Source organism: Hesperophylax consimilis, chromosome 17 (assembly GCF_061612785.1).
Source record: "Hesperophylax consimilis isolate HC1 chromosome 17, BYU_Hcon_1.0, whole genome shotgun sequence".
Lineage (NCBI taxonomy): Eukaryota > Metazoa > Arthropoda > Insecta > Trichoptera > Limnephilidae > Hesperophylax > Hesperophylax consimilis.
In genome coordinates, this window is record NC_142852.1 from 21,094,055 (window position 1) to 21,382,412 (window position 288,358).

Below are 288,358 nucleotides of genomic sequence, written 5' to 3' on the forward strand. Positions count from 1 at the left end.
TCATTTGGATACACTGCTTACAAGTTATTCATTTGGATACACTGCTTGCTTAAATCATGTTTCAAGCTTTCTATTCGACATCATAAAAGAAAATACCAGCGAAAGCCCAGATCCTCAAATTAGAACAACAAAGAGGTAGGGAATTTTTTACATATGTTCTATTTTTATTTTCTAAACATGAATAAGGTATAATATTCCCAACCTCTCTCGAATGTCTCGAGTTAGTGAGAATATGGTATTCCCAATTGAGGTACGCCGTGAAGCCTAAAGGAGTGGAGGGAACGCGATGGGGATAGGAAAGGTCGACAAGCAGCTATCAAAGATTTTAAGAAGTTCTCCGCAGTTCAATGAATTTCAAGATAATTTTTAAATTAACTCCTTTTTCCTTCGTTGATTTGCGTTAAGCATCCATACATAGATATAAGAAACAAGGCAGATGGGCAATGCACCATTATAAGTATAAAATATCACGCATTAAAGTGTCGCTAACATCGTTCACCAGTACGACACAGCGGCGCCCGCTTTATTTCTACGTTACCAAACTCAAAGCTTTTCTTAGCTCCGTTGCAGTATGGCCGTAGTAGCTTGACCACAGTCAGCATTCTTCAATGTTATTGATCTTTGTATCTATTTTCTAAGCGTCTAAAGCATTGAAACGTTCTGCAGCCGCGCATACTTTTGGGATCGCCACATTTATCATTAGATCATAAATAGTTTTATCAGGTATACGCCTCTAGAATCTAATGTATATAGTATTGCTATCCTGCTTTAATCAATTAGAACTTACTCTGGAATAATTGATAACTCGCGGCGAATCGCTTTGAACTATATTTGACACAGCCGTCGCACCCAGAAAGCAATCTACATGCTAAAGAATACAGAACTAATCTCATTCCATAGAAAATAAATATTTGGGTTCGTAATTTTTAGTTGGTTCATAAAACGTAGTGCTGGAAAGATAGCGATAAACGTTGTATAAATACCACTTTATTTTAATGTTAAATGTTTCCATTTTGAAATCTTTTGACGGACTTAAAAGAACATTAGTTTTGAGGCTCAAGGGAATTAGGAAGAGGATAAGTGCCTGGCGATTAAATTTCAAACAACCTTTGAGTACGGTAAAGTACGCTGTTCATATGTACCGACGTGTAATGCACGCCTTTGTCGACAGTACCTACCACACTAAAACGTTTCTTAAATGAGTTCCTTCACTTCAGAATTCGAACCCGTAACCTTTGGGTTTTTAGCAGAGCTTTAACCATGTTAAGTTACAAAATTGGTGATGCCACTACTTCCAACCTACTCCCCTCCCCCACTTTATTTAGCCACACAGTGGACATGTAATCTAAAACGCTTGAATCAACCATTGGTACAGGTATGGTCGAATAACTTACTAGTCATTATTTCTGTGAAATCTCGAAAGTTTTTTTGACAAAAGTTTAACCACACTTAATTATTATTTTAATTGTACATAATTCAAATTTCGCAATATTGTATTGTGCTTTTAAGCACCAGAAAAAAGTCCGTACACAAATTTCCATGTTACGAACAACTAAGAAAAAATTGGATAGTGTATTAAAACAATATTATGATAAACTGATACGATTTCAAATTTTACCAACGCCTCGATACTCCAAACATAAAATCTTTATCCGTTTATTCGTTAAAACACTATCTTGTAAACCGTATCACATAACTATGTGATACATATAACAGCTGATATGTGCTGCAAAAGATATCTTACCACAAGATAACCTGTCATTTACCCAAAATATTTAAAATATTATAGGTCCCATTATATCAATCAGTCCCTATAATCGATTTGAGAGATATTCACTTATGTCAAGTTGTTCCCTGGCAAGTGATCCCATTACAAAAAATACTCAAAAACGGGGCCATAGTCCTAATGGCTTCCGATATCTAGAAGCTGTTGTGTCTCTCGCGCGGCGTTGACATTAAAAAAATGAGTTTTTGCATCGATACATTTCTTTACATTTTTCCGAAGTTTTTTTCACAAGTTCATAATTTGTTTCGAATATTTCGAATCTTCCATCACTATTGGCGCATGCGCCTTATCATCTTTGTTCCACAATCGATCGCCATTTTGACACATTTGGCTGTTTCGTTAGTTCAGTCCTTTTAACAATCATTTGTCCAATCCCAAGAAGGTTGGTTTCTTTTATCATAAATTACTACTCTTATAGTGTTGCTTAATTCATTTTCTCGCCAATTCCAACTCGTCGATGACAATACTGACGAGTATTTCAAATGTCTGTTCAATTGACCCAAATGTGCCGTTTGGGTGAAAAAAATATTTATTTTCCAAGGTCTGCACTTATTTCAGAGAAGATTACAAATTTAGAACATGTAAAGATAAAAAGTAAATGAGAAATGGTAATGCGGGTAGCTTTACTATTCTGTGACATGCATCAAACGATAGTTGCAAAACTGACTGTAAGGGTCGTTGAAAATGTCGATGGACAATGCAGCACCGTTCGTTAAGTCGCTCTGTTGATTGGCGCAGATGACAGAAGTCCTTGCTTTCGTAGCGTAAAGTGCATAAACATTGCTAATGGTTGGTTTCTAATGCGCATTGCAACAAATAAAAGTATTTTTAAATGTGCAGTATTCAGTCTCACTTTTAATACGCATAAGTATCGAAAATAGCACCTAGTTTCAACTTAATTACTATAAGAAACAACTGTTTGGATAGCTCGATTAGAATTAGAATTGTATTTTTCCGATTATGTAACCCGCTCTGGGCTGCGCGCGCATCCTTGTAGTTAGGTGGAGCTTATTTTCGCTCTAATTGGACATGCACACAATCTAGTTTTACTACAACTACAAGGGTTTTCCAAAACACGTGTGGACTGTATTTATCACTTTCAGGACTGTAATATAGTTACCACTTATTGCTCGTAGCCATGGAGCTTTGCAATTAGAGGTGCTATAGCGATAAATATCTCGTTTCTGTCTTTTATTTTTCCTCTCTCACTAAATAAATAAAAATTGTTATTCAACAGAATACAAAATGGACACGGACAGCTCTAATGACCAAACAGTAAAATCTGAGGCAGCAACCGATGGAGAAGAAGATGAACAAACGTATTTTGAAGTTCCCGTCACCAACAGTTTTGTTGATAATCATGATAATCCCAACAACTCTGGATTTGATTTGGAGCAATCTTCGTCGAACGAAGTCAATTCTTTACCATCTAAAGCGGCTAAAAAAGAAAAAAAGCCATCTGAAATTGAGTTCGCTCATGTTAATATTCCAAATCCACACGTAAAGCAAGAATCATCGGAATATCCACTTAATTTCGGATTTGAAATTGGTACGTAAACAAATAATAATAACACTAACTTACCATCATGCTGCCGTTTGCTGGGGTAGGCGAAGAGAAAGACCACTACACGTGTCTCGACACACACTTCTTCCTGCTGTTGTACGCGTACATCCTCTCATGCATACTATTCTTTTATTCTGACTCTTAACATGGCCGACTAAAGAACTTGATTCACTTGATAGTGCATGTCTTTCTTATATCTTTAACATTCGTGCTTTATATTCTCCTGGTGCTCCTTCCTTCATCAGCCCTACGTGCTTGATGGTTTAAACCAGAGGTTCCCAAACTTTTTTGCACTGTAGACCACTTGCCAAATATTTTTTTTCCGTAGACCTGCCTGCCGAATAATGAATTTTCCTAAAATTATTAACGTCCCATGTGAAAATCATTTATTTTTTTAGTAAAAATATTCCCTTCCCTTGCCTGCCCAACAACCGGGTGGCGGTATAGTTGGTCTGTCTTTACATTGTGCAGACAGGGGCGCCCTTGTGAGGTATTACACCAAATGAAAATGAAGCAGGATAAGCAACGGGAATTTCTTTCTGTAGCTAGCCCTACAGAACTGCCCCTTAAGTTCTTTGTCAATGCTTATTCCGGTCATTTCTTCTTGTCACATGATATCCGATTCTTCAACGTTGCATTTCCATAGTCAAAATGTCCTTAAACTTAGTTTTGAAGTCTGTGTGAAGTACATTTAAATGTTGAACGTCATTATTACCCTGGACGTTTTTCAAAAACAAGTTGGGGAACTAGGAAAATTCGCGGCTTCCAATGTGCAATGTTTTGCTTGAATATATTAATTCTGACGAGTAAAGGAACATAGACTCTATTTATATACCTCAATCAACAACTTTACGAAATATAAAAAGGCAAATATCAAATAAGTAATTTCTCAGTCTATTATATTTGTGTTAGGTCTATTGTGTCGTTTACGGAACTCCTACATGTTTACTTGAGGTAAATGGGGGTCCGCTCGTATGTACCCCCATTTGAATCTCCCCCAGCATGCCGATATCGACCCCTGGGGGTCCATATAGACCACTTTGGGAACTTCTGGTTTAAACCATCTATGCATCTCTTTCGTAATTTTGATCACCGCTTACGTCAACCATGTATTTTTTTCGGATCTCCACATTGATAACAAGGTCAAACATGGTTTTAATATACTTATGCGTCTCATTACTAAAGCAGTCAGTCTCTGCCATAGGTTAATTGGGTTGGTATCAGGAGTGGATTGTAGACTGCTCGCTTTGCTTCTGATAAATATTATTAAATATAGAATAGGTAAATTGACTTTCTCGGTCTTTGCTTCCTTGAATTCGATGAATTGGCTATCACTCCTGAGGCGAGTGTGGTAGATGAAATGTGTGTTCATTACTCAACATATATTTAGTTCAAGTACTTGCGCCAGAATGCTAGATACTCTCAGTATCAGAAGTAAGGAACACTGTTATATAATAGAGTCGAAATATTAACGACGTAAGTGACAAAGCCTTGTACAAAAATATGCGAAGCGCGGTTCTGTGTAGTGAACAGACATACAGTTGAATTTCCCTAGTAAATCTCTAACATAAAGTGGGAATCTTAACGGCATAAGTGATGAAGTCGTGTAAAATCAAATTCGGCGCCCGGCCCGGCGTAATGGACGGACCTATGGTTGAATTTTCCGGAGCAGGCCTTGAAAATTGATATTTCGGTGTGGTTTATTTTAATAATTTCTGTTGAAAGTATTACTAAAATCTCATGTTTCTCGGGAAGTTACTAATTCATAAACTAGAAAAGATTTCCGTCGGGTTTATTTGAATTATTTCTGATGAACGTATTACTTAAATCTCATATGTTTCTCGGGAAGTTACTAATTCATTATCTAGAAAAATACAATCTTATGCTTATCAAATTTTCAAATCGTTTAACATAAAATATGTTAATGATAAGGTACTGTTTCCATTAATCTTAAATATAAATAACTTAAATCCATAGGCATCGCTCTAAAAATGTATATTATCGTAACGAATTAATTAAAAAATTTTAGCCACGAGCAAACCCACGTTTGAGTCTTATGTCGCCTGAGTCCATTTTTTGTGACTCTTGTCTCTCTTTTAATATTTCTCATTACGCTTATAATTAGCCTTCAAATTACAGGAATCATTTTTATTGGTGTTTAAAGTTGATTTCAATTGTTTTCAGCATGTTTCGTGAAACAAACACAAGAAGCTAAGACTCAGGTGGAGGAACAAACGACGTGTGTTGTTTGCTGCAAAATAGTAAAACCAAGCAACCTCAAAGCGCACATGAAAAGCCACACCGCGAAGAACAATTTTAAGTGTACCGAATGCGCATACTCTACTTATAGAGAGGAATGTTTGAGGCGACACATTCTGAAACACTCCTCCGAAAAGCCGTTTTCTTGTTCACAATGTGACTATAAAGCTAAGCATAAAAAGTCTTTGAGAGTTCATATGTATTCCCATACCGGAGAAAATAAGTTGACTTGCAAAGAATGTAGCTTTTTCTGTTACAGATCATTCGACCTTAAGATTCATATGTACAGACACAACGGTAATCCAATCAAATGTACGCTGTGTAGCTATACTTGTTCAACCAATCAAAAGTTAAAATACCATATGCCGCGCCACACTGGTGAGAAAAACTATGCATGCACTGAATGCGACTTAAAATTTGGTTATAAAAGAGCATTGACAGTACATTTAGCAACGCATTTTGAACAGATAGATTTGGATTCTGAAAAGACATTTTCGTGTAATGAGTGCAGTTTTACATGTCGGCGATCTGAAGAGCTGAAATCGCATAAATATAAACACACTGGAAAACCTTTTAAGTGTACTGAATGTGAATACTCGTCTTTTACAAGACAGAGATTACAAACGCACGTTCTTAATCACAGCGGAGAAAAACCATTTGTATGTTCAGAGTGCGGTAAGACTTTCAGAGACAAATATGCTTTGACCTGTCACGTGGCTACTCACTTCCAAGCTAATCTTGAAAGTGGAGAAAACCAAACGAAATGTTACTTGCCGCTTTTGTGTTCAGAGTGTGGTATATCTTTCGCCTTTAAATTTCAACTTGATCGCCATTTGTTAAAGCATTCCGAGACAAAACCGTTTGCGTGCTTGAAGTGCAAATTTACTACAAAGACAAAAGGTTCGTTAAAAGCGCACCTCCTGACACATACGAGCGTGTTGGCGTATTCGTGCCAGCTTTGCAACTATGCGAGCAAATCAAAATATGCGTTGAATGTACACGTTAAAAGGCACCACGGTAATGAAACAAGATCATTCGCTTGTCACGAATGTGAGTACACAGGCTGGTCCAAAAACTCCCTCGAAGTTCACTTGCGGATTCATACTGGGGAACGTCCTTTTTCGTGTCCGCACTGTAGCTATTGCTGCAGTACAAAGCAGAACTTGCAGTATCATATTTTGTCTCATACAGGGGAGAAACCATTTTCTTGTTCTATATGCAACTATTCGTGCAGGCAACAGTCTGCTTTAAAGATCCACATGCGAAAACACTCCGGAGAAAAACCCTATTCGTGTCCACATTGTAATTATAGGTGTAGTGTTAATCAAAGGTTGAAACAACACATCCGCACTCATACAGGAGAGCACCCGTACGCTTGCGCTCATTGCAAACATGCCTTTAAATATAAGAAAAGTTTATTGAAACATCAATTGATTCATAGTGCAGAAATAATACCCTCTGATGGTTCTGCAACAGAAAGTTAAATGTGTGTTCTTGGCAAACAATCTTTAAAGTACAAGATAAGTTTAATTGAAAAATTGATTTATTTTACATAAAAAACTACACCATCTGATGGTTACTTCTGATGGTTCTGTTAGTTACAACCGAGAGTTAATATTTTAGTTTAAAAAGTGCTTTATGAAATTGATTCGTCGTGCGTAAATAATACCATATAATGGTTATTCTGTAACAGAAAGTAGATTTATGAAATTGATCCATCGTGGGTAAATAATACCCCCTAAACGTTATTCTATAACAGAACGTTAAGAGGTTTATGAAATTGAGTTGTCGTGCTTAAAAAGTATCTATCATCTAATAGTTATTCTGTAACAGAAAATTAGAGTTTTATGAAATTGATTCGTCGTGCATAAAGTATATCATATAATGGTTATTCTATAACACTTGGTACTTATTGTAAACATGCTTTTAAGTGTAAACAAAGTTAATGTTGTGAAATGTAACACCAATTATTATTGATACATCGTGCAGTAAAGGTATCATAATATGATGGTTATTCTCTAACACAAAGTTAAATGTCTATTTATTGTAATTATGCTTTTAAACATATAAGAAATGTTTTATTAAACATCAATTGAATAATGCCTTTTGTTGGCTCTATAACAAAAAGTAAAATATTATAGTACGATCTTCATTGTACTTAAAGATTTAAAAACTTATTTATTATTGCAATTAATAAATGCATATGTTGATTAGTTTTATTTATTTCAATGTTAAGGTTGTTGATAACTCGGTGGGTAGGGCGCTCGGATAACAGGCAGACGAATTGAGTTGCTTACCATTACCTCTACCATAGGTCACCCAAAGTAATTCGTTAGTTTTTTTGACTAGCAGGGGTTGATGGGGGTGAGGTTTATTAAGGTTTTGGCAGGAGATGCTTTAGTCCACCAGCTGCATGGCGGGCCGGTTGAGGGAGACTCTGATTTCTCCAGCCGGACTCTCGACCAATTGCCTTGCACCGCAGGGGAAGAGATGAATTCGTCTTTCTGTCCAATTTCCGTCCCTTTTGGACACACTAACCCCAGATTACTCTTGTGTGAGTAAACCACATACCCGTTTCTTTTCCAGATTGTTTCCTTCCTCTTTGCTGTCCTCAAAAAATTACATCCTTTTTAATTAAAAATCCATATTACATCAATATAGAAAATAACCTTCCTTCACCGGGACGAAAGTTAAACAATTTCTGAAGGAAAACATAATATTTTATGTGAACACCGTACAAGAACCCAACCCAATCCCAACCGTTTGGAGCTAGTGGGACAGTTAGGGTATGTAACAGGACTTAATCCATTTCATTTTAAAGAATCTTCCATTCTGAGAATATTTTGGCAAGATGGAGGGTGGAAATATGTCCCACAATAAATTCAGACAGGTTTTAAGAATCAGACTTCATAATATTTATTTAAAATAAATTCGATTCATGTTAGTACAATAAACAAACGAAAAACATCCTACAATAATTTTGTAAATTTAAATAACATAATATTATTAAATACTAATTTCGGCTGTCTGTCCAACGTAACTCTGCAACTAGAATGAGTGTCATTTTAAAATTGAAACTGATCTTGTGAAGAATTTACAAAAGCGAAAGCGAACACCTTACCAATAACACAATATTTTAATTGTCATTTTAAAATTTGGAACTAACATGTCAAGAATTCAGACAAACGATTATTGAACATTTTTTCTTGGTTATGATATTGTGTTCTTTAGGTAAATCTTCATTTGTGATTTTTCCCACAATTATTATAAGATTCTGCGAATTGTCACGGGTCTACGCTAGTTGTATTTGTTAAAAAATGCAATATTATTACTATTTTTTCATTGAATATTGTTCATAATACAATGTGGTGCGACGTTATAAATATTAATATCTTGTTTTACACTATTATTTACAACTAGTTTTAATGCCGATCACCCGGTGCTATTAATTTTTATTTAAGTTTTTAATCCAACAGAACTAGGAGGAGAGTTATTTGACAGTCTACCATTATTACACGTTGTATATGCAACTATTATATATAAAGTAAATAACAAGCTTTTTTATCTGCAAAATAAGCATCAAAATCAAAAGTATTAAAAGTGTGAGACAACTAACTGCACATTATTTAAATTATATACGACTTCGCCAGCAGGAATTTTTTTTAACTGACTGAAAATCACGCCATTTCCCCGCAGAAATGGGCAGATCGGATAGCCCACCACACAACTCTGTCTTATGCCACATACTAATTGCTTCATTCAAATCATACAGGCCCTTCTGCTTTTCTGACTCTTGACATGGCCTGCTCAAGTATTTCATTTCTAGGGCCTCCCAATTTCTTCTATCATTAAATCTTACGTCACATCATTCCTTGTTTATGCATTCATTCGTTCTATATTCCCAGAACATCTGAGCGTCCTTTTAGGCTTAATTAAATTTTGCTTTCTTTCTGGATCTTAAGATTTACACAAGGTCTTACAGCATTCAATGCACATTCATCCTTCATCTGCCAGTTCCATGCCTGGCTGGCATATTCCAGTATTATCAAAATACTTCTTGGTTATGCACGAGAAGATGCTTTGTATAGCTTTGCTTCCAAGAACACTGGAAATTGCATAAAGAACAAATATACGGCTTAATCCCGGTGTGCTGACGCATGTGTATTTTAAGATGACTGGCTTGGTTGCAGGTATAATCGCACTCTTTGCAAGAAAAGGGTCGCTCTCCAGTATGAATTCGCATGTGTCTACGTAGCAGACAGGCGTGGATAGACGAGAAGCTACAAACAGAACATGGAAACGGTTTCTCCGCATTGTGCTCCAAGATATCGTGCTTTTTCATTTGACTCGGGTTCGCGAACCTTTCGTCGCACTGGGTACATTGGAATGCTTTCTCTCCAGTATGCAGGCGCATATGTCTCTTTAACTGTTCTCCAGAAGTGTACGTAACGTAATTGCAAAATGTACACTTGTACGCTGTCTCTTGGGAGTGTTTCACTTTGATGTGATGCTTCAAATTCTGCCTTTGGCCTGTTTTATAATCACACTCTGCACATGAAAACGGCATGTTTTTCGTGTGTACGAACATATGACTAGTTAAAGTAACTTTTAGCCTGCAAGAAAAGTTGCATAGCGAACACTGAAAAGGTTTCGAGTGCTTGCTTTGAATGTGCAGCTTTAACAGATATCTGTGCTTGGCTAGATACCCGCATTGCGTGCACATTAAGAAATCGTCGCTGAAATGAATAAGCACGTGTCTTTTTAAGAGGTTTTTGTGCTCGGCCGTGTAATTACACTCGCTGCAATTGTATAAACCTCGCGAGTCTTTAGTAAAATGATCGATAACGTGAACTTTTAGAAAAGATAACTGCTTGTACGCGTATGAACAGTCGGGGCAAGAGAACATAACGTGAGCTTGCTGATGTCTTTCCAGTCTGTTTTTGAAGCGAGTCCTGTAATTGCATTTGCGGCAATAGAGAGTTGTGTTTCCGTGTTGGATGTCAGTGTGTCTGACTAGAGTTTTGTTTCGTTTGTACGTTTTGTTGCACACGGGACACGTCTTGGATTTGTGCGTCAGCTTATCGAGTAACTTTCGAACGGTTTTCATGTCAGGCGGGAAAGTTTTTTCTTTGATTTTTCGCACTGAAACAATAATAAAACATGCACTAGTTAAAGCAATATTAAATAAAAAGTAATAGTATAACGTAATTTTGTGGAATATAATTACAATTAATTTAACTCCATATTTATCTTTATCTATAAATACTACACAATTGCTTGTGCAATTAATTGTAAATAAAAATATTAAACCATTAAAAATAAAGTAATATGTTTTAGACATGTAAGAATGAGAAATAGCCGACCCCAAAAATAGCATATTTTCTGTCTGCAAGGTCATTAAGAGTTAGGAAAAAATATATATAAACCTATTTCCGGGTCTTCATTTTCAGACGGGCCCAAGCATTCCATTAATATTTCATCATCTGATGTTCCGTAATCTTCTTTCAATTCTTGGACTTCAGTCGGATTTGTATCCTCAGATACAACGAGCAGTTGCATATCATCGAAATCAAAATCAACTTCGTTTTTGATATTGGTATCTGAAAAAAAACAGGTATGTTTAGGTCTTGGCGGCGGATACGTCTGTGTTGCACCAACTGCCGGTTGAGTGAGACCCTTTTACCTCTCGACGCAACGCCTGGCACTGTAGTGGAATGGCTGAATTCATAGGTGTGTTACTCCTGGGTATGTTGCCTTCCAGATTCCTACCAACCCCACATATTTTTATTTTTTATTAAAGTACTAGTTTTACCCCCCCCACGCGTTTCTGTGTGGCTAAGTCTGTCTGTGCAGATAGAAAAACAACAGTTGTTTAACGTGAGTTTTTAACAAAAGCATGTATACCAACAATGCCGCGGTTTTTAAATTTTTTTATTACAGTTTTTACCTGTCACAGGAAATCAGTTTCCTCACACAGCCGTCGGGAAAGGGTGGGTCCCCTCCAATGTCACAGGGGACATCTATATAATATAAAAACATGCGCATATTCAAATGCAACGTCGTCTAAGAATTTCAAAGCAATCGCTGAATAACTTTCAAAGATTTAGGATTTTGAACAAACGAACATTTACATTTTTATTTATATAGAAGATATTTAGGAAACACAGAGTTATACATGTGAATTAATGTTGTATTTAAGATATTAAGTATAAAATAAACCACTTAAGCTCCATTTACATTTTTTACAGGCTTACGGAAAGAAAAAAGTAAATATTTAATGTTATAAGAAAAAAAAATTAAGAAAAGAATAGACGAGCAATAAAAACGAATTGTTTTGATTAAGTACATTGTACAGTGGAAAATATCAATATCTCTTGTGGAAAGTTTTGCAGATACGTCCGAGTAAATAGTTTGATATCATATCCCTTCCCAGAACTTCCTCTTCTCCATATCCTTAAAATACCCTCGATACAGCATTCCAAAGATGATATAGGCCGTGAGGGAAATGAGCTCATGTAATAAGAAGGGTTGCGCTATATGACAACGCTGCGACAGCCAAGACGAGAGTATTCTCGGATTTTGGTAGAAATTAGATGCACAATTGTATTAAAAAATAATAAATGTATTGCAGTAAAACTTACCGCTGCATTTTTGTATTTCTTCGTTTTGAGAAGGTCCTACATATTCTATTAGTATGTCATTGTCTGAAGTTTCAACAGAGTCGATGATTTCTCCTTCTTCATATTCTTCGTCCGAACACCTCACCAAACTTCCAAGTTGTTCATTCACATCCATCGCAGCACTTAAAATTAACTGTAAAAGAAAATTTGTATTAAATCCAATAATATTTACTTCTATTTGCCAGATTTTTTTCCTGTATTCAATATTATTACTATTCAAAATATAAAAAATTACAGATTATTTATAAACAAGTTCTGCGGGGTAATTATTATTACGCCCGAGAGCTGTTTCGCCTTCTGCAGTGTGTGTCCAACTGAGGTGAGGCCATTTACAGACGATTTATTTATATTACTCAACACAGGCTTGTCCTAGTGAAGTTAAAAATTCTGAAGTAAAATGATACAATTTAAAGAAAAAATAAACAGCAATTACTTGTCTATATTTACTTTTAAGGAAAAACAAATCGATTTTAATTTTATTACCAATTATTGATTTCCGACAAATTTCTTGTAAAAAGCATGCTTTCGTAGTAATAATTGTTGTTTAAAACTAGTAAAACCGAGATATGGTTTGATATTTTCACGGCCAATGGTATTATCGTGATTAATTTGTGGGCTATTACGCCGTGTTAAGATTCTTCATTCTTAGGACAACGAATGAATCGATTAAAACTATGCGGTGACAATTTGTGACCGCAAGTAAGGCAATCAGAGTGATCACAGGTAAGGATATCAGAGTTGAACACAAATGCATTGATCACATTGGTAGAGTTTATTATTCCACATAAAAAATGATTATAGTGAAAATGAAAAAAAAAACATATTTAATATAATTAAAAGAACATTTGCGTACCTTTACAAAAAACTGTAAAACCTACACCTACAAATAGGTACATTTTATTTTACAGTGAGAAAAAACTATTAGAATAACCGAAAATCTTTGAAAAATCCTTTTTAGCTATTTCGTTATAAAAAACTTGGGTAAAAACTTAAAAAAGGTAATTTGGGGACTTTTCGTCGCGCTATGTTTTGACATAATGACATTAAAATTTTTAAGCCAGTTAATATTTAAATTATACCAAAACTAAGAATATCAGAATTTGTAGGTTTTGGGTTACATAAAAAAACTAAAACTATTTTATTAACAAGTAATCGTAAGCAAATCAAAATGTTATTGCAAGGCCATAAATGACACCATTGGGAGTAGATGCTTAATACATATGCAGCCAATAAACACAATTTAATATTTTGGATAGTGAATTACTAATAAAATACAAATTCATAAGTATGTCATTATAATGATTTATATTTATGAAGCGACTTTTTTTATACTATAACTAAATTAGTTAATACCATTTAGTATTCTATAAAACTGTACTTAAAGACAGCAAAGCACAAAAAAACACATTTCTATCAATTCGCTTAGGTAATAATAAAATAAACCACATTTCGATATTAGAGCGGGAACTGTCAAAATGGATGTTTAAAATGTTCTATAAACTAGTTATATAACCATTTTCATGTTTAAAAAATATACGCATGCATTTATCTTAAAGCCTGACAACTTACCATTATCTTTTCCAAATTAAACAATACACACTTCATGAAATAATCACATAAATAGGGATAACGATCTCATTACATGCGGCTGGAACATTTCAACACAAAATGGCGGCTGTCCATAGATGAAACATAAATTAGATAGGTAATGGTTTTTAACAAATTTATATTACGTCATAGGTTTACGTGTACTTGAAAAGTATAAATTTTACACACATTCGAATAATATATGAATAGCAGATATTTTGAGGAATGCAAAACTAATTTTAAAATAATTCGTAAATCGCACGAGACATTTTGGTGTTTAGAAAAACCCTGACATACCGGTTCCAACAAAAATGGCTTACTTTACTTCAAATTAAATTTAATTTCCATAAGACTCAAAAACAAAAAATTTACAAAAAAAAAATTGAAAAACGTTTTGTGTACGTTCTTTCGGTGCTATTAAAAATTTCATAAATGAAAGGTTAAAGGAAAATAAAATAAAATATATTTAAATATTATTTGTGATGACATTATTGTTGCAGTGAAAGGTATTTTTGGTTCGTGCGAATCTATAATAGAACATAAAAATTAATCAGTTGCAATAATGAATTGCTGTCAATAAGAAAACAAAATAAAATTACATCATAATCAGTTACATTTATTTGAGATATTTCGTAAGACTTTTTATTTATTAGGCTTTTTTTTAAATACAAAAATTTTAAAACATATTTTGAAAATATCATTAAATTGAAATGTACTGTAGGTATTAGGAGGGTTTAATTTAATTTTATAAGTGAGTTATTATTAATGGTATTCATAATAAATAGTTAAAATATTACAATTAAAAATGAAAGAATATTGATCAATTTCAAAATCCTTCCAAATGTTCCATAATATTTTAAGAAAGAAGTCGATACTAGAATATTCAAAATAATCACGTTAGAACGTTACGATAGAAAAGGCTTTTTTTTTAAAGCTTCAATTAAGTTTATTTACACAAATTGGGAAAATGATGTTAATGAATTAATAATCTAAAGTCTTTATGACGAAGCTAAAAAAATTAAAAAGGCATTTTTACGAAGCGACAACGTTTTTATTCGAAATCGAAAAATCCCAAAATTAAAACTTCTTACCACTCTGGTAGGAACTTTTCATTTTTTCATCCCTACTTCAAAAAATTGTTGTCTATGCAATTTTCCATTCGCCACCACGGTAGACGCCACGTATAGTAGCTCAAAACATTTCTGTCAAAGCATTTACCGAAAAGTTCAAACAAAGCATTATATTTCATAACCCGTGGGTTAAAAACTTAGAAACAGTTGCTTGAAATTAATATTTTACTAATTGTCGTTAATATTATAGGTTACTTACTGTTTTCATTGATAATTTTTGTTCTGTCAGTTTTGAGGTTGATGACCTTAAGTCATTTAAAAGCGACTCTTCGTGGGCATCTGTAAATCTCAAATCTCGTAACAAATCTATCATTCTTGTAAAAGTTATATCGATATAGTAACAACTGGGCAAATCCCGTAACAACTCTATCATTCCTGTAAGAGTTCTATCATTGTAGTAACAACTCGGCATTTCTCGTAACAATTTCATCACTCTAAAAATTGCTCGTCACCATATTGTTGTTTTAAACTTCTTTTTAAAAATTATAACATTCACTTGCATTAGCTAGAATCGATTAAAATGTGCTTCATTTATACAATTTTATTTTCCTGATTTGTTAAAAACACCACTGCATCTTTCTTTTTTGATGTCATCTGGATTTTTATACTGCCCTCCTCTTGACTAATGGATTGCTTGCCATATTGTGTTAGTATAATTTTTTTAAATCGTGATAATATTATTTTATAATTTAATCCGATTCATAACAGTGCTATGGAGGAAGTAAAGTCCGAACTCATCACAATAAAGATCGAGCCTGGCGTTGAAGAAGAAAGTTACGATGGTGGCGGAAAATTTTCAATGGTCGACCCTTTGTCATCTTCTGTTGAAAATATGGACAGTTTGGAACGGCCCGACGTTAAAGAAACAGGTACTTAATTTAGATTCAGCACCTTAGCGACATACGTGGTCCATTGGTTAAGATCTTCGACTATGATTTGAGATGTCGCTTGTTCAAATTCCGGCTTGTGCTTCCGAATTTTATTTTATTAATTCATTATACTCAGTATTGTCCTTAATTGTTGCTTGAAATGGTTTCAACCTATATTGTGATCAAATCGGAATAGCCAGGTGCTTTCTAGCCTTCTAACCTCTCTTTCTCCTTCCCTTCCTCACTTCCTCCAGTCAGACAACCCTGATTAGGATGCCTAAGTAGTTCATAGAGATATAATAATATAATGGTGACCGGATATGTCATCAAAATTACAATTCAACACACCTACAAAAAGATGATATAAAGTCATGAAAAGTGATGAATCAAAAACTAGGTTAGATAGGTTACATAGTTAACTATTAAACCTACTTTTTTCATCACTTTTAATGACTATATATCACTTCTTAAAAGTGTTTTGAATTTTCATTTTGAGTAATATCATGGAATAGCCCTCTTATATAAGACTCCTATATTCCATGTTTATGATTGGTTTAGTTTCCAGGTTTCCTCGCAGTACAGAAAAATAGCAAAAACAACAACGAACCATTTTTAAATTTACGATATATTTGATTTAAAATTTGTTTCTCTGCTGTTTCAGCATTGCACGAAGAAAACACCGAAATAAAAGAAGATTCCCGAGACATGCCAACGCATCACCAAAAAAAGAAAGCTGTACTCTCGAAAACTTTGAAAAAACCGTTTCATTGTTCTGAGTGCAGTTATTTTTGTCCGAAGATGTCCACGTTAAGAAACCACATGCTGACTCATACTGGGGAGAAACCTTTTTCTTGTGAAGAATGTGGCTATCTATGTGCGAGGAAACAGCATCTGAAGACGCACATGATGCGACACACTGGAGTTAAACCCCATCCATGCAACGAGTGTAGTTACGCTTTCGAATACAAATCGCAACTGGTGTCTCACCAACTCACGCATACTGGAGAAAAACCTTTCTCATGCAATGAATGCAGTCTTTCTTTCAACAGAAAAGAATACTTAAATGCGCACGCGCTTGACCATCTCGGAGAAAAACCATTTTCGTGCCATTTATGCAGTTATGCTTGCACAATGAAAAAGAGATTAACGATACACATCAAGACGCATGATTCAGCGCAGTTCGCGTGTTCCTATTGCGACCATTCGTCAAAATCTAAAGAGTGCTTAAGGCGTCATATCATGACTCACACTGGAGAAAAACCATTCGCGTGTAATATTTGCGGGTATTTATGCTCTAGAAAGCAGCGTTTAAAAGCTCACATGATGAACCACACCGGAGGTAAACCATTTTCATGTTCTGAATGTAGTTTCACCTGTGTATTTCAATCGCAGTTAAAAGCTCACGCTGTAGCGCATTCAGGAATAAAGCCATACTCGTGTACTGAATGCAGTTCGTCCTTTTCTCGGGAAGGTTATTTGAAAACTCACATGCTTGTTCACGTTAGTGAAAAACCTTTCAAGTGTCCTGATTGCAGCTATTCTTCTTCTCGGAGAATATATTTAACTTCGCATATGTTGACGCATTCGGGACAGAAACCATTCTCGTGCTTGCTATGCAGCTACTCTTCTGTGAGAAATGGTAATTTAAAACAACACATGAAAACACATTCTGTCGACAGAAAATCTACATGATCCGAGTGCAATTATTATTAATACTCTGCCGCCTAAAATATCAGTCTGCCGTTTGAAAAGATTCTTATAAAAGTTTATAACATTAAAAAATACAATTTTAACCTTTCAGGCAAATTTCTATGATTTTGGGAACAACCCAAATGGTCTTACAGTCATCGTTGTGTGTCTCTTACTGTTATAGTGAGAAATAGGATCTTAACGGTGTTAGAAAGATAAAACACCACACTTTTAAAAGCAAAAAGTTAAACAGAACATTTTAACTACACATTTATATACTTATATGAAACGACAAAAAAATATGGTGACGGTAATGTTTGTCATACATTTATTTGTTCAATAAAATGAGTGTTTTTATGTATTTTTTCGCCATCAGTAATTTCAGTTACAAAAAACGGAAAGTTTGTCGTTTTAATTATTTCATGTGTGCATTCAAAATTATCATATTTCAAAAAATATATGTTAATTTCTAAAAATAAAATAAGAAAGCAAGTTTCATCGCCTTTAAAACAGTTCTTAGTTTTTGAATACGTTACAAAATATAATTTTTTTAAATATTTTTTGTAAAGCGGAAATACTCGTATGACAGAATATGACAAAGCACTGCATCGCATTTTTTTTAAACGCATATTGAACCTTTACATATATGTACATAATAGTTAATCTTATAATCATATTGACAAACTGATGCGTACATTCAAGAATGTTTGCATCTCTGCATGTATATTTGCTTTTTAAAGGAAGCAAACGTTATTAAAGTTTAAAATATTTGCAGAACAAGTTTCATTCTCCACACGATGCAATCTCTGTGATCCAAAATTTTGCATTAAATTAGTGCGAGAAGCAACTACATTAATCGAGCATGTAGTCTAGTGTTGTATTTATTGGGTACGCGAAGAAAAATCACACTCACCACAGGTCGGAGTCTGTCTAAATGTCCGTTATTGATTTTAAATACAAGAACTTCTAAATTTGGTGACTCTGCGCGTGGTGTTTTTTATTCTTGTTATTTTCTGGTGTAGTTATTTTTTTAATGATAAACTAATGTTTATAATCGCTGTGTTAATACTACGTTAATCATAAGATCAGAATGACCTATTACCTTACATATATTTGGTATGGTTAAAATGGCCTTAAACTGCACATAAGGCAGGTTTAACTACACCATCGCGTTAGAATCTAATAATTAAGATAGTTTCCGTACTCCGTCTTAAGCGTATGTTTAAATTTAAGAAACAGAAATAATTCTTAGTTATTTTATACACGGCATGAAAACGTGAACACTACACAAGGCTAACAAATTATTTTAAGCATTAATTACTCGCCTGAAATATCTATACAAATTGAAAATATCTACCGAGTAAAAATAAATGCCGCCTGAGAAATTTTCAATTTTTATCGATATTTCAGGCGAGTAATTAATGCTTAAAATAATTTGTTAGCCTTGTGTAGTGTTCACGTTTTCATGCCGTGTATAAAATAACTAAGAATTATTTCTGTTTCTTAAATTTAAACATACGCTTAAGACGGAGTACGGAAACTATCTTAATTATTAGATTCTAACGCGATGGTGTAGTTAAACCTGCCTTATGTGCAGTTTAAGGCCATTTTAACCATACCAAATATATGTAAGGTAATAGGTCATTCTGATCTTATGATTAACGTAGTATTAACACCGCGATTATAAATAAGAGGGACGTATATAATCAATAATTAATTTGTGTTATTTTATCAAGTAAACTGTTAATGTAACACCCGAACGAAAATAAATAAAGACTTCATTTGTATGCTTTTCATATCAAATATTGATGTTATTTCTAACCTTCCTCTCAACCCAAATACAGATAATTCGTTTGTTTGCAATTGTTTGGATGCAAATTCAAATTTCAAAAATCATTATTTCGCAAGTTAAATTTACAAATCAAAGGGTATAGCTTATAAGTAGGTTTATCTTATTTCTTACTCCTAAACCAATAAACAATAAAAGTGGAAATTATAAAGTTAGTACGTATTAATAAACCTAGATAGCGAGTTTAAATTTAAAAGATTTTACATTAAAAGTACTTGCGTACTGATGATAGGTAAAAATAATAATTCTAATTGTAATTTATTATGAAAAAAAATTTCGTTTTTTTCAAAATCTTAAATCTCCGAAAGTTCTTCACGGATTGCTTTGAAATTTTGTGAAAACGCTTCATTCGAATACGCGTGTGTTTTTGTATAATTATAGTATGTAGATGTCACCTGTGACAAGTAAGATTATATTTTTTTAACAATGTTATTTGTGTTTTAATAAAAAATAAATAATGCCATCACAAAGTGAAAAGCAGTTAGAAGAAGTTTTCTTCGAAAAAAAAAAAATTATATTTTTTGTTTGTAAAACAGCGCCTCCTTTTGGACAAACATGCTTTGTTTAAATAGTTCCATCTGCTGGACGTATAAGCAACACGCGCTACTGTTTATCTATCGGCACAGACAAACTGAGCCACGATAAACGTCGCTAAGCACACACTATCTTTGGGCTTCTGCCGGGTAAGAAGGGACTACTAGCGGATGTTCAAAACAACTCATTTAAATCTATTTGGATATTATAATTGGAAATAAAAATCAAATAATTTGCTAGATTGATCTTTAGCCACGGATCCAGAGATCACGGGTTCAAAACCCGGCCTTGTCCAAAAAAAACGTAGGCGTTATCTCACATACATATTTGATTTAAAATGATATATAGTTAATTTGCGGAAGTAAATTAGTGGTAGATACTTTCAGTGCTGCCCTGGTTAATTACCACCACTCAGAACCGAAACTTTGCTTGATAGCCAGGTACTTCCACCCTATTGTCAAACACCCCTTGGCCTCACTTTCATCCTAATCATATACCTACCAAAATTGGGAATGACATTGTCCCACTGATGAGATATTCACAAAATAAATAAATTGACTATATTTCCGACATGAAAAGTAATAGAAATAAAAGTATTATGAATAATCGAAAATTCTGCTAAAGATATTTGAAATTCGATGAAGTTGAACTTGGGACGAGGATCGGTAACTGTGGGTACGCCAGATGTTTTCAATGGAATTCTTGGAAACTCTGAAGGCCATAAGAAATGTTTATTTAAGCCCAGGGTAATTTATTATCCTGCCCGTCGCCTTTTATTGCGGTCACAATGCACTACTAACACAATCACTAGGAACAAGATTACATGGAGATGAATGATGGCCTTGCCGAACGTCACAGCAGTTATGCCAAGGTCTGTTATCTGTGTGAGGATACTGTATCAGCGCTTAATTAGCAGCAGACACATACCTGGACGGATGACGAACCTCGTGCTGGCACTGTTGGTGGACTCTTTCGCTGCAGCAGCTGGTCCAGTTTCTTCACCATCTAGGATTCTTGCTGCAGAGTGTCTATCCTCTATCTTCACCGAACGTCACAGCGGTGTTGCCAAGGTCTGTTATCTATGAGAGGATATTGTGCCAGCGCTCTATTAGCAGCAGACACATACCTGGACGGATGACGAACCTCGTGCTGGCACTGTTGGTGGACGCGGTGCACTCTCTCACTGCAGCAGCTGGTCCAGTTTCCTCACCACCTAGGATTCTTGCTGCAGAGTCTCCATCTTCTATCTTCGTATTACCTGTTCCTGTACTTCATCACCTGTTCATGTACCTACTTCATTTTATTTAACTTAATTTCACTTATTTTTGTAATATTTATATTTTTTAATACCTGCATCAACTGTAAGGCGCCACTGAGGTGATACCTCACAAAAGCGGCGCTATACAAATTATCCAATAAATAAAATAAAATAAATAAAAATACTATCTCTTTCCATATAGAGTAACTTTATTTACAAACTTAATACGAAAGGAATGTAATTGAAGTACACATGACAGTAGAATATAAAAAATACTACGATAAAATTTAATTCAGTTTTCGATAAATTTTTTTTTCTAATCATTATTACTGATCTATGACATAGTACTTATCAGGAAATTGTCAATTTAAACTGAAAGCAAGATTATAGTGATTTGTTTTGGGGTATTATGCCGTGTTGCGCTACCTCCTTCTTTATCCAACGTTTCGGACAGCATTGCAGTGTCTATCGTCAGGGCAGATGTGTATTGAAGGTAAGAAGGTCAAAAACAAGTCACTACAATAGTTTTGGCAGTGAAAATCTCAAATCATACATGAAAGCAAGATATTATCTTAGTTTCAGGCTTTTTAAAATTTTTTAACGTATTTAGCAAGGCTCAACTTTTATGGACAGCCATGTTTAAACATAGGTATATAAGGTGAATTGAGTAAATTGTTATCATTTGCATAAACACGAGATTGCGTTGGCAGATTTTCAAACGTACTAAGCAAAACTCAGCTCTTGTGGACAGCCATGTGCAATTTTAAACTGCTATGGTGGCAGAAATATGGGTATACCTACATGGCACATTCAGTGAATTTTCGATATAAATAAAATATTTTGCCTGTAGTTTTATAACTTATTGAGCTAGATTCAGTTTTTATGGATGGCCATGTGTAATTTCAGATTGCTTTTAGTTGCAGAAACGTGCGTGCATATAGTACAAGGATGTCGCCTCTCTCCCGTATGAGTTAGAGCATGCCTCGAAAGATCACTTTTTTTCAAACACTTGTAGTTGCATTGCGAACATCCGAATGGTCTCTCTCCACTGTGAGTCAGCATGTGTCGGATTAAGTCTCCATTTCGCGAACATTTCACACTGCAAAGAGTGCATGGAAACGGTTTCTCTCCACTATGGGTAAGCATGTGTGCCTTTAAGTTATCTTTCCTGTAACCAGCATAGTCGCAAATTGTACAAGCGAACTTCTTCGCTCCTGTATGAATAACGCTGTGCCGCTTTAAGTCTCCTTTAGAAGAACAATTATAGTTGCACTCATGACACTCAAACGGTTTAGCATCACTGTGAGTCAGAATATGCTTGCTTAATTTCCCTCTCGTGTTGAATCCTGAATCGCAAAGATTGCATACATAAGGTTTTTCGTCTGTATGCGATATCAAATGAGTTTTTAAACCCTTTTCTAAATAGCATGCGAAGTTGCAACCTTCCCAAGAGCACGCGAAAGCGAATTTCCGTTTGCTGTGGTTGGATTTATTGTGCTCTTTGAGGTGAAATCGCTTTTTGAAAGTCATGTTGCATTCAGAACACTCGATTGTTAAGTTGTTTACTTTGTTCGGACCGGTGATCTTGTTGAAGTCTTCCATTATGAATTTCTTCATCTTCGGGTGATAATCTGGAAAGATAGGAAAAATTAAGTACTTTTTGTATGGGGATCTGATTCATTCAAGAAACGTGAGTCCTCCATAGCACGGGGATACGTTTTATATTTATTTATATTATTTTGTTAATTTTTTCATTGCATTCCAATGTTTTTACAAAAGAAATATGATAAAATAAAAGTAATTATAAAATACATATAATAGTTTATAAAGTAATTGTCTGAAATGGGAACCCACATAAGCCTGCTGTGTATGGTTGATATAATTAATGAATATAAATTATTTAAGAAGCTATTGTCTCTTATTAAATTTTACAGCCAAATTGATAAGTGTAATACGTATAATTATCAACCAATTTATATAAATAACATTTTGAAATATATATTTTTTTAATTTACAACAACATAAAAGTAAGTATACACTAAAAATTATGAAGTTTGAAGCTTGAATATATTAGATTATTTTTTGAAGCGACAGTTTATAAGTCAGCAATATTGTAGTTGTATTATAGTGTTTCAAAAGTCATAATTATTTTATTTCTTTCACAAAGAGTGGAGTTTCATCATAGTTCGAGTTTATTTTGGTAAAAGATTAAATGTGCGAGGACCAATAAAACTGCTGTGTGTTTGCACTAACTTGGTATTAGTTTGAGGAGAATTAAATACGTCATTTGTCTCTTTACTTATTCTATTTAAATTATTTTTACTTAATTTCTTAGTTGAAAGAACATATAAATTACGGGTGTTAAATAATTTAGATTCCTTGTTCATTATTTTAGTTTCAATGTTTTATTTCTATAATATGTATTTTAAATAACATGGTTTCGAGCTATTTATAAAACCTTCATAAATGTATCATGTGCATTTCCCCATGCCCCATTAATGGTAAAAAATGGAAGATTGCACCAGAGAAAAATAATTGTTTTTGTGGCATTTTAGACACATTTTGTATGCCTTCAGTTCAGTTCTTTTCTGAAGAAAAGTCATTAATACCACAAATAAATGTGATCAAAGAGATTGTCAACAACTAAAACTGTAGAATAAAAGTCAAAAATCAAGGAGATTGTCAACAACTAAAACTGTAGATTAAAAAACGAAGGATCAACATAGAGATTGTCAACAACTAAAACTGTAGAATAAAAGACAAAAGTTCAAGGAGATTGTCAACAACTAAAACTGTAGAATAAAAGACAAAAGGTCAAGGAGATTGTCAACAATTAAAACTGTAGAATAAAATACAAAATATAGGTAGCTTACTAGCGTAGACCCGTGAAAAATCGCGGGTTATTATAATTGTGTGATTAGGATTTGTGAAGCTGAAAGTTTATGTAAAGATGAAAAATGTTGCAGAATAAACAAGAAAAAATATTTACAACAGCAAATCTTTAATAACAATATTGGTAGTATATGTATTTTTTTTATCAGTTACGCAAGTTATCAAATTATGTCTGAATTCTAAACACATCAGTTCCAATTTTGAAAATGAAAATGACAATAATTTATCTGTTAAAATATAGGTACTTTATCGCTTGGTATAAATTATTGATTACTGCTATGGTTGTTGCTGCATTTGTTGAAAGTCTCGTTTCTGTTGTGCATGTAAAGCCCTATGCAGACCGTCTTCTTCTTCTTCAGTTTCTTGTTGTTGCTGCATTTGTTGAATGTCTCGCATCTGTTGAGAGCATAACTCCCGGCGTAGACTGGATTTTTCTTCCGTTTCTTGTTGATACTGCAATTGTTGAATGTCTCGCATTTGTTGAGCATGTAAAGCTTGACGCAGACTGGCCTCTTCTTCAGTTTCTTGTTGTTTCTGCAATTGTTGAATGTCTCTCATCTGTTGAGCATGTAAAGCTCGACGGAGGCTAGCTTCTTCTTCAGATTCTTGTTGTTGCTGCAATTGTTGAATGTCTCGCATCTGTTGAGCGTGTAAAGCTTGACGCAGATTGGCTTCATCTTCAGTTTCCCGTTGTTGCTGAAATTGTTGAATGTCTCGCATCTGTTGAGCGTGTAAAGCCCGACGCAGACAGGCCTCTTCTTCAGTTTCTAGTTGTTGCTGCATTTGTTGAATGTCTCTGATACGTTGAGCGTGTAAAGCCCGACGCAGACCGGCTTCTTCGTCAGTTTCTTGCTGCTGTTGCAATTGTTGAATGTCTCGCATCTGTTGAGCGTGTAAAGTCCGACGCAGTCTGACTTCCTCTTCAGTTTCATTTTGTTGCTGCATTTGTCGAATGCCTCGCATCTGTTGAGCGTGCAAAGCCCGCCGCAGACTGCCTTCTGCATCAGTTTCATGTTGTTGCTGCATTTGTCGAATGTCTCGCTTCCGCTGAGCGCGTAGAGCCCGACGTTGACTAGCTTCTTCTTCAGTTTCTTGTTGTAGCTGCATTTGTCGAATGTATCGCATTTTTTGAGCGTGTAAAGCCCGACGTTGACTGGCTTCTTCCTCAGTTTCTTGTTGTTGCTGCATTTGTCGAATGTCTCGCTTCCGTTGAGCGTGTAAAGCCCGACGTCGACTGGCTTCTTCTTCGGTTTCTCGCTGCAGCTTCATCTGTCGAATTTCTCGCTGCTGTTGAGCGTGTAAAGCCCGACGATGACTGGATTCTTCTTCAGTCTGTTTTACACGTTGGTGATTGCGATATTTGCGCATGTACTCGGCGCGTCTAGCTCGTTTTGCCTCAGGATCCGTGCCTTTCAAAAACAAATATTGTCAATTTTCTTAAAAATATAATTATAGTTGACAAATTAGAAAGACGATTAGAAATTAAACTTTTGAATAAACACCGTTGGTAAATACAGTTATTAGCCAGAAAATGACGCTTTCTTAAACATGGAAAAAGCACAGACCCTTGAATAATCACGCAATCCGGGTTTACTTGTCAACTTTAACCCTAAGAAATTTAAACAAAATAAATGCGATTTGGGAGGCGGGTATGGATACTGACGCCCCAGGAACCATTTATTGGATAACCAACACCTCTGCCGCAGGTCACCAAAAGTGGTTCGTTAAGTTTGGTGACCAAGAAAGAAGGCCGTATTTAGGGGGTGAAGTTCGTGCGAGTCACCAACTGCACCAGTGGGAGGAATATATGCATTCGTCCATCATTCTTGGACACACTGAGACTTCTAAACCACCCCTCATACCTATTTTCCTTCTCAGACCTTCCTCTAGTTCCTTTCCGTAAAAAGGCCCTCCACATTGCATCCCCAAAGATGACATAGGCACTAAGGTAAATTCTTTTCTTCAGAGAATAATGAAAAATGCATATTTCCATTATTTTTTTAGGTTAAAAAAATTGTATTATACGTAGTTACTTTATCGCTTGTCTGAATTATTTACACATTAGTTACAATTTTTAAAATTGCAATTAATATAATTTTCGGTAAAATATTATATTATAGGTAGGTTACTAATGTCACTTAAATTCAAAACAAATCCGAGCTCATTGTATCAGAATTACACATAAGAATAACAAACACAGACAGACCCACAACAGAAATTAGTATTTTTGATTATTATATAATAATATGTTATAAAGCAATCAATTGACGTAAAATATCTATTAACACTTCCTTTCGAAGTATTTTTAAAAATAATGTAAACAACTTTGATATTTCCGAAAATGATCAATTTAATTTGCGACAATGTAAGAAAAGCTTTAAAAAAAAGACAATGCTATTTAAAGTTCGATGCATTGGTCAATAAATCAGACAGAAAAAAACTATGGTCAAGTTGCCGAATTCCGCTACACGAACACATTTTTTTTTTAAATAACACTTGATTTCAACTTGATTACTATTAGAAACAACTATTGAGTCGGGGGAGATGGAAAAACATGCATAAAATAGGTTATTAGTTTGAGTTTTTAAATAATTTATATGTGTTTTCTAAGCTTCAAATATAACTTCGATTACGAAAAAATTTAACTTTAATGCATATTTACCAACTTTCCGATAACATAGTTATTTCTTGTAGCTGAAACCAAGTGCTATTTTTGATATTTTTGCGTACTAAGCGGTGCTTTTACCACTTCAAAGACATAAGACCTCACTGTACAAAAGACATATTACAGATTTTCTGCTTTTTTGCTTGTGAAAAAATAAGATAAAATAGTGATAAATATAAAAGTTTCTCTACCTGCAGGTGCGCTATCCTTTTTAGACTTTGAAGGCTTCGTTATAAACTTGGGACAGAAAGCAATGCTCTGAGTGCCGCTTGTTGCAAGAACTCCACTATCAACCCTCGGCTGTAATTTAACAGGAAGAATATCAGGTAAGATAAATTCCTCGGCGGCGTCAGTTCGGCATCCAAGACTTGATGAAGGTATTGATGTTCCACGTCGATTCAATTCTTCGCATTTGTAAGGTGTGGCAGGTCGACGGATTTTACTGTTAACATCAATGAACGAAGTTCCGTCACTTTCATCAACGTGTCCAATTTTTCCGGATTTTCGCCCGTCGTCACTTTGCTTAATCTTTTTTCGTCTTTTTTTGGTATGCGACTGTGTTATTTCACCTACTATATCCGGGCAGCATACTATATTGGTAGGATCTTCAGCTTCTAAAGCGATTTTTTTTGTAACTTCTTCGCCTGTATAAGGAATATCATGATGATTGGAAAGTGTGTCTACCTTATCTTTGACACTGTCTTCGGGTTCAATTATATTTATATTTTCATCAGATTGCTCTACACCCCTGTGTCTTCTTGCGAAATCATTATCAAAAACTTTGTGTGGTATTTTACTGGCATTTAGCACATATCGCACAAATTCTCCTAGATTATCATCAATATCGTCATCTCTCTGATTCGCTGGCTCAAGTTTAATATGCGAAATACAGGAGGCAGAAATGTCTGGATTAGTCGATTTACTTATACTAATTTTATTTGCATGGCTTGCATTACCAAGCGCAATTTCTGTTATATTAACTTCATTATGTACACTTTCTAATTTAATGTCAGATAAATTAATTTCACCCTGTGCTTGGCAACTTTTAACAGAGTCCAGGGTGTATGCACGTGAACATGATGCACCTTCCTTTAAACGTGCATTCTTTAAGTTTGGTATGGATTTACTTTCATTTGGGTCTTCTGTAACGCCAATTGTAGATAATATATTTGCACAGCACAGTTCATCGTTAATGCAAGCATTGCTCGAACTAAGTTTGGATTTGTTCGAAAATGTTTTTGAATCCATTTTTAGTCTTGTGTATGATTTACAAAACGATCTCGCTTAGATAAAACCTAGTTAAAGAGCTTCCTGAAATATACAAAAAATGATTAGCAATGTATTTCAACATACGAATAATAGATTCGGTGAAAGCAATAAACAAAATTCCCAACAATGAATCTTAACCATTTTCTAGATGTATGCAGTTAACTTAGGAAAATAATATTTTTTAATTCATTTTTGTACATGTATGGAGAATATAAAATGACCTACCTAATGATTATTTTTCATATATTACATCTTCTACAGTGTTGCACCAGCTGGAAATATACAAAACACAATTATTTGAATCATTTTATTCAGAAAGAGTTACCAAATAATTATTAATGTCAGTTAGAAACTATTGATTCAACCAACATGGTGAATCAGATTGTTATAATTTTGAATTAAATACTTTAATTTATGTTTAAAATGAATGTTACATTCAATGTATTGCTTTAAAAGCGTATACACTTGCTTGCTAATCAAAACAGAATCTAAATTGAAAATCCAAAGATGAAAGCGTCTCTTTCAATGCCCTCAGGGTCTAGGATAAAAAATACCACATTAACAAATAATGCGTAGTATTACCACTGTAGATTGTACTCCTAATGCATGCTGTGTGATTTTTTAACTATATTATCGTGTGCTTATTGAAGTATAATAGTTTTAAACGGCAAAACGGGGTAAAATTGATAAACTATCTGATGATGCCACTTTGTATGTAAACGTCAAATTTCAGAATTCCATAGATAAAGTAACGAGTGGCTACATTACGTCAAGTTCAGACTCGAGCGATAATACATACTCACAAACAAGTAAGTACCGAAAATGAAGTATAAAGGTCGATCAATAACAGAAGATGGCGCAAAAGTTATCACTCGATTTCCCAAGGGAGTAAATAAAAATAATTATTGGTTTGACAGAATATTACTCCACGTTCTTGAGGATTACTGCGATCAATGGTTTGTCAACGTGCATTCTGATTGAGTTAACTCCACAATAAAGTGTCAGAGTAAACCACCATTTTTTTGCAAAAATTAAAAAACGTCTTCCGACAGGATGATGACTTTTGCGCCTTATCTTGGTATTACTATTATTTTAGTTTTTGATTTTCAGTGAGCAACTTTTTGGTGCATTATTAAATTTTGATGTAAGCTGGCGCTTGTGTTTTAGAAAATAAGTGCTCGTTAATATAAAAAAGAAAAAACTGTACTTACAATGTAAACAAAAATAGAAAACAAAATGAGTTTTAAAAATTTTGCAAAATATGTAAAAGGTTTAAAACAAAGGAAGATAAGTATACAGAGACATGATTAACCATTTTTTAAATTACAAAAGTATTTTTATAATAAAAGAAAATATGTTTTAAGATCTATTTATATACGTGATACAATATAATATAATAAAAAATAAAATAAATAAATATCTCAAAATAAATTTCGCTTGCATTATATTTCATCAGTGCATGAGATTTAATTAATCATAGTTTATATTAATACAAAATCGTTACTCCCACATTTTAAAAAAGCGCAGGGTACATTTAATTTATAATTTAAATATAAGAATATGAAAATGTTATTTTAAGACATGAATTTAGTTGGGTGTTTAAAATTGGAGTGTTTAAAATCGGAGTCCCCCCCTGATGGCCATTTTAGACGGAATATGTCCAAATATCCTCCACAAACGACTGCTTACACACATTTTTTTAAATCTTTTTTTCACTTAAATTCCGTATATTTTGTGCCTATCTATGTTATCCGACTTTATGTCCGGGTTAAATCTTCTCCATTGGAAAAACTAAACCCTTCCACACATTTTTTCCACAAATGATCATCTAGTCAATCCACATTATGCAAGTGCATTATATAAGCAAAATAAATTTAAAAAATACAAGAACAACACGTCAACTCACCAGAGATCAAATGGGAAAATAATTCACCGACTTCAGATATTTTCATATCAGAGGGTTTGGCTCGGTAGAACTTCTAAAAAGGTCTATAAATCCTACTGATCCCTCAACATAAATATTTTAAACATCTTAGTAAATCTTAATAAATATTTAAAATTATTATTTTTCTTATTCTAGCAATATTTTACAAAATATGGAATGTATAGCATTGAACTACCCCTACATACTTAACTGTTCGTAGTACTTTATCCACACCCAGAGTTTTTTTTACAAATCAGAATTGGTAACATGTGAGATTTACTGTGTTTCTGAACGATGCATTGTTTTTATATGTTTGTTAAGTTGTATTATGGAATATAGGAATAGAGAATTAAATTATTCTTTTTATAATTATCATCTAAAGAGTTCTGAAGGATTTAAAAATGTTTTCCTTATAAAAAAATAATGTATGGAAAAAATATTTTTCACTCTGGTAACTCGTCAGAAGTTGCTAGAAGCAAATTTGACAGATGTTAACGTCATCGATCACGCTTTGCCATACGCCGTTGAACTTGTTTGTTTTTTATATTTTGAAAGTTTCCTGACAGAGAAGCCATGACCACAGCGGAAAAACCGATGTTCAGAGACATTGACGGTGGAGACGAGGATCCAGAAGTCACAGAAGTCGAGTCCATGTGCATGAACTGCCACGAAAATGTAAGTATTAGTATTGTTTTGTAAAACGTAACCTATAAAAAATGTTTTCGTTTGGAATGTTCATGTAATTGTCGCTGACGTTTTTTAAATTTTGTATGAGATTACCGCACAAAAGTTCTGATTGTCGGGAGCCAGTTATGAAGCCAGTAGGATTGTGATATTTGCTAGTATTGGTGTATGTTGTCAGGGTCGGCCTGGCGCAATATAAACTTCAAGGGTGAACTGTTATGTATTTTTGACGCCTTGGCTTCTTGGCGCCTTGGATTGCTCCAATTGTGCCTGCACAGGGCCGGCCTTGTGTGTTGTAACATGGGCAACAGAAGAGTTATCAAAACGACCTGTCCTTTTATGTGACATATGTCAACCGTGTACAAATGTTGAGCGCGCATATGCACTGGTGCCGAAGGGAGCGATGATGCCAGTTCCTCGGAGCATCTTCAATTAAAATACCGGAAGAACAAGGACAGCATTCCCATTTGATGCCCATACTCTAAAGTGTACAATACGTTTGTCAAGATAGGAGAATCTATTAAAAAGACCTCCCGTATCTGCACAGAGTCTAGGGTTTTTTCAGGTAATTTGTATCTAAATATCTTCCTTTCTTTCTATTGGGATCACATAGCGTTGGACAGCTCGAACAACTAACCAATCTATTCTTTCTATGCACAGTTAATATTTGTTTCAGTTTAAGATCTTAGTATGAAAAACAACTATCTCTAATATTGCCCCAGTAAATGTACAGAAAATTGGGACACAGTTAATATAAACTTTTAAAATAGATAGCTATTTTGTTAACCTTTCCTTATCTGTGATGTGTATTTACTACACATTGCTTCTAATAACTCTATAAATATAATAAATTCTGGGTTCAGATTTTAGGTATTCCTATGTTATACATTTATGCACTGAATTAAAAAAATAATATTTTACATAGTTTTCAAATTCAATTAAAAATCAGAGATTTTTGTTAAAAATCGGAAACAAAAACACCAATACAATCAACCGTGTGACACTGCTACGTGAAGAGTGTGCGAGGAAATGACACGCTATTGATGTCCCGCTTTAGTTTGCTATGCGGGAACATGAGAAATCCACACGTCCGCAGTTGTATTTTGATTTAGACCATCGATACCTACGACCGCATAGCTGTGTGTGTGCTAGCCGCCAGCTGAGTGGTTTATTTATGCGCCAGCCAGTCGGTCGCGGACCGTCGTTAGATGTGGACTCCTCGCACGTTTTTTTAGCATCTGCCGATGGTTTTTTCATCTTTTCAGCAATTAAATTACAATTATTAACACCTTTGATATAAAATATAATAAACATAAGCGATTAGCTATGAATATTCATGTTTTTCCGATATTAAATTGTTTATTTTGAGATGTGTATTGACTACACAGCACCGGAACGCGTGGATTTTTTAGCACAGTAAGGGAAAGGTTAAAAAAACGTCTTAAAAATTTCACATCAATAACAATGGCCCCCAAGTGAACAATTGATTTTAATTCTAACAAAATAACTATCAATATGTTTTATTTTACAAAATAAATTCAAATGCTTTTCATTATTATCGAACGGATAAAGTGCGTATTAACCGTCTGTATATTTAACATAGCTCCGTCCACTTTTCAGGGCTCTACGCGTATAATGCTAACGAGGATTCCCTTCTTCCGTGACGTGATTGTGATGTCGTTTCGCTGCGCGCACTGTGGACACAGCGATAACGAACTGCGCGACGCCGTGGCTGCGAAGGACCAGGGGTGCATACACCGGCTGAAGGTGGTCTGTGCGCGAGATCTGAACAGGCGGGTTGTGCGTGCTCACAGCGCTGTTGTGACTATACCAGAATTAGAGCTGGAGGTTCCGGCTACAGGACAGAAAGGAGGTATGTAACATCATTATACTTGATTAACTAACCTAACGTTTGGGGTAAAAAGAAGGGTAAGCTGCGCCATTACGCTCGATTGTGACAATACCGGAGTTCAAAATGGAGTTGCCACCAACTGGACAAAAAGGAGGTACACTGTTACATCATTTTATTCATAGTATTTAACCTAACCTAACTTTTACGAACATAACCTAACCTGACCTAAGCTAAACTATGGGTTAGGTATTATGTATACTGTATCTCCTTCTTTAGCGAACGTTTTAGAAAGCATTACATTGTCCGTCATCAGGGCAGACAAAAACTCAAATAATGTTTGACAGAATTTGAACAATTCATCAATTTTCAAGTTCTGCTATTATTTCATTTCTGTGGAGCAACCGGCCCATAATAATTTAAAAACAGAACATGAAAATTAACTTTGAAATTTGATGATTTTTTTTAAATTCTGTGTAACAACTGGCCCTAACTTAACTAACAACAGTCAGTCACATTTAACAATGAGACTATTTAATTTATGTAGGTTAGGTTAGTAAAATGTGTTATTGACTGAGCGTGGTGAAGTCCTGTTTAAACTCAACCATTTTACATTTCGTCTGTCTGTAAATATTTTATGCATTTTTTTTTTAAATCTGCTGCATCCACTTTATTATTTAAGCAAGTCTTAATTTGTCCGTGGTTCAGTAAAGATTAATTTTTAAATGGGAGATTGTCGTTCGGAAAAATGTATGAAGGGTGGGAAGGAATTTGGAGGTCGGTGTGTGAAATCAGGTGGGCAGACGCTAAGACAATCCTCACCCCTTGAACCCAGGCTCCCCTGCTAAGTCACAAAACTAGCAAACCACTTGCGGTGATCTACGGCAGAGGTGTCGGTTATCCAATGACTGGTTCGCCGTATCCGCCTCCCAAATTGAAATTGAGATAGTGACGTTTCTTTGGACAAATTGCGTAATTCCATATTTAATTTTTTTTTATGATTTCACCGTACATTTTGGATTTGATTTACTAAACTTATTGGCAGATACGAAAATTGTAAACTCGGTCTTCCAATAGAAACTAAATTACAATCACTTGATGAAATAATTAATAACTTTATAATTGACTTGATTTTTATTTTTAAAATTGTTCTTGGAATTATAGACAGCCCTGATTAAGGGGGTATTTCACTATCTCTGATTATGTTCTGACTAAGCACTAATCCGCGGATTAGTCATTTTTTCTTTTTCACTATATCTGAATAACGCTAACGCTCGGGTTAAAGTTCGATTTGACTAATCAGTGCTCGAACCTCACGTTAGGCGCTATTCCTCGAATCAAAAATGGCGTCAAAACATTCCGAGTTTGACAGCGGAGAAGTGAGTCGAATTTTGTTGAATGAATTTGAATGCTTGTATGATCCATCCTGAATTATTTGATTGTGTTCAAAATAAGAAACAATGTATTAATTCGACACGAATCTATCTAAAATGACCTGATAATCAACATAACATAACCAAACAATTAATTATTGTGCCTAATCACCTTCAACATACCAACCAGAACTACTCCATCGAAACTGAGTCAATTAGATACTCACTTGTAACTAGATTACATGCAATTGGCAATAATTTATCAGCAATTGTAGTGGACGTAGTGGACTCTCTCTCTGCAGCAGCTGGTCCAGTTTCTTCACCACCTAGGATTCTTGCTGCAGAGTCTCCATTTTCTATCTGCGTCGAACGTCACAGCGGTGCTGCCAAGGTCTGTTATCTATGTGATGATATTGTGTCAGCGCTCTATCAGCAGCAGACACATACCTGGACGGATGACGTACCTCGTGCTGGCACTGTTGGTGGACGAGGTTGTGTTTCTCGCTGCAGCAGCTGGTCCAGTTTCTTCACCACCTAGGATTCTTGCTGCAGTCTCCATCTTCTATCTGCGTCGAACGTCACAGCGGTGCTGCCAAGGTCTGTTATCTATGTGAGGATATTGTGTCAGCGCTCTATTAGCAGCAGACACATACCTGGACGGATGACGTACCTCGTGCTGGCACTGTTGGTGGACGAGGTTGTGTTTCTCGCTGCAGCAGCTGGTCCAGTTTCTTCACCAGCTAGGATTCTTGCTGCAGTCTCCATCTTCTATCTGCGTCGAACGTCACAGCGGTGCTGCCAAGGTCTGTTATCTATGTGAGGATATTGTGTCAGCGCTCTATTAGCAGCAGACACATACCTGGACGGATGACGTACCTCGTGCTGGCACTGTTGGTGGACGAGGTTGTGTTTCTCGCTGCAGCAGCTGGTCCAGTTTCTTCACCAGCTAGGATTCTTGCTGCAGTCTCCATCTTCTATCTGCGTCGAACGTCACAGCGGTGCTGCCAAGGTCTGTTATCTATGTGAGGATATTGTGTCAGCGCTCTATTAGCAGCAGACACATACCTGGACGGATGACGTACCTCGTGCTGGCACTGTTGGTGGACGAGGTTGTGTTTCTCGCTGCAGCAGCTGGTCCAGTTTCTTCACCAGCTAGGATTCTTGCTGCAGTCTCCATCTTCTATCTGCGTCGAACGTCACAGCGGTGCTGCCAAGGTCTGTTATCTATGTGAGGATATTGTGTCAGCGCTCTATTAGCAGCAGACACATACCTGGACGGATGACGTACCTCGTGCTGGCACTGTTGGTGGACGAGGTTGTGTTTCTCGCTGCAGCAGCTGGTCCAGTTTCTTCACCAGCTAGGATTCTTGCTGCAGTCTCCATCTTCTATCTGCGTCGAACGTCACAGCGGTGCTGCCAAGGTCTGTTATCTATGTGAGGATATTGTGTCAGCGCTCTATTAGCAGCAGACACATACCTGGACGGATGACGTACCTCGTGCTGGCACTGTTGGTGGACGAGGTTGTGTTTCTCGCTGCAGCAGCTGGTCCAGTTTCTTCACCAGCTAGGATTCTTGCTGCAGTCTCCATCTTCTATCTGCGTCGAACGTCACAGCGGTGCTGCCAAGGTCTGTTATCTATGTGAGGATATTGTGTCAGCGCTCTATTAGCAGCAGACACATACCTGGACGGATGACGTACCTCGTGCTGGCACTGTTGGTGGACGAGGTTGTGTTTCTCGCTGCAGCAGCTGGTCCAGTTTCTTCACCAGCTAGGATTCTTGCTGCAGTCTCCATCTTCTATCTGCGTCGAACGTCACAGCGGTGCTGCCAAGGTCTGTTATCTATGTGAGGATATTGTGTCAGCGCTCTATTAGCAGCAGACACATACCTGGACGGATGACGTACCTCGTGCTGGCACTGTTGGTGGACGAGGTTGTGTTTCTCGCTGCAGCAGCTGGTCCAGTTTCTTCACCAGCTAGGATTCTTGCTGCAGTCTCCATCTTCTATCTGCGTCGAACGTCACAGCGGTGCTGCCAAGGTCTGTTATCTATGTGAGGATATTGTGTCAGCGCTCTATTAGCAGCAGACACATACCTGGACGGATGACGTACCTCGTGCTGGCACTGTTGGTGGACGAGGTTGTGTTTCTCGCTGCAGCAGCTGGTCCAGTTTCTTCACCACCTAGGATTCTTGCTGCAGTCTCCATCTTCTATCTGCGTCGAACGTCACAGCGGTGCTGCCAAGGTCTGTTATCTATGTGAGGATATTGTGTCAGCGCTCTATTAGCAGCAGACACATACCTGGACGGATGACGTACCTCGTGCTGGCACTGTTGGTGGACGAGGTTGTGTTTCTCGCTGCAGCAGCTGGTCCAGTTTCTTCACCAGCTAGGATTCTTGCTGCAGTCTCCATCTTCTATCTGCGTCGAACGTCACAGCGGTGCTGCCAAGGTCTGTTATCTATGTGAGGATATTGTGTCAGCGCTCTATTAGCAGCAGACACATACCTGGACGGATGACGTACCTCGTGCTGGCACTGTTGGTGGACGAGGTTGTGTTTCTCGCTGCAGCAGCTGGTCCAGTTTCTTCACCAGCTAGGATTCTTGCTGCAGTCTCCATCTTCTATCTGCGTCGAACGTCACAGCGGTGCTGCCAAGGTCTGTTATCTATGTGAGGATATTGTGTCAGCGCTCTATTAGCAGCAGACACATACCTGGACGGATGACGTACCTCGTGCTGGCACTGTTGGTGGACGAGGTTGTGTTTCTCGCTGCAGCAGCTGGTCCAGTTTCTTCACCAGCTAGGATTCTTGCTGCAGTCTCCATCTTCTATCTGCGTCGAACGTCACAGCGGTGCTGCCAAGGTCTGTTATCTATGTGAGGATATTGTGTCAGCGCTCTATTAGCAGCAGACACATACCTGGACGGATGACGTACCTCGTGCTGGCACTGTTGGTGGACGAGGTTGTGTTTCTCGCTGCAGCAGCTGGTCCAGTTTCTTCACCAGCTAGGATTCTTGCTGCAGTCTCCATCTTCTATCTGCGTCGAACGTCACAGCGGTGCTGCCAAGGTCTGTTATCTATGTGAGGATATTGTGTCAGCGCTCTATTAGCAGCAGACACATACCTGGACGGATGACGTACCTCGTGCTGGCACTGTTGGTGGACGAGGTTGTGTTTCTCGCTGCAGCAGCTGGTCCAGTTTCTTCACCACCTAGGATTCTTGCTGCAGTCTCCATCTTCTATCTGCGTCGAACGTCACAGCGGTGCTGCCAAGGTCTGTTATCTATGTGAGGATATTGTGTCAGCGCTCTATTAGCAGCAGACACATACCTGGACGGATGACGTACCTCGTGCTGGCACTGTTGGTGGACGAGGTTGTGTTTCTCGCTGCAGCAGCTGGTCCAGTTTCTTCACCAGCTAGGATTCTTGCTGCAGTCTCCATCTTCTATCTGCGTCGAACGTCACAGCGGTGCTGCCAAGGTCTGTTATCTATGTGAGGATATTGTGTCAGCGCTCTATTAGCAGCAGACACATACCTGGACGGATGACGTACCTCGTGCTGGCACTGTTGGTGGACGAGGTTGTGTTTCTCGCTGCAGCAGCTGGTCCAGTTTCTTCACCACCTAGGATTCTTGCTGCAGTCTCCATCTTCTATCTGCGTCGAACGTCACAGCGGTGCTGCCAAGGTCTGTTATCTATGTGAGGATATTGTGTCAGCGCTCTATTAGCAGCAGACACATACCTGGACGGATGACGTACCTCGTGCTGGCACTGTTGGTGGACGAGGTTGTGTTTCTCGCTGCAGCAGCTGGTCCAGTTTCTTCACCAGCTAGGATTCTTGCTGCAGTCTCCATCTTCTATCTGCGTCGAACGTCACAGCGGTGCTGCCAAGGTCTGTTATCTATGTGAGGATATTGTGTCAGCGCTCTATTAGCAGCAGACACATACCTGGACGGATGACGTACCTCGTGCTGGCACTGTTGGTGGACGAGGTTGTGTTTCTCGCTGCAGCAGCTGGTCCAGTTTCTTCACCAGCTAGGATTCTTGCTGCAGTCTCCATCTTCTATCTGCGTCGAACGTCACAGCGGTGCTGCCAAGGTCTGTTATCTATGTGAGGATATTGTGTCAGCGCTCTATTAGCAGCAGACACATACCTGGACGGATGACGTACCTCGTGCTGGCACTGTTGGTGGACGAGGTTGTGTTTCTCGCTGCAGCAGCTGGTCCAGTTTCTTCACCACCTAGGATTCTTGCTGCAGTCTCCATCTTCTATCTGCGTCGAACGTCACAGCGGTGCTGCCAAGGTCTGTTATCTATGTGAGGATATTGTGTCAGCGCTCTATTAGCAGCAGACACATACCTGGACGGATGACGTACCTCGTGCTGGCACTGTTGGTGGACGAGGTTGTGTTTCTCGCTGCAGCAGCTGGTCCAGTTTCTTCACCAGCTAGGATTCTTGCTGCAGTCTCCATCTTCTATCTGCGTCGAACGTCACAGCGGTGCTGCCAAGGTCTGTTATCTATGTGAGGATATTGTGTCAGCGCTCTATTAGCAGCAGACACATACCTGGACGGATGACGTACCTCGTGCTGGCACTGTTGGTGGACGAGGTTGTGTTTCTCGCTGCAGCAGCTGGTCCAGTTTCTTCACCAGCTAGGATTCTTGCTGCAGTCTCCATCTTCTATCTGCGTCGAACGTCACAGCGGTGCTGCCAAGGTCTGTTATCTATGTGAGGATATTGTGTCAGCGCTCTATTAGCAGCAGACACATACCTGGACGGATGACGTACCTCGTGCTGGCACTGTTGGTGGACGAGGTTGTGTTTCTCGCTGCAGCAGCTGGTCCAGTTTCTTCACCACCTAGGATTCTTGCTGCAGTCTCCATCTTCTATCTGCGTCGAACGTCACAGCGGTGCTGCCAAGGTCTGTTATCTATGTGAGGATATTGTGTCAGCGCTCTATTAGCAGCAGACACATACCTGGACGGATGACGTACCTCGTGCTGGCACTGTTGGTGGACGAGGTTGTGTTTCTCGCTGCAGCAGCTGGTCCAGTTTCTTCACCAGCTAGGATTCTTGCTGCAGTCTCCATCTTCTATCTGCGTCGAACGTCACAGCGGTGCTGCCAAGGTCTGTTATCTATGTGAGGATATTGTGTCAGCGCTCTATTAGCAGCAGACACATACCTGGACGGATGACGTACCTCGTGCTGGCACTGTTGGTGGACGAGGTTGTGTTTCTCGCTGCAGCAGCTGGTCCAGTTTCTTCACCAGCTAGGATTCTTGCTGCAGTCTCCATCTTCTATCTGCGTCGAACGTCACAGCGGTGCTGCCAAGGTCTGTTATCTATGTGAGGATATTGTGTCAGCGCTCTATTAGCAGCAGACACATACCTGGACGGATGACGTACCTCGTGCTGGCACTGTTGGTGGACGAGGTTGTGTTTCTCGCTGCAGCAGCTGGTCCAGTTTCTTCACCAGCTAGGATTCTTGCTGCAGTCTCCATCTTCTATCTGCGTCGAACGTCACAGCGGTGCTGCCAAGGTCTGTTATCTATGTGAGGATATTGTGTCAGCGCTCTATTAGCAGCAGACACATACCTGGACGGATGACGTACCTCGTGCTGGCACTGTTGGTGGACGAGGTTGTGTTTCTCGCTGCAGCAGCTGGTCCAGTTTCTTCACCAGCTAGGATTCTTGCTGCAGTCTCCATCTTCTATCTGCGTCGAACGTCACAGCGGTGCTGCCAAGGTCTGTTATCTATGTGAGGATATTGTGTCAGCGCTCTATTAGCAGCAGACACATACCTGGACGGATGACGTACCTCGTGCTGGCACTGTTGGTGGACGAGGTTGTGTTTCTCGCTGCAGCAGCTGGTCCAGTTTCTTCACCAGCTAGGATTCTTGCTGCAGTCTCCATCTTCTATCTGCGTCGAACGTCACAGCGGTGCTGCCAAGGTCTGTTATCTATGTGAGGATATTGTGTCAGCGCTCTATTAGCAGCAGACACATACCTGGACGGATGACGTACCTCGTGCTGGCACTGTTGGTGGACGAGGTTGTGTTTCTCGCTGCAGCAGCTGGTCCAGTTTCTTCACCAGCTAGGATTCTTGCTGCAGTCTCCATCTTCTATCTGCGTCGAACGTCACAGCGGTGCTGCCAAGGTCTGTTATCTATGTGAGGATATTGTGTCAGCGCTCTATTAGCAGCAGACACATACCTGGACGGATGACGTACCTCGTGCTGGCACTGTTGGTGGACGAGGTTGTGTTTCTCGCTGCAGCAGCTGGTCCAGTTTCTTCACCAGCTAGGATTCTTGCTGCAGTCTCCATCTTCTATCTGCGTCGAACGTCACAGCGGTGCTGCCAAGGTCTGTTATCTATGTGAGGATATTGTGTCAGCGCTCTATTAGCAGCAGACACATACCTGGACGGATGACGTACCTCGTGCTGGCACTGTTGGTGGACGAGGTTGTGTTTCTCGCTGCAGCAGCTGGTCCAGTTTCTTCACCACCTAGGATTCTTGCTGCAGTCTCCATCTTCTATCTGCGTCGAACGTCACAGCGGTGCTGCCAAGGTCTGTTATCTATGTGAGGATATTGTGTCAGCGCTCTATTAGCAGCAGACACATACCTGGACGGATGACGTACCTCGTGCTGGCACTGTTGGTGGACGAGGTTGTGTTTCTCGCTGCAGCAGCTGGTCCAGTTTCTTCACCAGCTAGGATTCTTGCTGCAGTCTCCATCTTCTATCTGCGTCGAACGTCACAGCGGTGCTGCCAAGGTCTGTTATCTATGTGAGGATATTGTGTCAGCGCTCTATTAGCAGCAGACACATACCTGGACGGATGACGTACCTCGTGCTGGCACTGTTGGTGGACGAGGTTGTGTTTCTCGCTGCAGCAGCTGGTCCAGTTTCTTCACCACCTAGGATTCTTGCTGCAGTCTCCATCTTCTATCTGCGTCGAACGTCACAGCGGTGCTGCCAAGGTCTGTTATCTATGTGAGGATATTGTGTCAGCGCTCTATTAGCAGCAGACACATACCTGGACGGATGACGTACCTCGTGCTGGCACTGTTGGTGGACGCAGTGGACTCTCTCTCTGCAGCAGCTGGTCCAGTTTCTTCACCACCTAGGATTCTTGCTGCAGAGTCTCCATCTTTTATCTTCATGTCACCTGTTCCTGTTCTTCATTTTACTTAACTTAACTTCACTTTATTTTTGTTATATTTAAATTTTATGTAATGCCTGCATCAACTGTAAAGCTCCCCTGAGGTGATATCTCACAAAAGCGGCGCTATACAAATTGTCCAATATTATCATTATTATAATGATGTGTTCAACTGCACGGAATATAGTTACAAGAAGGCTATAGTAACATACCTCAAAAATACTATTATTCTGCACTAAATTTCTATATAACTATGTATCCATGTACTGACATACTTGATATGTATATTATACTTTGATTTGTTTTACCATTTCAAGTAAACTATTATTTAAATTCGATATTAACACTATATGGTAGGGCATTTTACCGCCAAATTGGGGGCGCGTGTGTTTTTTTAAATTTTAGCGCCAAAATTAGACTTTCCGCAAAATATTCATATCTTATGATCTATTTGATATTTTTCGATGAAACTTTCAGTGTTTTACTTTAAAAATATGTCTCTATTTATTTACTTAGCAATGTATGTGTAATTCCTTTTTTTATGAACAAAAACTTTCTACTTTCTTGGGAATCACAGAAAAAACAGTATTTCACAATCGAAATAACATATCGAAATTTATTCATACAAAATTACAAGATTATTTAAAAAATTTTCAATAGATATAAAAAATACTATGTATAACTTAATAGTGCTTCAATGTGTGATAGCGTTCGAAACACTTTCCTTTATGCAGGGGGACATTGCAAAACTTGCACATGTACCGCGTTTCATTGCGTAGTTTGTTTAAACTTCTGTTTTATAATACATATCAGTATATGTATTATATATGTATTTATTTTTTATATACCTTACGAGTAAATTATTTTCCTGTTTTCAGCGTTACTGGTTTGCAACAAACATGAATAATTGTATGCACATACGAATGTACAATGTACATACTTACTTTATGCTTGTTAATTTGCTTTATTTATAATATCATGTGTTGTTATTTGGATTTGATGTTAATCTTAGCAATAAAATTTGATTTTTGTATTTTTTTTTGTATATATTTATGCTATTATCCATGTATAATGTTACACTTACATACATAAATTGTCAATTTCCTCTGCAAAAGCCCAATAGGGCGTTAATGAATAATAAATAAATAAATATATATCAAATGTTAGCGTGGATTAAATACATAAATAAATATCATGCCCACATGGCATTTCGACATAATATTATTACGTGTAGAGATTATGTTTGTTAAATCCAATTTACTTAAGTAATACTGCCTTTTTTTGCAGAAGTGACAACGGTCGAAGGTATCCTCGATCGCGTTGCCGAAGGATTAAAGCAGGACCAGGAGAAACGGAGACAGGAACATCCCGAAGATGCCCTCAAAATTGATCTGTTCATTCTTAGTCTGGCCAAACTTAAGGATGTAGAAGTTAACGGACCTTTCAACCTTATACTGGAAGATATCAGTGGTAATTATTGTTTACCTTTTCTCTTTATTAGCTGAGTATATTTGGGAGATATTTCTCTCAGTCTGACACGGAATCGTAAAAGCCGTTTTATCTGCAATCAATGTTGAATCACCGTACTAGGCAACTGCCTGTTTCATGGTTGCCAATACATTATAGTTTTGTAGATTGGTATTCTTCAAAACAACTACAACATGAAGATAAATAAAGACAAAACAAAGCTGCTGACTGTAGGCCGAACGCAACATCAGATGAGAGTAGAGATGGCAGGAGTTCCACTAAAGAACACCAAGGAGTTTGTCTACCTCGGGAGCAAAATAACATGGGACGGTCGGTCTAAGAGCGAGGTCGACAGCCGTATACATCAGGCTAGGCTTGCATTCAATAAAAGGTCGAAAATAATAGAATCCAATAGTATAGACCTAAAACTGAGAATACTCCTCATCAAGACCTATGTATGGAGTATCTTGATGTACGGCTGCGAAACATGGTGCCTATCCGAAAGAGATAAACGGAGACTAGAGGCTTTTGAGACTAGAGGCTTTTGAGGTCCTATAGAAGACTGTTAGGAATTTCCTGGAGAGACCATGTTACAAATGTGGAGGTTCTCCAAAGAATCGAAGGAGGAAGGTACCTGTTCAGGACCTTGTCCGAAAGGCGTGCAAGCTGGATCGGCCATGTTATACGACAAGAAGGCCTCTTGCATGTCATAATGGAGGGTATGACCGAGGGGACCAACTCTAGGGGACGCCCACGCCGAGAGTACCTGGAGGACCTGCTGGTGGACGTGCGCTGCTCATCATATGCAGAAGTCAAAAGAGCCGCACAAGACAGGGAAGAATGGAAGAGGAGATTAGATGTAATTGATGCAAACCAATCCCAGGATTGAAACCAGAGAGAGAGATTGGTAGTGAGACAAATGAAAGATAGATGGTTTTTGTGTACCAGGTGTAAGCGGCGATGACGGCAGTGGAGTGGTCGACGCGGTAGTCAGTGGGTCGACACTGCGTTGGTGGAGACCGGACTCGTGGATGTGTTCAGCACTGGGGATGACGTGGCGTCTTCCGGTTATACCAGTGTGAAACAGGATAGCCAAGAAGAGGGTTGATCTGTTCGGGAGATGCAGGCCGGCGACGATGCCGCGGGGCCGAGGCGCAGACCTGCGAAGATGTCGCAGGGTCTAGGCGCATGAGAAGCGCAGGCCAGGGATGATGAGTCCATGGTAATTTGTAGCCTCTCTTGTAAAGTCCGTGCAAAGCCGGTCGTAGGTAGGTAAGGTCCTGTAGCTGCGCGGTGGAGTAACGGTGGGGCGCGACGCGGGTGGCCGACCTGTCGGGTGGCCAGCAAGCAGTCGCAGGGCTCGCAGGTTGGTCACTCGTAAAACTGTTAATTAATGACTGACTGAGTACATCTCGATGCGCTCGTTTTATAGTGCTAAGTGTATCGAGAATATACAGACTTGTATCTTATCTAGTATCACCATTGTATCTAGAGAGTTTTAGCTACGATGCATTTTGCAATGGCGAACGTTCCCGAATATTCTAGTATCATCGCTACATAGTTATCTCTAAATAGTATAACATAAATTCGCTATCCGCGTCTGTCTTTTTGCACACTTAGTTCTTCTAAACTACACAATGAATTTTGATAGGTTTTTCATCATTTAGAGAAATTCTTCTAAAAGGTTTTTTTATATATAAAACATGGATATTATATTTATAAAAATCAGAGAAAAGCTGATGTTCTGTAATCAAATCGTAAAAAAATATTTGAGGACACTTGCATTGCTAACGCTGGCTAAACCTTATGAGATACATCAAAATAATGTACTACGGAATTGTATAGCTTAAAAAGGCCTACAGAAAAGTCCGCAATGGTATATGTCTATCTCCTAAGAATAAACATTTATCTAATAAAATCTGCGTGTGTTTTTTTTTTTCGTTACCAGTAATTTTAATTAGAAACAACTTTTTTATGTTTGCATTAAAAAAATTAATATTTCAAAAACTATATGTTTATTTTTAATATGACAATTTGAAAGCGTATTTGATCACCTTTCAAAAACAGTTTTTGGTTTTCGGATACGTTCATAAATATTCAATTTAATTGGATTTTATTGCAAAGCGGAAATTCTCCCACCTTCTGACAAGATACGTGAAAGGTTACGGAAGAGTTAAAAATGCACGTCAAATCATCTAGAACCCCGAGCGACGTTGGATGAACGTCAGCTAGTTAATAATATTATTAAAGAGGTCACTTTTCTGTTGCAGGGAACAGTCACATAGAGAATCCTAATGCGCCCGGAGCAGACCCTGGTTGCAAGGTCACGCACTTTGATCGCACCAAAGAACAAAACCACGCCCTCGGAATCTTCTCTCACGCTGAGGTATTTATTTATTTTTATGTGAATAACTAGCTGTATTCCGCCACGCCTTGCTCTGGCTCTATCTGTGCAGATAGAGAAACAATAGTGCATGTTGATTTTACGTCCAAAGATGGCGCTGTTTTTGAAAAAACCTTGTGTTTAGCTGTCCCAGGTGACATCTATAAATTAATGTCCGGGTTATATCTTCCCACAGGAAAAACTAAACCCTTCCACACACTTTTCCACAAATGATCATCTAGTCAATCCACATTATGCAAGTGCATTATATAAGCATAAGAAATACAAAACAATACAAGAACAACACGTCAACTCACCAGAGATCAAATGGGAAAATAATTCACCGACTCCAGATATTTTCATATCAGAGGGTTCGGCTCGGTAGAACTCCTAACAGGACCTATAAATCCTACTGATCCCTCAATATAAATGTTTAAAAAATCTTTCGCAATCCTACATGTATTTAAAATGACTGATTTTTGCATTTTTATATATAAATTCTTTGACAGATCTAATATGCCTAAATTTTGAATGAGGTAGCTAGCTAGGTATAATGCCAGTAGCCGAAATAACAATATAGTATTAATATTAATTTATTTATTACTATCGGTACCCCGCCGCGCGTTGCTGTAGCTCAGTATGTCTGTGCAGACTATCTGTCCTGTCTCTCTGACAATAGTGCTTGTTGCTTTTACGTTCAGAGCTGGCGCTGTTAGCATGTTTTTACCTGTCACAGGTGACATCTATATGATATAGGTATATAAAAACACACGCGTATTTCAGATTTTGAACAAACAAACATTTACATTTTTATTTATATAGACTGATATCTGATATCTTGTTAGTTAAGTGTTTTATTATCTCCTTTTTTGAAACATAGATATAATGATATCCTCACTGGGATCTAAATGTGGGAATTTGGTTAAAATATTATTCAAATTTAGTAGTACGTATTAGTAGTAGTAGTATAAATATATTATGTACAAGGTGTTTTTTTGTTCAATTGAGTTGGTTTCAGTTTCAGTCTGTATTTGGTGTCAGTACATTATCTATTTCTGATCTCCCTATATTGTGTATCCAGCTTTTCATTTGAGATTTTAATGTTATAATATTGTTGTGAGTGGGATTTTATTGTATAGGAAGCTTTTTTACCCAAATGTATGTTGTAGTTGCTTATTGGATATGTTTTTGACCCTGAGATCTCGTGTTTCTAATATTTTTGTTAGTTGTTATTTCTTGTGTTTTGTATTTATGAATGTAAAGGAGTATTTTTTTAAAATAGATTTGTTTGAGTGATGTTAATGCCGCACGAGAATCCCAACCGTCTGGAGCCAGTGACGATGTTGTGAGTTGAAGAAGGATGGTGTGGGGAAGATCTGGTCACCAAACACGGCTAAAGCCATAGACATATGAATATTAGTAGACCTGCCCTAAGTGATTAAAAGCGTATTATCCCCACTCCCCATACCGGTTCCATTGGAGCCGGCTGTGCTCGCGTATGGCCTCAAGTGAAATTTGAAAACGTGACGTCATCATTCTTGTGCGAACTATGGTCGAGGCATCATCGGTTCATTTTACGAAATAACACGGCAAAATGTTGACTTGTACTATGAAAACTTGTAAAAATAGATTTGAAAAAGAAAATAAACCCAATTGTCGTATTACATTCCATATATAAGCATTATTTTACTTTATTTTAAGCATATTCTCATCGTGTAATATAGATCAGTTGTTACTATCACATCGAGAAACGTCTGGACGCGAAACACAAAGCTGGTTGGTTGCTGGGAAGTAAATTATGAACATTTATAAAAGTGTCTTAACTAAATACTTAAACGAAATATTCGACTCTGAAAATAGAAGAAATTTTTTGCCGAATTTGGACTTCGCAAATTTGTTCATAACGTGGCGAGTAATTTGCGCTCCCATGTAAAAATGTCTATTCATTCAAAAGCAGATTTTACTTTTAAGAAGTAAATGGTGATATTATAATGCGAGATGCCTATTTACTGTCAGATTGATTTATTGACGAATCACAGTCAGCTTCACTCCCTTCGTTCTTCAACAGTTGATTTTACCCCTCGCCATTATCTTCTCGTCTATTAATTCCTATGTCTGTGGCTAAAGCCATTTTTCAAGCCACGTTTCAATGCTGAATGATGGTCTTACAAAAAATAAACTAACTAACTATCACGCCGTTTCTCTGCAGGGGGAGGCAGAGAGGGCGGACCGCCAAACAACTGCGTCTTGGCACGCACTCCTTGCCTCATTCACATTCATACATCGTCTCTTACACATCCTTCTCTTATTCTGACTCTTGAAATGGCCTGGCTCAAATATATATATTTTTTAATTCCTTTATTTTTCCCAATTTTGCCCAGATGAATTTGTAGCCGAGTCTTGAGGATTTCGCCAGGAACAGGAGGTGTTTATTTAGTTTTGTTAATTGTTCGTTTATGTAAATTTTGTTATCTTCTGGAAAATTTATATTTTTTGTGTAAAAGACACCATATTTTCTTTTTTGGTCGATGATTTTCTTTTTAGTTTCTTTGTTTTGGAATGATACAATTAAGGCTGGATATTTGTTTAACCACTCAGAACATTAGAACGTCAAAAGTCGTAAATATGATAATAGCGGTCAAGACATTAGAACGTCTTTTCACGTAAACACGCAAGATTTTACAAAAATTGATTTATTTCCATCACTAGTATACGGATTGCCATGATTTAAAAAACAGAGTATCGATAATGAATAACGCTATTCAAGAATTCGCTGTATTCAAGAATATCTATGGAACGTAGAGGTGCATTATCTAAGCCGATTGAATCTGTCATCTTGTTCGTTCATAATTTATTGCGTTTCTAAATAATTTATTAAAAATATTTTAGTTTGGACGGTTAATATTTTGAGGTGACTAATTGTAGTTTTTAAATATATTTCTTCAATATATAAAGTGTTATTTCTTTATGATACTCAGAAAAAGGTACATTTTTCAAGGCTTTGAAATAATGGTAAGCGATTTTTACATATTTTTGACGTTTTCATAAAATGTGTATTTAGAAACGCAAATATTTACGTATAACAACACAATGCGATAGTGGATTTCATAATCTTTCCAAAACATTTTTTAGAATGAGGCTACGTTTCCCAAAATGTGAGTTATGAAGCTTTTAGTAAAACTCGTAAATAACACAAAAATTATCACGTTCTGACAGTTCTCAAAGGAACACATAATAAATAAAAGTCTTTGTCTGAGAGGTTAAAGGGTTTCTGTTTTTGATACGATAAATATTTGTTATTTTTGATGATCCGTTTCACATTTGATGGTTTCCATTATATTATTGACTATTTCTGATAAGTTTTCATTTTCTTTAACTGAAACTCCTTGTACATATCTCAATGTTATTTTGTTTGTGAATTTGTTCCAGTTTGTTTATTTACTGTTTTATTTCATTGTTTTCTGATTGCAGTTGTTTGATCAGTGTATCTTTCTTTTTATTATTTTCTTCATATTCATCAATTTTATTGCAACAGAATTCTACAGATTTTTTAAGGTCTCTTAGTTCATTTTTAATTTGTTCTCTAAAAGATTTCATCAATTATTCCGATAAATCTTCCAACTTTTTTAATATTTTATTTGTGTTGTAGTCATCATCAGAGTCGCCAGATGGTGCTTTTTTGGTGGTTTTTATTTGTTTGCTCATTTTAATGTATTTGATGAAATTCACTAGATGGCGTTACACTTATATTATTATAGTTTTTTTTTATTTAAAAAAAAAAGTTACTTTTACCGAGGAGCGAACTCAGCTCCTCCGCGACAATAGTGAGCGACGCTAAAGATGCTATTCTTTAGGCCAAGGCCTATTTATCAACAACCGTAACAATATTGGTACTAATATGTGATATCAAACAGGGGTCGCATCTTGGACCACTCTTATTTAATATTTACATAAATGACATTTACGTATGCTTTAAAAATAGTTACTTTGTTTTATACGCGGATGACATGAAAATTTATAAAGCTATACAGTTTTTACCCGATTGTATGGAATTTCAAAGCGATCTTGATAATTTGTGCGTAAATTGTGAATCAAATTTATTGTCCTTAAACATATCTAAGTGTCACTCGATTACATTTACTAGAAATAAAAACAAAATCATCTATCCATACAACTTGAATAACAAACCTTTACAACCTATGTCTACGTGTAAAGATCTAGGTGTTTACTTAGATAGCAAATTAATTTTTGACAAGCACATTGAACACATTATTTCAAAATCCTACAGAATGCTAGGTTTCTTATTTAGAATATGCAAAGTTTTCAAAAGTGCTAAGACTCTGAAAATTTTGTTTTGTTCATTGGTCAGAAGTCCACTGGAGTATGCTTCCACAATATGGAATACATAGATTTAGTAGAAAGTATACAGAATACATTTTCGAAACATTTACTCAAGAAATACAACAAAACTACAAATAATATGTTAACATTACAAAAAAGACGCACATTGTCGGACCTGTTGTTTCTACATAATCTGCTAAATAATAAAATAGATAGTCCCGAATTGCTATCCGTCATTGGTTTAAATGTTCCAACGAGGCGTACCAGGCACACTACACTATTTCATATTGAAGCCAACAATACCAATGCAGCAAACAACTCAGTAATTACTCGCGCAATCACAACATACACCCATTACGAAAAATTACTACATTTAGACATCTTTCATGATTCCTTTCTAACATACAAAACTAAGTTATTAAATTTCTTAGCATGACATATTTCAAAAATATTTTCACATCATTTTTCAAAACTTCTATGTATTAACAGTCAATTACAATTCGTGAGCTTATTATAATTCCTGTTTTCAATTCATTTATTATTATCTATCCACACACTTCCTTCCTTTTATAACAATCTCAGGCCAAATTTTGTAATGATATTTTATGGACATACGTAATAGGTACTACAATTAAGTAATAACTAAAAATCATCTAACTGTATCTTATTGTACTGTGTATGTCTTAACAAATAAATAAATAAATAAAATCAGCCTGACAGTACAATATTCTGTTTGCGCTTAAATGCGACATCACTTTCACTGAAGCACTACACAGATTTAAAATCACTTTAAGATATTGATCTGAGGACATTTAAATATGAGTAAGCAATAAAAAGTTCACCACTGTTCCACAGTTATATGAATCCTATAATTTCTATCCCCGCTATATCCGATTTTTTGTCAAAATGATCTGAGTATGACATCTTGTTCACATTTTTGCGAGCAACAAGAGGAGCCTAAAGTTGAGTTTCAAAACCCTCCTTATCACAACCAAAAACCATGTTAAAACTGCGAGTGAGAAACCAAATCCGCTATATCATACAGAAAGTTACTATCAAAACGCGCTATATCGGACTCAACCAATCACAAACAGTTATTTTGCCAAAATACAATATGGCCGCCGCTCTGACGCCACGCTCGTGTGTCAAAATCCCGCCATGTCGGCTCAGTTGACTTTCAAAAGCCTCTATATCACGAAGTGATTATCAAAATCCGCTTTATCCATTTTATTTATCGAAATTACTTAATAGGCCTCTTGCATCCCATTTTTTTATTTTATTTTCCGGTTTAGGCAAATATTCTAAGACATTCTGTATTTTTTTTTTTTTTTTAATCGTATTTTTGAAACCATGGCGATTTTTTGAAAATTTTAATCCGAAAAATCGGACCATTTTTTCATAAACCGGAAAGACGGAACATAATTTATGGGTGCGAAAACAAAATAATTACATAGCCCAAAAACATTTAAAAAAAAAACGACGCATTTCACACGAATGGCAGAGGAGAATAACGAGGCATACCAAAAATATTACATCTCATAAATATTTTTTTCCTTGAACCTTCTTATTGATCATTAATCCTTATTAATTTATTTAAAGTTTTATTCCAGCAGTACTGGGAGGATATTGCAATCTCAGTCTGCCATATTAAATGAGATGACATATAATATAAATATACTTATACACAATATTATAGGATTGATGAATATATACGATTATAATGTTCAGTCACTTAATCCAAATATTTTACAATAAAACCTAATGTACATAAAATTAAATGAATTAAAGGGGAAGGTTTATCAACAATATGAAATATATAAACAAGTATAAAGAAGGTTCTCATAAAATATATTTAGTTGGTCGAAGTACCTATATATTCTATATGTACCAAGGTTGGTTTTTGTTTTTGCAATGAGACTATTTTTAACAGCTGCACATTCTAGTTATATAACATATAACTTGATATTGTACCTCTTGTTTGATACTATCCAAATGTTGCGATTTAAATTATTCTTGTACTCATAAACTCATAATAATATATTATTAAATTTGATTTTGTTAAAATCAGGACCATCACCATTATACTTCTAAGACAGCCGCCACGGAAGGATAATCTGTACGATTTTCACATCATAACATCTGTCACTTCTGAATAATATCTGTCATGTCAAAACGAAGTACTTCCAATTCTAACGCTGCGTTTTGTTACTGTTTTGTTATTTAATTAAACATGGATTCGTGTAGTAACCGTAGGATCCGAGATCGTAAAAATAATTATAAATATTGTATGGTTCCTTTGTGCCCAAATACTTCGGCGACTACTAAGGAAAAAAGATTTTTCGTTGTACCGCGAATTTCAGCAATTAGAAAACAATGGTGTATTGCAATTCATAGGTCCAGTCAATTGGGTGAACTGTCAAATAAAACCGTACGATATGTCTGTGAAGATCATTTTAATGTAAGTATATTTTTTACAATATTATTGTTTGAACACAATATTTAAAAAATACATATTTTTCTTTGTTGCATGCTTCACGAATAGTTTGCTGTACAGTACAGTAGGTTGAGTAGGTGGGTCTATTACCTAGTGACAACAAGCCTACACACATTACAATATTGTTACACTTTTGCAGGCTATTCTCAAATGAAGATACTTATTATATTTGCATTGTTAAGTTTGTATTGAATAAATACAATGTCTCTTGATAAGTTGTATTTTTATTTTCAGTTAAGCGTGGATGCTCGGAAATGGCCCCAACATCTAAGTAAAAGGGTGCTTTTAAAAAAAGGAACCATTCCTCATAAATTTGAATGTCAAATTGGAGCTGATGGGCGAGATCTACTCAATGTGGTGGATCAGCATCCAAGCTCATCTAAAGGCGGTGAAGTGTTTGTTGCAAGTCTCGAGCCAATGTCTCCTTGCCTGTCTGATGTGGATGAGTCTGTGCCACAACAGATCATCAATCAACCTCAAGACTACGTTGAACTGGAAGTGTCGTTTCCTCTCGAGAAGCCTCAATGCTCTGGACTCCAAATACTTCAACAACATGTGGATGGACCACAAGATACATCAAGCTCCGAAGAAAACTTTCACATGTTGATAGTTGAGAACGCAACTGATTCGAAAGCCATTCAATGCAATTTGAAAAAGAAATTCAAAAGTAAATTGACAAATACAGGAAAAGAACACAGTAGGGGTCCAATCGAGTGTTTAACTACTCGTGACGTAAGTACTTCTCCTGTGAAGCATAATAAAAATACCAAGAATGTACAACTAAAGCATGTCACTCTTCAGCCAGACAGTTCTGCCTCGGAATCGGCATCTGGTTCAGAATACTCCCAACAAGCTACGTCAGATTCGTACGTTGATAGTAGTTCAAATAGTGATTTCAAAAGTCTGTCATTGAAATTAACTCTGCAGCATATTGAAAACAAACCAAAGCTGTATTTAGGAATCCTTAAAGATTTTTATTGGATTGTTAAAACCCTAGCACTCCTTGAAAATATAAACATTTTAAATGTTTTAATCGTTTTAAAAAAAATTAAATTAAACTCTAGTTTCAGCATTTTAGGTGATGAATTTGGCCTTTCTGAGGCTCAAGCTTCAAGAATCTTTAAGCAAAGTTTACCGAAGTTATCTCGTCATCTTGCAGAACTGGTATTTTGGCCTAAGTCAGAAGCAATAGAAGCCTTACTACCAATTCCATTCAGAGCAAGATACAAACATGTCGTATCAATCATAGACTGTTTTGAAATTCAGATAGAGAAGCCATCAAATCCACTGCAGCAGGCACTAACTTGGTCAGAATATAAAAAATGCAATACACTCAAGTACCTAATATCAATCACTCCCGATGGCTTTATTAACTTCATTTCAAAGGGCTTTGGTGGACGTACTACAGATATGATGATTGTGGAAAAGTGCGGCTTCTTGGACAACTTGTCTGAAGGCATGTCGGTAATGGCAGATAGAGGTTTTAAGCAACTAGCTACTATTTTAGAAGGCAAACATTGTCAACTTGTGCGTCCACCAAGTGTTGTTACAGGTGTAAATAGCACTAAAAGAGAGGTGAAGTTATCCAAGCAAATAGCAGCCCTGCGTATACACGTTGAACGTGTAATAAGCCGGCTCAGAGAGTATAATATTCTAAAGCCACATTCTTGTATAGACTTCCATTTGACTCAACAAGTTGACCATATTGTTATGATTGCATGTGGACTCATAAATCTACAAAAACCAATAATTTGATCATATTAGTCTTATTAATATTATTAGTCTTTTAGTGTTTTGTGCTCTACGCTAATGTTTAGTTTAAAATGTTATGTGCGCTTCATTATCATATAAACTTTAACTTGAATATAAATATTCATAATATGTACCAGTGTAATTTTGTTTATCCTTCATGTAATGTATATAGAATAAGTCTAAAGTGTATAATATTATGTAATTATAGCGCCAGTATGTGTTTTTTATAAAAACATATGTTGGAGCTTTTACTTAGAGTTTATAGGCAATGAAGCCACCAAAAGGGATAATATCAAATACTGTAGAATAATTTATGTATAACACCTTCAACTTCTTACATTTACCATACATTCTGATTATGCTATACTAGCGCCTCCTAGCCCCGTGACTTCTGTGGGTTGGTTTTTTTTAATGCATGTTATTTGAAATGTTTTCTTTATTTTACGTTAATAAATTATATAAGTCGAAAATAAAATATTTAGTAACCTACATACGACCTTACTGTTCTTATGCTCACACGTAAAAAGAATATTAAAGCCCGCCATTAGGTTTGTTTGTATTGTCCCGAAGAAATGCAACATGCTACACTAGCGCCATCTAGCGGCCAGCGTTACCAGTCAGTGCAAGTACTGACTATAATAATGCTTCCAATATTTTACTGAGAGTGGATTGATTGCTATTCATTCATTACGCCTTACTTTTACATCAAGTTTATATAAATACAGTTGTGTTGTAGCAAAGTGATCATGTTCCACTTTTTAATACATTTCTATTTGTGTTAGAATTTCCACTTTGTAATCATTTTCTTACTTCCAATAATAAATACAAAAAAAATCTATGCGATAATACAATAACATGTGTACGTATTATCAAATAAATACTAGGTATAAATGTAAAAATATGTCTTATGTAAACTTTTTGTTTTTGTTTTTCTGTCACTTTATACAAATACATATTATACTATGGTGGATGGGATGAAAATAATATGATGCTATTGTACATAATCAATATAATCATGTATTATTATGAATAAAGAAGCGAGTGTAGTGCAGTAAATACATGATTTATTTCAAATAATGTATACCTATACATTTTTTTTAAGTACAGGAAATATAGCTCTGGACCAAAACAGCATGGCTTTATTAATAGCTTCGACACAGAATTCTTCATCGTAATCGATGTGGAAAACATTTATTTTGCCAGATGATTCAAAGTTGGGTTCAGCAACACAAAACACTCCCTTGAATTTGTTCAGTACAAACATTTGTATTTGCATTTGTGCATAATACTTTCTGGCAACAACACCCTCAAAAAAGTAATTTTTCATTGTACTATGTTTGACTGGACACTTGACCTCAACAATATAATCATCAGTGACTGCATCCGGGGAGCCACCGATAATTGGTAATTTGCAACTGATTTTGAAACCACATTCTTTATATTTGTGTCCCAGTTGGTTTGCTAGTACCTTTAACACCAAAGGTTCTAAAAGCCGACCTCGTTGCATAGCCTTTGTGTCTGGAATCTTGGCTGCCCCTAAGATGACTTCAGTCAATGTTCCATCCAATGTTTTGCAGTTAGCTGCCTCGTATAGTTTGGATGCAGTAATTCTGCCATATCGCATTTCGTACCATAACGGGCAGTTAGCCTGCTTTCTTGTTAATGAAAAAACTTCCTCGAAGATATTTGGAGGAATATTTAGATCACATGTAATAAAATTGATGAAATCTGTAGCACTTGTATTGTGCAGGTTTCGTGTTTTCTTAAAAGCAGAAATCATCCTGTGCATGGACAAACAGTCAGTGGGCTTCGGATCCATGTAAAGTTGAGTCAGTTGGCATCGAAGCCCCTCCTTAAGACTCCTTTGGAGTACTGCTGCCAGGAAATCTCCATTACCTTTTTCCACGCTTTTTACTGCGTTCTTGCCAACTTGGGATGCCAGAATGAACTTTTGGGAGGTTCCGACACACGATAACTTTGATTTTCTCCAATAACAGTCGACAGATGTCGACGCTGGTTCTTCACTTCTCCTATGGAGCCATGTTAGAAATGCCAGTGCATGTTTACAGCCACCTGAAAGCAAAATGTTCCAAATATAAATTATTTGTCAACAGGTAGCTGGCAGAGACCCTCGCAATGATTCTGTGTTTGTTACATCACACAAGAGTTTGCTCTTCCCCACATCTCCATAGGGTAGAAGAGTGTAGAGGTTAGAGGAGAGAAACATATTTTACAATATAGCGACATACAGTTCAACTAACCTCTAGAAGCTGCACAGTCTTGACATTCTAAGACTTGTATTTCATCTTCCATCTCATCACACAAAAGTACAACAGAGTATGCTTTTTGGCGGACACGGTGCTCGGGGGTTATTTTTGCTTTCACTGTGCAGATAGGACCTTCTCTTTTTACCTGCACATACCCGATAGCATTATCACCATAACTTTCACGTGCAGACCTTTAAAATATATAATAATAACACGTTGAAAACAAAAGACAGTTGCATATAACTGAATGTTAACAATTGTCTTAATAATAATAATTGATGGAAACATAATATATAAGTACATATTAAATGTTGTCAAAATATATAACATAATATTCGTATATTAGAAGATACAGAAAAAATACTAACCTTTTTGTTTTGACATTTCTAATTTCGCTTCCAATGAAATTCATATTATTACTTAGAAAAGTAGCCATCATAAATGAATCTATGTTCGGCAAATTGTCAGACTGACCCTGAACAAAACCTACTTCAATCATTTCCAAATAATATATGCTTAATTTCTCAACAAAGTTAGCGGACTACAATACAAACAGCCAAACCCCAAACAAGTGTCAATATTCAAATTCACAAGTCGCCGGAAATCAAGGTGTTGCCATATAAAAAAAATAATCAGTGTGGAATTTTACAAAAATTAATTCAATAATATTGGAGACGGAACATTTTCAAGTGGTGACGTCACAAGCCAAAAATAACAGATTTATTTATTTTATTTAAAAAAAACTATACATTTCAAAATTTTTTGAGTAACATTTTCGTAATCTTAGTAGAGAAATCTATCCACTCATTTTTTTCCAAGTCATTAGAAAATCCTTGCAAGTGGCCTATTATTGCTAGACATATATAGAAAAATAAATGCTTTTCTAAATGTTATTACTCCAATTCATTATATAAAAAATTGTAATGCAATTACTTATGTACGCTAGAGATGTGACAGTTTTTTGCGGTTTTCTCCAAATCAATGAAAGTTGATATAGCGGGTATAGAAATTACACGACTCATATATTCACCAATATTTTTGGATTATTTCGGTAAATTAACTATAAATATTGATTATTTATGAAGAGCGATTTTTAGCGTGCACGCACAGTTCGAATGTAGGTGTTATAGGTGTTGTAGGAGTTTGATTCACTTGAATGTGCCATGTCTTCATCGAGCAACCCCAATTTTTTCTATCATTCAAATTCACTTCATATAATCTCTTATCACACCTTTCTTTATTCATCTGCCCTAAATGCTCAAATCATCTAAGCGTCTAATTATTAATATTACTCATCACGGTTTTACCACGCGTACTCCTGAGAGATCTCATTTCTACAGCATCCAGTATTGATACTGACCGGTTAAGTATTTATTTGTGGATATTCAGGTGCGAGACGATGCTCCTGAGGATACGGATACCGGGTCCCTGCTGCTGCCCGCTAACCCGGAGCACCACACGCTGCAGGAGATGGAAAAGGGAGAAGTCATGTCGTTCCGAACCAACTGCCCCGACTGCAGTGCTCCCTGTGACACCAATATGAAGATGACAGGTCTGTACAAGTCTAATATTGTACATTTATATTTACGCATTGTACATTTCCACAAAAATAAATCATGATAAAAATTAGTTTTATGTTTAAATGTTAACCACTCAGAACATTAGAACGTCAAAAGACGTAAATATGATAATAGCGGTCAAGACATTAGAACGTCTTTTCACGTAAACTCGCGAGATTTTACAAAAATCGATTTATTTCCATCACTAGTATACGGATTGCCATGATTTAAAAAACAGAGTATCGATAATGAATAACGCTACGCGTCTGTATTCAAGAATATCTATGGAACGTAGAAGTGCATTATCTAAGCCAATTGAATCTGTCATCTTGTTCGTTCATAATTTATTGCGTTTCTAAATAATTTACTAAAAATATTTTAGTTTTGACGGTTAATATTTTGAGGTGACTAATAGTTTTTAATTATATTTCTTCAATATACAGGGTGTATCGGCACTAACCCGACAAACTTTAACCAGCTATTCCTTAGCACATTTGGAGTAAAAAATGTTATGTGCACTTTGCTGTCCGGTAACGTTTTTTTTTAATAAAAAATTAATTAAACATATTTTCACCACATGTCACCACTGTTTTATCCTTTGTCAAAATTTGAAAGCAACATCGCAACTCTCGCGTGTTGCTGCGAACGAAGCCCGTATTACATAATCCAGTACCAGAAAAGAAATATTTTATTTAACAATAATGATTATTCACATTTTTCGTATGCGAATCACTGATTGTCTTCTTGTATTGTACACATCAGTTTTATTTTTGTATCTAAATTGTTTCACCTCTGGAATGCTTTGGTTTCACCTCTTACGCGTTTCACGTATTAAATAGTCTAATTTTGAAACTAAGAAACTAATTAGTAGATTTCCTGAATTTATAATCGAAGTCCAATAATTCTGAGCACTTTTAAAAACAATTTTCCTCACTTAGGTACTTATCAATAATAATAATTGGATTATTTGAACAGCGCCGTTGTTTTTTAAATCACCGTAAGTGCTCTGTCAAAATGTTACTTGCTAGGCTATCCTACAACGTATATTTTTTAATAAATTTAGTTATTTACAACTTCGCGGAATGTGATTTATGAATATTATTGCTTATGTTAAAAGCCTTCCAGAATTACCGGAATATAACGAGCAGCTTGACACACTTAAGTTTATTTCCACTAATTTGAAGGTACAAAGAATGTATAGTTTTAAAAACAATCCCGATGAATCAAAAAACGGTTCATATAAAACTGCTGCGCAACACACTGAGACAAAGGAAAGCACTCACACAAACGTCATGACTGCATTGGATTGACCACCTGCAAATGAATGCTGCCAGATTGCTAATTTATTTAAACAATAATTATTAAATTTTATTTAAAATATCGCAATTTTTTTAAAAAATCGACAATAAATTACAACTATAATTTAAAAAAAATATTCTTAACCCCACGCTTTTTCGTAATTGATTAATTAATTCAGAATTTAAACGTTGCTTGAAATGACTAGCCGTATTTGGTGACCAGATCTGAATATCCAGGTTCAGAATTTAAACGTTGCTTGAAATGACTAGCCGTATTTGGTGACCAGATCTGAATATCCAGGTTTAGAATTTAAACGTTGCTTGAAATGACTAGCCGTATTTGGTGACCAGATCTGAATATCCAGGTTCAGAATTTAAACGTTGCTTGAAATGACTAGCCGTATTTGGTGACCAGATCTGAATATCCAGGTTTAGAATTTAAACGTTGCTTGAAATGACTAGCCGTATTTGGTGACCAGATCTGAATATCCAGGTTCAGAATTTAAACGTTGCTTGAAATGACTAGCCGTATTTGGTGACCAGATCTGAATATCCAGGTTTAGAATTTAAACGTTACTTGAAATGACTAGCCGTATTTGGTGACCAGATCTGAATATCCAGGTTCAGAATTTAAACGTTGCTTGAAATGACTAGCCGTATTTGGTGACCAGATCTGAATATCCAGGTTTAGAATTTAAACGTTGCTTGAAATGACTAGCCGTATTTGGTGACCAGATCTGAATATCCAGGTACTTCCTCACCTTCCACTCCTTCCCTTAGCCATAAAACTTACCCCAATTCAACATAAAAATTGTTTAAATTATCGGATGTAATGAAATGCATAATAATTAGACCCCAAAATACTTAATTATTCAGGGAAATAAACCCCTGAGTCATCAGTTGGAAATACCAACGACATTAAGTGAAATTAACAATGCAATAATCCTATTATTGCATTGTTTAAAATTTCACTTAATTATTAGCATTAGCAAATAATATTGGGATTAGCAAATAATAATTTACGACAATTTACTCGGAAATCAATAAAGCCAGAATAATAAAAAAAGAAAGTTATCACTTACGTCGTCTGTAAGTGGCTTTACCAAAGTTTGATAATGCCGTCAGAAGGTGAAACAGCTGTCACGCGTAATAATAATTACAACTAGCAGAACTTGTTTATAAACACACTGTTTTTATAAATTTTTTAATAAGACTGTTAAAATAAAAAAAATCTCTAAATTGAAATGGAGTTCTACAAACTAAACTTAAAATCAAATAAATTTATTGCGAAGGTTCAAAGTACTGTACTGTAATATTATATTAAATAATTTTTACGTGTTTAATTATTGTTTAAAGTCAGATTAAAGCGATTAAAAAACCCACCTGGCAATTCTTATTCGAGTTTCGTTGTTTTTACGTATTGGCGCGCTTACAAGCATCAGTCGTCTCATTTTTAACCATTAATATTTAGTGTGTAGGAAAGAGAGAAGACGCTTTTCGACACACTTGTCGAAAAACTTGTTGAATGCCGACGGGCATACTCTTCTACAGATTTTATTAAATATTGATATGTAGGTAATATTGATGTGTAAATGAATGACATTGTGAGAATTTTACCAATAAATAATAAATGAAAATGCGGACATGTAGTTTATGTTAATTTTTTTATTGGAGCATTTGTTCGAAGTGACTACCATTATTTTCGATGCAAGCGTGTAGTCTTGTTATATTTTGATTATTTAAGTTTGCAGGATTTGCTTTAATTTCTGCAGCGGCTTCCATCACTCGTTCGAGCAGTTGCTCTCTTGAGGCTATTGGCTTAGCATACACTTTTTCCTTGAGAGCCCCCCACAGGTAGTAATCCAGGGGGGTCAGGTCGGGTGATCTTGGTGGCCAAGCAATGGCCGGACTTCCACGGCCTATCCAACGACCAGGAAACTCGACATCCAAGTAGTTCCGCACGGCAATCGAATAGTGTGGTGGGGCTCCATCGTGCTGGAACCACATTCTCCGTAGTAATTCGAGGTTCACATCTTCCAGAATCTCGCCCAGTTGCACTTGTAAGAACTCCAAATACATCGGTCCATTTAGTCTGGGAGGCAACTCGATTGGACCGAGTATTTGATTTCCCAGGATTCCTGCCCACATGTTGATGGAAAATCTGTCCTGGCTCGACGACTCCCGAACAAGCTTGGGGTTTTGTTCAGCCCAATGGTGCAAGTTGTGCACATTTAGCACTCCTGTTTTAGTGAACTGTGCTTCGTCGGTAAACAATATGTTTTTCATGAAGTCTGCATCTCTTATGACATTATGCAGCATTCTTCTGCAGTACACGACTCTGGAAAAGTGGTCATTCTCCATGAGGCCTTGGCAGCGCCTATAGTGAAAAGGTTTGAGCCCGTGCTTCTTCAGAACTCTCCATACCGCCATGTGTTCCCTGTGTCCTATCATCAGAGCGACCCGACGCACGGACAGCGTGGGGTCTTCGGTAATTAAGTTCAGGATTCTCTCCTCAACTGCCACAGGAACGATGTTGTGTCCTCCGCCGGCGCCTTCAATCCGTCCGATGCCACAGTCACGCAATTGTTGATACATCTGAAACAAAACAACAAATAACAACTGCTTTTATTATTCAGCTCAGTAATAATGTCAAATAAACAATCGCGGGCTTTTTCACTCATTTTATTTTTAAAGAACACTTATTTTAGGCACATATCAGAAAACTTACGTTTTCTCTTCATTTATTTCATTTTTTTATAGTAAAATGTATAACAAAGTGTTTTAAATTATAATTTTCTTAACTAGGTACGGTTGATATCTTGGATTCACAGGGGTGAAATTGAATTCAAGTAATTTAAATAATCCCATGGTGAGAAAGGGAGTGAATTCAATTGCAGTGAATGATGCATTTATTAGAGATTAAAATTAATTAACTTTTTAAAACGCCGTTTAGTGACCACTGAACACAAATCACCTAAAGTACAATTTACATTTTTAAAGTTGGTGGCCCCTTGTTATGTTTTTAATGTTCCCAGTTTAAATTTCAAAAGCGCTTTTTGGCATTATCAATGAATGTAAATAGTTTCAATAAACAATTGATAGGGTACAAACCTGGACAAAGGTAGCATGGTGTGGGACGCGTCTTCCAGGAAACCTCATGCGATACTCCCTTACGGCTGCTCGTGAATTTCCATTGCAAAATCCATAAACAAAAACAATATCTGCTTGCTCGGCAGGTGGATAATTGAGGGGCATATTTCAACAGTAAAAACTTAGATAACAAAACAAAAACGAAACTAGAAACTTGATGACATGCGAACTCCCAAAACAGCACTGACCACTGATACGAGACGGGGTGGCGGGAACCACACGGGACTTGAGACAGAATATGTGTGAAAGAGATGACAGTAGCGCGGCGTTGCCAATTATTTTACCCCTATACTGTGGGCAGTAGCGGAGTGTGGAAATTTTATTTATTTTTTGTTTTTAAAAGAAAAAAAATGTTACCGGACAGCAAAGTGTACATAACATTTTTTACTCCAAATGTGCTAAGGAATAGCTGGTTAAAGTTTGTCGGGTTAGTGCCGATACACCCTGTATAAAGTGTTATTTCTTTATGATACTCAGAAAAAAGTACATTTTTCACGGCTTTGAAATAATGGTAAGCGATTCTTACATATTTTTGATGTTTTCATAAAATGTATATTTAGAAACGCAAATATTTACGTATAACAACACAATGCGATAGCGGATTTCATAATCTTTCCAAAACATTTTTTAGAATGAGGCTACGTTTCCCAAAACGTGAGTTATGAAGCTTTTAGCAAAACTCGTAAATAACACAAAAATTATCACATTTTGACAGTTCTCAAAGGAACACATAGTAAATAAATGTCTTTGTCTGAGAGGTTAAATTTATATCGAATTTTATAACAGCTTTTATCATAGCCCCACATTTATAACAGTTTGGTTAGTTATTTATTTATTTATTCATTTTCGGGAAATCGTCAGTTTACATTTAATCAGTTTGTACAACAGTAGTATATAGTAAAATAAAACCATTTATGGATTTCATCCTTGTGACTTTACCTCTACTGAGACAGCATAATATGGAATAAGTTAATTAAATTTGTGAGAAAGGAATATGAATCAAAAAAAATATACAAAACAAAAGATTATATAAAACGAAAAATTTACAAAACAATACATTTATAGCCATGGAGAGAGGTTGTAGATATAAATCAAATCATAATAGAGATATAAACAATAGAGACATAAACATTATTCACAAATCATCAGAGAAATATTCTTTTATGGACCTCTTGTATTTGATAAGTTTGCAACTGAAAATATCAACCTTGGATAATATGCTATTGTAATAATTGTATAGTCTGTTCAGGCAAGAATTCTGCTTAGAGTTCGTTTTGCTTTGATCAACCCTGAACAGGACCACAAGAGCGTGTTGAACGCGCAGGTACATTGAATGGAATCTTGTTTAGCAACTCTGGGCATTGAATATTATTGTTATCTACTTTATGCAGGAATAGTGAATCCTTATGATGCCTCCGTAAACTAATAATTAATTTATGGAGTGAGTTCGGAACATGGACTTTATTTCAACAAGAAAAGCAATGGTTAAAATAGCTAAGTAGTAACAGTTTTAACGAATACAACTAACTTTGCGGAATAGGCGACACAGCGCCATAACTCTGGACTGGGTACGAAAGATAAAGATTTCCTCTAGGTACTCTACAGAAAGAGACAATGCATTTCGCTATCGGTATCTTTAAGACATCGACAGGGACGACCTCTCCCTACCAGGTTTAGGTCTTGTGCCTACAATGGTTTCAGGTTCTCTGCTGGTTCAAGGCTGTGCACCCGCTTTTATAGACCGTCCGCAGTACATCTTTCGGTTGGCGGCAGGAGGGTGAGACACTGATTGGTATACTGTGAGCTGCATGACCAATTGAAGATCTATGACGACCTCCATTTGAGAGAAATGCAGTTTTAATATTTGAGATTGCGCAGTTTCATCTCGTTACAGAAATGTTTAGCAATGTGTACATGCCTTCTTACCCGTAGATGTTGTTCATTCCAAGCATACCCAAGAGAAAATTATCAGGACAGAGCCACAATCCCTTTGGTATAGAAATCTCAGAACTTACTTTACCTGGTGTAGACTCCAAATTACCGACCCACATTCAAGTCTACTCCTTTCTAAGGAATCGAATCCTGTTACTGATTGAATAACGCGCTCCAGATTTGAAATTCCTAATTGAAAAAATAGTTTTTTATATCATTTTCCCTTGTATACGACCACACATAATTTCGAATCGATTGTATGGAGCTCCACAATGATCTGAACTCTCTGGTTAATGTATATTGTCTAGAAAATCGTCTTCTTCTGAATGCAGATAAATGTAGCGTCATCTCCTTTTCTCCAAAGAAAAACACAATATTATATCCATACTTAATTAAGAACAATATTTTAAACAGGGTAAATGTAATAAGAGATCTTGGAGTTCTATTAGACAGTAAGCTTATGTTTCAATCTCACGTCGAGCATATCACGTCGAAGGCTTTGAAAATGTTGGGATTTATACTTAGAGTAAGTTCAGTTTTCAAAAATCCACAAACTTTTAAGATTCTTTACATATCTTACGTCAGAAGCCACCTGGAGTACGCTTCTTCAGTGTGGAACCCTCATTGTCCTACTTATAGAGCAAATCTAGAAAGAGTTCAGAAAAAGTTTATCAAATATGTCTCTTATCGCGTGCGAAATGATGAATACTATGTCCCCATAAACCTTAAATCTCTTGAACAACGCCGTGATATCAGAGACCTATTGATGCTCTATAAGATACTTCATAACCATATTGATAGCCCATACTTACTACAAAATATTCATTTCAAATGTCCAAAAAGAGTTACTCGATCTCTGGATACGTTCTATATTCCTAAAAGCAATACAAATTACCTTGAAAATGTATTTATAAGAAGAAGCTGTAGCACATTTAATAGATTATGCCCAAACATCGATGTGTTTAACACGAACCTAGCTAAATTCACAGCATCCGTAAAAAAGTGATACTGCATCTTATTTAACCAAAAAACTTAATATTTCATTGATTTTTTTTAAATATTTCAATTGATTAATACATTTTTCATAATTGATGTACTTTATCAGAATTGTTTGTATTAGGTATATGTTGTATTTTTCTGTTATGGTTTTTTTTGTCGTTATTTTATTGGTCAATGACATAACTACTCTGATCACTGTCATATAAGCATGCTTAAAGACTGTTTATAACGCTAATAAATAAAATAAAAATAAAAAATAAAATTGCTGCCACACAACGGATTATTATCTTGCGATGCCAATTATTGATTGTGTATTTTTCATTACAGATATTCCACATTTCAAGGAAGTAGTCATTATGGCTACGAACTGTGACCAGTGTGGACACCGCACCAACGAAGTAAGTTATTTCACAGTTATGTTGATAGCTAAGTTCTATATCATAGGAATTCTAAATCAGTACTCTCTCACTAATTCGCTGTCCCGTATATGGGCAAGTGTCAAATATTTTTTATCGTTTCTAATTTATTTATGTTTTAAATGCATATTTACAGAATAAAAAATTCCAATAACAAAGATACATTATACAAATACACAATCATAATGGGATGATACATTTATAGAACCACTACAAATAGTACAAAATCATATTATCAAGGTTATATATAATAAAAAGAGGACATTTTCGACTGATAAATTGTACAAGGAATCTCAACTATTCAATCTCCGTAAACTATTTTTACTTCACAGCCTGAAATATGTCATGAAAAATCAAAACAAATTTCAAAAATATGAACCCAAAATCAACTTAATCATGTATTGTATACCCCACAAACCAATACCAAACTAATGCAAACTCACAGTAGCTTTATTAGACCTCGCACTTTTAATCTATTACCAAAAAAAATTCAAGTAACAACTAAACTAGCGCAATACCAAAAAGAATTAAAATTGTGGCTGTACAATGCAAATGTTGAAGCATTATTCATTTAATTTTTACTTTTTTCTCTTTTACTTTTTGTTTCTGTATAGTTATTATTATTTTATTTTGTGTTCTTTTACTTCATATACAGTAAAACTCGCTTAAGAAGTTCCCACTTAAGAAGTTTTCACGCTTAAGAAGTTTTGATTCTTGGTCCCTTGAAAATTCCATACAAAAAACACGATTTTTTCCCACATAAGAAGTTTTAGAGCTAAAACTGCTTCCCGCTTAAGAGGTTTTAGAAATCCAGCGGTAAAATCAACACAAACGAAATATTGTGTCGCAAAATATCTAAAATGAACCCTTTTCCAAGTCATAAATTGAAAGACGTTGACTGAAACCCATACCTAGTACCTGAGACCATAAAACCCTTTGTCGGCCGCCGGGCCGTAAGCCGTAACCTGCCGTAACCAATAAATAAACCAAATACCCCGTCTCCTAATCCCCTAACTAGGTAAAATAGCAATGGAACGAATAAACAATGCGGAATTATGTAACAAATATGCAAGTGTCTTTAAGGCCGAAATAACATGAAAGATTATATTAAACTCAACCTTAATGACAATGTGGGCTAGATCTACATTTGCATACATTTGACGCCTCATTCAATAATCTTCCCTTTGATAATGAACATAGAGATGTTTCGTAATATTATTGTATAAAATTTTTATTCCATCGAATTTGTAAAACACGAAAAACTTTTGATAATCTATCGGATCACGGTTAATACGCAATATTTCACCTTTAAATACATAACATGATTATATGGCGGGGGAGATGGTAAAATATGCATTATAATTACGTTTTTTTCATTCAAACATCAAAAATTGCCGTGCATCATGTTTCATCTGACATTTGTCGTAAATTAAGTTTGAAGGTTAGGAAATACATATGCATAAATTTAAAATGTAGATTGAAACGCATGATAACTAGAAGATGTATAGATATATATATTTTTTTTTTTGACCGCTTGGATCATATGAGCTTGTTTTCACGACAATTTAACATAGGAATGACGTATGCCCCGGACTTGAGTTATTAAATGGCTAAAATTGAATCCCACTTAAGAAGTTTTTTTTCCCCTGTCCCTTGGAAAACTTCTTAAGAGAGTTTCACTGTATATTATCTAACAATCTTTATTTTTACTTTCATTTATTTTTAATATGCACCTCTTGCACAATCTTTTAGACTAACTTTAATTATAATCCTACCGTTTTTCTTTATATGCTTACTATTATTTTTAGGTACAAAAATATAATGTATACACTTATATTACCCACGCACAGGCTGCGCCTTAGTGGGTTCCCTTTCTTATTATTATAAAACTGTAATGTCTAATTGTATAAATTGGGAAAAAATAAAGGAAATAAAAAAAAAAAATAATAATAATAATTGCCTAATTAGCGATTTAAATTTATTAATGCTCAGGTGGAAAATGTCGATGTCAGAGGCTAGTGAGTTTAGAAGGATTATCATTCTTCCGAGAGGCATTGCTAATGGTAAGTTAGTCCTACATCTCGGAAGAATTAATGGTTTGTGTCTACGCGCTCTTGCGAAGTTATCAGGGACCACAGACATAGGAATTAATAGACGAGAAGATAATGGCGAGGGGTAAAATCAACTGTTGAAGAACGAAGGGAGTAAGGCTGACTGTGATTCGCCAATAAATCAATCTGACAGTAAATAGGCATCTCGCATTATAATATCACCATTTACTTCTTAAAAGTAAAATCTGCTTTTGAATGAATAGACATTTTTACATGGGAGCGCAAATTACTCGCCACGTTATGAACAAATTTGCGAAGTCCAAATTCGGCAAAAAAATACGGTTCAATTTTCAGAGTCGAATATTTCGTTTAAGTATTTAGTTAAGACACTTTTATAAATGTTCATAATTTACTTCCCAGCAACCAACCAGCTTTGTGTTTCGCGTCCAGACGTTTCTCGATGTGATAGTATATGTTTCTAAAACTGATCTATATTACACGATGAGAATATGCTTAAAATAAAGTAAAATAATGCTTATATATGGAATGTAATACGACAATTGGGTTTATTCTCTTTTTCAAATCTATTTTTACAAGTTTTCATAGTACAAGTCAACATTTTGCCGTGTTATTTCGTAAAATGAACCGATGATGCCTCGACCATAGTTCGCACAAGAATGATGACGTCACGTTTTCAAATTTCACTTGAGGCCATACGCGAGCACAGCCGGCTCCAATGGAACCGGTATGGGGAGTGGGGATAATACGCTTTTAATCACTTAGGGCAGGTCTACTAATATTCATATGTCTATGTCAGGGACGTAAAATAAAATTTTATTCAAAATTTGTGGATTGTTGATGTGACCGTTCAACAAGTTATAGGCCATCATCAGCAACGCAGCTTTCCGCCTGTTGACAAGACTATCGATACCCAGCATTCCGGAAAGGAAGGCTGATGGGTATAACCAGGGATAGTACCCGAAGTCTCTAAGATAAAGATAACGTAGAAACTTCTTTTGTACTTTCTCTACCATAGAAGTGTACGTTGCATCCCCTGGTCCCCATATTATTGAGCCACTTTCCAAAATGCTACGTACCAAGCTAAAATATGGCAAGCGAACCACAACAGAGCTGCAGAAATGCCTGGAGTTACATAGCACAAATCCAAGCATTCTCAAAACCCTGCTGCATATCGTTTCAATATGAACGTGAAATGTTAACCACTCCGAACATTAGAACGTCAAAAGACGTAAATATGATAATAGCGGTCAAGACATTAGAACGTCTTTTCACGTAAACGCGTGAGATTTTACAAAAATCGATTTATTTCCATCACTAGTATACGGATTGCCATGATTTAAAAAACAGAGTATCGATAATGAATAACGCTACGCGTCTGTATTCAAGAATATCTATGGAACGTAGAGGTGCATTATCTAAGCCGATTGGATCTGTCATCTTGTTCGTTCATAATTTATTGCGTTTCTAAATAATTTATTAAAAATATTTTAGTTTGGACGGTTAATATTTTGAGGTGACTAATAGTTTTTAATTATATTTCTTCAATATATAAAGTGTTATTTCTTTATGATACTCAGAAAAAAGTACATTTTTCACGGCTTTGAAATAATGGTAAGCGATTCTTACATATTTTTGACGTTTTCATAAAATGTATATTTATAAACGCAAATATTTACGTATTACAATACAATGCGATAGTGGATTTCATAATCTTTCCAAAACATTTTTTAGAATGAGGCTACGTTTCCCAAGACGTGAGTTATGATGCTTTTAGCAAAACTCGTAAATAACACAAAAATTATCACGTTTTGACAGTTCTCAAAGGAACACATAGTATATAAATGTCTTTGTCTGAGAGGTTAACCCTTTTGCTGCCCGAATGTAAACACAAGATGGATACTCTCACGCCAAGGGTTTTTAGAATTTTTTATATTGCGTCATTATTTATTATCCTCAGCACTTAGAGATTGTAAATTATTACCAAAACAAAAAAAAACTTGTTTACGTTACACTCTTGAAAAGTCTAAGCAAGATATCTTTATAAATTGATGCATTATTTGACGAATAAAAACTATCTATGAAACATCAACAAACTTCGACCCGCCGCCATTATCAAATCAGTAATCTCACCAACACATACAGACATACTATAGTAATATCAGTACTCACTCACGTCTCTGAAGTGGGACCTCTGCGACGGCTCACCATTTTTAACGATTCACTTGTGATAATATTATTGTTTAAAACTTCATTATTTATTCAACTTTTATTTACAGTTTCTTATTGTATTATTTATGTTTATAGTTTTTATTCGAATGGTAGACTTAAAAACAGGAATGAATACACAAAGCCACATTACACTGGGAACACATATCGAGCCATTTTTCTACGGCTTTGTTTAAGTTTTGTATTCGCACAAACATGGCCGGCTCTGTATGGCTTGGATTGTTTTGATGTTGCCGGTATTGGCTCAGACGTAATGGTGTGTCATGATGAGACGAATGAGGAGTTGAGTCGAGTTGAGTATTTTTGAGGTGTTTTGCGATTAATTGTCTTATCACACATAACTGATAATCGGAGAAGCTCATACCTGAATTTTTTATGCTGTTGTGTACAATAAAAGAATTTAACAGATATAAGATAGAGACAATATTCCCTTATTTGGTCATCAGACAAGTCGCGTCGAGCCATGATAGAGGGTTACACAAAAAAAAAATATTAGGAAAAACGACAAATTAACACAATAATTAGTTTCTAAACACAGATAATTAAAATAAAATGTATATGATTATTTTTTCACTCGAAAGGCGGATATAACAACTTATTTCATTTAAAATAACAAAACATGTTGATTAACACAAAACTTATTTGCACTAAAAATATGAGTAGTTAATAAAAACAATTTGTTAAAATAATAACGTTAGAACCACGATTCGTTGCAGATTCTAAGTATTCGCGAACCGTCGAGATAAGAAGGAACCACGTGATACACTAACACAACTACGCGCGCGCGGGGAATTCAAACACTGAGAGGGGAAATATTGTAGTCTCCAGTTTGACGAGGTCTTTCATAATATAAACAAAATCATTTGTCAAATCTGTGTAAAAATGTCGCTAGATAAAGGTTCAAATTATTTTTTAAGCCCGAGTTTTGCGCCATCTATACAGAAAGTTCCGAGATATCACAAGATGAAATTAAAATCACGTATGATTGCGCGCGGCAGCGAGGGCCCGGAATCTTGAATCAAACATAGATGCGCACGGCAGCCTCCGGGTTAAGAGAACATTGGGACATCCTATAGTTACTAATGACTTTATATCACTTTTTAAAGGTGTGTTGAATTGTCACTGTGTTGAGTTATCATGGAACCGGAGTTAATATTAACGAAATGCTAATTTTGCAGGTTAAGTCTGGTGGTGGCATTGAGGATAAAGGAGTGAGGATTGAAGTGAAGGTTCGTTCCAGGGATGACTTCTCCAGGGACCTTTTGAAGGTTCGTACTTTATTTTATTGTTTTTTGAAGGGATTCCGGAATTATTTCAGTGCAGAAATTCTGGGACTAACTACCATATGTATTCCTCTTTGCCCAGAATATATGGAGGGAAACAATTATACCAAGTCAGTGGACATCTTCAATTTATCTTTAAACAAATATAAAATTTTGTTAACACATTGTCGTCGGGACACGGCAAATGCCGTTTTTGTCGACTGTCGGTTTTTGGCGGAAAACGGCACTATACGGGTTTGTTATCAGCGTGAAATAAAACGCCTTGAATGGTAATTTGCTACCTGACCTACCTAGGCGACAGTCTGTCCGCGTTATTTGAGATGCCTTGTCCAGATTGGCTAGTGTGAAGCTTGTAAAGGCGTCGCCACAAATCTAGAGTTTTTATGCGATCTCAATCTCCAGTTTAGTTTGAGTCATTTCACGTATTGGACTATTTTTCATACCGCTCGCACTGTTTTGTTTACTGTTTGGTATTTTATTATTTGAATATATTATCATTGTATATTACTTTATCCCTACAAAAATGTCTTTGCAAGCCAATGATACATGCACTTATGGTGTGTGATGGATTATCAACATATGAAGTGTACTGATTCCTTGAAAGAATAAATACTATCATTCATAAGTGGAATGGGCTCTTCAATTAGGCGAGGCAACCGCAAAAGACTCTTTTTTGACAAGAAGCAACTAAACTTATGAGTCATTGAGTGTTCGCCTTCGGCCTTAGGCGACACTGTTCAATATTTACGCAATCAGATTTCACACATCCAGCGATTGTAACATTGCGGGCATGGCAAAAATATATTATTATTTATTATATAACTATATGATATAAATAAACATGTTATCTTTTACATGGAATTTTCAAATATTGAATATTGAATGCTATTTACTTAATTAATATCAGGTTTTTATATTCAGCTTTGAAATGTGGTGAAATTATAGTGTAATCAAAGCAATTATAATTTATTTTTGATGGTCAAATGTCATATATGATTTCTTTGAAAATTTCAATCGAAAATATTATTTGGTTTAGAAATTGTATCAATTTTAAGAAAGCGATATATTTTTGCGCTAATCGCGAAAAACACCCGCTATAGGCTAGAGTCTATTGTTTGAAGCGCTCGACTACAATGTGTTAATGAAGCAATTCAGTTATGTACAATAAATAATGTATATTTCTTAATATTCTCATGTAAAAGCCCCGAAAAAGGGCGTTAATAAATAAATAAATATTGGTAGTAGAAGCATGTAGGTAGGTACATATAACTTTTAAAAAACTTATTTTGGATATATGTAATGAGAATAGTTATAAGGAAGCGAATTATGTTGGTCCTCTCGTGCTCGTTATAATTTTTTTATATTTTTGTCACTAGTCGGACACTTGTGACCTTTTGGTACCGGAGCTGGAGTTGGAATCTGGTTCTCGTTCCTTGTGCGGACGTTTCACCACTGTGGAAGGAATGCTGCGGGCCATGCAGGAACAACTAGCCGGGCTGGCAGGGGATTCTAACACTGCCGAGGATACGCAGCGCATGGACAGGTGGGTCATTTTGCTATGCACTCTAATTTTATTGACCGTAACCGGTTTCAGCTCGTTGAAGCCATCTTCAGACTGGTACTAATTATTCTTAGTCTATGGTTTATATACATAACATACGGGAGAAGGGTGGTGGTTGCGCCAATGCGCAATAGACATTAATTTATACATACATCTCATGCACACATACACACATACCTGCGACCACTGTACTGAGATAGTATTATTGTCCTTTGTCCTACCTTCCTTTCCATTCCTGCTAATTTATGTGCCCTTTGGTAATCAGTCAGTATGTTGCAATAACCCGAACCGCTCACAATAAAACCGCATCCGCGAGATCTAATCTCCCTTACCTCTAAGACATTATTATTCGCTCCGATATCGTGCAAGCCGCTTCGTGTTAAGTGACATTGTTGTGAGGAGAAAAGACGGGAAGAAACGAGTGCCCTTTCCTAATGGTGAGTCCTTCCTTTATCCGTACAACAAATATTGTCTTATGTGCAGTGGTCATTGCTCAATCATCCAAGGTCCTTCGACAATCATTTCTTACACTATCATAAAAAACAACTTCATAACTTCTTATACACCAGGTGGTCTACAAGGGGGTGGAGATCCCTGAGGCGTATGTGTGGTAAAACCATGTATGATCGTATGAGGAATGTGGAGATCTGCAAAGAGTGCACGGCTGATGTAAGCGTAATGAGTAAGTTTAAGAAAGGGACGCTTAGATGGTTTGGGCATGTTTTTTTTTTTTATTTTTTATATTAACTTCACACAGGAGGCCCTGAAGAAAATAATTTCCCTCAGGGCCTATGTCATCTTTGGGGATGCTGTGTGGAGGGTCTTTTTGTGGAGAGGAAGGAGTGAACATGGGTCTTGAAGAGTCCCATGTTTTAGGAGGGAGGAAACACAGAGGCCGGCAGTTCGTTCCACAGCCGAGCTGTTGAACTTAAGAACGAATCGTAGAAGCGACCCGTTCTCATGTGACAAATGTCAACCGTGTACAAATGTTGGGCGCGCGTTTGGCGTGTATCCCGACTACGCACCGGTGCCGAAGGGATCAATGACGCTAGTTCCTCAGAGCATCTTCCATTGTAATACCGATAGAACATGGACAGCATACCTACCTGACGCCTGTGCTCTAAAGATTGCAGTCTGCTTGTTAAGATTGGGGAATCTATCAAACGGACCGCCCGTTTCTGCACAGAGTCAAGGGTTTTTTTCAGGTATTTTGGGGCTCCAGACCAGAGATGGCTGCCAAATTCGACAGTAGGGCGCACTTGCGATTTGTACAGGGTCAGCAGTTGTGTACTATTAAAGTATCTGCAGTATGTAGAGCGAGTGAGCGAAGAAAGGAGTGTAAGAAGGATATAAAGGGTTTTATTTTGATATTCAATCGTAAAAGATCAATGGTTTCGTTGCTTGTGTGGCACGTAGCGCCGTCTTGTTGTAAGTAAACGTTGTCCAGATCAATACCATCCAATTCCGGCCATAAAAAATCATTAATCATCTCACGATAGCGCAATCCATTCAACGTAACTGTTGCTCCAGCCTCATTTTCGAAAAAGTAAGGTCCAATGACTCCGCCGGACCATAAACCGCACCAAACAGTCACACGTTGAGGATAGAGAGGCTTTTCAACAATAACTCTTGGGTTTTCCGAGCCCCAGATGCGACAATTTTGCTTGTTGACGAAGCAACCGAGGTGAAAATGGGCCTCATCATTCAAGATGATTTGCATTTGATTCACTCAAGTGAATTTTAACAATTTCAATGCGTTGTCGAAGCGTGTATCGTTCCATTTTTATTAATGGCGTAGTTTCTACTTGTCAAATGTCAAAAAATGACAGCTTCAAAAGTAACATCTACCGAAATAGCGGGCTATTCAAAATAACACCTCTTATTGGAAAACCCTTTATGATGCAAACGCGAATGGTAGCAGAAGTCGGGGACGCCCGAGGAAGACATGGCACGATCAAGTGAATCAGATACTCAAGTCGGGCCATGTCGAGAGTCAAAATAATAGAAGAGTATGTATGAGACCATGTATGAATGTGAATGACGCAAGAAGTGTATGATGTGACCGAGTTGTTTGGCGCTCCGTACTCTCTGCCTACCCCTGCGGAGAAACGGCGTGAATCTTAGTTAGTTAGTGACATTTGTTACTTAGGGGGTATTTCACTATGTCGGGCTAAATGTCTGACTAGCTATCCGTTGGCTGGCTTTAAAGATCAGAATAACTTCGTTATTCAACGGCGACCGTTTCACCATTGTTTCCGAGCTTCCGGATAGATAACACTCGAAATAGTCTGGCAACATCGCAAAATGTTTGCAGTTACTCCATCTACTGCCACGGCTGTCATGCGTCACAGTCCGCACACCGCAAAGTGTGCATTTGTTTGGTTATGTTATGTTGATTATCAGGTCATTTTAGATAGATTCGTGTCGAATTAATACATTGTTTCTTATTTTGAACACAATCAAATAATTCAGGATGGATCATACAAGCATTCAAATTCATTCAACAAAATTCGACTCACTTCTCCGCTGTTAAACTCGGAATGTTTTGACGCCATCTTTGATTCGAGGAATAGCGCCTAACGTGAGGTTCGAGCATTGATTAGTCAAATCGAACTTTAACCCGAGCGTTAGCGTTATTCAGATATAGTGAAAATGAAAAAATGACTAATCCGCGGATTAGTGCTTAGTCAGAACATAATCAGAGATAGTGAAACACCCCCTAAGTCATTTTAGACTGTCGAATTTCTAATTATTTTGGTATTTCCAGTAGGCTAATTACCTTGGGTTTGTAGCTCACTTCAATATAATTCAGTAATATTTTAATTATTAATGACCTAATTTTATTGCCGAATCATTATTATATTTATGATGTATGGAATTTTTTTAATGGTTTTTTGAAGGGATACATGTTTACATTGGAGTAGGAATGGTCATTATATAAACTAAATACATAAGAGGTGGCACTTAATCTGCACTAGACCCAATCATCACAAGGCTCAGAAAACAATTTTAAAAATAATTCTAAGGCTACCTATAATTACAGACTCGAATCTAATTTTTAATATTATGAATTTGTTTGATGTTCGGCAGCTATATGCAAAAACTATCCTAACTTATCTATACTCAAATATACATAATTACTACGAAAAAAGTTCAAATAAACAATGTACTCGAAGCAATAACAAAAACTTACTACGAATACCGATAACTCATACTACGTTTGGTCAACGAAACTTTAAATACTTTGCGATAAGACTCTACAACATTCTTCCAGACAGCATAAAACAATGTGATTCACAAAAAAATTTCAAAGATAATTTATTTATTTATTTAACGCCCAGAGGGCTTTTACATGGTTGGTAGTATGATTTTAATTTGACAGATACTTTGAAACATAAAAAATAAGAATAAAATTACATTTGATAAAAGCTATGCAACATGTCATACAAACACAAGAAACAAAAACAGAAAATTACAGCTATTTGTAGGTTTACATGATGTGTTTAGGAGTATTGTTGAAATAAATGTTTTAAATGATCCACAAAACTTGCCAAGTTGGTATTGAATATGTCAACATCACCCAAGTAATGATTTCCCATGGTGTGAAGTCGTTGTATCGGAGAGTGGGCAATGTAGTTACGCTTATGTGTGCTGCTGTAGAATATTGTATTTTGTCGTGTTGTTACTGTGGGTGTATGTGTGTTTATAAGTTGCAGGAGTTCACAACAGTCAAATATAGAGTTAAGTATTTTGAATAAGAATGTTAAATCGTTTATTTTACGTCTATCTTCTAATGTATGTATTTTTAGAGTATTTAATAAGAAATTGTATTTTAAGTCTTCGACAGGGATATTTAATTTAAAATTTATAAAACGTAGAAATGTATTCGCTCAATGTTGTTAATGTGAATTTTGTAAGATGGAGACCAAACTACTGAGTTATATTCAATTAGACTTCTTACTAGAGATACGTATAATAGTTTAATGGCTTGTAAAGAATTAAAGTTTTTAGTTGTTCTTAATACGAAGCCTAGTGTTTTCATACCTTTGTTCACAATTTGATGGATATGATTGGTGAAACTTAGTTTTTCGTCCAAAATAATTCCAAGATCTCTCATTTCCGTGACTCTTTCTAAAGCTATGTTATTGATGGAATATTCGAATAAAACAGGATTTTTGTTTCTGAAGAAAGTCAAGGTTTTGCACTATACTACATTTAAAAATAAATTATTTTGAACGCACCAATCTCTAAACTTACTAATATTTGACTGTAGTATATGGCAATGATTTATGTCAGTTATTTTCTTGTATAGTTTGATGTCATCAGCAAAGAGCAATACCTCGACATCGTTGAAGCAATTGGTTATATCATTGATGAAAATGAGGAACAAAACCGGGAACCCGAAAATTTTTTAATGTAAAAACTTGGATCAAAAATAAGAATAGGGCCTTCTCCGGTGCATTCACCCAAATTCGCAGTTATTGAAGTAACCACATTATTGAGCGAATACATCTTAACACAAGTATAGGTATGTTCAAAGATATTAGAAACTAACACGAATAATTCTGCCTCAACACAGGGTAGCCTAGTGAGGCGGTATTTTAGAAACCTCAACTGTACTTTTATTTTCTTTTTACCTTCACAATATTATGTTTGTATTTTTCTGTTAATTTTATAACCTTAAAAGTAAAAGTTACAAATCAATGTACACCATAATATGTATTTATAGTTGTAATGTGTAAACTTTTCTAAATAAAGATATTATTATTATATTTTAATTTCGAAATTATTATGAAAATTACAATGGATACAAAAGCGGAGACTTAGGAATTGATTCTAATTGCTTATTCATCACAAAGTTAGGGTATATTTTTTTATTTAAACGGGTAATTTCTAAAGATTCTAGTCTATCAAGTTTATGACCTTTATTTCAAGTATTGACAATTTTAACGTTTCTGTCTTTATCAAACGAGTGTTTTTTTCTAATAAGTTCAAACAAGACAACTACAAAGACAATAATATTGTGCATAAAAAACGATCTAAAACAAGTTTTAGGGTTCACCCATACAACGAAATATATATCAATTGATCAATCAAGAATGATGTCAAATTGACTTTCTAATCCACGCCTTTTCCGCTAAATCTTTTCTAATATTTTCGGGTAAATTCTAATTATATTAACATGAATATTTTACTGTTTCCAAATCAAATTTAACGTTTATATCATGTGCGATGATGCTGGAATTGCGTCACCGTAATTTGGGGCAGAGAAAGGCGTTATTCTTTCTTTTGTTCCAGGAGACTTGTAATTCGAAATGGAGATTGCGCCATCCCAACCAACGCACAAAGTAATCGCAAAATTTCTGCGTTTACTAGGTTTTGTGATTCTTTTGCTTGCTGTCCAGCGGGGCTCGCACTTGGGAAGAACATTCGATTAATAACAAGTCACCTGTTATAAATTAGGGTCCTTAGAATTGAAACTCCGTTCTTGAGAGCAAACTGAATCACTTTTATTTAACAATAAACCTCCACTATCACATGATATGACTAGGCACTTTTTAATAAATACTCTGGTTACAGGCTAGTTCCTGTGGTTCTTTAGGAAAGGTGAAACCTTTGGTTGTTTTTGAGCAAGAGAGCGTTTTTAAGGAAACACGACCTTTTATATGACAAAGACTGTTGACACCTTCAAATTCAAAAGGGCCGCAAAACAGGGATCGTCTTTGCGGACACAATTTAATCACAAACAAATAGCAGAGGCGAAAACCTTTCATAAATAATATAATCTAACCTTCATAGGTGTCACTAGTGGTACATAATTACTCTGAAAATTATACATACTTTTTCATATGAACTAATGCACACATTCGGCGAGCATGTGCTACGAATAATGAGAGTAAATTTTTTTTTTTTTTTTATTTATTCACATTTAAACCCGCTAAACTACTTATGTAGTTTGTCAGCAGGGACATAGAGACAACATTTATACATTCATAAGATACAATTTGAACGGTACATAATTACATAAATTGGTTATATTGCAGAAAAGTTTAAATAGCAGCATAAAAGCCTTATATAATAAGCAAGTAAAAATAAATGTATGAACAAATTAGTATTATCAACATAAAACATAAAAGCCTTATAAAATAAGCAAGTAAAAATAAATGTATGAACAAATTAGTATTATCAACAAGTACATCAATAGTTTCATAAATAGAGGTAGGTAGTCAGGTATTACAAAATAATTGTTTTTCCATTTTCTAAGAATATGAATTCCATTTCAGGGGCATCAGTATAGATCATTATTATCCAATAACCATTTCCTTAGATTATATTTAACATTAGCAGTATACATGTTATTATTTTTAATTGTCATTGGTAATAAGTTAAACATTTTGGGTACTATATAGTTTAAAGTTCTTTCACCATATTTATTAGTACATTTCGGAACTACCAGTCCTTCATTTTGAGTGAATCTTGTGTTATGTTTATGGCAAACTCTTTCCCTATACAATGAATCAGACAATATAACATGTTGACTTACAATATTATAAAACAATAATCCTCTGACAGGTAAAATATTCAGAGACTTGTATATTAATTTAATGTTACTTCTGTGTTGATTGTCATATTTATGGATTAACAATTTTATAATGGAGTTTTGTAATGTTTGTATATAGCTTACATTAGTTTTACAAGAATGTCCCCAAGAAGTAATTCCATAACGTATAGTGGATTCAGCCAGAGATAAGTAGATTAACTTTAAAGTACTTATAGGCACGAAATATTTTATTTTATAAATCCTACCCACAATAGCTCGTAGACGTTTACAAACATTAGCAATTTGTACATCCCATTTCATGTAGCAGTCAATAGTAACACCCAAATATACATAACTTTTGACAAAATCAATGGTTTCACATGAACAGGGCTGTGCAACATTTTTATGTATGCAGTCAAATGTGTGTGTATATAATGAAGGAATTACATTACATCTGGCGTGTGGAGATCTGATGTGCATAATTTTAGTTTTTTTGGCGTTTATAAAGAGGCCTGCATCATGCGACCATTTCAGTAGGGCAATAAAATCATGTTGCATAAGGTTCATTGCAGTAACCAGATCTTCGTGCGATATTACGAGCGCCGTATCGTCTGCATATACAAAATGTTTAACAAATGAAAACAATTTTCTCATAATTGAGACATAAATAATATAAAGGGTTGGCCCTAGAATTGACCCCTGTGCAACACCTGTTGAGATATATTTTCTTTTGCTAAATTTTTTAAGAATGTTTACTCTTATTTGTCGATCAGTTAGTAAATTTTTTAATAAAACTAGCAGCTTTCCTCTAATTCCTATTGCCTCCAGTGTTTCTAATAGTTTATTTGTATCAATGGTATCAAATGCCTTAGAGTTATCTATGAATAAAACCAAAACTTGTTTTTTTAGATTTAATTCATAATTTATGTGATTTGAAAATTCCTGAAGCAGCATTTCCGTACTTTTTTTCTTTTGAAATCCATATTGGTTGGGATCCAACAAAGAGAAAGATTCTAGATATTTATTAAGTTTTATGGAAATGTATTTTTCAAGTATTTTTTCTAGTGCTGGCAATATGCTTATTGGCCTATAATTTTGAATATCTGTATGTTTGCCCCCTTTGTAAATTGGCCTAATGATGCTACTTTTTAGTTCATCTGGTATTACTGCTTGCGATAAAATTAAATTGATAAAGTGTGTTATAACAGGCCCTAAAATATTAATATGTGTCTTAATGTCAAACATTCGAATATTGTCAATCCCTGGTGACTTTGAATTGTTTAATTTGCTAACAATAATATTGATTTCTTGGCAGGTAGCTCTGGGTAGGTACATACTATGTTGCACTTCATTTGGCCTGACGGTCGATGCTAAATAATCACATTTATGTATCATAGAGCTAACACTATTTGTAAAATATTCAACAAACTTATCTGCTACGGTTTCTTCATTATTCGTATTTAACATATATTTCGAGATTATTTCATCACAACTACTTTTGGACTTGCGTCCTAATAATTTATTTATTTCATCCCAAGTTTTTTTTGTATTTCCAAAATAATTTTTGAATTTATTGTTAAAAAAGGTAGACTTACATTTAATAATTTCTTTTGTCACCTTATTTCTGAAAGTTTTATATTCCAATTCAAAGAATTGATTGCTAGGAAAATTCTTCCACCTTCTGTACAATGAATCTTTTTTTTTAATGTTTTCTAAGATATTAGAAGTTATCCAAGGTTTTATTGACAGAGGTCTTTTTTTGGGTTTATAATTCATAACGATTTTACTCTGTTCATACAAATTCTTAAAGTTGTTTTTAATTTTACTATATAGTATATTGCAATCTTGTTCCTCAAGCAAGGAGTGCCACTTAAAATTATGAATGTTTTTGTCGATTTTGTTTTGCGATAAAAACGAAATTCTTTCCCCGTGTTCTGGGGCTTCTTTCCTTGCACTATATTTAATATTAACTGCAGTTAAAAAGTGATCCGCTATAGTAATATTATTACATACACATGAGGAAAGAGAATCGCTTTGTTTACATCCACTGTTAAATCGGACAAATATGTGGTCTAAACAAGTACGAGTAACTTTTCCTGCTAAAACTGCTTCTCTAGTTACGTCACAAATACATTTGATTAAATAATTATCCGACATTATATTTTCATATGCCATAATAATAGGGTTTTGACAATTTAACAAGTCTAGATTAATATCTCCTATAAGTAAAACATTTTCTTTGGGGCTTATAGTATGCAGAATGGCAGATATTTCATTAAGAAATTGTGGTTGGCTAGAGTTGGGGGGGCGGTATATTGCTATGATGTTTAAAATACTCTTGTTTGGAAGTGTCATAGAGCCAAGCACACATTCAAAATGATTTGTTTCTATTGTTTTCTGTTGAAATGTGAATTCATTTCGAACATATAGCAATATACCTCCTCCAGATTTTTTAGTTCGGCAATAGTTGTAACAATTAAATCCAGGAATATTATACAGACAGACAAGATTCGGTGTTATAGCCGTTTCACATAACATTAACACATGAATATGCTTCCAACAAGTATTTAAGTAGACATTCAAAGTATCCCAGTATTTATAAATCGATCTAACATTCAACTGAACAATATTAATATTTTCCATATTGTAGTTGCTATGAAACTTTAGCCAATCACAGAAATTATGAGTATTTTCGTAATCTACCTCGTCATCTTCTTCAATGTAATTAGACGCCATAATCAATAGTTGCAAAGTCCTTGGCAAGGGCAGCCTTGTAGGCCGGGCAGGAGTCCTTGTCTCCAGTCGGATGTGCAGCGGGCTTCCCAAATCTTGTACAGGTGGCGCAGACAGGCTCGGCGGCGGCTTTTGGGCAGTTTATCCGGGCGTGACCTTCGCCTGCGCAGTGTCCACATCTTTGCTGGTCCTTGCAAAACTTGAAGGAATGTCCGATCATTTGGCACTTGGAGCACACTGTAAGTCCAATGAAGTCACGAACACGGCACACATTCCAGTCCACAAAGACTTTCCCCTGCTCCACCAGCACGTGACGAATGTGGGCAGGAACCTCGAAGACCCGGTGGCAAGTTGATCCAGTTCGAGCGCCAGCAAGGTGACTTAGCTTGCAACTTTTTACTGCGAAATCTAGGCCTGCTTTGTCCTGGGCTCCTGCTAAGGCATTTTTTAGGAAGCACTCGTCCGTTAGGTCACGAGGAACGTTGAAGAAAATCACCCTTGGAAGCCGTTTTGTTGGTAATCGAGCGCTTAGAGTGTCCGAGTTTGCTAGACATGGGGTTTTCAGTATTTTATCCAGATCTTCTTGTGTTGCAGTATGGATTACAACGCCTTTGTTTCTGATTCTCCTAATACCCGTCACACGGATTCCAAGTTCTGATGGTCGTAATGTATCTTTTAGTAGCTGTTTCGTATAGTCGCTATCTTTTGTAGAATCCAGCTTTGGGAAGATGCATACAGCAGGTTTGGGGGTCCCAACGTTAAGTCCTGAGCGGTTGATTGATGGTATCATCTTCTGTGGGCCATTTTTCACAATATCGGCAAACGATAGGCTTGCTTCCGTGGCATCGGCTACTCTACGCATCACTGGTCCTAGATCTGACTCCAACTGCAATATTTTTTCTAACCTGTGTTGGTTTTCTGCTTTTTCAATCGCGATCTCTCCCTTTGCCACTATTAATTTGGCATTGACTGTTGCCAGATCAGCTTTGAAACCCTCTCGTTCCAATAACAGCTGTGAAACTGATCTGAATACAGCGGATACATATGCGCTTATCCGCAGTTGTTGATCCTTTGAGACTCTTGACTGCTTTTCAGCAAGGACATCTTGGAGTGCTCTTAGACTTGCTTCAGTGTCGTTCAGTATCTGTACTGAGGACACTGGGATTTCACTATCATTTTCAGACACGTCGGAATAGTCCGATGCTCCGTCAGATTCCTCATCTTCAACCACTGGAGAAATCATTCCCGAGGCCTTTTTTTGTGATGGGGACGTCATCTTATCCAGCATTCTTTTTTTACGCCGATGGCAGCATTCATCAGGCATCGGTGGGATGGACATTTCAATGAGAACAAACACACAATCTTAGGTTGTTTTAAAACTTTCGATAAAAATGTTTAGAATCCGCTAGAATAGTATTATTTTATTACTGTTTTATCAAATAAACTTTTTTGGCACTTAAATTTTCCATATAAATACTGTTTGCACACGAATTCGGAGGTTTTTTTTAGTTTTTTTGCAAGAGCAAAGTGTAAACACGAACTGCTGTCACTGCGATTATTGTTACATGACGGCGTATAAAGACGGCGGTTTTTCTCTCCGGTCTTTTGTCGATCACAATTGAATTGTTTCTTGCCGTATTATTTCCTAGGTGCGTGCCGTTTCATGTACAAAATCAAACGCGGAGTTTGTTTTTTTTAATTCCTGTACTATGTTTGGTGGGAGCAGAACAAACCTGATAATGCCAGAACGAAACATATCATTTTTGGACGTCATTTCTGTCTAACGAATTATAGACGCATATGCAACTCGCATAGCGTGCAACCAGCACTGTTAGTAGCGTGCAACTAACGACAAACTCATAGTCGACGTGTAGCGTCGTGTACGAACACAAGCAAAATAGTATGGCGAATATTCACAAGCGTCGCATAAGCTTTGCACACAAAACACTGCTGGGGACATCTTCGTCCATCCACTTCACAATGCAAACTTTCCAAAAGCCCTTTTTCTTTAATCAGGTTGGCAGATACTATCAGTATCACCCTGGTGAAAGACCATCATTGAGAATCAAAACATTGCTTGAAATGGCTTTAGCCGGCATGTTAGGTGATCAGATCTGAATAGCCAGGTACTTCCTTACTTCCTAGCACCATTCAAAAAGATTTCTCAAATTAGTTTGTAATATAATTCAATCATTTATGTTATTAATCTCTTTATAAAGTTTCAAATCATCAGCAAAAAGTAATACTTTTATGTTAGTAAATATATCAACAATGTCATTTATGAATATAATAAACAAAATGGGCCCTAAATGAGAGCCTTGTGGCACTCCACTTGTGGCTATAAATGTGTAAGAATTTGTGCCATTTATTTTCTACTAATTTTCTTTCTAATACGTTTTGTGTTATTTTCTGATTGCAGTTTCGTTGACAGGATGCGTAAAGTCATAGATGGCGCTATTCCTGTCACGCTAATTCTGGACGATCCGGCCGGGAATTCATACGTCCAAACCCTTACCGATGACGGAACTCTTGACGATGGTGCGTAAATTATTACATTATATTATATGTGATTCAAGTATTTTGCTTATTTTATGGTGATGATGCCTTTGCTGATTTCTGGCAGTACCGAAAATCTACAGTCTCTCGTGTCTAGGATAAATCAACTCCAAATGTGATGTAGCTCACAGTTCCACACGTCGAAATGGATCACGTGATACGCTCTCTGTCTCATCTGTATTGTGCTGCTGAAACGAGATGGGGTGCACATCACGTGACCCGCTAGGCTGTGCCTATATTTGTGTACGTGTTTATTGCTATATGCTTGTGAATCGCTTGTGTACGTGCTGATTCTCTTTTGTCTCAGTCTCTAAAGTCCACCTTGTTGTTTTAACAGGTCAAATGTGCGAAATTTCATCAATCTATAATATGGTTATGGGCATTAGCGGTGCTTCCCAAATTTGAGAAGCTATCGCTTAAGGGCCTTAGTGGTGCTACCCAAATTTGGGTAGTCATCGCTTAAGGACCTTATACAGGGTTTTCCAATAAGAGGTGTTATTTTGAATAGCCCGCTATTTCGGTAGATGTTACTTTTGAAGCTGTCATTTTTGGACATTTGACAAGTAGAAACTACGCCATTAATAAAAATAGAACGATACTCGCTTCAACAACGCATTGAAATTATTAAAATTCACTTGAGTGAATCAAATGCAAATCATCTTCAGTGATGAGGCCCATTTCCACCTCGGTAGCTTCGTCAACAAGCAAAATTGTTGCACCTGGGGCTCGGAAAACCCAAGAGTTATTGTTAAAAAGCCTCTTTATCCTCAACGTGTGACTGTTTGGTGCTGTTTATGGTCCGGCGGAGTCATTGGACCTTACTTTTTCAAAAATGAGGCTTGAGCAACAGTTATGGTGAATGGATTGCGCTATCGAGAGATGATTAATGATTTATGGCCGGAATTGGATGGTATTGATCTGGACAACGTTTACTTTCAACAAGACGGAGCTACGTCCCACACAAGCAACGAAACCATTGTTCTTTTACGATTGAATATCAAAATAACACCTCTTATTGGAAAACCCTGTAGTTTCACCCAAATTTGAAAAGCTATCGCTTAAGTGCCTTAGTGATGCTACCCAAATTTGGGTAGCTATCGCTCCGAGGGGTTACATAATAATTATGACATTTTTTTTGAAAATCGTTCGATTTGTTGCTAAGATATAATTTCCTTTACAGGTCTCAAAATCACCAAGTACGAGAGAAGTTACGAGCAGAATGAAGAACTGGGACTCAACGATATGAACACCGACAATTACAATCGCTGTTAGTCTTCGAGTTCTTGGCAGTTCAGTGATGGACGGCATTTACATTCATAGCTAAACTATTTGATGGTAAACAAAAAGTTCGGGCTTGTTTCTGAAATAAGTCGAATATTTTTTTACGCTATTTAGTTAGACAGTTAACCCTTCATTCCTCGAAAGGACATTACTAGCCACAAACATTATATACAATTATAGCCTCTCAAGGACAGATCTGACCGGGCGTCGATACATTATAAAAGAATTTTTATCTTTTTTTCTATAATGCGTAGATATGTGATATGTTCGTCATTGGAAAGATAAATAATTATTCTATACAGTTTGTATCAAATATTTGTACAATTATTACATGGATAAAATTTAAAAAAAATTGTTAACGAATTACGAATTTAGGCATTTTTTTATTGAAAGTTAAAAAATTATTTATATTTTTTTATTGTATAAAAGTATAAAAAGTGAAAGGATAGTTTTATTACTTATTGCCTACACAAAAGGAATATGTTTTATAAATATCGAATTCTTTCAAAATTATGGACGTTGCGAGTAATAATGTCCTGGTAAGTTTTTTTGTTAACATTTTCATGTTTGATATTAAAAATTTATTGTTTAGAAAGATGAATGTTTTTTTAAATGCAAATATTTCAAAGGTAATTTAATCTAGTTTCTAAAATAGTATTTCTTTTAAGGACAACTTGAAAAATAAGTAATATGTAGCACATTTTAGATACCTCGGGAGCAATCCGAAATTCCAAGAAAATTCACCATGTCTTTGGGACTTGTTGGTAAAAATATTTAAAAATCTGAAGGGTTAAATGCGTTATAATTTTCACTCATTTTTGCATCTCTACGCAACTTGTCTATTTATCAGTTCGGTTAAAAACTAATAATCAGACTGTGCGCAGAAAATATCTTCACTTACTTAAGTGAACTTTTCTTTTGTGCGCAGGGTTTTGATATAATGTCCCATGATGTTTTACGATTCTGCGTTAGTTTGAAAAGTAAAAATTATGCGCACTAAAACTATTTTCAAAAATTATTTCTGAATTTTAAATGATATTTGGTTAATTTATATAGCGCCGTTTTTGTGAAAAATCACCTCAAGGCGCTGCAGTACAAATATTTAAAGTTACGTTACTATGAGTATTTATAGAAATCTGGAAAATATATAGAGTTTTCCAATAAGAGGTGTTATTTTGAATAGCCTGCTATTTCGGTAGATGTTACTTTTGAAGCTGTCATTTTTTGACATTTGACAAGCAGAAACTACGCCATTAATACAAAATGGAACAATACACGCTTCAACAACGCATTGAAATTATTAAAATTCACTTGGGTGAATCAAATGCAAATCATCTTGAGTGATGAGGCCCATTTCCACCTCGGTGGCTTCGTCAACAAGCAAAATGGTCGCATCTGGGGCTCGGAAAACCCAAGAGTTATTGTTGAAAAGCCTCTCTATCCTCAACGTGTGATTGTTTGGTGCGGTTTATGGTCCGGCGGAGTCATTGGACCTTAATTTTTCGACAATGAGGCTGGAGCAACAGTTACGGTGAATGGATTGCGCTATCGAGAGATGATTAATGATTTTTTATGGCCGGAATTGGATGGTATTGATCTGGACAACGTTTACTTTCAACAAGACGGCGCTACGTGACACACAAGCAACGAAACCATTGATCTTTTACGATTGAATATCAAAATAACACCTCTTATTGGAAAACCCTGTATTATTAATTTAAAAAACTTTACAAATATGGTGCGTGCACACTGTTAAACTGACATTAAATGTTTTAAATATTAAATAATTGTTTTTATATTTTCAAAATGGTTTTCTTGTTTATTTTTCCTAATTTTTTTTAACCACCTTCATATACACTTGTAATACACTTTAATCTATTTATATTTTGGGAAAAGTTGACAGCAAATCTTACAATTAATAAACATTCAGACTGTCCAGAAACTCGTAGTACAAACGGAAAACAGGTCAATCTGCATCATATAAAGAACCGGAAAAATTAATTTTTCGATCTGAGCATTCAAATTAATATTTATTTTTATTCATTTTATACAATTTTTTCTTCAACTAAAGGGTTGAAAAAATCTTTCAGAGCCGAGTATACACTTTGATTCCCTTTTTAAAAGACAATAAGGGGCCGTTCAAGTATTACGTAAGCAGATTTATTACAATTATTTACCCCCTCTCCCCCCTTGTCACCAAAGGAAGACAAAGCTCTTACCCCCCCCCCCCCCCCCCTCCCATGCTTACGTAAAAATTGGTACCTATATGCATTTTTCTGTTAATGTATTCTGATTTTTATTGATTCATAAGCAGCACTTATAAAATAGACTTAGGATAAAGGACTTTAATGCACATAATATTCATTTAAACACACTTTATTGACATTTGGGAATCCCCGAATATGTATTCGGTTTTCAAACGTAGACAATGTGTGGGTTGCCAATGTGTAAAAAAAAAACTACTGCTGAGCAGTGCTGACGTAATCACTATCTCGACCCCCCACCCCCCATGTCATCAAAAATAAGCAAAGCAAAGACCCCCCTGCCCCCCTATAGTTCTTACATAATACTTGAACGCCTCCTAAACAGCTGATGTTAATCCCTAGAGATCAATTTTTTTCAAATTTGACCTAAAGAGCAACTCGAAAACGAAAGCTCAACTAAAACAAATTTATACAACAAAATCAACTCCAAATGTGATGTAAATTCATCTCCCGCTTTTACTTTGAGTTTCTGAACACCGTGTATAATAATAAAAAATAGATTTTTGCCCGTTGCAAGCAACTAATGGGTAAAAATGTGGTGCGTGGTATAATGTTTGAATGTGGATGAAGCTAGGAGTGTGGGACTACAAATTTTAAAAGAAGAAATGAATATTTGGAGAAAAAAGGTGCCAAAGAGCTTACTGATCAATTTTTCACCGAGCCATTCGGGTTGTGTAGGTCGAGACGCGTAGTTTGATACCCATATCGTATGTACGGTTTTTGTCACCGACACTTTGTAATAATAAAAATAGTTAATTATGCCAACTGAAAACTTTCCACTGCAGAAAGTAAGTGACAAAATTGTTAAAATATAAGTGGTTTATTTTATTACAAGATTTCACTTAACACAAGAAAATGGATTTAGTTTTAAACAGCTATATCTTCGAAAATAATATATATTTGATTTTTTTTTTTTACATAGCTTACCACACCCCAAATATAAAATGATTGTCTGAAATTGAAGGCTACTTTTGTAATAGGACTACAAATCGGCATAAGTAGGTACAAGTGCGAAATACTAGGGAACAGGTATTTGGAATAAGTATTTATTATTGTACTAGTTGTTCCAAGTATCAAGACGAGCTAGTACGACTCACCTCTGAGGTCTACTAGAACTAGAGGTGAAGCGTATATACTAGAGCAGATGTTTGGAATAGATATTTCAAAGATACTTTCGTAATAATAAATTGGATGATTTGTATAGTGCTGTTTTTGTGCAAAATCACCTCAAGGGTGCTGTACAAATATTTAATACATTTCTACAATGATCTATGTTATTACTAACTATATATGGATATAATATACAGTACCATACTTACCTGGTAGGTCACTTGAGATTAACACTTAATTAACATCAACTAATTGTTTATTAGCAAAATTTAGATACAGGATTTAGGACATAATTGGATATAACTGGACTTTCTCTCAGGAATGGAATATTTAATTTAAAGGTATGACAGCTTAAAAAGGTAAGTTTTTAGTTTAGACTTGAATTCTGTTGGACTTGTTATGGATCTTAGTTCCAGAGGGAGATGCTTAGGTTCCATCAGTCTGCCTACAGCTGATGATGTTGTTTATCTAAGAGTTGAGAGTTTCGTACTTAGTATTTGTTCTTAAGTATTGCGCGTCTTGCGGGTATTATGCGTCTTGCAAATATTGCGCGTCTTGCAAATCTTGCACGTCTTTCCATATACGCAATATTTGCCAGACGCAAGACGCTTACTTTTATTCATTTATTGGACAATTTGTATAGCGCCGCTTTTGTGAGATATCACCTCAGGTGTGCTTTACAGTTAATAAATATTTCAAAAATAAAGTGAAGTTAAGTTAAGTAAAATGAAGTACAGGAACAGGTGACATGAAGGTAGAAGATGGAGACTCTGCAGCAAGAATGGTAGGTGGTGAAGAAACTGGACCAGCTGCTTCAGCGAGAGAGTCTACCTTGTCCACCAACAGTGACAGCACGAGGTTCTTCATCCGTCCAGGTATGTGTCTGCTGATGATAGAGCGCTGACACAGTATCATCACATAGATAACAGACCTTGGCAGCACCGCTGTGACGTTCGGCAAGTCCATCATTCATCGCCATGTAATCTTGTTCCTGGTGATTGTGTTAGTGGAGAAAAGTGTTCCTCTAACCCAGACATGGATTATTGTGGAGAAACTATTTAAATTTTCTTATAATAATTATTGGGGGAATCAATTTTACCGTAGAAAATTTGTGGGGAATCGTTACTCAAGTATTTATTACTTTCCGTCCCCAGATACTCAGGTGTCCTAATCCTCAGGTCGGTATAAAATACTTTTGAGTATTTTGTAACCTGTATTTATTTGTACCTGTACTCACTAGAGATGAGGCATATTTATCGTACCCAGTAAAAGTACCGGGTATTTTCTTGCAATACTTTCTTAAATCTCCAAAATGCTTACAAGTATTTTTACTGGGTCTAAGTATTTCATACTTACAGGCATTTTAATAGGTATTTGAGTTCTTCCTTTGATAGGTACTTTTGGTAGGTATTTTTAATAAGTATTTTAATTGGTATTTTTACTAGGTATTTTGAATAGGTATATTTAACAGGAAAAATACCTATTCCCTGTCAATTTCTCGACAGGGAATTTGAAAAATTTCTGTGGGGAATTAATTTTCACAGAAATTCTCTAACAATTCCCCCCCCCACGGATTCGAATAATTATTGGGGGAATCAATTTTACGTAGTAAATTTGTGGGGAATCGCTGTGGGCAGAAATTATCTGAGTACAGTTTACAAATAACTGGGGTTTTGCCTCAAAGAAATTGATAGCTGACCTGCAGGTGGTTCAAAATCGAGCTCTCAGAAATGTGTTTGAACTTCCATGGGAAACTCATGTTAGGGACATCTATTCAGTTTCTGGTATCCTTCCAATTACAATCCTTCCTAAATATGAAATCACAAGCACCATCCTACAAATTACCCAAAAATCAACTCAAACCAACATCAAGCCACTTTACAATCAAGACATCCACAACCACAATACTCGAAATAACAATAAAATCCGCATTCCTCAAACAAACACTACAAAATATGGGTTAAAATCACTGAACTATATTGCCTATACACTATATAATTCGCTTCCAGATATGTACAAACACATCCACCATAATAAAAAATTGCGAAGCAATGCTTTAAAAGAATATTTTTTAACTACATTTAAAAATGAAAATATGTAACTGTGTTGTCATTTTTTGATGTATCTTATCCATGTTTTCTTTTTTTTTTCTTTCTGTACTTGCTTTCTATTGTTGTTTGTTCTAATTAACGTGTCATTATTTTAATTTTTAATTTTTATGCTGTATTGAATGTGAAACTTATATTTGATATCAAAATACCGTTGTAAAATTGTACCTACTACCTCCTACATATGAATTGTGAGTTCCTCCTGTCCTAAAATGAGTTCTGTAACTCATCGGGATTGCTCTAGCAAGAAATAAACACAATAAAAATAAAAAAATAAACTTATTATTAATCAGTCGGTATAAAATACTTTTGACTATTTTATTGTACCTGTACTCACTGTACCAAGCATAGAAAAGTACTTACAGGACCCACCTCCAGTACTCCCTGTACCCAGTATAGGTGAGGCGTATTATGGTGCTGCCACACGCAAAGCTCACATCCAACAGATAATATAAAGCACAATAGCGCTCGCCATACAATCCCATACAGACCCGACACACGTAAAAAGATAACGCGCTATAAGTGTGGTTCATAAATGAACCACGTGTGGTTCAACTTCGCTAACCGAATTTATTTTACGTATCCGCTCCCGAAGCGATATTTGAAAAGTTATGCGTCCCCCTCTCCGCCGTAAAAAGGAGAGGGGGTCATTTTAATTACGGAGCTACCAACTAAGTTCCGTGTTCCCTTAGTAAAGTTGTCACTTTGACAGATGAAATTATGTTCCTCGGCCGCTCTCGAATTCAACTGACCCCCTCTCCTACCATAGGAAGAAATATTTGATAGCGTCGTGTGTCGGTAGAAAAGATGATGCGCTGTACATTAACTTTTGATGTGAGCTTTGCGTCTGGCAGCAGCTTTACTTGTGACAAATCTCCGAAATACCTGGTCCAAAATTCTCACAAGTATTTTATAAAGGGACTAAATATTTTTAATAGGTACTTTTACCAGGTATTTTTGATGGGTATTTTTGAGTACTTTTAATTTTTGATCGGAAAAATGTGGGGAATTTCCCGTGTCCACTGTCCAACCCCCCTCCCCATAGATTGTGAAAAATTATTGTGGGGAATCACATGAATTTTGGTATGTGTGGACAATTTTTTTACAAAATTTCTGTAATAAACTATAGGTACTAGTCAGGAACTTGTAAAGGGCCCCGCTTCAAGAAGCGGGCAACATTGGTTTAATGGACAGTAATGAAGTCATAGACAATTTTTTTTTCGTAAAGTTGACAGTAATTCTTTCAAATTAATTTACGTATAGTATGTTGGTATTTTTTTGTAATCATATCACTGGCAAGAGCTCCCGTCACACAGTGGGCTGAAAATCGCCTTTCATAGACATAGAGACTTGAATTTTCAAGGGTATTTTTTTTGGCTAGAAATGGATTCTGCTGATCATTAACTATGCTATAAAATTTCATATGAAGCAATTGCGTGTACAAATGAAGAAGTCATCATTTTTTCAAGAAAAAATTGTATGGCACTGACATTAAAAATGAGGCTATCTCTGGAATCATAAGGTTGGCCATTCTATCTTTACACACAGATATACTACTATTTATTTGTATTTTTTGACATACTTCGTATTGTGGCAAACTTGAGATTTTTTTTTAAATAATCATTATAATCATTGGAAAATATTAACATTCTGCTAATATTCATTATAAAAGTGTGACAAAATAAGTGATGTCAGTTTATTACAACATATTTTGAGGGGTGTGGGAGGGATGGGAATATAGGTATAGGATAAAAAGACGTAAGACGGGAGTAGATGGGAAGGAAGATTGTGTGGTCCCTTTTGGTGACGTGCAGGACGCATTTACACTATCGAAAAATTGCGACTCTTATCGTTAAAACGAATACTAAATTATTATTTTTTTTATTAAAATGAACCGTAACTGATTTGAATCCCCTGAAATAGTATCGCTGATAAATTATCTTGTTCCTAGTAGACCAACTAGAATCATATTATTGTAACAATACTGCCACTAATGCTGAACAATTTTTTTTAATATAAGGCCTGCGTAGATAAAAAAATGATGATTTTGATATCAATGATGAATGAAGTCTGTTATCATATAAAAGATGCATAAAAAATATGTTTTTCGTATGCAAGAATCAAAAGATAATCAATTAAGCATATTATATTCACTTTATGTATTTTATGATATTGTTGACTAAATCACAGTAACATTTTTTTATTTTGAAAACAAAAGTTTATAGATATATATGTGTAATTTACCTGAGAAATTAATGATTGATTATATTACTACACTAACACATTATAGCTTTAATAATTATACAGAACAGCTAATACATTTTATTTAAAATTACAACAAAAAATACCCCATTATGCATGTATTTTGGTTTATTTGGAAAAAGAATAAACATTTAACACATTTTTAATTGACTTTAAAGTTTAAAGTACATCAAATTGAATATATGTTTGTAACTCGCTAACACTACACTGGCTTTTTATTTTTATCACAAAGAACTTTAACAAGCAATATTTTAGACACGAAATAATATAATTTAATTAATTTAGACGACCGTGTCACGTGGCCTCGAGCGTAATGTCAAATTCTAAGCCAATGAAATCTGTTATTTTTTTCTAAAAGAAAACGGAGTTGGGGGTGTCGGTTTCAGATTGGTTTCAAAGCCAGACCCATAAATAAACCACTCACTAGATCGAAATCTTCGGGCTTTTTGTAAGTAGCAAATTGGTCCTCTATTTAAACATAAATATGTGAAAAAAAAATTTAAGTGAAAAAAATAAAAAAGGGCCATTATAGACAATATAATTCTCATTAGTAGCCTACCCCATTCTTTAGCCTTAAACATTATTAAAAAATTTCAAATTTCAAAATATTCCATCACAACAAGAAAAATCCATAGAACAAAGTGATGTCCTGCAAAAATGAGCTTATAGTGTCCTTTAATTTGAATAATTTGAAATCCTTTAAATAAAGGATTAGATTTGAAATCAAATTATAAGGAAGGATTATTATGGAGAATTCTAATAATTGATCAAATTTAATGTCAACGTTCATTTTAAGGTTCTGTGAAAGTCCTATTCAAATTCTGATAGGCTAGTAGCTTGATAGAACTGAAAAAGTAACAGAAATTGAAAATATCTTTCACAGAACAAGAAATTTTACTTTCAAATTTGAAGAATTATTAAAATTCTTCGAAACAACCCGTTCTTAGATTATGAAGATGGGCTTTTTACGACAATATCGAATTTTGAAATTTCTTTGCTTTTAACACGAAAATGGAACACTCACTATTTTATTATTTTGTTTAATAAGAGTTAAATTTATACATATTTATATAATAGTATATTAAATTATTATTGGTGATGTATTTTTTATCACAATTTTTTTTTTTGGTCCTGATAAGAAGGGAGCCACGATTCTTCTATGTTTTGCGAAAATATAATTTTATTAATGCATTGTTTTGTTAGAAAATGATTAGTATATACTCTACTACTACTAGGAGAGACATATTTATCGTACCCAGTAAAATTAAAGTAGAAATTATCATGTTCAAAAGGCCAGGTTCATTAAAATTATTTTAATTGTCTATGACTTCATTTTTGTCTATGCATAACCTATATATTTTTTGACAAGTGCTTTCTTCTCCGACAATCTTTTTTCCTGTTTCCACACTCTATCCCGCCCTGTTAAACTTATTATACCATGCATGTGATGGTTATTGGTAAGAAATAATACTTAAATTCATTGCTATTAATTTTGGTAGTTCTTCCAGTTTAGTTAGTGGATCATCCGGCGTTTTGTCATTAAAACGGAATGGCGGTAGACATAGACGGTAAATAAATAAAGAGTTTTCCCAAGATAAACGACGTTTCTCTCAACCTTTCTCAAGGTTTTCCATTGTCTATTTTTGTTAGAAGCCAAATTTTAAAAACTGAATTCCGTTACAACTTTGTTCTGTTTCAGAGTTAAACTAATTACCAAACCCTTCCAAAGCAGACCATGGATCAACTGAAGCCAAATACTATTTCCATCAAGACGGAACCAGGGCTCCAGGAAGAAGGGGGAGGTGAAATTGCATTTTCCGATTTAGATTTCGACCTAGCTGGGAAGCTATAACGAAGGAATTCTTGCAATATGTGGAGAGTAGTTGCATTGCACACGTGGAAAATATAGAACTTTAAATATGGATGTCCGGAATCCGTGTCTGTTTTGAAATGTCGTGCAAACAGGACATATACTTGTTTCTTCCTCTCTTATAATGAGGTTTTTTGGGTATTTACCCTCAAATGCGTCCTTGCCGAAAACTTCCAAAATACAGCACTATTTTAACATAATTATACTGTTCACAATAAGTTGTCGGTTCCTCTATTTTCCACTAATTTTATTGGAACATGATGTAAATTACACGTATTTTTTATACGTTAAAAAATCACAAATATTGATTGCGAAAACAGTATCCCATAGACTTAAACGTCCTACTTAAGGTGCTTGTCGGTACCTATTATTGTTGCCCATCGACCCAACTCCTACTTCTCCTATGCTGACTTAGTGAACTTTAGTTGAGTTGAAAAAATCGTCCTGTCAACAACGTTTGATTACGTTATAATAAGTTGTCGGTTCCCCGATTTTCACCTAATTTTATTTGAGATATGATGTGAATTACACTTATTATACGTTAAAAATACACAAATATTGATCGGAAAAACAATATACCGTTGACTGAAAACAACCAAACTCTCTTCTACAGGTGCTCTAGAGAAATGTTTTTCCTTCTTGAAGAATCGGTCCCTGAAGCGAACATCTGAGGTCATTTTTTTATCTAACATTGACCTTGTTGATCAATGATATTTATTTGTAAAAGAATATTTTATTGTTTTTCAATTTGAAAAATTCTCGTTAATATCAATTTGACGAAGATACAGGGCTGGCCCTATGCGGGCGCAATTGGTGCAGTTCGCTCCGGGCGTCAAAAACTTGACCTAACTCATCGCCCTTGATATTATTTTTGATAAATACCGCTCTACAAAAAAACACAAATCATCATTTTAATCATTAGAGTGATATCCTGCCTCGGCGTGTACTAATTTAGACTGTTGGGGCAGCCAAAATTAAACTCGCGCCTGGCGCCGTTTGGTTCGGGGCTGGCCATTCAAAGACGCATTCTGTTTACTGTCCTTTTTTATTCCAGGAAACATTCATGTGAAGACAGTCACCATAAACGCGGATCTTGGACCCCGACAAGATGGTGAAGCCGCGCTTACTTTTATGAAAATTGACATAGACCTGCCGGATGTAAAAGAGGAATGCTTAGAACGCTTTGGAAGAATTACCAAGGAAGCAGGTAAAACCAATTTATCACTGTGAACTTGAACGATTCGGACTCTCCTATTTTTTAACCTTTCTACGAACTTACTTCGCTTATTTACTCTAAGTTTGGGAAATAAGTTTAACTGAGTCTTTTTCACCCATGTTATTTTTCAAATTTGTCGACAGATCTTCAGAAGCATTTTGTGGAAAAAGGGATCACTCCTCCCCATCACAACTACTCCTCCTCTCCTAAGTCAAATTTTGCAATTAACGTACGCACCCATGTAAGAGAAAAAACTTTTTCTTGTTCCAAGTGCAACTATTCAAATGCTCAAAATAGAAAGTTAAAGAGGCATATGCAGACCCACGGTGGAAAAAAACCTTTTTCATGTTCCTTGTGCGACTATGCATGTAATCATAAGGGTCATTTAAAGAGCCACATGCTGAATCACAGTGGAAAAAAACTTTTTTCATGTTCCGTGTGCAACTATGCGTGTTGTCGAAAAGGTCAGCTGAAGAGGCACATGCTGATTCACAGTGGAGAAAAACATTTTTCATGTTCAGAGTGCAACTATGCAAGTTATCAACAAGGTAACCTGAAGACACACATGCTGATTCACAGTGGAGAAAAACCTTTTTCATGTTCCGTGTGCATCTATGCATGTTATCGAAAGAGCAACCTAACGAGCCACATGCTGATTCACAGTGGAGAAAAACCTTTTTCTTGTCACCTGTGCAACTATGCGTGTTATCAAAAGGGTGAGCTGAAGAGGCACATTCTGATTCACAGTGGAGAAAAACCTTTTTCATGTTCTGTGTGCACCTATGCATGTTATCGAAAGAGCGACCTAACGAGCCACATGCTGACTCACAGTGGAGAAAAACCTTTTTCATGTTTGGAGTGCAACTATGCAAGTTATCAACAGGGTAACCTGAAGAGGCACATGCTGATTCACAGTGGAGAAAAACTTTTTTCATGTTCCGTGTGCACCTATGCCTGTTATCGAAAGAGCGACCTAACGAGCCACATGCTGACTCACAGTGAAGAAAAACCTTTTTCATGTTCTGTGTGCAACTCTGCATATTATGGAAAAGGTCAGCTGAAGAGGCACATGCTGACTCACAGTGGAAAAAAACCTTTTTCATGTTCCGTGTGCAACTATGCATGTTATCAAAAAAGCGAACTAACGAGCCACATGCTGATTCACAGTGGAGAAAAACCTTTTTCATGTTCCGTGTGCATCTATGCATGTTATCGAAAGAGCAACCTAACGAGCCACATGCTGATTCACAGTGGAGACAAACCTTTTTCATGTTCTTTGTGCACCTATGCATGTTATCGAAAGAGCGACCTAACGAGCCACATGCTGACTCACAGTGGAGAAAAACCTTTTTCATGTTCGGAGTGCAACTATGCAAGTTATCAACAGGGTAACCTGAAGACACACATGCTGATTCACAGTGGAGAAAAACCTTTTTCATGTTCCGTGTGCATCTATGCATGTTATCGAAAGAGCAACCTAACGAGCCACATGCTGATTCACAGTGGAGAAAAACCTTTTTCTTGTCACCTGTGCAACTATGCGTGTTATCAAAAGGGTGAGCTGAAGAGGCACATGCTGATTCACAGTGGAGAAAAACCTTTTTCATGTTCTGTGTGCACTTCTGCATATTATGGAAAAGGTCAGCTGAAGAGGCACATGCTGACTCACAGTGGAAAAAAACCTTTTTCATGTTCCGTGTGCACCTATGCATGTTATCGAAAGAGCAACCTAACGCGCCACATGCTGACTCACAGTGGAGAAAAACCGTTTTCATGTTCCGTATGCAACTATGCATGTTATCAAAAAAGCGAACTAAACGGACACATGCGGATTCACAGTAAAGAAAAACTTTTTTCATGTTCCGTGTGCAACTATGCATGTAATCATAAGGGTCATTTAAACAGCCACATGCTGACTCACAGTGGAGAAAAACCTTTTTCATGTCACCTGTGCAACCATGCGTGTTGTCGAAAGGGTCAGCTGAAGAGGCACATGCTGATTCACAGTGGAGAAAAACCTTTTTCATGTTCGGAGTGCAACTATGCAAGTTTTCAACAGGGTAACCTGAAGACACACCTGCTGACTCACAGTGGAGAAAAACCTTTTTCATGTTCTGTGTGCAACTCTGCATATTATGGAAAAGGTCAGCTGAAGAGGCACATGCTGACTCACAGTGGAAAAAAACCTTTTTCATGTTCCTTGTGCAACTATGCATGTTATCAAAAAAGCGAACTAACGAGCCACATGCTGATTCACAGTGGAGAAAAACCTTTTTCATGTTCTGTGTGCACCTATGCATGTTATCGAAAGCGCGACCTAACGAGCCACATGCTGACTCACAGTGGAAAAAAATCTTTTTCATGTTCCGTGTGCACCTATGCATGTTATCGAAAGAGCAACCTATCGAGCCACATGCTGACTCACAGTGGAGAAAAACCTTTTTCATGTTCGGAATGCAACTATGCAAGTTATCAACAGGGTAACCTGAAGACACACATGCTGATTCACAGTGGAGAAAAACCTTTTTCATGTTCCGTGTGCATCTATGCATGTTATCGAAAGAGCAACCTAACGAGCCACATGCTGATTCACGGTGGAGAAAAACCTTTTTCTTGTCACCTGTGCAACTATGCGTGTTATCAAAAGGGTGAGCTGAAGAGGCACATGCTGATTCACAGTGTAGAAAAACCTTTTTCATGTTCTGTATGCAACTCTGCATATTATCAAAAGGGCCAACTGAAGAGCCATATGCTCTCTCACATCGTAGGAAAACTTCTTTAATATTCTGTGTGCAACTAAACATGTTATCTGAAGTGCAACATGCTAACTCACGGTGGAGAAAAACCTTTTTCAAATCTCTTGTGAAACATTTAATTTTATCAAAATGCCCATCTAAAGTCCCACATGCTGACTAACAGTGGCAAAAAACCTTTTTCATGTTCCTTGTGCAACTATGCATGTAATCGTAGGGGTCAACTGATTAGCCACATGCTGACTCACAGTGGAGAAAAACCTTTTTCATGTTCGGAGTGCAACTATGCAAGTTATCAACAGGGTAACCTGAAGACACACCTGCTGACTCACAGTGGAGAAAAACCATTTTCATGTTCCGTGTGCAACTATGCATGTAATCATAAGAGCCACATGCTGACTCACAGTGGAGAAAAACCTTTTTCATGTCACCTGTGCAACTATGCGTGTTGTCGAAAGGGTCAGCTGAAGAGGCATATGCTGACTCACAGTGGAGAATTACCTTTTTCATGTTCCTTGTGCAACTATGCATGTAATCGAAGGGGTCAACTGATTAGCCATATTCTGACTCACAGTGAAGAAAACCTTTTTCATGTTTGGAGTGCAACTATGCAAGTTATCAACAGGGTAACCTGAAGACACACCTGCTGACTCACAGTGGAGAAAAACACTTTTCATGTTCCGTGTGCAACTATGCATGTAATCATAAGAGCCACAAGCTGACTCACAGTGGAGAAAAACCTTTTTCATGTCACCTGTGTAACTATGCGTGCTATCGAATGGGTAAGCTGAAGAGGCACATGCTGATTCACAGTGGAGAAAAACCTTTTTCATGTTCTGTATGCAACTCTGCATATTATCAAAAGGGCCAACTGAAGAGCCATATGCTCTCTCACATCGTAGGAAAACTTCTTTAATATTCCGTGTGCAACTAAACATGTTATCTGAAGTGCAACATGCTAACTCACAGTAAAAGATAATTAAAATAATATATCTTCTTACAGATTAAGTAAGCGTGAGGAAATTAAGGGTACAATATATCAGGTAAACAAAATAGAAAAATAGTTTTTCAAAGACAATTAAATTAATATATATATATATTTTTACAAATTGAGTAAGTGTAAGAAAATTAGGGGTACAATATATCAGTATCCAATTTTAGGGTCTTAATTAACTTTTTGAATTGTTCATAATTCACAGTTTCGGTTACACTAATTTTATTTTTGGACAATAATATATTGTACCATCTTACACCTAAATACGAATAGTGGTGCTGAGCCGTGGTCGTTCTTTGCATAGGAATGGCTATTAAGCCATTAGTTTTGAATCTATTGCTTATGCTATCTGAGGGGTGAATTTTATAAATAAAATATTCTTTATAAATTTGATATAAGGCGATTCTCTTATGCAATTCTGTGATAGATGGTACATTAAATTCCCGAAATATCTCTAAAGTAGGGGAGTCATATGGTTTCCTAAGGATTATTTTTATAATTATTCTTTGAATTGTAATTATGGGCTGTAAAGAAGCCTTAAAAGCCCCTCCCCACCCAATAATCCCGTACTGCACTATGGACTGAATTAATGCATAATAGACAATTTTGATAGTTTTCTTATTTAAAATATTTCGTATGTTATAGAAAATATAGATAAGTTTTCTTATTCTTTCAACAGTGAGATTAATATGGTCTTTCCATTTAACATTTTTATCTATTAAGATACCAAGATATTTTATATTAGATTTATGATTTAGTTTCGCGCAGTCCGTATTACGTGTACCGTCATTTACACAATTTTAAGAATGAATTGTTATGTTAATTAGGTTATTTGGCACATCTTCTTGTAGAGTGAAAGGAATACAATATGTTTTTTCTGTGTTGAGTGATAATAAATTGCCATCGAACCAATTTTTTATAACCTTCATATCTTGATTGGCTGCATTGGTAATTTCGCTCCATGTCTTTTTTTCGATAATTGTTGCAGTGTCGTCAGCAAAGGATATAAGTTTACCATTAAGTGATAATTTAAACATATGGTTAACGTAAATTATAAATAAAATTGTTCCAATAAAAGTCCCTTTCCAAATTCCAAATTCTAAAGTTTCATCCACGCCTAGTGAGTTATTTAATTTTACTTTTTGGTTTCTTTGAGTTAGATAGCTTTGCAGCCAATACCTTACCTTACCAATAATACCGATATCATTTGATTTATTTATTAGTTTTGTATGGGAGATACTATCAAAAGCCTTACGTAAATCAATGAAAATGCCAAGGCATTTATTTTTTTATCTAATGCACGGTATATAGTTGAAGTTAGTTCTGCAATGGCATCATGCGTGCCTAGTTTCTCTCTAAATCCAAATTGGCTAGGACTAATTATTTTCAATATAGTACAAAAGTTGCTTTTTTACGATCTTTTCGAAAATTTTTGCAATGTTTGAGACAAGAGATATTGGTCGATAATTTGATATTTCTTCAGGGTTGCCAGATTTAAAAACGGGTGTTACAGTAGATTTTTTATAAACGGAGGGGAATATTCCACTATTTAAACTAATATTTACAATGTGTGTATTTGGAATGCTTAATAATTCATTATAATTTTTCAATATTTCTAATGTGTCTCCATCAAACCCTGGTGCAGATGCACCTTTTAATTCACTAATAATATTTTTTATGTCATCTGTTGTTACCGGTTTGAAAACTGACAGATTATTTTGTTTAAGACAGTCCTTTTCGAAATTATCTATTTTATAATTTTCATCGATCCGTGTAGCTAAATTTTGACCGATGTTAGCGAAATATTTATTGAAGGCATTAGCACATTTTATCGGTTCCATTAAGGCATTAATAGAATTTTTTCCGATATTAATTTTTTTAATTTGAGTTTTTTTGTTTTTTCTACTATTTATTTCATTTATTGTTTTCCATATATGTTTTACATTTTGTTTAGCTACATCAATTTCATTTTTGTAAAAGTTTTCTTTGGTTGTTTTTAGTAAACAGGTTAATTTGTTCCTAAATATTTTATAATATGTGTATATTTATTTATCTAAGGGAAATTTCTTTGTCAAGCGATATAGCTCTTCTTTTTTTCTAATAGACACGATTAAGCCATGTGAAATCCATGGTTTTATTTTTTTGAATTTTGATTTAATTTTTATGGTTTTAACATCTGTTGATGCTGTAATATAATTGCATAGAATATTATCAAATATATTTGCGCATGTTTCAGCACAGGTTGATTCTAATACGGAACGCCATGTTTCTGTTTTTATTTTTAGGCTTAATTTATGATGGTTTAGTGACTTTTTTGTAAAAGTATTGCATTTTGAATCAATATGATTATTAATATTAAGTTTTTGTATATAGATGCAAGTGTGATGATCAGTAATATTATTTTTTAATATTATCATGAGTAATTTGTCGGTATCTTTAGTGTTACTCCATATGTGATTGATACAAGATGGACGTTGCCCCGTAATTTCTCTAGTATATTTTTTATACACAATATAAAATTTATTTCCCACATAAAATTGATAAATTCTGTTTTTATTTTGTTACTATTTTCGTTTGAAACATCCATGTTGAAATCGCCGATTATTGTTATGTTCTGTTTATTTTTTTGATAAGATAATGCTTCTTAATTCATCCATAAATGTATACTCGTTTGATCCGTGTGTTCGGTAAATAACAATAATATTAAAACATGTTTTATTTACATTTAGATTAATATCTAAGCAATTGACTCGCTGCATGGTACTTCTTCCACTGCGATGTTTGAATAGCAAGATTTAACAAATACAACAATACCACTAATTCTATTAATAGCACAAGATGTTACGAAGTAGCTATATTCTGGTATGCAAAATTTATTGTATTCGTTGGTGAATGCTTCAGTTAACACTATGACGTCCGGTTGATGATTTAGTAGTTTAATTGAGAGTAAAAATTCATTGAAATTTATTTCATCGATCTGATATTTAAATGGAGTACTGAGAATGAATTTGATATTTTATCCACGATTTTATTACAATCATTTAAAGTGTTACAAATATATTCCGAAATATTAAGAGTTTTATCTAATTCCTCAGTGAAGAAATCATTCATTTTTAAAGAAATAAATATACGAAATACAACTCACTCATATTCAATTCGCATTTGGGCATTTTGTATCATTTTTTTGGGAATTCACATAAGTGACTGTTGGCTGCGTGATCATTTTGATACCCCTTTATGTTAGTGTAGTTGTGGCATTTGGCAGAATCTTGTTTTTTGGTGCAGTTTTGTATTTTGTGCTCTTCTGCACAGTGGAGGCATCTGGGATTCTTCATGTTGTCGAGGCATCTCAGTGAGGTGTGTCCGTATCCAAGGCAATGATAGCATTGCATCAGTGGATCACAGTCTTCTACGTGTGCTCTTGTATATCCAATATTAATTCTTTCTTTAGATATTATTATTTTTCTCAGTTTTGCCGTTGTTTGAATGATGAAATTTGCTAATTTTTCCGATTTTTTATTCTTCAGCTTTTTTTTAACAACGATTGGTTCATTGTCTGTTTCCGAGGTCATGGCATTTTTTAGGTCTTCATTTTGATTTATCAAATCTGTTAGGAGTTCTTCTTCCTTGTAGCCAGCATCAACACCCTTAATGATAATGCATGGTTTTTTTTCTTTATTTCATTAGCGTGTATTCCAATATCCGGGTTTTTGTTGATTTCGTTTATTATTTTTTCGGTGTCATTTTGTTTCTCACATGTTAGTATTATTTTGTTTTGATATGTTTTTTTTAGTCCAGAAATTCCTATTCCTAGTTTGGATAGTTTTATTTTGTCTTTTAATATTTTTTCGATTTCATCTGCAGGTTTGTCTTCTTTTGATGTAATTAGTAAAGCAAAATTTGCTTTCGGTATTGGGTGAAATTTTTCCTTTACCACCATTGCATAGCTTTTAACTTCATTTTTATTTTCTTCATTTGTTCCTTTTTTTATGAATTTTTTTAATTTTCTGATATAATCATCTTGATCTTGAATCACTTTATTTTGTAGACAAATTATTGTGTTTTGTAGTGACTTTATCTCAAGCTTCCATGAATCTTCGATGTTGATTAATATAGCTTCAATTTCAGTTTTAGCTTCTTTGGCAGCTTTTGTACTGCCAATTTTGTTGAGTTCTGACAGTATTTTTTCAATATGTATTTTGAGTTCCATGTTGTAACATGGTCCCGAAGGTGTTAATTTTATATTTGTAGACAGTTTTACAGAGTCCGTCTCGTTAGGCGACCGCTCGCCGCAAGACATGCGACAATAATATTTATATTTGAATGTTTTTTTTTTTACATAGCTTACCACACCCCAAATATAAAATGATTGTCTGAAATTGAAGGCTACTTTTGTAATAGGACTACAAATCGGCATAAGTAGGTACAAGTGCGAAATACTAGGGAACAGGTATTTGGAATAAGTATTTATTATTGTACTAGTTGTTCCAAGTATCAAGACGAGCTAGTACGACTCACCTCTGAGGTCTACTAGAACTAGAGGTGAAGCGTATATACTAGAGCAGATGTTTGGAATAGATATTTCAAAGATACTTTCGTAATAATAAATTGGATGATTTGTATAGTGCTCTTTTTGTGCAAAATCACCTCAAGGGTGCTGTCCAAATATTTAATACATTTCTACAATGATCTATGTTATTACTAACTATATATGGATATAATATACAGTACCATACTTACCTGGTAGGTCACTTGAGATTAACACTTAATTTACATCAACTAATTGTTTATTAGCAAAATTTAGATACAGAATTTAGGACATAATTGGATATAACTGGACTTTCTCTCAGGAATGGAATATTTAATTTAAAGGTATGACAGCTTAAAAAGGTAAGTTTTTAGTTTAGACTTGAATTCTGTTGGACTTGTTATGGATCTTAGTTCCAGAGGGAGATGCTTAGGTTCCATCAGTCTGCCTACAGCTGATGATGTTGTTTATCTAAGAGTTGAGAGTTTCGTACCTAGTATTTGTCCTTAAGTATTGCGCGTCTTGCGGTTATTATGCGTCTTGCAAATATTGCGCGTCTTGCAAATCTTGCACGTCTTTCCATATACGCAATATTTGCCAGACGCAAGACGCTTACTTTTATTCATTTATTGGACAATTTGTATAGCGTTGCTTTTGTGAGATATCACCTCAGGTGTGCTTTACAGTTAATAAATATTTCAAAAATAAAGTGAAGTTAAGTTAAGTAAAATGAAGTACAGGAACAGGTGACACGAAGATAGAAGATAGAGAATCTGCAGCAAGAATCGTAGGTGGTGAAGAAACTGGACCAGCTGCTGCAGCGAGAGAGTCTACCTTGTCCACCAACAGTGACAGCACGAGGTTCTTCATCCGTCCAGGTATGTGTCTGCTGCTGATAGAGCGCTGACACAGTATCATCACATAGATAACAGACCTTGGCAGCACCGCTGTGACGTTCGGCAAGTCCATCATTCATCTCCATGTAATCTTGTTCCTGGTGATTGTGTTAGTGGAGAAAAGTGTTCCTCTAACCCAGACATGGATTATTGTGGAGAAACTATTTAAATTTTCTTATAATAATTATTGGGGGAATCAATTTTACCGTAGAAAATTTGTGGGGAATCGTTACTCAAGTATTTATTACTTTCCGTCCTCAGACACTCAGGTGTCCTAATCCTCAGGTCGGTATAAAATACTTTTGAGTATTTTGTAACCTGTATTTTTTTGTACCTGTCCTCACTAGAGATGAGGCATATTTATCGTACCCAGTAAAAGTACCGGGTATTTTCTTGCAGTACTTTCTTAAATCTCCAAAATGCTGACAAGTATTTTTACTGGGTCTAAGTATTTCATACTTAAAGGCATTTTTAATAGGTATTTGAGTACTTCCTTTGATAGGTACTTTTGGTAGGTATTTTTAATAAGTATTTTAATTGGTATTTTTATTAGGTATTTTGAATAGGTATATTTAACAGGAAAAATACCTATTCCCTGTCAATTTCTCGACAGGGAATTTGAAAAATTTCTGTGGGGAATTAATTTTCACAGAAATTCTCTAACAATTCCCCCCCCTACGGATTCGAATAATTATTGGGGGAATAAATTTTACGTAGTAAATTTGTGGGGAATCGCTGTGGGCAGAAATTATCTGAGTACAGTTTACAAATAACTGGGGTTTTGCCGCAAAGAAATTGATAGCTGACCTGCAGGTGGTTCAAAATCGAGCTCTCAGAAATGTGTTTGAACTTCCATGGGAAACTCATGTTAGGGATATCTATTCAGTTTCTGGTATCCTTCCAATTACAATCCTTCCTAAATATGAAATCACAAGCACCATCCTACAAATTACCCAAAAATCATCTCACACCAACATCAAGCCACTTTACAATCAAGACATCCACAACCACAATACTCGAAATAACAATAAAATCCGCATTCCTCAAACACACACTACAAAATATGGGTTAAAATCACTGAACTATATTGCCTATACACTATATAATTCGCTTCCAGATATGTACAAACACATCCACCATAATTAAAAATTGCGAAGCAATGCTTTAAAAGAATATTTTTTAACTACATTTAAAAATGAAAATATGTAACTGTGTTGTCATTTTTTGTTGTATCTTATTCATGTTTTCTTTTTTTTTTCATGTATTGTTGTTTGTTCTACTTAACGTGTCATTATTTTAATTTTTAATTTTTATGCTGTATTGAATGTGAAACCTATATTTGATATCAAAATACCGTTGTAAAATTGTACCTACTACCTCCTACATATGAATTGTAAGTTCCTCCTGTCCTAAAATGAGTTCTGTAACTCATCGGGATTGCTCTAGCAAGAAATAAACACAATAAAAAAAATAAAAATAAAACTTATTATTAATCAGTCGGTATAAAATACTTTTGAGTATTTTATTGTACCTGTACTCACTGTACCAAGCATAGAAAAGTACTTACAGGACCCACCTCCATTACTCCCTGTACCCAGTATATGTGAGGCCTATTACTTGTGACAAATCTCCGAAATACCTGGTCCAAAATTCTCACAAGTATTTTATAAAGGAACTAAATATTTTTAATAGGTACTTTTTCCAGGTATTTTTGATGGGTATTTTTGATAAGTACTTTTAATTTTTGATCGGAAAAATGTGGGGAATTTCCCGTGTCCACTGTCCAACCCCCCTCCCCATAGATTGTGAAAAATTATTGTGGGGAATCACATGAATTTTGGTATGTGTGGACAATTTTTTCACAAAATTTCTGTAATAAACTATAGGTACTAGTCAGGAACTTGTAAAGGGCCCCGCTTCAAGAAGCGGGCAACATTGGTTTAATGGACAGTAATGAAGTCATAGACAATTTTTTTTTCGTAAAGTTGACAGTAATTCTTTCAAATTAATTTACGTATAGTATGTTGGTATTTTTTTGTAATCATATCACTGGTAAGAGCTCCCGCCGCACAGTGGGCTGAAAATCGCCTTTCATAGACATAGAGACTTGAATTTTCAAGGGTATTTTTTTTGGCTAGAAATGGATTCTGCTGATCATTACTATGCTATAAAATTTCGTACGAAGCAATTGCGTGTACAAATGAAGGAGTTATCAATTTTTGAAGAAAAAATTGTATGGCACTGACATTAAAAATGAGGCTATTTCTGGAATCATAAGGTTGGCCATTCTATCTTTACACACAGATATACTACTATTTATTTGTATTTTTTGACATACTTCGTATTGTGGCGCAACTTGAGATTTTTTTTTTAATAATCCTCAAAGTTAGATAGAAGTATAAAATATCTCTCATAGCGATGATAGGAACTGACTGATATACAGGCCATACCAAGAAGAATATAATCATTGGAAAATATTAACATTCTGCTAATATTCATTATAAAAGTGCGACAAAATAAGTGATGTCAGTTTATTACAACATATTTTGAGGGGTGTGGGAGGGATGGGGATATAGGTATAGGATAAAGAGACGTAGGACGGGAGTAGATGGGAAGGAAGATTGTGTGGTCCCTTTTGGTGATGGGCAGGACACATTGTAAATTTAACACTATTGAAAAATTGCGACTCTTATCGTTAAAACGAATACTAAATTATTATTTTTTTTTTATTAAAATGAACAGTAACTGATTTGAATCCCCTGAAATAGTATCGCTGATAAATTATCTTGTTCCTAGTAGACCAACTAGAATCATATTATACTCATATTATTGTAACAATACTGCCACTAATGATGAACAAAATTTTTTTAATCGAAGGCCTGCGTAGATAAAAAAATGATGATTTTGATATCAATGATGAATGAAGTCTGTTATCATATAAAAGATGCATAAAAAATATGTTTTTCGTATGCAAGAATCAAAAGATAATCAATTAAGCATATTATATTCACTTTATGTATTTTATGATATTGTTGACTAAATCACAGTTACATTTTTTTTATTTTGAAAACAAAAGTTTATAGATATATATGTGTAATTTACCTGAGAAATTAATGATTGATTACATTACTACACTAACACATTATAGCTTTAATAATTATACAGAACAGCTAATACATTTTATTTAAAATTACAACAAAAAATACCCCATTATGCATGTATTTTGGTTTATTTGGAAAAAGAATAACCATTTAACACATTTTTAATTGACTTTAAAGTTTTAATTCACTTTAAAGTCTAAAGTACATCAAATTGAATATATGTTTGTAACTCGCTAACACTACACTGGCTTTATATTTTTATCACAAAGAACTTTAACAAGCAATATTTTAGACACGAAATAATATAATTTAACTAATTTCGACGACCGTGTCACGTGGCCTCGAGCGTAATGTCAAATTCTAAGCCAATGAAATCTGTTATTTTTTTCTAAAAGAAAACGGAGTTGGGGGTGTCGGTTTCAGATTGGTTTCAAAGCCAGACCCATAAATAAACCACTCACTAGATCGAAATCTTCAGGTTTTTAGTAAGTAGCAAATTGGTCCTCTATTTAAACATAAATATGTGAAAAAAAAATTTGAGTGAAAAAAATAAAAAAGGGCCATTATAGACAATATAATTCTCATTCGTAGCCTACCACATTCATTAGCCTGAAACATTATTAAAAAAATTTCAAATTTCAAAATATTCCATCACAACAAGAAAGATCCATAGAACATACGTAACTCAGTCAGTTGATACATAGGCTGCGTTATTTCTCACTCTGCATATTTCAGTTTGTTTATACATTTTTATTACAAGTTAAGTACGAAAAGTTAAGTTCGCGGATAGTGTTTTTCCGGTTCTCTACCGACAAGATACAAAAAAAAAACAATTTAAAAAACAAGTCTCACAAGTGAAACACGCACGTCAAACGTCAAACGCGATCTTGTACACTATTATATTTAAAAAAAAAAACACTATTTTGTGCAGTGTAAAAGAACTAAACCATCCTATCCGCTCTTACCCTTTAACGGTGTATAAATAACATTATTTAAGTGCAATATTGTGTTATAAAAATATATATTTACAAATGCCACAATAATTAATTTGAAATAGCGTAATAATTACAAGTTCGCTAAAACCAACACCGAAGAATATAAGAACAAAATTCGCCACTCCGTATAAGGGGCCCATAGCAACGTGGGTTAATGCACCATATCCGATACTGTACTTGCCAGCGCCCGTGGTTCGATCCTTACACCGGCGAATCTTTTTTTTTAAATAAACTTACCATCAGCTTGCCCGCCAACAGGCGTCGGTATCAGTTATCAAAGGTGCTGCGGAGTTTGCCAACCAACAGGCGCTAAAAATTAAACATCCCGTGTCAATAAATTATTTTATATAAATATGTCTTGTAAACACTGTAAGAGTGAAATACTCTCCGGTGATGGCATTAAATGCTCTACATGTCTGCTTAACTACCATTTCTTCTGTGTGAACATGAAAGAAACTAACTTTAGGAAGATGGGTGTTAAGCGTGATACCTGGACCTGTATTGACTGCAAAGATGATCTGAAAGTCAACCAATCTTCGAGCGGGAACAGAGTGTCTACTGCTTCTCCTGCGTGCGGTATGAAGTCGCCTCAGAACCCGGATGTCGAGCAGATAATGCTTATAGTTCGACGATGTATTGCATCAGAGTTCGAATCTTTTCACGACAAACTCAACATTCTACCGGAGTTAAAAAAAGTCCGTAAACTTCATCTCCGCTGAATACGAGGACCTAAAAAAAATGTTCTCGGAATCACTAGCCACCATCAAAAGCTTACAGGCCGAAAATACGAGGCTTCACACAGAAATGCGTAATCTTAACACGCGCGTATCCCAAATTGAACAGATGGCCAGAGAAACCAATGTAGAGATTCAGTGTGTTCCTGAAAATAGATCCGAGAACTTAGTATCCATCATCAAACAACTTGGAAGCGTAATTTCCCGTCCCATTGCTGAATCTGAAATACTTCACTTACATCGGGTCCCCAAGGTCCATCCTGAATCCAGCCGACCCAAGTCAATAATAGTGAAGCTTCCAAGCGTGAGGGTAAAGAATGAAGTGCTGGCTGCAGTTGCCAACTTCAATAAAAAAACAAGACGAACAAACTAAATTCTACACACATAGGCATCGATGGCACGAAATCACCAATTTACGTCAGTGAACATCTCTCTCCCGCAAATAAGGCCCTGTATGCAGCTACTAGGATGAAAGCCAAAGAAACACATCATAAATTCGTATGGATCCGAAATGGACGGATCTTTGTACGAAAAAATGAAAACTCTGCTCACGTACTGTTGATCCGCGATCATGACTCCTTGGATTCTCTCACCTAAATTTCCCAATTTAATTTATCTGTAGAATGTATAATCTATCAAAAGCTTAACAAAACAAAATGGAACTGATTTTTTTTTTATCAAAACGTTAGAGGAGTCAAAACTAAAACAAATGATATAAAAAATGAAATTTCAATCAACAATTACGATATAATCTGCTTCACTGAAACATGGTTAAATTCATCAATATTTAGTAATGAATTGTTTGACGAGCGTTACCTAGTTTTTCGAAGAGATCGCGAATCCACTAGTTCAGCATCCAGAGAAGGCGGTGGAGTTTTAGCAGCAGTCGATAAAAAATTAATAACTACACGCAAATCATCTTGGGAAAGTGATGGAGAAGATTTATGGTTATCAATAAAACCGCACGAATATTCTAACTCACTTATCTACATTTGTGTATTATATATTCCTCCCAATTTATCTGTTGATGATTACTGTAATAGAATCAAGAATATTCAGGATATTTATCTACAACATAGTAATCCGAAATCTAAATTTATAATTATCGGCGACTTTAATTTACCTGAGATTAAATGGACACCAGACATAGCATATAACAACAAAACACTAGCTCCGTCCAACTACACTAGTCATAAAGCTCACTGTGTTGTCAACTTGGCCTCAATGTGTAACCTTCACCAATTCAATTATATTCTTAATGGAAATTCTAATATTCTTGACCTACTTTTTTGTGATGAAACTAATATTAATCTGTCTAGAACAACAGGGTTATCAAAAGTCGACAATCATCATCCCCCTTTCGAAATGATTTTAAAATTTGAAAAACTGAAATACTTAAAAGATAATCATTGCCCTATTAAATACAATTTTAAGAAAGGAAATTATGAAGCTTGTCGTCTAGATCTGTCAAATGTTAATTGGATCTCACTTTTCAGTAACTCGAATGTCAACAATAAGGTACAATTATTCTACGATACTTTGTGGGATATTATTGATAAACATATCCCGAAAAAAAAAACACAAATAAGAAATCACTACCCCAAATGGTTTAGTCAGTCTCTTATTAAGCTCCTCAAAGAGAAAAATAAAGTAAGACTGCGGGCCAATAAATATAAAAACCCGCTAGACTATGCTGAGTTTGGTATTCTAAGAAAAAGATCGAAAAAAATGCAAAAAGAATGCTATTTATCATGTATAAATTCTGTTGAACAAGGCATAAAAGTAAATGTAAAAGCTTTCTGGGCATACTCAAAATCGTTGCGTACTACCAATTGCATTCCTAAATTAATGCACCTGGATTCTATATCTGCAGATAATGGACAACACATTGCCAATCTTTTCTCTAATTATTTCGCATCCGTTTATACTCAATCTAATCCCTTGTTATATGCTGCCATGCCAAAAGTTTCACAAAACAACCAATTTAATCTTGGAAAAATTAATGTTAGCAAGGAAACCATTAAATCTTGTTTAGAAAAAATCGATACATCCAAAGGCCCAGGACCTGATAAAATACCTCCCTTGTTTGTAAGATGTTGTTCCAGCTCGCTGATTAACCCACTTCTTTTAATATATAATGAATCATTATCTTCAGGAACTTTCCCAGACTTGTGGAAAAATGCACATATTGTTCCAATACATAAATCTGGTGATAAATCTTTTGTGAAAAATTACCGACCAATCAGCATTTTATCTTGTTTTGCGAAAGTCTTTGAATCTATAATATATATTTCTGTATTTTCACACTTTAAACCGCAATTATGCATCAATCAACATGGGTTTGTTCCCAGCAGATCTACAAATTCAAATCTTCTTGACTTTTGTGATTATGTTTGTAATGCTTTCAATGAAAGAACTCAAGTAGATGCCATTTACACAGATTTTCAAAAGGCATTTGATAAAGTTAACCATTCTATTCTACTACAGAAGCTTGATCGAATAGGTATTCACGGTGATCTTTTTAGATGGCTTAAGTCTTACTTAGAAAATAGAACACAAGTAGTACTTATTAATGGGTACGAATCACCTCCCATAATTGTAACATCAGGCGTACCCCAGTGGTCCAATCTTGGCCCACTGCTTTTCTTAATCTTTATTAACGACCTTGGCCCCATGTTACGCTGTGATTTTGTTCTATTTGCCGATGATCTCAAGATTTACCGCAAAATTTCCACTGATTGTGATCATGTAAAGCTTCAAGAAGACCTTTGCACACTAAATAGCTGGTGCATTCAAAACGATATGTTTTTAAATATTGAAAAATGTTACATTATTACTTTTACTCGTAACAGAAAACGAAAGGATTTTGCATATTCCATTAATAATGTACGATTAAATGCAGTCACCACTATAAGAGACCTAGGAATCACTCTTGATTCAAAGTTTATGTTTGATGTACACATAAATGATATTATAAGTAAATCAATGAAAATGATTGGATTCATTCATAGAATATCGAAACCATTTAAATACCCCCAATCCATTATAACATTATACAACTCGTTGGTCAGAAGCAAATTGGAATATGGGAGTGTTATCTGGAACCCACATTATATAAAATATTCTAAAAGTATTGAATCTGTGCAAAAAAAATTCCTAAGACTGTTATCATATAAACTTGGATTAAATGCCTCACTCAAATCTTATGAAGAACGTCTACTAAACTTCAAATTTACGACATTGGAAAAAAGAAGACAATTTGCAGACTTAATATGTTTATATAAAATTATTCATGATAAACTTCTTACCACTAATTGTCTGAGCAATATTCATATTAAAGTCCCTAATAGACATAATTTAAGGAGCCAAAATATATTCCATATTGATATATTTAATAATAATATTGCATATTTCAATCCACTATCTAGAATGTGTCGTCTGTACAATACAGTTGAATGCGACCTTATAGATATATTCGCAAACAGTCTCGCATATTTTAAAAAACAAATTAACCATCTTCTACCATGATATGTTATGGAGAACAGTTAAGAGATATAATTGCTTTTTTATTTTCTTTACTTTTCTTCCTTATCCTTTCTCTGTACATTTACTATATTTTATATTTCATACTTAATATTCATGTTTTATATTTCTTTTTAATTATTATTATATTTGTATTTTTTTTTTCTTTCACCACTAGCATCTCCGCCTAATATCAACTAAACCTTGTTTACGCATGCTGTGAACATTTTTAATTGGGGTTTTAATATATGTGCACATTCCCACCGAAATAATATAAATGTTATAATTGTTAACACTCTGTAAATGTTTCAAACAATAAATAAAAAAATAAAAATAAAATAAAAGTGCTGTCCTGCAAAAATGAGCTTATAGTGTCCTTTAATTTGAATAATTTGAAATCCTTTAAATAAAGCATTAGATTTGAAATCAAATTATAAGGAAGGATTATTATGGAGAATTCGAATAATTGATCAAATTTAATGTCAACTTTCATTTTAAGGTTCTATGAAAGTCCTATTCAAATTCTGATTATATCTTAATAGGCTAGTAGCTTGATAGAACTGAAAAAGTAACAAAAATTGAAAATATCTTTCACAGAACAAGAAATTTAACTTTCAAATTTGAAGAATTATTAAAATTCTTTGAAACAACCCGTTCTTAGATTATAAAGATGGGCTTTTTACGACAATATCGAATTTTGAAATTTCTTTGCTTTTAACACGAAAATGAAACACTCACTTTTTTATTATTTTTTTTAATAAGAGTTAAATATATACATATATATTGGTATATTAAATTTAAGATCATTATTGGTGATGTATTTTTTATCACAAAAAAATTTTTTTTTGGTCCTGATAAGAAGGGAGCCACGATTCTTCTATGTTTTGCGAAAATATAATTTTATTAATAAATTGTTTTGTTAGAAAATGATAAGTATATACTGTACTTCTACTAAGAGAGGCATATTTATCGTACCCAGTAAAATTAAAGTAGAAATTATCATGTTCAAAAGGCCAGGTTCATTAAAATTATTTTAAGTGTCTATGACTTCATGTTTGTCTATGCATAACCTATATATTTTTGACAAGTTCTTTCTTCTCCGACAATCTTTTTCCTGTTTCCACACTCTATCCCGCCCTGTTAAACTTATTATACCATGCATGTGATGGTTATTGGTAAGAAATGATACTTAAATTCATTGCTATTAATTTTGGTAGTTCTTCCAGTTTAGTTAGTGGATCATCGGGCGTTTTGTCATTAAAACGGAATGGCGGTAGACATAGACGGTAAATAAATAAAGAGTTTTCCCAAGATAAACGACGTTTCTCTCAACCTTTATCAAGGTTTTCTATTGTCTATTTTTGTTAGAAGCCAAATTTTAAAAACTGAATTCCGTTACAACTTTGTTCTGTTTCAGAGTTAAACTAATTACCAAACCCTTCCAAAGCAGACCATGGATCAACTGAAGCCAAATACTATATCCATCAAGACGGAACCAGGGCTCCAGGAAGAAGGTGGAGGTGAAATTGCATTTTCCGATTTAGATTTCGACCTAGCTGGGAAGATATAACGAAGGAATTCTTGCAATATGTGGAGAGTAGTTGCATTGCACACGTGGAAATATAGAACTTTAAATATGGATGTCCGGAATCCGTGTCTGTTTTGAAATGTCGTGCAAACAGGACATATACTTGTTTCTTCCTCTCTTATAATGAGGTTTTTTGGGTATTTAACCTCTAATGCGTCCTTGCCGAAAACTTCAAAATACAGCACTATTTTAACATAACTATACTGTTCACAATAAGTTGTCGGTTCCTCTATTTTCCACTAATTTTATTGGAACATGATGTAAATAACACGTATTTTTTGTACGTTAAAAAATCATAAATATTGATTGCGAAAACAGTATCCCATAGACTTAAACGTCCTACTTAAGGTGCTTGTCGGTACCTATTATTGTTGCCCATTGACCCAACTCCTACTTCTCCTATGCTGACTTAGTGAACTTTAGTTGAGTTGAAAAAATCGTCCTGTCAACAATGTTTGATTACGTTATAATAAGTTGTCGGTTCCTCGATTTTCACCTAATTTTATTTGAGATACGATGTGAATTACACTTATTATACGTTAAAAATACATAAATATTGGTTGGAAAAACAATATACCATTGACTGAAAACAACCAAACTCTCTACTACAGGTGCTCTAGAGAAATGTTTTTCCTTCTTGAAGAATCGGTCCCTGAAGCGAACATCTGAGGTCATTTTTTTATCTAACATTGACCTTGTTGATCAATGATATTTATTTGTAAAAGAATATTTTATTGTTTTTCAATTTAAAAAATTCTCGTTAATATCAATTTGACGAAGATACAGGGCTGTCGAAAACTTGACTTAACTCATCGCCCTTGATATTATTTTTGATAAATACCGCTCTAGAAAAAAACACAAATCATCATTTTAATCATTATAGTGATATCCTGCCTCGGCGTGTACTAATTTAGACTGTTAGGGCAGCCAAAATTAAACTCGCGCCTGGCGCCGTTTGGTTCGGGGCTGGCCATTCAAAGATCCATTCTGTTTACTGTCCTTTTTTATTCCAGGAAACATTCATGTGAAGACAGTCACCATAAACTCGGATCTTGGACCCCGACAAGATGGTGAAGCGGCGCTTACTTATATGAAAATTGACATAGACCTGCCGGATGTAAAAGAGGAATGCCTAGAACGCTTTGGAAGAATTACCAAGGAAGCAGGTAAAACCAATTTATCACTGTGAACTTGAACGATTCGGACTCTCCTATTTTTTAACCTTTCTACGAACTTACTTCGCTTATTTACTCTAAGTTTGGGAAATAAGTTTAACTGAGTCTTTTTCACCCATGTTATTTTTCAAATTTGTCGACAGATCTTCAGAAGCATTTTGTGGAAAAAGGGATCACTCCTCCCCATCACAACTACTCCTCCTCTCCTAAGTCAAATTTTGCAATTAACGTACGCACCCATGTAAGAGAAAAAACTTTTTCTTGTTCCAAGTGCAACTATTCAAATGCTCAAAATAGACAGTTAAAGAGGCATATGCAGACCCACGGTGGAAAAAAACCTTTTTCATGTTCCTTGTGCGACTATGCATGTAATCATAAGGGTCATTTAAAGAGCCACATGCTGAATCACAGTGGAGAAAAACCTTTTTCATGTTCGGAGTGCAACTATGCAAGTTATCAACAGGGTAACCTGAAGAGGCACATGCTGATTCACAGTGGAGAAAAACCTTTTTCATGTTCCGTGTGCACCTATGCATGTTATCGAAAGAGCGACCTAACGAGCCACATGCTGACTCACAGTGGAGAAAAACCTTTTTCATGTCTCCTGTGCAACTATGCGTGTTATCGAAAGGGTGAGCTGAAGAGGCACATGCTGATTCACAGTGGAGAAAAACCTTTTTCATGTTCGGAGTGCAACTATGCAAGTTTTCAACAGGGTAACCTGAAGACACACCTGCTGACTCACAGTGGAGAAAAACCTTTTTCATGTTCTGTGTGCAACTCTGCATATTATGGAAAAGGTCAGCTGAAGAGGCACATGCTGACTCACAGTGGAAAAAAACCTTTTTCATGTTCCGTGTGCACCTATGCATGTTATCGAAAGAGCAACCTAACGCGCCACATGCTGACTCACAGTGGAGAAAAACCTTTTTCATGTTCCGTATGCAACTATGCATGTTATCAAAAAAGCGAACTAAACGGACACATGCGGATTCACAGTAAAGAAAAACCTTTTTCATGTTCCGTGTGCAACTATGCATGTAATCATAAGGGTCATTTAAACAGCCACATGCTGACTCACAGTGGAGAAAAACCTTTTTCATGTCACCTGTGCAACTATGCAAGTTGTCGAAAGGGTCTGCTGAAGAGGCACATGCTGATTCACAGTGGAGAAAAACCTTTTTCATGTTCGGAGTGCAACTATGCAAGTTTTCAACAGGGTAACCTGAAGACACACCTGCTGACTCACAGTGGAGAAAAACCTTTTTCATGTTCTGTGTGCAACTCTGCATATTATGGAAAAGGTCAGCTGAAGAGGCACATGCTGACTCACAGTGGAAAAAAACCTTTTTCATGTTCCTTGTGCAACTATGCATGTTATCAAAAAAGCGAACTAACGAGCCACATGCTGATTCACAGTGGAGAAAAACCTTTTTCATGTCACCTGTGCAACTATGCGTATTATCGAAAGGGTGAGCTGAAGAGGCACATGCTGATTCACAGTGGAGAAAAACCTTTTTCATGTTCCGTGTGCACCTATGCATGTTATCGAAAGGGTATCCTGAAGAGGCACATGCTGATTCACAGTGGAGAAAAACCTTTTTCATGTTCCGTGTGCACCTACGCATGTTATCGAAAGCGTGACCTAACGAGCCACATGCTGACTCACATTGGAAAAAAACCTTTTTCATGTTCCGTGTGCACCTATGCATGTTATCGAAAGAGCAACCTAACGCGCCACATGCTGACTCACAATGGAAAAAAACCTTTTTCATGTTCCGTGTGCACCTATGCATGTTATCGAAAAAGCAACCTAACGCGCCACATGCTGACTCACAGTGGAGAAAAACTTTTTTCATGTTCTGTATGCAACTCTGCATATTATCAAAAGGGCCAACTGAAGAGCCATATGCTCTCTCACATCGTAGGAAAACCTCTTTAATATTCCGTGTGCAACTAAACATGTTATTTGAAGTGCAACATGCTATCAAATCTCGTGTGAAACATTTAATTTTATGAAAATGCCCATCTAAAGTCCCACATGCTGACTCACAGTGGAGAAAAACCTTTTTCATGTTCCTTGTGCAACTATGCATGTAATCGAAGGGGTCAACTGATTAACCACATGCTGACTCACAGTGGAGAAAAACCTTTTTCATGTTCGGAGTGCATCTATGCATGTAATCATAAGAGTCACATGCTGACTCACAGTGGAAAAAAACCTTTTTCATGTTCCGTGTGCAACTATGCGTGTTGTCGAAAGGTTTAGCTGAAGAGGCATATGCTGACTCTCAGTGGAGACTTACCTTTTTCATGTTCCTTGTGCAACTATGCATGTAATCGAAGGGGTCAATTGATTAACCACATGCTGACTCACTGTGGAGAAAAACCTTTTTCATGTTCGGAGTGCAACTATGCAAGTTATCAACAGGGTAACCTGAAGACACACCTGCTGACTCACAGTGGAGAAAAACCATTTTCATGTTCCGTGTGCATCTATGCATGTAATCATAAGAGCCACATGCTGACTCACAGTGGAAAAAAACCTTTTTCATGTTCCGTGTGCAACTATGCGTGTTGTCGAAAGGGTCAGCTGAAGAGGCATATGCTGACTCACAGTGGAAAAAAACCTTTTTCATGTTCCTTGTGCAACTATGCATGTAATCGAAGGGGTCAACTGATTAGCCACATGCTGATTCACAGTGGAGAAAAATCTTGTTCTTGTTCCGTTTGCAATTATGCGTGTTGTAAAAAGGGTCAGCTAAAGAGGCACATGCTAATTCACAGTGGAGAAAAACCTCTTTCATGTTTGGAATGCGATTATACAAGTTATAACCGGGGTAACCTCAAGGCATACATGCTGACTCACAGTGGAGAAAAACATTTTTCATGTCCCCTGTGCAACTATGCGTGCTATCGAAAGGGTCAACTAAAGTTCCACGTGCTGACTCACAGTGGAGAAAAAACTTTTTCATGTTCCGTATGCAACTATGCATGTTATCAAAAGGGCCAACTGAAGAGCCATATGCTCTCTCACATCGTAGGAAAACCTCTTTAATATTCCGTGTGCAACTAAACATGTTATCTGAAGTGCAACATGCTATCTCACGCTGGAGAAAAACCTTTTTCAAATCTCATGTGAAACATTTAATTTTATCAAAATGCCCATCTAAAGTCCCACATGCTGACTCACAGTTTTATGTTCCAAATGCACATATTAATGGTATTATAAAGGCAATCTGAAGCGCACGTTGAGTCACTACGGAGAAAACTTTTCTTGTTCCTTTTTCATCTATGGATATTCTCAAAACGCACATTTAAAAGCCACATGCTGACTCACAGTGGCGACAAACCTTTTTTCATTTTCCAAGTGCACATATTCCGATTCTAGGAAAGGCAACCTTACCCCCCCCCCCATATAGGACATTTGTCGGAACACATGCTGACTCAGAGCGGGAAAACCCCCCTTTTCTTGTTCCGAGTGCAATTATGCAAGTTATCAACAGTGTTCCTTGAAAAGAAAAAAAACTGACTGACAGCTGAGAAAAAACTTTTTCGTTTTCTGGCTGAAGAGACATTTGAAAATAACGCGTGCGCACTCACAGTTTTTTTTCGTATGCAATTATGCGTTTTCTCCAAAAGACTCTTTGACAAGACACTTTTCTTGTTCCTTGCGTTAACGAAAACTATTTACTGAATAATTTCTAGTATTAGATTTTTTTTATTTTTTTTATTTTTTCCCAAATTATGCATTTGACATTACAGTTTTATAATAATAAGAAAGAGAACCCACTAAGGTGCAGCCTGTAAGTGGGTAATATAAGTGTATAAGATTATATTTTTTACCTAAAAATAACACTAAGCATATAAAGAAAAACGTTAGGATTATAATTAAAGTTAGTCTAAAAGATTGTGCAAGAGGTGCATATTAAAAATAATTCAAAGTAAAAATAAAGATTGTTAGATCATATATATGAAGTAAAAGAACACAAAATAAAATAATAATAAGTATACAGAAACAATATAGAAAAAGAGAAAAAAGTAAAAATTAAATGAATAATGCTTCAACATTTGCATTGTACAGCCACAACTTTAATTCTTTTTGGTATTAATATATTTTATTATATATTTCCTTGATAATATGATTTTGTACTATTTGTAGTGGTTTTATAAATGTATCTAGTGCGCCACCCCATGCTAATATACAGTACATAATTGAGGATTGCACTAGAGAAAAAAAAACATTTTCAATTTGTCAACAATGAGTACTTCCTTAAGTCTATAAAATGTGTACGTCAGATATCTTAATTTAGAAACGGTGTTATTAATTTATGGTTGCCAGTTTAAATTTGTGTCAATATATATACCCAAATATTTGATCTTTTCAATTTTTCCAATTTCAAAGCAAGAGGTGCATGTTACTTTATTACAGTTAGTATTATGTAATCTAATTTTAAGGTTATTGGGAGGTTTGTTTTTACTGTTTTTATAAAAAGTTAGGTAAAATGTTTTATTATAGTTTAAGAAAAGTCTATTACAAGTTAGCTATGATAAGTCATATGAAATACATTTTGTTGCATTTAAAAAAGTTTCAGGCCAGGATTTCCATTTACTATTATTGCTGTATCATCAGCGTAAGATACAATTTTACCAGGGATTACAATATTACATTAATCATTAATATACATTAGAAACAGAATTGGGCCAAGCACAGTCCCCTGTGGTACTCCATTTTCACTGTTTCTCTGCTATAAAAGTTTCTTATTTTTGTTTTTTGTAATCTGTCTTTGAGATAGTTGTGAGATTTTTTTCTAAACCTATTTGATTAATTTTGTTTATCAGTAGATTGTGATTTACAGTATCAAACGCTTTTATTAAGTCTAAAAATATAGCTAGACTTTTTTATTTTTATTTTTTTATTTTTTATTTATTACTTGTAAATTATTTAACATTATAAATGATTACAATATGCAGACTTATATATATAATTTTTTCGTTTTTTTTATTCTACTACTCCATAAGTTGAGCTCCAGGAGCTCGTGTTTATGGGAGGAGTATTAACATTTAGTTTTAATGATTTTTTAAACAATAATCAAAAACTTTTGATATAAATACAAACATAATATTAACATAGGTACACAAATTAGAAAGGTGTGTTTTTAAAGATAATTAAAATAATATATCTTCTTACAGATTAAGTAAGCGTGAGGAAATTAAGAGTACAATATATCAGGTAAACAAATTAGAAAAATAGTTTTTCAAAGACAATTAAATTAATCAATTTGTAAATATATATATATATATATTTACAAATTGAGTAAGTGTAAGAAAATTAGGGGTACAATATATCATTATCCAATTTTAGGGTCTTAATTAACTTTTTGAATTGTTCATAATTCACAGTTTCGGTTACACTAATTTTATTTTTGGATAATAATATATTGTACCATCTTACACCTAAATACGAATAGTGGTGCTGAGCCGTGGTCGTTCTTTGCATAGGAATGGCTATTAAGCCATTAGTTTTGAATCTATTGCTTATGCTATCTGAGGGGTGAATTTTATAAATAAAATATTCTTTATAAATTTGATATAAGACGATTCTCTTATACAATTCTGTGATAGATGGTACATTAATTTCCAGAAATATCTCTAAAGTAGGGGAGTCATATGGTTTCCTAGGGATGATTTTTATAATTACTCTTTGAATTGTAATTATGGGCTGTAAAATGGCCTTAAAAGCTCCTCCCCACCCAATAATCCCGTACTGCAATATGGACTGAATTAATGCATAATAGACAATTTTGATAGTTTTCTTATTTAAAATATTTCGTATGTTATAGAAAATATAGATAAGTTATCTTATTCTTTCAACGGTGAGATTAATATGGTCTTTCCATTTAACATTTTTATCTATTAAGATACCAAGATATTTTATATTAGATTTATGATTTAGTTTCGCGCAGTCCGTATTACATGTACCGTCATTTACACAATTTTTAGAATGAATTGTTATGATTATTAGGTTATTTGGCACATCTTCTTGTAGAGTGAAAGGAATACAATATGTTTTTTCTGTGTTGAGTGATAATAAATTGCCATCGAACCAATTTTTTATAACCTTCATATCTTGATTGGCTGCATTGGTAATTTCGCTCCATGTCTTTTTTCGATAATTATTGCAGTGTCGTCAGCAAAGGATATAAGTTTACCATTAAGTGATAATTTATACATATGGTTAACGTAAATTATAAATAAAATTGGTCCAATAACAGTCCCTTGGGGAATTCCAAATTCTAAAGTTTCATCCACGCCTCGTGAGTTATTTAATTTTACTTTTTGGTTTCTTTGAGTTAGATAGAAAATGCCAGATTTAAAAACGGGTGTTACAATAGATTTTTTATAAACGGAGGGGAATATTCCACTATTTAAACTAATAATTACAATGTGTGTAATTGGAATGCTTAATAATTCATTATAATTTTTCAATATTTCTAATGTGACTCCATCAAACCCTGGTGCAGATGCACCTTTTAATTCACTAATAATATTTTTTATGTCATCTGTTGTTACCGGTTTGAAAACTGACAGATTATTTTGTTTAAGACAGTCCTTTTCAAAATTATCTATTTTATAATTTTCATCGATCCGTGTAGCTAAATTTTGACCGACGTTAGCGAAATATTTATTGAAGGCATTAGCACATTTTATCGGTTCCATTAAGGCATTAATAGAATTTTTTCCGATATTAATTTTTTTAATTTGAGTTTTTTTGTTTTTTCTACTATTTATTTCATTTATTGTTTTCCATATATGTTTTACATTTTGTTTAGCTACATCAATTTCATTTTTGTAAAAATTTTCTTTAGTTGTTTTTAGTAAACAGGTTAATTTGTTCCTAAAAATTTTATAATATGTGTATATTTATTTATCTAAGGGAAATTTCTTTGTCAAGCGATATAGCTCTTCTTTTTTTCTAATAGACACGATTAAGCCATGTGAAATCCATGGTTTTATTTTTTTGAATTTTGATTTAATTTTTATAGTTTTAACATCTGTTGATGCTGTAATATAATTGCATAGAATATTATCAAATATATTTGCGCATGTTTCAGCACAGGTTGATTCTAATACGGAACGCCATGTTTCTGTTTTTATTTTTAGGCTTAATTTATGATGGTTTAGTGACTTTTTTGTAAAAGTATTGCATTTTGAATCAATATGATTATTAATATTAAGTTTTTGTATATAGATGCAAGTGTGATGATCAGTAATATTATTTTTTAATATTATCGTGTGTAATTTGTCGGTATCTTTAGTGTTACTAGATATGTGATCGATACAAGATGGACGTTGACCCGTAATTTCTCTAGTATATTTTTTATACACAATATAAAATTCATTTCCGACATAAAATTGATAAATTCAGTTTTTATTTTGTTACTATTTTCGTTTGAAACATCTATGTTGAAATCGCCGATTATTGTTATGTTCTGTTTATTTTTTTGATAAGATAATGCTTCTTAATTCATCCATAAATGTATACTCGTTTGATCCGTGTGTTCGGTAAATTACAATAATATTAAAACATGATTTATTTACATTTAGATTAATATCTAAGCAATTAACTCGCTGCATAGGTACTTCTTCCACTGCGATGTTTGAATAGCAAGATTTAACAAATACAACAATACCACTATTTCTATTAATAGCACAAGATGTTACGAAGTAGCTATATTCTGGTATGCAAAATTTATTGTATTCGTTGGTGAATGCTTCAGTTAACACTATGACGTCCGGTTTATGATTTAGTAAATTAATTGAGAGTAAAAATTCATTGAAATTTCTTTCATCGATCTGATATTTAAATGGAGTACTGAGAATGAATTTGATATTTTATCCACGATTTTATTACAATCATTTAAAGTGTTACAAATATATTCCGAAATATTAAGAGTTTTATCTAATTCCTCAGTGAAGAAGTCATTCATTTTTAAAGAAATAAATATACGAAATACAACTCACTCATATTCAATTCGCATTTGGGCATTTTGTTTCATTTTTTTGGGAATTCACATAAGTGACTGTTGGCTGCGTGATCATTTTGATACCCCTTTCTGTTAGTGCAGTTGTGGCATTTGGCAGAATCTTGTTTTTTGGTGCAGTTTTGTATTTTGTGCTCTTCTGCACAGTGGAGGCATCTGGGATTCTTCATGTTGTCGAGGCATCTCAGTGAGGTGTGTCCGGATCCAAGGCAATGATAGCATTGCATCAGTGGATCACAGTCTTCTACGTGTGCTCTTGTATATCCAATATTAATTCTTTCTTTAGATATTATTATTTTTCTCAGTTTTGCCGTTGTTTGAATGATGAAATTTGCTAATTTTTCCGATTTTTTATTCTTCAGCTTTTTTTAACAACGATTGGTTCATTGTCTGTTTCCGAGGTCATGGCATTTTTTAGGTCTTCATTTTGATTTATCAAATCTGTTAGGAGTTCTTCTTCCTTGTAGCCAGCATCAACACCCTTAATGATAATGCATGGTTTTTTTCTTTATTTCATTAGCGTGTATTCAAATATCCGGGTTTTTGTTGATTTCGTTTATTATTTTTTCGGTGTCATTTTGTTTCTCACATGTTAGTATTATTTTGTTTTGATATGTTTTTTTTAGTCCAGAAATTCCTATTCCTAGTTTGGATAGTTTTATTTTGTCTTTTAATATTTTTTCGATTTCATCTGCAGGTTTGTCTTCTTTTGATGTAATTAGTAAAGCAAAATTTGCTTTCGGTATTGGGTGAAATTTTTCCCTTACCACCATTGCATAGCTTTTAACTTCATTTTTATTTTCTTCATTTGTTCCTTTTTTTACGAATTTTTCTAATTTTCTGATATAATCATCTTGATCTTGAATCACTTTATTTTGTAGACAAATTATTGTGTTTTGTAGTGACTTTATCTCAAGCTTCCATGAATCTTCGATGTTGATTAATATAGCTTCAATTTCAGTTTTAGCTTCTTTGGCAGCTTTTGTACTGCCAATTTTGTTGAGTTCTGACAGTATTTTTTCAATATGTATTTTGAGTTCCATGTTGGAACATGGTCCCGAAGGTGTTAATTTTATATTTGTAGACAGTTTTACAGAGTCCGTCTCGTTAGGCGACCGCTCGCCGCAAGACATGCGACAATAATATATATATTTGAATGTTTTTTTTTACATATTTTTTACATAAGCATTAAAATGAATCATCAACATTAAAAAGTTTTTTTTTAAACTTTGAGGATTAAAAAAAAATAATTGCACGTTTTGCCACAATACGAAGTATGTCAAAAAATTACAAATAAATAGTAGTATTTCTGTGTGTAAGGATATAATGGCCAACCTTATGATTCCAGAGATAGCCTCATTTTTAATGTCAATGCCATACAAATTTTTCTTAAAACTCCTCCATTTGTACACGCAATTGCTTCATATGAAATTTTATAGCATAGTAATGATCAGCAGAATCCATTTCTAGCCAAAAAATACCTTTGAAAATTCAAGTCTCTATGTCTGTGAAAGGCGATTTTCAGCCCACTATGCGCCAGGGAGTAACTTGATAGAAGTATAAAAGATCTCTCATAGCGATGATAGGGACTGACTGATATACGGGCCATACCAAGAAGAATATAATCATTGGAAAATATTAACATTCTGCTAATATTCATTATAAAAGTGCGACAAAATAAGTGATGTCAGTTTATTACAACATATTTTGAGGGGTGTGGGAGGGATGGGGGATATAGGTATAGGATAAAGAGACGTAGGACGGGAGTAGATGGGAAGGAAGATTGTGTGGTCCCTTTTGGTGATGTGCAGGACGCATTTACACTATCGAAAAATTGCGACTCTTATCGTTAAAACGAATACTAAATTACTATTTTTTTTTATTAAAATGAACCGTAACTGATTTGAATCCCCTGAAATAGTATCGCTGATAAATTATCTTGTTCCTAGTAGACCAACTAGAATCATATTATACTCATATTATTGTAACAATACTGCCACTAATGCTGAACAAAATTTTTTTAATCGAAGGCCTGCGTAGATAAAAAAATGATGATTTTGATATCAATGATGAATGAAGTCTGTTATCATATAAAAGATGCATAAAAAATATGTTTTTCGAATGCAAGAATCAAAAGATAATCAATTAAGCATATTATATTCACTTTATGTATTTTATGATATTGTTGACTAAATCACAGTAACATTTTTTTATTTTGAAAACAAAAGTTTATAGATATATATCGTCACCTTAAAGCAATAGTGGGATATCTTGAAAAATGCTGTTCTGAGATAATAGGACTTTTAGGTTTGCGTGAGCTCTAGCAGCATCAAATTAACTAATCCTGCAGATTAATGATATAGTATAAGAGAGGTAAATTATTTAACATCAACACAAAATTGTAATAATAGAAAAATAATTAATTTTTTCATACTAATTTTGACAAAGTATACGTAAATCTGGAAATATCTCACTGTTGCGTGGAGTGTTTGGTAATCATCTCAAATTATCTCAGTGTAGCATAGTAATAATATTACGAGTTTAGATGGATAAATGAATTAATAATTGTTCCTCGGGAGATTTTTTCAATGTGTACGACTGTTTCAGGCTAGTAATTGCTTTAAATAATTAATAATTGCTTAAAATAATTAATAATTCTTATTTCTGCATGTTTTTCCATGATGTTTATAATCATAAATACATTTTCAACAGTACACACCCACCTACTCCTATAGTTTGTCAATACGACAATTGACGATAGTAAGGTGGAATAAAAATGAAAAAAATATATATTTGTGCTTATAAATTTATTTATGAGAAGCGTTATATAATGTATTTAACAAAAATAACAGAAAAACCTTAAGGATAAAAGTATGTAACAAAATTAACAGAAAACCAAGAATAAAAAGTAGGTATATATCAAAAATAACAGAAAACCTTTAGAATAAAGGTATGTAATTTTTTTTACAGAAAACTTTAAGAACAAAAAAATAAAACAAATATGTGTTGATTCCCTGGAAACCTACAATGAACCTTCATCGTTATTTTTTTCTTGTGCATCGCAGTCTGTATTAGCAGTATTAATTAATTCAAAACAAATTATGAGGTTTTTTTGGTATAACACCACTTTGGCAAACAAATAAGAAATCACGATTTTTATTCGGTGGAATTGTAGGTGGAACTGTATAAGCTGGTCCTAGAATTATACTATTCTCATTCCGAACATTCTTTAGTCGCTCTCTCACATTAATGCTCTGATTAAATGGATCCTCGGTGTAGGTGCTTTTGTATTTGATAACTAACGATTCGTCTTTAGTGATCTGTAAAATCTTAACTTTATTCCAAATACATTTATTTTTGTCCATGTTTATTGAGAAATTTTTTCCAGTATTCTCACATACCTTCTTCCAGTCAATGAAGTCCGTTGTTTCCATTTCTGTTAACTTATAACGAGGTTCATTCTTCTTGGAACATTTTATGATCATCGCTAACTCCGTTGGAATAAATATTAGGCCTTGTTTTAAAATCCTGACCTTTTCTCTGTCGATGCAATAATGAATGGAGTCTCCTTTGTTCTCTGAGTGCCCAACAATTAGGTATATATGGGTAATGATTTGAATATCAAGTGTTCATAGTGCATGCATGTACATAGAAAATAAATAAAATTGTTTTTATTCTGTGCCACACAGTTATCAGAATAAAAGATCACTTGCCGTTTCCCTTGGCAAAGGTCTTTTAAAAATGTGTACTCGCAGGTAGATATTTCAACTGCGCATCTTTTAGCTACACCCTCATGCCGCATGTAACAATGGCCCTGTCGTGTTTGGTATTGTAAATACAGAAGTTATAACGTTTAACTTGCTCTTATAAAAAATAGATATATTGCCATTTGGCAACGGCATAACAGCTTGAAAGTCATAAATGGCAACTACAGTATCATCAGTGGTCTTGGTAATGTTTTTATCTTTTTCTTGTCGAGATAGCTTTACATTCTGAATGTGTTCAGAATATTATTATTTTTTCTAATATCTCATTTGCAGTACTATAGTTGTATTATACACAAAATCCACAAAGGTTCTTTTTTGGTTAAAAAAAATATATATTGAATTTGGTATTGAATTGTATGTAGAGTGTGTAACATAGAGATTACCTACCGAGACACACTTCTATTTGTACAAATTGTACATCTTTTGGATATTTGGAGATCCGAGATGATCCTGCACGATAATAGTGCGATTCCACTCTACTAAAGCTGTTGATGTGATTCATAACACCATCAACTAAATCATCCTTTTGCAGGAAGCTGTCTGTTTTCTTTTTTAATGCAGTGCTTATGGTATTATTGCTTATATCTAAGGTTGCCATAAAAAAATCTTACACATACGTATGTTATGTCCATCTCTCTCAAAATAATAACCACTATTAGCTAGCATTCATGGAATCATAAATATTAAAATATTTTAATCGATCAACTTCCAAAACAGATTCAGAACATTTGTATTTACAATTAGTACACAGTACAGGCTTAATTTGTTTTGCTCTGCGTATTTTTCCTGACTTTGCTACATACTCCTGACCAGTATTCACCTTCAGTTTATTTATGTTTCTCTTCCAAGATCACCCAACTTGTTGAAAACTATAGAGCTACAGTGAGACAATAAATTTATTTCAGTATTTTAAACGACCTTTTGAAAGCAACAGTGGGACAACATCAATATCTCAGTGTTGCTCTGAGTGACCGAACATTTCAATACTGAGATTTTACTTGTAACACTGGCATTTTTTTTTTTACAAAATATCCCAGTAATGCATCATGTAGAGCTCAAAATTTTACATCGAACTGCATACTTATCTCAAAAGTGTATTTTTCGAAGATATCCCACTATTGCTTTAAGGTGACGATATGTGTAATTTACCTGAGAAATTAATGATTGATTACATTACTACACTAACACATTATAGCTTTAATAATTATACAGAACAGCTAATACATTTTATTTAAAATTACAACAAAAAATATCCCATTATGCATGTATTTTGGTTTATTTGGAAAAAGAATAAACATTTAACACATTTTTAATTGACTTTATAGTTTTAATTCACTTTAAAGTCTAAAGTACATCAAATTGAATATATGTTTGTAACTCGCTAACACTACACTGGCTTTATATTTTTATCACAAAGAACTTTAACAAGCAATATTTTAGACACGAAATAATATAATTTAACTAATTTCGACGACCGTGTCCGAAGAAATTTTACTTTCAAATTTGAAGAATTATTAAAATTCTTCGAAACAACCCGTTCTTAGATTATAAAAATGGGCTTTTTACGACAATATCGAATTTTGAAATTTCTTTGCTTTTAACACGAAAATGGAACACTCACTATTTTATTATTCTGTTTAATAAGAGTTAAATTTATACATATATATTGGTATATAAAATTTAAGATCATTATTGGTGATGTATTTTTTATCACAAAAAAATTTTTTTTTTGGTCCTGATAAGAAGGGAGCCACGATTCTTCTATGTTTTGCGAAAATATAATTTTATTAATGCATTGTTTTGTTAGAAAATGATTAGTATATACTGTACTTCTACTAGGAGAGGCATATTTATCGTACCCATTAAAATTAAAGTAGAAATTATCATGTTCAAAAGGCCAGGTTCATTAAAATTATTTTAATTGTCTATGACTTCATTTTTGTCTATGCATAACCTATATATTTTTGACAAGTGCTTTCTTCTCCGACAATCTTTTTCCTGTTTCCACAATCTATCCCGCCCTGTTAAACTTATTATACCATGCATGTGATGGTTATTGGTAAGAAATGATACTTAAATTCATTGCTATTAATTTTGGTAGTTCTTCCAGTTTAGTTAGTGGATCATCGGGCGTTTTGTCATTAAAACGGAATGGCGGTAGACATAGACGGTAAAAAAATAAAGAGTTTTCCCAAGATAAACGACGTTTCTCTCAACCTTTATCAAGGTTTTCTATTGTCTATTTTTGTTAGAAGCCAAATTTTAAAAACTGAATTCCGTTACAACTTTGTTCTGTTTCAGAGTTAAACTAATTACCAAACCCTTCCAAAGCAGACCATGGATCAACTGAAGCCAAATACTATATCCATCAAGACGGAACCAGGGCTCCAGGAAGAAGGTGGAGGTGAAATTGCATTTTCCGATTTAGATTTCGACCTAGCTGGGATGCTATAACGAAGGAATTCTTGCAATATGTGGAGAGTAGTTGCATTGCACACGTGGAAAATATAGAACTTTAAATATGGATGTCCGGAATCCATGTCTGTTTTGAAATGTCGTGCAAACAGGACATATACTTGTTTCTTCCTCTCTTATAATGAGGTTTTTTGGGTATTTACCCTCAAATGCGTCCTTGCCGAAAACTTCCAAAATACAGCACTATTTTAACATAATTATACTGTTCACAATAAGTTGTCGGTTCCTCTATTTTCCACTAATTTTATTGGAACATGATGTAAATTACACGTATTTTTTATACGTTAAAAAATCATAAATATTGATTGCGAAAAAACTATCCCATAGACTTAAACTTCCTACTTAAGGTGCTTGTCGGTACCTATTATTGTTGACCATCGACCCAACTCCTACTTCTCCTATGCTGACTTAGTGAACTTTAGTTGAGTTGAAAAAATCGTCCTGTCAACAACGTTTGATTACGTTATAATAAGTTGTCGGTTCCTCGATTTTCACCTTATTTTATTTGAGATATGATGTGAATTACACTTATTATACGTTAAAAATACATAAATATTGATTGGAAAAACAATATACCATTGACTGAAAACAACCAAACTCTCTACTACAGGTGCTCTAGAGAAATGTTTTTCTTTCTTGAAGAATCGGTCCCTGAAGCGAACATCTGAGGTCATTTTTTATCTTACATTGACCTTGTTGATCAATGATATTTATTTGTAAAAGAATATTTTATTGTTTTTCAATTTAAAAAATTCTCGTTAATATCAATTTGACTAAGATACAGGGCTGGCCCTATGCGGGCGCAATTGGTGCAGTTCGCTCCGGGCGTCGAAAACTTGACCTAACTCATCGCCCTTGATATTATTTTTGATAAATACCGCTCTACAAAAAAACACAAATCATCATTTTAATCATTACAGTGATATCCTGCTTCGGCGTGTACTAATTTAGACTGTTGGGGCAGCCAAAATTAAACTCGCGCCTGGCGCCGTTTGGTTCGGGGCTGGCCATTCAAAGATGCATTCTGTTTACTGTCCTTTTTTATTCCAGGAAACATTCATGTGAAGACAGTCACCATAAACGCGGATCTTGGACCCCGACAAGATGGTGAAGCCGCGCTTACTTTTATGAAAATTGACATAGACCTGCCGGATGTAAAAGAGGAATGCTTAGAACGCTTTGGAAGAATTACCAAGGAAGCAGGTAAAACCAATTTATCACTGTGAACTTGAACGATTCGGACTCTCCTATTTTTTAACCTTTCTACGAACTTTTTTTATTTTTTTTTTTTATTTATTTTTTTTATTTTTTTTTTATTTTTTTTTTTATTTAGTTACTTTTTAAAATAATTAGGTACATTTTTGTATGGCACATGAAATAAAATATATATATAAAATTAAAACAGATCATTGAAGTCCTCCTCACTAGGAGATCCTGTGCTGAGGGGGACTATATATGTTAGAATACGTTTTCAGCAACTAAGATGATGTTTTAAATATATTAGTTAGTTCTTCTTCCGATATTTCCTTAAGCCAAGATTTGATGTCCTTAATGTAGTTATTTTTCGTTTTCCTTTGTTTGATGTTAAGAGGGAGTTTATTATATAATTTAATTGCTAAAAATTCAGAGTTTCTTTGTCCAAAGGTAGAATTACATTTAGGAATATTTAGCATGTCTGTTTGCTTGGCTCTGGTTTTATGATCGTGAGAGGGGTTTACCTCTGGTTTATTTTTTAAGTGATGAACTAGAATATTTTTAGCATAGATTTTTTGTAAACTTGGAACATCAAACAGATTAAAAATATCAGTAGTTGGCGTCCTTACGGGGAGCTTTAATATGGTCTTTATGATCCAATTTTGAGTTTTCTTTAGTAGTTTAATATGGTTTGATGATGCTGAGCCCCATCCTATTATTCCAGTAGAGAGTGGCATAGCGCATAATATACTCTCTTTAGATCTGTAGTTGACAAGATATTTCGTAATTTTTTGAAGAAATAGATGAGTTTTGTTAGCTTTTTTGAGGTTCCTTCGATGTGTGCATCCCAATGAAGTTTGTCGTCAATTACGATCCCAAGATATTTAATTGTTTTAGTTTGGACTATATGCGGGCAAGAACATTGCGGATATTTATTTAGACATTCATGTAATTTGAGTGTATGCTCATTCGTTGGTTGACCTCTGTTGGTTTTAGAGAAAGTTAGATATTTAGTTTTACTCACATTTAATGTAAGGGAGTTTGCTTTTAACCAGTTTAACTTACTTCGCTTATTTACTCTAAGTTTGGGAAATATGTTTAACTGAGTCTTTTTCACCCATGTTATTTTTCAACTTTGTCGACAGATCTTCAGAAGCATTTTGTGGAAAAAGGGATCACTCCTCCCCATCACAACTACTCCTCCTCTCCTAAGTCAAATTTTGCAATAAACGTACGCACCCATGTAAGAGAAAAAACTTTTTCTTGTTCCAAGTGCAACTATTCAAATGCTCAAAATAGAAAGTTAAAGAGGCATATGCAGACCCACGGTGGAAAAAAACCTTTTTCATGTTCCTTGTGCGACTATGCATGTAATCATAAGGGTCATTTAAAGAGCCACATGCTGAATCACAGTGGAAAAAAACTTTTTTCATGTTCCGTGTGCAACTATGCGTGTTGTCGAAAAGGTCAGCTGAAGACACACATGCTGATTCACAGTGGAGAAAAACCTTTTTCATGTTCGGAGTGCAACTATGCAAGTTATCAACAGGGTAACCTGAAGACACACTTGCTGACTCACAGTGGAGAAAAACCTTTTTCATGTTCCGTGTGCAACTATGCGTGTTATCAATAGGGTGAGCTGAAGAGGCACATGCTGATTCACAGTGGAGAAAAACCTTTTTCATGTTCCGTGTGCACCTATGCATGTTATCGAAAGGGTGAGCTGAAGAGGCACATGCTGATTCACAGTGGAGAAAAACCTTTTTCATGTCACCTGTGCAACTATGCGTGTTATCGAAAGGGTGAGCTGAAGAGGCACATGCTGATTCACAGTGGAGAAAAACCTTTTTCATGTTCCTTGTGCACCTATGCATGTTATCGAAAGAGCAACCTAACGAGCCACATGCTGACTCACAGTGGAGAAAAACCTTTTTCATGTCACCTGTGCAACTATGCGTGTTGTCGAAAGGGTCAGCTAAAGAGGCATATGCTGACTCACAGTGGAGAATAACCTTTTTCATGTTCCTTGTGCAACTATGCATGTATTCGAAGGGGTCAACTGATTAGCCACATGCTGACTCACAGTGGAGAAAAACCTTTTTCATGTCACCTGTGTAACTATGCGTGCTATCGAATGGGTCAGCTAAAGAGGCACATGCTAATTCACAGTGGAGAAAAACCTCTTCCATGTTTGGAGTGCGATTATACAAGTTATAACCAGGGTAACCTGAAGGCATACATGCTGACTCACAGTGGAGAAAAACCTTTTTCATGTCCCCTGTGCAACTATGCGTGCTATCGAAAGGGTCAACTAAAGTTCCACGTGCTGACTCACAGTGGAGAAAAACCTTTTTCATGTTCCGTATGCAACTATGCATGTTATCAAAAGGGCCAACTGAAGAGCCATATGCTCTCTCACATCGTAGGAAAACCTCTTTAATATTCCGTGTGCAACTAAACATGTTATCTGAAGCGCAACATGCTATCTCACGGTGGAGAAAACCGTTTTCGAATCTCGTGTCAAACATTTAATTTTATCAAAATGCCAGAGTGCAATTATGCAAGTTATCAACAGTGTTCCTTGAAAAGAAAACTGACTGACAGCTGAGAAAAAACTTTTTCGTTTTCTGGCTGAAGAGACATTTGAAAAAAACGCGTGCGCACTCACAGTTTTTTTTCGTATGCAATTATGCGTTTTTTCCAAAAGACTCTTTGACAAGACACTTTTCTTGTTCCTTGCGTTAACATTCACCTTACAGAATAATTTCTATTATTAGATTTTTTTTTTATTTCCTTTATTTTTTCCCAATTTATACATTTGACATTACAGTTTTATAATAATAAGAAAGGGAACCCACTAAGGTGCAGCCTGTGCGTGGGTAATATTAGTGTAAATATTATATTTTTGTACCTAAAAATAACACTAAGCATATAAAGAAAAACGGTAGGATTATAATTAAAGTTAGTCTAAAAGATTGTGCAAGAGGTGCATATTAAAAATAAATCAATGTAAAAATAAAGATCGTTAGATCATGTAATGAAGTAAAAGAACACAAAAAAAAATAATTAGTATACAGAAACAAAATAGAAAAAGAGAAAAAAGTAAAAATTAAATGAATAATGCTTCAACATTTGCATTGTACAGCCACAACTTTAATTCTTTTTGTTATTACGCTAGTTTATTTGTTACTTGATTTTTTTTTGGTAATAGATTAAAAGTGCGAGGTCCAATAAAGCTACTGTGAGTTTTCATTAGTTTGGTTTGTGGGGTATAAAATACATGATTTCTTCTAAAGTTGATTTTGGGTTCATATTTTTGAAATTGGTTTTGGTTTTTCATGACATATTTCAGGCTTTGAACTAAAAATAGTTTACGGAGATTGAATAGTTGAGATTCCTTGTACAATTGATCAGTCGAAAATGTCCTCTTTTTATTCTATATAACCTTGATAATATGATTTTGTACTATTTGTAGTGGTTTTATAAATGTATCTAGTGCGCCACCCCATGCTAATATACAGTACATAATTGAGGATTGCACTAGAGAAAAAAAAAACATTTTCAATTTGTCAACAATGAGTACTTCCTTAAGTCTATAAAATATGTACGTCAGATATCTTAATTTAGAAACGGTGTTATTAATTTATGGTTGCCAGTTTAAATTTGTGTCAATATATATACCCAAATCTAATCTTAAGGTTATTGGGAGGTTTGTTTTTACTGTTTTTATAAAAAGTTAGGTAAAATGTTTTACTATAGTTTAAGAAAAGTCTATTACAAGTTAGCCATGATAAGACATATGAAATACATTTTGTTGCATTAAAAAAAGTTTCAGGCCAGGATTTTCCATTTACTATTATTGCTGTATCATCAGCGTAAGATACAATTTTATCAGGGATTACAACATTACATAAATCATTAATATATATTAGAAACAGAATTGGGCCAAGCACAGTCCCCTGTGGTACTCCATTTTTTATCACTGTTTCTGTGCTATAAAAGTTCCCTATTTTTGTTTTTTGTAATCTGTCTTTGAGATAGTTTTTTTTTTTTTTTTTACAGTAATACCGCACAAGAGTCCCAACTGCTCCCGTCTGGAGCCAGTGAGACTATGGCATCCCCAATTGGGGTATGTTGTGAGGCTGAGGGTATTGGGGAGGGGAGGGAGATGGGGAAGAGGAAGGTGGGGAAGTACCTGGCTATTCATATCTGGTCACCAAACACGGCTAAAGCCATTTCAAGCAACGTTTCAATTCTGAATGGTGGTCTTACACCAGGGCGATACTGAGAATATCTTCCACTCTGGAACGTGCCGCAAATATACTATATATTATTTTAAATTAATTAATTGTGAAATAACACAAATTAATCAAATAAAATTTATTTGCGCACGCCGGGTTCGAACCCGCGACCTTCGGATCTGTAGTCAAAAGCGTATACCACTAGACCACGCCGGCCGTCAAAGAGAATTTTAGCCGTTAGTGAGAATTTTTTTAAAAACCTATTTGATTAATTTTGTTTATGAGTAGATTGTGATTTACAGTATCAAACGCTTTTCTTAAGTCTAAAAATATAGCTAGACTTTTTTATTTTGATCAACAGATGTGTATAAATTTTTTGTCAGATCGAATATTGCATCTTCAGTGCTTAATTTACTTCTGAAGCCATATTGATTTTCGGACAGAATATTGTTTTGTTCTAGGTATTTCATAACTCTATTTTTGATACATTTTTCAAATATTTTTGAAAGGTTTGAAACTAAGAAGGTAGGTCTGTAATTGTCTAATATGTGCGTGTCACCTGATTTGTGAATTGGTATTACAGTGGAGATTTTAAATTGTTCTGGGAAATTCCCCTCTTTTAGGGATATATTATAAATATGTTGCAAAGGAGTTAAAATATATTGTTTTATTTTTTTTAGTGTATTACCTGATAAATTATCAATTCCTGAAGAATTTGTTGCTTTTAGGCTGTCAATGTGTTTTTTTTTAATTTCATTAGTTGTGATAGGTGTAAAATATTCTAATGAGTTAATTGAATTGTTTGTTGGTACCAAAAGCAGGGATGAGTCAACGGGCGCTGTATTAGCAATCTTACTGGATGATTCAAGTACTTAGTCTACTACATTTGTGAAGAAGTTATTAAAGTTATTTGCAATGTCAGATTTGTCAGTTATAATATTGTTATTTATTTTAATCTCCTTCACCTCAGTTGATGCTATTCTTTTTTTATTCGTTATTTCGTTAATAATATTCCACGTTTTTTTGGTATCATTATTTGCACTATCAATTTGTTCACCATAGTATTTTTTTTACAACTTCTTATTAACCTATTTAGTAAATTTCTATACAGTAAATATTTTGTTTTCATGAAGGACATTGTTCTGGCATTGTTTTTTTGACAGGCTCTTTGATAATTTAGCATCTCTCTGTATAGTTTATCTCTTTGTTTAATGGAGACTATTATTCCTACAGTTATCCAAGGTTAAATTTTTTTTTTTTTTTTATAGTAAATACCTCACAAGAGTCCCAACTGCTCCCGTCTGGAGCCAGTAAGACTATGGCATCCCCAATTGGGGGATGTTGTGAGGCTGAAGATAAGTGGGGAAGGGAAAGAGGAAGGTGGGGAAGTACCTGGCTATTCAGATCTAGTCACTAAACACGGCTAAAGCCATTTGGAGCAACGTTTCAATTCTGAATGGTGGTCTTACACCAGGGCGATACTGGTAGTATCTTCCACTCTGGAACGTGCCGCAAATATACTATATATTATTTTAATTAATTAATTGTGAAATAACACAAATCAATCAAATAAAATTTATTTGCGCACGCCGGGTTCGAACCCGCGACCTTCGGAATGGCAGTCCAATGCGTTACCACTGGACTATGCCGGCCGTCATAGATATAACAATTTTATTTGTACTTTTAGAAATATATTCTTGGAGAGTTTTATAAAACGGTTCTAATGCTGAATGTGGGTTTGATGTTGATAGAATTTGGTCCCAATTTTCCAAAAGAAGTAGATTATTTAATGTGAGGTAATTAATATTATTTTTTTCTACTGTTTCAGAATTTTCTTTTGAATTTGCGGTTAAGATGTTGTGTCCGTAAAATGTTGGGTAATGATCAGTAATGTTTGTTATTAGAGTTGAAGATGTTGTTTTAACGTGTTTGTGTGATTTAATAAATATGTGATCTAGAGTCGTGTAGTTATTCAGATTTTCTCTAGTTGGTGAGTTTATGTAAGACTGATATCCAGCACACGACAAACAATCTAAGTACTCATTTATACAGTTTGTTCTTTTGTTATTTTCATTTATTTTTATATTGATATCACCGGTTAATATTGCAAAGTTGAAGTTATTTCTGTTAGTCATTTTTAAAAGCGAATTAAGTTCGTTAGTGAAGAGAGATTCATTTAGTAAAGGTGATCTATAGATAGCTATTAGCAGATATTTATAATTGTTATGGTTAAATGTTAATTTAATAGAATTTGCTGTTTTAAAATCTAAAATCTCGAAAGCAGTTTTCATGAGACAATTATTCATAAATACAGTGATTCCATCGTGTCCAGTATGTTTGCATTTAGATGAAATGGTTATATATCATGGCAAGTTATACGGGATTACCTCTTTCATCTGTGTCTCTGTTAAAATAATAATACTAGGAGAAAAATCTAGACTTTCGATTAGGACACAGAGTTCATCAAAGTGCTTTCTTAAACTTCGTATGTTCATATTGAGAACTGAAAAATTAACATTATTAAAATGATTATTTATTTCACTTGTGTTTTTACATATAAAGTTTTCATGTAAAAAATTATCATCAGACATTTAGAACAATGATGAAGTATTTATACATGTATTATGGTCACTTGTTTATTTATTCGGAGGGAATGTCTTCCGGCTGCCGTATGTGGATGATTGGGGCTGATTCATCTTTTCTCATCATTATGTTACCATTTTTTGCTCAGATAAACTTGTAGCCTAGTCTTGATGATTTCGCCAGGAATAGGAGGTGTTTATTATTTTGTGACAATTGTTCATTAATGTAAACAATGTTTTTATTATCTTCAGAAAAAATAATATTTTTTGGGTACAAAATACCATATTTTCTTTTCTGGGTTATAATATTGTCCTTATTTTCTTTGTTTTGAAAAGAAACTACTATCCCTGGATTTTTATGTTATGGGTTTCTGTTTTTAATTCTATATGTGTTTGTTATTTTAGGTAATTCAGTTTGGCATTTTATTGTTTCCATTATATTGTGAACTATTTTAGTTAAGTTTTCATTCTCTTTGAAAGGAACTCCTTGTATTTCAATATTATTTTGTTTTTGAAATTGTTCCATTTTGTTCAATTGCATTTTGATTTCCTTATTATCTGATTGTAATTGTTTAATTAAATTATCTTTGATTTTATTTTTTTCTTCGTATTCGTCAATTTTTTTACAACAGAATTCCACAGACTTTTTAAGTTCTCGGAGTTCTTTTCAGAAGTTCTTTTCTTTCAGTTGTTCGTTAAAAGATTTCATTAACTGTTCTGATAAGTCCTCAAATTTTTTTTCATATTATGCCTTTATTAGCATGGAAAAACGAATACAATAGCTTGTTTTATTTTTAGATCATATTTCTAATATTATATACATCATGCCTTTATCAGCATGGAATAAAGGATACATCTCAAGAAAAATCTTGGAAAGTTACTTCATGTTATAACATGGTATATCATCTTATGAAAATATTTGAAAAGATTTTTCATGAATACATTTTGAAAAAAATAAGCAGTTGAAAAGTTTTTTCATGTTTTGACATTTTGAAAAAAAAATAGATGAAAAAATTTTTAATGCTTTAACAGGTGTACATGGGTGGTCTACGTCATACATTATAAGTACGGAAAGAGCAGTACAAAATTTACCTATAAATATATGATAACAATATTCTTCACGTTTTGACAGGTGTGGGAAAGGTAAGCAGCAGTCATCACACACCTATCAAAACATGGTAATATAATAAGGAAATGGAGAAGGCAGTGCATCGTACCTTCTACACATATTTGAATTTTCATACTGAAAACGTATGGCAAAACTACATCATGTTTTCCCAGGTATTGTGGAATGATACATCACATACTTACAAAAACATGGAAAACACACATCACACTTTTGTAAGTGTATGGAAAAATACATCATACACTTAAAAAAAGCGTGGGAAAAACGAAATGACACATATTACATGGTATTTTGTTATGTATAAATATACATGTTGACATATATCAATTATGATGATGGTTAAACAAACCTAGAGTTCAATTTCTATCAAAAATTGTAGTCTCTAATTATTTTCATTTTATAGTGAAATCATGTTCTATGAACATGGAGATTTAAAAATAACCCTTCCTTAAGACAAGGTTATCAAATATGTAAAAGAATAACATAGTTAAATAAACTTAGAGTTCCAACTTCCATCAAAAGTTGATGTCTCTAGTTATTTGTAGTTACAGTAATCTTTAAAAAAATACTACCAAAATTTATGTCAATAATGTGGATTTACTAATGAGATATATATATCTGTGAATCGAATTTGGGAGTGTATAGTGATTTTATATCGGAAAAAAAAAATTATATGGAAAAACTATGTCTCTGTCAGCCTTTTTTCTAAAGGGCCTGGCACCTGTCTGGAAAATGCACTCTTCTACCGAACCTTGTAGTAGTAATTTTGTCCGGGGTCTGTTCTGCGACAGGTTCTTCGATAGTCAACTTCTCTTCGGAAGGAACGAAGGCTGGTTTCAAGCGATCAATAGAGACGCGCTTTGGTTTTCCGTTGATGATTATGACGTATGTCGTTTCGTTACGTTCTTCGACTTTGTAAGGTCCATCGTAAGGGAGTTGAAGCGATTTTCGTACGGAATCAGTTCTCAGAAAAACGTGAGTAGAAGAAGGTAAATCCTTATGTATGAAAAACTTTCCTGTACCGTGATTACTGGCAGGAGTAGGTTTTATATTTTCAAATCTTCTTTGTAGTCGACCGACGTAAGTGTCTGGCTCTTCGCGAGGTGTAGGGGTGAAGAAATCACATGGTAACCTCAGCGTTCTACCATAGGTAAGTTCAGCAGGCGAGCATTTTAAATCATCACGAACTGTTGACCTCAATCCAAGTAGGTAATATAATAGGGAGAGTCTCCAACCAGTTCGGGTCGCCGTTAGCCATAAGTGCCGACTTGAGGGTTCTATGCCACCTTTCTATCATGCCATTAGCTTGAGGGTGGTAGGCGGTTGTCCGCGTATGCTTGATTCCGAATTTCTCCGTGAGTTTCTTGAAAAGACATGACTCAAACTGACGTCTCTGATCTGTAGTTATATATTCGGGGACACCATGCCTCGAAATCCAATGCGTTGTCAGTGCTGTCGCGACTGTGTCTGCTGACATATTCTTTAAGGGGACTGCTTCAGGCCAGCGAGTGAATCTGTCAATCATGGTGAGCAGATATTGATAATCACTACAAGCGGGCAGGGGTCCAACCAAGTCGATGTGGACGTTCCGAAAACGGTCTTCAGGCAGAACATACGTGGCTCTTGGCGCAACTGAATGTCTGGAGATTTTGGCCTTTTGACAATTTATGCAATGTTTGACAAAGAACTTTATATCCTTCGCCATGTTGGGCCAAACAAATCTCAATTTAATACTGCTGACAGTCCCATTAATGCCTGGATGGCAAACATTATGCACATTTTCTATGACCTCTTTTCTCATATTAGATGGTACGAAGGGTCTTACATGACCGGTAGAGATATCACACCACAATGAAGAATTAGTTCCAGGAATCACCATTTGACGTAGGGAGAGGGAGGAGTCTTCAAGTGCCTTAGTAATTTCGTCGTTGTGACTCTGCTCTTGTCCCATTCTCTCATAGTCAATTGCAGTAGGGCTATTTATCTCTTCAATGCGAGAAAGAGTATCTGCAACTGTATTCTGGTGTCCGGAAATATGTTTGATGTTGGTGGTAAATTGAGATATATAATCTAGTTGTCTCTCTTGACGCGGAGAACTTGAGGCACGTTTCTTATCGAAAGCGAAAGTGATGGGCTTGTGGTCCGTGTAAATAGTAAAATTTCGACCTTCTAAGTTGCTCCTAAAATACTTTACTGCCTCGTAAACACTGGTTAATTCACGGTCAAACGTACTGTATTTACGTTGTGCCGGGGTAAATTTTCTTGAAAAAAATCCTAAAGGTTGCCAAGCTGTACCTTTATTTTGTTGTAATGATGCTCCCATAGCCAGGTCGGATGCGTCCACCATAACTGCTAATTCAGCGTTTGGGTCTGGGTGCGCTAACAATGCGGCAGAAGCGAGATGTCGCTTGCATTGGTTAAAATCCTCCGTTAATTCCGGGGTCCAAGTAAGGATACGTTTGTCATTCTTTTTATATCCAGAAATGCAATCAAAAAGTGTTGTTTGGGCGCTGATAGTGTTGGGTAAAAATCTTCTATAATAATTGAGCATTCCCAAAAAACGTCTTAATCCTTTGGCTGTTTTGGGGAGAGGAAAATCAATAATAGTTTTCACTTTCTCTTTAATTGGAGTCATCCCTTCCGGTGAAATGGTATGACCTAGAAAATTAACAGTCGGGAGTCCAAATTGACATTTTTTAATGTTAATTACCAATCCATTATCTGCTAATCTTTTAAATAGAATATCCAAATGTTTTTTATGCTCCTCTTCATTGCTGGAGGCTATAAGGATATCATCAAGATAAACAAAGCAAAAATCCAGATCTCTGGTTACGGCATGCATGAAACGCTGAAAGCTTTGGGCAGCGTTGCATAATCCAAATTGCATAGTCGTAAATTCAAAAAGGCCAAATGGTGTTATAATAGCAGTTTTGGGTATATCTTCTGGTTCCACAGGGATCTGGTGGTATGCCCTCAGCATATCTATTGTTGTGAAGATTTTTGCTTTTGCAAGTTTATGGGAGAAGTCCTGGAGCTGCGGAATGCTGTATTTGTCGGGAGTCGTTTTGGCGTTGAGACGACGATAATCACCGCACGGTCGCCATTCCTCATTAGGCTTCTTCACCATTAGTCCAGTCAGCCTGTGTCGTAGAACATCATTTAGACCAACTAAATAGTATAAAGCTAATTTTTTCCCCATCAACTACTACCATTTAGACAAGTGTTTAGAAAAAAGTCCCCGCCCCTACCCCCCTTGCTTCCCCCCCTGTGCCCCCCCAAACATGAAAAGTGTAAGGGTTTCGTAAATCGCGTCTATCTCAATTACTAAACAACATATCGGATTGGAATTTTTTTTATTCTCTTTGCTGTAACATTTTCTACAAAAAAAGTTCAGTTAACTTTCGACGTAACATTTACCGTTTGTTTGTAATTCGTATGATAAGGTAAAAATTTGTATATTTTTTGGCACATAATTTTATATTTTGTCGCAGAACTTTTCAGGCCGACATTTTATGAAAAAATATTTCCTACAAAAATTGTAGTCCCTGTTATTACCTTTAAAATGATATATTTTAATGTGTACTTTATGGCTAGGAAACGCCAAATATCAACCGTGAAAGTCGGGATGTGACATCAGAGTGTACTGGCCTTGAGGAGGGGGTTTCGAGTTGTTGCATGCAGAGTGACTGATGTCAAGGCCATAAATAGGTCAGTTACGGAAACCCGCCAGACAGAAAGGGTCGCGTCGCGAGAGTCCGTGTTTCGCAGTGATTGTGTTTTATGGTTTGTGTTTTACGGTTTGTGTTTGTTTTTGTGAACCAAAATGGAGGGCGAGTCATGTGTTATTTGCAATGAACCTTTATCTGTAAGTCAAAATGTTACAGTTACTTCTAAGGGGATTAAAACTTTAATCGAATCTAGCCTTCAAAGGAAGGACGGCCTACAGTGTAAATTCGAAACTCTTCCGACAGTCAGTATACACAAAGAATGCCGTAAAGTGTATACCCGTAGTAGTTCAATAAAAGCTTACATAGCGAGCTCCAAAAACGTTGAAGATTTTGAATCAAACAGTGCGCCTATAAAACGTAGGTGTAATTCTCAGAAGTTTAATTTAAAAGTGAATTGCTTATTTTGTGGAATGGATGCGGTGGTAAATATAAAGACTCCAACAGAATATAGGAAACCGGTCCATTTAGTTCATACTTTAACTATAAAACAAACTATATCTAAATATATTGAAAATAGGAATGATGATTGGGGTGATTTGGTTAGGTCCAGGCTAGAAGGAGTTGTAGATCTCGTAGCTGCTGAGGGGCGTTATCATTCCGACTGTTATGCTAGGTTTTCGAAACAACCCACTCAATCATCCAGTACGTACGCAGGTCGTGGTAGACCAGTTGACGATTTATTAAAAGAATCATTCATAAAAGTTTGTGATTTCATTAAGGAAAACGATGATTGCCAGCATAGTATTTCTGACCTTTTGCAATTGATGAAAAGTGTGTCAGGCAGAGACCAGGTTTATGAAATTAACTACTTCAAAACTCTATTACTTAGGCACTTTGGTGAAAGACTTCTTATTACAAACATAAAACATAAATCCTCCATCGTTTGTTTAAGAGATGGGGCGGGCAAGGTTTTGTCTGAAACTTGGTACTCTCAAAAGAAAAGCAATAAAGATGATGAGATTAGGAGAATCGTTTCTACAGCAGCAGCTTTGATAAGACAAGAAATTCAAAATCAAGTGTATGATGACTCGACTTACCCCAGTGTTGAAGATATAAGGTCAGGCGGGAAAGATGTTGTTCCACAACTTCTAGATTTGTTTTTAAACGATCTAACGAAGAGAAGAAGGCAAACTTCAGACGAAAGTATGGACGTAAAACGAAAGAGGACTACCATAAATCACATGATATTAAAACTGTGTAGGCCTAGGTCTTTTCAATCACCTGTCCAGTCTGCTTTTGGATTATACTTATCTAGACGGTATGGCTCTAAACATTTAATAGACATTTGTTCATCTCTGGGATGTTCAACGTCATACTATGAGACAGAAATGTACTTACAATCGCTGTTAAAAGCAGGCGGGCCCCAAATTGAGGAAAGGATTTTTTTCCAATTTGTATTTGACAATATTGATATCAACTTAAGAACTCTTGACGGTAAAGACACATTTCACGCTCTCGGAGGCATACAGTGCGTAACTCCAAAAACAGCTGTGTCGAGTGATGTCCGAGTTCCACGTGTTAAGACATGCCACTTTGAAGGTAAATTCAATGTCCCAGTTTTAATGTATACTAAAAAGGCGAAAAGTGGCTTAAAGTCCTTAACAATAGAAAACATTTCTGAAAATATGCCCACTCAATGCTTAGTCTCAGCTCGTAACATGCTTTGGTTATGTAGTTTTGCTTTTGTGCCAGTTTCACTACCTGGATGGTCTGCATACATGCGAAACTGTTACGATGGTAGACAAAACTTTGAACCATCTTATGTACTGGCTTTGCCTTTTATAAACATAGATCCAGGAAATCCGACTGCTATTTATTCTGCCCTTAGTTACGCTTCTAAAGAGAGCAAGTTAGCTGGCCAGCCGTGTATTGTCACTTTTGTCCAACCACTTTTCCTGAAAGCAGTAGACATTGTTGCAAGTTCTTCTACAGAAAGTGAAATATCTGGAGTAATCGTCAGACTAGGCGGATTCCATATTCTAATGAGTTTCCTTGGTTGCTTAGGAAAGTTTATGGAAGGTAGTGGAATCGAAGAAATGTGGACCTCTGTTTATGGAAAATCAACGATTCCTCACCTTATGTCAGGACATGCTTACGCAAGGTCTTATAGAGCTCACATGATGACCCAGGCAGCTTTGATGTTACTGCTATTCGAGGAATGTTCATCTCTTAAAGAAATGATTACAAACGACTTTAATGATATTCATATCCAAACAATTAACAAACAAACAACTGTTGAAGACGCCATGAGAGAGTGTAAAACAAATGAAATAATGACAAGACTAGAAGAAGTGTATGAAGATTTGGTTAAAACTAGAAGAACTTCAAAACTGTGGCTACGAGAGTTTAAATTGGTGAATTTGGCTCTAGACTTTATTCTGGCAGAGAGAATCGGCGATTGGAATTTGCACATTAATACAGTCAAGCAAATGATACCGTATTTCCATGCTGCTGGACATTTGCTCTGAGCCAAATCCGCACACATATACTTACAACAAATGTTGAGTCTACAATCGAAGATGTCAAATGAAGACTTCGAAAGGTTCGTCAATAAAGGTTTTTTTACAGTTCGGCGTACAGATGGATTTTTTACCGGTATCTGGACGGACATGACCATAGAGCAGACATTAATGCGATCATCAAAATCCATAGGTGGCCTTACTCATGGACGAGGATTAAGCGAGAGGACGCTAACCAAGTTCATTGCTTGCGCTCCTGCATCCCTACAAATTTGTGAGGCTTTCGAGAAGTTCTCTGGCTGCTTGACTCAGTTTAACGAACAGCACACTGAACTTAGATGCAGTAGAAGAGAAAGGGACTTGCAAGATATTAATAAATTTCTCGGGTGGCTGCGTATCCATAATCCTTTCCGACAGAGCAACGATTTAATTTCATTATCCTCTGGTCTAGTAGTGACAAGTTCGGGTGTAAACTGCGATGAAGCGTATGATGTAGGAATGAAATGCTTGAAAGACATCGAAGGAAATAATTTTGCAGATGTTAAATTGAAAAGAAAAAATAAAGTTAAAACTATAGGCTCCGTAGTAAGTGGTATAAATGTGAGATCTGAAGAAGTGCCAATTAATCCTGATCAGCTGTTTAATAGGGTTATATGTATATGTTCCTTGAGACAAATAATCTCAAACAATACTTCAACTATGAACTTAGCCCATACCCTTTGTCTTTATTTGAAAACAATAAAATGATAAGAAAGGGAACTAAATCAAGTCTTATGAAAATATTTGAAAAGTGGACAGTTAGCAACGAAGTTTTTAAAAATATATGTAGTAGATGGAGGGTATCTTTTGCACAGTGTTATTTGGCCTGACAAAGTAACATATAGCAGCATCATAGAGAAGTATGTTGATACTGTAATGAAACGGTATGGGAAAGATTGTCATGTTGTGTTCGATGGGTATCCTGACTATCCCACCACAAAAGGGGTCGAACATATGCGGAGAAGTAAAAAAACATCTCTAGAAATGAAATTCAACGTTAATATGGAATGCTCTGTGAATCAAAATGAATTTTTGGCAAATCCAAAAAACAAAAGCCAGCTTATTGAACAGCTCTCTCAGAAGCTTAATGAAGCAAACATTCCAACCATTGTGGCGGAGGAAGATGCAGATACTAAAGTGGTCGGAAGAGCAATAGATGTCTCCCAGATTCAGAGTGGGAGGCCTGTAGTTGTTGTCGGACAGGATACTGATCTTTTCGTTCTATTGTTAGGGCTACCACAGTGTCAAAATGTGCAACTATTCTTTCACAAACCCTCTGGCACACCATCAACGTATGACATCAGCAAGATTCGTGAAGAGATTGGTGATATGAAGGATGTGGTATTATTTTTGCATGCTATCACAGGATGTGATACCACATCTTATTTATTCGGCAAAGGCAAAATTAACGCGTACAAATTGCTAAGTTCATCAAATGATCTCCGCACAAAAGTTTTACAGTTTTATGAAAAACAGGCAGACAAAAATATTCTCAAAGAGGTAGGAGAGGCTTTTGTCTTGAAACTATATGGAGCACAAGGTCTGCAAGTCTGAATGACAGTAGATATTCAATGTACCTTAAAGCTGTTGCAAAAATGTCATTAAAATCCAAATTTAAAATGGCGTCCCTCCCTCCAACATCTGATGCTGCTGAACAACACGCCTATCGAACATACTATCAGATTCAAAAATGGATTGGAGATAAGGAAATCAGCGCTACGGACTGGGGATGGATTTTAACAGACAACATGCTGTACCCAGTGCACTCAAAAAAACCACCGGCACCTGAAGAAGTTATAAACTTAGTTTCCTGCAACTGCAAAAAGGCTTGCAAAAATAATTGTAGCTGCTTTAAAGCATCACTTGATTGCACAGAAATGTGCGGGAGCTGTGGTGGATCATGCAGCAATGTAACTTTGGTTGAAGTCGAGGAAAATGAAGAACCTCTCATGGAAGTTTAGGATATGATCAAATTAAAATACCGCAATTATTTTGTTCTAAAATAACATCTTTAAAAAATATTACATGCATTTTCAAACCAAAAACTATTTAAAATACCTATTTTCGCTGTATACAAGGACTTATTATTATATGAAACAAATTTAAAAAGTGGGGAATTTAGGTTTCACCGAGACTCGATTAGTTTTATTTATGGAAAATGCAATAGTGTACCTTGAAGATAAAAAACACTATCACTATAAAACAATATCTGCATTGCAACGCCGCGCCGGCCGGCCCCACCTCGACCGAACCCGCCATGATAATCTCGCTGGATCTCCAACAAAGTAAGTACTATTTTATATCATTTTAAAGATAATAATAGGGGCTACAACTTTTGTAGGAAATATTTTTTCATAAAATGTCGGCCTGAAAAGTTCTGTGACAAAATGTAAAATTATGTGCCAAAAATATACAAATTTTTACCTTATCATACGAATTACAAACAAACGGTAAAAGTTACGACGAAAGTTAACTGAACTTTTTTTGTAGAAAACGTTACAGAAAAGAGAATAAAAAAAATTGCAATCCGATATGTTGTTTAGTAATTGAGATAGACGCGATTTACGAAACCCTTACACTTTTCATGTTTGGGGGGGCACAGGGGGGGAGGCAAGAGGGGTAGGGGCGGGGACAATTGCTAAACACTTTTCTAGATGATAGTAGTCGATGGGGAAAAAATTAGCTTTATACTATTTAGTTACATATAAAAACACAGGCTGACTGGACTACATGTGTAAAGGGCTCGCCCAGTTACTCTTGGACGGCCTGCAAATGCCTTGCTCCATAAGGTAATTAAATTCTTTTTTGGCTGCTTCCAACAGTTTTGGTGCGAGTCTGCGAGCTCGTTCGGTTACAGGTGGACCCTTGGTCTCTATGCAGTGCGTCACTGTATGTTTTTTGCTATTTAGAGCTTGCATATTCGGTCGCGTCAGGCTTGGATATTTACTTAAAATCTCTCTGTATTTTTGTGATGAGGAAATACTGGAGATACCGGATGAGGGTCCATTGGATGTTGCGCCTCGAATCCGTAAGCCTGTAGACTGGTCTGTAAGTGTACCCTTTTTTAGGTTGACCGACAAGTTAAAATGATGGAGAAAATCAGCACCAAGTATGGCTCTATTCACGTCAGCCACTATGAAACGCCATTTCATTGTCCTCCGTAGGCCGAACTTAAGTTCAATCGTCCTTGTGCCGTAGGTTCGGATGGAATTCCCATTAGCTCCGTATAAAGTTGTGGGGCATTTGTCGGAAGTTATGTAATTCTTCGCTATTTTCGAAGTCTTCGGGATCACAGAAATATCTGCACCTGTGTCTACTAAAAACTTTTGGCTTGTTTCTTGGTCATAAATAAAGGAAGAGACGACGAGTCTGAGTAGGAATTTCGCATGTCTCTACTGTGGAATTCCTCCGTCGTTTCCCGACCTCTTCGAGCGGAAGGTGCACGGTTGTTGGCATCGGTAGGCATTTTCACCAAACTTGGCATGTAATCTGCAGTACCCATTCGGTGCTCTGTTGGGCGATCTACCGCGCGACCTGGAACGTGGTCTTCTAGCAGGATTCTGATGATTACTCTGTCGACGTGGGCTCTGGCTTCTGTGCTCGCTATAGGTAGATGGGCGGTCACGATTATGGACCTGCGACATCTTAAAAAGCTTTATCTCTCGGGTAAGAGCTGCGACCTGTTCTTTAATGTCTTGCATTGATGTATCATTACATTCGGATCTTGAAGTTCCGGGTTTGGTGTCGTGGTCAACCGCGCCACATTCGGTTGTCTGATACACATCAACTATCTTATCGGCAGCTAGTGCTAGTTGGTTTAGGTTATTGTCCGGAAGTGCTGAAAGTATAGCTTGTACTTGCTGCGGAAGACGTTGGAGCCATAGTGTTTTTACGATAGCGCTCTCCGCTAGTGTTGGTCCAGCTAACTCGAGCATGTGTCGTAGAAGTCATGTTGGTTTGCGGTCTTCTAATTGCAATCCCGTCAATAATCGTGTTAAACGCTTCTCTTCGGAGTCTTGAAGTCTGTCTATAAGCGATGTCTTGAGTAGGCAATATATGTCCGTCACTGGCGGGTTTATCACTATGTCGCTAACGCATTGTAATGTTTCAGCGTACAAGGCGGCGACTATGATGTTGTATTTAGTAAAATCTTCCTTGATGCGGGAGTTAGTAAACTGGGCCTCTGCCTGAGCGAACCATAACGCAATATTAGTTCTCCAACAGGCTGGTAACCTCACAGAAACGTGATGGATGGATGTTTCCGAAGAACAGCTCTCGTTGTTTGATTCCATGTTTGGTGTTGGATTTCCCTTGCGCAATATTTCTTCTGTTCTTTTAGCTATGTCGCTTGGTTCAATGGAGGGTGTCTCTCCGGTAGATGTCATTTATAAGTGCAGACAATTCAGGCGAGACAAAAATATGGAATACCCGACAGTGAAATAAACTCCTTTGTGATAAAAAGTTAAAATTGAAATTCTCAATTTTTAAATTAAAAATAAAAATCGTTAAAATTGTTAAAAAAGATTTTAAAATTGTTGAAATTTTTCTAAAATTTTATTGTTAAAATTTATTAAAATTTTGTTGTATAGATAAACTCGTTTTAGATGATATTAAATAGTTTTAGATGATAAGAAAGAAACTTTAAAAATTGTTAAAATATTTCAGAACATGTGCGATTTGTAACATTATTGTATTGTTCTGACCTCAAGAAAAAAATATAGCATCATTGTCGTTAAAAATATCTCGAACCAATTTTATCCGGCGACGATTCTCAGATGAATTCTGGATGCTGGTCTCCCTGATGTACCCTGATGACGGGTTCAGGATTCACGTTCCCTGGTGATGAACTCGGGATGACTCGTTCCCTGGTGATGATCACCTACAGTCATCGTTGTGACAGTCCGTTCTCATTGCTGTCCAGGATTCTGTCTCGGCACGTTTCTCCCTCCCGCCAGCAAAACTAGTTCTTTTAGTCGGGGTCACCAGTTTTAGAGTTTTAAGAATTTGCTAGAACATCTCCGCTTACCTTCATCGGAGATATTCTAGTTCTCTAAATAATCAGTCACGGAACTTAGCTTGTGAATCATAACACTGATTGATTGGTAGAGTTATATTTTATTAAAGTTGAGATAATACAAAGATTCTATCCGCGACAATAATTTGCGTAATTTACAATTAATAGCTTGCTGGTGGGAGGAGCGCTCGAGACAGAATAACGTCAAAGTTCCTTCCACTCGCGAGCTCAGTTATGTCGTCCGCGCATCTCTCTGCGCAGGCAAGTGTTGTCAGACCCTAGGTGACACTTCACTAAAAAACAATAATAATCGCGGTGCCTACACCGCTATAGGCTAGAGTCTATTGTTTGAAGCGCCGAACACAATGTGTTAATGAAGCAATTCAGTTATGTACAATAAATAATGTATATTTCTTAATATTCTCATGTAAAAGCCCCGAAAAAGGGCGTTAATAAATATTGGTAGTAGAAGCATTAGGTAGGCACATAGAACTTTTAAAAACCTATTTTGTATATAACGATTAATGGTTGTACGGAAGCAAATTTAGTAGGTCCCCTCGTGCCCGTTACATATAACCAAGTTTGACTGTAGTTTGATAATTTTTTATATTTTTGTCACTAGTCGGACACTTGCGACCTTTTGGTACCGGAGCTGGAGTTGGAATCTGGTTCCCGTTCCTTGTGCGGACGTTTCACCACTGTAGAGGGAATGCTGCGGGCCATGCAGGAACAACTAGCCGGGCTGGCGGGGGATTCTAACACTGCCGAGGATACGCAGCGCATGGACAGGTGGGTCATTTTGCTATGCACTCTAATTTTATTGACCGTAACCGGTTTCAGCTCGTTGAAGCCATCTTCAGACTGGTACTAATTATTCTTAGTCTACGGTTTATATACATAACATATGGGGGAAGGGCAGCGTGGTGGTCTATAAGGGGGTGGAGATCCCTGAGGCGTATGTGTGGTAAAACCATGTTTCATGTTCTCCATAAAACGGTTAAACACCAATATATTATGGAGAAGATTACAAATTAAAAAGTTTACACAGGCAGTTTTACTATTTTGTGACATGTGTTAAAAGATAGTTACTGAATTGTCTGTAGGTGACATTGAAAATGTCGATGACTAATGCAGAATCGTTAAGCAGTTGAGTCGCTCTGTTTATTGGCGCGTTCTGACAGGCAGAAGTCCTCGCTTTCGGAGCATATAAGAGTGCATGGGATCTCCCTCGAGTATAATTGTTAGGGACATAAAAGTTAACCTCTTGCAACATAGGCGGATTGTGTATTGTACCAGAGATTAACTTCAAAAAGTGTTTGCCTAAAAATATTTTTCTGCTTCTAATGTATTGAAATCGAGCATTCCTGTTAAGAACAAGGATGGATACAGGAATGGATAAAATGATAATAATAATAATACTTGGATGACTTGTATAGTGCCGTTTTTGTGCAAAAACACCTCAAGGGCTGTATGTGTTTGGATAGTATGTATATTCATATATTATATTATTAGTAGGTATGATCGTGTGAGGAATGTGGAGAACCGCAAAGAGTGCCCGGCTGATGTAAGCGTAATGAGTAAGATTAAGAAAGGAACGCTTAGATGGTTTGGGTATGTAGAGCGAGTGAGCGAAGAAAGGAGTGTAAGGAGGATATTTGATGCAAATGCGGATGGTAGCAGAAGTCGGGGACGCCCGAGGAAGACATGGAACGATCAAGTGAATCAGATACTCGGGCCATTTCAAGAGTCAGAATAATAGAATAGTATGTATGTGACCATGTATGAATGTGAATGAGGCAAGGAGTGTGTGCCAATACTGAATTGGATGCATTCGTACACATATATAAATAAACACATGTATACATACATACACACATACACATTCATCCATGATTATGTTTGGTGTTATAATGTTTTGTATAAAATGGATATCTTGTTTTTTGATGCAGGCTGTGATCAGTTTTTTGCGAATGTTTGTGTATGTATTTCCCATTAGTAGTAGTTTCAGAGTGGTGGGCATACAATTAAAAAGTTTTGTAGCGTAATACTGGAAGTGTCTTTGTCCGTGTGTGGTGTATGTTATCGGTATGTTCAGGGTATTGTTTGTTGATGACCTTGTTTTAATTGTTGTTTGAGGTGGCATTGGAATGTTTAGTTTCTGTTGGAAGAAATTTAGTAGTGCAGATTTGGCATAAAGTTGTCTTATTGACATGACGTCTAATGTTTTGAAAATTTCGCTTGAATTTGTGTAGAATGGTACTTGCAGGATGATTTTAATTATTGCCTTTTGTATTGGGTCGATTGCAGTGTAGCACTTCCCCAAGCCAGTATTATTCCATATGAGACAATCGATTGACAGAGTGCGAAATATATAGATCTAAGTATTGCTTAATTTAAATATATTCACTTCAATATTTTTCACTTCAATATGAATTAATTTATTTTTTAAACTTCCGATTTTATTATCCGGGTTAAATCTTCCCCATAAGAAAAACTCAACCCTTCCACACACTTTTCCACAAATGATCGTCTAGTCCAAGGCTGCCCAACCTTTTTAGCAGTTGGGCGAAATTGACGATTTTGAATCACTGGCGGGCCACTGAATACCTGACGGTTCCTATTTCCATGGGGGGGGGGGGGTTGTTAGAGAATTTCTATAAAACATAATTCCCCACAAAAAAAAATCTAAATAAGTGCTCCCCACAAAATATTTGAAATCCGTGGGGGGGGGTTGTTACGGAACTTCGCAGAGAAAAAATTTCGCACACCCGAACATCACATCTTCGAATTCCATGGGGGGGGGGGGGGGTGGCTACAGGATTCCATTTCGACGCAAAAAATATTATGTCGAAAACCGGTGTATTTTTGTTTCAAAAGTAAGTTCAACAGGTTAGATTTTTAATTTTTTCGTCGCTGATTCTCGTTCTGAGTAGCCTAATGACCGCCCGCAAGCTGCATTGTTTGTTTTACCGCGGGCCCGCGACACTTTTTCAAATTGGCGGATTGGCGGGTTTTTTGAAAATGTTTCACGCGGGCCACTTATAATTCGTTCGCGGGCCTGGGGTTGGGCAGCCTTGGTCTAGTCAATCAACATTATGTAAGTGTATTATGTAAGCAAAATAAATACAAAACAATACAAGAACAACACGTCAACTCACCAGATATCAAATGGGAAAATAATTCACCGACTCCAGATATTTTCATATCAGAGGGTTCGGCTCGGTAGAACTCCTAACAGGGCCTATAAATCCTACTGATCAATTATTAATATTTTAATTGATTGTCAAATCATTATTATATTTATGATGTATGGGATTTTTTATTTTATTGTTTTTTGAAGGGATACATGTTTACATTGGAGTAGGAATGGTCATTATATAAACTAAATACATATTTTAATTTCTAAGTTATTATGAAAATTACAATGGATATTACAAAAGCGGAACAACATACCCTAATTAGGGATGCAATAGTCTCACTGGCTCCAGAGCAATTGGGACACTTGCACACTGTATTCAAATAATTTTTTTTAAATCTGGCAGTGACTGATCTGAAGCGTAAATAAATATCAAGTATTTAATAAGTTTTGTGTTATTTTCTGATTGCAGTTTCGTTGACAGGATGCGTAAAGTCATAGATGGCGCTATTCCTGTCACGCTAATTCTGGACGATCCGGCCGGGAATTCATACGTCCAAACCCTTACCGATGACGGAACTCTTGACGATGGTGTGTAAATTATTACATTATATAATATGTGATTCAAGTATTTTGCTTATTTTATGGTGATGATGCCTTTGCTGATTTCTGGCAGTACCGAAAATCTACAGTCTCTCGTGTCTAGGATAAATTGACTCCAAATGTGATGTAGCTCACACTTCCACACGTCGAAATGAATCACGTGATACGCTCTCTGTCTCATCTGTACGGTGCTGCTGAAACGAGATGGGGTGCACATCACGTGACCCGCTAGGCTGTGCCTATATTTGTGTACGTGTTTATTGCTATATGCTTGTGAATCGCTTGTGTACGTGCTGATTCTCTTTTGTCTCAGTCTCTAAAGTCCACCTTGTTGTTTTAACAGGTCAAATGTGCGAAATTTCATCAATCTATAATATGGTTATGGGCATTAGCGGTGCTTCCCAAATTTGAGAAGCTATCGCTTAAGGGCCTTAGTGGTGCTACCCAAATTTGGGTAGTCATCGCTTAAGGACCTTATACAGGGTTTTCCAATAAGAGGTGTTATTTTGAATAGCCCGCTATTTCGGTAGATGTTACTTTTGAAGCTGTCATTTTTGGACATTTGACAAGTAGAAACTACGCCATTAATAAAAATAGAACGATACTCGCTTCAACAACGCATTGAAATTATTAAAATTCACTTGAGTGAATCAAATGCAAATCATCTTCAGTGATGAGGCCCATTTCCACCTCGGTAGCTTCGTCAACAAGCAAAATTGTTGCACCTGGGGCTCGGAAAACCCAAGAGTTATTGTTAAAAAGCCTCTTATCCTCAACGTGTGACTGTTTGGTGCTGTTTATGGTCCGGCGGAGTCATTGGACCTTACTTTTTCAAAAATGAGGCTTGAGCAACAGTTATGGTGAATGGATTGCGCTATCGAGAGATGATTAATGATTTATGGCCGGAATTGGATGGTATTGATCTGGACAACGTTTACTTTCAACAAGACGGAGCTACGTCCCACACAAGCAACGAAACCATTGTTCTTTTACGATTGAATATCAAAATAACACCTCTTATTGGAAAACCCTGTAGTTTCACCCAAATTTGAAAAGCTATCGCTTAAGGGCCTTAGTGATACTACCCAAATTTGGGTAGCTATCGCTCCGAGGGGTTACATAATAATTATGACATTTTTTTGAAAATCGTTCGATTTGTTGCTAAGATATAATTTATTTTACAGGTCTCAAAATCACCAAGTACGAGAGAAGTTACGAGCAGAATGAAGAACTGGGACTCAACGATATGAACACCGACAATTACAATCGCTGTTAGTCTTCGAGTTCTTGGCAGTTCAGTGATGGACGGCATTTACATTCATAGCTAAACTATTCGAGGGTAAACAAAAAGTTCGGGCTTGTTTCTGAAATAAGTCGAATATTTTTTTACGCTATTTAGTTAGACAGTTAACCCTTCATTCCTCGAAAGGACATTACTAGCCACAAACATTATATACAATTATAGCCTCTCAAGGACAGATCTGACCGGGCGTCGATACATTATAAAAGAATTTTTATCTTTTTTTCTATAATGCGTAGATATGTGATATGTTCGTCATTGGAAAGATAAATAATTATTCTATACAGTTTGTATCAAATATTTGTACAATTATTACATGGATAAAATTTAAAAAAAATTGTTAACGAATTACGAATTTAGGCATTTTTTTATTGAAAGTTAAAAAATTATTTATATTTTTTTATTGTATAAAAGTATAAAAAGTGAAAGGATAGTTTTATTACTTATTGCCTACACAAAAGGAATATGTTTTATAAATATCGAATTCTTTCAAAATTATGGACGTTGCGAGTAATAATGTCCTGGTAAGTTTTTTTGTTAACATTTTCATGTTTGATATTAAAAATTTATTGTTTAGAAAGATGAATGTTTTTTTAAATGCAAATATTTCAAAGGTAATTTAATCTAGTTTCTAAAATAGTATTTCTTTTAAGGACAACTTGAAAAATAAGTAATATGTAGCACATTTTAGATACCTCGGGAGCAATCCGAAATTCCAAGAAAATTCACCATGTCTTTGGGACTTGTTGGTAAAAATATTTAAAAATCTGAAGGGTTAAATGCGTTATAATTTTCACTCATTTTTGCATCTCTACGCAACTTGTCTATTTATCAGTTCGGTTAAAAACTAATAATCAGACTGTGCGCAGAAAATATCTTCACTTACTTAAGTGAACTTTTCTTTTGTGCGCAGGGTTTTGATATAATGTCCCATGATGTTTTACGATTCTGCGTTAGTTTGAAAAGTAAAAATTATGCGCACTAAAACTATTTTCAAAAATTATTTCTGAATTTTAAATGATATTTGGTTAATTTATATAGCGCCGTTTTTGTGAAAAATCACCTCAAGGCGCTGCAGTACAAATATTTAAAGTTACGTTACTATGAGTATTTATAGAAATCTGGAAAATATATAGAGTTTTCCAATAAGAGGTGTTATTTTGAATAGCCTGCTATTTCGGTAGATGTTACTTTTGAAGCTGTCATTTTTTGACATTTGACAAGCAGAAACTACGCCATTAATACAAAATGGAACAATACACGCTTCAACAACGCATTGAAATTATTAAAATTCACTTGGGTGAATCAAATGCAAATCATCTTGAGTGATGAGGCCCATTTCCACCTCGGTGGCTTCGTCAACAAGCAAAATGGTCGCATCTGGGGCTCGGAAAACCCAAGAGTTATTGTTGAAAAGCCTCTCTATCCTCAACGTGTGATTGTTTGGTGCGGTTTATGGTCCGGCGGAGTCATTGGACCTTAATTTTTCGACAATGAGGCTGGAGCAACAGTTACGGTGAATGGATTGCGCTATCGAGAGATGATTAATGATTTTTTATGGCCGGAATTGGATGGTATTGATCTGGACAACGTTTACTTTCAACAAGACGGCGCTACGTGACACACAAGCAACGAAACCATTGATCTTTTACGATTGAATATCAAAATAACACCTCTTATTGGAAAACCCTGTATTATTAATTTAAAAAACTTTACAAATATGGTGCGTGCACACTGTTAAACTGACATTAAATGTTTTAAATATTAAATAATTGTTTTTATATTTTCAAAATGGTTTTCTTGTTTATTTTTCCTAATTTTTTTTAACCACCTTCATATACACTTGTAATACACTTTAATCTATTTATATTTTGGGAAAAGTTGACAGCAAATCTTACAATTAATAAACATTCAGACTGTCCAGAAACTCGTAGTACAAACGGAAAACAGGTCAATCTGCATCATATAAAGAACCGGAAAAATTAATTTTTCGATCTGAGCATTCAAATTAATATTTATTTTTATTCATTTTATACAATTTTTTCTTCAACTAAAGGGTTGAAAAAATCTTTCAGAGCCGAGTATACACATTGATTCCCTTTTTAAAAGACAATAAGGGGCCGTTCAAGTATTACGTAAGCAGATTTATTACAATTATTTACCCCCTCTCCCCCCTTGTCACCAAAGGAAAGCAAAGCTCTTACCCCCCCCCCCCCCTCCCATGCTTACGTAAAAATTGGTACCTATATGCATTTTTCTGTTAATGTATTCTGATTTTTATTGATTCATAAGCAGCACTTATAAAATAGACTTAGGATAAAGGACTTTAATGCACATAATATTCATTTAAACACACTTTATTGACATTTGGGAATCCCCGAATATGTATTCGGTTTTCAAACGTAGACAATGTGTGGGTTGCCAATGTGTAAAAAAAAAACTACTGCTGAGCAGTGCTGACGTAATCACTATCTCGACCCCCCACCCCCCATGTCATCAAAAATAAGCAAAGCAAAGACCCCCCTGCCCCCCTATAGTTCTTACATAATACTTGAACGCCTCCTAAACAGCTGATGTTAATCCCTAGAGATCAATTTTTTTCAAATTTGACCTAAAGAGCAACTCGAAAACGAAAGCTCAACTAAAACAAATTTATACAACAAAATCAACTCCAAATGTGATGTAAATTCATCTCCCGCTTTTACTTTGAGTTTCTGAACACCGTGTATAATAATAAAAAATAGATTTTTGCCCGTTGCAAGCAACTAATGGGTAAAAATGTGGTGCGTGGTATAATGTTTGAATGTGGATGAAGCTAGGAGTGTGGGACTACAAATTTTAAAAGAAGAAATGAATATTTGGAGAAAAAAGGTGCCAAAGAGCTTACTGATCAATTTTTCACCGAGCCATTCGGGTTGTGTAGGTCGAGACGCGTAGTTTGATACCCATATCGTATGTACGGTTTTTGTCACCGACACTTTGTAATAATAAAAATAGTTAATTATGCCAACTGAAAACTTTCCACTGCAGAAAGTAAGTGACAAAATTGTTAAAATATAAGTGGTTTATTTTATTACAAGATTTCACTTAACACAAGAAAATGGATTTAGTTTTAAACAGCTATATCTTCGAAAATAATATATATTTGAATGTTTTTTTTTTTTACATAGCTTACCACACCCCAAATATAAAATGATTGTCTGAAATTGAAGGCTACTTTTGTAATAGGACTACAAATCGGCATAAGTAGGTACAAGTGCGAAATACTAGGGAACAGGTATTTGGAATAAGTATTTATTATTGTACTAGTTGTTCCAAGTATCAAGACGAGCTTGTACGACTCACCTCTGAGGTCTACTAGAACTAGAGGTGAAGCGTATATACTAGAACAGATGTTTGGAATAGATAATATTTCAAAGATACTTTCGTAATAATAAATTGGATGATTTGTTTAGCGCTGTTTTTGTGCCAAATCACCTCAAGGGCGCTGTACAAATATATAATACATTTCTACAATGATCTATGTTATTACTAACTATATATGGATATAATATACAGTACCATACTTACCTGGTAGGTCACTTGAGATTAACACTTAATTAACATCAACTAATTGTTTATTAGCAAAATTTAGATACAGAATTTCGGACATAATTGGATATAACTGGACTTTCTCTCAGGAATGGAATATTTAATTTAAAGGTATGACAGCAAAGGTAAGTTTTTAGTTTAGACTTGAATTCTGGTGGACTTGTTATGGATCTTAGTTCCAGAGGGAGATGCTTAGGTTCCATCAGTCTGCCTACAGCTGATGATGTTGTTTATCTAAGAGTTGAGAGTTTCGTACTTAGTATTTGTTCTTAAGTATTGCGCGTCTTGCGGGTATTATGCGTCTTGCAAATATTGCGCGTCTTGCAAATCTTGCACGTCTTTCCATATACGCAATATTTGCCAGACGCAAGACGCTTACTTTTATTCATTTATTGGACAATTTGTATAGCGCCGCTTTTGTGAGATATCACCTCAGGTGTGCTTTACAGTTAATAAATATTTCAAAAATAAAGTGAAGTTAAGTTAAGTAAAATGAAGTACAGGAACAGGTGACATGAAGGTAGAAGATGGAGACTCTGCAGCAAGAATCGTAGGTGGTGAAGAAACTGGACCAGCTGCTTCAGCGAGAGAGTCTACCTTGTCCACCAACAGTGACAGCACGAGGTTCTTCATCCGTCCAGGTATGTGTCTGCTGATGATAAAGCGCTGACACAGTATCATCACATAGATAACAGACCTTGGCAGCACCGCTGTGACGTTCGGCAAGTCCATCATTCATCTCCATGTAATCTTGTTCCTGGTGATTGTGTTAGTGGAGAAAAGTGTTCCTCTAACCCAGACATGGATTATTGTGGAGAAACTATTAAAATTTTCTTATAATAATTATTGGGGGAATCAATTTTACCGTAGAAAATTTGTGGGGAATCGTTACTCAAGTATTTATTACTTTCCGTCCCCAGATACTCAGGTGTCCTAATCCTCAGGTCGGTATAAAATACTTTTGAGTATTTTGTAACCTGTATTTATTTGTACCTGTACTCACTAGAGATGAGGCATATTTATCGTACCCAGTAAAAGTACCGGGTATTTTCTTGCAATACTTTCTTAAATCTCCAAAATGCTTACAAGTATTTTTACTGGGTCTAAGTATTTCATACTTACAGGCATTTTAATAGGTATTTGAGTTCTTCCTTTGATAGGTACTTTTGGTAGGTATTTTTAATAAGTATTTTAATTGGTATTTTTACTAGGTATTTTGAATAGGTATATTTAACAGGAAAAATACCTATTCCCTGTCAATTTCTCGACAGGGAATTTGAAAAATTTCTGTGGGGAATTAATTTTCACAGAAATTCTCTAACAATTCCCCCCCCCACGGATTCGAATAATTATTGGGGGAATCAATTTTACGTAGTAAATTTGTGGGGAATCGCTGTGGGCAGAAATTATCTGAGTACAGTTTACAAATAACTGGGGTTTTGCCTCAAAGAAATTGATAGCTGACCTGCAGGTGGTTCAAAATCGAGCTCTCAGAAATGTGTTTGAACTTCCATGGGAAACTCATGTTAGGGACATCTATTCAGTTTCTGGTATCCTTCCAATTACAATCCTTCCTAAATATGAAATCACAAGCACCATCCTACAAATTACCCAAAAATCAACTCAAACCAACATCAAGCCACTTTACAATCAAGACATCCACAACCACAATACTCGAAATAACAATAAAATCCGCATTCCTCAAACAAACACTACAAAATATGGGTTAAAATCACTGAACTATATTGCCTATACACTATATAATTCGCTTCCAGATATGTACAAACACATCCACCATAATAAAAAATTGCGAAGCAATGCTTTAAAAGAATATTTTTTAACTACATTTAAAAATGAAAATATGTAACTGTGTTGTCATTTTTTGATGTATCTTATCCATGTTTTCTTTTTTTTTCTTTCTGTACTTGCTTTCTATTGTTGTTTGTTCTAATTAACGTGTCATTATTTTAATTTTTAATTTTTATGCTGTATTGAATGTGAAACTTATATTTGATATCAAAATACCGTTGTAAAATTGTACCTACTACCTCCTACATATGAATTGTGAGTTCCTCCTGTCCTAAAATGAGTTCTGTAACTCATCGGGATTGCTCTAGCAAGAAATAAACACAATAAAAATAAAAAAATAAACTTATTATTAATCAGTCGGTATAAAATACTTTTGACTATTTTATTGTACCTGTACTCACTGTACCAAGCATAGAAAAGTACTTACAGGACCCACCTCCAGTACTCCCTGTACCCAGTATAGGTGAGGCGTATTATGGTGCTGCCACACGCAAAGCTCACATCCAACAGATAATATAAAGCACAATAGCGCTCGCCATACAATCCCATACAGACCCGACACACGTAAAAAGATAACGCGCTATAAGTGTGGTTCATAAATGAACCACGTGTGGTTCAACTTCGCTAACCGAATTTATTTTACGTATCCGCTCCCGAAGCGATATTTGAAAAGTTATGCGTCCCCCTCTCCGCCGTAAAAAGGAGAGGGGGTCATTTTAATTACGGAGCTACCAACTAAGTTCCGTGTTCCCTTAGTAAAGTTGTCACTTTGACAGATGAAATTATGTTCCTCGGCCGCTCTCGAATTCAACTGACCCCCTCTCCTACCATAGGAAGAAATATTTGATAGCGTCGTGTGTCGGTAGAAAAGATGATGCGCTGTACATTAACTTTTGATGTGAGCTTTGCGTCTGGCAGCAGCTTTACTTGTGACAAATCTCCGAAATACCTGGTCCAAAATTCTCACAAGTATTTTATAAAGGGACTAAATATTTTTAATAGGTACTTTTACCAGGTATTTTTGATGGGTATTTTTGAGTACTTTTAATTTTTGATCGGAAAAATGTGGGGAATTTCCCGTGTCCACTGTCCAACCCCCCTCCCCATAGATTGTGAAAAATTATTGTGGGGAATCACATGAATTTTGGTATGTGTGGACAATTTTTTTACAAAATTTCTGTAATAAACTATAGGTACTAGTCAGGAACTTGTAAAGGGCCCCGCTTCAAGAAGCGGGCAACATTGGTTTAATGGACAGTAATGAAGTCATAGACAATTTTTTTTTCGTAAAGTTGACAGTAATTCTTTCAAATTAATTTACGTATAGTATGTTGGTATTTTTTTGTAATCATATCACTGGCAAGAGCTCCCGTCACACAGTGGGCTGAAAATCGCCTTTCATAGACATAGAGACTTGAATTTTCAAGGGTATTTTTTTTGGCTAGAAATGGATTCTGCTGATCATTAACTATGCTATAAAATTTCATATGAAGCAATTGCGTGTACAAATGAAGAAGTCATCATTTTTTCAAGAAAAAATTGTATGGCACTGACATTAAAAATGAGGCTATCTCTGGAATCATAAGGTTGGCCATTCTATCTTTACACACAGATATACTACTATTTATTTGTATTTTTTGACATACTTCGTATTGTGGCAAACTTGAGATTTTTTTTTAAATAATCATTATAATCATTGGAAAATATTAACATTCTGCTAATATTCATTATAAAAGTGTGACAAAATAAGTGATGTCAGTTTATTACAACATATTTTGAGGGGTGTGGGAGGGATGGGAATATAGGTATAGGATAAAAAGACGTAAGACGGGAGTAGATGGGAAGGAAGATTGTGTGGTCCCTTTTGGTGACGTGCAGGACGCATTTACACTATCGAAAAATTGCGACTCTTATCGTTAAAACGAATACTAAATTATTATTTTTTTTATTAAAATGAACCGTAACTGATTTGAATCCCCTGAAATAGTATCGCTGATAAATTATCTTGTTCCTAGTAGACCAACTAGAATCATATTATTGTAACAATACTGCCACTAATGCTGAACAATTTTTTTTAATATAAGGCCTGCGTAGATAAAAAAATGATGATTTTGATATCAATGATGAATGAAGTCTGTTATCATATAAAAGATGCATAAAAAATATGTTTTTCGTATGCAAGAATCAAAAGATAATCAATTAAGCATATTATATTCACTTTATGTATTTTATGATATTGTTGACTAAATCACAGTAACATTTTTTTATTTTGAAAACAAAAGTTTATAGATATATATGTGTAATTTACCTGAGAAATTAATGATTGATTATATTACTACACTAACACATTATAGCTTTAATAATTATACAGAACAGCTAATACATTTTATTTAAAATTACAACAAAAAATACCCCATTATGCATGTATTTTGGTTTATTTGGAAAAAGAATAAACATTTAACACATTTTTAATTGACTTTAAAGTTTAAAGTACATCAAATTGAATATATGTTTGTAACTCGCTAACACTACACTGGCTTTTTATTTTTATCACAAAGAACTTTAACAAGCAATATTTTAGACACGAAATAATATAATTTAATTAATTTAGACGACCGTGTCACGTGGCCTCGAGCGTAATGTCAAATTCTAAGCCAATGAAATCTGTTATTTTTTTCTAAAAGAAAACGGAGTTGGGGGTGTCGGTTTCAGATTGGTTTCAAAGCCAGACCCATAAATAAACCACTCACTAGATCGAAATCTTCGGGCTTTTTGTAAGTAGCAAATTGGTCCTCTATTTAAACATAAATATGTGAAAAAAAAATTTAAGTGAAAAAAATAAAAAAGGGCCATTATAGACAATATAATTCTCATTAGTAGCCTACCCCATTCTTTAGCCTTAAACATTATTAAAAAATTTCAAATTTCAAAATATTCCATCACAACAAGAAAAATCCATAGAACAAAGTGATGTCCTGCAAAAATGAGCTTATAGTGTCCTTTAATTTGAATAATTTGAAATCCTTTAAATAAAGGATTAGATTTGAAATCAAATTATAAGGAAGGATTATTATGGAGAATTCTAATAATTGATCAAATTTAATGTCAACGTTCATTTTAAGGTTCTGTGAAAGTCCTATTCAAATTCTGATAGGCTAGTAGCTTGATAGAACTGAAAAAGTAACAGAAATTGAAAATATCTTTCACAGAACAAGAAATTTTACTTTCAAATTTGAAGAATTATTAAAATTCTTCGAAACAACCCGTTCTTAGATTATGAAGATGGGCTTTTTACGACAATATCGAATTTTGAAATTTCTTTGCTTTTAACACGAAAATGGAACACTCACTATTTTATTATTTTGTTTAATAAGAGTTAAATTTATACATATTTATATAATAGTATATTAAATTATTATTGGTGATGTATTTTTTATCACAATTTTTTTTTTTGGTCCTGATAAGAAGGGAGCCACGATTCTTCTATGTTTTGCGAAAATATAATTTTATTAATGCATTGTTTTGTTAGAAAATGATTAGTATATACTCTACTACTACTAGGAGAGACATATTTATCGTACCCAGTAAAATTAAAGTAGAAATTATCATGTTCAAAAGGCCAGGTTCATTAAAATTATTTTAATTGTCTATGACTTCATTTTTGTCTATGCATAACCTATATATTTTTTGACAAGTGCTTTCTTCTCCGACAATCTTTTTTCCTGTTTCCACACTCTATCCCGCCCTGTTAAACTTATTATACCATGCATGTGATGGTTATTGGTAAGAAATAATACTTAAATTCATTGCTATTAATTTTGGTAGTTCTTCCAGTTTAGTTAGTGGATCATCGGGCGTTTTGTCATTAAAACGGAATGGCGGTAGACATAGACGGTAAATAAATAAAGAGTTTTCCCAAGATAAACGACGTTTCTCTCAACCTTTCTCAAGGTTTTCCATTGTCTATTTTTGTTAGAAGCCAAATTTTAAAAACTGAATTCCGTTACAACTTTGTTCTGTTTCAGAGTTAAACTAATTACCAAACCCTTCCAAAGCAGACCATGGATCAACTGAAGCCAAATACTATTTCCATCAAGACGGAACCAGGGCTCCAGGAAGAAGGGGGAGGTGAAATTGCATTTTCCGATTTAGATTTCGACCTAGCTGGGAAGCTATAACGAAGGAATTCTTGCAATATGTGGAGAGTAGTTGCATTGCACACGTGGAAAATATAGAACTTTAAATATGGATGTCCGGAATCCGTGTCTGTTTTGAAATGTCGTGCAAACAGGACATATACTTGTTTCTTCCTCTCTTATAATGAGGTTTTTTGGGTATTTACCCTCAAATGCGTCCTTGCCGAAAACTTCCAAAATACAGCACTATTTTAACATAATTATACTGTTCACAATAAGTTGTCGGTTCCTCTATTTTCCACTAATTTTATTGGAACATGATGTAAATTACACGTATTTTTTATACGTTAAAAAATCACAAATATTGATTGCGAAAACAGTATCCCATAGACTTAAACGTCCTACTTAAGGTGCTTGTCGGTACCTATTATTGTTGCCCATCGACCCAACTCCTACTTCTCCTATGCTGACTTAGTGAACTTTAGTTGAGTTGAAAAAATCGTCCTGTCAACAACGTTTGATTACGTTATAATAAGTTGTCGGTTCCCCGATTTTCACCTAATTTTATTTGAGATATGATGTGAATTACACTTATTATACGTTAAAAATACACAAATATTGATCGGAAAAACAATATACCGTTGACTGAAAACAACCAAACTCTCTTCTACAGGTGCTCTAGAGAAATGTTTTTCCTTCTTGAAGAATCGGTCCCTGAAGCGAACATCTGAGGTCATTTTTTTATCTAACATTGACCTTGTTGATCAATGATATTTATTTGTAAAAGAATATTTTATTGTTTTTCAATTTGAAAAATTCTCGTTAATATCAATTTGACGAAGATACAGGGCTGGCCCTATGCGGGCGCAATTGGTGCAGTTCGCTCCGGGCGTCAAAAACTTGACCTAACTCATCGCCCTTGATATTATTTTTGATAAATACCGCTCTACAAAAAAACACAAATCATCATTTTAATCATTAGAGTGATATCCTGCCTCGGCGTGTACTAATTTAGACTGTTGGGGCAGCCAAAATTAAACTCGCGCCTGGCGCCGTTTGGTTCGGGGCTGGCCATTCAAAGACGCATTCTGTTTACTGTCCTTTTTTATTCCAGGAAACATTCATGTGAAGACAGTCACCATAAACGCGGATCTTGGACCCCGACAAGATGGTGAAGCCGCGCTTACTTTTATGAAAATTGACATAGACCTGCCGGATGTAAAAGAGGAATGCTTAGAACGCTTTGGAAGAATTACCAAGGAAGCAGGTAAAACCAATTTATCACTGTGAACTTGAACGATTCGGACTCTCCTATTTTTTAACCTTTCTACGAACTTACTTCGCTTATTTACTCTAAGTTTGGGAAATAAGTTTAACTGAGTCTTTTTCACCCATGTTATTTTTCAAATTTGTCGACAGATCTTCAGAAGCATTTTGTGGAAAAAGGGATCACTCCTCCCCATCACAACTACTCCTCCTCTCCTAAGTCAAATTTTGCAATTAACGTACGCACCCATGTAAGAGAAAAAACTTTTTCTTGTTCCAAGTGCAACTATTCAAATGCTCAAAATAGAAAGTTAAAGAGGCATATGCAGACCCACGGTGGAAAAAAACCTTTTTCATGTTCCTTGTGCGACTATGCATGTAATCATAAGGGTCATTTAAAGAGCCACATGCTGAATCACAGTGGAAAAAAACTTTTTTCATGTTCCGTGTGCAACTATGCGTGTTGTCGAAAAGGTCAGCTGAAGAGGCACATGCTGATTCACAGTGGAGAAAAACATTTTTCATGTTCAGAGTGCAACTATGCAAGTTATCAACAAGGTAACCTGAAGACACACATGCTGATTCACAGTGGAGAAAAACCTTTTTCATGTTCCGTGTGCATCTATGCATGTTATCGAAAGAGCAACCTAACGAGCCACATGCTGATTCACAGTGGAGAAAAACCTTTTTCTTGTCACCTGTGCAACTATGCGTGTTATCAAAAGGGTGAGCTGAAGAGGCACATTCTGATTCACAGTGGAGAAAAACCTTTTTCATGTTCTGTGTGCACCTATGCATGTTATCGAAAGAGCGACCTAACGAGCCACATGCTGACTCACAGTGGAGAAAAACCTTTTTCATGTTTGGAGTGCAACTATGCAAGTTATCAACAGGGTAACCTGAAGAGGCACATGCTGATTCACAGTGGAGAAAAACTTTTTTCATGTTCCGTGTGCACCTATGCCTGTTATCGAAAGAGCGACCTAACGAGCCACATGCTGACTCACAGTGAAGAAAAACCTTTTTCATGTTCTGTGTGCAACTCTGCATATTATGGAAAAGGTCAGCTGAAGAGGCACATGCTGACTCACAGTGGAAAAAAACCTTTTTCATGTTCCGTGTGCAACTATGCATGTTATCAAAAAAGCGAACTAACGAGCCACATGCTGATTCACAGTGGAGAAAAACCTTTTTCATGTTCCGTGTGCATCTATGCATGTTATCGAAAGAGCAACCTAACGAGCCACATGCTGATTCACAGTGGAGACAAACCTTTTTCATGTTCTTTGTGCACCTATGCATGTTATCGAAAGAGCGACCTAACGAGCCACATGCTGACTCACAGTGGAGAAAAACCTTTTTCATGTTCGGAGTGCAACTATGCAAGTTATCAACAGGGTAACCTGAAGACACACATGCTGATTCACAGTGGAGAAAAACCTTTTTCATGTTCCGTGTGCATCTATGCATGTTATCGAAAGAGCAACCTAACGAGCCACATGCTGATTCACAGTGGAGAAAAACCTTTTTCTTGTCACCTGTGCAACTATGCGTGTTATCAAAAGGGTGAGCTGAAGAGGCACATGCTGATTCACAGTGGAGAAAAACCTTTTTCATGTTCTGTGTGCACTTCTGCATATTATGGAAAAGGTCAGCTGAAGAGGCACATGCTGACTCACAGTGGAAAAAAACCTTTTTCATGTTCCGTGTGCACCTATGCATGTTATCGAAAGAGCAACCTAACGCGCCACATGCTGACTCACAGTGGAGAAAAACCGTTTTCATGTTCCGTATGCAACTATGCATGTTATCAAAAAAGCGAACTAAACGGACACATGCGGATTCACAGTAAAGAAAAACTTTTTTCATGTTCCGTGTGCAACTATGCATGTAATCATAAGGGTCATTTAAACAGCCACATGCTGACTCACAGTGGAGAAAAACCTTTTTCATGTCACCTGTGCAACCATGCGTGTTGTCGAAAGGGTCAGCTGAAGAGGCACATGCTGATTCACAGTGGAGAAAAACCTTTTTCATGTTCGGAGTGCAACTATGCAAGTTTTCAACAGGGTAACCTGAAGACACACCTGCTGACTCACAGTGGAGAAAAACCTTTTTCATGTTCTGTGTGCAACTCTGCATATTATGGAAAAGGTCAGCTGAAGAGGCACATGCTGACTCACAGTGGAAAAAAACCTTTTTCATGTTCCTTGTGCAACTATGCATGTTATCAAAAAAGCGAACTAACGAGCCACATGCTGATTCACAGTGGAGAAAAACCTTTTTCATGTTCTGTGTGCACCTATGCATGTTATCGAAAGCGCGACCTAACGAGCCACATGCTGACTCACAGTGGAAAAAAATCTTTTTCATGTTCCGTGTGCACCTATGCATGTTATCGAAAGAGCAACCTATCGAGCCACATGCTGACTCACAGTGGAGAAAAACCTTTTTCATGTTCGGAATGCAACTATGCAAGTTATCAACAGGGTAACCTGAAGACACACATGCTGATTCACAGTGGAGAAAAACCTTTTTCATGTTCCGTGTGCATCTATGCATGTTATCGAAAGAGCAACCTAACGAGCCACATGCTGATTCACGGTGGAGAAAAACCTTTTTCTTGTCACCTGTGCAACTATGCGTGTTATCAAAAGGGTGAGCTGAAGAGGCACATGCTGATTCACAGTGTAGAAAAACCTTTTTCATGTTCTGTATGCAACTCTGCATATTATCAAAAGGGCCAACTGAAGAGCCATATGCTCTCTCACATCGTAGGAAAACTTCTTTAATATTCTGTGTGCAACTAAACATGTTATCTGAAGTGCAACATGCTAACTCACGGTGGAGAAAAACCTTTTTCAAATCTCTTGTGAAACATTTAATTTTATCAAAATGCCCATCTAAAGTCCCACATGCTGACTAACAGTGGCAAAAAACCTTTTTCATGTTCCTTGTGCAACTATGCATGTAATCGTAGGGGTCAACTGATTAGCCACATGCTGACTCACAGTGGAGAAAAACCTTTTTCATGTTCGGAGTGCAACTATGCAAGTTATCAACAGGGTAACCTGAAGACACACCTGCTGACTCACAGTGGAGAAAAACCATTTTCATGTTCCGTGTGCAACTATGCATGTAATCATAAGAGCCACATGCTGACTCACAGTGGAGAAAAACCTTTTTCATGTCACCTGTGCAACTATGCGTGTTGTCGAAAGGGTCAGCTGAAGAGGCATATGCTGACTCACAGTGGAGAATTACCTTTTTCATGTTCCTTGTGCAACTATGCATGTAATCGAAGGGGTCAACTGATTAGCCATATGCTGACTCACAGTGAAGAAAACCTTTTTCATGTTTGGAGTGCAACTATGCAAGTTATCAACAGGGTAACCTGAAGACACACCTGCTGACTCACAGTGGAGAAAAACACTTTTCATGTTCCGTGTGCAACTATGCATGTAATCATAAGAGCCACAAGCTGACTCACAGTGGAGAAAAACCTTTTTCATGTCACCTGTGTAACTATGCGTGCTATCGAATGGGTAAGCTGAAGAGGCACATGCTGATTCACAGTGGAGAAAAACCTTTTTCATGTTCTGTATGCAACTCTGCATATTATCAAAAGGGCCAACTGAAGAGCCATATGCTCTCTCACATCGTAGGAAAACTTCTTTAATATTCCGTGTGCAACTAAACATGTTATCTGAAGTGCAACATGCTAACTCACAGTAAAAGATAATTAAAATAATATATCTTCTTACAGATTAAGTAAGCGTGAGGAAATTAAGGGTACAATATATCAGGTAAACAAAATAGAAAAATAGTTTTTCAAAGACAATTAAATTAATATATATATATATTTTTACAAATTGAGTAAGTGTAATAAAATTAGGGGTACAATATATCAGTATCCAATTTTAGGGTCTTAATTAACTTTTTGAATTGTTCATAATTCACAGTTTCGGTTACACTAATTTTATTTTTGGACAATAATATATTGTACCATCTTACACCTAAATACGAATAGTGGTGCTGAGCCGTGGTCGTTCTTTGCATAGGAATGGCTATTAAGCCATTAGTTTTGAATCTATTGCTTATGCTATCTGAGGGGTGAATTTTATAAATAAAATATTCTTTATAAATTTGATATAAGGCGATTCTCTTATGCAATTCTGTGATAGATGGTACATTAAATTCCCGAAATATCTCTAAAGTAGGGGAGTCATATGGTTTCCTAAGGATTATTTTTATAATTATTCTTTGAATTGTAATTATGGGCTGTAAAGAAGCCTTAAAAGCCCCTCCCCACCCAATAATCCCGTACTGCACTATGGACTGAATTAATGCATAATAGACAATTTTGATAGTTTTCTTATTTAAAATATTTCGTATGTTATAGAAAATATAGATAAGTTTTCTTATTCTTTCAACAGTGAGATTAATATGGTCTTTCCATTTAACATTTTTATCTATTAAGATACCAAGATATTTTATATTAGATTTATGATTTAGTTTCGCGCAGTCCGTATTACGTGTACCGTCATTTACACAATTTTAAGAATGAATTGTTATGTTAATTAGGTTATTTGGCACATCTTCTTGTAGAGTGAAAGGAATACAATATGTTTTTTCTGTGTTGAGTGATAATAAATTGCCATCGAACCAATTTTTTATAACCTTCATATCTTGATTGGCTGCATTGGTAATTTCGCTCCATGTCTTTTTTTCGATAATTGTTGCAGTGTCGTCAGCAAAGGATATAAGTTTACCATTAAGTGATAATTTAAACATATGGTTAACGTAAATTATAAATAAAATTGTTCCAATAAAAGTCCCTTTCCAAATTCCAAATTCTAAAGTTTCATCCACGCCTAGTGAGTTATTTAATTTTACTTTTTGGTTTCTTTGAGTTAGATAGCTTTGCAGCCAATACCTTACCTTACCAATAATACCGATATCATTTGATTTATTTATTAGTTTTGTATGGGAGATACTATCAAAAGCCTTACGTAAATCAATGAAAATGCCAAGGCATTTATTTTTTTATCTAATGCACGGTATATAGTTGAAGTTAGTTCTGCAATGGCATCATGCGTGCCTAGTTTCTCTCTAAATCCAAATTGGCTAGGACTAATTATTTTCAATATAGTACAAAAGTTGCTTTTTTACGATCTTTTCGAAAATTTTTGCAATGTTTGAGACAAGAGATATTGGTCGATAATTTGATATTTCTTCAGGGTTGCCAGATTTAAAAACGGGTGTTACAGTAGATTTTTTATAAACGGAGGGGAATATTCCACTATTTAAACTAATATTTACAATGTGTGTATTTGGAATGCTTAATAATTCATTATAATTTTTCAATATTTCTAATGTGTCTCCATCAAACCCTGGTGCAGATGCACCTTTTAATTCACTAATAATATTTTTTATGTCATCTGTTGTTACCGGTTTGAAAACTGACAGATTATTTTGTTTAAGACAGTCCTTTTCGAAATTATCTATTTTATAATTTTCATCGATCCGTGTAGCTAAATTTTGACCGATGTTAGCGAAATATTTATTGAAGGCATTAGCACATTTTATCGGTTCCATTAAGGCATTAATAGAATTTTTTCCGATATTAATTTTTTTAATTTGAGTTTTTTTGTTTTTTCTACTATTTATTTCATTTATTGTTTTCCATATATGTTTTACATTTTGTTTAGCTACATCAATTTCATTTTTGTAAAAGTTTTCTTTGGTTGTTTTTAGTAAACAGGTTAATTTGTTCCTAAATATTTTATAATATGTGTATATTTATTTATCTAAGGGAAATTTCTTTGTCAAGCGATATAGCTCTTCTTTTTTTCTAATAGACACGATTAAGCCATGTGAAATCCATGGTTTTATTTTTTTGAATTTTGATTTAATTTTTATGGTTTTAACATCTGTTGATGCTGTAATATAATTGCATAGAATATTATCAAATATATTTGCGCATGTTTCAGCACAGGTTGATTCTAATACGGAACGCCATGTTTCTGTTTTTATTTTTAGGCTTAATTTATGATGGTTTAGTGACTTTTTTGTAAAAGTATTGCATTTTGAATCAATATGATTATTAATATTAAGTTTTTGTATATAGATGCAAGTGTGATGATCAGTAATATTATTTTTTAATATTATCATGAGTAATTTGTCGGTATCTTTAGTGTTACTCCATATGTGATTGATACAAGATGGACGTTGCCCCGTAATTTCTCTAGTATATTTTTTATACACAATATAAAATTTATTTCCCACATAAAATTGATAAATTCTGTTTTTATTTTGTTACTATTTTCGTTTGAAACATCCATGTTGAAATCGCCGATTATTGTTATGTTCTGTTTATTTTTTTGATAAGATAATGCTTCTTAATTCATCCATAAATGTATACTCGTTTGATCCGTGTGTTCGGTAAATAACAATAATATTAAAACATGTTTTATTTACATTTAGATTAATATCTAAGCAATTGACTCGCTGCATGGTACTTCTTCCACTGCGATGTTTGAATAGCAAGATTTAACAAATACAACAATACCACTAATTCTATTAATAGCACAAGATGTTACGAAGTAGCTATATTCTGGTATGCAAAATTTATTGTATTCGTTGGTGAATGCTTCAGTTAACACTATGACGTCCGGTTGATGATTTAGTAAATTAATTGAGAGTAAAAATTCATTGAAATTTATTTCATCGATCTGATATTTAAATGGAGTACTGAGAATGAATTTGATATTTTATCCACGATTTTATTACAATCATTTAAAGTGTTACAAATATATTCCGAAATATTAAGAGTTTTATCTAATTCCTCAGTGAAGAAATCATTCATTTTTAAAGAAATAAATATATGAAATACAACTCACTCATATTCAATTCGCATTTGGGCATTTTGTATCATTTTTTTGGGAATTCACATAAGTGACTGTTGGCTGCGTGATCATTTTGATACCCCTTTATGTTAGTGTAGTTGTGGCATTTGGCAGAATCTTGTTTTTTGGTGCAGTTTTGTATTTTGTGCTCTTCTGCACAGTGGAGGCATCTGGGATTCTTCATGTTGTCGAGGCATCTCAGTGAGGTGTGTCCGTATCCAAGGCAATGATAGCATTGCATCAGTGGATCACAGTCTTCTACGTGTGCTCTTGTATATCCAATATTAATTCTTTCTTTAGATATTATTATTTTTCTCAGTTTTGCCGTTGTTTGAATGATGAAATTTGCTAATTTTTCCGATTTTTTATTCTTCAGCTTTTTTTTAACAACGATTGGTTCATTGTCTGTTTCCGAGGTCATGGCATTTTTTAGGTCTTCATTTTGATTTATCAAATCTGTTAGGAGTTCTTCTTCCTTGTAGCCAGCATCAACACCCTTAATGATAATGCATGGTTTTTTTTCTTTATTTCATTAGCGTGTATTCCAATATCCGGGTTTTTGTTGATTTCGTTTATTATTTTTTCGGTGTCATTTTGTTTCTCACATGTTAGTATTATTTTGTTTTGATATGTTTTTTTTAGTCCAGAAATTCCTATTCCTAGTTTGGATAGTTTTATTTTGTCTTTTAATATTTTTTCGATTTCATCTGCAGGTTTGTCTTCTTTTGATGTAATTAGTAAAGCAAAATTTGCTTTCGGTATTGGGTGAAATTTTTCCTTTACCACCATTGCATAGCTTTTAACTTCATTTTTATTTTCTTCATTTGTTCCTTTTTTTATGAATTTTTTTAATTTTCTGATATAATCATCTTGATCTTGAATCACTTTATTTTGTAGACAAATTATTGTGTTTTGTAGTGACTTTATCTCAAGCTTCCATGAATCTTCGATGTTGATTAATATAGCTTCAATTTCAGTTTTAGCTTCTTTGGCAGCTTTTGTACTGCCAATTTTGTTGAGTTCTGACAGTATTTTTTCAATATGTATTTTGAGTTCCATGTTGTAACATGGTCCCGAAGGTGTTAATTTTATATTTGTAGACAGTTTTACAGAGTCCGTCTCGTTAGGCGACCGCTCGCCGCAAGACATGCGACAATAATATTTATATTTGAATGTTTTTTTTTTTACATAGCTTACCACACCCCAAATATAAAATGATTGTCTGAAATTGAAGGCTACTTTTGTAATAGGACTACAAATCGGCATAAGTAGGTACAAGTGCGAAATACTAGGGAACAGGTATTTGGAATAAGTATTTATTATTGTACTAGTTGTTCCAAGTATCAAGACGAGCTAGTACGACTCACCTCTGAGGTCTACTAGAACTAGAGGTGAAGCGTATATACTAGAGCAGATGTTTGGAATAGATATTTCAAAGATACTTTCGTAATAATAAATTGGATGATTTGTATAGTGCTCTTTTTGTGCAAAATCACCTCAAGGGTGCTGTCCAAATATTTAATACATTTCTACAATGATCTATGTTATTACTAACTATATATGGATATAATATACAGTACCATACTTACCTGGTAGGTCACTTGAGATTAACACTTAATTTACATCAACTAATTGTTTATTAGCAAAATTTAGATACAGAATTTAGGACATAATTGGATATAACTGGACTTTCTCTCAGGAATGGAATATTTAATTTAAAGGTATGACAGCTTAAAAAGGTAAGTTTTTAGTTTAGACTTGAATTCTGTTGGACTTGTTATGGATCTTAGTTCCAGAGGGAGATGCTTAGGTTCCATCAGTCTGCCTACAGCTGATGATGTTGTTTATCTAAGAGTTGAGAGTTTCGTACCTAGTATTTGTCCTTAAGTATTGCGCGTCTTGCGGTTATTATGCGTCTTGCAAATATTGCGCGTCTTGCAAATCTTGCACGTCTTTCCATATACGCAATATTTGCCAGACGCAAGACGCTTACTTTTATTCATTTATTGGACAATTTGTATAGCGTTGCTTTTGTGAGATATCACCTCAGGTGTGCTTTACAGTTAATAAATATTTCAAAAATAAAGTGAAGTTAAGTTAAGTAAAATGAAGTACAGGAACAGGTGACACGAAGATAGAAGATAGAGAATCTGCAGCAAGAATCGTAGGTGGTGAAGAAACTGGACCAGCTGCTGCAGCGAGAGAGTCTACCTTGTCCACCAACAGTGACAGCACGAGGTTCTTCATCCGTCCAGGTATGTGTCTGCTGCTGATAGAGCGCTGACACAGTATCATCACATAGATAACAGACCTTGGCAGCACCGCTGTGACGTTCGGCAAGTCCATCATTCATCTCCATGTAATCTTGTTCCTGGTGATTGTGTTAGTGGAGAAAAGTGTTCCTCTAACCCAGACATGGATTATTGTGGAGAAACTATTTAAATTTTCTTATAATAATTATTGGGGGAATCAATTTTACCGTAGAAAATTTGTGGGGAATCGTTACTCAAGTATTTATTACTTTCCGTCCTCAGACACTCAGGTGTCCTAATCCTCAGGTCGGTATAAAATACTTTTGAGTATTTTGTAACCTGTATTTTTTTGTACCTGTCCTCACTAGAGATGAGGCATATTTATCGTACCCAGTAAAAGTACCGGGTATTTTCTTGCAGTACTTTCTTAAATCTCCAAAATGCTGACAAGTATTTTTACTGGGTCTAAGTATTTCATACTTAAAGGCATTTTTAATAGGTATTTGAGTACTTCCTTTGATAGGTACTTTTGGTAGGTATTTTTAATAAGTATTTTAATTGGTATTTTTATTAGGTATTTTGAATAGGTATATTTAACAGGAAAAATACCTATTCCCTGTCAATTTCTCGACAGGGAATTTGAAAAATTTCTGTGGGGAATTAATTTTCACAGAAATTCTCTAACAATTCCCCCCCCTACGGATTCGAATAATTATTGGGGGAATAAATTTTACGTAGTAAATTTGTGGGGAATCGCTGTGGGCAGAAATTATCTGAGTACAGTTTACAAATAACTGGGGTTTTGCCGCAAAGAAATTGATAGCTGACCTGCAGGTGGTTCAAAATCGAGCTCTCAGAAATGTGTTTGAACTTCCATGGGAAACTCATGTTAGGGATATCTATTCAGTTTCTGGTATCCTTCCAATTACAATCCTTCCTAAATATGAAATCACAAGCACCATCCTACAAATTACCCAAAAATCATCTCACACCAACATCAAGCCACTTTACAATCAAGACATCCACAACCACAATACTCGAAATAACAATAAAATCCGCATTCCTCAAACACACACTACAAAATATGGGTTAAAATCACTGAACTATATTGCCTATACACTATATAATTCGCTTCCAGATATGTACAAACACATCCACCATAATTAAAAATTGCGAAGCAATGCTTTAAAAGAATATTTTTTAACTACATTTAAAAATGAAAATATGTAACTGTGTTGTCATTTTTTGTTGTATCTTATTCATGTTTTCTTTTTTTTTTTCATGTATTGTTGTTTGTTCTACTTAACGTGTCATTATTTTAATTTTTAATTTTTATGCTGTATTGAATGTGAAACTTATATTTGATATCAAAATACCGTTGTAAAATTGTACCTACTACCTCCTACATATGAATTGTGAGTTCCTCCTGTCCTAAAATGAGTTCTGTAACTCATCGGGATTGCTCTAGCAAGAAATAAACACAATAAAAAAAATAAAAAAACTTATTATTAATCAGTCGGTATAAAATACTTTTGACTATTTTATTGTACCTGTACTCACTGTACCAAGCATAGAAAAGTACTTACAGGACCCACCTCCAGTACTCCCTGTACCCAGTATAGGTGAGGCGTATTACTTGTGACAAATCTCCGAAATACCTGGTCCAAAATTCTCACAAGTATTTTATAAAGGGACTAAATATTTTTAATAGGTACTTTTACCAGGTATTTTTGATGGGTATTTTTGATAAGTACTTTTAATTTTTGATCGGAAAAATGTGGGGAATTTCCCGTGTCCACTGTCCAACCCCCCTCCCCATAGATTGTGAAAAATTATTGTGGGGAATCACATGAATTTTGGTATGTGTGGACAATTTTTTCACAAAATTTCTGTAATAAACTATAGGTACTAGTCAGGAACGGAACAAAAATTGGTTTAATGGACAGTAATGAAGTCATAGACAATTTTTTTTTTCGTAAAGTTGACAGTAATTCTTTCAAATTAATTTGCGTATAGTATGTTGGTATTTTTTTGTAATCATATCACTGGTAAGAGCTCCCGCCGCACAGTGGGCTGAAAATCGCCTTTCATAGACATAGAGACTTGAATTTTCAAGGGTATTTTTTTTGGCTTTCTGCTGAAATGGATTCTGCTGATGATTACTATGCTATAAAATTTCATATGGAGCAATTGCGTGTACAAATGAAGGAGTCTTCATTTTTTCAAGAAAAAATTGTATGGCACTGACATTAAAAATGAGGCTATCTCTGGAATCATAAGGTTGGCCATTCTATCTTTACACACAGATATACTACTATTTATTTGTATTTTTTTGACATACTTCGTATTGTGGCGCAACTTGAGATTTTTTTTTTAAATCCTCAAAGTTGAAAAAAAAACTTTTTAATGTTGATGATTCATTTTAATACGAAGTATGTCAAAAAATTACAAATAAATAGTAGTATTTCTGTGTGTAAGGATATAAGGGCCAACCTTATGATTCCAGAGATAGCCTCATTTTTAATGTCAATGCCATACAAATTTTTCTTTAAAAAATGATAACTCCTTCATTTGTACACGCAATTGCTTCATATGAAATTTTATAGCATAGTAATGATCAGCAGAATCCATTTCTAGCCAAAAAAATACCCTAGAAAATTCAAGTCTCTATGTCTATGAAAGGCGATTTTCAGCCCACTGTGCGCCAGGGAGTAACTTGATAGAAGTATAAAAGATCTCTCATAGCGATGATAGGGACTGACTGATATTCGGGCCATACCAAGAAGAATATAATCATTGGAAAATATTAACATTCTGCTAATATTCATTATAAAAGTGTGACAAAATAAGTGATGTCAGTTTATTACAACATATTTTGAGGGGTGTGGGAGGGATGGGAATATAGGTATAGGATAAAGAGACGTAGGACGGGAGTAGATGGGAAGGGAGATTGTGTGGTCCCTTTTGGTGATGTGCAGGACGCATTTACACTATCGAAAAATTGCGACTCTTATCGTTAAAACGAATACTAAATTATTATTTTTTTTATTAAAATGAACCGTAACTGATTTGAATTCCCTGAAATAGTATCGCTGATAAATTATTATCTTGTTTCTAGTAGACCAACTAGAATCATATTATACTCATATTATTGTAACAATACTGCCACTAATGCTGAACAATTTTTTTTTAATATAAGGCCTGCGTAGATAAAAAAATGATGATTTTGATATCAATGATGAATGAAGTCTGTTATCGTATAAAAGATGCATAAAAAATATGTTTTTCGTATGCAAGAATCAAAAGATAATCAATTAAGCATATTATATTCACTTTATGTATTTTATGATATTATTGACTAAATCACAGTAACATTTTTTTTATTTTGAAAACAAAAGTTTATAGATGTAATTTACCTGAGAAATTAATGATTGAAATTTACATTACTACACTAACACATTATAGCTTTAATAATTATACAGAACAGCTAATACATTTTATTTAAAATTACAACCAAAAATACCCCATTATGCATGTACTTTGGTTTATTTGGAAAAAGAATAAACATTTAACACATTTTTAATTGACTTTAAAGTTTTAATTCACTTTAAAGTTTAAAGTACCTACATCAAATTGAATATATGTTTGTAACTCGCTAACACTACACTGGCTTTATGGTTTTATCACAAAGAACTTTAACAAGCAATATTTTAGACACGAAATAATATAATTTAACTAATTTCGACGACCGTGTCGCGTGGCTTCGAGCGTAATGTCAAATTCTAAGCCAATGAAATCTGTTATTTTTTTCTAAAAGAAAACGGAGTTGGGGGTGTCGGTTTCAGATTGGTTTCAAAGCCAGACCCATAAATAAACCACTCACTAGATCGAAATCTTCAGGTTTTTAGTAAGTAGCAAATTGGTCCTCTATTTAAACATAAATATGTGAAAAAAAAATTTGAGTGAAAAAAATAAAAAAGGGCCATTATAGACAACATAATTCTCATTCGTAGCCTACCCCATTCATTAGCCTTAAACATTATTAAAAAAATTTCAAATTTCAAAATATTCCATCACAACAAGAAAGATCCATAGAACAAAGTGCTGTCCTGCAAAAATGAGCTTATAGTGTCCTTTAATTTGAATAATTTGAAATCCTTTAAATAAAGGATTAGATTTGAAATCAAATTATAAGGAAGGATTATTATGGAGAATTCGAATAATTGATCAAATTTAATGTCAACTTTCATTTTAAGGTTCTATGAAAGTCCTGTTCAAATTCTGATTATATCTTTATAGGCTAATAGCTTGATACAACTGAAAAAGTAACAGAAATTGAAAATATCTTTCACTGAACAAGAAATTTTACTTTCGAATTTGAAGAATTATTAAAATTCTTCGAAACAACCCGTTCTTAGATTATAAAAATGGGCTTTTTACGACAATATCGAATTTTGAAATTTATTTGCTTTTAACACGAAAATGGAACACTCACTATTTTATTATTCTGTTTAATAAGAGTTAAATTTATACATATATATTGGTATATTAAATTTAAGATCATTATTGGTGATGTATTTTTTATCTCAAAAAAATTTTTTTTTGGTCCTGATAAGAAGGGAGCCACGATTCTTCTATGTTTTGCGAAAATATAATTTTATTAATGCATTGTTTTGTTAGAAAATGATAAGTATATACTGTACTTCTACTAAGAGAGGCATATTTATCGTACCCAGTAAAATTAAAGTAGAAATTATCATGTTCAAAAGGCCAGGTTCATTAAAATTATTTTAATTGTCTATGACTTCATGTTTGTCTATGCATAACCTATATATTTTTGACAAGTTCTTTCTTCTCCGACAATCTTTTTCCTGTTTCCACACTCTATCCCGCCCTGTTAAACTTATTATACCATGCATGTGATGGTTATTGGTAAGAAATGATACTTAAATTCATTGCTATTAATTTTGGTAGTTCTTCCAGTTTAGTTAGTGGATCATCGGGCGTTTTGTCATTAAAACGGAATGGCGGTAGACATAGACGGTAAATAAATAAAGAGTTTTCCCAAGATAAACGACGTTTCTCTCAACCTTTCTCAAGGTTTTCTATTGTCTATTTTTGTTAGAAGCCAAATTTTAAAAACTGAATTCCGTTACAACTTTGTTCTGTTTCAGAGTTAAACTAATTACCAAACCCTTCCAAAGCAGACCATGGATCAACTGAAGCCAAATACTATATCCATCAAGACGGAACCAGGGCTCCAGGAAGAAGGTGGAGGTGAAATTGCATTTTCCGATTTAGATTTCGACCTAGCTGGGAAGATATAACGAAGGAATTCTTGCAATATGTGGAGAGTAGTTGCATTGCACACGTGGAAAATATAGAACTTTAAATATGGATGTCCGGAATCCGTGTCTGTTTTGAAATGTCGTGCAAACAGGACATATACTTGTTTCTTCCTCTCTTATAATGAGGTTTTTTGGGTATTTAACCTCTAATGCGTCCTTGCCGAAAACTTCAAAATACAGCACTATTTTAACATAACTATACTGTTCACAATAAGTTGTCGGTTCCTCTATTTTCCACTAATTTTATTGGAACATGATGTAAATAACACGTATTTTTTATACGTTAAAAAATCATAAATATTGATTGCGAAAACAGTATCCCATAGACTTAAACGTCCTACTTAAGGTGCTTGTCGGTACCTATTATTGTTGCCCATCGACCCAACTCCTACTTCTCCTATGCTGACTTAGTGAACTTTAGTTGAGTTGAAAAAATCGTCCTGTCAACAATGTTTGATTACGTTATAATAAGTTGTCGGTTCCACGATTTTCACCTAATTTTATTTGAGATATGATGTGAATTACACTTATTATACGTTAAAAATACATAAATATTGATTGGAAAAACAATATACCATTGACTGAAAACAACCAAACTCTGTACTACAGGTGCTCTAGAGAAATGTTTTTCCTTCTTGAAGAATCGGTCCCTGAAGCGAACATCTGAGGTCATTTTTTTATCTAACATTGACCTTGTTGATCAATGATATTTATTTGTAAAAGAATATTTTATTGTTTTTCAATTTAAAAAATTCTCGTTAATATCAATTTGACGAAGATACAGGGCTGTCGAAAACTTGACCTAACTCATCGCCCTTGATATTATTTTTGATAAATACCGCTCTAGAAAAAAACACAAATCATCATTTTAATCATTATAGTGATATCCTGCCTCGGCGTGTACTAATTTAGACTGTTAGGGCAGCCAAAATTAAACTCGCGCCTGGCGCCGTTTGGTTCGGGGCTGGCCATTCAAAGATCCATTCTGTTTACTGTCCTTTTTTATTCCAGGAAACATTCATGTGAAGACAGTCACCATAAACTCGGATCTTGGACCCCGACAAGATGGTGAAGCGGCGCTTACTTATATGAAAATTGACATAGACCTGCCGGATGTAAAAGAGGAATGCCTAGAACGCTTTGGAAGAATTACCAAGGAAGCAGGTAAAACCAATTTATCACTGTGAACTTGAACGATTCGGACTCTCCTATTTTTTAACCTTTCTACGAACTTACTTCGCTTATTTACTCTAAGTTTGGGAAATAAGTTTAACTGAGTCTTTTTCACCCATGTTATTTTTCAAATTTGTCGACAGATCTTCAGAAGCATTTTGTGGAAAAAGGGATCACTCCTCCCCATCACAACTACTCCTCCTCTCCTAAGTCAAATTTTGCAATTAACGTACGCACCCATGTAAGAGAAAAAACTTTTTCTTGTTCCAAGTGCAACTATTCAAATGCTCAAAATAGACAGTTAAAGAGGCATATGCAGACCCACGGTGGAAAAAAACCTTTTTCATGTTCCTTGTGCGACTATGCATGTAATCATAACGGTCATTTAAAGAGCCACATGCTGAATCACAGTGGAGAAAAACCTTTTTCATGTTCGGAGTGCAACTATGCAAGTTATCAACAGGGTAACCTGAAGAGGCACATGCTGATTCACAGTGGAGAAAAACCTTTTTCATGTTCCGTGTGCACCTATGCATGTTATCGAAAGAGCGACCTAACGAGCCACATGCTGACTCACAGTGGAGAAAAACCTTTTTCATGTCACCTGTGCAACTATGCGTGTTATCGAAAGGGTGAGCTGAAGAGGCACATGCTGATTCACAGTGGAGAAAAACTTTTTTCATGTTTGGAGTGCAACTATGCAAGTTTTCAACAGGGTAACCTGAAGACACACCTGCTGACTCACAGTGGAGAAAAACCTTTTTCATGTTCTGTGTGCAACTCTGCATATTATGGAAAAGGTCAGCTGAAGAGGCACATGCTGACTCACAATGGAAAAAAACCTTTTTCATGTTCCGTGTGCACCTATGCATGTTATCGAAAGAGCAACCTAACGCGCCACATGCTGACTCACAGTGGAGAAAAACCTTTTTCATGTTCCGTATGCAACTATGCATGTTATCAAAAAAGCGAACTAAACGGACACATGCGGATTCACAGTAAAGAAAAACCTTTTTCATGTTCCGTGTGCAACTATGCATGTAATCATAAGGGTCATTTAAACAGCCACATGCTGACTCACAGTGGAGAAAAACCTTTTTCATGTCACCTGTGCAACTTTTCGTGTTGTCGAAAGGGTCTGCTGAAGAGGCACATGCTGATTCACAGTGGAGAAAAACCTTTTTCATGTTCGGAGTGCAACTATGCAAGTTTTCAACAGGGTAACCTGAAGACACACCTGCTGACTCACAGTGGAGAAAAACCTTTTTCATGTTCTGTGTGCAACTCTGCATATTATGGAAAAGGTCAGCTGAAGAGGCACATGCTGACTCACAGTGGAAAAAAACCTTTTTCATGTTCCTTGTGCAACTATGCATGTTATCAAAAAAGCGAACTAACGAGCCACATGCTGATTCACAGTGGAGAAAAACCTTTTTCATGTCACCTGTGCAACTATGCGTATTATCGAAAGGGTGAGCTGAAGAGGCACATGCTGATTCACAGTGGAGAAAAACCTTTTTCATGTTCCGTGTGCACCTACGCATGTTATCGAAAGCGTGACCTAACGAGCCACATGCTGACTCACATTGGAAAAAAACCTTTTTCATGTTCCGTGTGCACCTATGCATGTTATCGAAAGAGCAACCTAACGCGCCACATGCTGACTCACAATGGAAAAAAACCTTTTTCATGTTCCGTGTGCACCTATGCATGTTATCGAAAGAGCAACCTAACGCGCCACATGCTGACTCACAGTGGAGAAAAACTTTTTTCATGTTCTGTATGCAACTCTGCATATTATCAAAAGGGCCAACTGAAGAGCCATATGCTCTCTCACATCGTAGGAAAACCTCTTTAATATTCCGTGTGCAACTAAACATGTTATCTGAAGTGCAACATGCTATCTCACGGTGGAGAAACCTTTTTCAAATCTCGTGTGAAACATTTAATTTTATGAAAATGCCCATCTAAAGTCCCACATGCTGACTCACAGTGGCGAAAAACCTTTTTCATGTTCCTTGTGCAACTATGCATGTAATCGAAGGGGTCAACTGATTAACCACATGCTGACTCACAGTGGAGAAAAACCTTTTTCATGTTCGGAGTGCATCTATGCATGTAATCATAAGAGCCACATGCTGACTCACAGTGGAAAAAAACCTTTTTCATGTTCCGTGTGCAACTATGCGTGTTGTCGAAAGGGTTAGCTGAACAGGCATATGCTGACTCTCAGTGGAGACTTACCTTTTTCATGTTCCTTGTGAAACTATGCATGTAATCGAAGGGGTCAACTGATTAACCACATGCTGACTCACAGTGGAGAAAAACCTTTTTCATGTTCGGAGTGCAACTATGCAAGTTATCAACAGGGTAACCTGAAGACACACCTGCTGACTCACAGTGGAGAAAAACCATTTTCATGTTCCGTGTGCATCTATGCATGTAATCATAAGAGCCACATGCTGACTCACAGTGGAAAAAAACCTTTTTCATGTTCCGTGTGCAACTATGCGTGTTGTCGAAAGGGTCAGCTGAAGAGGCATATGCTGACTCACATTGGAAAAAAACCTTTTTCATGTTCCTTGTGCAACTATGCATGTAATCGAAGGGGTCAACTGATTAGCCACATGCTGATTCACAGTGGAGAAAAATCTTGTTCTTGTTCCGTTTGCAATTATGCGTGTTGTAAAAAGGGTCAGCTAAAGAGGCACATGCTAATTCACAGTGGAGAAAAACCTCTTTCATGTTTGGAATGCGATTATACAAGTTATAACCGGGGTAACCTGAAGGCATACATGCTGACTCACAGTGGAGAAAAACATTTTTCATGTCCCCTGTGCAACTATGCGTGCTATCGAAAGGGTCAACTAAAGTTCCACGTGCTGACTCACAGTGGAGAAAAAACTTTTTCATGTTCCGTATGCAACTATGCATGTTATCAAAAGGGCCAACTGAAGAGCCATATGCTCTCTCACATCGTAGGAAAACCTCTTTAATATTCCGTGTGCAACTAAACATGTTATCTGAAGTGCAACATGCTATCTCACGCTGGAGAAAAACCTTTTTCAAATCTCATGTGAAACATTTAATTTTATCAAAATGCCCATCTAAAGTCCCACATGCTGACTCACAGTTTTATGTTCCAAATGCACATATTAATGGTATTATAAAGGCAATCTGAAGCGCACGTTGAGTCACTACGGAGAAAACTTTTCTTGTTCCTTTTTCATCTATGGATATTCTCAAAACGCACATTTAAAAGCCACATGCTGACTCACAGTGGCGACAAACCTTTTTCATTTTCCAAGTGCACATATTCCGATTCTAGGAAAGGCAACCTTACCCCCCCCCCCATATAGGACATTTGTCGGAACACTTGCTGACTCAGAGCGGAGAAAACCCCCCTTTTCTTGTTCCGAGTGCAATTATGCAAGTTATCAACAGTGTTCCTTGAAAAGAAAAAAAACTGACTGACAGCTGAGAAAAAACTTTTTCGTTTTCTGGCTGAAGAGACATTTGAAAATAACGCGTGCGCACTCACAGTTTTTTTTCGTATGCAATTATGCGTTTTCTCCAAAAGACTCTTTGACAAGACACTTTTCTTGTTCCTTGCGTTAACGAAAACTATTTACTGAATAATTTCTAGTATTAGATTTTTTTTATTTTTTCCCAAATTATGCATTTGACATTACAGTTTTATAATAATAAGAAAGGGAACCCACTAAGGTGCAGCCTGTAAGTGGGTAATATAAGTGTATAAGATTATATTTTTTACCTAAAAATAACACTAAGCATATAAAGAAAAACGTTAGGATTATAATTAAAGTTAGTCTAAAAGATTGTGCAAGAGGTGCATATTAAAAATAATTCAAAGTAAAAATAAAGATTGTTAGATCATATATATGAAGTAAAAGAACACAAAATAAAATAATAATAAGTATACAGAAACAAAATAGAAAAAGAGAAAAAAGTAAAAATTAAATGAATAATGCTTCAACATTTGCATTGTACAGCCACAACTTTAATTCTTTTTGGTATTAATATATTTTATTATATATTTCCTTGATAATATGATTTTGTACTATTTGTAGTGGTTTTATAAATGTATCTAGTGCGCCACCCCATGCTAATATACAGTACATAATTGAGGATTGCACTAGAGAAAAAAAAACATTTTCAATTTGTCAACAATGAGTACTTCCTTAAGTCTATAAAATGTGTACGTCAGATATCTTAATTTAGAAACGGTGTTATTAATTTATGGTTGCCAGTTTAAATTTGTGTCAATATATATACCCAAATATTTGATCTTTTCAATTTTTCCAATTTCAAAGCAAGAGGTGCATGTTACTTTATTACAGTTAGTATTATGTAATCTAATTTTAAGGTTATTGGGAGGTTTGTTTTTACTCTTTTTATAAAAAGTTAGGTAAAATGTTTTATTATAGTTTAAGAAAAGTCTATTACAAGTTAGCTATGATAAGTCATATGAAATACATTTTGTTGCATTTAAAAAAGTTTCAGGCCAGGATTTTCCATTTACTATTATTGCTGTATCATCAGCGTAAGATACAATTTTACCAGGGATTACAATATTACATTAATCATTAATATACATTAGAAACAGAATTGGGCCAAGCACAGTCCCCTGTGGTACTCCATTTTCACTGTTTCTCTGCTATAAAAGTTTCCTATTTTTGTTTTTTGTAATCTGTCTTTGAGATAGTTGTGAGAATTTTTTCGAAACCTATTTGATTAATTTTGTTTATCAGTAGATTGTGATTTACAGTATCAAACGCTTTTATTAAGTCTAAAAATATAGCTAGACTTTTTTATTTTTATTTTTTTTTTTTATTTATTACTTGTAAATTATTTAACATTATAAATGATTACAATATGCAGACTTATATATATAATTTTTTCGTTTTTTTTATTCTACTACTCCATAAGTTGAGCTCCAGGAGCTCGTGTTTATGGGAGGAGTATTAACATTTAGTTTTAATGATTTTTTAAACAATAATCAAAAACTTTTGATATAAATACAAACATAATATTAACATAGGTACACAAATTAGAAAGGTGTGTTTTTAAAGATAATTAAAATAATATATCTTATTACAGATTAAGTAAGCGTGAGGAAATTAAGGGTACAATATATCAGGTAAACAAATTAGAAAAATAGTTTTTCAAAGACAATTAAATTAATCAATTTGTAAATATATATATATATATTTACAAATTGAGTAAGTGTAAGAAAATTAGGGGTACAATATATCATTATCCAATTTTAGGGTCTTAATTAACTTTTTGAATTGTTCATAATTCACAGTTTCGGTTACACTAATTTTATTTTTGGATAATAATATATTGTACCATCTTACACCTAAATACGAATAGTGGTGCTGAGCCGTGGTCGTTCTTTGCATAGGAATGGCTATTAAGCCATTAGTTTTGAATCTATTGCTTATGCTATCTGAGGGGTGAATTTTATAAATAAAATATTCTTTATAAATTTGATATAAGACGATTCTCTTATACAATTCTGTGATAGATGGTACATTAATTTCCAGAAATATCTCTAAAGTAGGGGAGTCATATGGTTTCCTAAAGATGATTTTTATAATTATTCTTTGAATTGTAATTATGGGCTGTAAAATGGCCTTAAAAGCTCCTCCCCACCCAATAATCCCGTACTGCAATATGGACTGAATTAATGCATAATAGACAATTTTGATAGTTTTCTTATTTAAAATATTTCGTATGTTATAGAAAATATAGATAAGTTATCTTATTCTTTCAACGGTGAGATTAATATGGTCTTTCCATTTAACATTTTTATCTATTAAGATACCAAGATATTTTATATTAGATTTATGATTTAGTTTCGCGCAGTCCGTATTACATGTACCGTCATTTACACAATTTTTAGAATGAATTGTTATGATTATTAGGTTATTTGGCACATCTTCTTGTAGAGTGAAAGGAATACAATATGTTTTTTCTGTGTTGAGTGATAATAAATTGCCATCGAACCAATTTTTTATAACCTTCATATCTTGATTGGCTGCATTGGTAATTTCGCTCCATGTCTTTTTTCGATAATTATTGCAGTGTCGTCAGCAAAGGATATAAGTTTACCATTAAGTGATAATTTATACATATGGTTAACGTAAATTATAAATAAAATTGGTCCAATAACAGTCCCTTGGGGAATTCCAAATTCTAAAGTTTCATCCACGCCTCGTGAGTTATTTAATTTTACTTTTTGGTTTCTTTGAGTTAGATAGAAAATGCCAGATTTAAAAACGGGTGTTACAATAGATTTTTTATAAACGGAGGGGAATATTCCACTATTTAAACTAATAATTACAATGTGTGTAATTGGAATGCTTAATAATTCATTATAATTTTTCAATATTTCTAATGTGACTCCATCAAACCCTGGTGCAGATGCACCTTTTAATTCACTAATAATATTTTTTATGTCATCTGTTGTTACCGGTTTGAAAACTGACAGATTATTTTGTTTAAGACAGTCCTTTTCAAAATTATCTATTTTATAATTTTCATCGATCCGTGTAGCTAAATTTTGACCGACGTTAGCGAAATATTTATTGAAGGCATTAGCACATTTTATCGGTTCCATTAAGGCATTAATAGAATTTTTTCCGATATTAATTTTTTTAATTTGAGTTTTTTTGTTTTTTCTACTATTTATTTCATTTATTGTTTTCCATATATGTTTTACATTTTGTTTAGCTACATCAATTTCATTTTTGTAAAAGTTTTCTTTAGTTGTTTTTAGTAAACAGGTTAATTTGTTCCTAAAAATTTTATAATATGTGTATATTTATTTATCTAAGGGAAATTTCTTTGTCAAGCGATATAGCTCTTCTTTTTTTCTAATAGACACAATTCAGCCATGTGAAATCCATGGTTTTGTTTTTTTGAATTTTGATTTAATTTTTATAGTTTTAACATCTGTTGATGCTGTAATATAATTGCATAGAATATTATCAAATATATTTGCGCATGTTTCAGCACAGGTTGATTCTAATACGGAACGCCATGTTTCTGTTTTTATTTTTAGGCTTAATTTATGATGGTTTAGTGACTTTTTTGTAAAAGTATTGCATTTTGAATCAATATGATTATTAATATTAAGTTTTTGTATATAGATGCAAGTGTGATGATCAGTAATATTATTTTTTAATATTATCGTGTGTAATTTGTCGGTATCTTTAGTGTTACTAGATATGTGATCGATACAAGATGGACGTTGACCCGTAATTTCTCTAGTATATTTTTTATACACAATATAAAATTCATTTCCGACATAAAATTGATAAATTCAGTTTTTATTTTGTTACTATTTTCGTTTGAAACATCTATGTTGAAATCGCCGATTATTGTTATGTTCTGTTTATTTTTTTGATAAGATAATGCTTCTTAATTCATCCATAAATGTATACTCGTTTGATCCGTGTGTTCGGTAAATTACAATTATATTAAAACATGATTTATTTACATTTAGATTAATATCTAAGCAATTAACTCGCTGCATAGGTACTTCTTCCACTGCGATGTTTGAATAGCAAGATTTAACAAATACAACAATACCACTATTTCTATTAATAGCACAAGATGTTACGAAGTAGCTATATTCTGGTATGCAAAATTTATTGTATTCGTTGGTGAATGCTTCAGTTAACACTATGACGTCCGGTTTATGATTTAGTAAATTAATTGAGAGTAAAAATTCATTGAAATTTCTTTCATCGATCTGATATTTAAATGGAGTACTGAGAATGAATTTGATATTTTATCCACGATTTTATTACAATCATTTAAAGTGTGACAAATATATTCTGAAATATTAAGGGTTTTATCTAATTCCTCAGTGAATAAATTATTCATTTTTAAAGAAATAAGTATACGAAATACAACTCACTCATATTCAATTCGCATTTGGGCATTTTGTATCATTTTTTTGCGGAATTCACATAAGTGACTGTTGGCTGCGTGATCATTTTGATAGCCCTTTCTGTTAGTGCAGTTGTGGCATTTGGCAGGTTCTTGTTTTTTGGTGCAGTTTTGTATTTTGTGCTCTTCTGCACAGTGGAGGCATCTGGGATTCTTCATGTTGTCGAGGCATCTCAGTGAGGTGTGTCCGTATCCAAGGCAATGATAGCATTGCATCAGTGGATCACAGTCTTCTACGTGTGCTCTTGTATATCCAATATTAATTCTTTCTTTAGATATTATTATTTTTCTCAGTTTTGCAGTTGTTTGAATGATGAAATTTGCTAATTTTTCCGATTTTTTATTCTTCAGCTTTTTTGTAACAACGATTGGTTCATTGTCTGTTTCCGAGGTCATGGCATTTTTTAAGTCTTCATTTTGATTTATCAAATCTGTTAGGAGTTCTTCTTCCTTGTAGCCAGTATCAACACCCTTAATGATAATGCATGTTTTTTTTCTTCTTTATTTCATTAGCGTGTATTCCAATATCCGGGTTTTTGTTGATTTCGTTTATTATTTTTTCGGTGTCATTTTGTTTCTCACATGTTAGTATTATTTTGTTTTGATATGTCTTTTTTAGTCCAGAAATTCCTATTCCTAGTTTGGATAGTTTTATTTTGTCTTTTAATATTTTTTCGATTTCATCTGCAGGTTTGTCTTCTTTTGATGTAATTAGTAAAGCAAAATTTGCTTTCGGTATTGGGTGAAATTTTTCCCTTACCACCATTGCATAGCTTTTAACTTCATTTTTATTTTCTTCATTTGTTCCTTTTTTTACGAATTTTTCTAATTTTCTGATATAATCATCTTGATCTTGAATCACTTTATTTTGTAGACAAATTATTGTGTTTTGTAGTGACTTTATCTCAAGCTTCCATGAATCTTCGATGTTGAATAATATAGCTTCAATTTCAGTTTTAGCTTCTTTGGCAGCTTTTGTACTGCCAATTTTGTTGAGTTCTGACAGTATTTTTTCAATATGTATTTTGAGTTCCATGTTGGAACATGGTCCCGAAGGTGTTAATTTTATATTTGTAGACAGTTTTACAGAGTCCGTCTCGTTAGGCGACCGCTCGCCGCAAGACATGCGACAATAATATATATATTTGAATGTTTTTTTTTACATATTTTTTACATAAGCATTAAAATGAATCATCAACATTAAAAAGTTTTTTTTTAAACTTTGAGGATTAAAAAAAAAAATTGCACGTTTTGCCACAATACGAAGTATGTCAAAAAATTACAAATAAATAGTAGTATTTCTGTGTGTAAGGATATAATGGCCAACCTTATGATTCCAGAGATAGCCTTAATTTTAATGTCAATGCCATACAAATTTTTCTTAAAACTCCTCCATTTGTACACGCAATTGCTTCATATGAAATTTTATAGCATAGTAATGATCAGCAGAATCCATTTCTAGCCAAAAAATACCCTTGAAAATTCAAGTCTCTATGTCTGTGAAAGGCGATTTTCAGCCCACTATGCGCCAGGGAGTAACTTGATAGAAGTATAAAAGATCTCTCATAGCGATGATAGGGACTGACTGATATACGGGCCATACCAAGAAGAATATAATCATTGGAAAATATTAACATTCTGCTAATATTCATTATAAAAGTGCGACAAAATAAGTGATGTCAGTTTATTACAACATATTTTGAGGGGTGTGGGAGGGATGGGGATATAGGTATAGGATAAAGAGACGTAGGACGGGAGTAGATGGGAAGGAAGATTGTGTGGCCCCTTTTGGTGATGTGCAGGACGCATTTACACTATCGAAAAATTGCGACTCTTATCGTTAAAACGAATACTAAATTACTATTTTTTTTTATTAAAATGAACCGTAACTGATTTGAATCCCCTGAAATAGTATCGCTGATAAATTATCTTGTTCCTAGTAAACCAACTAGAATCATATTATACTCATATTATTGTAACAATACTGCCACTAATGCTGAACAATTTTTTTTAATATATCGCCTGCGTAGATAAAAAAAATGATGATTTTGATATCAATGATGAATGAAGTCTGTTATCATATAAAAGATGCATAAAAAATATGTTTTTCGTATGCAAGAATCAAAAGATAATCAATTAAGCATATTATATTCACTTTATGTATTTTATGATATTGTTGACTAAATCACAGTAACATTTTTTTTATTTTGAAAACAAAAGTTTATAGATATATATGTGTAATTTACCTGAGAAATTAATGATTGATTACATTACTACACTAACACATTATAGCTTTAATAATTATACAGAACAGCTAATACATTTTATTTAAAATTACAACAAAAAATACCCCATTATGCATGTATTTTGGTTTATTTGGAAAAAGAATAAACATTTAACACATTTTTAATTGACTTTAAAGTTTTAATTCACTTTAAAGTACATCAAATTGAATATATGTTTGTAACTCGCTAACACTACACTGGCTTTATATTTTTATCACAAAGAACTTTAACAAGCAATATTTTAGACACGAAATAATATAATTTAAATAATTTCGACGACCGTGTCACGTGGCCTCGAGCGTAATGTCAAATTCTAAGCCAATGAAATCTGTTGTTTTTTTCTAAAAGAAAACGGAGTTGGGCGTGTCGGTTTCAGATTAGTTTCAAAGCCAGACCCATAAATAAACCACTCACTAGATCGAAATCTTCGGGCTTTTTGTAAGTAGCAAATTGGTCCTCTATTTAAACATAAATATGTGAAAAAAAAATTTGAGTGAAAAAAATAAAAAAGGGCCACTATAGACAATATAATTCTCATTCGTAGCCTACCCCATTCATTAGCCTGAAACATTATTAAAAAAAATTCAAATTTCAAAATATTCCATCACAACAAGAAAGATCCATAGAACCAGAGATGTGCAAAATGGGTACCCAAAACTATTTGAAATGCAAAATGGAAATGGGTCAAAACTTTTCCATTTGAAAATGCAAAATGCAAAATGGTTTTTAGAAAAGCATTTCAAATGCAAAATGCAAAATACCTATTTTCAAAATTCATTGAAAATGCAAAATGGTTTCTCATGTCAAACAATTAAAGTTATTATAGAATTTTTAAACAATTTTGTCATTAAATAATGGACATCAATGTAGAACAAACATATTACATGATGGTAAATCCAAAAACACCACGACTACAGACAAACCACAAAATATTTGCGCGGGACTAATGTTGCCAACGTAAAAACATAGAAACTGCTATTTAACATTTAATATTACAGCGTCATGGCCCCATGTTCAGTATTTGAATCAGTATTTTTTGTAATGGTATCACTCAATTGCCAGGGCTCCTACCAGGGAGCAACTTGACAAATGTAAATTATCTCTCATAGCGAGGTTGAGGACCGACTGATATTTGGGGCTTATGAAAAAAAGATGAGTGGAGATAGTAGGAAGAATGTTACGAGTACCAAAAAGCAATTAAAATGGAAAATGCATTGAGAAAAGCATTTAAAATGCAAAATGCAAAATGGTTTTTAGAAAAGCATTTAAAATGCAAAATGGAAAATGCACATTTTGCATTTTGCATTTCCATTTGAAATGGATTTATTTGAAATAAAGCACATCTCTGCATAGAACAAAGTGCTGTCCTGCAAAAATGAGCTTATAGTGTCCTTTGATTTGAATAATTTGAAATCCTTTAAATAAAGGATTAGATTTGAAATCAAATTATAAGGAGGGATTATTATGGAGAATTCAAATAATTGATCAAATTTAATGTCAACGTTCATTTTAAGGTTCTGTGAAAGTCCGATTCAAATTCTAATTATATCTTTATAGGCTAGTAGCTTGATAGAACTGAAAAAGTAACAGAAATTGAAAATATCTTTCATAGAACAAGAAATTTTACTTTCAAATTTGAAGAATTATTAAAATTCTTAGAAACAACCCGTTCTTAGATTAAGAAGATGGGCTTTTTACGACAATATCGAATTTTGAAATTTCTTTGCTTTTAACACGAAAATGGAACACTCACTATTTTATTATTTTGTTTAATAAGAGTTAAATATATACATATATATTGGTATATTAAATTTAAGATCATTATTGGTGATGTATTTTTTATCACAAAAAAATTTTTTTTTGGTCCTAATAAGAAGGGAGCCACGATTCTTCTATGTTTTGCGAAAATATAATTTTATTAATGCATTGTTTTGTTAGAAAATGATAAGTATATACTGTACTTCTACAAGGAGAGGCATATTTATCGTACCCAGTAAAATTAAAGTAGAAATTATCATGTTCAAAAGGCCAGGTTCATTAAAATTATTTTAATTGTCTATGACTTCATGTTTGTCTATGCATAACCTATATATTTTTTGACAAGTGCTTTCTTCTCCGACAATCTTTTTTCCTGTTTCCACACTCTAACCCGCCCTGTTAAACTTATTATACCATGCATGTGATGGTTATTGGTAAGAAATGATACTTAAATTCATTGCTATTAATTTTGGTAGTTCTTCCAGTTTAGTTAGTGGATCATCCGGCGTTTTGTCATTAAAGCGGAATGGCGGTAGACATAGACGGTAAATAAATAAAGAGTTTTCCCAAGATAAACGACGTTTCTCTCAACCTTTCTCAGGGTTTTCTATTGTCTATTTTTGTTAGATGCCAAATTTTAAAAACTGAATTCCGTTACAACTTTGTTCTGTTTCAGAGTTAAACTAATTACCAAACCCTTCCAAAGCAGACCATGGATCAACTGAAGCCAAATACTATATCCATCAAGACGGAACCAGGGCTCCAGGAAGAAGGTGGAGGTGAAATTGCATTTTCCGATTTAGATTTCGACCTAGCTGGGAAGCTATAACGAAGGAATTCTTGCAATATGTGGAGAGTAGTTGCATTGCACACGTGGAAAATATAGAACTTTAAATATGGATGTCCGGAATCCATGTCTGTTTTGAAATGTCGTGCAAACAGGACATATACTTGTTTCTTCCTCTCTTATAATGAGGTTTTTTGGGTATTTACCCTCAAATGCGTCCTTGCCGAAAACTTCCAAAATACAGCACTATTTTAACATAATTATACTGTTCACAATAAGTTGTCGGTTCCTCTATTTTCCAATAATTTTATTGGAACATGATGTAAATTACACGTATTTTTTATACGTTAAAAAATCATAAATATTGATTGCGAAAACACTATCCCATAGACTTAAAGTTCCTACTTAAGGTGCTTGTCGGTACCTATTATTGTTGCCCATCGACCCAACTCCTACTTCTCCTATGCTGACTTAGTGAACTTTAGTTGAGTTGAAAAAATCGTCCTGTCAACAACGTTTGATTACGTTATAATAAGTTGTCGGTTCCTCGATTTTCACCTAATTTTATTTGAGATATGATGTGAATGACACTTATTATACGTTAAAAATACATAAATATTGATTGGAAAAACAATATACCATTGACTGAAAACAACCAAACTCTCTACAGGTGCTCTAGAGAAATGTTTTTCCTTCTTGAAGAATCGGTACCTGAAGCGAACGTCTCAGGTCATTTTTTATCTAACATTGACCTTGTTGATCAATGATATTTATTTGTAAAAGAATATTTTATTGTTTTTCAATTTGAAAAATTCTCGTTAATATCAATTTGACGAAGATACAGGGCTGGCCCTATGCGGGCGCAATTGGTGCAGTTCGCTCCGGGCGTCGAAAACTTGACCTAACTCATCGCCCTTGATATTATTTTTGATAAATACCGCTCTACAAAAAAACACAAATCATCATTTCAATCATTATAGTGATATCCTGCCTCGGCGTGTACTAATTTAGACTGTTAGGGCAGCCAAAATTAAACTCGCGCCTGGCGCCGTTTGGTTCGGGGCTGGCCATTCAAAGATCAATTCTGTTTACTGTCCTTTTTTATTCCAGGAAACATTCATGTGAAGACAGTCACCATAAACTCGGATCTTGGACCCCGACAAGATGGTGAAGCGGCGCTTACTTATATGAAAATTGACATAGACCTGCCGGATGTAAAAGAGGAATGCCTAGAACGCTTTGGAAGAATTACCAAGGAAGCAGGTAAAACCAATTTATCACTGTGAACTTGAACGATTCGGACTCTTCTATTTTTTAACCTTTCTACGAACTTACTTCGCTTATTTACTCTAAGTTTGGGAAATAAGTTTCACTGAGTCTTTTTCACGCATGTTATTTTTCAAATTTGTCGACAGATCTTCAGAAGCATTTTGTGGAAAAAGGGATCACTCCTCCCCATCACAACTACTCCTCCTCTCCTAAGTCAAATTTTGCAATTAACGTACGCACCCATGTAAGAGAAAAAACTTTTTCTTGTTCCAAGTGCAACTATTCAAATGCTCAAAATAGAAAGTTAAAGAGGCATATGCAGACCCACGGTGGAAAAAAACCTTTTTCATGTTCCTTGTGCGACTATGCATGTAATCATAAGGGTCATTTAAAGAGCCACATGCTGAATCACAGTGGAGAAAAACCTTTTTCATGTTCGGAGTGCAACTATGCAAGTTATCAACAGGGTAACCTGAAGAGGCACATGCTGATTCACAGTGGAGAAAAACCTTTTTCATGTTCCGTGTGCACCTATGCATGTTATCGAAAGAGCGAGCTAACGAGCCACATGCTGACTCACAGTGGAGAAAAACCTTTTTCATGTTCTGTGTGCAACTCTGCATATTATGGAAAAGGTCAGCTGAAGAGGCACATGCTGACTCACAGTGGAGAAAAACCTTTTTCATGTTCGGAGTGCAACTATGCAAGTTTTCAACAGGGTAACCTGAAGACACACCTGCTGACTCACAGTGGAGAAAAACCTTTTTCATGTTCTGTGTGCAACTCTGCATATTATGGAAAAGGTCAGCTGAAGAGGCACATGCTGACTCACAGTGTAAAAAAACCTTTTTCATGTTCCGTGTGCACCTATGCATGTTATCGAAAGAGCAACCTAACGCGCCACATGCTGACTCACAGTGGAGAAAAACCTTTTTCATGTTCCGTATGCAACTATGCATGTTATCAAAAAAGCGAACTTAACGGACACATGCGGATTCACAGTAAAGAAAAACCTTTTTCATGTTCCGTGTGCAACTATGCATGTAATCATAAGGGTCATTTAAACAGCCACATGCTGACTCACAGTGGAGAAAAACCTTTTTCATGTCACCTGTGCAACTATGCGTGTTGTCGAAAGGGTCAGCTGAAGAGGCACATGCTGATTCACAGTGGAGAAAAACCTTTTTCATGTTCGGAGTGCAACTATGCAAGTTTTCAACAGGGTAACCTGAAGACACACCTGCTGACTCACAGTGGAGAAAAACCTTTTTCATGTTCTGTGTGCAACTCTGCATATTATGGAAAAGGTCAGCTGAAGAGGCACATGCTGACTCACAGTGGAAAAAAACCTTTTTCATGTTCCTTGTGCAACTATGCATGTTATCAAAAAAGACAACTAACGAGCCACATGCTGATTCACAGTGGAGAAAAACCTTTTTCATGTCACCTGTGCAACTATGCGTACTATCGAAAGGGTGAGCTGAAGAGGCACATGCTGATTCACAGTGGAGAAAAACCTTTTTCATGTTCCGTATGCACCTATGCATGTTGTCGAAATGGTCAGCTAAAGAGGCATATGCTGACTCACAGTGGAGAATAACCTTTTTCATGTTCCGTGTGCAACGGTGCATGTAATCGAAGGGGTCAACTGATTAGCCACATGCTGATTCACACTGGAGAAAAACCTTTTTCATGTTCCGTGTGCACCTATGCATGTTATCAAAAAAGCGAAATAAACGGACACATGCGGATTCACAGTAAAGAAAAACCTTTTTCATGTTCCGTGTGCAACTATGCATGTAATCAAAAGGGTCATTTAAAGAGCCACATGCTGACTCACAGTGGAGAAAAACCTTTTTCATGATCGGAGTGCAACTATGCAAGTTTTCAACAGGGTAACCTGAAGACACACCTGCTGACTCACAGTGGAGAAAAACCTTTTTCATGTTCCGTGTGCACCTATGCATGTTATCGAAAGAGCAACCTACCGAGCCACATGCTGACTCACAGTGGAGAAAAACCTTTTTCATGTTCCGTATGCAACTATGCATGTTATCAAAAAAGCGAACTAAACGGACACATGCGGATTCACAGTAAAGAAAAACCTTTTTCATGTTCCGTGTGCAACTATGCATGTAATCATAAGGGTCATTTAAAGAGCCACATGCTGACAGACACTTTTTCATGTTCCGTGTGCAACTATGCGTATTGTCGAAAGCGTCAGCTAAAGAGGCATATGCTGACTCACAGTGGAGAATAACCTTTTTCATGTTCCGTGTGCAACTATGCATGTAATCGTAGGGGTCAACTGATTATCCACATGCTGATTCACACTGGAAAAAAACCTTTTTCATGTTCCGTGTGCACCTATGCATGTTATCGAAGGGGTCAACTGTTTAGCCACATGCTGACTCACAGTGGAGAAAAACCTTTTTCATGTCACCTGTGTAACTATGCGTGCTATCGAATAGGTAAGCTGAAGAGGCACATGCTGATTCACAGTGGATAAAAACCTTTTTCGTGTTCCGTGTGCAACTATGCGTGCTGGCGAACGGATCAGCTGAAGAGGCACATGCTGATTCACAGTGGAGAAAAATCTTTTTCTTGTTCCGTTTGCAACTATGCGTATTGTAAAAAGGGTCAGCTAAAGAGGCACATGCTAATTCACAGTGGAGAAAAACCTTTTTCATTTTCCAAGTGCTTATATTCCGATTCTAGGAAAGGCAACCTTACCCCCCATATAGGACATTTGTCGGAACACATGCTGACTCAGAGCGGAGAAAAACCCCCTTTTCTGGTTCCGAGTGCAATTATGCAAGTTATCAACAGTGTTCCTTGAAAAGAAAAAACTGACTGACAGCTGAGAAAAAATCTTTTTCGTTTTCTGGCTGAAGAGACATTTGAAAAAAACGCGTGCGCACTCACAGTTTTTTTTCGTATGCAATTATGCGTTTTCTCCAAAAGACTCTTTGACAAGACACTTTTCTTGTTCCTTGCGTTAACATTCACCTTCACGAAAACTATTTACAGAATAATTTCTAGTATTAGATTTTTTTTAATTTCCTTTATTTTTTCCCAATTTATACATTTGACATTACAGTTTTATTATAATAAGAAAGGGAACCCACTAAGGTGCAGCCTGTACGTGGGTAATATAAGTGTATAAGATTATATTTTTTACCTTAAAATAACACTAAGCATATAAAGAAAAACGTTAGGATTATAATTAAAGTTAGTCTAAAAGATTGTGCAAGAGGTGCATATTAAAAATAAATCAAAGTAAAAATAAAGATTGTTAGATCATATATATGAAGTAAAAGAACACAAAATAAAATAATAATAAGTATACAGAAACAATATAGAAAAAGAGAAAAAAGTAAAAATTAAATGAATAATGCTTCAACATTTGCATTGTACAGCCACAACTTTAATTCTTTTTGGTATTAATATATTTTATTATATATTTCCTTGATAATATGATTTTGTACTATTTGTAGTGGTTTTATAAATGTATCTAGTGCGCCACCCCATGCTAATATACAGTACATAATTGAGGATTGCACTAGAGAAAAAAAAACATTTTCAATTTGTCAACAATGAGTACTTCCTTAAGTCTATAAAATATGTACGTCAGATATCTTAATTTAGAAACGGTGTTATTAATTTATGGTTGCCAGTTTAAATTTGTGTCAATATATATACGAAAATATTTGATCTTTTCAATTTTTACAATTTCAAAGCAAGAGGTGCATGTTACTTTATTACAGTTAGTATTATGTAATCTAATTTTAAGGTTATTGGGAGGTTTGTTTGTACTGTTTTTTATAAAAAGTTAGGTAAAATGTTTTATTATAGTTTTAGAAAAGTCTATTACAAGTTAGCTATGATAAGTCATATGAAATACAATTTGTTGCATTTAAAAAAGTTTCAGGCCAGGATTTTCCATTTACTATTATTGCTGTATCATCAGCGTAAGATACAATTTTACAAGGGATTACAACATTACATAAATCATTAATATATATTAGAAACAGAATTGGGCCAAGCACAGTCCCCTGTGGTACTCCATTTTCACTGTTTCTGTGCTATAAAAGTTCCCTATTTTTGTTTTTTGTAATCTGTCTTTGAGATAGTTGTGAGAATTTTTTTGAAACCTATTTGATTAATTTTGTTTATCAGTAGATTGTGATTTACAGTATCAAACGCTTTTATTAAGTCTAAAAATATAGCTAGACATTTTTATTTTTATTTATTTATTTATTTATTTTTATTTATTACTTGTGTGGAGTCAAGAACTGTCAACCAACCTAAATGATATTTTTGCATACGGAAACACTGATTTGGGAATGGCAACCCGAAAACAGAGCTCGCTGCTAATTCGTTACCGACCAACATTCCTGTTTCTCCGGTCTACCTTGGCAGTCGACATTTCTTGATTCCTACTAAATCCTTCTGATATTAATTTCGTGTTATAGTGTAACGTGTTTTCATTAAACTTAAATTATCAACTACATCTTTTTACTTTATCACAACCTACACTATACACATTAATTGGCTGCTATAAAGGTAAGTATAACTGCGCCAAATTGGTGACCCTTCGACTTAGAATAAAATACCGACTACCGACATTCGTATCATTTTGCAACATTCCGTCACTGCCAGGGACCAGAAATGAGAAACAGTGAATCCCGGGCAAGATCAGTAAGTACAATCCAATTAATATCTCTCTTACAAATCAATTTTTTAATATAAATTCAAGTAAATGTCCCGGTAATTTAAGGAAATATACACGTGGTATATTTTCCATCAATACCCTATAAATTATTTAACATTATAAATGATAACAATATGCAGACTTATATATATAATTTTTTCGTTTTTTTTATTCTACTACTCCATAAGTTGAGCTCCAGGAGCTCGTGTTTATGGGAGGAGTATTTACATTTAGTTTTAATGATTTTTTAAACAATAATCAAAAACTTTTGATATAAATACAAACATAATATTAACATAGGTACACAAATTAGGAAAGTGTGTTTTTAAAGATAATTAAAATAATATATCTTCTTACAGATTAAGTAAGCGTGAGGAAATTAAGGGTACAATATATCAGGTAAACAAATTAAAAAAATAGTTTTTTAAAGACAATTAAATTAATATATATATATATATATATTGACCTCTTCCCGTAGTATGTTGATCCAGTAAGAAGTTGTTAGACTATGTTGATCCACCTTTAACACCATATAACTTGGCTATTGTGGAATACATCTGAATGAATTGACAACAGTGGTACAATAATTATCAATGTTGCCAGTTTGCCAGAAAAACCATTTGATATACTGTTCATAAAATTTTCTAAATTTGTATGGAAATCGGATGCATAATTTATGTTGATCTACCTAAATTGGCATACTTATGTTGATCTCATATATATTGATCTATTCCCGTAGTATGTTGATCCAGGTAAGAAGTTATTGGACAAAGTTGATCTGTGTCCCTATATATGGTTTTACTAAATGAACCAATCAAGAGCAATCGGTGGACTGTTCATCACAAGGTTTTATCTGATTCCGTAATCTTTTGTGATATTGAACTCAAAGTATTAGTCTCTAGAGTCGGATATCGCATGAAATGACTGTGAGATGGTACCGTTTCAAATCAAAATGACGTGTTCATTCGACTGTTTGTTGCTTGAATTGTTTATAAGAAATGTATGCGTATTTAGATTGAAACGAAACTTTCGAAAAAATCAAATCCATTAAAAAAATACCTACTGCGTGGCGGGCCGGATCGAAAGAGACTGGTTGAGGGATACCTTTTGACCATCAAAATCCAAAATGGCGGCAAAAGGCATAATGTTATATGGGAAATATTGAACTTGCATCTATTACCATCTCTCCTGATTACGCTTCGTGACTTAGTAGGGGTGGCCGGGTTCTTGGTTATAATGGGTAATTAATGGATGATTGGACGAGGTTGGAGCTAAGAAAAAACTGTCCAAAGAAGCGAAGCTAGCAGTCCACAATGGAGTGCTGGTACCTACCCTAATATATGGAAGTGAGGCATGGAACTGGCAGAAGAAGGCTGAAAGTAGACTGAATACTGTAGAAATGAGATCCCTGAGGCATATGTACGGTAAAATCATGTATGACGAAATGTGCGTATGCTGTGTCTATTCTACAGATATTTTATTAGAGCCTGTTAAAAGGAGCTAGCAGCATTGGTCCCCAGTGCACCGTGCACGTGCTTGATACTCGACAACTGCTTGATACTCGACAACTCGACGGACACGAGCGGATTGATGTTATCGATACATATATGAACGGGTCGTTTCTCCGACTCGTTTTATCGTAAGTCGGCTCGTATGTGGAACGAGCTATCGGCATCTGTTTTTCTTCTTCAATATAATCCGGGCCTCTTTAAGACCCGCATTAATAAATTCATTCCTATAGACCCTATCTTAATTTATTATTTATTTATTTATTTATTATTTTATTTACGCCCTAATGGGCTTTTACATGAAAATATACATTTACATTGATTACAATAATTGAACATAAGAAGATAAATGGAGTTAATTGTAAGAAAGCAACACATATAATAAAATTTTGTGCAAATTAGCAAAACACTAATAAGATGGATTCAATATAAAATATACCCAAGCATGAAATAGTAAGTAAAAGAAAGTTCAACATAAAAAGTAAGTAAGTGGGTGTGTTTAAACCCAGTATTAATTGTGAGTTTAACAAATCGATAAACCAATATAAATTAGAGTGTAACTTACTCGTGAGGTAAAGAACATTATAACAGAGATTTAAAAAAAAAAAAAAAAATAACAAAATAAGAGTTGCACCTGTAAAAAGCAAAAACTAATAGAATTTAGCAATATCGACATGAATAAGAAATAATAAGATCTGAGATGGAACATAGTGTTATGTATAAAAAGTAGTTAGTAGGTATATGCATACAATTATAAGTGTATAGTAGAGCAAATAAAAAACAAACAAATATGGATATAATTTACTTGAAAGGTTTCGAATGGGAGAAGATGTAATAAAATTATTAAAGCTATAAAAGTTAATTATTAGCCGATAGAATCGAAATAAGTTGCCTTTTAAAGCTCACAAAATTGTCAAAACCAAACATATCTATAAGTTCACAGTATTTATTCGCAAGGTTGTGAATTCTAGGAATTGGTGAAAAAATAGAATAATTAGTGTTGAGGTTCTTGTTAAATTTAAAAGTATCTTTACTGCGAGTTTGCCTAGCAGGAACATTAATGCAAATAAGTTCCAACAAATTAGGGCTGTCAATTAAAGATTTAATAATTTTGAATAAAAATAGCAAATCAATTAACACTCTTCTATCAGATAATTTAAGAAGTTTAGTTTCAGCAAGCAAGTTATTGTAATTTATAAATTCGATTGGAATTTTCATTTTAAAATTAATGTACCGAAGGAATTTATTTTGTACTTTTTCTAATGATTGAGAATGGACCTTGTAGTACGGTGACCATACGGTGGAATTGTATTCTAATTTGCTTCGTACTAACGAGCAATACAGATGTTTTAATGTTGACATACTTTTAAAATTTGCTCCCATTCTCAAAATAAAACCTAGTGTTCTCATCGCATCGCTTGTTATTTCATCGATGTGTTCGTTAAACTGTAGACTCTCGTGGAATATAACACCAAGATCACGAATCTGTGATACACGAAGAAGATTAGCACCATTCATAAAATAGGAAAAATTAAGTGGATTTTTGCCTTTGTAAAAACTGATAATCTGGCATTTACCTAAATTTAGTTGCAAATCATTGACAGAACACCACGCACATAGTTTATTAAGGTTCAACTGCAAAATTGCGCGATCGTCATCGTCTTTGATTATTCTGTATATCTTCAGATCGTCGGCAAATAACAGGACTTTAACATTAGTAAAAATATTAACAATATCATTGATAAACAAACAAAATAATATTGGGCCCAAGTGAGATCCCTGTGGTACTCCGCTCGAGGCAGCAAATGTATAAGAAGTAAACGAATCTATCTTGACTGCTAAGTACCTTCCTAATAGATAACTCTTAAACCATTCCAACATGCTCCCTCTTATTCCCAACAATTTTAGTTTACGTAATAATATTTTGTGGTTTACTTTATCAAATGCCTTACTGAAGTCAGTATATATGGAATCAGTTTGATGTGATGCATTAAGGGCATTAACAATATCATTCGTGTACAATATCAAATTGGTAAGAGTAGATCTACCTTTAATGAATCCATGTTGAAGGGGAGAGATGGTTCGATTGATTCGGGATATCAACTTATCTAGTACTAGGCTTTCAAAAAGTTTGGGTAAAGTAGACATTATACATATTGGCCTATAATTTGTTACTTCGCTCTTATTACCTTTTTTGAAAATGGGCGTTAAAAGACTAAACTTCCAAAGGTCCGGGAATACACCTGATGAGAGTGACTTTGTAAATAACTTATGAATAGGATATGACAATGTATGCATACAATTTACTAAAAACCTGGGCGGAACATTATCAGGTCCTGCGGATTTTCGGGAATCAAGACTCTTCAGCTTAGATATAATATCGTCTATGGTTACATTACAGTCAGATATATCAAGAGTTTCAACCAAATCAAAGCACGAAATATTGCTGTCTTCACTTGCATTAATGTAAACGCCGCTAAAAAAATCAGCAAAAAGATTAACAGTTTCCTGAAGATTTTGGGATAATTTAGAATCGAATGACACACTACTAGGTATGTAAGTACCATTTTCTTTTTGGGATTTAACATATTTCCAAAAGAAATTTGAGTCGTCCATGATAGAGCCTTCGACATCACTAATGTAATTTTTGTAACATTTTGCGGAGAGCTTATTGCACTCTGCCCTCAATTTTTGAAACGCAGTATAATCGATGGCCAGGCGACTTTGTTTGAATCTCTTATGAGATAATTTTTTGAGGTAAATTAAGTCTATCAGGTCTTTTGAGAACCATTTTGGGTATAGAGTTTCTCTGTAAGTCGTTAAAGGAACAAATTGTTCAATTGCAGAATTAACGATGAAGTAAAATTTTTTAAGGTGTACATTAATATCATCGTCGCTATCAAAGAATGACCAGTCAGTCTGTTTAAGGAAATTTGAAATTTTAACATAGTCAGCTTTTTTGAAATTTCGAGTTTCTACTACCTTTTTTACGATAGGAATTGGTTTAAGATTGGACATGCATATTTCTAGTGGTGGATGGTAAACATCGACAGGTAATAGAATTTCGGTACTTCTCACAATACAGATGTCAGACACATTTGACAGTGCCAAATCCAACGTACGACCTCCTATATTAAGAACATTATTACACTGTGTTAGACCTAAGAACAGTGCCATATCTCTAATAACACGAATATTAACATTAGAACAAGAATTGACAGAATTCATATTACACCAATCATAATGTGGCAGATTGTAATCACCAACTAGAAGTAGTTTAGTATTAGGATATTTAGCACAAATTGATTCAACCTCGTCGCAGTGATTGCTGTAGCTTTGGACATCAGAATTCGGAGGTAAGTATGCACATCCCACTATTATTTTACCTCTAGAAGTGTTCACATTGACAAATAGTTGCTCGATGGATGTGTTTTTTGTGGATATTTTTGAAGAACTGAGATTTTTTGAGATAGCAATGGCTACACCACCTCCTCTCGTTTTGGCACTTGTTTTAGAATTCCTATCCATACGGTAGATGTTGAAATTAGGGAAGCCTAATTCGGCGGAATTGATTCCTGAGTCGAGCCATGTTTCGGTTAAAATGAAGATATCACTGCAGATAGTTGCCGCCGAAGTCAGCAACATGGGAAGTTTAGTGCGGATCCCTCTCACATTTTGGTAGTATCCGCCCCATAACGCTGCCCAACTGGGTGGAGACATAGTTTCTATGTATTTAACGTATAAAGACAAGGGCACTCTTGTGAGAGGTGTCACATAAAAAAGTCATACCTCCGAATTTGAATATAGAGACATACAAAATGATCTATATTATAAGCAATGAATCCACCCATCTTTTATCGATTATCACATTATTTTAGAATTTAAAAAAACTCGTAAGCTTAATAATCGCAGAACTCAACTCAACTTCAAATATTAATATTCTGTATAAACGATTGTTACATCTTACCGGAGATGACCAGATAAATCATCAACATGATAATTCATCACATCTTTAAAAAGTTATGTAAAGTCATGGAAAGTGATGAAACAAAAACATTATTAACTGGGTTAAGTAGGTTAGGTTCGGTTAGGTTTAAATTTTGTATTCATCGTTTCTAATGACTTTACATCACTTTTTAAAGGTGTGTTGAATTGTCACTGTGTTGAGTTATCATGGAACCCTTACCGGAAATGTTTATATTTTAAAGTTCTCTAAATAAAATGAAATGCTCTTAAAAGAAACATCTCATATTTAATATTATACAACAATATGACCGGAAGTCGGCATCTTTCTTTGAAATAAATAAATCATAAACTAAAAAACAGCTACAAGGTGGTTACAAATGCAATTATATTTAATCAATTTGTTCGATTATATTTTATATGAAGTTTTTTTTACAGTGGGCCAAATGAATTCTATATGTGGCCAATTGAACCAATTCAACCAAAGTTGTCCAATTTTAATAACTTCGACGAGGAAAAGAAGTTTTTTAATTAGTTGAATAATAATTTTTCAAAATTTCAATTATGTTTAACGTAATACACTATCTGGCATCAAGAAAATCAGTCTAGTCACGAACCGTAACTATTTAGTGTAATAAAATAAAAAAATAAAATTATGTTTATATCATAGTTTGCTTTAATCTCAATAAAAAAGAAGGAAAAAAGTTTTTTTTTTATGAATGAGATAAAACTTTCCCCCAAACAACGTGTATATTTAACTAACTAACTAATTAACGATCACGCCGTTTCCCCGCAGGGGTAGACAGAGAGGACGGACCGCCAAACAACTCGGTCTTGGCACACACTTCTTGCCTCATTCACATTCATACATCGTCTCATAATACTCTTCTATTATTCTGACTCTTGACATGACCCGACTCGAGTATCTGATTCACTTGATCGTGCCATGTCTTCCTCGGGCTTCCCCGACTTCTGCTACCATTCACATTTGCATCATATATCCTCTTTACACACTCCTATCTTCGCTCATTCGCTCTACATGCCCAAACCATCTAAGCGTCCCTTTCTTAATCTTAACCACACATACGCCTCAGGGATCTCATTTATGAATTAAAATTAAAATAGCAACTTCACATTAGGAACGAACAAATAAGTACATTGACTAAGTGTTACGGACGGACATGCACTTGAGCAAGACTTGGGAGCTGTATTCACAGAAACTTTAAAAAAATAACTGACGTTTAGTTGTAGTACTGGGTCAATTGTTCTGGTATCCCCCGAAAACATAAAAACATAAACAATATAAACTAATTTTTGAAAAGAAAGACAAACATTCCCGGGTTAAGAATAACCTGGCAATATTTGAAAATCTCCTACTACCACCACAGTCAGCTGAAAATGTTGCTTGTGTTGTGATGGGGGACTTAGCCAGCCCAGGAATTGAACACACTATGCCTGGGTGGGACCCAAACGCGATGTCAACTCGGCCACCGACCGGTCTAAAATATGGCAGAAATCGCTCCAGTGGATAAATAATAAAATGTAGTTAATAGGCACTTTATAAAAAAAAATCGTCTAAAGAAACAGAAAATTTTTTAAAACAGTAATAAATAAAATACATTCTGGAATCGTTAATAAGTCGTTATGAAATATTTAGCCGTGTTAAGTAATCAATAGTATCGCGGTGGCAAAACGTGGAATTCCATAGCCGTTTTTAATTTATTAAAAATATTTATGATATCAAAGACAAAACAATTAAATGTATTCTAATCAGGGTGTCGTTATATCCCGGCCGGCGGCTAGAGACGGACGCTTCGAGTCCTTTGACTCGGGCGCATTTACCGACAACAATCGGAAGTCGGGCGACGCGAAGCGAAGATGCCCGAAGCGAAGCGAAGTTCGTGCCCACACTATCGTATTAGGTCAACTTCGATCAATTGTTTATAAGAAATGTATGCGTATTTAGATTGAAACGAAAATTTCGCAAAAACAAAATCCATAAAAAAATCATAACTTAGCAGGGGTACACGGGTTCATAGGGTGAGGTTTGTCTAGGTCCTGGCGGCGGATGCGTTTGCCCATCTACTGCGTGGCGGGCCGGATCGAAAGAAACTGGTTGAGGGATACCTTTCGACCATAAAAATCCGAAATGGCGGCAAAAGGAATAATGTTATGTAGGAAATTTTGAACCTGTATCTTTTACCATCTCCCCTGATTACGCTTCGTGACTTAGTAGGGGAGGCCGGGTTCTTGATTATAATGGGTAATTAATGGATGATTGGACGCGGATGGAGCTAACTAAAAACTGTCCAAAGAAGCGAAGCTAGCAGTCCACAATGTAGTGCTGGTACATACCCTAATATATGGAAATGAGGCATGGAATTGGCAGAAGAAGGCTGAAAGTAGACAGAATACTGTAGAAATGAAATCCCTGAGGCATATGTGCAGTAAAATCATGTATGACGAAATGTGCGTATGCTGTGTCTATTCTACAGATATTTTATTAGAGCCTGTTAAAAGGAGCTAGCAGCATTGATCCCCGTTGCACTGTGCACGTGCTTGATACTCGACGGTCCGAGCGGAATACACGTTCACAGTTAAGTTGATGTTATCTATACATATATGAACGGGTCGTTTCTCCGACTCGTTTTACCGTAAGTCGGCTCGCATGTGGAACGAGCTATCAGCATCTGTTTTTCCTCCTCCATATAATTCGCGCCTATTTAAGACCAGCATTAATAAATTCATTCCTACAGCCCCTACCTTAACCCGCCTCATAACGCTGCCCAACCGGTTGGCGACATAGTTTCTCTGTATTTAACGTGTAAAGATAGGGGCGCTCTATCGAGAGGTGTCACATAAAAAAATCATACCGCCGAATTTGAATATGGAATAATTTCCTTTTGCCGCCATTTTAGATTTTTATGGCCAAAAAGTATCCCTCAACCAGTCTCTTTCGATCCGGCCCGCCACGTAGTAGCTGAGCAAACGCAACAGTGTACCCCTGCTAAGTTATGATTTTTTTATGGATTTGATTTTTGCGAATGTTTCGAATAGCTCTAAAGATGATTCTTTTAAAATCATCCCATATTTAATATTATAAAACAATATGACCGGAAATCAGCTGAACTAAAAAAACAGCTACAAGGTGGTTACAAATACTATTATATTAAATCAATTTTGTCATTTAATTCCCAAACAATGTGTATATATATATTCCTTTAAATTAAAATAGCAACTTCACATTAGAAAAGAGAGGACAACGAACAAATAAGTACATTGACTAAGTGTTACGGACGGACATGCACTTGAGTTTATAAAACTTGGGAGCTGTACTCACAGAAACTGGAGTTTAGTTGTAATACGGGGTCAATTGTACCGGTATAATCATCCCCCAAAAACATTAACACAGAAACCATATAAACTACTAAATGCGGTTTAAAGCTAACGAATCCACCTAGATTTAATCAATAATCCCATATTTCTAGATTCCATAAGTACCCACTCTATTGTGTACCTAGAGGTAAAACTAAGATATTGCACAATATTGGCAAAATATGGCAGAAATCGCTCCAGTGGATAAGTAATAAAACGAAGTTTATAGGCACTTTATAAAAAAAAATGTCTAAAGAAACAGATAAATTTTTAAAACAATTATGAATAAAGTACATTCTGGAATCGTTAATAAGTCATTTTGAAATATTTCGCCGTGTTTAGTAATCAATAGTATCGGGAAACGCGGTGGCAAGACGTAGAATTCCATAGCCGTTGATTATCAAAGACAAAACAATTAAATATATGAAATTCTCTGTATGAAATTAGTTTTCATACAGAGAATATCCAAATAACCCTTTTTTGTGTATAAAAACATATCGGCTTTTTGGTTAAGATGTGGTGTGATATGATTTGTATTTTTTTATGAAACACTAATATGAGGCATGAAGGAATTACAAAATTTAAATAAAATATATTGAAGTGCTTTTAGTTGGTATTACTATAAACTGCACGTGTTAGTTCATCTTCTGCCATGTTTGTGCTAAAAATACTTTATTCAACTTCTCGAAGCAAGCTGTAGCTTTTTGTAGGAAATATGATATCTGATTATAATATTGTCAATATTTCTTTTTTCATTTTTTACAAATAAAAACTTGTGTGAATACCGCACCAGAGTCATACAGTCCTAACCGCTCCCGTCTGGAGCCAGTGAGACTATGGCATCCTCAAAGGAGACCTCAAAGGAGATGACGAGGAGGAAGGTGGGAGAGTACCTAGCTATTCAGATATAACCAAACACTAATTGTAAAATAGTGCAAATTAATTATAGTAAAATTTATTTGAACCCGCGACCTTCGGATTGCTAGTCGAGAGCCACCTCAAGTAGTTTGATATGTTTGGTGACTTAGCAGGAGTGCCCGGGTTTATGGGGTGAGGTTTGTTCGGTTCTTGGCGGCGGATGCGCTTGCCTACCAAATGCGTGGTGGGCCGGATCGATTAATCCTCTTTCAACGCATCGCCTTGCAACGCAGTAGGAGACTTGGATTCTTATGTTTATCACTCGAACACACTGACCCCCAGATTACTACCCACCCATCATACCTATTTCCTTCCCAGAACTCACTCTCATTCCTTTCTTTCAAAATACCCCCAACACAGCATTCACAAAGATGACATAGGCCTTGAGGGTTACGATTTTCCTTAGGGCCTCCTGTGTGGAGACGATGTAAAAAAATACAAAAAATAAACAACTTTCTCGCTAAATCGTTGGCGGTGACTAATGGTAGGGGTATTGGTTATCTAATAAATGGTTCCCGGGGCGGCGGTACACATAATTGTAATAGTTCTCGAGGGCTCTGATGTACAGACATTATGGCTCCTGTTGATTGACGAACATATACTAAAACATCGTTGGTTGGAATCGGTGCTTGAAATGACTTTAGCCATGTTTAGTAAAAAACAAATTGGAATTAATTTTTCAGCAATTTCAATTTAAAATTTGAAAGATTAAATTCTCACCAATCTAATCGCCGCAATTTTAATAGGCACATATTATGGATATTACGCTTTGTTTCAACTTAATCATTACAAGAAACTTACGTCGGGAGAGATGGTAAAAGATACATTATAATAAAATTTGATTCAATCAATGTTCAAAACTTCTCTTATAAAATGACTTACACAAATCTCACCCCATGAACCCGGGCACCCCTGCTAAGTCACGAAACGTAGTAAATGATGCATTAAAGTTACATTTTTGTTTAATCAAGTTCAAAAGGTTTTTTAAGCATGGATTTGACGTTTGCGAAAGTTCCATTTCAATATAAATACGCGTGAGGCAGTCTATCCTCTTTAAGTACAGAGTCATTTTCATAGAATATGGATGTTCTAACAGAATCTAAAAAGTACCACGACGCGCGCGGAATCGGCGGTTTTCAATTTACAACGCATGCAAGCCGTCAAGTTTGACAGAAATATATAGATCAACAAAATAAATCGTGTAAAATGTATATGCGACCGAAAAATGGGCGTGGCTTACAGCAAAATCTCGATGACACAAGTTGATCTGTACGGATTTACATATGTATGCCAGCTTGGGTAGTGGATCAACATATCCGGGGTGGATCAACAAATGCAAACGGATCAACATATACCTGGCGTACCGTCGCGCGAGATCAACATAGTACGAGAGGGGATAAATATATATATATATATATATATATATATATATATATATGTATATATTTTTACAAATTGAGTAAGTGTAAGAAAATTAGGGGTACAATATATCAGTATCCAATTTTAGGGTCTTAATTAACTTTTTGAATTGTTCATAATTCACAGTTTCGGTTACACTAATTTTATTTTTGGATAATAATATATTGTACCATCTTAGACCTAAATACGAATAGTGGTACTGAGCCGTGGTCGTTCTTTGCATAGGAATGGCTATTAAGCCATTAGTTTTGAATCTATTGCTTATGCTATCTGAGGGATGAATTTTATAAATAAAATATTCTTTATAAATTTGATATAAGGCGATTCTCTTATACAATTCTGTGATAGATGGTACATTAAATTCCCGAAATATCTCTAAAGTAGGGGAGTCATATGGTTTCCTATGGATGATTTTTATAATTATTCTTTGAATTGTAATTATGGGCTGTAAAGAAGCCTTAAAAGCCCCTCCCCACCCAATAATCCCGTACTGCAATATGGACTGAATTAATGCATAGTAGACAATTTTGATAGTTTTCTTATTTAAAATATTTCGTATGTTACAGAAAATATAGATAAGTTTTCTTATTCTTTCAACAGTGAGATTAATATGGTCTTTCTATTTAACATTTTTATCTATTAAGATACCAAGATATTTTATATTAGATTTATGATTTAGTTTCGCGCAGTCCGTATAACATGTACCGTCATTTACACAATTTTTAGAATAAATTGTTATGATTATTAGGTTATTTGGCACATCTTCTTGTAGAGTGAAAGGAATACAATATGTTTTTTCTGTGTTGAGTGATAATAAATTGCCATCCAACCAATTTTTTATAACCTTCATATCTTGATTGGCTGCATTGGTAATTTCGCTCCATGTCTTTTTTTCGATAATTATTGCAGTGTCGTCAGCAAAGGATATAAGTTTACCATTAAGTGATAATTTAAACATATGGTTAACGTAAATTATAAATAAAATTGGTCCAATAACAGTCCCTTGGGGAATTCCAAATTCTAAAGTTTCATCCACGCTTAGTGAGTTATTTAATTTTACTTTTTGGTTTCTTTGAGTTAGATAGCTTTGCAGCCAATACCTTACCTTACCAATAATACCGATATCATTTGATTTATTTATTAGTTTTGTATGGGAGATACTATCAAAAGCCTTACGTAAATCAATGAAAATGCCAAGGCATTTATTTTTTTATCTAATGCACGGTATATAGTTGAAGTTAGTTCTGCAATGGCATCATGAGTGCCTAGTTTCTCTCTAAATCCAAATTGGCTAGGACTAATTATTTTATTATTTTCAATATAGTACAAAAGTTGCTTTTTTACGATCTTTTCGAAAATTTTTGCAATGTTTGAGACAAGAGATATTGGTCGATAATTTGATATTTCTTCAGGGTTGCCAGATTTAAAAACGGGTGTTACAATAGATTTTTTTATAAACGGAGGGGAATATTCCACTATCTAATATTTACAATGTGTGTAATTGGAATGCTTAATAATTCATTATAATTTTTCAATATTTCTACTGTAACTCCATCAAACCCTGGTGCAGATGCACCTTTTAATTCACTAATAATATTTTTTATGTAATCTGTTGTTACCGGTTTGAAAACTGACAGATTATTTTATTTAAGACAGTCCTTTTTGAAATTATCTATTTTATAATTTTCATCGATCCGTGTAGCTAAATTTTGACCGACGTTAGCGAAATATTTATTGAAGGCATTAGCACATTTTATCGGTTCCATTAAGGCATAAATATAATTTTTTCCGATATTAATTTTTTTAACTTGAGTTTTTTTGTTTTTTCTACTATTTATTTCATTTATTGTTTTCCATATATGTTTTACATTTTGTTTAGCTACATCAATTTAATTTTTGTAAAAGTTTTCTTTAGTTGTTTTTAGTAAACAGGTTAATTTGTTCCTAAATTTTTTATAATATGTGTGTATTTATTTATCTAAGGGAAATTTCTTTGTCAAGCGATATAGCTTTTCTTTTTTTCTAATAGACACGATTAAGCCATGTGAAATCCGTGGTTTTATTTTTTTGAATTTTGATTTAATTTTTATAGTTTTAACATCTGTTGATGCTGTAATATAATTGCATAGAATATTATCAAAAATATTTGCGCGTGTTTCAGCACAGGTTGATTCTAATACGGAACGCCATGTTTCTGTTTTTATTTTTAGGCTTAATTTATGATGGTTTAGTGACTTTTTTGTAAAAGTATTGCATTTTGAATCAATATGATTATTAATATTAAGTTTTTGTATATAGATGCAAGTGTGATGATCAGTAATATTATTTTGTAATATTATCATGTGTAATTTGTCGGTATCTTTAGTGTTACTCCATATGTGATCGATACAAGATGGACGTTGACCCGTAATTTCTCTAGTATATTTTTTATACACAATATAAAATTCATTTCCGACATAAAATTGATAAATTCATTTTTTATTTTGTTACTATTTTCGTTTGAAACATCTATGTTGAAATCGCCGATTATTGTTATGTTCTGTTTATTTTTTTGATAAGATAATGCTTCTTAATTCATCCATAAATGTATACTCGTTTGATCCGTGTGTTCGGTAAATTGCAATAATATTAAAACATGTTTTATTTACATTTAGATTATTATCTAAGCAATTAACTCGCTGCATAGGTACTTCTTCCACTGCGATGTTTGAATAGCAAGATTTAACAAATACAACAATACCACTATTTCTATTAATAGCACAAGATGTTACGAAGTAGCTATATTCTGGTATGCAAAATTTATTGTATTCGTTGGAAAATGCTTCAGTTAACACTTTGATGTCCGGTTTATGATTTAATAAATTAATTGAGAGTAAAAATTCATTGAAATTTTTTTTTCATCGATCTGATATTTAAATGGAGTACTGAGAATGAATTTGATATTTTATCCACGATTTTATTACAATCATTTAAAGTGTGACAAATATATTTCGAAATATTAAGGGTTTTATCTAATTCCTCAGTGAAGAAATTATTCATTTTTAAAGAAATAAGTATACGAAATACAACTCACTCATATTCAATTCGCATTTGGGCATTTTGTATCATTTTTTGCGGAATTCACATAAGTGACTGTTGGCTGCGTGATCATTTTGATAGCCCTTTCTGTTAATGCAGTTGTGGCATTTGGCAGGTTCTTGTTTTTTGGTGCAGTTTTGTATTTTGTGCTCTTCTGCACAGTAGAGGCATCTGGGATTCTTCATGTTGTCGAGGCATTTCAGTGAGGTGTGTCCGTATCCAAGGCAATGATAGCATTGCATCAGTGGATCACAGTCTTCTACGTGTGCTCTTGTATATCCAATATTAATTCTTTCTTTAGATATTATTATTTTTCTCAGTTTTGCAGTTGTTTGAATGATGAAATTTGCTAATTTTTCCGATTTTTTATTCTTCAGCTTTTTTGTAACAACGATTGGTTCATTGTCTGTTTCCGAGGTCATGGCATTTTTTAAGTCTTCATTTTGATTTATCAAATCTGTTAGGAGTTCTTCTTCCTTGTAGCCAGTATCAACACCCTTAATGATAATGCATGTTTTTTTTCTTCTTTATTTCATTAGCGTGTATTCCAATATCCGGGTTTTTGTTGATTTCGTTTATTATTTTTTCGGTGTCATTTTGTTTCTCACATGTTAGTATTATTTTGTTTTGATATGTCTTTTTTAGTCCAGAAATTCCTATTCCTAGTTTGGATAGTTTTATTTTGTCTTTTAATATTTTTTCGATTTCATCTGCAGGTTTGTCTTCTTTTGATGTAATTAGTAAAGCAAAATTTGCTTTCGGTATTGGGTGAAATTTTCCTTACCACCATTGCATAGCTTTTAACTTCATTTTTATTTTCTTCATTTGTTCCTTTTTTTTATCAATTTTTCTAATTTTCTGATATAATCATCTTGATCTTGAATCACTTTATTTTGTAGACAAATTATTGCGTTTTGTAGTGACTTTATCTCAAGCTTCCATGAATCTTCGATGTTGATTAATATAGCTTCAATTTCAGTTTTAGCTTCTTTGGCAGCTTTTGTACTGCCAATTTTGTTGAGTTCTGACAGTATTTTTTCAATATGTATTTTGAGTTCCATGTTGGAACATGGTCCCGAAGGTGTTAATTTTATATTTGTAGACAGTTTTACAGAGTCCGTCTCGTTAGGCGACCGCTCGCCGCAAGACATGCGACAATAATATATATATTTGAATTTTTTTTTTACATAGCTTACCACACCCCAAATATAAAATGATTGTCTGAAATTGAAGGCTACCTCTGTAATAGGACTACAAATCGGCATAAGTAGGTACAAGTGCGAAATACTAGGGAACAGGTATTTGGAATAAGTATTTATTATTGTACTAGTTGTTCCAAGTATCAAGACGAGCTAGTACGACTCACCTCTGAGGTCTACTAGAACTAGAGGTGAAGCGTATATACTAGAGCAGATGTTTGGAATAGATATTTCAAAGATACTTTCGTAATAATAAATTGGATGATTTGTATAGTGCTGTTTTTGTGAAAAATCACCTCAAGGGTGCTGTACAAATATATAATACATTTCTACAATGATCTATGTTATAACTAACTATATATGGATATAATATACAGTACAATACTTACCTGGAAGGTCACTTGAGATTAACACTTAATTAACATTAACTAATTGTTTATTAGCAAAATTTAGATACAGGATTTAGGACATAATTGGATATAACTGGACTTTCTCTCAGGAATGGAATATTTAATTTAAAGGTATGACAGCTTAAAAAGGTAAGTTTTTAGTTTAGACTTGAATTCTGTTGGACTTGTTATGGATCTTAGTTCCAGAGGGAGATGCTTAGGTTCCATCAGTCTGCCTACAGCTGATGATGTTGTTTATCTAAGAGTTGAGAGTTTCGTACTTAGTATTTGTTCTTAAGTATTGCGCGTCTTGCGGGTATTATGCGTCTTGCAAATATTGCGCGTCTTGCAAATCTTGCACGTCTTTCCATATACGCAATATTTGCCAGACGCAAGACGCTTACTTTTATTCATTTATTGGACAATTTGTATAGCGCCGCTTTTGTGAGATATCACCTCAGGGGTGCTTTACAGTTAATAAATATTTCAAAAATAAAGTGAAGTTAAGTTAAGTAAAATGAAGTACAGGAACAGGTGACACGAAGATAGAAGATGGAGACTCTGCAGCAAGAATCGTAGGTGGTGAAGAAACTGGACCAGCTGCTTCAGCGAGAGAGTCTACCTTGTCCACCAACAGTGACAGCACGAGGTTCTTCATCCGTCCAGGTATGTGTCTGCTGATGATAGAGCGCTGACACAGTATCATCACATAGATAACAGACCTTGGCAGCACCGCTGTGACGTTCGGCAAGTCCATCATTCATCGCCATGTAATCTTGTTCCTGGTGATTGTGTTAGTGGAGAAAAGTGTTCCTCTAACCCAGACATGGATTATTGTGGAGAAACTATTAAAATTTTCTTACAATAATTATTGGGTGATCAATTTTACCGCAGAAAATTTGTGGGGAATCGTTACTCAAGTATTTATTACTTTCCGTCCCCAGACACTCAGGTGTCCTAATCCTCAGGTCGGTATAAAATACTTTTGAGTATTTTGTAACCTGTATTTTTTTGTACCTGTACTCACTAGAGATGAGGCATATTTATCGTACCCAGTAAAAGTACCGGGTATTTTCTTGCAGTACTTTCTTAAATCTCCAAAATGCTTACAAGTATTTTTACTGGGTCTAAGTATTTCATACTTACAGGCATTTTTAATAGGTATTTGAGTACTTCCTTTGATAAGTACTTTTGGTAGGTATTTTTAATAAGTATTTTAATTGGTATTTTTATTAGGTATTTTGAATAGGTATATTTAACAGGAAAAATACCTATTCCCTGTCAATTTCTCGACAGGGAATTCGAAAAATTTTTGTGGGGAATTAATTTTCACAGAAATTCTCTTACAACTCCCCCCCCACGGATTCGAATAATTATTGGGGGAATCAATTTTACGTAGTAAATTTGTGGGGAATCGCTGTGGGCAGAAATTATCTGAGTACAGTTTACAAATAACTGGGGTTTTGCCTCAAAGAAATTGATAGCTGACCTGCAGGTGGTTCAAAATCGAGCTCTCAGAAATGTGTTTGAACTTCCATGGGAAACTCATGTTAGGGACATCTATTCAGTTTCTGGTATCCTTCCAATTACAATCCTTCCTAAATATGAAATCACAAGCACCATCCTACAAATTACCCAAAAATCAACTCACACCAACATCAAGCCACTTTACAATCAAGACATCCACAACCACAATACTCGAAATAACAATAAAATCCGCATTCCTCAAACACACACTACAAAATATGGGTTAAAATCACTAACTATATTGCCTATACACTATATAATTCGCTTCCAGATATGTACAAACACATCCACCATAATAAAAAATTGCGAAGCAATGCTTTAAAAGAATATTTTTTAACTACATTTAAAAATGAAAATATGTAACTGTGTTGTCATTTTTTATTGTATCTTATCCATGTTTTCTTTTTTTTTCTTTCTGTACTTGTTTTCTATTGTTGTTTGTTCTACTTAACGTGTCATTATTTTAATTTTAATTTTTTATGCTGTATTGAATGTGAAACTTATATTTGATATCAAAATACCGTTGTAAAATTGTACCTACTACCTCCTACATATGAATTGTGAGTTCCTCCTGTCCTAAAATGAGTTCTGTAACTCATCGGGATTGCTCTAGCAAGAAATAAACACAATAAAAAAAAATTAAAAAAAAACTTATTATTAATCAGTCGGTATAAAATACTTTTGACTATTTTATTGTACCTGTACTCACTGTACCAAGCATAGAAAAGTACTTACAGGACCCACCTCCAGTACTCCCTGTACCCAGTAAAGGTGAGGCGTATTACTTGTGACAAATCTCCGAAGTACCTGGTCCAAAATTCTCACTTTTATTTCATTTTTAATGTCAATGCCATACAAATTTTTCTTCAAAAAATGATAACTCCTTCATTTGTACACGCAATTGCTTCATATGAATTTTTATAGCATAGTAATGATCAGCAGAATCCATTTCTAGCCAAAAAAATACCCTTGAAAATTCAAGTCTCTATGTCTATGAAAGGCGATTTTCAGCCCACTGTGCGCCAGGGAGTAACTTGATAGAAGTATAAAATATCTCTCATAGCGATGATAGGAACTGACTGATATACGGGCCATACCAAGAAGAATATAATCATTGGAAAATATTAACATTCTGCTAATATTCATTATAAAAGTGCGACAAAATAAGTGATGTCAGTTTATTACAACATATTTTGAGGGGTGTGGGAGGGATGGGGATATAGGTATAGGATAAAGAGACGTAGGACGGGAGTAGATGGGAAGGAAGATTGTGTGGTCCCTTTTGGTGATGGGCAGGACACATTGTAAATTTAACACTATTGAAAAATTGCGACTCTTATCGTTAAAACGAATACTAAATTATTATTTTTTTTTATTAAAATGAACCGTAACTGATTTGAATCCCCTGAAATAGTATCGCTGATAAATCATCTTGTTCCTAGTGGACCAACTAGAATCATATTATACTCATATTATTGTAACAATACTGCCACTAATGCTGAACAATTTTTTTTAATATATCGCCTGCGTAGATAAAAAAATGATGATTTTGATATCAATGATGAATGAAGTCTGTTATCATATAAAAGATGCATAAAAAATATGTTTTTCGTATGCTAGAATCAAAAGATAATCAATTAAGCATATTATATTCACTTTATGTATTTTATGATATTGTTGACTAAATCACAGTTACATTTTTTTTTATTTTGAAAACAAAAGTTTATAGATATATATGTGTAATTTACCTGAGAAATTAATGATTGATTACATTACTACACTAACACATTATAGCTTTAATAATTATACAGAACAGCTAATACATTTTATTTAAAATTACAACCAAAAAATACCCCATTATGCATGTACTTTGGTTTATTTGGAAAAAGAATAAACATTTAACACATTTTTAATTGACTTTAAAGTTTTAATTCACTTTAAAGTCTAAAGTACATCAAATTGAATACATGTTTGTAACTCGCTAACACTACACTGGCTTTATATTTTTATCACAAATAACTTTAACAAGCAATATTTTAGACACGAAATAATATAATTTAACTAATTTCGACGACCGTGTCACGTGGCCTCGAGCGTAATGTCAAATTCTAAGCCAATGAAATCTGTTGTTTTTTTCTAAAAGAAAACGGAGTTGGGCGTGTCGGTTTCAGATTAGTTTCAAAGCCAGACCCATAAATAAACCACTCACTAAATCGAAATCTTCGGGCTTTTTGTAAGTAGCAAATTGGTCCTCTATTTAACATAAATATGTGAAAAAAAATTTTGAGTGAAAAAAATAAAAAAGGGCCACTATAGACAATATAATTCTCATTCGTAGCCTACCCCATTCATTAGCCTGAAACATTATTAAAAAAATTTCAAATTTCAAAATATTCCATCACAACAAGAAAGATCCATAGAACAAAGTGCTGTCCTGCAAAAATGAGCTTATAGTGTCCTTTAATTTGAATAATTTGAAATCCTTTAAATAAAGGATTAGATTTGAAATCAAATTATAAAGAAGGATTATTATGGAGAATTCGAATAATTGATCAAATTTAATGTCAACGTTCATTTTAAGGTTCTGTGAAAGTCCTATTCAAATTCTGATTATATCTTTATAGGCTAGTAGCTTGATAGAACTGAAAAAGTAAAAGAAATTGAAAATATCTTTCACAGAACAAGAAATTTTACTTTCAAATTTGAAGAATTATTAAAATTCTTCGGAACAACCCGTTCTTAGATTATGAAGATGGGCTTTTTACAACAATATCGAATTTTGAAATTTCTTTGCTTTTAACACGAAAATGGAACACTCACTTTTTTATTATTTTATTTAATAAGAGTTATATATATACATATATATTGGTATTTTAAATTTAAGATCATTATTGGTGATGTATTTTTTATCACAAAAAATTTTTTTTTGGTCCTGATAAAAAGGGAGCCACGATTCTTCTATGTTTTGCGAAAATATAATTTTATTAATGCATTGTTTTGTTAGAAAATGATTAGTATATACTCTACTACTACTAGGAGAGACATATTTATCGTACCCAGTAAAATTAAAGTAGAAATTATCATGTTCAAAAGGCCAGGTTCATTAAAATTATTTTAATTGTCTATGACTTCATTTTTGTCTATGCATAACCTATATATTTTTTGACAAGTGCTTTCTTCTCCGACAATCTTTTTTCCTGTTTCCACACTCTATCCCGCCCTGTTAAACTTATTATACCATGCATGTGATGGTTATTGGTAAGAAATAATACTTAAATTCATTGCTATTAATTTTGGTAGTTCTTCCAGTTTAGTTAGTGAATCATCCGGCGTTTTGTCATTAAAACGGAATGGCGGTAGACATAGACGGTAAATAAATAAAGAGTTTTCCCAAGATAAACGACGTTTCTCTCAACCTTTCTCAAGGTTTTCCATTGTCTATTTTTGTTAGAAGCCAAATTTTAAAAACTGAATTCCGTTACAACTTTGTTCTGTTTCAGAGTTAAACTAATTACCAAACCCTTCCAAAGCAGACCATGGATCAACTGAAGCCAAATACTATATCCATCAAGACGGAACCAGGGCTCCAGGAAGAAGGTGGAGGTGAAATTGCATTTTCCGATTTAGATTTCGACCTAGCTGGGAAGCTATAACGAAGGAATTCTTGCAATATGTGGAGAGTAGTTGCATTGCACACGTGGAAAATATAGAACTTTAAATATGGATGTCCGGAATCCGTGTCTGTTTTGAAATGTCGTGCAAACAGGACATATACTTGTTTCTTCCTTTTTGTTTTTTTGTTTTTGGGGTATTATGCCGTGTTGCGCTAACTCCTTCTTTAGCCAACGTTTCGGACAGCATTGCAGTGTCCATCACATCTGCCCTGATGATGGACACTGCAATGCTGTCCGAAACGTTGGCTAAAGAAGGAGTTAGCGCAACACGGCATAATGCCCCAAAAACAAATAACAAAAATACTTTTGGCCGTGAAAATCTTAAATCATATTTGTTTCTTCCTCTCTTATAATGAGGTTTTTTGGGTATTTACCCTCAAATGCGTCCTTGCCGAAAACTTCCAAAATACAGCACTATTTTAACATAATTATACTGTTCACAATAAGTTGTCGGTTCCTCTATTTTCCACTAATTTTATTGGAACATGATGTAAATTACACGTATTTTTTATACGTTAAAAAATCATAAATATTGATTGCGAAAACATTATCCCATAGACTTAAACGTCCTACTTAAGGTGCTTGTCGGTACCTATTATTGTTGCCCATCGACCCAATTCCTACTTCTCCTATGCTGACTTAGTGAACTTTAGTTGAGTTGAAAAAATCGTCCTGTCAACAACGTTTGATTACGTTATAATAAGTTGTCGGTTCCCCGATTTTCACCTAATTTTATTTGAGATATGATGTGAATTACACTTATTATACGTTAAAAATACACAAATATTGATTGGAAAAACAATATACCGTTGACTGAAAACAACCAAACTCTCTACTACAGGTGCTCTAGAGAAATGTTTTTCCTTCTTGAAGAATCGGTCCCTGAAGCGAACATCTGAGGTCAGTTTTTTATCTTACATTGACCTTGTTGATCAATGATATTTATTTGTAAAAGAACATTTTATTGTTTTTCAATTAAAAAAATTCTCGTTAATATCAATTTGACGAAGATACAGGGCTGGCCCTATGCGGGCGCAATTGGTGCAGTTCGCTCCGGGCGTCGAAAACTTGAAAAAAAAAAAAACTCATCGCCCTTGATATTATTTTTGATAAATACCGCTCTACAAAAAAACACAAATCATCATTTTAATCATTATAGTGATATCCTGCCTCGGCGTGTACTAATTTAGATTGTTAGGGCAGCCAAAATTAAACTCGCGCCTGGCGCCGTTTGGTTCGGGGCTGGCCATTCAAAGATCCATTCTGTTAACTGTCCTTTTTTATTCCAGGAAACATTCATGTGAAGACAGTCACCATAAACTCGGATCTTGGACCCCGACAAGATGGTGAAGCGGCGCTTACTTATATGAAAATTGACATAGACCTGCCGGATGTAAAAGAGGAATGCCTAGAACGCTTTGGAAGAATTACCAAGGAAGCAGGTAAAACCAATGTATCACTGTGAACTTGAACGATTCGGACTCTCCTATTTTTTAACCTTTCTATGAACTTACTTCGCTTATTTACTCTAAGTTTGGGAAATAAGTTTAACTGAGTCTTTTTCACCCATGTTATTTTTCAAATTTGTCGACAGATCTTCAGAAGCATTTTGTGGAAAAAGGGATCACTCCTCCCCATCACAACTACTCCTCCTCTCCTAAGTCAAATTTTGCAATTAACGTACGCACCCATGTAAGAGAAAAAACTTTTTCTTGTTCCAAGTGCAACTATTCAAATGCTCAAAATAGAAAGTTAAAGAGGCATATGCAGACCCACGGTGGAAAAAAACCTTTTTCATGTTCCTTGTGCGACTATGCATGTAATCATAAGGGTCATTTAAAGAGCCACATGCTGAATCACAGTGGAGAAAAACCTTTTTCATGTTCGGAGTGCAACTATGCAAGTTATCAACAGGGTAACCTGAAGAGGCACATGCTGATTCACAGTGGAGAAAAACCTTTTTCATGTTCCGTGTGCACCTATGCATGTTATCGAAAGAGCGACCTAACGAGCCACATGCTGACTCACAGTGGAGAAAAACCTTTTTCATGTTCTGTGTGCAACTCTGCATATTATGGAAAAGGTCAGCTGAAGAGGCACATGCTGACTCACAGTGAAAAAAAACCTTTTTCATGTTCCTTGTGCAACTATGCATGTTATCAAAAAAGCGAACTAACGAGCCACATGCTCTTTCACAGTGGAGAAAAACCTTTTTCATGTTCCGTGTGCACCTATGCATGTTATCGAAAGGGTAACCTGAAGAGGCACATGCTGATTCACAGTGGAGAAAAACCTTTTTCATGTTCCGTGTGCACCTACGCATGTTATCGAAAGCGCGACCTAACGAGCCACATGCTGACTCACAGTGGAAAAAAACCTTTTTCATGTTCCGTGTGCACCTATGCATGTTATCGAAAGAGCAACCTAACGCGCCACATGCTGACTCACAGTGGAGAAAAACCTTTTTCATGTTCGATATGCAACTCTGCATATTATCAAAAGGGCCAACTGAAGAGCCATATGCTCTCTCACATCGTAGGAAAACCTCTTTAATATTCCGTGTGCAACTAAACATGTTATCTGAAGTGCAACATGCTATCTCACGGTGGAAAAAAACCTTTTTCAAATCTCGTGTGAAACATTTAATTTTATCAAAATGCCCATCTAAAGTCCCACATGCTGACTCACAGTGGAGAAAAACCTTTTTCATGTTCCGTGTGCACCTATGCATGTTATCGAAAGAGCGACCTAACGAGCCACATGCTGACTCACAGTGGAGAAAAACCTTTTTCATGTCACCTGTGCAACTATGCGTGTTGTCGAAAGGGTCAGCTGAAGAGGCACATGCTGATTCACAGTGGAGAAAAACCTTTTTCATGTTTGGAGTGCAACTATGCAAGTTTTCAACAGGGTAACCAGAAGACACACCTGCTGACTCACAGTGGAGAAAAACCTTTTTCATGTCACCTGTGCAACTATGCGTGTTGTCGAAAGGGTCAGCTGAAGAGGCACATGCTGATTCACAGTGGAGAAAAACCTTTTTCATGTTCGGAGTGCAACTATGCAAGTTTTCAACAGGGTAACCTGAAGACACACCTGCTGACTCACAGTGGAGAAAAACCTTTTTCATGTTCTGTGTGCAACTCTGCATATTATGGAAAAGGTCAGCTGAAGAGGCACATGCTGACTCACAGTGGAAAAAAACCTTTTTCATGTTCCTTGTGCAACTATGCGTGTTGTCGAAAGGGTCAGCTGAAGAGGCATATGCTGACTCACAGTGGAGAATAACCTTTTTCATGTTCCTTGTGCAACTATGCATGCAATCGTAGGGGTCAACTGATTAGCCACATGCTGACTCACAGTGGAGAAAAACCTTTTTCATGTTCCGTGTGCAACTATGCGTGTTGTCGAAAGGGTCAGCTGAAGAGGCATATGCTGACTCACAGTGGAGAATTACCTTTTTCATGTTCCTTGTGCAACTATGCATGTAATCGAAGGGGTCAACTGATTAGCCACATGCTGACTCACAGTGGAAAAAAACCTTTTTCATGTTCCTTGTGCAACTATGCATGTTATCAAAAAAGCGAACTACCGAGCCACATGCTGATTCACAGTGGAGAAAAACCTTTTTCATGTCACCTGTGCAACTATGCGTATTATCGAAAGGGTGAGCTGAAGAGGCACATGCTGATTCACAGTGGAGAAAAACCTTTTTCATGTTCCGTGTGCACCTATGCATGTTATCGAAAGGGTAACCTGAAGAGGCACATGCTGATTCACAGTGGAGAAAAACCTTTTTCATGTTCCGTGTGCACCTACGTATGTTATCGAAAGCGCGACCTAACGAGCCAAATGCTGACTCACAGTGGAAAAAAACCTTTTTCATGTTCAGTGTGCACCTATGCATGTTATCGAAAGAGCAACCTAACGCGCCACATGCTGACTCACAGTGGAGAAAAACCTTTTTCATGTTCAGTGTGCACCTATGCATGTTATCGAAATAGCAACCTAACGCGCCACACGCTGACTCACAGTGGAGAAAAACCTTTTTCATGTTCCTTGTGCAACTATGCATGTAATCGTAGGGGTCAACTGATTAGCCACATGCTGACTCACAGTGGAGAAAAACCTTTTTCATGTTCCTTGTGCAACTATGCGTGTTGTCGAAAGGGTCAGCTGAAGAGGCATATGCTGACTCACAGTGGAGAATTACCTTTTTCATGTTCCTTGTGCAACTATGCATGTAATCGAAGGGGTCAACTGATTAGCCACATGCTGACTCACAGTGGAAAAAAACCTTTTTCATGTTCGGAGTGCAACTATGCAAGTTATCAACAGGGTAACCTGAAGACACACCTGCTGACTCAGTGGAGAAAAACCATTTTCATGTTCCGTGTGCAACTATGCATGTAATCATAAGAGCCACATGCTGACTCACAGTGGAAAAAAAACTTTTTCATGTTCCGTGTGCAACTATGCGTGTTGTCGAAAGGGTCAGCTGAAGAGGCATATGCTGACTCACAGTGGAAAATAACCTTTTTCATGTTCCTTGTGCAACTATGCATGTAATCGAAGGCGTCAACTGATTAGCCACATGCTGATTCACAGTGGAGAAAAATCTTTTTCTTGTTCCGTTTGCAATTATGCGTGTTGTAAAAAGGGTCAGCTAAAGAGGCACATGCTAATTCACAGTGGAGAAAAACCTCTTTCATGTTTGGAATGCGATTATACAAGTTATAACCAGGGTAACCTGAAGGCATACATGCTGACTCACAGTGGAGAAAAACATTTTTCATGTCCCCTGTGCAACTATGCGTGCTATCGAAAGGGTCAACTAAAGTTCCACGTGCTGACTCACAGTGGAGAAAAACCTTTTTCATGTTCCGTATGCAACTATGCATGTTATCAAAAGGGCCAACTGAAGAGCCATATGCTCTCTCACATCGTAGGAAAACCTCTTTAATATTCCGTTTGCAACTAAACATGTTATCTGAAGTGCAACATGCTATCTCACGGTGGAGAAAAAGCTTTTTCAAATCTCGTGTGAAACATTTAATTTTATCAAAATGCCCATCTAAAGTGAGTAGCCAACTCACTGGGACTGCCCTTGCAACCACAAGATATACGCATGGTGACCAGGACTCAAGATCGAAGACAAAACACCCCGGTCAAACTCCACATCACCCTCTATAGTCAAAATATAAGGGAATCTATGCTCTCAAAAAAAAACGCGGCCAGAACCATATACTCAAATTCTCCCATTTTCATCAGCGAGGTGCTGTCACCGTACTTTAAGGAACTTCTATGGAAAACTAAGCAGACGGCTAAAGAAACCCACTACCAATACGTGTGGTTTAAATCAAATAAATTGCTTGTCCGCAAAGCAACTGGTGATAAAATCATCCAAATAAAACACGAAAATGACCTAAAAAAATGGGGTTATAAACTTAGACGACTAATCCACCTAAATCCAAGTAAATTAAATGTATTGCTAATTATTTAATATGGCAGAATTACTAAATACTATCCACTCAACTAGCACTCACTCACATTATTCAACCAATAATACAAAACTATGCGATTCTTTATTTAGCACCCCAGGCACCCTTACTATATTAAATCAAAACATAAGATCACTAAACAAAAACTACGACGAACTAGACATACTATTGTCCTCCTTTAAAATAGACTTCAATATTATTATATTAACAGAATGCTGGATCCCAACCTCTTTTACTGTAAAACACAAAAAAACTACTCCTCATATTTCACAACAAAATACCAAAACCAAAATGATGGAGTTGTTGTTTACATAAAAGATAATCTTAACGCCTCTGTCTCAGAATTCACCCTAGAAAACTCAAACTGTTTACAAATAATCGCTGACCCAGATACGTGCATACTCGCTATTTACAGATCACCTTCATCACACAACATTACACCCTTTCTAATAGCTCTCGACTCTCACATAAAAAAAATTACCCACTTCAAAAACATCATCGTAACTGGTGACCTAAACATAAATATACTCCCACAAGGCCATCCCCAGAATATCGAATACCAACTGATGCTCCTGGAACATGGCATAATAAGCGCCATCAACACTCCAACCAGAGTTACCAGAGACTCGGAATCATGTTTAGATCACTTAATGATCAAATCCAAAAACAAATTCTGTAGCGTAGTTTTCGAATCCACAATCACAGATCACTACACAACAATGATAGGACTGACCACACAGGCATTGAACCCAACAATTCAAAACAACATCACAAAATTTGAAACTGACTACGTGAACCTAAAACATTGCCTAGAAAACCAAACGTGGGATCACCTTAAAAAAATTAACAACACTGAAGAAGCCTGGAATTACTTAATAACATACCTACAAACGCTCATCACTCAAAACACCACAAAAACATTCAAATCCTTCACGCACCGCAAAATAAGACTAAAAAAATGGATTACTCAAAGCATAATAAATTGCATTAAAAAACGGGATAAACTACACAAACAAGTCACACGCAACCCAAATGATACTTTTCTGAACTCTTTCTATAAAAGGTACAGAAATATTTGTTCTCTAATTATACGAAAAGCCAAAGAATTATATTACAGAAACAAATTGATTACTGCTAACTTTGACCCGAAAAGCGTTTGGTCTATTCTGAGGGAAAGTACAAATACACAAAAAAACAAAGATGATGAAATAAAAAAAATACTTATCAACGACGAAGAAGTCGACTTCCACAAAAATCCTACACTTATCCTTAACTACATAAACAGACATTACACAAATATCGGAGCTAGCCTAGCCGAAAATATAAAACAAAAATCGTCTAGTAACGATAATCAAGAAACTCAAAAAATTCCGACTCAGTGCACACACAAAAATAGTGACAGTCTATTCAAATTACATAGAGTAACTCTGGAAGACACCAACAAATTAATACATTCCCTAAAGAATAATACAACATCAGGTCCCGACGGAATAGACTCTAAAACAATAATTACACTAAGCCAACAACTACTTACTCCACTAACATACGTTATTAATCTTAGCCTGAAAGAAGGAATTTTTCCGAGCATCCTAAAAAAAGGTTTGGTTATTCCTATTCATAAATCAGGACCTAAAAATAATGTTAACAACTTTCGACCCATTACACTATTAAACACGTTGTCAAAAATTCTTGAAAAAGCAATAAAAGAACAGCTGCAACAATATCTGGAAAACATGCAAATACTCTCAATTAACCAACATGGCTTTAGAAAAAATAGGAACACAGAAAACGCAATTGCCACTGTAACCGAGTTTATTACACATAATTTAGATACAAAAAAAAGTTATTTCAATCTATTTAGACTTATCTAAAGCCTTCGATACAATTTCGCACAAAAAACTTTTCAAGAAGCTAAAAAACATTGGCATAAATGGAGTAGAATTTGAATTAATGAAAAGTTTCATGTCTGACAGAACACAACAAGTTAAAATTGATAACAAGACAAGTGAACCACTCTTAATCACATACGGAGTCCCACAGGGGAGTGTCCTTGGTCCATTAATATTCCTCATATACATAAACGAATTATGTGACATTGATATTGATGGTAAACTCGTGACCTTCGCTGATGATACAGTTCTTCTGTGTCAAGCAGCCACATGGAAAGATTTATTCATAACAGCTGAAAAAAGTTTGTCTATTGTCATAAAATGGCTAAACAGAAATACTCTTACCGTTAACACAGTCAAAACAAAATATATCACACATAGTATTACACAAAGAGGTCAACCTCCTTCTAACTTGGACTTGTTTTTGCATGAATGTAAACAAACATCATCCAATTGCCAATGCGAACACATTGAAAGGGTTAAACAAATAAAGTACTTAGGAGTTATTATTGATGCATACTTACAATGGACTGACCACATTACTTTTATTACCAATAAACTAAAACGAGTCTTGCACCTAATAAAATCCATAAAAAACATTTTCCCACTAACAATACTCAGATCAATATATTTTGCACTGTGTCAATCCATTGCCACTTATGGAATATTAGCTTGGGGAAGAGCTACAAACACAACAATTGACCCAATTCAAAAAGTTCAAAAGGCAATAATAAAACTCATACTGCAAGTACCATTCTACACAGACTCAACCAAAATCTTCAAAACACTAGACGTCATGTCAATAAGACAACTTTACGCCAAAACTGCTCTCCTACACCTCATCCATAATAATCTTCATATTACAAATCAAGCAAAAGCCATAATAAAAACCAGGTCCTCAACAAATAAAACACTGAACATTCCGATAACACACACCACACACGGTCAAAGACACTTTCAATACTACGCAACCAAACTTTTTAACAGTATGCCCATTACTTTGAAACAATTATTGACTACAAACACATCTACTAACTTTCTCAAAAAACATATCATAGCCTGGATAAAAAATCAAGATATTCACTTTATTCAAAAGATTATAATTCCAAACCAAACATAACCAAAATATAACAAGTAAAATTAAATATTATACACGTTCATCAAGAATTATCCACAAATACATACACTCACATATAAAAGTGTGTTTTCATGTTTCAATATATGTCTGTGAAAAGAAAAAAATAAATTTTAATTTTCTACCACAACACATAAATACCTGTCACCCTTAACCACAAATACGTTAACACCTCAGCACAGGTTCTCCTAGTGAGGTGCTCACGTTACATATAATATCACACACACACAGTTTTACCTAAATCAACCTATGTTCTTCATTTTTTATACCTTTTTTCTGTACTTTTTTTCTCTGTACTGCAATATAAACCACTGTAATAATTTGTAAAACGTGTATTCAAGAATAGACATAAATAAATAAATAAATAAATAAAGTCCCACATGCTGACTCACAGTGGCGAAAAACCTGTTTTATGTTTCAAATGCACATATCAATGTTATTATAAAGGCAATCTGAAGCGCACGTTGAGTCACTACGGAGAAAACTTTTTCTTGTTCCTTTTTCATCTATGGATATACGCAAAACGCACATCTTAAAAGCCACATGCTGACTCACAGTGGCGACAAACCTTTTTTCATTTTCCAAGTGCACATATTCCGATTCTAGGAAAGGCAACCTTACCCCCCATATAGGACATTTGTCGGAACACATGCTGACTCAGAGCCGAGAAAAACCCCCTTTTCTTGTTCCGAGTGCAATTATGCAAGTTATCAACAGTGTTCCTTGAAAAGAAAAAACTGACTGACAGCTGAGAAAAAACTTTTTCGTTTTCTGGCTGAAGAGACATTTGAAAAAAAACGCGTGCGCACTCACAGTTTTTTTTCGTATGCAATTATGCGCTTTCTCCAAAAGACTCTTTGACAAGACACTTTTCTTGTTCTTTGCGTTAACGAAAACTATTTACAGAATAATTTCTAGTATTAGATTTTTTTTTATTTCCTTTATTTTTTCCCAATTTATACATTTGACATTACAGTTTTATAATAATAAGAAAGGGAACCCACTAAGGTGCAGCCTGTGCGTGGGTAATATAAGTGTATAAGATTATATTTTTTACCTAAAAATAACACTAAGCATATAAAAAAAAACGGTAGGATTATAATTAAAGTTAGTCTAAAAGATTGTGCAAGAGGTGCATATTAAAAATAAATCAAAGTAAAAATAAAGATTGTTATATCATATATATGAAGTAAAAGAACACAAAATAAAATAATAATAAGTATACAGAAACAAAATAGAAAAAGAGAAAAAAGTAAAAATTAAATGAATAATGCTTCAACATTTGCATTGTACAGCCACAACTTTAATTCTTTTTGGTATTGCGCTAGTTTATTTGTTACTTGAATTTTTTCGGTAATATATTAAAAGTGCGAGGTCCAATAAAGTTACTGTGAGTTTGCATTAGTTTGGTATTGGTTTGTGGGGTATAAAATACATGATTTCTTCTAAAGTTGATTTTGGGTTCATATTTTTGAAATTGGTTTTGGTTTTTCATCACATATTTCAGGCTTTGAAGTAAAAATAGCTTACGGAGATTGAATAGTTGAGATTCCTTGTATAATCTATCAGTCGAAAATGTCCTCTTATTATTATATATTTCTTTGATAATATGATTTTGTACTATTTGTAGTGGTTTTATAAATGTATCTAGTTCGCCACCCCATGCTAATATACAGTACACAATTGAGGATTGCACTAGGGAAAAAAAAAACATTTTCAATTTGTCAACAATGAGTACTTCCTTAAGTCTATATAATATGTACGTCAGATATCTTAATTTAGAAACGGTGTTATTAATTTATGGTTGCCAGTTTAAATTTGTGTCAATATATATACCCAAATATTTGATCTTTTCAATTTTTCCAATTTCAAAGCAAGAGGTGCATGTTACTTTATTACAGTTAGTATTATGTAATCTAATTTTAAGGTTATTGGGAGGTTTGTTTTTACTGTTTTTATAAAAAGTTAGGTAAAATGTTTTACTATAGTTTAAGAAAAGTCTATTACAAGTTAGCCATGATAAGACATATGAAATACATTTTGTTGCATTTAAAAAAGTTTCAGCCCAGGATTTTCCATTTACTATTATTGCTGTATCATCAGCGTAAGATACAATTTTACCAGGGATTACAACATTACATAAATCATTAATATATATTAGAAACAGAATTGGGCCAAGCACAGTCCCCTGTGGTACTCCATTTTCACTGTTTCTGTGCTATAAAAGTTCCCTATTTTTGTTTTTTGTAATCTGTCTTTGAGATAGTTGTGAGAATTTTTTTGAAACCTATTTTATTATTTTTGTTTATCAGTAGATTGTGATTTACAGTATCAAACGCTTTTCTTAAGTCTAAAAATATAGCTAGACTTTTTTTTTTTTTTATTACTTGTAAATTATTTAACATTGTAAATGATAACAATATGCAGACTTATATATATAATTTTTTCGTTTTTTTTATTCTATTACTCCAAGTTGAGCTCCAGGAGCTCGTGTTTATGGGAGGAGTATTTACATTTAGTTCTAATGATTTTTTAAACAATAATCAAAAACTTTTGATATAAATACAAACATAATATTAACATAGGTACACAAATTATAAAAGTGTGTTTTTAAAGATAATTAAAATAATATATCTTCTTACAGATGAAGTAAGCGTGAGGAAATTAAGGGTACAATATATCAGGTAAACAATCAGAAAAATAGTTTTTTAAAGACAATTAAATTAATATATATATAGATTTTTTACAAATTGAGTAAGTGTAAGAAAATTAGGGGTACAATATATCAGTATCCAATTTTAGGGTCTTAATTAACTTTTTGAATTGTTCATAATTCACAGTTTCGGTTACACTAATTTTATTTTTGGACAATAATATATTGTACCATCTTACACCTAAATATTTTATAAAAGTATATACTACGGACGCATACTACCGGAGTTTTATTGACAATAGCAGCCGAGATCGCGCTGGATTTTAACAGCCACTAATTCTCCAACTTTGGTGATTACTTTTTAACATAATTAAACAGTTTTTTTTAGTGCCGTATTTAAATTTTTTTATAGATATATTAATTTTCATAATCATTAAAAAATATCTTAACAGAGCATTATTAACACACATATTATACATATATAAATATTTATATATTATGTGTTAATAATGTATAATAACACAGTTCAGGTACAAGGGTCCCATTCGAGGAAATGGTTTTTGTTTAAACGGCTATTTCTTTAAAATAATACATATATTTTATTGAAATATTGTATATAGATCTCACCATATCCCAACTATTATCTGAAAATAAGCCTACTTATGTCATACGACTCCATAAACTAAATTTTAAGTCAGTATTTAGCCATTTAGCAATGTTTAATGTGTAGAAATGTATATAGTTTACTCACTTTTTTTCATTTTCGAACAGAGCATTACAAAACAAACAAAATTTCCGCATCTCCGGAGCGACAAGTGGAAGGATGTGTTACCCGTTCTACGGGTTTATATGAAGTTTCCTTTTGATGAAATATTCTTACACACAAAACACAAGGATTTGAAGAGTTGTTTCAAATTCTATGAGATAATTAAACATTATTAATATATTTTTGGTTTCGGTCGCCTACATATTGTACCTTCTTTAATTGTCTGCTTAGAAGATTCTTATTTCTGAGCACAAACTGAATCCTGTTTTATGTGTTTTAGTTTTAATGTTCTTGTTTTGTCCTGTCCTGCTGTTATTGTTATTCTAAGTTTTGTCATCACTGTGTATAAACAGTGTATTTAGTTATAATAACAACATGGTATTTATATAGCGCAGTTTAGTATCATTTCACTTCAAATGCGTTTTACTATGACAAACTTAAAAACGGTAAGGTTATGTAACGGTAGTGTTATAATATTAGATCTGTATTGGGTAAGGCACCTTGTAGGAATAATTTTAAGAACATGTCCACCAATACTAAATTACCGTTTTTAAGTTTGTATAGTGAAGCGCACTTGAAGTGAAATGACACTGAACTGCGCTATATAAATGCTATATTATTTTTATTATATATTCTGTGATAATTCCCTTTTAAGATATTTTTACAAATATATCTACAAAAAAATTAAATACAGCATTTAAAAACAAACTGTGTACTTACATGAATCAGTAATGCGTAAAGTTGGAGAATTACTGACTGTTAAAAACCAGCGCAATCTCGACTGGTATTGTCAATAAATTCCGACAGTATGCGTCCACCAGTTAAAAAAGGTTTTAGCAAGAGTACAAAAGCATCGCCGGAGACGAGGTCCGGCCGGGCGCTTCCTACCTAGTGCACATAATTAGTGCACGGCTAATGTATTATTTCTCGCTTTCGAAAATTGGAAGCTATCTTGTGCGAACTGTGAACGAAAGTGGCGCCATCTAGAAATAAAATATTAGGGCTTTATAAAAAAATATTTTCACTGTGTTCTTTGTTGGCATTTAAAATCTTTGTTGTTAAGATGCACCACCATAATAAAGCTTGGCTTGTGTATGTGGGGGTGTAATATTATGTTCGTTATTTTTACTATGAGTATTCTGTTTATATTTTCAGTGTATTTGGTGGTATTTAAAATGTTTATTGTTATTTCTAATACTTTCTGATAATGTATTAAAAAAAATTCACTCCAAGATATTTATAGTTGAATTGCACTGTTTTTTTTAATTACTTTTTCGAGTTGTGAGAGTTGATGTTTATCTGGGTTTTCTATCATTTTAAAAGGTGCAGTTTTATTTAGACTATTTTCTTTGTAAATTTGTAAAATTACGTGATATAAAAATAATGCATTTAGTTTTCTGACTTTAAATTCTTTAAACAGAAGTTCTGATGAATGAACCTATATGATTTAAGTGGAATTATTTTTTAATTATTATTTTTTTGAATCTATGATGTATCTTAGTTTCCTCACTCTGTCTTTGAGTACGTTAATGTGTGTGGACGATTTTATCCATTAATTTGTCTACTGTAAAGGGTCACGTATGGAATGTGGGAATCATAGGGCTATTAGCCTGCTAAGTTCAGTTGGCAAGCTGTATGGTAGAATTTTGATTGAAAGGGTAAGAAAGGAAACAAAGGATAAAATATGGGATGTGCAAGGTGCTTTTATGAGTGGAAGGGGGTGCATGGACCAGATCTTCTCATTGTGTATGCTCACCGAGAAGTTTCTGGCAAAAAACCAGAAACTTTTCTGTGCCTTTGTAGATCTACAAAAAGCATACGACCGAGTCGACAGGAAAAAGCTATGGAAGGTGTTGTCCAAGTATGGAGTGAATGCGAATCTGACTCAGGCAATTGCGTCTCTATATGAGGGAAGCGTTGCATGTGTTAGGGTGAACGGTGGTTTTACGGGGTGGTTTGATATCACAAAAGGTGTTAAACAAGGCTGCGTAATGTCACCGTGGTTATTCAATCTATACATGGATAATTGTATGCAAGAATTGAAAGATGTGGGATTGGGCGCGAATTTGAGTAATCTGAAAGTATGTTGCCTGTTGTATGCTGATGATGCGGTGCTGATTGCTAATAGTATGTATGATCTGCAGTCTCTCGTGTCTAGGATGAACGAAGTATGCATGAAGAATGAGTTAATGATGAATGTAAGTAAGTCTAAAGTAATGGTGTTTGAAAGAGAAAGTACGAAAACAGTGTGCAATATAGTTGTGAATGAGGAATACTTGGAGCAGGTGGATGAATTTGTGTATTTAGGAAGCATGTTTACGAGAGATGGGAAGGCTGACAGAGATATTGAAAGAAGAGTAAATGCAGGTAACTCCATTAATGGAGGACTGAACGCAGTTGGCGCTAACAAAAAATTGTCCAAAGAAGCGAAGTTAGCAGTCCACAATGGAGTGCTGGTACCTACCCTGATGTATGGAAGTGAGGCATGGAACTGGCAAAGAAAGGATGAAAGTAGATTGAATGCTGTTGAAATGAGATCCCTGAGGCGTATGTGTGGTAAAACCATGTATGATCGTGTGAGGAATGTGGATATCCGCAAAGAGTGCAAGGCTGATGTAAGCGTAATGAGTAAGATCAAGAAAGGGACGCTTAGATGGTTTGGGCATGTAGAGCGAATGAGCGAAGAAAGGAGTGTAAGGAGAATATACGATGCAAATGTGAATGGTAGCAGAAGTCGGGGACGCCCGAGGAAGACATGGCACGACCAAGTGAATCAGATACTTGAGTTGGGCCATGTCAAGAGTCAGAACAATAGAAGAGTATGTATGAGACGATGTATGAATGTGAATGAGGCAAGGAGTGTGTGCCAAGACCGAGTTGTTTGGCGGTCCGTCCTCTCTGCCTACCCCTGCGGGGAAACGGCGTGATGGTTAGTTAGTTAGTTTAGTTAGTTGTCTACTGTAATGTATAGGTATTTTACGTCGGTTTGGCTTTCTATCACTAAACACGAGATATTGCAGTTATGTTGTTGTGTATTTGCTTAGAGTGGATTATAATTTTTTTTTCTTTAGTGTTCCTTGTTTTTTATGCAGAATTGTATATAATACATAGTGTTAAGTAGTAAATTTATGTCAAACCACTTATTTTAGTTCATTGATGTATCTGTGTTGTTTATTACCGTCCATGTTTATTAGTAGCACTGTGTCGTCCTTTTGTTTCACCTTAAGCTGGGTCCAGACATGTTCTTTTCTCCGTACCGTACCTCCGTTTCGTATCAGCGTCGCGATCAAAAACGCTAGTTTGGACGCCCGTTCGGTACGGTACGGTGGTACGGCGTCTCGATACGGATAGAGGTACGCTCCGATCCATCGCGAGTCGGATTTTCGACCCACTCAAAGGCGATACGGTACGGGTCTGCGCCAGTCTGGACGTGTTCGCGGCGTCTTACATCTTTTTCTGTTTTTGAACCATTCTAACTCCCACCAACGTCGCCTTTTTTGTTTTTTTTTCGTTATATTATTCTGAATAACAATGAAGGATGCGCAAGCAATCGTCAAATTCTCAAACACTTCCGCAGTCGACGACATGGTGGGAGGAAATGAACACGCGATGATCGCAGCGACGTTACGGAGATACGGGCTCTTGATCGCGACGCGGATACGAAACGGAGGTACGGTACGGACAAAAAGATGATGCGTCCAGAGTTTTTGGATCGCGACGCTGGTACGAAACGGAGGTACGGCACGGACAAAAGAACATGTCTGGACCCAGCTTTAATTACTATAAAAGGCAATCTATGCATCTGGGAAATTTAAATTTTAACATTCTAATTTTCATTTAAATAAAATGAAAATTCGCTTTCGTTGTATGGGATGACAGCCATTTAATAATTTAACTTCTTGGGGCTGGGAACTGGGAATCACATATAGGACATTTTTTAGAAATTCTCTAACAAACCCCCCCCCCCTATGAAATACTAGGGAACAGGTATTTGGACTAAGTATTTATTCTTACTTGTACCAATTGTTCCAAGTATCAAGAAGAGCTAGTACGACTCACCTCTAATCTACAGTAAATCTTTAAGGGCCCCGCTTCGAGAAGCGGGGAACAAAAAATTGGTTTATAGACTCATTTGAGTGCTCCCCTCCACGGTAGTGGTGAGTCCAAAAACGACAAACACGTTTGCAAAACATGTTTGGAGTTAAAAAATGCCCAAACTGTTATTTATAATTCGCACAAACAGTTTGTCCGTTTTGTCGACTCTTCTAACTTATATCAAGAAAGCACGAGTATGAATGAAAAAGAACTATTCCAAACGAATAACATTATCTTACTCTCTCGCACTAACCTCGTAATAATATGTAGGAGTGAGATAGGTCTGTTGCAGGCGAAAAACAGTACCTGTTATTCCGGGAAAAAACACTATCTTAACGTTTCACACTTAAGGCCCATTACGGGTAAAGAGCGAGAAGGCAATCCATAACAGGTAATGGCTGTTTTCTGTAAGGCACCCTGTTCAGCTGTTTTTTCCGGGAAAAAACACTATCTTAACGTCTCACACTTAAGGCCCATTACGGGTAAAGAGCGAGAAGGCAATCCTTAACAGGTAAGGGCTGTTTTCTGTAAGGCACCCTGTTTAGCTGTTTTTTCCAGGAAAAAACACTATCTTAACGTTTCACACTTAACACCCATTACGGGCAAAGAGTGAGAAGGCAATCCTGTTATTTTTAAAACGGGCTGAAATTGAAATCACATAAATAAGGGGCTGTTTTCCATTCAGTTGTTTATTATTACAAAACGAGAACGAGAGTAACGAGAAAAACGAACAGACCTCACCAAACGGCTCGTATACTGATAGTGTAAAGTTTTTTATTTTCTGAACGACGAATTCTTGGTTTTGTGAATATAACTTAATTTTAATGATACCCAGCTATCTCGCCCCTATAGATAGCAGGGTTTTATTACTTTTATTGTTATGGACTGTAACTTACGGTTACGCTACTAACCCATTACTAATTCACACAAATTACCTCAAAAACGGCTCGTTTTTTTTCAACAGTTTGGGCAAACAGTTGACGTTTTACAAATAACAGTTCGTTTTCGTTTTTTAAAAAGAACAAAAACGCCCACCACTACTCCACGGAAATCTTTAGTAAAAGGCGAAAGATTTATTCGTTATTGAAGGGACACCAGAGTAAAAAATCATGGTTTGTGTTGTATATATTGACATGCTGGTAGTTTCCTTACGCGATCCACGGACGAAAGTGGCGCCATCTCTTACTCATACTTCAAACTACACACCTAATCAATATGATTAGGTTACCTACTTACCCAAAGCACCGATGACACGGCTAGTTTTACGAGCTGCTAGTCGACGGGCCTATAAGCTAGCGAGTAAGCGAGTTAGCGAGTGTCGATGACACACAAAACTTTCCACTCGCTCAGTAGCGAACAGGCCGAACAGTGAGTGGTTTATTTATGGTAGCAGTGGTTTATTTATGATGGTAGCGAACTAGCTAGCGAGTTGGAATCACGTGTTATTTTGCGTGGCGTGTTGTTTGTGTTTTATCGTTCATTTTTTTTTGCTGAAAAATGAATTGGAACACGCGTGATATTATAGAGTTTCTCAACATCTACGAACAGTACCCTATTTTATGGAATATAAAAGACAAAGAGTATTCTATCGACAAACAACTAACTGTCGGTATGGATGTGAAGCAACTGAAGACAAAAATAAAATCAATTAAAGACGTATACAGACAAGAAATACATAAAATTGATAAATCCAAGAAAAGTGGGTGTGGTACTGAGAAAGTATACACGCCAAATTTGGCATGGTTCGAAGAAACGAAATTTTTGGCAGAGGTTGTGGCAACAAGAAGCAGCAAATCAAATTACGTGAGTAAAATATATTTAGGGCGGCTTGCACCATAAGTTAAATTTGATTTAAATATCATTTTAAACACATTATTTGATTTAAGTCGACTTGGCGTCTTGCACCACAAAATTTAAGTCGTTAAATGCGTTTAAAGAACTGTCAAAGTTAAATACCCAAAAGGGGCTGTTTAACCGAGTTAAACGTGTTTAGCTCTACTCATAAAGCAGTAACGTCATTTTTTTTAGGTTTTCCCTTCGATTTCTGATTGTGGTTTAAATCTATCTCATTTTAAATTGTATTCACAATGAACATTTGCAACAGCTTTCATATAATATACAATGATATATATAAATATACAAGTTAACCGAAGTCAAGCCACAGAAGTTTCTTATGAAAGTTCATTGGAAATGAACTAGTATTATATATATAATAGACCGTTTATAGTCAGAGAAGTAAACACAAGAACAAATTTATTTGAAACACTCAGTGCCAAGAAGTTTCAAAGAAGATTTCGTCTCAGTAAAGAAACGACATCATTATTAGTGCAAGAAATTGAACCTCAGTTAAAATTCAACACCAATAAAAACATCAGCGAGGTGCTCGTAACTTGGAGCTAACACTCCTTATCGAGGAGTGCTTTGCAAGTTTGTAAACTTCTAATCATACCTACAGCATTCTTATAATACTATAACAATGTAATATGTAAAAGAAATAAAAAACAAAATTACTCGGATAATTGTTTTATTTTTAATTCCAACAACAGAAGCTCTTTTTGTCTTATTTCATCATTATGTCTATTTGCTTTAACTTTTTCTTCATAAAATAAATGAACACACTATTAAACCACACACAATCACAAAATATTTTGACACTTCAAGTAAAATGAAACATCATAGCTGTTTTATCGACCCGCTAATGGCGGTAATCAGGCGGTGATTGGTTTATTTGTGGCGGTAACTGTTTTACCGACGCGTTAATGACGTATAACTAAAATTGCCAACGAACTGCGTGGTGCAGGACGCAACTAAACGCATTTAAGTTAAATGTATTTAGGGTTTTAAATTCGTTTAGTTAAATAATATTTAAGATAAACTTTGCGATAGTTGGTGCAAGCCGCCCTTAATGTCAAATCAATATATTTAAAATTAGACTGTTATTCCAGATTTCTCCCATTGTCAAGGCAGGGGATTTTCTTCTGTAAAGTAGCTAATATATGCTCTTCTATTCCCCTCAGCACTCCGGCTTAATGATTTCCTCTTAGGTGATTAATAGGCTGCACAATATTAGCATTTTCCCTCCAAAGTCCAGGTGTGATATTTCCAGAATTCAAGTCCTCTATCTACTGCTTGTTGTGGTATTTAGTTACTTGGATCAGACTTTCGTGGCCAGTTATGAAGACTGCAAGCAGCCCAAAGTACTTTATCGATAGTTTCCGGTGCCAAATCAATCGGTCTTGAAAATATTCTGTTTCGCCATACTACAGGGTTTTCCAATAAGAGGTGTTATTTTGATATTCAATCGTAAAATCGATGGTTTCAAACGTTGTCCAGATCAATACCATCCAATTCCGGCCATAAATAATTAATCATCTCTCGATAGCGCAATCCATTCACCGTAACTGTTGCTCTAGCCTCATTTTCGAAAAAGCAATGTCCAATGACTCCGCCGGACCATAAACCGCACCAAACAGTCACACGTTGAGGATAGAGAGGCTTTTCAACAAAAACTCTTGGGTTTTCCGAGCCCCAGATGCGACAATTTTGCTTGTTGACGAAGCCACCGAGGTGGAAATGGGCCTCATTATTCAAGATGATTTGCATTTGATTCACTCAAGTGAATTTTAATAATTTCTATGCGTTGTTGAAGCGTGTATCGTTCCATTTTTATTAATGGCGTAGTTTTTACTTGTCCTATGTCAAAAAATGACAGCTTCAAAAGTAACATCTACCGAAATAGCGGGCTATTCAAAATAACACCTCTTTTTGGAAAACCCTGTAGTATTCCAAAAGCATTTTCTACCACTCGACTAAGGAGTAAGACCTATTTTACTGTACGGTTACAAAAGATTTTTCCTCCAAGGGAAAGAATCGTCTCCAATAATAACGCCGTATTCAGGCAAGCCAAGAGTCTTGTCTTCCATTGCAATATTCAAAGTACTTTCTCTAAATATACCACTATCTCTTGCTCGGCCATTTGCACCTACGTCAATGTAAGTAAAGCAGTAATCGGCATCAACCATAGCAAATAATATTATACCTACTGTAGGTTTTTTTATAATTGAAGTAGACTGAACCGGAACACGGAGGCCTTGTAATGATAACGTGTTTCCCGTCGATTGCACCAAAACATTTAGGAAAATTCCAAGGCTGAAGAAATTTATTTTCGATTTTTTTCCATTCATCAGCTATTTTAGGGACCTGAGAACAAAACAAAGTAATATTTTATTATATTTTCCAGGAACTGTCACAAAGTAGTCAAGACACCGTGCCAGATGAAGACAATGAAAGTGTTGAGGCTGAAAATGACAACTACTCAGAAGAACGTTCTAAGAAGTTGCCTGAAAAAATGAGACCATCCCCGATGCCAAAGAAACGGTTTAAAAAATGACCAGCAATCGAAGAAACACCCATTGAAATATCCCAAGCTATTATAAAATTGGATGAAATTGCCAAGGAGTCATCTGATGATAAGCCTTATGACCGTCTTCTACCACAGCGACAAGCCATCTTGCTACAGCAGGAAACTCAAAACTACATCATTTGTTCTAAGCTGTCATCTTTAGAGGCCCCACAATGTGTCGATAGTGCATTTTCACCTTTTTCCAGCCATTCGTTTGATTCGACCTCTGTCTCATCGATGAACGACAACGAGGAGGATGTTTTGAAGCAGGTCATGCAGGTCATTAATACATTTGGAGGAAACACGAACTGTCAGCACTTCGGGTAAAAACTTCGAAATAGTTGACTCCGGAACTCTAAACAGGTATTCTAAAGACTTCAAAGAATCGCCCGTGGCTAGATAACGTAATGTTATTTCCAATTTTACTTAGTTACTTTTAATTAGTTACTGGTATTGCCGGTGTCATTGTCGTATCTTTTTTTTTAGCATATCATCTACCATCTGCAGTAACTCATCAAATTTGGAACTGTTTAATCTCAACATATTTCTATAAGCCAAAGAATCTTCGTCCTTTAACTCTCTCAATAAACGGCTGGAAGCACCATATTCATCGCGTTTTTCTATCCATGATCTTGCCCATTTAGTTTTCTGCTTCAAGTTTTTCTATAGTTTTCGTTGTAAATCCTTCTTGATAGCATAAGCTAAGGTAACTACTGCCACGCGAACTACTTGCGTTGACATTTTTGCTGACCGTCAAAACCCAAAGATACTCGCAACTAGTTCACTAGCAGCGATTATGACACGGCTAGTTAACTAGCTTATAAGCCAACACGCCAGCGAATGGCGAGTAAATTAGCCCGGCTTTTTATTTTACTCGCTTCTTTTTACAATCCGATAGTCAACTAGCAGTAAATAAACAGGTGTCTCCGTAAATTGTATTTGAGGAAACACATGAATAATCGCAATCAGAACACGTGAAAGGTTTCTCGCCAGAGTGCTTAAGCATGTGAATCTTTAAAATATTTTTCAAAACACATGAATAATTGCATTTGGAACAAGTGAAAGCTTTCTTGACAGAGTGCCTAAGCATGTGAACTTTAAATTATTTTTCCTAACACACGAAAAATTGCATTCAGAACAATTGAAAGGTTTCTCGCCAGAGTGCGCGAGCATGACGTGATTCTTTAAAAGTGAGTTTCGATAAAAGGGATATTTGCATTCAGAACAGGTGAAAGATTTCACTTTTTTTATTTCAGAGTGCATAAACATATGATTCTTTAAATTGTATTTGCGAACACTTGAAAACTTGCATTCAGAAGAAGTGAAAGGTTTTTCACAATAGTGAGTCAGCATGTGATTCTTTAAATGAGATCTTTGATAAAAGGAATGTTTGCATTCAGAACAGGTGAAATATTTCACTCTTTTTATTTCAAAGTGCATGAGCATGTGTATCTTTAAACTGTATTTACGAACACACGAATACATACATTCAGAACAAGTAAAAGGTTTTTCGCCAGAGTGAGTCAGCATATGGATATATGGATTAACACTTTGTCTATGAGCACATGTATAAATACATTTGGAACATGCGAAAGGAATCTCGGCAGAGTGCATGAGCATGTGGTTTTTTAAACAATTTTTCCAAATAAATGTATAATCGCAATTAGAACAAGTGAAAGGTTTCTCGCCAGAATGCGTGAGCATGTGATTCTTTAATCTATTTTTACAAAACCAAGAACAATTGCATTCGGAACAAGTGAAAGGTTTCTCACCAGAGTGCGTGAGCATGTGATTTTCGAGAAAGGGTATGATTGCATATAGAACAGGTGAAAGGTTTCTCTTTGATTATTTCAGAGTGCGGAAGCAAGTGTCTCTTTAAATTGCTTTTCGAAGAACATGAATTATTACACGTGAGTTTTCAAATCCTGTTTACAAGCACAATAATATTGGCATCGGGAACAAAATAATTGTTTGGAAATTCTTTTCGTTATCATGTCATCTTTATGAGTTACCGGATAGGCTTTACTTCTGGTAGATGTTTGTTCTTGAATGAGTTCTGTTAAAAGAAGAGAACACATTTTTTTTAAATAGAGGAAATATAGAGATGGTAGGCTTAACATCTGTATTTTAATATTTAGACTCGATAAAACAATACTGACAATGTACAGTAATTCCTAAATAACATGAAACAACGCATTTTAAAATGCGTGTTGCTTAACACCCCAAAAACGGCATAACACCCCAAAAACAAATAAAAAATCTTATCACCATTGGTTCAACGAAGTACGCAAGTTTTGTTACTATGTCAGTTCCATGAAGCAACTGGCCTATATTGATATGTAAACAGAACTTGAATTGAAATATAACATGCGAAAATAAAACATGCGCAAAAATTAATTTTAAAAATAATGTATAAGAGAAATTTTATGCATCTATCAAAGTTATTATATAGTGAAAGCAAAATTATGACAGTAAGGCAGTTGTACATAATACAGGCTCTGTGTAAATTTTTCAACAACACTATTACTGCCAAAAGATCTCAATAAGTGCGCAGCACTAGAATGGGTTCTTCTTTAATGTATTAGCCGGTGTATACCTGAACATCCTTCGGACAAAGGAGTTTCTCATATAAAGCTCCGTTGCTATATAATATGCTTGGTGAAAATATTTATAAAAACTATAGGTACGTTAAATTATTCATTCAAGGAAATGGTCCAAATCTCTGTACTAGCTGAGAGTGATGATTTGGGATCACCCATGTTGTCGCTTATATCATAATTCCGTGTGGAAGTTCTGTTTCGATACAATCCTTATTTACTTACTGCGCATGTACTTATTTACTTCTAAAATAACTTATTGTATTATTATTATGTACTTATTAATATCTACTTCATTCTCGTATTATTATTTACTTTATAATTTATTTACTTTCTTTCTATTTATTATTATTATTTACTTACCTATCGGTTTTTTTTTATTTATTTTATGCTTCCGATTTTGTTGTCCGGGTTAAATCTTCCCCATAGGTAAAACTAAACCCTTCCACACACTTTTCCACAAATGATTATCTAGTCAATCAACATTATGTAAGTGCATTATATAAGCAAAATAAATACAAAACAATACAAGAACAACACGTCAACTCACCAGAGATCAAATGGGAAAATAATTCACCGACTCCAGATATTTTCATATCAGAGGGTTCGGCTCGGTAGAACTTCTAACAGGGCCTATAAATCCTACTGATCCCTCAACATAAATATTTAAAAAAAAAATTGTTATCCTACATGTATTCAAAATGACCGAATTTTGCATCTTTATACAGGGTGTTCGGTGGTAAAGTGCAGTAACTTCGGGAGGTGATTCTACGTGACGTAGGAGTAAAAAAGATAAATAACTTTTTCTGAAATTCCAACTTTTAGATGTACTTTTAAGCTAATAACGAAAAATTTCTCCGACGTGCCTAGATGGCATTATTTTTTTCGTCGTTGCCAAATCTACATCCCGCGCCCCTTCCTGCACCCCCCGCTATTGTAATTCAGTAAGCAAACGTCTGTGCTTTGAATCTAATGTGTCACATAATTTGACGCGCGGAGTAAACAACTTTGAAAATTTAATTTATCTAGTGTTAAAAGTCTCATTTAAATAAAAACTTGTTAATTTAGTGTCTTTATCTATTCTATATCCAAGTTAAGAACAACCTGCTGGCGTACCAAATTAGGTTTGTTCTGCGCATACCACCCCCCCGCTTCGTTCCTTCACCATCGCTCGGCTGCGATTCTTGTTACCGCTCACAATTCAGTATGTCCTTGGCTTTCGTTCTAAGTGCCCGCGCTTAGAGAAATTAACCCATTCAGACCCTGCGATAAAATGAATGTTCAGCCGATATGTCCAAATTCAATATCACTAATTATGAAAAACAAAAAAGGACATGTAAACATTATTTATGTGTTATTTGTATGACTATTCGATTCACAACAATGAATTTTTATGATTAAAGGATATAGATAGGTAATATATGTATAAAATTTGTGAATGTTGGTGTTGATCGGTTTAAAAAATAAATATGCCGATAAAAATGCCAAAAGATCAAAGATTCACACTTTTTTATTTGGAAAAGCATATCCCACAATAAATAATGTTTTAGAGAATGTCAATAACGATGATTCCTTGCCAAATTTTAAGCGCAGCACTTTCCACAAGGTAATCAAAGAATTGGGTTTTCAATATTGTAATCGAAAACGTGACAGTTTATTGACGGAGCGTGAAGACTTAATTCTTTGGCGTAGAGATTCCTTAAGAGCAATCGAGAGACACCGTAGGGAAGGTCGTACGATATACTACCTCGATGAAACCTGGATTAATGCAGGTGATTTATCGAAAAAAAAATTGGGTTGATAATACTGTTAAATCAAGACGAGATGCTTTCGCACGCGGCCTTTCCGTAGGACCCCCTAATCCAGCCGGTAAGGGAAAACGGTTAATAATGTTACACATTGGAAGTGCTGCAGGATTTGTTTCGAATGGCCTTTTAATTTTTAGCCGATTTGATAAATCTGATACCAAATAAAGTACAATATGTATTGTAATACTATCATCATCATTATTTGAATGCATGAAATGTTTTAATTTTTTGTTTTATTTGTCGGCAGACAAATAAAATAAAATAATTAATTTATTAAAGAAGTGGGTCTGAATGTGTTAACGCTCGTCCTTGTAGAAGGGGGGAGAAGGGGCGGAGACATGCGCGTCCACGGGTTGTTCTAATGTTGGACCGAGAATAGTGTTTAAGTCTTACTAAAAAGTACATCTTTATTCGGTGCGTGTTTTCCTAAACATCGAGTTTTATTTAGTTTAAGAGTAACCTAACTGTTAAAAATGTGTTTCTTTTGTGCGTAATTTTAATATTGAATTATTGTGACAATGCCTCGCTTTACCAACGAAGAACGGGCAGATATTCATTATTTTTATGGACTACATGGTGGAAATTCCGAAGCGGCGCGCCGGGAATATGCACGTCGTTTTCCGAATCGTAATGTGCCCAACGCTCGTGTTTTTGTTCAAACGCATGCACTTATTCGCGAACAAGGAATTGGCCGAAGACCCCGAAACAACAATGCTATTAATTTACCAATAGCGGACGAAGACTTCATCATGGCTACAATTGTAAATGATCCTACATTGTCGCTTCGTAGAATTTCCGCAATGACTGGTGTTCCTAAGAGTTCTATCTGGGATCTCTTCAAGACGTACGGAATGCACCCGTTCCATTATCGGTGCGTGCAAGGCCTTCTGGAACGTGACCCCGTATCGAGGATTGCATATTGTCAGTGGCTACTTCGTAAGCAACTAAATAACCCGAACTTCATTGGGAACATCCTTTGGACGGACGAGGCCCAGTTCAACAGAACTGGTGTGATAAACCTGCATAACTTGCATGAATGGGCGGAAGAAAACCCGCGCTCCGTAAGGCAGTTGCACCATCAAGTTCAATTCTCCGTTAACGTTTGGGCTGGAATTATTAACAATCAAATTATAGGACCGCATGTGTTGCCACCTAGGCTTAATTCAATAAATTACCTGGATTTCTTGAAGAATGACCTTCCCGTTCTTTTGGAAGAAGTTGATTTAAATAGAAGACGTGAAATGTGGTTTCAACAGGATGGAGCTCCACTACATTTCGGACTTGCCGTTCGTCGCTACCTAGACGAACAATTCCCAGATCGTTGGATTGGACGAGGGAGTACTTCGCCATGGCCGGCGCGTTCTCCAGACTTGACACCGTTAGATTTTTTCTTTTGGGGTGCGATGAAGGATAAAGTTTACGCCAAAGAAGTAAATAACGTCGAAGATCTCCGGTTACGTATTCACGAAGCCGCAGATGAAATACGCCACAATGTACGAATTATAAATAATATTACTGTACGTTTACATACTTGCCTACAAGCAGAAGGTGGACATTTTGAAAATATTTTAAATTAGTAAAAAGCGATGAAATTAGTTAAGTGTTCAATGAGTTATTAATATTTTTTATAATAAAAAGTGTAACGTGATTTTACTGCAGTTCTCTTTTTGAATTTGGTAAAATATCAAAACATACGGCGAACTCTGTGTTGTTATTGTTTACAATTCACATGCGGTTTCCATGGATACGCGCCACTCACAATATGCAACGTTGCCACGTTCACACTTGCGAATTTATCGGGTAAGTTTGCACCTACACTATGGCTTTTTAGCAGGTATGTCTTTTTGTATGAAAAAGAAAAAATTGGAATTTCGGAAAAAGTTATTTATCTTTTTTACTCCTACGATCATGTAGAATCCCCCCACGAAGTTACTGCACTTTACCCCCGGACACCCTGTATACAAATTTTTTGATAGATCTAATACGCCTAAATTTTTAATGAGAGAGCTAGGTATAATGCCAGTAGCCGAAATAACGAATGGTAATATTTTTATAGTCTGAGAATGCCAAATTCTTTTTATTTCATTTCCTAAATCTGTGTATTTATTTAGTTATTTTATTTTTTCTTATAATTTATTATTAATACTTTCCATGTTGTAATTGTTAGTATGGTTACCCTATGCTTGTGTCTGATAAGCCAGCACAGGTACCTTGTACTTTAGTTAACAGAAGAATATTATTGTTACCAACTTACTTACCAATGCTTCTTTTGTTGACATTTTTGTTTTATTTTTCGTACATTTGTTACTAAAATTTTGTTTATTTTTGTAACAAATGTCTTTTGTCTACCGGTCTCGAAACAACCGTGTCATTAACTTTTCTTTTTTGGGTTTACATTTAATGTTATTATTATTTTAAGTTTACATATATGTATTTTTTTTAATGATGTAATTGTAAAGCTGCACATCTTGATACAGTAATGCCCTAGTGAGATGTGCAGAGTATGTTTTTTATATTAAAAACTGTTTTTTGAATAAATAAATTACAGAACTTTGAAATTTGATGAATTGTTCAAATTCTGTGAAACAACTGGCCCTAAAGGCCCGTTCGCATTGGTCGAGTAGTTTAGTCAAGTAGCGAGTAATTTAGTAACTGGACACGTGCGAACACCATAAATTTAGTAGAGTAGTTTAGTCAGCGATTTAGTCAAGTCAATCCATTCTGTTCTATTTTTTCGGGCGAGTAGCGTCCCTCATCATGTGTCTATGGCAGATTTATAGAGTTTATCGATGGTCTATTGTCACTGGCTGCATTAGTCAGTGATCAGTATAGCGAGTATAGCATTAGTAGCCGTCAAAACACGCCAAAATGTCTTGTCGTTGGAGCGAAAACGCTACTGTCAAATTCGTGACGTTGTATTTACAACACGAATGCTTGTGGAATATAAAGTCGCCCCGGTATAAGATCAAACAAATCAGGGAATCAGCATACGCTGAATTAGAAAAAGGGATGAATATTCCTGGATTTGGTGATAGGGAGATAAGAGCGAAAATTAAAAGCATCAGGTTAGTGAAGTTTTTTTTATTTATATGGTATATTACAAGTGCCTGTATTATTATAAATTTATGTTAAAGTAGTAGCAGAGTCATTAATCATTAATAATTTCTTTTCAGATCTACCTACTCACAGGAGTTAAAAAAAATAAAGGAGTCAAAACCCTCCGGTGCCGGAACTGACGCAGTATATTCACCATCAGTCAAATGGTTCAATCTATTAGATGGATCCCTCAGAAACATTAATACAATGTTAACAGAAAGTGAAAGCAACTTGGCAAGTACATTTCAATTCTATTCTATCGTTTATACATCAGTTTTTAATGTACCATTCTTGTCTGCCAAGGTACCGATCCATCGTTCACAAAGTAATCTGCATATCTTTCTCGAAGATCTGTAGACCTTCGGGATGAACGATTGGACAGACAACTTGGTAGTGGTTCCAATCCTTGAGGCTCTGGCTCCACCCTCCAATTACCAGGGATAACAGTTCCTGAATCAAAATTGTCTTTGTCTACTGTATATTCCAACTGCTTGTTCTGTAATTTTATCTCTCTGAGCCAATTATGTAAAGCGCAACACGCCTTTACAATGCAAACAACCTTCTCAGGACTGTAGGGCATCGGTTTCTCAAACACTCTGAATCTGGCAGCTAGTATACCGAAAGCATTTTCAACTATTCTTCTGGCCCGAGACAATCGATAATTAAAATTTTTTTGCTTTGATGTTAATCGATTTCCTGGGAAAGGTTTTAAAAGGTATTCTTTCAAGGGAAATGCATTATCTCCAACTAGTACATGCCCTTCTGGCAGAATACCGTTTTCTAATGCTTGATACAAACTACAGTTTCGAAATACGCCTCCATCAGAAACCCGCCCATTACATCCAATGTCTATATAACTGAAGCAATATTTATGATCTACAACTGCCATTAAGACAATGCTGTTTGTCTCTTTATAATTGTAGTATAAACTTCCTGATTCAGGAGGTGCTTTAATGACGACATGTTTGCCGTCGATTGCTCCACAGCATCCAGGAAAGTTCCATTCTTTTCGAAATCCGTTCTCAATGATATTCCAGTCTGTGGTGGCGGGAACCTGAAAAAAGATTTATAATAATGTATACATTCGATATAAACAACATTCTACTTTATTTTCAGGAAGACATTATACACACGGATACAGATACTGAGGAAAGCAGAATTACTATGAATTCTTTTCGTGAACCCGTATCTAAACCCCCTACAAAAAAAAAGCGGCTTTCCCAACTTTCGAGTATGGTGAGTCAACTAAAGGAGATAACTGAGGTTGCCAACTCTACAGAAGAAGACGAGTTTGAGGTCTTCGGCAGACACGTCGGCTTACAACTGAAATCTTTGCCCTTGCTATTGGCACTTGAAACCCAGGAATATATTCAACTGTACATGAACAGAATTCGACGCCAACACCTTCAAAATTCAACTGAGCAAAATAGATTCACCAGGATAGTCACACCAGTATCAAATGATTCGCAAGACTCTCCATGTAGTAATACTTCGTATTATGATGATGTAATTTATTTAGATGAGCCCCCAGAAGACACATATGAAATTGAAACACATGAAAACCATGACATCGAATAACTTTAATGTAAATTTTAATATTTAAACCATGTGAAAATTAATAAATGTTTCTCAAATTATATTTATAATTTATTTAGAACCGTTTTAGATACAGCTATAATTATAGCGGGATGGCCTATTTTAGTGGCTATTTCAGTGGTCGTTCCATTGGGAATTTATGGCGAATGATATGCTGAAATAAGCCATCTACTATATTTGTAGCTGTGTGAAACAGCTCTTAATCTTACCTTGATAAATTCCTTTAATGATTCATAGATAGCTTCACAAACTTCTATAATGAATTCCGAAACAGTTGATTTTCCAAGTCGAAAGAGATGTGTGATTGTCCTTAAACTACATCCTGTAGCAAAAAAGTAGAGAACTGCCTGTAATTTGGTTTTTGCGGGAATTGCACTTCTGAAAAGGGTATCCGTGCGTTGAATTTGTGACTGCACTTTCATTAGAAGGAAATTAAAACAGCTTTCAGTCATTCTCAAAGTCGCGAAGTATTCTTTCGGATCTTCAAATGCCATTTCCTTCAGAAGAGAATTTGTAGCTCCTAATGCATCTCTTCTATTAATCCATTTTCGTATCCATAGTTTTTTCACTTTCGTCTCACTAATTTCTTCCTCCACCTCTTCTAAAATATCCATTACAATCAGCTTAATTAGCCTATTTACTTTGTTGCGTTGCAGCCCGTTCATCTTACAATTTGACACTTCACTCGTGAAATCTACTCGACCAATGCGAACGCTTTTCGGTCAGTCAAATGGCGAGTAGCGAGCTACTTGACTAAACTACTCGACCAATGCGAACGAGCCTTAAGTGGCGGATGCGTCTGGCCATCAACTGAGTTGCGGGCCTGTTCGGGAGAAGTCGGTTGAGAGACCCTTTTACCTCTCAAGCCCAGTGGGTTGGATGGATTCATACGTCATTCCTGGACACATTGACCCCTGATTACTACCTTTTTCCTTCTCAGAATTCCTCACCTTCCTTTGGTAAAAATATCTTGACACATCAATAGACCACGATAAGGTAGACTTAGACGCTCTAAACTGGCACTAATAATTACCATAACTATTATACAGGGTTTTCCAATAAGAGGTGTTAAGGTGCTGCCACACGCAAAGCTCACATCAACAGATAATATAAAGCACAATAGCGCTCGCCATACAATCCCATACAGACCCGACACACGTAAAAAGATAACGCGCTATAAGTGTGGTTCTGAACTTCGCTAACCGAATTTATTTTACGTAACCGCTCCCGACGCGATATTTGAAAAGTTATGCGTCCCCCTCTCCGTCGTAAAAAGGAGAGGGGGTCATTTTAATTACGGAGCTACCAACTAAGTTCCGTGTTCCCTTTGACAGCCATGACATAAGCAGCCTAATAATGCATTTCTTATTTATTATGTTAGCTCATATCGTCATGTGTGCTAGTAAATTTAGAAACATAAAAAAAACCTTATTTGGCAAACATACTTAACATATATTTAAAATATAAATATAATCAATATTTGAATTTGAAGTAAACAAATTTTCGCCCTTTCAAAATTAATCATATTTTTAACTCAGTATGTTTATATGGTAATATCATTCGGTTTTTTGAGAAAGTTGGACGGCCTGATACCTACATAGAGAAGCTTCTAGTTTGTTCGTTTGTTGATTGTTTACCTGGGTAATCTGGTTTGCTCTCGTCAGCTCTCGTGCTCTCTTCTCGTTCCCTGCCCTGGTGTTGGTCCTTGCCGCCTTTGCCTTCGACATTTTTGGAAATCGACGTGAGCTTATTTTACAATAATTTATTATATGTCGCTTTCGTCGATCGGCGTGCGAACTGCGAATTTCCTGATTCGACGGAGAGGTTATGTCAGGTTATGTGAAAATGCGCTATTTACGCGCAGATTGTTTAAAATCTAAAAAGTTTATAAATAGCATTTATAATTATATAGTTGGCGGCATCATCATCTGAGGATGAGCTGTCCAACAGATCCAGCAATAGGCGACAAGTATCATCCATTTCGAAAACGTGCTCAAGCTGTCAGTAAGTAAAGTTGTCACTTTGACAGATGAAATTATGTTCCTCGGCCGCTCTCGAATTCAACTGACCCCCTCTCCTACCATAGGAAGAAATATTTGATAGCGTCGTGTGTCGGTAGAAAAGATGATGCGCTGTACATTAACTTTTGATGTGAGCTTTGCGTGTGGCAGCAGCTTTATTTTGAATAGCCCGCTATTTCGGTAGATGTTACTTTTGAAGCTGTCATTTTTTGACATTTGACAAGTAGAAACTACGCCATTATTAAAAATGGAACCCTGATTAAAAACCCTGATTATTGGAAAACCCTGTATTAAGACGAGACCTTTATTTAATACCCTAGAATAACGTCGGAATCTCAACGACGTAAGTAAATAAGTCATGCACAAAATATGCAACGCTCGGCCCTGTGAATCGGACAGAGCTACGGTTGAATTTGCGCTAGAAAATCTTTAAAATAAAGCGGGAATGACGACACAAGTAATGAAGTAAAAAAATATATAAAAAAAACAAACAGACCTAGGGTCGACTTTGCTCTAGCAAGCCGCTGCAAGCTGCTCTAGCTTGCCGGGGCACCCTCAGGCAAGGGTCCTGAGTTCGAGTCCCAGATGTGACCGTATCCTTTTATGATTTTTCAGTTTCAGATTTTCGTTTAGAAATCACTAATATTGTCTTCAATAAACAAATAATATTGTTCAGACTTCAGTTACTTTAGATTCAGGTTAAAATCCAATGACTAAAGAATATATATATAAGTAAAAATAGATATGAGAGAAAAAATTCTTAGAATGAACTAAATAAATAATGATTGGAAATTTAAAATTAACTAACTCTCCTTCACCAAACGTTAATATAAAAAAATTCATTCACCACATTGTTTAGAGACCGTTTAATGACGCTCGTGTGAAAAGTAATTATAATATTCTGACTCAAAACACTAAACTCTCACTCTGGTATCAGTTCAGCTCATGACCTTGATCTTGAATATATTCATAAACTATTCCTGAGTTCCGAGTGTACAAAAATATCTAGTTTTAGTCTCATGTTGCGAAATTCGGAGGAAAATCATTTGCATGTTCCGAGTGCAATGATTATTAAACTTGTGGCCTCACATGCAAATTAACTTTGAAACCAATCTTATGTTCACAACGCGATTATAAATTTCGAGTTGACCAATCACCTGCTGACGCTATTTGAAATAAATCATTCCCGTGGTGAAAAGTGCAGTTATAAAATTCTTATTGCAGATCATATGGATTAAAATTCTGGTGAAATGCATTCGCATGTCCCGAGTGCAATAATAATTTAAGCTGGTCATATATAAACAATTTACAAATTACAAAAAAATATACTTACAATATATGCATAAAGATATTTCTAGTTCAATCTGGCTACTTTCTTGTTCCTCCCCTGCAAGCTCTGTGAACTTTTAAACTATGTACCACCATTCAGCTTATTTTCCTTCTTCTTCTGTCAGTTCCATGCTGAACTGCCAAACATCGGGGTTGGCACCTATCAGCACTCCATTGTGCACTTATAGCTTCTCTTCCTAGGATAATTTAAATTAATTCATTTACGATGGCGTAGGTAAAATAATGGAAACGTTTTCTTTTACTTTTTATTATTGCACAAGTAAGTAAATAAATATCGTGAGATATGGCGCGCTATAATATACATATATAGTGATTTAGCTGTGTATAACGAGGTTAAATATATTGCTTTAATACGCAATGGACGATGTATAAAATATACATAGCTTATTACAGTTATAAGCTACAATTTATTATGAATATAGTAGTGATAAGATAAAAATACGTTTAAAAACTATTACACTAATTTAAAACAGTTACACATAGTTAAATTTTTTAAATATAGGGTTTTAAGGGACATACTTGAATTACTTTCAACAGTGATTCCTAACATTATTTGGAATAAAAAATGTAGATATTATGTCTTTTTTTTCTTCAAAACAATCTAAAAAATTCTATCACATGTCGTCACTAGTCACTTAGCCAAGTGGCTGCCTATATCGACCCTAAATATCCAATTCCTACTTATTTTCTATATTTTTTGTTGAAAAAAAATCTAAAATGTCACCGGAGACAAAAAATTAATTAAAAATTTTTACTCCAAATAATGCCAGGAATCACTGGTTAAAGTATGTCAAGTGCGTCCCTTAATAACCTGTATACAGAAGTCATTATTCAAGACGGAACAACGCTCGCTGTGCAAACGCAAAATATGAATTGATTTCATTCAACAATAAGATTGTCCTCCTACACAGACTGAACAAATAAAATAATATTTTTTGAGATAGATGAGTTTGAACACTCCACAAACGAATCTGAAGAAATGTGTAACAACGAACACATCCGTTTTGATCCGTTGATTAACAGAAATAGTCGTACCCCCGCAGGTAACCAAGTCTCAAAAATTTCATAGGAATAACGTACAAACAACGATATTTACATTATATCAGATTAGATATACTTTACGTACTGCATCTTCATACACAAGTCTGCATGTGTTTGACCATTTTAGAAATCACTGTAAACGTTGAGTTGCAGTTTACACACGAAAATGGCCGGTCCCCCGTATGTTTTTTTAAATGCACTTTCAAATCAGATTTCGACGTACAGCGTAAATCACAAATTTTACATGAAACTGGTTTTCCTCCGCAATATCTCCGCATGTGCGATCTCAGGTTTGATCTATTAGCACACTTATAGCTGCAGTTAGTACAATGGAATGGTTTATCTCCACTGTGAGTCAGCAAGTGACTCTTTAAATTAGATCTCAACGCGCAAGTGTAAGTGCAAAGCGTGCAGCTGAACGGTTTCTCCTTAGTGTGGGTTAGCATGTGCGTTTTCAAGTTAGACCTAACAGAACACGAAAAACTGCAGAGTGAACACAAAACAGGTTTTTCTCCCGAGTGAGTCAGTAGATGTGTCTTTAAGTTAGACTTGACCGCACACGCAAATGTACACTGGGTACACGTGAATGGTTTTTCTCCACTGTGCGTAAGCATATGAACTTTTAAATTAGATTTTAACGAAGAAACGTAAGAGCAAGACGGGCACGCAAAAGGTTTTTCTCCACTGTGCGTAAACATATGCGTTTTGAGGTTAGATTTCTTTGAGAAAGTTACACTGCAAATTTGACAGGTGATCGGAGCTTTTACTCGCACATGCGTTCGCTGATGTTTTTTGAAAAGTGATTTCAACGCGCACACGAAATTGCACAAAGAACACGCGTAATTATCTTTAGAGTGCGCATTACGCATGTGCGCTTTAAGCTCAGATTTCTGTGGAATTGAGAGATTACAGATTGAGCAGATGATCGGAGTTTTTTCTCCGTGATTCCTCATTGTATGTTTCTTCAAGTTTGATTTCAGTGAACAAACAAAACTGCAGTTCGAACACGAGAATGGTTTTTCTCCACTGTGAATTAGCATATGACGCTTTAGGTTGGACTTCAAGGAACAAACAAAACTACACTTGTCGCATGAAAATGGTTTCTCTCCAGTATGGGTAAGCATGTGAACTTTGAGCTTTGATTGTAAGTAGCAAGAGAAGTTGCAGTCCAAACATGAAAGTGGTTTTTCAGCAGGTCTGGGTTTTTTTTGCTTCACTCTCCTCGGCCGTTGGATTTCTTTAGGCTCTTCGGTTGAAATGGCTGAAAAATAATATAAGTAATTTAATTTAATACGGTAATTTAATGTTTATCGTTGAAACGTGAAATCTTAAGTGAAGTGACAAATATTTGGCTGTATCCAACAATAATTTTCATAGCGAATAAACTAACGCAATGCTCCTTCGTTCAAAGATGCCAAATGTCAGTAATAACATAAATTGCATTGGCCGGGTCTAGAAGACGAAAGGTTTGATATAAATTGCCGTCATCACTTTTCTATCAAATCGGTGTAAATCAGAATTCCAAGTATTTTCTATTTAGTGTCCTGCAGTCTTTATCAACCACGTAAAGTTTGAAATAAGCCTATGTACTTTAAGATACAATGATTTAATTGCTTTTCGTACCTGGATCGTTGTCAATATCTTCCAAGAGGTCCATGTTTACATTTGAAAAAGATACCTCCACTTCTGTGAGCACCATTGAGTCTTTTAGTTCTTCATCTTCGGCCTTTTTAAAATTCTCATCAAAAGTGAATGGCTCGCATTTGATTGTGATCAACTCTGATCCTGCGATATCCATGGCTCTGTGAATTTAAAACAACTGCATTTAATCATAACCATATTAACAATGGCTTTATGAAATAAAACAACTACAGTTACGGAGTTAACTAGAGTTAAGATAGCGTGTCAAACGTTAGGGGAATTGTACAGGTCCCGCAGATACTTTGATAGTACACAGCAGCTGATCTATACATCACAAGTACTGGATTGTTGAGTTTGGTAGCCACTTCTGTTCTGAATATCCCTTGATTACGTGCATAAATGACGTACAGTTTAAAAGATTTATCTATCTATCAAACGGATTGCAATCTTTAGGGCACAGGAGTCAGGTGGGAATGCTGTCCTTGATCTATCGTTATTTCAATAAAAGATGCTCCGAAGAACTAGCTTAATTAATCCCTTCGTCACCATGCCAAAATACACCAACCGCGCGCACAACATTGGTAAACGATCGTCATTATTTTTCACATGAGGAGTCGCTAACACACGCTCGTTCTTGTATTTTCACAGCTTGGCTGTAGAATTATTTGCCGGCCTCCGTGTTTGCTCTCACCTACTACAAGACCCATGTTCACTCGTTCGTCTCCTCAAAAAGATTCTTCATACAGGATCCCCAAAGATGACATGGCCCCGAGAAATTATTTACGTTTGGACGTCCTGTGTGGAGGTAATACTAGAAAACGGATATAATATTCTGAAATTTATCAATACTTCTGTCAAGCCAAAAAAACTATAGCGCTTATTTTTTTACATTCACCCCACACGGGAGGTTTTGAGGAAAATAATTACCCTTAGGTCCTATGTCATCTTTCTGAATACTGTGTGGAGGGTATCCGGAGCATTTTCTATTTAATTACCGGTAGAACAAGGGCAGCCTGACACCCGTGCTCTAAATGTTGCAATCCGTTTTTTAAGAAAGGATAATCTATAAAACGGACCACCCGTTTCTGCACAGAGTCAAAATATACGTACAATAGTCCATACTCAAGAAAATGACATTATTATTGAGAAAACATGATAGCTTTGTTTCAACACAAACGTCAAAATGGAACAGTTAACATTTAGCGATTCGTCGATGTGTTTTATAGTATACAAATATTATGCAGTGCAGCTATCCTAATTTAATTTAGTAATTATTGATACGCCAAGTGGATGTCTTATATTGTTAATATTAATTAAACTTACAAACAATTAGATTTTTGTCGTCAGTGTTCTAACAAAGAAACGAAATGACAGCTTCGCGACGCTTTCATGCAATGTCACTTAATCTATGGATTTTCAATATATCGATTCCATAGACGAAGGGAGGAGCATCAGATGCGCTTGCGTCAAAATAAAATCAATAAGCGCTTACTAACCACCCATCATACCCTCGCAGGGGTAGGCAGATAGGATGAACCGCTAGAATGAACCTAATGTATCATCTCATACATACTACTCTATAACTTTGACTTTGTATTTTACCAGAAGTCTTTTATTTGTGTTCGAATGAAACTTTTAGCTGAATTTTATTTACATTCGCTCCACACAGGACGCCCAGAGGAAAAAAATCTCCCTCAGAACCTATATCATCTAAGGGGATGCTGTGTGGAGGGTATTTTTAAGGAAAGGAAGGCGAGGAAGTTCTGAGAAAAGGTATGAGCAGTGGGTAGAAATCTAATGGTTTGTATGTCCATGAGTGACTCCATCTGCGGTGCAAGGCGATGGTCGGGAGAGTCCGGCTGGAGAGAAAAGACTTCCCTTATTCTGTCTCTCCCTTTCCGGCCCGCCACGCAGTTATTGGGCAGCCTAATCTGCAAGAAAGTTCTAGGTGAACCTTACCCCATGAACCCGCGTACCTTTGCAACGTCACTAAACGTTGCAATTAAACCACTGAGGGTGACCTATGGGAGAGGCGGATATTTTTATCAAATAAATGGTTCCCGGAGCGGCGGTACCTATACTCACCGCCCAAATTGTATCATATATAGCACAAAACATTTATTTGTTTTGGTTTTAATGTATTTCACGCATCTAAAATAAACTTGTTATGCACCTGGAGGAGGCCCACCACTTCCACGCCCTGTTTTAGGTACTGATGGTACCACTTCAGAGCTCTCGCAAAGACGCTAATTTTTTGATATAACGAGTCTACATTCAAAATTTCAAAACAAGACCTCCAAAATGTCCATGCATACAATGTTATTCGCAGTATACAAGTGCTGCGTATTAGTCACTTGTTATCAAGATCTATTCTATTTAGTTAGTTTAACAGGTCATATTATGTTCAAGGTATGAACAATAACAGGTAAAAATAATAATTTACAGCCACCTGCAAAAATGAAAAATTATGAGACAAAAGAAAATGGTGATATGTGCACCTCATTTTGTGGTGGGCGGTGTCGACATCCGCTCACAGGCAGTCCTAGAGGGAGAAAGCAGGGCATTGGATAGGTTATTTTTCCCCTAAGCCAGGAAACCGGTTGTGCCTCGACGAAAGATGTAAGTTGGGATATTATTTATTATAATATATTTTTTGTTTTGCACCTTTCATATTTTTTAACTCGCTAATGGATTACTTGTAATATCATGCAGATGATTGACTTGATCATGCCATATCTACCTCGGGCATCCCCGTTCACTATTGCGTCTTGTATTCTCATCTGGCACTTTTCAGAATGGTAGATACTTTCATTATCGTTCTATTGAAAGACCACCATTTAGGTCCGAAACGTATCTTAAAATGGCTCTAACTGTATTTGGTGGCTAGATCTAAATAACCAAGACTTTCATCTTGTTCATCGCTCCCCCTTCCCCACTCTTTCACCCTCAGAACATATCCCAATAGGGATACAATAGTCCGCTCAGTTGGGACTCGTGTGCGGTATTCACACATTATTATTTTTACGGGGATATATTTTAGACCTAAATTTTTTCATCTACTGGAAATTAAGGCTCACGCGCACAGCTTAGTTTGCTTTTATCACTAAACCAAGATTTTTCTTACTTTCTTCTGGTTAATTTTTTTTAAATATCAAATATGAAAAGTCACGTTTGTTAAAAATTTGATTTCGTCAAAAACAACGGTGGGTAATCAAAATTTGAACACTGAAGGGCCGACAAATGTTTAACGAAAGCCGTTATTATCCATCAAATAAAGCGATAGTAATTTAAAAAAACTGTACCTAGATTATTGAACGTGTAGTAAATAAAACATGGATTTTATATTATTTATTATATTTAGTACTAAAATTATGTTGAACTTAATTTCTTGACATATTTATTATATTTAGTCTATTTCACGTTAAATTGGCTGGCTAAATCAAACACAAAAATCTAAAGATCGCCTGCAAGGCCTAGCATAATTAAACTTACTAATAAACCTAAAAAAGATTTAAATATTTGATTATTACAAAACACTAATCGGGCTAATCTTCCATTTATACGCAACAGCCGTAAGCTGCTTACTGGAACTTCTCTAGTACCAGTCCTGATTTAGAAGATTTATTTATTTTTTATTTATTTATTGTTTATTTGCAAAAACAGTATGAACCAGAACATTGCAATATCGATAATTAACATTTACAAAAAAGTGAATAACAAATAGGTACATTACAAGTGGGACAAAGAAAAAAGTTTCAAATTTAGATTTACAATTTTAAGTATTGAGTAATAATATTTCACGTTTAAATACGTTGTAGGACATGTGGAAAATATCCACATTTCCTGCGAGGCAGTTAATTAACCTAGTGATTCTTCCCAAGGGCATCACCATTGGTAAGTTAGTTCTGCACCTAGGAAGAATCAAAAGCCTGTGTTGGCGGCCTCGCGCGAAATTATCCGGGACATAAAATCCTATTTTAGCCAGAATGTCTGGTATTGATACTAAACCGTTTAGTAGCTTATACGCCATCAGGAGTAATGCAACATCCCTTCTGGAACTAAGGCTGCATATACCCAGCATTCCCGAGATAAATGCTGTTGGAAACAGCCATGGGTAATAACCAAACTCTCTCATGTAGAGGTATCGTTAAAACTTTTTTTGTATCTTCTCGACCATTAGTACATAGACAGTGTCCTCTGGCCCCCATACCTGAGATCCATTCTCGAGAATGCTACGCACTAAGCTAAAGTAAAGCAGCCTTATTACTGTAAGGTTGGTCAAGTCTTTCGAATTGTGTATGACAAAACCCAACATCTTAGTGGCTGATTTACAGATCTTTTCAATATGAGCGTGAAATGTTAAGCGAATGTCGTACACAATTCCCAAGATATGAGTTGAGGCGTCTTCCTAACTACATTTTCAATCAATTGATAAATAAACTTAGATTTATTTACTAAGAGAAATGAAAACATTTTATCAATCACTCGCTGTATAATGCCAAACCATTTAAAAAATAAATGATTTCATTTATCATAAATTCTATAAGTTAAGCTGTGCTACAACAAAATATAGCCATACGAATAATTTGTTCATTTTAAATGCGTTCGCATATGAGATGTTAAACTATGCTTTCTTATACAGGAATAGTCGCATTGCTGACACTGCAGTGGTTTAACTCTATCGTGTATCAAAATATGCCTCTTTAAATGCTGTTTCTGAGAGCAAGTGTAACTGCATATAGTACACGAAAGTGGTTTTTCTGTCGAGTGCGTCAGCATATGCGAATTTAACGTTGTAACATGAGCGCAAGTAAAACCGCATTGTGCACATAAAAGCGGTTTTTCTCCCGAATGCGTCATCATGTGGCTCTTTAAGCACACTTTAGTCGTGCATGAATAGCTGCAGCATGAACAGACGAATTGACGTTCTCCTGTGTGTTTAAACATATGTATGTTTAGCGACCTTTTAACTTTGCTGGAGTAACTGCATAGAGTGCACGTAAAAGCCTTGATTCCTGTATGTGTCAATTGATGAATCTTCAAGTCATTGTTCCTTGTGCATGAAAAGCTACATTTAGAACACTGGAAAGGTTTTTCTCCGCTGTGTTTCAACATATGAGTCTGTAAATGGGTTTTTCTCACAGATTTATAATTGCATTCAGTACACGAGAATGGTTTTTCTCCGCTGTGAGTCATGAGGTGGTTTTGATAACTGTGTTTTCTCGCGCACTTATACGGGCATTCCGGACATGCAAACTTCTTTTCTTTGGTGTGCGTCAGCATGTGATTTTTCAAGTATTTCTTATTAGCACAAACATAGCTACATTGATCACAATAGAATGGTTTCTCCCCTGTGTGTGTACGATCGTGAATTTTAAGATAAGACTTACTTAAACTTGAATAGGTACATTTTGTACAATTAAAGAGTTTTACTTCTCTTCTATGCGGGATCAAAGATTTGTCTTCGTTGAGTCCATTTTGGTCGTATTTAAAACCGCATACAAAGCAAGAGAATGCTTTATTTTTTGTATGAAACATTGTATGTCGAATCATTTTTTTCTTATTAACGCATTCAAAGTTACATTCAGCACACTTAAGTGACTTTTGATTGAAATCACTCCATTTCATACTGCTGGAGCAAAAATAACCACATTTCAAACAAGCGATCTTCTTATTTTTTCTTTTATTTAATTCTTGCTTGCTTCGTCTAGATATTTTTAAGTGCTTGTCATGTGAATTTCTCTCATTTCCATCATATTCTAAAGTTGTATGATCGTCGACTTCTATTTTAACAGTTGTATCAGCAATATCAATACCCAGTGCGTCATGATTTTGATCAAATTTGTCTTCATCGTCATATTCGTCGTCTGGATCGCAAAATTCTTCTTTCGAATCATTTAAGATTATCATATCTTCCATGAAGTTTTTGAGTATGTTTTGATCGTGAAGGTAGGCCGTGATATTTACGTGGCTCGTTTGATATTCCGTATCAATCTCAAAATCCGTGCAGAGGGTATTTGAAAACGAGAGTTCCGTGGAATTTGAAATATTTTTGAAGTCTTCGTGTTGAGATATGAAATCAACCTGTAAAATAAATCTCATCAATATGTATAATGGTATAAGTATATGATCAACAATTAATTAAATGAAGTTGTTTGTCTGTGGCCATGTATTGGGTAAAATATATGAAATATTGACATAATCACTTCTTCAAAGAATAATCAATTTTAATATAGTGTCCTATATATTGGAGCCTAGGAGTCTAAAGTTCTAACGTAAATTAGTGACATCAGTTGTCTTTTAAATCAGCATATATGATATAACAGGTCTAAAACTACCCCCCTCACTAAAGAATTTGACTTATTACCATGGCATTTCTTTTGTTAAAACGTTCTTAAACCAGGCTCAAGGCCGGCTTTACCACACCAACGTTGAACGGGCGAGTATGAATCTAATTAGTGAGACCGTATTTGTTTTTCCACGTCGCAGAATTATTAGGTTAAAGAGATGGAAAAACATTTTTTTTAAATATTCAGATCTTTGCAGTGTGGAGTGATTTTTAAGGAGAGGAGAAAAATTAACATTTAACAAAAAAATTGGAAGACAAGCATTCAGAATCATTGACCAGATTTGAATAGCCAGGTACTTTACCCATTCCAACCTTCAACTCCCCCGCTCTATCCATTCTCCCTCAATCGGGTATGACATAGTCCCACAGGCTCCGAGCAGGTAGAAATCCTGAGAGATATTCAATTTTTTTTAAATAACGAATCAAATGAAAATTACAAAAACATTACCTTCATTTCTTCGTTCAGTTCCGTCGACTTCTTCTTGAGGAAAGAATGTGTTTTTAAACACATTTCTCGAAAAATATGAACTTTTTTAAGAACTGATATACACCAGGAACATGCGTAAGTCTGAAGCGTGTTGTTCCGGACAACGTTTTTCTAGAAAGAAACAATCACGATATAAGATTAAAAATATTTTATATAAATGAATTATTCAAACAACATGAGATTTTACTTTACCTACTGCTAAATACGCCCAAATTATTAAATTAAAACCTTGTTTCTACTTAATTAGTACAAGAAACAACTGTTTTACGTTGGGGGACATGCACAAAACAGGTTGTTAGGTTCTTAGATTAGATTATTTAAATAATTAGATTGAATCGAAACCTTTCGGAAAATGTCATTTCATAAAACTAAATCCAACATGGCGGCACAAAATGTTTTGACAAGGTAAATTTTGAACTTTGATGAAAAAAAAATGCAATTTTAATGCATCTTTTACCTCCTCCCCCGACGTAGATAGTTGTTTTTAGTAATGCAGTTGAAACGAAGTGTTATTTAAATAATATGCGTAAGAGGAAAGCGGAGTAAGGTAATTTAACGTAAATAAGGATTGGTTCGAAGATTCAAATGCGAAAACTTGAGAATACCTTACTCTATTCGGAAAGGGACGCGCTTTCATAATAATGTATTACCGAAAATCATTTTCTTACAATTATTTTCATTAGTTACATCGTTAGTTATCTTTAAAAATCCGTTACAAAAGAAATATGATGTTCGTGATGTAAATCATCAATTTATTCAATCCGTCTCGAAGGACCAAATGCATAATTTTAGTATAGCCATCCTTCTACCATTAACTTTCTCCCGAAGGAACACTGACGTCAGAAGAGTTAGACTTACCCTAAAGTGAAATTTCGACAAGCTAGAGACAAACCACGTGACCATATTTTTGGCTCCAGGAGGGTTCGATAATGTTTTGAATAATCTACGATATCAGTCTTACGTTTAACGATGAAGAGTACAAATTAAAATATGCTCTGCGCAGAAAAGCCAATTTACAACAAGGCAACTGTTTGCAGCGCTGACCATTGTGGGACTTTTCTGTGCAGGAGCTGAACATTGGTTTTAAACTAAATATTGTAACAAAAAATGAAATTTTGGAAATAAGCCTGATCCATTGTTTATCCGATTTGGCATTAAGCAGACAGAAATGTTTGTGCGCCATTCTATTGCCTGTATACTGTCAGATTCATTTATTGACAGGGACACGTCAACGCCATTCCCCCTGCTCCGCGCCACTTGTTTTGTTCCCTTCGCCCTTATGGGTAGCTCTGTACCTATATACCTTACTCTGTGCGAAGAATCAAATTAATCATGTTGGTGTTGCAATATTTCATTCCATTCAAACAGGTTCGAAGGTCCAAATATACAATTTAGTTTCTGCAATATTTTAATCCATTCAATCGAGTTAAAAATCCAGGAACAGTTCTACTGTTTCTATCACTTGCCAAGGGTTATTTCATTAAAATATGTAGATCAATAGGATAAGTGACATCTCCTGCCATAAATTATAAGTATACCAATTATATGAACGAACAGAATAGCAGTGGGTAAGCCTAAATAAAACTCTCTAACGTTTAGCAAGGAAATTACTGCAGTAAATGCGAACATACGCACCAATGCGCATAATCATAAGGGTGTGTTATTTGGGACAATTCTAATTACACGTGAATACAAATAATTACCTTTGTTCCAACGATGAGATCCAAAATAAATTCATATTTAGAGTCCAGTGGAAATATTTTTCTGTCTGCTCGTAGACAACATTTACACACACCCGTAACAGAGCGTACAGCTTGCATTTTAGACTGTCACAGAATAAATTTTTGACGTTAGCAATCAATCATCACTGCACCGGCACTTTTTTATATCAACACCTGACATATATTTACAATAAAATATATACACTAGTAAATCATCTTCTGAATTAGGTAACGTCTTATTAAAACACAAAATCTTCAGACGCCATTATAATATATTCTATTTACTATCTATAAACCTATTTCAGATTTAATTTAGAAATAATATCAAAACTGGAAACAGCGTCTACAAACATTGGAAGATTTGACATTTGGTACTGACAGGAGCACTAGGGATGGTATCTAAAATAGTGAATACATTCGAAACATTCCATTCGAATCGGTGAAATGAGAATGTCATAATATATTATTATTCAGAACTTTATTTTTTTTTGTTTTATTATAAGCTACACCTTTATTTACGACTAGAACACATATATAACTCTAATCTCTTATTAATATAAAATAAATTCGCTATCTGTGACTGTCTGTTTGTGTGCTTAGTTCTTTTAAACTACGCAACGGATTGTGATTGTGGTTTTCAGCATCATTCAGAGAATTTTTTCCGGAAGGTTTATATATAAATATATATATATATAATATATGCAAATTATATTTATAGAAAGTAGAGAAAAGTCTATGTTTTGTAATTTGGGCGCTTACATTGCTAACGCTGGCTAAACCTTATGAGATACGTCAAAATAATGTACTACGAAATTGTATGCCTTAAAAAGATCTACAGAAAAGTGCGCGATGGTAAATGTCTATCTCCTAAGGAATTAATTGCATCATCAAGACCATACTAAAAGTTCCCATAAGGTTGTCAACAACAGACATTATTAAACAGTTTGACGTTACAAGTATACAGAAAATCATTGCTAAAAACATTCTGGTACATCACCTCAAAAATGATTTTCATGCAAACACCTTACATACTCATAAAACCAGAGCCAAACAAACAGAAATACTAAATATACCAAAGTGTAACTCTACCTTTGGACAAAAAAGCTTTGAATTTTTAGCAGTAAAGCTATATAACAAACTCCCACTTAGTATCAAACAATTTAAAAGAAAAATAACTACATTAAGGAAGTTTCTAATGTTTATAAATTATGAATTGCATATTCCTATTCAAAACATAAATAACAATTACTTCTTGGATAAAATGTCTCTATTGAAACTTTCAGAAAGAAGAATAAGCACAGATTTAATACTGTTACAAAGAATACTACATTTTAAAATTGAATCTCCCGAATTACTTCAATGTATCAATATCCATGTTCCCAAAAAATCATGCCGACATTTCTTACCTTTTTACTTCAATAACACCAGGACACTAGCTTACCAAAATTCTCCGATTCCGAGACTTCACAGTCTTTCTGATCTGGGTGATATATTTCATTTGAAAACTAATCAGTATAAATGTTGTATATTCTATCACTTTCATTCTTCTAGACACAAATAGACCTATGTACCCATATAACTTCTCCGCTTCTACTATTTTGTTTTGCTGAATTTTTTAAATTCAATTATATGCGTGAGGATTCATTTTTGCCATTATGTTTACATTCTTCTTTATTGTATTAATTTTTAAGTGTTTACTCTGATACAAAATGTTTGTATTTTTTAAAAGAAAAGCCCACTAGGGCGTGTAATAAATAAATTACATCTTGGCTTAAGAAAGTACCGGATAAAGAACTTACTAGCATATTTTTTAAAACATCGTCGCAGAAGTTTCTGGAAAACCTTACCCAAAACATGAAGTCGAATCATAGAAGTCGCTGAAAACTTCCAAAACCTAGTCCCACTCAACACAGAATCTCCTAGTGAGGAGGATTATGAATATAATCCATATATTAAACATATATATATTTTTTTTTAATTTAAGGAGAAGACACAGAAACAGACAATTTTATAAAAGATAATTTTATAAAACAATAACTTGAGAATTTGCCTGCATCCTAACTATTTCTCACAGATTGACTCGGTAGATAACAATTTAAAATATTTTTTACATGTAAATAGGGAAAAAGTATATAAGAAAATTATTTTGCATATAGACAATGCTCAATGTCAAATAAAAGTGTACAAATATTTTTTTATACAAGTTTAAAGATAAATCATAATTAATATTGGACAGGAGTTTATTTAAAAAAAGTACAAGAGAATTGTGAATGAAGTATTTACAAATTTTCTTTTTTTATAGGAAAAAACAGACTTCAATTTTCTACCAAAAGTACCATATTTATCAAAAAATGGTTCCTTTGTATGCATTATTATAACAATCATACTACGGTTTCAGGCTACAATTCTCTTATAATTTTTTTAGATAAATGTGCTTTAGATAAATTGAAGCTTTTCCTATGGTTTCCCTTGAGTAAAATTCAAATAAAAAATGTATTTATTCAATAGAAATTTATGGACGCATAAATTAAACAACTTTAAAAAATACAATACTATGGCTAAAATTATCTGTGACAGTTTCCCTTGATTAACTTTTTTGCTTTTTTATAAACATGTTTACAAAATAAATAAAAAAAAACACTTCTGTAGTTGAAATCGAGCGTTTCTTGACAAGCGATTTTATTGCCTATTACATCGACGATCAGTGACGATAAAAAGCATATATTTGACAAACTTTGGGGCAGGGCCACGTGTTTTCGATTTTGTCGGATGTTTTGAAAACATTTTGTCGCTGAAGACCCAACTAACAGATATCCATTATGTCAACTTAAATTATTAAAATTATCTGAACGTAGAATAGTTAATGACCAAACATGTTTATATAAAATCATTAATTCAATAATTGACAGCCCAGAACTATTACACTTGATTTCTTTACATATATCGCAAACCAACATTGAGGCATTATCTACCGTTTGTGATAACTCCAACACAGAATCACAATTCTATTCCCTTGTTCGCTGTATACTAAATTTGGGTAATGACTATAAAGATGTTGTTGATATATTCAACACAGCATTCACCAAATATAAACAAGTCAATACTCAATTTATTTCAGAAAGAAGAAAATCAAATTTAATATAATTTAACTAGAGAAACTACGTAGCTTTGTTTATCTTACCATGTTTTGTAATTTTCCTAGTATTATATTTTTCCATCTTGCATGGTGGAGTATCTAGTTTCGACATTACTTCGTTATTGACATTGTTTTTGTTTTAGAGGTTGTTTTTTTATTTTGTCTTCCTTTCTCCTTTTGATTTTGTTTTTTGATCTTCTTTTGTTTTTGTTTTTTGATTTTGTTGATATAATTATGTTCTGGTATCCGTTCTCCTTGCATTCTTTTCCCTGTTAATCCTCTCTGCATTTCTGATTCTAGATCATTTATTTTACCATACACACCTACGCCTCAGGGATCTCATTTGTAAAGCTTCAGTCTACTTTATGTTGGTGACCATCACATTATAAATTGAGTTCCCCGAATTCACCATTCTTACAATCTCCAACATTCTTTTTTAACAAAACCTAACTAACCATCACGCCGTTTTTACCGCAGGGGTATGCAGAGAGGACAGATCTCCACACCAATCTGTCTGGGAACACACTCCTTTTTTACTGTTTTTTTTTCTCTCAACCATCTGGAGCCAATGAGACTACGGCATCACCCAACGGGATGTGTTGCAATGTAGTGGGGAGGGGTAGGAGATGGGTGGGAGGAAAGTTAAGAAGTACCTGGCTATTCAAATCTGATCACCAAACACGGTTAATCCATTTAAGGCGATGCCATACGTAGTAATGCAAAATCATGTGTTTTTGGTTTGAAAATTTGGTCGCCTAGAAATGTTTCAGATGCTTTAATTAAATACTGCGAGTAGAATACATCTTGGCTTTTGAAATAATCGAGTACTTTTTAGATAAGTCTTTTTATAAGCACAGAAAAAAATAATGTAAAACCTATGAAAACTGCTTTAAAGTTCAAAATCTCCTACTTACAAACCCATTTTCGGTTATGATTTTATTGTATAATGTGGCAAATTAAGTTATTTATAAAATGATCGAAAAAAAATTAAATATTTATGCCTGGACATCCACAAAATAAAATAAAAGGCACTTTTTGGCCATGTTTTTTTCTTGCATAATTCAAAACAGGCGGATGGTGTTAAGCGGGAATTTAAGCCTTATCGCCATCTACGTAAGGGTTGTTATTGATAGCGGCTCAATATAAAATATTACACGACGTAGTGCATCGCCTTAAGGCAACGAATCAATTCTAAAAGGTGGCGAAAGATTAGACTAGAATTAGACTTAGAACTTCAACTTTCATCCTATTCTCTAATATAGAATCAACCATAGAATAGATTGGGTAGGACTCCAGCTTAGGTAAGTACCTATTTACCTAGGTAGATTCAGAATTTAAAAGTAGTGTGAAATAGCTTAAGTCATGTTTTATGACCAGATCTGAATATCCAGGTACTTTCACACCTTCCTCTAACCCATCTCCTTTCCATCCCCACTATCTTCAGCCTCGTAACATACTGCAATTGGAAATGCCATTGTCTCACTGGCTCCAGATGGTTAGGGGCAGTTGGGTCTCAAAACTGAATATGAACTGTGACTAGTGATGTAGACCCGGGAATATTCCCTGACCTGAAATAAATTCCCGAAAACGGGGAATTTATTTTATTTTTAATAAAATGGTTTCTACACTTCTCTTGGATGCTTTATTGAGTGTTAGCAGTTATCTAAGACGACATCCTCTGATCTAGGGACTTCCCTGCCACTAAGAGACTTCCCTACCTACTAGATCCAGGTTCCCAAAGACATCTGCTAAGCCACGCACAGAAACTTGAAGCACTTGAATTCATTGACCAAGTAGCAAGTCATATGGAGACTGTTGATATTGCAAATGTTCTTGTTGATTTAGCCAATTATTGGGCTAAAGAAGAATCATGGAGCAAGGCATTCCTATGGAAGTGTGTCGATAAAATCACGCCAGTGACCTGGTGGAAGGGGATGTGCGAATGTTCTGATTTGTCACAGGTTGCCATAAGAATATTGACTGCTCCCATTACTTCAGCAGCCACTGAGAGATCTTTTAGCACGTTTAGTCGCATTCATACAACACGGAGGAATCGTCTAACAACTCAAAGAGCAGGGAAAATAACATTTGTGGCACACAATTGGAAACTTCTTTCCTCTGAAGAGGCTCTCAAGTTGCTCCCAAGAAAACCCTTTTTTCCACGGATGAGCAGATTGTTTCGCATCATAAGGTTTCAAACCTATCTGGTACTCGCAAACGCAAACATCCAATTGACTGTGCTGAGGAAGAAGAAAACGTAGATAATCCTGAGTCGGCAACAACTTCGTCCGGGTCGGATGAAGAAGAAGAATATGAAGGTGAAAGTGGAAGTGAAGTTGATAGTGTCAGTGTCCAATCGGTATCATCAGATGAACAGTAACGATCTGTGAAGTTGTGTCGTTTTTACAGTTTTACGATTGATTTTTTATATGTACCGTTTACTAGCATAAAGTGTATATAGGCTACTAATACTGTACAGTATACAATTATATAGAGATACTAGTCACTTTAAAATATTTTTTTCTCTTGGATCCTATTCCAATATATATGGGAATAGTTTTTATGGATCTATCCTGCTCTATATGTACCATATGTGTGTATATTTTATTTTTTATTTAATAAATATTATTCTTTTTGAGGTATTATGTTGTTAAAATCAAAATTCCCCGTCCAGGGAATATTCCCGGGAATTTATACATCACTAACTGTGACCAGATCTGAATAACCAGGTTCCTTCCCGTCACCACTCCATCAATCTCACAGCATACCCCAATTGGGGATGCCACAGAGTCACTAGCTCCAGACAGTTGGAAACAATTGGTACTCGTGTGTGGTTCTCACATAAAAAAAGGTACATCATTATATTGTTTTTCATATGTTTTGCTTTCGTGTGTTTGTTATCTTCCAATATTTTTTGATAAAAACCAAAAATAATCTATTTATATCTTCAGAGTTAGAGATAAGAGTAAATTTAATCAGATAAGAAGTTACCTGTCCATTTCTTCATCAATAGAACTTTCCAGATTGAAAAATCATACAATTTGACACTTTGCAATAATGATTAAAGTCAGTTTGTTGGAAAAGAAATTTGATGTTTCTTTATTATATGTGACTGCAGCCATTATCTAAGGTAATTTATTATATACCACATATCGCCCATTTAATAAGTACAATATTATTTCATTTGAATTATCCTGTCAGCAACTTGAGTATAATTCTCCCGTCAGGAACGTGAATACAACTCTCCTGTCAGCAACTTGAGTACAATTCTCCCGTCAGGAACTTGAATACAATTCTCCCGTCAGGAACTTGAATACAATTCTCCTGTCGGCAACTTGAACACAATTCTCCCGTCAGGAATTTCAATACAATTCTCCTGTCATCAACTTGAGTACAATTCTCTCGTCCGCAACTCACATTACAAAAATCATATACAAGCTATTGACAGAATTTAAAATATTCTTACGTTTTCTATGTTTTAAAATGGGTATTCCAGCAATTTTATTAAATTACAACACGCTTTTAAATTATCTGAATATGTTTAAATTCTCGAGGTGGTATTTTAAAAAAAATTCTAAATGATGCATTAATTGATAGTCCTTCAGAATTGCTTGCATTGACAAGCTTTCTGATTCCACTAGTCGTGATTTATTTTAGTGTTTGAAAGAGAGAGTACGAAAACAGTGTGCAATATAGCTGTGAATGAGGAATACTTGGAGCAGGTGGATGAGTTTGTGTATTTAGGAAGTATGTTCTAGAGAGATGGGAAGGCTGACAGAGATATTGAAACAAGGGGAAATGCAGGTAACTCCATTCATAGAGGACTGAACGCAGTTGGCGCTAACAAAAAATTGTCCAAAGAAGCGAAGTTAGCAGTCCACAATGGAGTGCTGGTACCTACCCTGATGTATGGAAGTGAGGCATGGAACTGGCAGAGAAAGGATGAAAGTAGATTGAATGCTGTTGAAATGAGATCCCTGAGGCGTATGTGTGGTAAAACCATGTATGATCGTGTGAGGAATGTGGAGATCGGCAAAGAGTGCAAGGCTGATGTAAGCGTAATGAGTAAGATCAAGAAAGGGACGCTTAGATGGTTTGGGCATGTAGAGCGAATGAGCGAAGAAAGGAGTGTAAGGAGAATATACGATGCAAATGTGAATGGTAGCAGAAGTGGGGGACGCCCGAGGAAGACATGGCACGATCAAGTGAATCAGATACTTGAGTCGGGCCATGTCAAAAGTCAGAATAATAGAAGAGTATGTATGAGACGATGTATGAATGTGAATGAGGCAAGGAGTGTGTGCCAAGATCGAGTTGTTTGGTGGTCCGTCCTCTCGGGAAACGGCGTGATGGTTAGTTAGTTAGTTAAAAATTCAGGGACTAACTACCATATACATTCCTCATAGCCCAGAATACTTATGAAGGTAAATAATTATACGGAGTCATTGAACATCTTTAATTTATCACTTAACAAATTCAAAAGATTTTACTGGGGCAGTTTAGTTATGTATCATAAATATGTATTTGTATGTAAGGCTGCGCCAAACATGCGTAATTACAATAATGTATCGGCAGATAACTCATTCAGTGTCGCCGTTCGGCACAAACGGGACTTTTATATGAAACCGAATGCAGCGTAAATTACGCCACACGCAACTTACAAAATTACGCTTGTTTTCCCTCATCCTAAAAGCCCCTAAAAATGATGTTAATAAATAAATTCATTTTATTCATATAATTGATATATAAATTTTCTAACGTGAGTGATTTATCTATGTGTCTGAATAATCAACATGACAGGTCAAATCCTACAAAATGACTAAATTATTATTGATTAGACAGGTCAATTAGGTAAAGTCCATTAATATCAACATTAGCAGAATAAACGTTTTTGACATAAACCTTGTTTGACTCTTGACAGGCCAAGATGCCAAACAAAACGTCTGTAACCAAGTGGGTCTTCCGATGACCCCATGCATTTTTCTGTCTTATGGGCTTCGAAACTATGAAATCCGAATTATTCAGTCAATTTTTAATGGTAACTTATGTATTTGTCAAGTATTAATATGGAGGATAATAATTTTGGGTACTAGCTACTCCCCCACTTGGCTGCGGAATAGTTTACCTCCTGTGAATGATGTAAATATATTTATTTTTCAGAAATATAAGCTATGGAAGTCGATAAGCAGTTGCAGATGGAAGAGGCGCAGAAACAACAAATGATGCGTATCCTTCTAGAATCCTCGGAGCAGTGTCCCGAGAACTTTCTGGATGCTGAGCCACATCCGAGTAACCATACCTTGGTAACTTTTGCAAACCTTATTTACACCAATAAAATCGCTAAAGAACTGGACGCGGCTTACGGAGAAAGGATTGTACTGTTGGGTAAGCTGGAAGGATGGAGAATTCTTATCACCGCTACCAATACAGCTAGATTAAATGGCTACTTTGGCGCGTCTTTTGTGAACACCAGCTCGCAGCAAGTAGTGGTGGCACATCGCGGGACTGATCCCTTGTGCTTTGGAGCTTTGTTCACAGACACAAAAGGAATATTTGGCACGCAATACACTTCCTGTATGAATTCCGCTGTAACGTTTGTGGAATACATACGTCAAGCCATTAAATCAGCGAACAATCAACACAGGAGATACACGCTTGCGATCACGGGCCATTCCCTGGGGGCTTGGCTTTCCCAAATAACTACGTTTTCTGTCCACTATTTGGCCATTGATAATGGTCGCTTAGTAAAGAACTCCGATGAAGGCATACACGCGAAGACCGTTGGCTTTGATAGCCCCGGTGCCCGTGATATGTTAGATCAAGTACTGGACGATTATTATGACAGATATGCAAAGGATGTATTGTTAGATGGACTAGATATTACTGCCTACTTGTCGGTACCCAACCTTATCAACACGTGCGGTGTACATCTGGGAGCGATTTATCACGTTTTTATCGACGTATCTAGCTTTTCCTGGATTAATAATACCATTTCATATACATTGGCAACTCACGCAATGACTAATTTTGTCGATGTCTTTAAAGATGAAAATAAGAAATTTGGTGAAATTTTGGATTGGGCGAAAAATATAATAGAATATAAAAATCTTTTCAAAAAACGTGACGATAAAGATGAAAATGAATATCTTATTGAAAAAATTCATCGGCAAGATATATTAATGAATGAACCGGAAAAACCTGAAATTTCAAATTGTTCTTTTAGAGCTTTTTCAAAGGATGAATTGCGAATACTTAACATGTTATATGAGTTACAGAAACGGGAAAGCGAAATGATTATTCTGAATGAATTTGCCAAGAAGAATCTTAAATTATCGGAGATTAACAAACTGTTTGCCAATTTTGAAATTGATCCTCGTAAGCGAATGATTACACACAAGCTTGGAGAATCGTTGGATGTATTCTGCAAGCGCTTGAAACAGCTGATGCGGTGGAAGAAAGCGCAGTTCACCCAGGCCGTGGAAAATCAAATTATGGTCTTATCGCATGCTGCAGATTTCATCTTCTACTCGGAGGGACAGTGTTATCTCGACTCTTTACCCAAGAGTTGCCTGGACTTCGAGGATCCTATGGGTTTCCGCGATTTCCTGGACTCCATTAAGGAACGAGTTCTCTTCATAGTCTCACAGAATCCAGACAGCACATTCCAGATGACCAGACTTCGAAATATCCTTCATCAGATCCAAAGAAGCGCTGACTCCCGTGACTGCCACATCAAAAAATATATAAATGATAGACATTATACGTTTATAGACTGGACCCAGCTGCAAAAAAATTATAAAATTTACAAATGGCCCATTAATAAAGAATACTTGATAGTGGTAGACAGTACGTCTTCATCCTTTATTGATATACAAGATTGCGCCGTGTTGATCGACCAAATATGTTCTAACTCGATTTTTAAACTTGTTTTTATAACTACACAAATCGCACACTCAAATCTTATTAAAATTTTATTCGAATCAGTTCATTTAATTAAAACCATAAAATCAGACGGTATTGTTCAACTCGAGGATTTAACTCTCGACTCCCAAACGAAAATATTAGCACGAAATAATGTCATAATTACTGGGGATAAAGCGTATGGCTTCTCAGAGTTCTTAGAAGAGGACTTTTCTGGTCATAGTATTATCATCAATCAGATCTTAAGTTCAGAAGACTTGAAACATTTTGCGACTATCGAAAATTATACAATTAACATACAAGACACACGACCCACCCTCGCTGATTTACAGATGCCATTCTTTAAATTGCATATTAAAACTAGTAAGGCGTTTATTCTGAGTCGTATCGAGTCCGAGAACGTTCTCATGGTGATAAGTGGGTTGAGTCACGAGGAACTGGAGACTTGGGCTAACTCTGATCAGCGATTACGGAACTCGTTGGGGAACAAAATTATCCTCGCCGATGGAGATACAGAACTCGCATTTAAAGAAACCTGCAAGAAGAACCTACATAAAATTGTTTACCTGCTTGGTATGTCCGGTGAGGAAATATACTGTAAACATATATTTGATGAAGGTTTCTATTTACCAAGGAAGTTTTTCCATCGAGTTTGTATCGACAACCAAGCGTTTGGTACCATGCGTACTGAAGACCTATTTGTAATTTGCAATGAGGAAGAAAAGACATTACTCTCAGGATTGATAGAGAACCAAATGACTAGAGAAGCATTCTTAAAGAATGTACGGATTGCGGCCACTGTTAAAGAAGAAAAAGATATTATTCAGAATTCAATAGATAAAAATATTCATTTTATAAGATTTGATAAAAGCAAGGAAAACCATAAAGTAGAGTGGCGATATTCCCACGGGTCTATAGATGTGCTACGCCGCTGGGCGTCTACGGACTCTTTTGAGCCGATTACCGAACAAACCTTGAGCCAAACAGATCGCAGCTTGGTGATTCTATCTGACGAACCCGGGATGGGGAAATCTACAGCGCTAGCAATGTTGTCGAGAAACGTGACATCACCATTTATCATTCATATCGAAATAAAACAATTCAAACAACATATAGCTAGAATACCAGAAGTTCTCACTGATCAAAACGTTGCAAGATTTTTACTAAGTGAGTGTTGTAGTCAGGCTGGTGGCAGTTCGGTTCACAAGTTATTAGAGCATTTTCTAGAAAGTACGAAGGAATCCAAACAAATCATTTTATTGATTGATGGATTTGATGAGCTGGATGATTTTTTCGATGATAAAGATTGTGCCATAGAAAAAATTACCAAACTTCTTATTTTTTTGAAAAATAAGTCAACGGTTCAAATATTCTTGACAGTGCGAAAATATTTAAAAGAATCTTTAGAAAAGAAACTAAATTTATTCTCTACAAGTTTTGATGAAATCGTCGAAGAAAAACAGGTCGAGTTTTTAGTTAACTTTTGGAAATCCTGTCTGCCCCTCGAGCTGAAAGGTCCTAGAGGAGAAAAACAGATGGAACAACTTAGAATACGTGCAAAGATACTGCTGCAACAAGCAAAGAGAGTGCTCCGAATAGATGTGACTTCCTTCTTAGGAGTCCCTCTGCAACTAAGGATGATGGCTGAAGTCTTCAGGCCGCAAAGGAATACGTCAGCCTCATCTCAAGACCTTTCATTATTCAAACAATTAGATTTTAATAGTACACCCAAACTGTATAAAAGATTTATTAAATTAAAATATGACGTTTATCTCCATGAAAAAAAATTGCTAGGACCGAAGATGGATAAAATGACGGAAGAAGATATTTTGGATTGTATTAATAAAACACACGGCAAACTCGCTTTCAAAGGCTTCTTTAATGTCTTTTTTAATAATTTTTTCAAAGATATTCCGGATAATTCGCTGGATTCAATGAACAGACAAGGCTTGCTAGAATACAAGAGAAATAGTGGAGAATTTCAATTTGTTCACCGCACATATGCAGAATACTTCTGCGCGCAAGCAGTCGTCCAATGGCTGAAGAAACGAGGTCGCCACTACAAATACCCGCTGTTCAAGGAAGTACTTCTGCCTGAAATTCTGCTTCTTCCCAACTATAAGATAATACGCTTGTTTATGAATGACGCTTTACAAGATATTGATTTGAAAGAGCCCGTACAGAGAGAAAACGCTGAGCATATTAGTAAACTGTTGCTCGAACGCAGCATCGTGCTTGGGAATTCAAGACGTGAAACTGCTTTGCACATTGCCGTCCAAGAGGGGAACGAATATATTATCAAATTCCTCCTTTGCCGTACAAACACAGTTTCAGCAGATGCACAGGAAGCGTTCGTCTCCTACATTATACAGTCCGACAATAATCATGAGACTGCGCTAAATGTGGTTGACGGATACTTGTCAAATCAATATGTTGATAAGGGGATATTCCGGGCCAGTATGAATTACAATTATTACGTAACACATAATCCGATAAAACGTAAGTCGGATGCAACAGAGTATTATACAGCAGTATTTAACAGAATCATGGAAAACATATTCCGGAGCATCGAGGCGTGTTCCGAAGATCTCAAGAAAAGGGTCGTCTTTGCGAGTTTACTGAACCGAGATTTGTTCAAATCACAAATTTCAAAGTTTTTACAGGAATCAGCCGATCAATCGAACGCAAAGCTGCTCCAGACAGTCACTAAAGTGCTATCAGAAGTGAGTGCGCAACTCTTCAAAGCCGTGGGAAATCAAGACTGCATTCAGATAGAAGCCTTATGTGATAAACTTAACCCGACTGAACTCCAGCACGTATTTCTGGTGAAGGATGTGCTGGCCAAGAAGCTAAATTACCCCACCGTCCTGCATTGGGCTGCGCACTGCGGTAATCTCAAAGTCGTTAAATTGCTCGAGAACAGGACCGTGGTCCCCTTCGCCCAGCTGATGGTCGAAACCGATGGCCAGTTCCGGACACCTCTGCATATTGCGGCTGGCCGTGGTGCTCTCGACGTCGTTCAGCACTTTGTAGATTGCGGGGCAGACATCAATGTGCGCGATTCTAACGACAAGTCCGCTCTCATGTATGCAGTGGAGAAGGGACACCATTCCATCCTGGAGTACCTCTTAGCCCATGAAGCTGACGTACGCGCGCTAGACAAAAGCGGACACTTTGCCCTGCTGATGGCTGCGGAACTTGGCAACTTACCGGTGGTGAAGTATCTCGTTGAGCACGAAGCCAACGTCAACTGTGTAGATAACACCGGCCAGTCGGCCCTGCAGGTAGCGGCGATGTCAGGCCATCTGCCGGTAGTCGAATATCTCGCAGAACACGGCGCCGTCATCGACCACCTGGGTAAAGCCCACCAGTCGGCGCTGCAAATAGCGGGGCAAATGGGCCATCTGGCAGTAGTCCAGTACCTTGTGGACAGCGGCGCAGAAGTGAACTATGTAAGTACAGTAGATTCATCAGCACCGCGCTCTATAAACAGCCCCCACTACACTGCCCTGCAATTGGCTGCAGCAAGAGGCAAACTGCCTGTAGTGGAATACCTCATGTCGCATGGAGCTTTGTTGGACTCTTTTGATTTCATGAGACGCACCGCGCTGTGTAGGGCGGCCGCGGAAGGTCACCTACAGACAGTACAACACCTCCTTCACATTGGCGCTGACGTCAACTTTGTGGATAAAAATGGTATCTCCGCATTGCACAGGGCTGCGGAAGAAGGCCAGGTAGCAATAGTTCAAATCCTTATCCAGCATGGCGCTTTAGTCAATGCTATTGATAGAGACGAGTTGACTGCCCTTCACAAGGCAGCACAAAACGGTTACCTGGTGATAGTTCAACACCTCATCGACCATAGCGCTAACGTTAATGCCATTGATAAAAACGGGGCTTCTGTCCTACACAAAGCTGCGGAAGAAGGTTATCTGGCAACAGTCCAACTCCTCGTCCGGAGTGACGCCAGCATTGATGCCTTGGATAAAGATTTGCTCTCTCCCTTACACAGAGCTGCACGGGAAGGACACTATCGAACTGTAAAGTATCTTGTAGAAAATGGTGCTGATGTCAAATCAATTGCTAAAGATGGCTTGTCAGTATTATACAGAGCTGCACAAGAAGGGATAAAAGCATCAGAGGGAATTACTTTTGATAACGACAACACAGACATCAATGAGCCTCTAGTATATTTTTCATTACCTTACAATCACTTTCGAGTAGTCGAATATCTAATTCAAAACGGAGCTGATTTAAATTCCGGTAACAACAAGATGGACATTCTCGCTTTGGCCGATGTTGAACGTAAAGCCAAAGAAGAGGAACTGTTGCCTGAATTGCACAGAGCCGCATCGATAGGTCATTTACCAACAGTAGAATATCTCATGACCCAACAAGATTTTGACATCGAACTAAAAGACGAAACTGGAAAAACTGCCCTTCATAAAGCAGCGGAATCAGGTCACATGTCGGTAATTCAGTTATTGATAGAGAAACGCGCTGATATCAACTCTGCAGACAATACTGGAATGACCGTGCTACAGCTAGCAACTTACGAAGGTAACTTTGAGACGGTTAAGTATCTGCTTGAACAGGGAGCAAACCTTCACAAGGAGAATAATGCCGGAGATACAGCTCTAAGTTTAGGGTCAAAGTTCCATTACTGGAACATAGTACGGCTGCTTGCTGATAATAATGCTGATGTAAACGCACAAGGCGGCATAGCTCTCTCCCGGGCTATAGAGCACGAAGAATGGGAGATAGTGGAGTACTTGGTAGAAAAAGGAGCGTCGGTCTACGAAGATCAAGTTAATGAAAATTTATACCAGTTTAAACTATTGCATCCTAATTATGAATTTAAAAACTAATTTGAAAATACTGAGAATGCAAACACAGTTGGTTTAGCACTGTGAAATAATTCTTTATTGTCAAAACCATAAAAGTTAACATTGATTTAAATTTAAAAAAATAACAATGTTGTTTTTTTCAAATAATTCTGGTATTCACCTTTCTAAGTTGTTCTAGTTGTTTATTTGATATTGTGGAGAGAAGGCAGATGAGTTATATATTCTATGGCAGGTTTCATAATCAAATGGAAGATCGGAGTCGAATTCAGACTTAGAAAAGATAAAATCATGCAAAAACTTTACCTATATTTTATAACTATTTATTTTATTTTATTGTTTCTAGTATAATCATGCAAAAACTATATAGTTTATAAATGTATAGTTTATAACTGTTTAGTTTATTTAATTGTTTTTAGTATAATCATGCAAAAACTGTATTACTACTAACTGTCTTTACTTGTTTTATAACATTTTGTAATTCCTTAAATTGTTTATTTTTTTATAATTCTTTGTCATTTATAAATATATATTTGTAGGTACAAATACTAAACTTAATGAAACTTTATTGGTCTATAACATATGAATTATTACTGTTTATGCTTAAATGTAGGACTGTTTGTTTCCTAAATAGAATAAATTTTTAAAAATCCACGTATATAATACTTTTTATTGATTAATTTACATGAATTAAATAAAATCCTCAATTCAGATATTTTCATTATATTGTGCAATACTTATAAAAATTTTACGAATTAAAAAATATTATTAAAAGATAAGTTGTGTCAGTCTATTTTCTAAAAATCTTCTTTTTTTCTTGAGTAGAAAATCATTTACAATGAGGAGTCAACTTTTACTGTAAAAATGTGACATTTTTCTTTCAAATTTTCTAGTTGTTCAATTATAATATCTAATATTAAAAATAATATATTTAATTAGTTTTTTTTTTTTCAAAATGTTATCATGTTTTTTTTCATAACTTTCTTATTTTTCATGTTCTTCTATGTACCGTAAAATAGGGTAACTGTGATCAATTTTTAACTTTGAAATTAAAAAAACATCTTTCTTTTAAAAATATTTGTCTGAAAGTTTTTTTTCATTTTTAAACTATCTTGACACACTGCAAACGGGCGAAAATAGGTCCCGTTAAAGAAAATTGTATTTGAAAATAATAAGTTGATATATTTAAATGATTTTTTTTGAGCCATTTAGTAATGTTTTATGTAATAAATGTATATATTTTATTATATTATAAAAAAATTGGTTTTCTCTTTTATACAAATCATTACAAAAAATAAGGATTTCCACATCCCCGGTGCCATAATTGTATGGAAGTTAATACCCATTCTACATGTTTAGTTTTAGTATGCTTTTGGTTAGCCCGTAGTTATTAGGAAACCAAACATCATATTGCATTATAAATGCAGGTGACCAAGTTTGTCCCAGAAAGACAATACATTATTAAAATGTAGATATGTTGATCATGATTTCCTCATCTTCTAATTTGTTGGTTCCCACAAAATATAAAATAAATTAAGCAAAAAAGTATTTAGGTTTGTTATTTGTAGGTTTCGTTGGGGTTACTTCATAAATTTAATGATTTCCTCATCTTCATGTTTAGTTAGCCATAATTTGATGTCTTTTTTAAACTTTTCTATATCCATGATGTTTTTAATTTCAATAGGAAGTGCATTATATAATTTTATATCATGGAAATAGTGGTTCTTCTGGCCGAAAGATGTATTTATTTTGGAATGTTTAGTAGATTTGAGGATTTCGTTCTTGTAGTGTAGGTGTGTTGTTCAGCAAGGTGTTCATATTTTTCTTTATAATTGAGTAGTGCATTTTTTGAGTACAGTTTTATAATGCAGAACATGTTAAATATTTTTTAAAGTTCTTTTGATGGAGTCCTTATGGGTACTTTCAGGATTATTTTTATTATTACTTTTTGTGTTTTAACGAGCTGCTTCATGTGAAGGTTATGTTCCTTATTGTCTATAGAATATTTATACTCGATTCAAAGGAAAAAATCCTAAAAAATGACAAACTGCATGATTAAATTGGCGGAATTGTTCCATTGACCGTTAAAGTGACGGTGATAAAATTGATATATTGTGTTTTTGGTAATTATTTCTACAAAATGTCAACGTAATCTATCGTTTTACTGTAATTCAATATATTAACGACTTATATGTGTTCTTTATATTATAATTATATTAATAATATTCTTCCAAAATGGGAGACTTGTGTGGCAATGTTTACAGATATACATATTTATAGTTGGGACCTGCACCAAAAAATTTGTAAACAATATTGATATAAAATTATCGGACGACTTATTCAAGTATGTCCGGCGTAAAGGAAGAACTACCCTTCCTGTCAGAAGTGCGTTAATAAACAAATTTTTAAATTGTGCGTGTTTGGGTAGTCAAAAAAATAAATAATGTGCTAATCAAAATCACCATTTGGTGTGGAAGAACTTTGATCTAAGATGAAGTTTATAGATAAACAGCGATGATAAAAGTCACCCCGATTTAAATGTCACCCCATATTAGCGTACATATAAATGTTTTTATATACACACATTGTAAAATACATGTTTTTTTGACGTAAATAAATGATTTAATTCTATTTTATTTTGTATTTTTACTAAAATCTGTCGTAGATCTCCCCAAGTGGAAAACTTTGGCCGGTGACTTAGCAGGAGTGCCCGGGTTTATGTGGTGAGGTTTTTCTAAGTCTTGGAGGCAGATGCATCAGCCCACAGCTGCGTGGCGGGCCGGATCAGGAAAGGTCAGTTGAGAGGGACCATTTTACGTCTCACAGTTGGAGAGATGCTTTCACACTGACACCCAGAATCCTACCCACCTCTCATACCTTTTTTCTTCCTCTCCTTCTACTACTTAAAAAGATCCCCCACACAGCATTCCCAAAGATGACAAGTTTTGAGGGAATTTATTTTTCTCCGAGACTTTTGGTGGTTTTGTGTGGTTGTCGCATAAAATGATCAGTCATTAGCCAAGTGGTCAAAAGCTATTAGTCCCCACTGCAGCAATGCGGATCAATCCGCTAAATAAGTCCTCCATCATTACACAAGCAACATTACCTCACTGTAATGTTAGTAGTTCGAAGAATTCAAACATTGTCATATTATAACCTGCTAATGTTTGTCTTTCTTTAAAATAAATAGATTATATAAGAATTTGAGATTCATATTGAGAAATTTTTGGAAAAAGGCAGTTTCAAATTGATGTTATGTAAAATTTTTGATATATTTTTAACACCATTATTAAAATCGAAAAATAAAAAACAGTACGCTGCGATTTCGATGATCGACTGTGTTCCATTCATTAATCCTTTGTTTGGCGGAATTCTATTTTCGAAATAACTTACTTGTTTTTTACAAAATTATGTTTTTGTTAACTGTAATGTCTTACTAGACAATGCGTTTATATATTTATAAAAATAGTACATAATATACCAAAAGTAGTTTCCCCAGAATAGCTGCTTTTATTCTGAGAAATGATTTTTTTGAAATACCCTTAAGGCAATGCCATACGTAGTAATGCAAAATCATGTGTTTTTGGTTTGAAAATTCGGTCGCCTAGAAATGTTTCAGATGCTTAAATTAAATACTACGAGTAGAATACATCTTGGCATTTGAAACAATCGAGTATTTTTTAGATAAGTCTTTTTATAAGCACAGAAAAAAATAATGTAAAGGCTTATGAAAACTATTTTAAAGTTGAAAATCTCCTACTTACGAACCCATTTTCGGTTATGATTAAGTTATTTATAAAATGATCGAAAATTTTTTTAATATTTATGCCTGAACATCCACAAAATAAAATAAATGGCACTTTTTGGCCATGTTTTTTTCTTGCATAAATCAAAACAGGCGGATGGTGTTAAGCGGGAATTTAAGCCTTATCGCCATCTACGTAAGGGTTGTTATTGATAGCGGCTCAATATAAAATATTACACGACGTAGTGCATCGCCTTAAGGCAACGTATCAATTCTAAAGGTGGCGAAAGATTAGACTAGAATTAGACTTAGAACTTCAACTTTCATCCTATTCTCTAATATAGAATCAGCCATAGAATAGATTGGGTAGGACTCCAGTGTAGGTAAGTACCTATTTACCTAGGTAGATTCAGAATTTAAAAGTTGTGTGAAATAGCTTAAGTCATGTTTTATGACCAGATCTGAATATCCAGGTACTTCCACACCTTTCTCTAACCCATCTCCTTTCCATCCCCACTATCTTCAGCCTCGTAACATACTGCAATTGGAAATGCCATTGTCTCACTGGCTCCAGATGGTTAGGGGCAGTTGGGATTCAAAACTGAATATGTATATAATATACTAGTGATGTAGACCCGGGAATATTCCCCTACTTGAAATAAATTCCCTAAAATGGGGAATTTATTTTATTTTTAATAAAATGGTTTCTACACTTCTCTTGGATGTTTTATTGAGTGTTAGCAGTTATCTAAGACGACATCCTCTGATCTAGGGACTTCCCTGCCACTAAGAGACTTCCCTACCTACTAGATCCAGGTTCCCAAAGACATCTGCTAAGCCACGCACAGAAACTTGAAGCACTTGAATTCATTGACCAAGTAGCAAGTCATATGGAGACTGTTGATATTGCAAATGTTCTTGTTGATTTAGCCAATTATAGGGCTAAAGAAGAATCATGGAGCAAGGCATTCCTATGGAAGTGTGTCGATAAAATCACGCCAGTGACCTGGTGGAAGGGGATGTGCGAATGTTCTGATTTGTCACAGGTTGCCATAAGAATATTGACTGCTCCCATTACTTCAGCAGCCACTGAGAGATCTTTTAGCACGTTTAGTCGCATTCATACAACACAGAGGAATCGTCTAACAACTCAAAGGGCAGAGAAAATAACATTTGTGGCACACAATTGGAAACTTCTTTCCTCTGAAAGAGGCTCTCAAGTTGCTCCCAAGAAAACCCTTTCTTCCACGGATGAGCAGATTGCTTTGCGTCATAACGTTTCAAACCTATCTGGTACTCGCAAACGCAAACATCCAATTGACTGTGCTGAGGAAGAAGAAAACGTAGATAATCCTGAGTCGGCAACAACTTCGTCCGGGTCGGATGAAGAAGAAGAATATGAAGGTGAAAGTGGAAGTGAAGTTGATAGTGTCAGTGTCCAATCGGTATCATCAGATGAACAGTAACGATCTGTGAAGTTGTGTCGTTTTTACAGTTTTACGATTGATTTTTTATATGTACCGTTTACTAGCATAAAGTGTATATAGGCTACTAATACTGTACAGTATACAATTATATAGAGATACTAGTCACTTTAAAATATTTTTTTCTCTTGGATCCTATTCCAATATATATGGGAATAGTTTTTATGGATCTATCCTGCTCTATATGTACCATATGTGTGTATATTTTATTTTTTATTTAATAAATATTATTATTTTTGAGGTATTATGTTGTTAAAATCAAAATTCCCCGTCCAGGGGAATATTCCCGGGAATTTATACATCACTAACTGTGACCAGATCTGAATAGCCAGGTTCCTTCCCGTCACCGCTCCATCAATCTCACATCATACCTTAATTGGGGTGCCACAGAGTCACTGGCTCCAGACGGTTGTAAACAATTGGGACTCGTGTGTGATTCTCACATAAAAAAGGTACATCATTATTTTTTTTTCACAAGTTTTGCTTTCGTGTGTTTGTTATCTTCCAATATTTTTTGATAAAAACCAAAAATAATCTATTTACATCCTCAGAATTACAGATAAGAGTAAATTTAATCAGATAAGAAGTTATACCTGTCCATTTCTTCATCAATAGAACTTTCCAGATTGAAAAATCATACAATTTGATACTTTGCAATAATGATTAAAGTCAGTTTGTTGGAAAAGAAATTTGATGTTTCTTTATTATATGTGACTGCAGCCATTATCTAAGGTAATTTATTATATACTACATATCGCCCATTTAATAAGTACAATATTATTTCATTTGAATTATCCTGTCAGCAACTTGAGTATAATTCTCCCGTCAGGAACTTGAATACAACTCTCCTGTCAGCAACTTGAGTACAATTCTCCCGTCAGGAACTTGAATACAATTCTCCCGTCAGGAACTTGAATACAATTCTCCTGTCGGCAACTTGAGTACAATTCTCCCGTCAGCAACTTGACTACAATTCTCCTGTCAGCAACTTGAGTACAATTCTCTCGTCAGCAACTCACATTACAAAATTCATGTATTGTATTGACAAAATTTAAAATAAACTCTTACGTTTTCTAAGTTTTAAAATGGGTATTCCAGCAATTTTATTAAATTACAACACGCTTTTAAATTATTTGAATATGTTTAAATTGTCGAGGTGGTATTTGAAAAAAATTCTAAATGATGCATTAATTGATAGTCCTTCAGAATTGCTTGCATTGACAAGCTTTCTGATTCCACTAGTCGTGATTTATTTTAGTGTTTGAAAGAGAGAGTACGAAAAAAGTGTGCAATATAGTTGTTGCTGAGGAATACTTGGAGCAGGTGGATGAGTTTGTGTATTTAGGAAGTATGTTCTAGAGCAGGGGTGTCAAAGATACGGCCCGCGGGCCGCATGCGGCCCTCGGACCCTATCAATACGGCCCGCAAGCCGTATGCGGCACTCAGGTCCCATCATTACGGCTCGCTACCACGTGACAATATTATGTCGCGGAGGACAGAACCGCACTCTTTCATTGTAGATTTTAGATATTCAGAGGACAGTCGATGCCTACGCGTGTTTAAAATTGCAAGCGATTGATTTACAGTGT

The 288,358-nt window shown here is 35.1% G+C and overlaps 10 protein-coding genes and 1 pseudogene across 12 annotated transcripts; 7 read left to right on the plus strand and 4 right to left on the minus strand.

Moving 5' to 3' along the window:
* Positions 1-2,089: 2,089 nt before the first annotated feature.
* On the plus strand, positions 2,090-7,743 carry LOC149416205 (uncharacterized). 2 transcript variants are annotated; one of them, XM_089642083.1, is made up of 3 exons: positions 2,090-2,168; positions 3,024-3,335; positions 5,535-7,743. In XM_089642083.1, exons 2-3 carry the CDS (start codon positions 3,032-3,034, stop codon positions 7,091-7,093), a joined length of 1,863 nt encoding a protein of 620 aa, XP_089498209.1. In that variant the 5' UTR covers positions 2,090-2,168; positions 3,024-3,031; the 3' UTR covers positions 7,094-7,743. The 2 variants fall into 2 exon arrangements, with proteins under 2 accessions (XP_089498209.1, XP_089498210.1); XM_089642084.1 differs by lacking the exon at positions 2,090-2,168 and adding an exon at positions 2,196-2,327.
* Positions 7,744-8,552: 809 nt separating this feature from the next.
* Positions 8,553-13,948, minus strand: LOC149416206 (uncharacterized). The gene is made up of 4 exons (XM_089642085.1): positions 13,859-13,948; positions 12,251-12,422; positions 11,036-11,209; positions 8,553-10,751 (listed from the first exon to the last, which is right to left on the minus strand). Exons 1-4 carry the CDS (start codon positions 13,892-13,894, stop codon positions 9,655-9,657), a joined length of 1,479 nt encoding a protein of 492 aa, XP_089498211.1. The 5' UTR covers positions 13,895-13,948; the 3' UTR covers positions 8,553-9,654.
* A 10,180-nt stretch (positions 13,949-24,128) lies between these two features.
* Positions 24,129-28,744, minus strand: LOC149416207 (uncharacterized). The gene is made up of 4 exons (XM_089642086.1): positions 28,614-28,744; positions 28,257-28,303; positions 26,954-28,073; positions 24,129-25,506 (listed from the first exon to the last, which is right to left on the minus strand). Exons 3-4 carry the CDS (start codon positions 28,008-28,010, stop codon positions 24,374-24,376), a joined length of 2,190 nt encoding a protein of 729 aa, XP_089498212.1. The 5' UTR covers positions 28,011-28,073; positions 28,257-28,303; positions 28,614-28,744; the 3' UTR covers positions 24,129-24,373.
* Positions 28,745-30,464: 1,720 nt separating this feature from the next.
* On the plus strand, positions 30,465-157,903 carry Zpr1 (zinc finger protein Zpr1). 2 transcript variants are annotated; one of them, XM_089641593.1, is made up of 10 exons: positions 30,465-30,630; positions 32,260-32,512; positions 42,314-42,496; positions 44,764-44,879; positions 57,120-57,282; positions 64,996-65,066; positions 70,561-70,650; positions 151,746-151,912; positions 154,732-154,850; positions 156,047-157,903. In XM_089641593.1, exons 1-10 carry the CDS (start codon positions 30,529-30,531, stop codon positions 156,136-156,138), a joined length of 1,356 nt encoding a protein of 451 aa, XP_089497719.1. In that variant the 5' UTR covers positions 30,465-30,528; the 3' UTR covers positions 156,139-157,903. The 2 variants fall into 2 exon arrangements, with proteins under 2 accessions (XP_089497719.1, XP_089497718.1); XM_089641592.1 differs by lacking the exons at positions 151,746-151,912; positions 154,732-154,850; positions 156,047-157,903 and adding exons at positions 72,042-72,208; positions 83,920-84,038; positions 85,237-87,093.
* On the plus strand, positions 52,129-53,466 carry LOC149416209 (uncharacterized). Its single transcript, XM_089641641.1, has one exon. It carries the CDS (start codon positions 52,129-52,131, stop codon positions 53,464-53,466), a length of 1,338 nt encoding a protein of 445 aa, XP_089497767.1.
* Positions 115,144-130,719, plus strand: LOC149416210 (uncharacterized). Its single transcript, XM_089641642.1, has 4 exons — positions 115,144-115,210; positions 116,292-116,444; positions 116,597-116,694; positions 130,597-130,719. The coding sequence occupies exons 1-4, from the start codon at positions 115,144-115,146 to the stop codon at positions 130,717-130,719; spliced, it is 441 nt and encodes a 146-aa protein (XP_089497768.1).
* A 23,431-nt stretch (positions 157,904-181,334) lies between the features above and the next one.
* Positions 181,335-195,353, plus strand: LOC149416211 (uncharacterized). Its single transcript, XM_089641913.1, has 4 exons — positions 181,335-181,401; positions 182,484-182,636; positions 182,789-182,886; positions 195,348-195,353. Exons 1-4 carry the CDS (start codon positions 181,335-181,337, stop codon positions 195,351-195,353), a joined length of 324 nt encoding a protein of 107 aa, XP_089498039.1.
* Positions 195,020-218,251, plus strand: LOC149416212 (uncharacterized). The gene is made up of 5 exons (XM_089641915.1): positions 195,020-195,105; positions 195,348-195,450; positions 196,569-196,721; positions 196,874-197,098; positions 218,235-218,251. The coding sequence occupies exons 2-5, from the start codon at positions 195,384-195,386 to the stop codon at positions 218,249-218,251; spliced, it is 462 nt and encodes a 153-aa protein (XP_089498041.1). The 5' UTR covers positions 195,020-195,105; positions 195,348-195,383.
* Positions 218,252-221,989: 3,738 nt separating this feature from the next.
* Positions 221,990-242,920, plus strand: LOC149416213 (uncharacterized). Its single transcript, XM_089641916.1, has 5 exons — positions 221,990-222,075; positions 222,318-222,420; positions 223,781-223,933; positions 224,086-224,306; positions 242,771-242,920. Exons 2-5 carry the CDS (start codon positions 222,354-222,356, stop codon positions 242,918-242,920), a joined length of 591 nt encoding a protein of 196 aa, XP_089498042.1. The 5' UTR covers positions 221,990-222,075; positions 222,318-222,353.
* Positions 239,522-239,633, minus strand: LOC149416214 (U5 spliceosomal RNA; annotated as a pseudogene).
* Positions 242,921-256,125: 13,205 nt separating the features above from the next.
* Positions 256,126-258,239, minus strand: LOC149416215 (uncharacterized). Its single transcript, XM_089642087.1, has 2 exons — positions 258,065-258,239; positions 256,126-257,702 (listed from the first exon to the last, which is right to left on the minus strand). Exons 1-2 carry the CDS (start codon positions 258,237-258,239, stop codon positions 256,534-256,536), a joined length of 1,344 nt encoding a protein of 447 aa, XP_089498213.1. The 3' UTR covers positions 256,126-256,533.
* Between the last annotated feature and the right edge of the window lie 30,119 nt (positions 258,240-288,358).

Coding starts and splice junctions, on each gene's coding strand:
- LOC149416205 (XM_089642083.1), top strand. CDS start 3,032: ATGGACACGGACAGCTCTAATGACCAAACAGTAAAATCTGAGGCAGCA. Junction 3,336..5,534: donor TAATTTCGGATTTGAAATTG/GTACGTAAACAA, acceptor AATTGTTTTCAG/CATGTTTCGTGAAACAAACA.
- LOC149416206 (XM_089642085.1), bottom strand. CDS start 13,894: ATGAAGTGTGTATTGTTTAATTTGGAAAAGATAATG. Junction 11,210..12,250: donor AGAAATACAAAAATGCAGCG/GTAAGTTTTACT, acceptor GTTTTTTTTCAG/ATACCAATATCAAAAACGAA. Junction 10,752..11,035: donor AAATGAAGACCCGGAAATAG/GTTTATATATAT, acceptor TTATTGTTTCAG/TGCGAAAAATCAAAGAAAAA.
- LOC149416207 (XM_089642086.1), bottom strand. CDS start 28,010: ATGGATTCAAAAACATTTTCGAACAAATCCAAACTTAGTTCGAGCAAT. Junction 25,507..26,953: donor AAAGGATAGCGCACCTGCAG/GTAGAGAAACTT, acceptor TGTTTTTGAAAG/GCACGGATCCTGAGGCAAAA.
- Zpr1 (XM_089641593.1), top strand. CDS start 30,529: ATGACCACAGCGGAAAAACCGATGTTCAGAGACATTGACGGTGGAGAC. Junction 30,631..32,259: donor GCATGAACTGCCACGAAAAT/GTAAGTATTAGT, acceptor TCCACTTTTCAG/GGCTCTACGCGTATAATGCT. Junction 44,880..57,119: donor GAATCTTCTCTCACGCTGAG/GTATTTATTTAT, acceptor GTGGATATTCAG/GTGCGAGACGATGCTCCTGA.
- LOC149416209 (XM_089641641.1), top strand. CDS start 52,129: ATGTCTCCTTGCCTGTCTGATGTGGATGAGTCTGTGCCACAACAGATC.
- LOC149416210 (XM_089641642.1), top strand. CDS start 115,144: ATGGATCAACTGAAGCCAAATACTATATCCATCAAGACGGAACCAGGG. Junction 116,445..116,596: donor AAGAATTACCAAGGAAGCAG/GTAAAACCAATT, acceptor ATTTGTCGACAG/ATCTTCAGAAGCATTTTGTG. Junction 116,695..130,596: donor CAATTAACGTACGCACCCAT/GTAAGAGAAAAA, acceptor ACCCTTCCAAAG/CAGACCATGGATCAACTGAA.
- LOC149416211 (XM_089641913.1), top strand. CDS start 181,335: ATGGATCAACTGAAGCCAAATACTATATCCATCAAGACGGAACCAGGG. Junction 181,402..182,483: donor GCTCCAGGAAGAAGGTGGAG/GTGAAATTGCAT, acceptor TTTTTATTCCAG/GAAACATTCATGTGAAGACA. Junction 182,637..182,788: donor AAGAATTACCAAGGAAGCAG/GTAAAACCAATT, acceptor ATTTGTCGACAG/ATCTTCAGAAGCATTTTGTG.
- LOC149416212 (XM_089641915.1), top strand. CDS start 195,384: ATGGATCAACTGAAGCCAAATACTATATCCATCAAGACGGAACCAGGG. Junction 195,451..196,568: donor GCTCCAGGAAGAAGGTGGAG/GTGAAATTGCAT, acceptor TTTTTATTCCAG/GAAACATTCATGTGAAGACA. Junction 196,722..196,873: donor AAGAATTACCAAGGAAGCAG/GTAAAACCAATT, acceptor ATTTGTCGACAG/ATCTTCAGAAGCATTTTGTG.
- LOC149416213 (XM_089641916.1), top strand. CDS start 222,354: ATGGATCAACTGAAGCCAAATACTATATCCATCAAGACGGAACCAGGG. Junction 223,934..224,085: donor AAGAATTACCAAGGAAGCAG/GTAAAACCAATG, acceptor ATTTGTCGACAG/ATCTTCAGAAGCATTTTGTG. Junction 224,307..242,770: donor CATGTTCCTTGTGCGACTAT/GCATGTAATCAT, acceptor TATATTTTCCAG/GAACTGTCACAAAGTAGTCA.
- LOC149416215 (XM_089642087.1), bottom strand. CDS start 258,239: ATGGATATCGCAGGATCAGAGTTGATCACAATCAAATGCGAGCCATTC. Junction 257,703..258,064: donor AGATATTGACAACGATCCAG/GTACGAAAAGCA, acceptor ATTATTTTTCAG/CCATTTCAACCGAAGAGCCT.